Here is a 284,608-nt window from a genome sequence, read left to right on the forward strand (position 1 = left end):
CTCCGCCCAGGCACTGCTCTGAGGGAGGGGGTCACAAGGGGTGGAAGCAGCTGCATGGGGAGGGTGGTCCCAGTGAGGAGGGTTTTATTAGCCATGGCACACCTGCATGCTTTCCCCGCCCTTGGCTGCACGTTCCCTGCAGGTGACTGGTTCCCATCCACTGACCTGTGGCCCAGCGTTCTGGCTCTGGAGATGGGCATGCTAAGATCATCCGCCCTGCTGAGTTTCACTGGGATACAAACCTGCCCCTGCAACCTGAATCTCACAGCACGGAGCTAATACAGACTGAGCTCTGCTGGGCCCCGCTACCTGCCTCCCCTTCCACTGCGAACACCTTCACTGGAGCTTCGGCTGTTCCCGATCCCAGCTTTGTGGTCACAGCTGATGCCGCAGCTGGGCATCAGCCCAAGCATATGTGAGCAGGAGGCAGCTGGCACTGGCTGGTAAATGTCGATGTGTAATTAGATGGCCTCATTCTTTGGGAGATAGGAGGAGGGAGATAAAGCCAAGTCTCTGTCTGGTCAACTGCATGGACAATTGGCCTGAGCCAGCAGGGCCATTCTTATGTTCGTAGGAGAGGCCCTCTGACCCACAGCTGAGCCGTCGTGGTTGTGGATTGGTACTTCTCGAGCATTCTGTGGCTAGTGCTGAAATGAATGGGCTAATGCTGTGACTCGTCCATCTCCGCTGCTGTGAGGCCATCACATCTGTTCACTTCAGCATCCAGGAAATGTGCCAATTAGAAGAGCCGTGTTGTCTCTTTTGAAGGCTCTCCCTAAAGGCTGGAAGCTGCTCTGTCTGCTCTCACCTCTCCAGGCTGCTCCCTGGCTCCCAGTTGATGCTAGGAGGAAACGGGAGATGGGAGACTCGCTGCTCCTTTCTTAGCACCCAAGCGATGGCCGGTAGAACCTGTCTTTCCTCAGCCCAGCCAGGGTTGCTGCCCTAGGTGAGCTCCAGGAGGCAGCCAGTGAAATCCAGTTACTGGATAAACCTTCCTCCACTCTCCCTGGGCAGGGAAGAGCAGCCCTAGGAGCCGGCTACAGCGCGTGAGAGCCGAGAGGGGCTGAGGTTCAATAGGCTGTGTGTCCATTAGAGCTGAAGCTGGATGGGGAAGTAGAGAAGGAGCAAATAGAAGTTGTGCAGGAAAACGGGGAGCTTACCAACCCAGCCCGGCATGGTTTGAAATCCCATCAATAGCACCCCGTGTGCCCAAATGAGGTTCCCAGTGTGGACCAGGGTCCCCTTAGTGGGCTGGCTGATGGGATTTTAGGCCCTTAGCAAGGGTGCTGGCCAAGCCTCACCTGGGATAGTGAGTTCAGTTCTGGGCACCGGGTTCGAGGGAGAGGAATTTGAAGTGGAACGGGGGCAGAGAAGAGCCAGGAGAATGATCAGGGGCATGCAGGCCTGGCTTAGGAGAGGAGACTGGAAGAGCCTGGCTGGCTGGGCCTGGCCCTACAGAGGCTGAGAGGGGATTTGATGGCTCCACCCAGGAGGGAGAACGATTGAAGCCAAAGGACGGTGCTGGCACGGGAACAACCGGGGATGAACAGGGTGTTAGGGAAGGGAGAAGGCGGCTTCTAGCCAGCTGAGGGAGGTTCAGGAACAGCCGCCCAACAGAAGCCGGGGGGTGGGGGGCTGATTAATTTTGACTGGATTATAGGACAGAGGTACCTGTGAAAGCAGGGCCTGACCTCTGACCCAGCAGATCCTTTCCAGTCCCGTGAGCTTGTAGAGACACTTATTTAGTCTATAAGCCTTAATCCTGCTAGGGGGTGACTTCACGGCACAGTTCACATGTGCTCATAACTGGGTTTAAGCCTTCCCCTGCCATCCACACACGCGCGTCTCTGAGCGGAGAGCGGGGGTGTGTGAAGCCCTGACCCATGGAGGAGCGGGGAGTCTGGGCGCTGCTTTCACTCAGGCTGGAACTCGCCTGCTTTGCAGGAAGGATGCAGGCAAAATCATTTGAGTGCCGACAGCCCTCTGATGCTGTCCCACAATTCCCTCCCCAAGGAGAGACAGGTTCCCCAACAGCCTGGGAAAGAATCTCCGCACCAGGGACCATGGGCCATGTAGTGAAGACACAGTCAGGTGAGTAGCAGGGTTTTGCGATGGGGATGCTCACACCTGGGCTAGGCTATGCTGGGAACTTAGGCCAAGGGTGTCTCTCCTGACCATAGATCTGAGTTCCCAGGACCAACAGAGGGTAGTGACAGACACACCCACACCCCCTTGTGTGTTACAGCATTATGCAATGGGGTAGCCCTTTCCCAGAATCCCTTCATGCTCTAGTGCAGACCCTACTTTCTCACCACCGATTTGAACAGGTGCAATTCTGGGCACCCACCCTGGAACAACACCCCACGAGCTGTGGATGTGCGTGCATGAATCACTAGCTGCCGCCTACATGGTATACGCATGAATGTGGACTTCCCTGTTGACTCTTAATTACTTTACCTGAACCTCTTCATTCTACTAGGGGACTATTTCCTCTCTGTCCCAGAAGAATTGCTTCCCTAGGTACATTCGTGTAGTGTGTAGGTTGGTTTCAAATGTCCCAAATAATGAGGCTTCTATTCTTTCCCTTGAGATACTATTCCTCACCCAGTTAGATCTCCCTGACAGCCCCATTGCCTTCTGCTCATTGTGCCATGCTTCATGCCTCCTCTGCCTTCTGAGCATTCACACCCTCCTAGGAGTAAAGTCCCCTCTTTCCTCTTTGCTATGACGTAGCCCCTCCGTAACTATATCGTTCTTGTTTTCAGACCTTTCCCTATCAACGGAGAATTGGGTCCGACACCAGCAAAGAACGAGACATTATCCAGCAGGCCCTAGAGAGGTTCGGAATGGGGGTAGGAAGCAAGAGCCTGAGATATAGCATCTGGAGGACTTTCAGGAGATGCAATGGGACGACTGGAGTAAAGCGTTTTGATACAGTGACTCTCGGAGCGCAGCCTGGCTTGGCCGTGAGCCCTGGGGATGGAAAAGTCATTGAAGCAGCTCCAAGGGTATTGAGAAATTTTGGGGTGCTGAGTTACAGGGAAGGTTTCTGGTGCCCTTAGAGAAATTGGCAGACCAAAGCTCTGTCCTGTCTGGATTTCAATGTCCAGGGGATGGTGCTGTTGTTGTTTCTCTTTGGAATTTTATTCCACACACTGAAATATTTCACAGTTAGGATGAAATTAAGCTACCTGTTCCACCTGCTTATAACCCACTGGGTCTCCCTGTCCCCTGCTATGCTATTATCCACCACCCCCAACATGTTGCCCCTTGGAGCCTCATCCCTCCAGGGATGTTCTCCCATGAGCCCTGTTCCCCTTGGGTCACTCATCCAAATGGAAACTGGACACTCTTTTCCCCATCTGGTTTAGTGCCATGCACCGAGACAAGCTCATCCACCATGTTGAACCATGTCCAGGTACCAGCTGCTCTCCCTGTAAGTATCTATATTTCATTAGTAGCTACCGCCTGGATATCACCTGTAACACACAGGAAGATGTGGCCTGAACTCCTCCGCTTCGATCCAAGTGGGGCCTCCTGACAAAGAGGTTTGAGAGGCACTGGACTCGCCCCATCTCCTCAGCCAGGTCTGTACATCATCCTCCGGGGCAGCTGGACTCATGGCTCTGGAATCTCGTAGGGCTGCAGGGGGTTCCCTAGTCCTAGAGCAGTTATAGGGAAAGGCTCTCTAATCCCTACAATTTTTGGACATTGACACCATGTCATGGACTCCAGAAACGGAGGGAGAGCTTCACCCCAAAGACAAGGCGAGATGGCTGTTGAGATCACAACCTGAGCCCATGGCGCCTCTGAGCCCAGTGAGGGCTGGGGGTTAATGGGTAGTTGTTCCTAGTAAGTTAAAATCATGGATGAATTGCTAAGGAGCAGCACAAAAGAATAGTATAAGCATGTAGTGAAAAAATGAGGGATACCTAGCAAGGGACAGAAAAGGCAATAAGAGGTTTTTTAAAATACATTGGGAGCACAAGGAAGATGAAGGAAAATGCAGGTCCTCTACTTAGCGTGGGTCCAGACCTGGCCGGTGCTGAGTCCCCCATGAGATGCTCTGTCCTCTCGACTCCACTGCCTCTGTGGACACTGCCCCAAGTCTCTTGGCCCATTCATGCCACGCTGTGCGCGCCTAATGTCCTCATGGAATTGGCAGGGCCGTGCGCTCAGAAGAACTGGGCCGAGTCCCTACCGGAAGTGGGAGGGGCAGGGATGGATTGGAGCTCACAAACTCAACAGGCCCTTTTTCTTCTCTTCTTAGACCAGCAGGGCAGATGTGGCGAGCCAGGCCCCTTGCAGCCCATGCCGGTGAGACCCACAGCCCTGAGGAGCGTGGGGAGCTGGATGAGACTGCCAGCCCCTAGTGGGCCTGGAGTGCCAGCCGCCCCGCAAGCCAGACCGACTGCCCCAAGGGGCCTGGGGAACCAGCCCACCATGACTTTACCACCTTGGGCACCAAAGGGCATAGATCAGAAATGGGGGAGCGGCTCCTGGTGCTGGGAGAAGAAAATGATCTAGTATCAAGGCGGCCTGGCCTCAGAGGTGGTATTCTCTGATCCCACCCCAGCTCCTGCTTCCCACTGACCCTCTCCATTCTCCCTGCTAGGTCTGGCTCTACTTGCTGGCCAGTTCCTGCCAGACCGATCATCCCACACCGAAACCTAGCTGCCCACTTCCACTCTCCAACCCAATGCCCCAAGCGGCCCTGGTGGTCATGGCCTGGTTCAGGGGACGGCACCTGTCAAGCCAACTCTCCCCTTGAGCCTCCCTGCTCTGCCCCCACCTTCCCCACCCAGAACCTGCCTGCTGCATCCCCTGCTCCCCACCAACCTACTAGGTGCCTTGACCCTGTTCCACGTCCAGCAACACCTGCCAAACCCACCCTCCCCGCTCACCCGTGTTCCCGATACCGAAACCTCCTCCTTCTCCCCATAGAGACACAGAGTAAATCCGGCTGGACCCACTTGGCGGCTTTCTGGAGAGGATTGCGGCAGCCCCGGGAGAAGGGAATGCAGCAGGTGTCTTGCGTTGGTGTGCAAAGGTAACCCCAGCAGCGGCCGCCTCCAGCAAGTGGGTCGCTCCGTTCACCCCCTGGTGCAGGGCAAAGCCGATGCCAGCGATGGTCAGAGGCTGCATTAGCCACCAGAGGGCACCCAGGAGTCTCAAACATAAGCGGTTGTTCATCTAGAAATATTAATTAGTTTCACTGTTTTTCATGAGGGCAAGCAAGCTGGTCGGCTCCGGGGCGCAGTGCTGGGCTACAGCGAGGCCTTCACCCGGCTCTGGAGCCCCCAGAGGTTGTTACCAGCTAACGGCTGTTGGGTGACCATCGGGGAAATGAGTTGGCACTGGTCTCTGTCCAGTTCCCAGCAGTCCCTAGCATAGAGCCCCAGGCCCCCTTGTGACTAACTGGGCCCCATGCTGGGGGTCCCAGGCAAGAGCCTGAAGGCAGGAGATAAATAAGCGACCCTGAGCCTGAGAGGTGGCCTCTCTGGATCAGGTACATGGCAGGCTGGCACGAGGAAACTGTCTCCCATGGGAGCGATGACAGCCTCTGGGGCTGTCCATGCAGCACCCCCTCAGCTACCCCACAGGGCTGCGTTCATGAGCTTGGTACAAGCTGCTCTGTGGCAGGGGTTTGTCTCTTGTTGTGGTCGGGGGGTTGCTGCCTCAGTTTCCCCCATGCTGGTTAGGTAGCATAGCTGTCCACCTCAGCCAAAAGTTCCGCCCCTTCAGGGGTAACACCAATCCAAACTGTCGCCTAGTTTTTTCCCTGGGTCAGTCTTCTCCCCTAGCGGGAGTATAACAGCCTCTGCCCCCAGGCGACAGGGGGTGCGTGTGCCCATTAATCTTTTTCCCCCTCTGGAGTAGAGCAGCAATGCCCTCTGCTGGCCCTTCAGAGTCAAGTGGGAGCTCACGCCCTCCTTCTCTCCAGCCTGGGAGCCCTATGTCATGAAGCAGGCCTCAGGCCCCCCGCCCCACCGTGCTCACTCCCTGCTTCTCTTCCCTCACCTCCTCCGCTCTGCCCACTCCCTGGTTTCCCCTCTTGGGGCTTGGCTCTGTCTGGCTCCCTTGCCAAGCCCTGCCCTGGCCTTAGCTCCAGCCACTTTCCTGTTCTGGCTCTGTAGAGGGACCCACAACAGGGCTTCCCTGGGCTCTCCCTGCTCTGAAAGAAGGAGCTACCTTTTATCCCCCTTGGCCCCAGCACAGATCTGCTCTCCCAGTGTCCCTCTTCTCCTCACACGGCTCATTTCTCCTCCCAGCTTCTTTAGGCCTCTGAGGGGATGTCTACAATGCAGTGTGTCCTCAGCGTTCAAACTCAGGCTCAAGCCTAACCCCCCTTCCATCTACACACACATCACAGTAACCCAGGGTCCCAGCACCCCACAGGGATGGAGGGTCCGAGCCTAAGTCCAGCCGGATCCTGGGCTTCAAGGCCTATTGCTTTGCTGTGTAGACGCAGCCCCCCTGGACTCATGCTCTGGGAGTCCGCCAAACTTTCATTGTCTCTTGGACAGCCAAGTTTTCCCACGTGGCACCATGAAGAAAGGGTTTGAGCGGCCACACTCGGGGTGGACGCTAGGAAGTCTGGGGTATGGGGGGGTTGGACTCAGGTCTGCATAATGCAGTGTAGACGCTGGAGCCCTAGGTTGGGTTCAACAAGCCCTAATCTGGGGTTCCATACAAGTGTAGATGGTCAAGCCTTAGGTTAACAAACCTGGGGTCTGCTAACTCCACTTCTCCTAACCCTGGGCTTATATTGGCCTTAGCCAATAACCCCATCCAGCAGGCATCTCTGAATCTCTGTGGGAGCTACTGTCCAAGACATCATCAAGGGGCCAGGGCCATGGACCTCTCAACCCTAGGTCAAGCTCTGCAGCCTTCTGGGAGAGGGCCACTACCCTTTCCCCCTTGGCCAGCGCTCTGCCCTTCCTAGGGAAGCCATGCTGCCCAGTGGTGGGAACTTCTGGCTGTAGGGATGGGCCTGAGGGGAGGCAGAGGTATGGGGCTGGGGATGTGAGGGAGGAGAGGCCTGTGTGGGGGTGTGTGTGTGTGTCTGGAGCTGAGAGATGGTGAGGATCTGGAGCTGCATGGAGGCTTGAGGGTGATGTCAGGGGGGAAGGGGACTGGAGCTGTGTGTGAGGCCAGGGAGTTGTGAAGGCTGGAGCTGGGGAGTGGGGGGGACGAAGCTATATAAGGGGAGGGGAATGTGGGCAGGTATGTGTGGGAGGCTGGAGGGCGCGTGGGGGGCACAGCTGTGGGCCTGGGGGAGGTGGGACACTGGAGCTGGGCGGGAGGGGCTGGGATATGTCACCCCGTAAAACACTTTGAAAAGCCTGATTGCCCTCTGTATACACCCCGGCCCAAGAACAGCCAGGGAGCCCGGGGCGAGAACTCCCTGCTTCCGCAGCCCGCCCCCCCCCTTGGGAGGAGCCACCGGGGCAGCATAATCTCACTAGCCCGCATCTGAAGAATAAAAGGGAATTCCCAAACAGCAGCTTTAAGGGCCAGTTGAAGCTGCTGGTTTCTAGCCGGGCTGTTTGCTTCCTGCACCCTTCCAAAGCTGCGGCCTCACACCCTGGAGACCCAAGAACGGCTCAGGTAATGTCTCCACAGCAGAACCCTTCACGGGCTCCTGGGGACTTGTTTGGAGTGTCTGTAATTTGTTGCATCGGAGGCGCCCGTTTGCTGAGCCGCAATGCCTGCAATTTTAAGAGCTTATGCAGGGCCATGCCCAGTGCCACTGAATGGGTGCCGAATACCTGTTTGTTTATACGTGAAAAATGCTAGCGCGTGACTTATGAGGAGAGGCTGAGGGAACTGGGATTGTTTAGTCTGTGGAAGAGAAGAATGAGGGGGGATTTGATAGCTGCTTTCAACTACCTGAGAGGGGGTTCCAAAAAGGATGGCTCTAGACTTCCTCAGTGGTAGCAGATGACAGAACGAGGAGTAATGGTCTCAAGTTGCAGTGGGGGAGGTTTAGGTTGGATATTAGGAAAAACTTTTTCACTAGGAGGGTGGTGAAACACTGGAATGCGTTACCTAGGGAGGTGGTGGAATCTCTTTCCTTAGAGGTTTTTAAGGTCAGGCTTGATGGAGCCCTGGCTGGGATGATTTAGTTGGAGATTGGTCCTGCTTTGAGCGGGGGGTTGGACTAGATGACCTCCTGAGGTCCCTTCCAACCCTGATATTCTATGATTTGTCCAGTTTGCACTGGAAACAAATTGGTACACCCTCCCTCTGAGCATGAATGCTGCTCCAACAAACCCCTGTCCAGAGAAGGGTGGGCTGGAGCACTGGAGTGGGACCAATGCTTTATTTCTGGCTCTGCCATTGGCCTGTTGGGCAGCCTTGGGCAAGTCACTTCACCTTTCTGTGCCTCAGTTTCCCTAGCTGTACAATTGGAACAATGATACTTTCCTTCCTTGTACAGCACTTTGAGCTCTATGGATGAAAAATGCTATACAAGAGCTAGGTGTTATTGTCATTATCCATAATGCATTGGTTGGAGGGCTTCTGTGTGTGGACGTGTGGCACATGTCTATACTAGACTGGATGCACACACTGTTTCAAGTAACTGAATCATTATAACACTCAGTCTACCCCATGAGCTGGGGGCACGATTCCCCTGCTTGGGTGCACAGATCTGTGGTGGTGTGAGTATAAATAGAAGTGTAGTCATGGTTGCATTGTTGGAGGCAGGGCTGAACTGTGCCAGGTTCAAACCCCCCTGAAACCAGTGGGTACCTACCTGCCACTGCTCAGCCATGTCTCTGCTGCTGCTGTTTATGCTCGTGCGAGCTCGAGGAAAGCTAGCGCAAGTACGTCGGCACGAGCCAGGGAAACACGTGCCTCACTCATAAATGTAGCCTTACTTGCCCTGCTGCATTTCTCTATACGTGAGCTGGATAGATTTCCACCTGTATCCCCAATCAGGCAAAAAAATCCCGAGTCAGGCCTAAAAGAAACCATGAGATTTTAAAAAAGTAATAAAGTTGGGGTGGTTTTATTTGCGCACTGGCTTCTGAGCCTTTAGGGTGGGCTGGGCTCACATTTCCAAGCTTTTCTCCACAACCAGGAGCGCTAGACCTTTTTGAAAAGAAAGCTAAGATTCTAATGTAATCACATGAATCTAGGAGCCAGGGTTTTAAGTAAGATTGTCAGAGTTGCCAACCCCACAGTGCCCCTTGGGTTAGCGAATTCCAGGCTGCAGCTCCCAGCAGGCCATATTCCCAGGGGAAAGAAATAACATGGCATGTAAACTCAACCAGACAAAAAGCAAATAAAAGGGACAAATCCCCTCCCCCACAACTCTGCAGGGGGAAAAAGGGCAGCGAATATGGGTGGAGTGCCTGAAAAGGAGAGAGAAAGAAGAGCACTGACAATCATGCCGACCAGAGTTGTCGCATTGTTTCCTTGTACTTCCCCCGCGTCACTCTGACTGTCTCCGTCTGTTTGTCTCTTGTCTTGTACTTGGATTGTAAGCTCCTTGGGGGCAGGGACCGTCTGTTCCGTGTTTGTGCAGCACCTCACACAATGGCCCATGATGGAGACTCCTAAACGGTATGGTAGGGTGGCCATGGGCGCATCCCCAGAACACAGGACATCCTCCACCTGCATGGCCCCGTCCCTGCCGGTGTGATGCGTGGAAAGATGCCCATTTAGAGAGGGCGCCATTCCATCCCTGCTGGCGTGGCCTTGGGGCCGGGGACGCTTGCTCCTCAAAACGGGGGCCTTGGGAGGATGAATCCGGACAGAACCAGGCCCGGTTTTATATCCGGCGGGACAGAGGGGGGCAAGCCTTGCAGAACCAGGCCTGCCTGGCTTAAAACTGGACAGATGGCCTCGTGACACGATGTCCTACTGTCCACGCAACGCAAGGAGAGACCGGCCTGAGCGATGGGGTGAGGGAAAGGGCCAGTGCCGCGGGGGAAGAAAGCGGGTGCGAGGAAAGGGGGCCGGAGGCGCGCAGCGTGGCGGACAGGGGGCGTCCAGTCGCGGGCAATGGAGAGGAGGGGAAAGCGGGCACCGGGACGGCGAATTTGAGGGACGGAGGAAGGGAGCATGGCAGAGAGCAGGCGAGCGGGGCAGGTTTGGGAAAGGGGAAGTCCCAGACCCAGGAGCCCAAAGCCAGGGGCCAGGTGGAGGAACTGCAGGGCTAAGGTCCCTTTTGCTACAGCAGCTCCCACGGGGAGGGGAAGGGCCGCCGCTGCTGCCCGTATGCAAATATGGTGATTTATTTAATTCTGGGAAGGGCTTTCCCCTCCCCCTCCCCCGCCGGGGTGCCCTGCGCCGAGCCTCCCTCAGTGTGGGGGCGGCAGCCTGCAGAGGAAGAGGAAGGTCAGTTTCTCCTTTCACTCCCCTGCGCTCTGCTTTTCTGCCCCCCCCGCCCCCCACTTTCCCCGACACCTCCTCTCTGGCCCTGGAGGCAGGATGTGCATTGCGGGGGGGGGCGGGGGGGACAGAGGGGGGAGGGACAGGCCGGGGGATGACTCTGCAAAGACAACACTTGTTCGTAGAGCCCAAACAGTGGCTTTGCAGGGGGTTGAATAAATCCCCCCCCCCAGCCCCGCCAGCCCCTCCAAGCCGCTTTGCCCAGGACCCCTTCCGCCCCCTCCCCACGTGCCCTGGCGGGGGGGCGTCTCGGCCAAGCTCTGCTCAAACTTTGTTTCAGAAAGGTAGGAGTCTCCCGGGCAGGCTACAAAGGAGAACACGGTAAAGCGCAGCCACGGAGGGCTGCCGAAACAAGCAGCAGACTTGGGGTGTGTGAGACCCCCAAGGACAAAGCCTGCATTCGTTTTTTTCCATGACACCCCCTCCCCCCCCCGCCGCCGCCCCCCTTCTTGTCAATTTCTTTCCTTTCCGGCCACATGCTGCAACCGGGCTTTACAAATCTTGTTTTGGGCGAGGGGTTTGTTTGGGCGAGGCGGTTTGGACGTGGAAAGGCGCTGGCTGCAGGCAGGGTTTGTGCCCAGCTTCTGATCTCGGTTCCGCGGCTGCGGTTCTGGACTAAGCCCCGGGAAGCGGATGGAGGCCCTCCAGGTTACCCTGTGTAACGCAGAAGGGAAGCTGGCCCCAGCACATGATGGTTAATGCCATTTTCTGGGCTCACGAATACAAGCAAGTTCTGCCCCGCAACCAGCATTGCCTTCCAAGGGTTAAGAAAGGACGTAAGCTGGCCTGCAAATTCAGCTCTCTCTGCCTGCTTGTAGAGACCCCCAAGCCTCGCCGCCCCAGCATCTGAGCGCCTCCCAAGTACTTCAGAATAGAAATAAACACAGCTGCACTCCCTCTTCCTTCCCAGGCTGCGGGGGGGGGGGTAAAAAAGCCCTTGCTAACGTGTATCGTTTGTGAATTTGTGCAAGGGCAGGTGTTGCGTGTGAATTTACGGAGGGGATGCTGGGGCAAGGGGATGAGCTGTGCAGTCCCTTATAAAAACGGGGAGAGCCCCTGTTTATAGAGGGGTCCTTCTTGGCTCCTGTGGCTGTGAGTTCCACAGTCTGGGTCCGGCTCGGGTGAAGGTGCCATGCCCTGCTCTCATGGGCCTGCCCTCACTGGTTTCTACGTTCTGGGGGGCTGTAGCTGTCGTGGGAGGGCACCCTTGCAGAGGGAGAGCTGATCTCCGCTGGCCAGGGCTTTGAATAGGAAGGAGTCTTGTAGTGAGTGGGGAGCCCATGTGGAGCGGTGAGGTTTATTTGCTCGGGGGTGATATGATCAGAGCTACCTGCATTCTTTAGCAGATGGGGTGCCGTGTTCTGGATCATCTGGGGCTTTCTTAGGGTATGTATTCATCCTAGGTAAAGAGGTCTAGGTACAGACTGTCCTAAACTGGATCCACATGGGCACAGAGCCCCATTGGAATGAGTGCAGGGTGGCTCTGCCACCATGAATCCAATGACAGGATCGGGGCTTGAGGGTGGGTTGGGTCTGGGTTCTGTTCTCCTCTGTGTAGGATAGACTTTAAGGCCAGAAGGGACCATCATGGTCCTCTAGTCTGACCTCCTGCGCATTGCAGGCCACAGAACCTCGCCCACCCACTCCTGTTCTTTTCCTGCGCTGAGCACCTTGGGTTTGGAGGGGGTTTGGGCAAACGCTTTGGATATGTCTCCAGAAATAGAGGCTCTGACCCTGCAATGAGCAGCGTGCACATGGAACCCCTTAACCTATCCGGAACCCCACTGAAGCCGCTGCAGAATTGGGGCATCTCCTGTATCTTGCACAAACTGTGCCCGGTGAATTAATAGATAATCTCATGGAATAGAATTCACTCATCAAATAATGTCCCTTCACCAGCATAACGTTCCCAGTTCTGAGGGACAGTGGTGACAGACACAGTTTTCAATTACCAAAAAAAAAAAAAATTAAAATTACATTAAAAAGGAAACATAGTTTAATTCCTGAAGGCGGATCTCTTTATTCCCATTTTACAGATGGGGAAACTGAAGCACAGGGCAGTAAGGTGACTTGCCCATGGTCCTACAACAGGCTAGTGGCAGAGTTAGGAATAGAATCCAGGTTGCTTGAGTTTCAGTCCAGTGCTTGATCCACTAGGCCATGCTACTCTGAAGCAAAGCTAAACTGCAGCCCCTGTAATGAGCAACATGTGGCCCGGTCCCCCTGCATGGAGCCCCAAAAGGGTCTGCCCACACAGACTTGGGGCCTAGCTCTGGCTATTAATTTTTACTGAGATAAATAATGTAGATGTATAATATACAAAAATAGGCTCCCTATCCACTGTTCTAGGTGCTTTTACCACAATTAAAAACAGAACCAAATTCAACCGAAGACCGGCAGTTACTCCACAATCACAGCCAAGTGAAAATCAAGCTTAGCAAACGCTCCCCTTTCCTGCTCAAGCATCAGCTCCTCTCTCCCCAAGGGCCTGGGTAAATAGATACAGTCTTGCAGGTGCCTGGCAGGTCAGCGCATTGGGGCTATTTCCGAGCAAGTAGAGGGTGTAGGTTCCAAAGCTGCAGGTGTCTCATGGAGAACACCCTGCTGAGGTTTGCAAAGTCCTTTGTCTTGCTGCAAACTCTGGGAGATTTTTATGTATGGTTGTGTGGAGGTGGTGATTGGGGGGCGTTTATAATCAGAAACGCTGCACTAGGTGAGCAGAGAGGACGATGGAGCAGCTTGACTGTCAAGTGTGAGCTGCACGCACCAGAAATGCCGATCGAGGCATGCTGCATGCAATGGAAAGACATCAACTGGCTATAGCTGACGTGCATAGGTGCGCAGCGCCAATGAACCGCCTTTCCCCAGCAGAAGTGAAACTTGCCTTCGCAAGGCCCTGTGGAGCGAGATCTCAGCTGCGTTGTGGGTGTTTTACTCCTCAATGTGCAATGTGTTTATTACACAATGTGTTGCAATGCGTTTATTACACGTGTGGCTGGTCATCTGGTGTGTATCCACCACTGATCCTTGCAAGGGTTTAATCTTTTGTTTGTTTGTTGGTAGCAAAGAGCAAGGGGAAGCATGTCATGATAAGTATTGCTAAGAATCCAGAATGGCATAATCTCCTTTAAATAGGAGTAACTGGTGGGTTTCCTTATGGGAAGTTATGTCTTTGGGGTAATGTGAATGGTAGAAACGGAAGCCCTGTCTGTCGACGGTCCCAAACTGGCTCTGCAGGGCAGTAAGGATCAATGGAGCATTGTCCGGTGCATTGCCATTACAACCACCTTTGGAAAGTCCCTCGTTTGCACCTTTCAAACCTAGGAGCAATTGGCCTTTGGGAGAAGGAGGGGCAAATCCTCTAGCAAGGTGGGAGGCGTGGGATCTAATGGCAAGGCATGCTCCGGGATCCTTAGCGTGATCCCCCTGCGTGCTTTATGGCAAAGTCATTGCCAGGCGGTTTGTAGGGAGCACCGTGGTGCACATTACATTCAATTTCAAGTATTGCATATGTCAAGGTTCCTCCCCCACTCTGAACTCTAGGGTACAGATGTGGGGACCTGCATGAAAAACCTTCTAAGCTTATCTTTACCAGCTTAGGTCAAAAACTTCCCCAAGGTACAAAATATTCCCCCCCGTTGTCCTTGGACTGGCCGCTACCACCACCAAACTAATACTGGTTACTGGGGAAGAGCTGTTTGGACGCGTCTTTCCCCCCAAAATACTTCCCAAAACCCTGCACCTCACTTCCTGGACAAGGTTTGGTAAAAAGCCTCACCAATTTGCCTAGGTGACTACAGACCCAGACCCTTGGATCTTAAGAACAATGAACAATCCTCCCAACACTTGCACCCCCCTTTCCTGGGAAATGTTGGATAAAAAGCCTCACCAATTTGCATAGGTGACCACAGACCCAAACCCTTGGATCTGAGAACAATGAAAAAGCATTCAGTTTTTTACAAGAAGACTTTTAATAGAAAATAGAAGTAAATAGAAATAAAGAAATCCCCCCTGTAAAATCAGGATGGTAGATATCTTACAGGGTAATTAGATTAAAAAACATAGAGAACCCCTCTAGGCAAAACCTTAAGTTACAAAAAAGATAGAAATAGTTATTCTATTCAGCACAATTCTTTTCTCAGCCATTTAAAGAAATCATAATCTAACACATACCTAGCTAGATTACTTACTAAAAGTTCTAAAACTCCATTCCTGGTCTATCCCTGGCAAAGACCAGCATACAGACAGACACAGACCCTTTGTTTCTCTCCCTCCTCCCAGCTGTTGAAAGTATCTTGTCTCCTCATTGGTCATTTTGGTCAGGTGCCAGCGAGGTTACCTTTAGCTTCTTAACCCTTTACAGGTGAGAGGAGCTTTCCCCTGGCCAGGAGGGATTTCAAAGGGGTTTACCCTTCCCTTTATATTTATGACAGCATATTAACGCTGGGTTGTCTCTGGGGAGCTGAGCCTCCTCCTGGAAACAGTAAGACTAGGCTGAAGTATCCCTGGAATGTTGTTTTGCAGGCAGAGAGGTCACACGAGGGCAGTGGGTCTGGAGCCGTCTTTGAGAGCAATGGCTTAAGGTGGGTTTGTTTTGGGGGGAGGCTTGTTTCTGTTTAGGGCCTCCAGATCCTGTACATTGGAGAGCGGGTTGGGCCAGCACCTCCTTTGCTGGAATTGCAGAGCCCTTCGAATGGTCCTGCTGCATTTACCCCGTCCTGGGGGCTGCCTGCGTTTGACGTCGTCAGCTGTTTGGACCTGCCTTTTCTGGCAGGCCTGTGGGATTCTCCTTCTTGTTTCCTGGAGACGCTGTAGGAGGAATTCTGGCTTCCAGGAAGTCCCTGGCAAAATGCCTGTTGACTGCAGTGGGGCTAAGATTTCAACCTATGTGTTTTGTGTAGTTTTTATCGTGAGTAGATGTGACCTGATAAGGGTTTCCCATCCGTGAGCCTCTGATCCCAGGACTCCTTCATTTATAAATTGCATAGTTAGTGTGGGTGGTTGCTAGGGTGACCACTGGTCCAGAATTGGGCGGGACAGTCCCGAAATACAGAGTTCACGTCCCAGTACTGGGCTGAATGACTCCTGGGCAACATTTGTACTGGATTCCCTGTGACACCGCTCCGTGCCTGCTCGGGGCAACGCCAGCCTCTTTCCAGTGGGGAGGAGAGAGGGGGCTGAGCAAGGGGGCCTTAGCCCCCCTCTTGCCACAAGGTCCTGCCTCTGCTCCTCCCATATAAAATGATGGGGTCTAAATTAGCTGTTACCACTCAAGAGAGAGATCTTGGAGTCACTGTGGAGAGTTCTCTGAAAACATCCACTCAATGTGCAGCGGCAGCCAAAGAAGCTGCCTGGATGTTGGGAACCATTAAGAAAGGGATCGATGTTAAGACAGAAAATATCCTATTGTCTCTATATAAATCCATGGTACGCCCACACCTTGAATACTGTGTGCAGATGTGGTTGCCCCATCTCAAAAAAGGTATATTGGAATTGGAAAAGGTTCGGAAAAGGGCAACAAAAATGATGAGTTTCAGAGTAAGAGCCGTGTTAGTCTGTATTTGCAAAAAGAACAGGAGGACTTGTGGCACCTTAGAGACTAACCAATTTATTTGAGCATGAGCTTCCAATGCATCCAATGAAGTGAGCTGTAGCTCACGAAAGCTCATGCTCAAATAAATTGGTTAGTCTCTAAGGTGCCACAAGTCCTCCTTTTCTTTTTGAAAAATGATGAGGGGTATGGAACGGCTGCCACAGGAGGAGAGATGAAGAAGACTGGGACTTTTCAGCTTGGAAAAGGGACGGCTAAGGGGGATATGATAGAGGTCTCTATTATCATGACGGGTGTGGAGAAAGTAAATCAGGAAGTGTCATTTACTCCTTCTCATAATGCAAGAACCAGGGGTCACCAACAGAAATGAGGAGGCAGCAGGTTTAAAACAAACCAAAGGAAGTATCTCTTCACGCAGCTCACAGTCGATCTGCAGAACTCCTTGCCAGAGTATGTTGTGAAGGCCAAGACTATAACAGGGTTCAAAAAAGAACTAGATAAGTTCATGGAGGATAGGTCCATCACTGGCTATTAACCAGGATGGGCAGGGATGGTGTCCCTAGCCTCTGTTTGCCAGAAGCTGGGAATGGGCGACAGGGGATGGATCACTTGATGATTCCCTGTTCTGTTCATTCCCTCTGGGGCACCTGGCATTGGCCACTGTTGGAAGACAGGATACTGGGCTAGATGGACCTTTGGTCTGACCCAGTCTGGCCGCTCTTATGTTATGTTCTCCTCTTTTTTTCCCCCGATTCACTCCCTGGCCTGGCCGGAAGCAAGAGCTGGGTCGTGGTAAGAGCCACCCAGGGAGTCTGGCGTGCTGTGGGGAGCCCCCAGACCCTCCACCTGGCCTGGGAGGGGTACCACGGTGCCCAAGAGCAGCTCCTGTCCCTGCCCCTGGTCATGCCACCCGGCAGGTGGAGGATCCGGGGCTCCCCACAGCGTCTCTGGCTCCCTGGGCAGCTCTTACCATGGCCTGGCTCCAGCTTGGTCAGGGGGCAGGGCCCCAGGGGAAGAGGAGGAGCAGGGGGTGGGGCCACAGAGAGGGCGGGGCTCCTGCATGTGTCCTGCTTTTGCCTTTGGAAAGCTGGTTGCATGGGTTTCGATGCCCTCCTTCCTTGCTGCAGATGTGCCTAGAAGTGCACTTTGGCTAGCAGCTCTGCAGGGGTACTAACCATTGCAGGAGAACCTGTCTCACTAAGGTGGACGAGGGAGGTGAATGCTGCAGAGAGCCTAGAGGAAGAGCAGTGAACTCGACCGAGCGTTGCACGCTGCGATGTGGAGCTTTGACCATGTCATTCCCCCAGGTGAACAAAGCTTGCGTTCCGATCCTCCCCCTGACGCTTCTGGAGTGGGTTTGCTCCACTCGCTCGTTAACACCCCCTCAGCTGCTCCTAGCACTGCACGGGCAGCAGCGTGTGCAGACGTACACACGCCTCTCTTAGGAACGCTGATGTGGGGAAACTACGAGGAAACCAGTTTGTCCAGGAAAGTGTTCCCTGTAGACATGGTGTTGTCTGTGTTTCTCCTTCCCTCTTTCCATATTATTTATTGGATCTAATGATGATACTCTACCCAAGGTACTGGTGTCATTCATCCCTGGAGTAGCCTGGTGCTTTGGTATCTCTGTTCTCCATCATGGTAGAGAAGAGAAAACTCATTTGTAGTGAGGCTTCTGGACGCAGAACCTTCGGTTCTCTCTGGCTCCCAGACAGTGTGAACGCACCCTGTGGTGACTTGCCTCCTGAAGACCTGGCCTGGAGTATGTAGCTCTCTATAGTGAAGGGTGCTTGCCTGAAACTGAATCCTTTGATCTGAAGAGTTGTCAGCTCCTTTTGGCTCATCAGCGTCTGTTCTTACTAGAGGAGAGTCCGCTGGCTGGGGTGGGGTTCGGTCCAGAGAAGAGCGAGGTGTTGCTCTTTGGCTGGGGAAGCTAGCCCCTGTTTCTGATTGCTCCTGGCCTCCTAGGAGGCAGCGGCGTTGTTTGCACCTGGTGCAGAGAGTGTCTGTTTCTCTTAGCTGTGGTACCCTGCCACCGTGGTTACTGTCTCTGACACTGCCCACTGGGTCACGGTAAAGTGACCTACACGGAGTTGCCCTGGAACAGCTCTTGGGAGCTAAGTGTAACCTGCCATGCACTTAGCAGGGCTGGCGGCAACGGATGTTACCTCCATGCTCCAGAATGCAATGACTGACTTCCAGCTTACCTGTGAGTGCCGTGGTTTTGGAGTACTAGACTTCAGAGAGAGGCATGACCTGCCAGATCAGCTGGTGCACTCCATCGACCAATGCCTCAATTCTAAACATCTGTGGACCGAGACACCCTCAGCAAGGGAGTCTTTGGAATTTGTTTCCCCATTTGATCTGACATTTACTGTCCTTTAGCGCTGGTTGTGAAGTCTGCCTGGTGCCCCAGGGTTTCTTCTGAGGGGAGTGATAAGGTCTAGGGATATCGGGGTTTCATTTATCCTAATGATATCCTGCAGCAGTGAGTTCCACAGGTGAATTATGTTTTGTGTAAATTACAAGGGCAATGGATTACATCGGTAACATCTGATCTGCAGGGTGAAGTCTATTGAGCTGGTTTAACAGGCTCGGTTTATTTATAAAATCACTTGTCTCTGTGTCCAAAGAGAGTTGAGGTGGAAATACTTTAGTAAATAATCGTGTCTATAGAGATGTTGTAAGTAGAGAATTGACTCTAGAGGCAGCCTATCCTAGATACGTACATTGTCCCCATCACTGTAGTATCTGAGCACCTCACAGTCTCTAATGTATGTACAGTATTCCCACACACCCCTCAGAGTCAGGGCAGTGCTGTTATCCCCATTGTACAGATGGAGACCTGAGGCATAGAGAGGCTAAGGGAGTTGCCCAGGGTCACACGCAGGAAATCAGTAGCAGAGCCGGGAATTTAACCCAGAACTTTCAAGTCCTAGGCTAGAGCCCTAACTGCCGGTTCATTTTTCCTCCAAGGATCAGGATTCATTGAGGGGGATAAGCCCGTCAGCCAGGATGCACACAGGGCCAAAGTGATGTGGAAGTAGATTTGTTTTCTAGCTGCAAGTCACTCAGTACTTTCTGATGCATTTGAGAAACCAAAGCAGGCTGCTGCGGGTCCACGTGGTCTGTAAACGCTGTTGCTGCTGGTACTCGGGTAGCATTGGTTGCTCTTGATAACACACACGTGCCCGGGCTAGGACTGAGAGCTGCTTGAATCTGAAGGAAAGAGGCCAACGGCAAGCTGGAACTGGCCCTCCCTCCCTCCCCCACCAGCTTATCTTGCTTTTCCTCTCCCCTCCTTGTAATGTGATTGTCTGTTGTCTTATGAATCAGAGTCTGATTCCCTGGCCAGAACCGGAGGAGGATGGAATAGAGCACGTTCCCCACCCCCCTTTTGTGCCAGAGGTTCCTAGCAGCCTTTTGCTATAAAACCTGCACTTTTGTTGCTTAATCATCTGGATCGGACATGTTGGTCCTGTGGAACGAATGTGAAGTGATACGATTGTCGTGCTGCCATTCGTTTTTCTATTCTTCCCCTGGTTACAGCTGTATGATTCCAGTGGATTTCAGTGGGGACTGAGGGAAGGATTTTGACCCATCTGATTTAGGAAACAGGGAGCCGCTGCTTTCGTCGGAGTACACAGGAATTTTGGCACCGGCTGCCATGGGAGTATGATTTCACCCTAAGGAATTCAGCAATGAACACCGCCTCCCAAGTCAGGATGCCTATCTACCGCCGTGGTTTTTGCACCTTCTTCTGAAGCACCTGGTGCCAACCACAGTCCAGAGACGGGAGACTGGGTTAGATGGGCCAGTTGTTCTGATTCAGTCTGGCACTGCCAATGCGTCTGTGGAAATTCACAGTGCAGATTAAACCAAGAAAAATCTCTGGGCTAACACAAACCTGTTCTAAACTCGGGCAGCAAACCATAAAGAAGGAGCTGCAGCCGAGTTCAGTCATCTGACCCTCCAGGTTTGCTCCCCGGGGTCACCAAAAATATCGGTGCCCCCAGGGGACCATGCAGGGCTCCAAAGTAACCGAGCCTTCTGCAGGTGGCCGCCCTTTTAATCACTTGTCGCTCAGGGAAATTGTTCGACCTTTTCGCTGGCCTTTAAAACTGCTGCATGCACCAGAAAAATGTCCGGCGTGTAGCTAAAGTAGCAGCTCTTGCCTTTCCCGAGGGCTGCGGGACCATGCACTTGCCAGGGTATCCTTTGTCGTCCAGCATTGCCGCTCAGCGAAGCTGCTCGGCTGAGATTGTTAAATGCCATTCAGGTTGCTTAGTGTGAGGGAGGTTCCAAGACTTAGGAGTTACTGAGGAGCGGGGCTTTGCTGACTCATTGTATCCTGCTGTTGCATTGCTCTGTGGCTGATCCCTTGATGATGGAAGGTTTCTGCAGCTACTCTGATGCTGAATGCTAAAATGAGCTCCCGCCAAAGCCCTGGGAGGGCGTTGCCCAGGCAAAGTTGCTGGAAGCAGTTTCCATTTTTGAAGAAGGTGCCAGGGAAACCATTGACCCGACTTAGTGACGCTTCAAATGGTCTAAAGTGCAAGAAGTGTTCCTGCCATTCCAGCACTCAGGTGAGCCATGCCGTGCCATGGCACCGGTGCCCGGCCTGTTGCACACAGAATTGAACTGTTTGCGTGATGAAGCAGTTGGCACTGTGAGGCTTGCTTTGAGATGATGGAGGGTGTGACACTGGCAGGCCAGATGCCCGCTCTTGCCCAGGCTGCAGGCATTTGCTAAGGACTGACAGGCTCCTAGCTGGAGACCAGACCAGTTTGCCTGTAAGGTAGTTTTGCCGAGGATAGGCACTAGTCCTATAAGAATGTATTTAGGACGTTGCAGCTACACACATTAATCTCACTTGCAATGTCGGCATTCCAGGCTATGCGAAATACCTACGTTTTGCTTTATGACTTTGAAAATGTTTACTTTGAACTTGTGAATTCAGGCAGGGGAATTGTTTATCCCCCCACCCCCACTGACTATCAAAATCAGATGGGCCGTCAAGGAACATTGCAACACAAAGGGTTGTTTAATGGCTCTCTGGCACCTGGGAAATGCTACGTGCCAGGAAGCTTGTCCTGTGGGCTTGGAAGCGAATGAAGGAAATAAAACAAAGCCACATGGAAATGTTCCATCTCTTTTGGCTGTTTGAACTCGGACAGGGCTGAAACTGAAGCCAGGGTTCTCCAGGGGCTGCCTCCTGGGTCTGCCCTGAGAGATGCTTTGAAATGACGAATCACTGCAACCCTGTCACTCTTAGGAGTTGGATGGTAACTTATTAGTATGGAAACGTGTGCTTGCTTTAACCTGTAAATAACACTCTGATTCCTTTTTCCTAGTTAATAAACCTTTAGATAATTTATTACAGGATTGGCTACAGGCATTGTCTAGGGTACCAGTTGATCTGGGGTAAGTGACTGGTCTCCTGGGACTGGAAGCAACCTGAAGGTGGTGTGATTTTTGGTGTATGTGACCATTTATCATTAAGTCCAGTTTGTCTGGGTTCCAAGAGAGACTGGAGAGTCTAAGGCAGGGGTGGGCAAACTTTTTGGCCCAAGGGCCACATTGGGGAATAGAAATTGTATGGAGGGCCATGAATGCTCACAAAATTGGGGTGGGGTGGCAGGCTCTGGGATGGGGCTGGGGATGAGGAGTTTGGGGTGTAGGAGTGTGTTCTGGACTGGGATCTAGGGGTTTAGAGAGCGGGAGGGGGATCAGGGCTGGGGCAGGGGGCTGGATGTGGGGAGAGGCTCAGGGGTGTGGCCCCCGACTGAACACCCCCCGGAGTGGGGCCAAGCCGTGTCGTGCGGCCCCAGACCCAGCGCCCCGGCTGGAGTTGGGCCGAGCTGCTTGGTGCGGCTCAGGAGCTGGCTTAAAATAGCTTGCGGGCCGGATCTGGCCCACGGGCCATAGTTTGCCCTCCCCTGGTCTAAGGGGACTGTCTGTGACTCCATGGTAAGCCTGGTAGAGTGACTCAGGAGTTCACATTTGTTACTGGCTTGGTGAAATCTAATTACAGAACACAGGGCCGCTTAGGGGTGTCTGCCCTGAGTCCCGGTTGCGAGCTGCTCCAGACAGCGTGACAGAAGGGAACAGAGAAGGAGTAAGGGTTGCTATTGGAGCAAGTCATGCTGTTTTGTACCAGTGGCTGCTAATCTCCTCGTATGGAGGAAGGGAACATTTCTGGGTATAGGGAAAGGCCCTCTGAAACAAGCCCATCATTATCTGGCTCTGTTAGACACACTCTGCAGCAGGAAGCTGGAGAGTTGGTGATATTTAAATAGAACTGGCTGTGAGTCAAGCAGTTATGAAAAGCTGCTAGAACATCAGAGCCTGGCTTATTTATAGCAAATGAGGAGTTTCCTCCCCCCTGTAAGCAGCTTGTTTGCAGCAACAGTATAAGAAACCCACAGACTGATATCAGGAAGGGGCGGAGTGTCTGGTCTGTAGAAGGTTTCTTCAGGAGAGGACACAAGACTGGGGAACTGTTGTACCCCGCCTGGAATCCAAGGCTGCACATAGTGTGCACAATATGAATAATCCCTATTGTTTATAGAGATCACCAGTGAGGCTCGGCCGGCCAATCTCTGACATCGGCTGTAATTGTGAGTTAATTTATGTTCACGTTTGTCCGGTGGCGGGGGGAGAACATCCCACATCAATGCAACATGTGGGGTAAAGGAAGCCGCCGCGTTAGACAGGTGCTAGGTTGAGCTGTATGCAGACGTCATCTAACCCTGGGCTAGGAGTGTGTTTGTCGTTATCGTCCTATGTCTTGTTGTCCCTAGGTTAAATTCTGCTCTAGGGCATGCCAGTGTAAATCAGGAGTAACTCCAGGGATGTCAAGGAAATGACTCCTATTTACTTTGGTGGAAAAGCACAATTTGGCCTACCGGACCTGATTCTGAGCTCACTTGCATTGCATTTACACTGGTGTAACTCTGTTGACCAGGGTGGAGTTATTTCTGATTGACGCTGGGGGGGCATGAGATTAAAATCAGGCCTGGAGACTGCAATAATCTGTTGATGCCTTGTGAAAAATTTGAACAACAGAGTAATGTCTGACTTGCCACCGGTGAGAGTGGCAACATCTGCTTGGTATATGCAGCTCTGCTGTTACTCTTGACAAACTGTGCAAAAGGCATGTCCCCGTTTTCTAAGGCTCTGGGCGAATAAAGACTCATGTCAATACATTCAGCGTTATACTTGCTGTAGAAAGGACATCCCAGCTTTACAACTGCCGTGCTCCAATAATCTCAGGCAGCAGGGAATTCCACCGGTGACTCCTATTTTGTGTAAATTACAAGGGCAATCCTTTTACATTTGTCATTTGAATCTAATATTCTAGGTCTCTCATATACAAACATGCATATCTCCCTCTTATTATTCAACATGATTTGTTATAGCATAAGTACTTAGCCCGAAAACACTGTTGGGAGCAATCCTGCTGTGACACACGTGAGTCCTGGGGGTTCAAAGGCTCCTATTGTTCAATGTGCCAGCTGAGCATGGACTCTGGGAACAAAAAGTGTTAAGTAGCTTTCTTGGGGAATATTCAGGGAGAGGGGAATGCAAACTTCCCACCTCTGGTTATGCGAGAACCCAGCTTCTTGAAGCCATGCCCTCCGGAGGGAGTCATTGGCTACTGGTGACTTGTGACATGAGGCCAAGATCAAAGGCCCAAGCTGTATAAAGGAAAGACTGAGCTATTCTTGAGTGTTCTGAATCTGAGACAATTATGAACTTGTAACCATAGGAAAAGCCCAGTTGTGGGTTTCGAAGGACTGACCCCTGCCAAAGCTCGAGGCTGGAGTTGGAGTGAACTTGGTAAGGTTGTTAGCAGGCTTGTAGGTTCTTTTATTGTTTTTAATATGTTTTCTTTATAATGCTTTCACCTTAAGAATAAAGGTGCTTGATTAGAAGGAGCTGCGTGGGAACTTGTGACTGCTGCTGGCAATTACACAGCTCCTAGCCTCTGGAGAGAAAGCAAAGTGCAGATGCTGGCAATCTGGCTTACTGGGGCTTTCACAACATAAGCAGAGAACTGTGCAACTTGGAAAAAACCCAGTTAGGAGGGAGAGAGATTCAAGTCTCTGCCCAAGAGAGGGAATGGCTGGGAGCCAGAAGCCTATGAGTGGGTGTCCTTGGTGGACCACACCATGGGAACACAGGTGCAGTTGCCCTGAACCGTGACATGTGCATTGGCCGAAAACTTGACTAGATGAAAGGATGTTGCAGAGGAAACAAACATAGGATGGAGTTTTCACACTTTCTCTCTATTTAAAACTGCCTGAAAGTTCTGAATGTGAATGGTGGCTGTCATAAATGTAAAGAAAAGGGTAGCATAAAATCCCTCGTTGGCAGCTGTACTGAATCTCTTTAACTGTAAGGGGTTAAGTAGCGCAAATCACCTAGTTGGCACCTGACCAGAAAGACCAATGAGGAAAGAAGATACTTTCAAATCTGGGGGGCGGGGGGGAGAATTTGTTTGTGGCTCTCTTTGTTTGTTTCCTCTCCGGACAGAGAGAGAGAGACCAGGCAGGTACAACATCTCCTGAAAACATACCTGGAATGATCTAAAATTACAGAAATTGTAAGGTTTCAGAGTAGCAGCCGTGTTAGTCTGTGTTCGCAAAAAGAAAAGGAGTACTTTTCTTACCCTTGGCACCTTAAAGACTAACCAATTTATTTGAGCATAAGCTTTCATGAGCTACAGCTCACTTCATCAGATGCATTGTAAGTAAGACAAGGAAATGTGTTAGGTTATCTTTTGTTTTGGCTTGTGAATTTTCCTATGCTACAAAGGTAGTTTTATTCTTGTTTTTGTAACTGTGAAGCTGAGTCCAGAGGGGAGTCCTCTGTGTTTTAAATCTTTTTATTACCCTGTAAAGTTACCTTCCATCCTGATTTTGTGGGTGTGATTCCTTTACTTTTTTCTTTATTACAAAGTTCTTCTTTTAAGAATCTGATTGATTTTAGTGTCCTGAAGATAAAGAGTCTGGTCTGTACTCACATTGCTAAGGCAATTAGTTGGTATATTATTCTCAAGCCTCCCCAGGAAAGGGGGGTGAAGGAGCTTGAGGAGGATATTTTGAGGGGACAGGGATTCCAAGTGACCCTCCCCTGAATTTTTGTTTAAATCACTTGGTGGTGGCAGCAATACAGTCCGAGGACAGGAATTTGTGCCTTGCGGAAGTTTTTAACCTAAGGTGGTAGAATATAAGCTTAGGGGGTCTTTCATGTGGGTCCCCATATCTGTACCCCAGAGTTCAGAGTGTGTGTGTGGGGGGGAACCCTGACAGTGGCCATTCCTTGCCTTGTATTCAAGGGATAAAGGGATGGAATCAGAATTGCCCTGTTGCCCCTCCATGCCAGCTGAGTCTCTGTGCTAGGTGCAGGCTGGAATCTGGTCCAAGGCTTATCAGCTGTGTTCAGTGATGGGCTCCCTTAACACTAGACAGGAAGGATAGTCTTTGGATTAAGGTACTAGACTGGAATTCAGCTCCTGGCTCTACCACAGACTCTGCTGTGCCCATGGGCCAGTCACTTAACCTCTCTGTGCCTCAGTTCCCCATCTGTACAATGGGTATAATAATTGATAGGTTGTAAGGCCAGTGAGGTCTACTGGGGTCATCCAGCTGGATTGCCTGCTCAGACACAGGCTGTAGAATTTGACCAATTAATAGCCCATGTCTTGTGGTTGGATCACAGAATCATGGAAATGTGGGGCTGGAAGGGACCTCAAGAGGTCATATAGTTCATCTTCCCACGTTGAAGCAGGACCAAGTGAACCTAGACCCGCCCTGACAGGGGTTTGTCCAACCCCTTTCTTGAAAACCTCCTATGACGGGGATTCCACAACCTCCCTTGGCAGCCCATTGCAGAGTTTAGCAGCCTTTAGAGTTAGAAAGTTTTTCTTAATATCTAACCAAAACCTCCCTTTACTGCACACAAAGCCCATTGCTTCTTGCCCTTTAGCGAGAGGGTGTTTAGAAAGACATCCAACCTGGATTTTAAAAGCTTCAAGCCACGAAGAATCCACCCCATCCCACATTGTTCCAATGATTATACCTGTTACAAATGTGTGCCTTATTCTAGCCAGAATGTAACTAGCTTCAGCGGCCAGCCCTCGGATCTTGTTGTGCCTTTATTTTGTTCGCTTCAAGAGCTGGAGCTGTGCAGAAAAAGGATGTTATGTTTCGTGGAGGATTTGGATAGTATGACAATTTGGTTTTGTTCTGACTTGGAGTGAAACACCCAAATTTTGAAATTCCCTGCGAGAGGGAATTCCTGGGATTGGTGCTCCTAGGCAGTCTGCCTGCCTGGCTGCCCTGAAGTGGCGGACACTGGAACCCCTGGAATCTTTTCCTTTTAGACTGTGATGAACTCACCTCTTAACTTCTCTTGGAGAAGCTAAATAGATGGAGCTTCTTAAGACTTTCACTGTAGGGCAGGTTTTCCACGCCTGGAATCATACTGGTAGCTCTCTTCCCAAATTCCTTCCCCCCCCCCACCCTGTCTTGTCGGTTTAAACTGTAAGCTTTTTGCTGCAGTGACTATGTCTGTACAGAGCCTAGCACAGGGGGTTCTTGATCTTGGTTGGTACGTCTAGGTGCTACTGTGTCATGCAGAAGTAGCACCAGAAAGGAGCTCAGAGGTCAATTTGCACCTCTATGTGAGGTGCTCCTGTTCATTTCCTCTGCACTGTGGGTTAATATCTATGCTTTCCCTGCATGTGCAGAAGAGGCCGATCTTGTGGCGTGTGCCTTCTCTTAGCCTCACTTTTCTTAGCAGGGCTTTCCGCCCTTTGAGGGGTTAGGTTCCTTCCTGTGCAGTGTTATAAGCTCAGGAGCGTTCTGGCCGCAGTGTTTATTTGCTGAGCCTCCCAGTCTTGCAGGACCTACAGGGGGTAGGTCGTAGTGTTGTTACTGTGTCAGTCCCAGGATATTAGAGAGACAAGGTGGGGGATGTATAATTTTTTATTGGACCAACTTCTGTTGGTGAGAGAGAGAAGCTTTTGAGCTTACACCAAGCTCTTTTTCAGGACATGAAGGTCTTCCCTCCCCAACCTTGTCTCTCTAGGATCTGCGGATACAGACTGGGGATTTGCTGTTGTGTTTCTGGCATTTCCCATCAAAAACAGCTGGGTACGTTATTGAAGAAATCTGATATTAAACCTCAAGCTTCAGGCTTTAAGATAGGTCTCATACTGGTCTTTAAGAATTAGACTAATGTGGGGGATCAGATAATCCCCCACCTGTTGTTGCCAGGTTCTGACACCTTCTTCTAACATATCTGGCACTGACTGGGATACTGGGCCAGATGGGCCACAGAGGTGATTCAGACTGGCAGTTCCTATGTTCTTAAGATCAAACAACACTGGACATCTACAGCTGGGTGCAGTGGCCCCAGTCGACTCTTTGCCAAATGCAAATTGGGCCAACAAAGAATAACACAAGGAGGCCGAGCCCTAATGCCGGCCATAGATGGACTAATGTGGCCAGTTTCAGGGAGGGAGTTATATACCTGGGGTACTGCAGCTAACAGGGGCCTGAACTCTCCCTGCTTTTGGGATTGTGCTGAGGTGGACACCCCACACTGGCCTGGAAAGGGTTAATGAGGCTTCAAAGGGGCCAGTTAACCTGACAGGCCACACCTGTGGGTGAATTAGGCTTGATAAGCAATCTCTAATTGAGGATGGAGCCCAGCTGAGCAAAGCCAGGAAGTGTGCAGTGTGGAAGCCTAGAGTTGCTCTCGGGGGCCTAGTGAGGGAAAGGAGGAGACCCAGGGGAGAGCAGAAGCCCTGGGATCCTGGCCCTGAGGGAAGCGCGGACCCAGAAGGGTGGTGGATAAGGAAGCCTGATAATGATGGAGTTAGAGTGGCATAGGCTGGAATTGGAGGACTGCCGGGAACGATGCCTGGGTCAGCCCATCCAGTGAGACTTTGATATCCTGGGAGGGGAAAACTATTGTGACCGGATGGCCAAGCCAGGAAGAGGGAGCATCCTGAGTCACAAAAGGGGTCGTAGCACAAATGAGAGACAGAAAGGGGCGTCAGAGCATGTGGAGCTATTCCCCAGACGTTGTGGGGGGGCCCACAAGGAGGCGCCCCAGTGGTGAGTCGAGAACCCTGTGAGAGGGACAAAGAGCAAGGACCATCTAGCGGACCTCAGTTGTCTTGGAGGAACATCAACGGAGTTGTCACTCAGGTACCCCAGACCTTATACTTTCAACAATAGCTTGAATTCGCGCTGGTGGCTTATGGGCACTAGGGTGACCAGATGTCCCGATTTTATAGGGACAGTCCCGATATTCGGGGCTTTGTCTTATATAGGTGCCTATTACCCCCCCATCCCGATTTTTCACACTTGCTATCTGGTCACCCTAATTGGCCCCCACCGCACCACAGAAAATAAATGCACTGCGTGTGTCTGGGCTTGATCCTCCTTCCACAGGATTCCATGCCAAATCTCCAATCAGGACAGTGCGGACAGGCCCATCGGTGTGAGACTTGCTGGAAAGCCTTGGGCGGCCATTCGGCTGCACTCTTCCAGCTCGGTCCGTGCAGGGCACTTCTCTAAGACAAAGGCAGGGAGACCTTTACGCAGTTTGTTTGGTTCTGAGCAGGGCCCAGCTTGTTCCGCACGGTGGCCTCCGATTTTATGGCAACGCGGCCAACCTTGAAGGCTGAAGAGGATGGTGTCTCTTCCTCCCCTGGGTTGGGCAGTGGGGCATACAGGCTGTGCCCTGCATTAGGATGGCTACACTAACTGAAATCTGCCGTACCGCTTCTCGTGGTCACAGGCCAGGGGGCCATGGGCTGGTCGTGTATCACAAGCCAAGATGGGTCAGCGTTTGCTTGGGTAGGAGACCCCCCCAGGAGCTGCAGGAAGTGGTGCTGATGACTCACTGGCTGGTGCTGTGCCCTATGAGTCAGTAATGTAGCAGAATGAGTATGGTGGTGGGCCCCTGATCTCATCCCTCGCTGTTAAAATATCATATGGTGTCCCCCCCCCCCCTTTTTTTTAAGAGTGGATGCATTTTCTCTGGTGCCCTGGTCGTATTCACACTTGTGCAATTAGATTTCCACCCCCACGCTAGACTGTAGGCACCTCTGGGCTCCAACATTGTCTTATTTTTATGTCTATAAAGTGCCGTATTCACTGAGGTGTGCAAATAATAGCTAATGATAATCTCCCCACCTGTAATTTCAATTGGATATGGTCATCTTTTTCCCTTCTGTGCTAACTTGTTGTTATCAGGTTGCTGTGTGCTGTTAAACTGATGCTGTGTGCCACCCCAGAGGTGGCTGCATTTCAGTGACAGATGGGTGATTCCTCTAGGTAATTTAAAAGGTCCTTTATTCCCTACATAAATGTAAGGTTTTCTTAGTCAGTAATAAGTCCTCCTTTTAACTGTTATTACCAAAGCGTAGAGATCTTAGCATGTAGATATTCAAGGTTATTCTTTTTGATCACAATTTCTTCTGCTGAATAGGCGGTTTAACCCCCTGAAGTATCAGTGCATAGATACTCCATTGTCTGGTGTTCTGTAGATATTTGTGATAGACAGAACTTTCTTCCTGTTCTTTGTGTCTGCTCCCTCAGCTCCCTCTGTGCCTCTGTGAGGTTCTTATCTCCCCGCGTTGCGGCGCGTGGAAGGTTTTCTCCGCCGTGAACGAACTGTGTACGTCGGTTCACAGCCTCTGGTAAACGGCAGCTTCTCGGTTACGTGGGCGAGAGCGTGAAATTCAGCGGCGGCTACGCGGGGGGTCTCTGCTGCGTCATGCAAGAAGGGAGGTGTGCTTTACGACATTGGGTCTTTCTCTTCCTTTCGTCCTCAGGGCAGCAAATAATCTCTTCTTTGCTCCCTTTATTTTTGGTTAAAGTCTTGCCTGGTGCACTGTAAGGTGTTGTGTCAGGGTAACCCACTGGTGAGTGTGTTACAGGACCCCCTCCACTGAGGGCATACGCGTTGTTATAACCCCCCGCTCTAGCACCTTGATTGAGCTCGTGCTTTTTGCTGGAGGTCTCTGGTTCTCTCTCTCTCCCGTGTGGCAGGGCAAGCAGGACGAGTAGGGAAAAGGGGTGCGACATACAGTAAAGGGGCGATTGGCCATGTCCTGAAAAAACATTTCAGAGAGAAAATCCTATAAATATCTCTTTGTAGGCGCTGCCCGGCTGGGCCATAATCAGCTGCTTTGTTTCTAGTAGGCGTCACAGGAGAGGTGGGTTTGCAGGAGAGAGATGAGTGAAGAGGAGGTTGGAAGGGGGTGCCAGCGATCGGATGGCAGGGAAGAAAGTGAAGAGATGTTGGAGGGTGGGGGGAAGTGAACCTACAGGGTGTTGAGGCTGGCATCACTGGAGGAGGAAGTTGTCGCTCAAAACATACCTCTGCCTGCTGCCCATCCCGCTAAACAGGACACTTGCCGTGTGTATAAACCTTTCTGGCTTCTCAGCCTTGCCCTGCATTCTAAGGCTCCGGTCAAGGGGATCAGAGCTCTGACGCAGGGTGGAAACAAGTGATTTTTACTGAGTTAGCAGAGGACGAAATGGAAAGATAACGACAGCCTGCGATAGGGCATGAGTGAGAGGCTGGATCACGACTCTCTAGTCGGCCTGGCTCCCAGCGGGGATACAGCTCCCTCCGGGGGTTTAACTGGAGAGCGTGCTGGTGTCTCGAACGGTCTCCACCAGTCTTGCGCACAGAGGAGAGAAGGAAATCACACCTAATCCAGAATGGATCGAGTGTTCATTTGGATTTCTGAACAGGGCATCCTAAGCAGGAGAAGGCGACAGGATGGCCAGCCCAGCGGCTTTCCCAGCTGAATCTCCAGGCCAATTACCCTGATAGTGAGAAGTGTCCGTTTCTGGATCTCCCTACAGGAATACAGGGAGCATATCTCTCTGGGTGAGGTCTTCTCAGGCCAGTGGGCTACAGTCCGTTACTGAGCGGTTGAAACCAGTTGATTTTTTTCCCCCAATATCGAATGTGCCCTCTGAGTTCATAGCATATCAGAGTCATCCTTCAGTGTCATTCTGCATCTATTAATCAAATCCGATTTCTTTGTGGCTCTCTGACAGCTTCCAAGGATGACACAATTAACTAGCTGAGGAACCTGAGTCAGTGTATTCCTATTCAGCAAAGCACGTAGGCGTGTGCCTAACATGGAGAGTGTAGTTCAGTGCAGGGGTGGAGTTAAAAATGTGCTCGTACTCTGCTGAACCAAGGCCTACGTGCAGGATTAGACCAAATGTTGCGTCCGCGTGGGCTAGAGAAAGGGACGAGGAGCGTGGCTCCCACATCTCTGCCAATGACCTGTGTGACTACGGACAAGTCCCCTCAAATATGGCTTTGGTCCGAAAAGTGACTGTGTAACCCCTCCGCTTCCCAGGAGTAGGGAGCCGTCGCAGCTGCTGACCTTGGTGATATCTAAATTTGTCTCTGCGACAGGTTGATCCTAAGCCCTGGATTCGTGCACCCTCTGAATCTGCACTCTGTGGCTTGTGTTTATCTCTAGTGCAAAGTTGCTTCTCTAATCCGCTGCCTGATTGCCGTTGTGCAATGCTGTGTTTGCTGACCCCATTACTCACTTAAATGAGTTGGAGTCGGACTTTGTTCTCCAGCCCCCCATGTCCTCGCTGTGCACGAACTGAATCTGCAAGATCCAGCCTGTGAAAGGCAGCTGGGGGATGGTTTAATGAATTTCTCCTCCTGCTGAGGTTTCCCCTTGGGGAGGGAACAAAGCAGGTTTGCAGTCTGTTGTGCTGTGGGCTGTGCTGTAGGCAGATGAGGGAAACGGGCTCCCTCTCTCCCACTTCCCTGAATGTACACAGCGGAGGCTTGAGACGTCTGGAAGCTGCTAAGTGGCCATGCCAGAACATGACGGGAATTACTCCACTCACTTGATGCTACCTCTTCTTCTGCTCCAAGGCTTGCTGCAGCTGCTAGGAAAGGCCAGGGGTCGTTGTAGACTTTGGAAACAAGAAGCCAAGTACAAAAGCCTCATGCTAGGGAGGCTTCTAGCAGGGAAAAAGCTGCATTTTCATGCAGAAAGAGAGCGGGAGGACTGGAGGGAGTGTGGTCTAGTGGTTAGAACGTGGCACTGGTGGTCAGTCGACCAGGGCTGCATTCCCTGCTCTGTTGTGGATGCTTTGGGTGACCTTGGCAAGTCATTTGATCTCTCCGTGCCTCAGTTTCTCCATCGGTAAGATGGGGATAATAGTGATCTACTTCCTAGGGGTGTTGCAAGACTTATTTGTTCCTTTTGTGAAAGCCTGGTTTATTTCTTGTCGATGTGTGAAGAATCCAGATCCTATAGCGATGAGCTCTTGAGAAATATGTGTAGTAACAAGTAGCATTTGCAAGGTGCTTTTTTATTTTATTAGTGGCATTATGGGAGAGCGTGGGGGCCCCAAATAAGGATCAGGGCCCCCAGTGTGCTGGCCACTGGACAGACAAGTAACAAAGGAGGCACTCACCCCTGCAGAGAGCTCTTGACAAGCCAGATGGCAGACATGCTGGGAGAGGGGGACAAAATAGCGTGTGTGGGGGTGTTTTTAAATACCGGTCCCACAAACTCCCCCTGGGATCTGAGAGTCAAGCTGGGGTCTTCTTGTCTCACCCTCTTTCCCTCCCCCTGCCCCTCCCCAATAGAGATTCGGCCGGGCTAAAATCCGCCCCCTCAGAGACTCCTGTGCGGTCCTGTTGTCTTCGAACTGGGTTAGCACAGGTACAAGTGAGGAATGAGTCTGACCCTGCAGCTGGGGATTAGTTAGTTTTTTCTGGTGCTGTGCCAGCCGGGGAGGCACCGGGTCCTGTAGCTGCTGGCCTAAGAGCAGTAGCGAGAGTCAGAGCTGCTGTCCCTCATTCGCTGCCAGGGATCAGGTGTGGGGAATAAGAAGGGGGACATCTGTGCACAGTCACTTCTTGGTTCAGCACTGCCCTTTTGGGGTAGATCTTCACAGCCCGCGGCAGCCCAGGGCAGCGAGCCTCCCAGCCTGGGTCCGCAGACTTGAGCCCCTCCCCAGCCCCTCAACCCCATGCTACTGTGCTGAAAATAGGTGTTTAGAGAGCGCTTTGAAGTTGCAGCTCGGGCTCTGAAGCCCACCCTCTCACTTGGCTTCACAGCCCGAGCTGCCATGTCTACGTGAGCCCTGTAAGCCTGAGACTGTCGCCCCGGGCTCAGAGCGGGGGGCTGTGTAGACGTACCCTGAGAAGGCCGATTGTCTAGGGCTCTGGCTAGGTGACACAAAAGCTGCTTTTTTTCCAATTCAGTGTCGCAGATTCAGAGATTTTGGGGGACAGTTAAATTATCAAGGCGTTAAACTGCGTCAACGGGGGGTGCTGGGGCGGGAGGCGTTTCCCAGTTGCTGAGTCTGTTTCTATAAAGCACCTTTCCTCGGCACTCTGGAGGCGCGCCGCGTGTCCTTGTTTCGTCAGAGCCTGAGACACGCGTGCGTTCGTCACGTGCGTCAGTGGATCGTCAGGTCGCTGCATAAATGTCATGCTTGAGGAAAGGCAGAAGACTCTCTAAAAATAACCCGGGGCTTCCCGCCCAGATGGGACGGAAGAGAAAGGCTCCTCCTCCCAGCAACGCCTAGTTCCTCTAATCACAGCTTTTCTGCTCCCGCCTTCTTCCCCCTGCCCCACCCTTGGCAGCGTCCGCGGCAGAGCCTTCCCCCTTTGGGGCTGGGGGTGGCCCCTGGCACTTCCTGAATGTAGCTGCTCAGGTCACTGTGATAAGTTCATCAGCGCATCAGGCTCTCAAAGCTGTAGGCCGCTCCCATGGGGTCCCATTCAGCGGTGGGGCGGACGTCCTAGGTTTGCATGTGACCGAAGCTCTCACAGCCATGTTCAAAGCACCTGGGGAGGAGGGAGACTGAGTGCCTGGGTGTTCTGCGCTTAATTCTGATCTATGGCCTGCCCCCATGGTAATCAATGGGAGTTTTGTCCGTGGGTCCCTGTGCTTTAGATCCAGATCCAAGCAGGCAGCTGGCCCCTTCGTCTGCAATGGGCCAAATGACTGGTTTGGGATCTAAACAGTCCCTTCAGCGTCGGGAACGTTTGGAGCTGGCCATTGTGGCTCAGACCCATGCCTAGGCTTTATGGTTGGACGACGTACGCGCACAAAGCCGACGTTCGCCCCGGGATGCCGGAATGGCATCTTGCTGCTCTCCCTGGTTGAAGATGATGGGTCGTGGAGGAGGAGGAAGATTATTGGAGTCTGTTGGCATGATCCTGCTCTGGGCTGAACGGGACGCGGCTGTGGGGATTGGAAGCCTAATACGTTGCAATAGTGGGGGTGGTCCAGTGCTGGAGACGCCAGGAACGCAGCCCCTCCCCGCTCCCAGTGTGCTGTTATAGCTGCTGTCTGCTGCCATCCATCGTGGCTGAGCGTTCCTGTGCGAGGGTATCGGGCAGCGTCTCTGCGGAGGACACAGCTGCCCTGCACGAGGCTGCAGTGAGCACACGCCCTCTGCCGAGCCATTTACCAAACACTTTCAGTTCCTGCTGAGAGGAAAGTGAAATACTCTGTGTGCTGCGCGGTCCTAACTGGTTTCAGGCTGTTGCAGCTGGTGCCACGGGGTGAGGGGCGTGATTCTGCAGAGCACAGAGAAATGCCAGAGTCTCACCACCCTGCCGCTCGAAACGTAACCCCTGAGTTCTCGCTGGATCCGTGTCCCATGGATTTGGCTCCAGCCCTGGCCAGCTCTCGCTAATGCCTCAAAAAGGAAAAAACTAGGAACGGCAATCTGTATTCTGCAGTGGTGAGGCATGTTTGGGAGGGGAAGCTGGCACTGGAGAGGCAGCGTGGTGTAGGGGTGGGCCACTGGGACAGGACCCCTGGGTTCTATTCCCAGCTCTGCCACTGGCCTGCTGGGTGACCTTGGGCAAGTCACTTTCCTCATCTGTGCCTCAGTTTCCCCTCTAGTCTATTTTAGATTGTACTTTCTTTGGGGCAGGGACTGTCTCGCTCTGTGTCTGTGCAGCATCCAGCAACCAGAGGGGAAAGATTGTCCAGCGGTTCGGGTCCTAACCTTGGACCCAGGAGAGCTGGGTTCTATTTCTGGCCTGCTGGGTGGCCTTGGGCCAGGCACTTTGTCTCTCTGTGCCTCAGTTTCCCCATCTGTACAATGGGGATAACAGCCCTGCCTCCCAGGGGTGGTGTGAAGGGAAATGCATTAGAAGGTGAGGCGCTCAGCTGCTAGGGTGACTAGGGAGCGGGAGGTCAGATGGGCACCTATAGTACGTAGACCAGGGTCCTTAGTTCAGTTGGCAATTCTGGGCGCTACTGCAGTACAAATAATCATCATCATCATCGCAGTGCTGCTACTGAGTTCTGCCAGCCATACAGATAGACAGAGACCTTTGGTCTCTTTAGTGCTACTCTGCATCCCACTCCCTCTTGCGATCAGTAGACTCCTATAATCCAAACTATTTAATGGCTGTATTTCTTCTAGTGTGTCAGTTCTTAGCTCTCCCTGGGTAAGACAAGTTTCTGCTCTCTCTCACTGGATTTGACAGTCCTCTGTCCCTTCACCTGCTGTGATCCCAGCACCTCCCACTGTTACCCCCATCCAGCCACTGTGCTTTAAACCACCCCAGGGTACCAGTGCTCCAAGTGCTGACAGATTGTGATGTGGTGAGATGGTGGCAAGAGACAGCAGAGATACAATTTCCTGACCTATTTTATAAAGGTTTACGCCCAGTGTATAAAGTGTGTCAAGCGCTGTGGGCCCTGCAAACCCCTCTGGGTGGGACGGACATTTCTGAGTACAAGATAAGACTGGAAAGAGATTCTGAAGGTCAGATTGTGTGTGTCTGATACGTTCCCCATCTCCTGCGAAGACACACAAAACTGTAAGAAGAAAAGGAGGACTGGTCGCACCTTAGAGACTAACAAATGCTCAAATAAATTGGTTAGTCTCTAAGGTGCCACAAATTCTCCTTTTCTTTTTGCGGATACAGACTAACACAGCTGCTACTCTGAAATTTATTTGAGCATAAGCTTTCGTGTTTGTGCATTTACCAGCGGTTCTGATGATGTCTCAGCTATGTGGTGGCATCCGATGTGTGTGTAGTCTTCGTAAGTTGTGTTTTCCTGTAGGTAATGAATAAAACCTATTTTCACAAGACAGCTCGTGTATTAAACTCATGGACAAGTTCTCCCTCTGCCTTCAGCACTATGCGGCTTTGCAATGTCCTATTAGGGAAACTCAAGACGCAGCGTGAGAACATCTGGTTTTCTAAAGAAACACTAGCAACCTCTACAGGCCACTATCCTCTGACCCCACTGAGGAGTACCAAAAGAAACTACACCATCTGCTCAAGGAAATCCCTGCTACATGGGAACAAATCTACGGGGACATACCCCGAGAGCCCCGACCAGGGGTATTCCATCTGCTACCCAAGATCCATAAACCTGGAAACCCTGGACGCCCCATCATCTCCGGCATCGGCACCCTGACAGCAGGATTGTCTGGCTATTTGGACTCTCTCCTCAGACACTACGCTACCAGCACTCCCAGCTATCTTCGAGACACCACCGACTTTCTGAGGAAACTACAGTGCATTGGTGATCTTCCTGAAAACACCATCCTGGCCACCATGGATGTAGAAGCTCTTTCTTTATACCAATATATTCCACATGAGGATGGACTACAAGCTGTCAAGAACAGTATCCCTGATGAGGCCATGGCACACCTGGTGGCTGAGCTTTGTGACTTTGTCCTCCCCCACAACCATTTCAGATTTGGGGACAACTTATACCTTCAAGTCAGTGGCACTGCTATGGGTACCTGCATGGCCCCACGGTACGCCAACATCTTTATGGATGATTTAGAGCAATGCTTCCTCAGCTCTCGTCCCCTAGCATCCCTCCTCTACTTGCACTACATTGATGACATCTTCATCATATGGACCCATGGGAAGGAGGCCCTGGAAGAATTCCACCTGGATTTCAACAGTTTCCACCTCACCATCAACCTCAGCCGGGACCAGTCCACACAAGAGATCCACTTCCTGGACACTACAGTGAAAATAAGTGATGGTCACATAAACACCACCCTGTACTGGAAACCTACTGACTGCTACACTTACCTGCATGCCTCCAGCTTCCATCCAGGATACACCACACGATCCATTGTCTACAGCCAAGCCCTAAGATACAACCGCATTTGCTCCAATCCCTCAGACAGAGACAAACACCCACAGATCTTTATCAAGCATTCTTAAAACTACAATACCCACCTGGGGAAGTGAGGAAACAGACTGACAGAGCAAGACGGGTACCCAGAAATCACCTCCTACAGGACAGGCCCCACAAGGAAAATAACAGAACTCCACTGGCCATCACGTACAGCCCCCAGCTAAAACTTCTCCAGCACATTATCAACGATCTACAACCTGTCCTGGAAAACGATCCCTCACTCTCACAGACCTTGGGAGACAGGCCAGTCCTCGCTTACAGACAGCCCCCGAACCTGAAGCGAATACTGACCAGCAGCTACACACCCACACCACAGAAACACTAACCCAGGAACAATCCTTGTAGCAAACCTCGTTGCCTACTCTGTCCCCATATCTACTCTAGCGACGCCATCAGAGGACTCAACCACATCAGCCGCACCATCAGAGGCTCATTCACCTGCATGTCGTCTAATGTGATATATGCCATCATTTGCCAGCAATGCCCCTCTGCCATGTACATTGGCCAAACCGGACAGTCCCTATGTAAAAGAATAAATGGACACAAATCGGACCTCAGGAATGGTAACACGCACAAGCCAGTGAGAGAACACTTCAATCTTCCTGGACATTCAATAACAGATTTTAAAGTAGCTATACTTGAACAAAAGAACTTCAGAAACAGTCTTCAAAGAGAAACTGCAGCACTAAAATTCATTTGCAAATTTAACACCATTAATTTGGGCTTGAATAGGGACTGGGAGTGGCTGGCTCATTACAGAAGCAGCTTTGCCTCTCCTGGAATTGACAGCTCCTCATCTATTGTTGGGAGTGGACAACATCCACCCTGATCGAATTGGCCCTGTCAACACTGGTTCTCCACTTGTGAGGTCACTCCCTACTCTTCATGTGTCAGTAGATTTATGTCTGCATCTGTAACTTTCACTCCATGCATCTGAAGAAGTGAGGGTTTTACCCACGAAAGCTTATGCTCAAATAAATCTGTTCGCCTTAAAGGTGCTACCGGACTCCTTGTTGTTTTTGTGGATGCAGACTAACCCGGCTACCCCCTGATACTAGCAACCTTTGTAATGCTCAGGATTTTCTTTTACTGCTTAAAGTAAACCAGCGAGTGGGATAAGCAGAGAAAAGATGACGACTTGCCAAACAGATTTCGGTCTTTGCCTTTTGAAGCGTTAATAGCAGCGTGTTTAGGCACCAAAACCAGGCTCCAAAATCCACCTTTCGGCACCTCAATGGTAGCCTGATTTTCATAAGGGCTGAGTGGCCGGCAGTTCTTGTTCATAGCTGCTGGATACTCAGTGCTTCTGAAAGCCAGTCTGTTAAGTGCTTGGTGTGGATTTAGGAGCCGGACTTTATGCATCTCTTTTTAAAACCTAGGCCTGTGTTTCTAACGGCCTTTGTTCTTCTCTGGCCCACGTAATCCCAGCATTCGAGAGCCTCACAAACGGTAAAGAATGAATTGTTGCAGCAAGGAAGGGAGGTGCCTCCATTTGTCAGATGGGGAAACTGAGGCACAGAGATTTACATGACTTGCCCAAGAGTACATGGGAGCCAGGAATAGAAACGAGATCTCCTCAAAAGTTGTATTTTCAACTGATTTAAAAATAAATTAAAAGGCCATGATTTCTATTTATGATTTAACATTCTTTTTAGTGTATTAAGTGTATCCACTCCATGTGCAGCGGCAGTCAAAAACGCAAACAGAGCGTTGGGAATCCTTACGAAAGGCACAGGTAATAAGACCGAAAATATCATATTACCTCTATATAAATCCATGGTACACCCACACCTTGAACACTGCGTGCATATGTGTTTGCCCCATCTCAAAGATGATATATTGGAATTGGTTCAGAAAAGGGCAACAAAAATGATGGAACAGCTTCCGTATGAGGAGAGATTAATAAGACTGGGACTTTTCAGCTTGGAAAATAGACAACTAAGGGGGGATATGATAGAGGTCCATAAAATCATGACTGGTGTGGAGAAAGTAAATAAGGAAGTGTTTACTTCTCATAACACAAGAACTAGAGGTCACCAAGTGAAATGAATAGGCAGCAGGTTTAAAACAAACAAAAGGTATTTTTCACACAACACACAGTCAACCTGTGGAACTCCTTGCCAGAGGATGATATGAAAACCAAAACTATAACAGGGTTCAAAAAAGAACGAGAGAAGTTCATGGAGGATAGGTCCATCAATGGCTATTAGCCAGGATGGGTAACAGTGGTGTCCCTAGACTCTGTTTGCTGGAATCTGGGAATGAGCGACAGGGGATGGATCACTTGATGATTCCCTGTTCTGTTCATTCCTTCTGGAGCACCTGGCATTGGCCACTCTCGGAAGACAGGATACTGGGCTAGAGGGACCTTTGGTCTGACGCAGTGTGGCCGTTCTTATGTTCTTTTCATAGAATCATAGAATATCAGGGTTGGAAGGGACCTCAGGAGGTCATCTAGTCCAACCTCTGCTCAAAGCAGGACCAATCCCCAATTTTTGCCCCCAATCCCTAAATGGCCCCCTCAAGGATTGAACTCACAACTGTGTGTTTAGCAAGCCAATGCTCAAACCAGTGAGCTTTTGTTCTTAAGTGCCAGTGAAAGGTGTCAGATCGGCAGCTCTTGAGCGGAAGGTCATCAGTTGCTTCAGAGAAGGGACAACCAGGAACCGTCAGACCCCCGCACCCACACACTGATGTGCCCGCACTCTGATCTTTGGGCTCCGTATCCTGAGGTAAGAGGGATACCTCGGGCTCCATGGCCCATTCAATCACTGCCAGCAGGTCACTATTCACGCCTGTTTGGGCGATTGTTTTTGTGATATAAAGAGAGTCACTGCCTCAAAGGGTTTAAAATCCAGAGTGGTGGAAGGAGGTGTCACTGGTGCTCAATAAATAATCAGCAATGGTGGACGACGGGATGACTGGGGAAACCAGAGGTGGGCTGACTTGGCGGAGTCCTCTTTCTGTGCAAAACTACAATCCAACTCCCTTCTTGTGGGCGTCACTGAAGACGTGAGGTAGGCCTTTGAAGGAGTTCCAGATGGTTTGCCCTGAAAGATTAATTTGCTTCCTTCATACTAATGTAACCGGATGGGTGGGGTGGGGGGGGAGATTTTGAATCTATGTCCCCCTTTGTATGTTTATAAAGTCTGTTTTCTGTATTCCTAACACCTTCCGTGGTGTTCACATCCCTGGATGGGTTTCCATGTTGGGTGAACTCTTGTGGCTGTTAGCGAGTGCTTTGCGGTGCTCAGATCCCACTGTGAGCGGTGCTATTTCAAGCCTCAGAGAGACCCCAAAGGAAAGAGATAACTGAGGCCTAGACCACCACTGGTCATTAATAATGTGTTGTATTTTTCACAAGAGCAAATGACTTAGCTGCAGTGTTCAGTCTAGGGGGGTAGATTTTTAAGGCCAGAATGGACAGTAATAATCAGCTAGTCTGACCTCCTGCATGGCAAAGGTTAGAGAATTTCAGAGTGATCCCTTTGTCAAGCCCAATAACTTGTGGTTGAACTAGACCAGGGGTGGCCAACCTGAGCCTAAGAAGGAGACAGAATTTACCAATGTACATTACCGAAGAGTCTCAGTAATACGTCAGCAGCCCCCCGTCAGCTCCCTGCCCCACTGGCAGCCCTGCCGATCAGCGCCCTCCTGATCAGCTGTTTCGTGGCGTGCAGGAGGCTCTGGGAGGGAGGGGCAGGAGTGAGGGCACGGCAGGCTCAGGAGAGGGGGCGGGAAGGGGTGGAGTGGGGGCAGGGCCTGTGGCAGAGCCAGGGGGTGAGCAGTGAGCACCCCCCGTCACATTGGAAAGTTGGCGGCTGTAGCTCCAGCCCTGGAATTGGTGCCTAGACAAGGAGCCGCATATTCACTTCTGAAGAGCTGCACGGGGCTCCAGAGCCCCAGGTTGGCCGTCCCTGCACTAGAGCATAGTTTCTAGACAGAGCCTGATTTTAAGCTTGAGCTGGACTTTAAGATGTCAGGTGATTGAGAATCCACCACACCCTTTAGGAAGCGGTGGTTAATTGCCTTCATTTGTTTTTAAAAAAACAAAAAACAAAACCCTCTTATTTCTAGTTTGAACTTTGCTGACTTCAGTGGCCAGCCGTTGGATCTTGCTTTGCCTTTGTATGCTCGAAAAAAGAGCCCCCTAGCATCAGCTGTCGTCTCCCTGAGTAGATGGAATAGACCATGATCGAGTCCAATTCCAATTGGGTAATTGCCTTCTGCCTCCTTGAATTTCCCCCTTATTTTTCTCCACCTCCTGTCTTAGACTGTTGTGTGGGGTAAGCTGTGTGTGGTTAAACAAGTGCTAATTCCACCCCAGTGATGGCTGCATTTCAGCGGGGGGCGGGGGGGCAGGAAACCATTCTCCTATATATCGAATTTATAGGGATTTCTATGGTACTTGTCACCATAGCTTAAGTTTATAAAATGCTTTCTGCCCTAGTTATCTTCTTGACTGAGGTGTTTATAAACACCTAAGGGAAAGAGGGAAGCTGTCAACAAAGTTTTGAAGCATCCAGTCAGTGAAAGGAGAACCAAGATGCTTAACAGGAAGGAAATGGTCAGACAGGCAATGTAGGCTGGAGCAAATAATTACGATCCGATAACTCACCAGAGGAAAGTGGAGTTTAGGAGATGAAGACACCAGAGTTACAGAAAGGAAGGTTTCAGAGGGGTAACCGTGTTAGTCTGTATCAGCAAAAACAATGAGGAGTCCTTGTGGCACATTAGAGATTTATTTAGAAATTTGGGCATAAGCTTTCGTGGGCTAAAACCCACTTCATCAGATGCATGGAGTGAAAAATACAGTAAGCAGTAAGGGAAGGAGAAGACATGAGCCATCGGTGAGAATAGGGCCCTGCAGAAGGACTGAATCAGGAGGGCAGTCCAGGTTATACATGGTGACCTAGCAGGAAATCGCTGAAGTGCTGAGCCTTTGGGTTCTCAAACTTAGGGGGCTGGGTGTGGGAGGGCTGGAAGCTCTGCCAGTGAGAGTCTATGGCCTCTAGCTGCGGGGTAGGGAGAAGCTGTTCTTCAAGGAGGAGTAGGGCCGGCCTGAAAACAAGAGCAGAGTTTCATGAAAAATTGGGCGTGTTGATGTTTGTTTCCATTCTGATGTGGAATGAAATTAGAGACCCTTGAAAATCTTCTGGAGAGAGGGAGTGAGACCCCACCCCCAGCCCAGAATGGCTCATAGCCCGGGGGCAGGGCCCTCACTGGGGATGTGGGAAACCCAGGTTCAAGCCTCTGCTCTGCCTGATTTGGCAGATTCACTGGTCTGCCCCCCCTCTGGGGTGGGACATGCGCTCCCTCTGGCTTTGACTAGGTATTCAGATGAGGGGAGGCATGCCCTGGCCCTGCGGGAGGAGGGAAGGCACCAGAGTTGCTGCTTGGAGGAGAGGGAATGTGTTGAGACAGCCTGGTAGCAGATCTTACTAAAAAAAAAAAATCACTTTGCCCTTCTAGAGCCTCTTCCATCTGCATGTCTCCAAGCACTTGGTAGACATTAACTAATTGAAGGCTCTCAGTACCCAGTGAGTTGTCAGGTTTATTACACTAATTATACAAATGGGGAAACTGAGGCGCAGGGCAACAACTTGCCCAGGGTCACACATCTGGCCAGTGGCAGAGCTGGGAATGCAACCCAAGTCTTCTGAGTCCCAGCCCTGTGCCTTAAAAATGCAAACATCCTCTGACCCTCCCCCAACCCCCCCCTCCAGGAAAGAGCAAGAGAAAACCATCAAGGTTGGTCTGAAAACTCCAGCTGCTGCTTGCTAGGGCCTTCCTCCATAGCAGACCTGCCTGTGGCAGGCTGGGTGATTAACAGGAGACGGAGGGAGAACATGCTAATCGAGACTTGCTCCTCTGGTGGGAGGCAGGGGGGAAGGTGAGCAGAGCGTTTGCATACCCCCACTCTCTCTGATCAAGCCAAAAGTACCACTCAGAAGTCCAGATTTCCTCCCAGCCTTCCACAGAGATGCAACCTACCCAGCGCCTCCACCCCTGAGCCCGAATGTCAGGGCGTGGGAAAGCCTGGTGCATGCCAGGCTACGGCACCGCTCAGTGTCTCCTTCTGAGGTTTGGTCTCCTGCCTCTTTGCCTGATGGTAACAGATGTAACCGGAGTGCTCTCCCTTCTCTGACCTGGCCCCCAGGCCAGGCCCCCTCAAACCACCAAGTGAAGACGGAGAGCAGTGTTGATTCTCCAGCCTTCGTTTCGCCGCTGTCAACAGAGCATTTTCACCCCTCTGCAGGGCTCTTGTGCGAGATGGTCCCGTCACCGTGCGTTGAGCCTCACAGATTGGGCCGAGCCTGTCAAGGACCCTCCTTGTTCCTCTGATTCCCTCCTTTGAAACGGCCACTTCTGGGGTCTTGCTCCACAGGGGTCCTGGCAGCTCTTCCCCTCCCTTGGCTCTGCCTTTTCCTTGGGGAGCCCATGGCAGCAATGGAAGTCTGCCTGCTGAGCCTTGGCTGGTGCTGAGTTCTGGTCTCAGCCAGTGCGGGGCGTGCAATATATTGCCTGGGGTCAGTTCATGGAGGGGGGGGGGGCAGAGAAAGGAAACGGAGACTATGGATGAGCAGGGAAAGGGAAGCGGAGAGAAGCCAGGGAGCTTGCCAGGAGCGAGGGGAGTCAGGGGTCTGCTGGAAGATGACAAGGAGGGACAGGCCAGGTGTCACAGAGGGCAGCTCAGCATACTGGTGGCGGGATGCTTCCCCATGCCGCTGTGCACAGATGCACAGAGGGATTCAGCCACGTGCAGAGAGGAGGGAGCTGGCTGATCTGTGCAGGGGGCTGCCTGGGGAGAAAGGGAAGGTTCCTGAACTTGTTTACAAGAAGCTCTCGGCTGGAGCCTGCCCTGCAACCGCATCCCCTTTGATCCGGGGCTTATGGGAAGGCATCATTATGGAAATGGAAGTAAAACCCGAGAAGGCGAAGCACGGACTACTGCTCAGTGGGAACCAGGTTGTTCTGATCCCTGGACTTCCCTCTCTGGCAGCGTCAACAGCCCTGAGATGCCCCCCCGACCTGGCACCATCGCTCTTCGTTTCCTCGCTGGGGCTGGCAGCCCCCGCGGGGGCTCGGATGGGCAACGGTGGTGGCTCTGAGGCCGAGGCTGATGGTTTGCTGCTCAGGCAAACCACTGGCCTTGTTCAGTCATCCTAGCTAGAGAATCTGGGCCACGTCCTCCTCCTGGTGTCCTGACTGAGAGATTGAAGAGCCTGAGATTGTTAGCGGGGAAAGGAGACCGATCAAGGAAGCGTGATGGAAGGATGTAAAACCCTGGCTGGTCGAGAGAAGGTGGATCAGGAACGTCTGGTCTCCCCGCCACAGAACACAAGAACAAGGGAACTGTAACAAGGCAGGGCTTCTCCCCAGCTTGTGACGGGTTCGCTGCCAGGCCCACAGTCTCTTTAGGTTTATTGTCCAAACTTAACCAACCAACCAAAAGCTGCTCCTCAGCTCACCCTTCACATCTCCGGCTCTCTCTGCCTTCCTGCCCATGGGTCTCTCTCAGTCCTGCCGGTCTCTCAGTCCTGCTGCTCCTAGCTGTCTAGTGCAGAGGTTCTCAAACTTTTTCCTTCTGAGCCCCCCCCCCCCCCCCCCGCTATATAAACTCCACGGCCCACCCATGCCACAGCCACTGGTTTTCAGTAGCTTAAGAGCCGGGGCTGGCGTTAGGGGTTAGCAGAGCAGTTGCCCAGGGCCCCACGCCACAGGGTTCCCCGCAAAGCTAAGTTGTTCAGGCTTTGGCTTCAGCCTTGAGCAGTGAGGCTCGGTATTTGGCTTTCTGCCCTGGGCCCCAGTGAGTCTAACGCTGGCCCTGCTGCTTTGGTGCTGCTCGCGGCCCCCCAGAGGGCCCCAGACCCCTGGTTGAGAACTGCTGCTCTAGGGCTCCTTTGTAGCCCCCAGATGCTTCCCCGTCGCTTATGGCCCTCTGGTTTCAGCTCTGAGAGCCTGCAGGCATCTCCCTCTGCTGCCTTCAGCCTTCCACCCTCTGCAGCCTTTTCTGGTCTTGGCTCTCTCTGGCTCAGGAAAGACAGCTTGCTAGCCCCTCCACTGGCTTTCCTGCTAATTCCTCCCTCTTTCCAGAAAGGGCCTGCAGTCCCTCGAGGCTGCCTCCAGTCTCCTGACTTCACCTTACTCGTCCTCACCAGGGCTTTCACACTGGGTCTCTTCCTGGCCTTTTATAGCCTTCGGTGCTGCTGACTTGGGAGCACCTGCTCTGGTGCAGGATCGCTGAAGCTACTTCATTAACTGGGGCCAGCCACCCTGTGACAGGGACATGCAAAACCTGATCAAACAAAATACTCCTTCCCCCCAACACGAGACATACAATCAGACCGTGGAACTCACTGCCACTGGATGTCATTGACCTCGAGAACTCGGCAAGGTTCAAAGTCTAATGGGACATTTGCATGGATATAAAGAATATCCAGGGTTGTCATAATTAGTGACAATAAAGCTGTTGGCAGGGAGATGAACCTTATGCTTCAGGGTTTAAATCAGTCTCTAATTAGTTTTCCTCCTGATCTCTAATAATGAGAGCGGGGGGGGGGGGGAGGAGGGGGGAGCGGATTATCCCACAACTGCTGCGGTGCGGTTTTAACTCTTCCTGTGGAGTACCTGGTGTTGGCCACTGTCAGAGGCGGGATGCCGGGATAGTTGGGCCGTGGGTCTAATGCAGTCTGGCCATTGCTACCTCCCTATATAGCAGTCAGTCTCTGTTATGGAGTCTGCCCCGATGAGATTCCCTTTGAGTCTAACACCAGCTCGGGTAACATTGTCCTCTTCCCCAGGCTAATGCCCTGTCTCTGGCTGCCACACACACACGTTCAGGTTACTGTCCCTTTAAGTGCTCTGGGCACAGGACTGCTGTCTCTGCGTCCCTGAGTTCCTTTTCTACTGTCTGGATGCAGGGCTCCCTGCTGCTGCAGCTTCTGCCGGCCGCAGCCTGCTTGCTCTGGGAATTGGATCCCAGAAAGCCAGCTCTCTTGCTGGCCTGGGAGGACCCATTTTAAAGGGTTTTCACCCCTGTCGCAGAGAGGAGTCACATTAAGTGTGGTGCAATCGTGGCTCAGCAGATTCCACGTGCCGTCTCTTGCTCGGACGAGGCCTTGGCATTCTCATACCTGTGACGGTTGAAGGTCCGAAAATCTGGAGCTGTGATACAAATTACTTATAATATCCTAAACTGCACATTCACTAAATATGGGTTGCCTCATTAAATTAATTTGCAGTCAGCCGCCTTAGATCTGACATGGGGAGCTTTTGTGGTAAGACTAAATTACCAACATTTAAATATCAATTGCTTTGCACTTGGTTCACGGAGATCTGCCCACAGCACTGAGCGCTGCTAATGAATGTCTCCACTGTTGCTGTGTTCAGACATATTTGTACTAACTGTTGTTAGTTTTTAGAGCCATGGCTGTCCCAATCTAGGACGAGACAAATGTTCTGTCTGTCCTGTAATGTATCCAGTGTTCTCTGCTTGTGTGTAAAATCTTGCTGGTTTCTAAAAGAAGCATAATTGTGTGGGGAAAAAAAACTAATGGCTGATGTCAGTTTCCAACCCCAGCACAAACGTAACACAGAATTTTGAATCTTTTTGTGAGTGGCAATTAAAGTTCATTGCAAGAATAAAGCGAAGGTGTTTCCTGAATTATTTCCCTCTTGGAGAACACCAGAAATCCTGAGGAAATGACTCACCCCAGCTAGTAGTTACAAGCAGTATTCAGGTTTCAGAGTAGCAGCCATGTTAGTCTGTATTCGCGAAAAGAACAGGAGTACTTGTGGCACCTTAGAGACTAACCAATTTATTTGAGCAGCAGCTTTCGTGAGCTACAGCTCGCTTCATCGGAATGCATCTGATGAAGCTCACGAAAGAAACTCCTTTTCTTTAAGCAGTATTCGGAAGCGCTGCTAAGAGCCAGGGGACGTTTGCTGACATTAAAAGGTGACAAATACAAAAGGAAGTGCCTTTTCACACAGCTGTGTCCACCGCAGTGCTGCTGAGGCTGAATGTGCAGTGAGAGTCAGAAAGGGGTTGGACATTTAAGAGCTTTATATCAAGCATATCCACTGTTATCATAATTAATGGCAGCCAAATATTTTAGCAGGGTTATTAAACTCCATGCTTCAGGATCTAAGCCAATCTCTAACTGTTAGAGGCCAAGGTGAGACCTCCTGGGGATGCACATTATCCCAATCTTCTATTGCAGGGTTCTTACTCCTTTCTCTGAAGCGTCTGAGAACATACTGGACCAGCACCAGATCTACATTACAAAGCTTTGTTGGCCTACCATGTTGGTTAGGGGTATGCAAAAAGACACCCGTCCAGTGAGCCAGCATTGTAGACCTTTCTAGGCTGCCCAAGAGCCCCGCACAAAGGCACCTGTTATAAATTACACACCCCAGTCTCCGTTTCTCTCCATTCTTTTTTGGTTGGTTGGCTAAGACGTGAAGCATGTTTGTAAAGAAATGACAAACAGAGCCATCAGGGCTAAAGAGGAAGGAGGAGAGTCCCCAGGTCAGGCAGAGTCACTGGCCTCTGGTCATGTGGAGCAGGAGTGAGCCGTGTGACTCAGGAGGGGGTTGTGGGCACTGCTAAGCAGTGTCAATAGCAGTGTGTGCTCCAGGCCATGTTAGCCCAGATGCCCCAGGTAGCGTGTGGGAGTGGCTGTGATCTCTGCTCTCTGAGCTGGGTGTTCACACTCCTGGGGCTGTGATTGTGGAGGTGGCCGGGTTTTCCGCCCCCCTCCCCCCCCCCTCCCCCCCCCGCAAGATCATCTTAATTATCTTAAACGAATGGCTGAAGGCTCTGGCAGCCTGCATTTAAATGAAGGTCATTGCAACATGCTCTCATAAGAGTACAATTGTTAATGTCGTGTGTGTGTGTGTGTGTGTGTGTGTGTGTGTGTGTGTGTGTTTTTCTTTTCTGGTAAGTTCCCGGTTGCTGTAGCAGCATTTGAGGAAGTTCCCCAGCAAGCAGCACACCCGTAGCTAACTCTGACAGTGGAGGAAGCTAGAGAAGGGGGAATGGAGCGCCGGGCTTCAGAATTCAGATCTCGCAGCTAAAAAAAAAAAAATAAGGTACTGGATCATTTACTTGTGGTTTTGTTGTTGTTGTTGCTTCTATAAAAAGCCTGTTGGGGGTGAAAAAGGGAAAGAATTGAGTGTCTCAGCAGCATGTGTTTCTTCATCTTGGTTGCCTGGCAGAGCGTAGGGGCTGGAGTGAAGATTGCTGCCTTGTTTGTGAGAGGGAAACTTGATAAGACAGGCCGTTGACAGGGAACCTTAATAAAACAGCATGTGTGGATGGATGATACCACTTTTATGTATTGCTCAGCGTCTTTCCGACCAACTGATCCCTGTAGATTCAGCTAATTCAGCCGCCGAGAGAAATAGCAGCAGAGGGGCAGAGAAGTAAAGAATCATGAGGCGGGCAGGAAATGTTCGTTACTGGGTAGGATTCGATACACAATGGAGAGGTGGAGAATGCTCCTGTAAAGGGAAACAGCATGGGGTAGTGGCTAGAGCGTGGGGCTGGAAGACAGGACACCGGGGTTCTCTTTCTGAGTGATCTTGGTGAAATAGTTCCCCCCTCCTGTGCCTCGGTCTTCCCATCAGTAAAATGGGGATAATGCTGGTGTACCCCACAGGGGTGCTGTGAGGCTAAAGAGTGGGGATCATGACTCTCCCCCACCATCACCAAGCGTTTTAAGATCTATGGATGGAATGGGCTGAGCAGAATTAACCCTGTTTCAGGGGACTCTGGTTGTTTTCTGCTTGGCCATTGCCTGATTCAGAGCTGGAAGTTGTAAGTGGGCTGTCATGCTGTGTTCTCCTTTCATTTTGGTGGTTTATCCAGGAGCTGTCTTAAGCACATTTCAGTTCCTGTTTCTTTTATCTCGTGTTTGTCGTGGGGAGTTGCTGCATCGCTTGATCAGGTTCTTACCCTTCCCTGATGCAGGCTGCCTGGCCTGTGCTCAGAGCCATAGGCTTATATGTAATGGATGCTCCTCCCCGTTTAATCTGCGGCTGGATGATTCCAGGCGGTTCTGAGGGGTCTGTGGTGACTTGAGCTAGACTGGCCGTGAAATCAATAGCACTAGAGTTGCAATCTATATGGCAGGTTGCATAGCCACCTTCCATCTCCCCTTCCCGTTCATGTCTGTCTGTCTCTCTGTCCCCTTTCTTTGCATTGCCATCTGAACACCAAACCAGCTCTGCAAATGCACCTCAGTTGTGACCTGCCACACCCCCTGCTACTCCAGTCCTCCTCCGCTCCTGCTTTGCCAGTGCACTGCTCTCCTGCCCTGCTGCAGTCCTAGTTCCCGCATGTGCAGCTCTGCAGATGCATCTCACCCAGCCTGCTTCTACCCACAGCGCACATGCAGGTTCCCCTGACAATAAGACTGGAAGGCCTCTCCTATTCCCATGCATTCAGCTATTTGTCATTGTAACATGCCAGTCCCCTGACACACCGCCTTGTACTCCAGGGCAGAACTACCCTTTGCGTTGTTGGTAATTCCCATATCGCTCTGATTTGCATGAGCGAACTTCAGCCACGTGGGTGCTTATCAGATGCAGCAGGGTGAGGTGAAAGCAGCTGTTAAACGTGCCTGTGTCTTCCTCACCATATCCTAGAAATTCAGCTGTCAGCGCCTTGCACCTTCCTACGGGGGAGTGCTTGTTGATTAAATAATTACAGACACAGGCCTGAATTAGCAGTGACGTGTCAGGAGGGTTGTGTAAGCTACGCAGTGGTATGTGGGTATCAGTCTTCGGGTATTTGTACACTGCAGCGAGTTGGGTAGGCAGACATGCACTAGCTCTGCTGGGGCTAGCATGCTAAAAATAGCAGCGTAGCTGGGAGTAGCCGTGGGCGGCAGCTCCGGCTCACCGCCCAAGTACAAACCCGCCTGGAGCCTCCGGGTATGTATTCGGGTGGCTAGCCCCAGGCACCACCCATGCTACCCCTGTCTTCCCTGCTCCTTTTAATGTGCCAGCTCCCAGTTGCAGGGTAAATGGACCCTTGGTAGTCCTAGGTATTTATAGGAGGTTAAGCCGGTGCCACACCTGTGTTGATTGGGTTGGCTAAAGGTGTATGTTGAGCTAATTTGAGCTCCGTCTAGAGCTTCTGAAACTTGCCTCTGAATTTGCCCCAGAGCATGGGATTAAAAGCTGTGACAATGTCATGCAGTGTAGCTTGAAATCGCACTGTTCAAAGTCCTGTGGGAAAATACACCGCAGCAGCAGGGGTGAAACCTGCCTTCAGGAACCTCTCCAGAGTCTCAGAGTAGCAGCCGTGTTAGTCTGTATTCGCAAAAAGAACAGGAGGACTTGTGGCACCTTAGAGACTAACCAATTTATTTGAGCATGAGCTTTCGTGAGCTACAGCCCACTTCGTCGGATGCATTCAGTGGAAAATACAGTGGGGAGATTTATATACACAGAGAACATGAAACAATGGGTGTTACCATACACACTGTAAGGAGCGTGATCACTTAAGGTGAGTTACTACCAGCAGGAGAGCGGGGAGGGGGGGACCTTTTGTAGTGATAATTAAGGTGGGCCATTTCCAGCAGTTGACAAGAACGTCTGGGGGGGAGGGGGGGGGATAAACATGGGGAAATAGTTTTACTTTGTGTAATGACCCATTCACTCCCAGTCTCTATTCGAGCCTAAGTTAATTGTATCCAGTTTGCAAATTAATTCCAATTCTGCAGTCTCTCATTGGAATCTTTTTTTGAATATTTTTATTGAAGAATTGCCACGTTTAGGTCTGTAATCGAGTGACCAGAGAGATTGAAGTGTTCTCCGACTGGTTTTTGAATGTTATAATTCTTGACATCTGATTTGTGTCCATTTATTCTTTTACGTAGAGACTGTCCAGTTTGACCAATGTACATGGCAGAGGGGCATTGCTGGCACATGAGGGCATATATCACATTGGTAGATGTGCAGGTGAACAAGCCTCTGATAGTGTGGCTGACGTGATTAGGCCCTGTGATGGTGTCCCCTGAATAGATATGTGGACACAGTTGGCAAAGGGCTTTGTTGCAATGATAGGCTCCTGGGTTAGTGGTTCTTTGTGTGGTTGCCGGTGAGTATTTGCTTCAGGTTGGGGGACTGTCTGTAGGCAAGGACTGGCCTGTCTCCCAAGATCTGTGAGAGCGATGGGTCGTCCTTCAGGATAGGGTGTAGATCCTTGATGATGCGTTGGAGAGGTTTTAGTTGGGGGCTGAAGGTGACGGCTAGTGGCATTCTGCTATTTTCTTTGTTGGGCCTGTCCTGTAGTAGGTGACTTCTGGGTACTCCTCTGGCTCTGTTAATCTGTTTCTTCACTTCAGCAGGTGGGTATTGTAGTTGTAAGAATGCTTGATAGAGATCCTGTAGGTGTTTGTCTTTGTCTGAGGGGTTGGAGCAAATGCGGTTGTATCGCAGAGCTTGGCTGTAGACAATGGATCGTGTGGTGTGGAGGCATGTAGGTAAGCATAGCGGTCAGTAGATTTCCGGTATAGGGTGGTGTTTATGTGACCATCGCTTATTAGCACCGTAGTGTCCAGGAAGTGGATCTCCTTGTGTGGACTGGTCCAGGCTGAGATTGATGGTGGGATGGAAATTGTTGAAATCATGGTGGAATTCCTCAAGGGCTTCTTTTCCATGGGTCCAGATGATGAAGATGTCATCAATGTAGCGCAAGTAGAGTAGGGGCATTAGGGGACGAGAGCTGAGGAAGCGTTGTTCTAAGTCAGCCATAAAAATGTTGGCATATTGTGGGGCCATGCGGGTACCCATAGCAGTGCCGCTGATTTGAAGGTAAACATTGTCCCCAAATGTGAAATAGTTATGGGTGAGGACAAAGTTCAGCCACCAGGTTTGCCGTGACATTATCGGGGATAGTGTTCTTGACGGTTTCCAGTCCATCTGTGTGTGGAATGTTGGTGTAGAGGGCTTCTCCATCCATAGTGGCCAGGATGGTGTTATCAGGAAGATCACCGATGGATTGTAGTTTCCTCAGGAAGTCAGTGGTGTCTCGAAGGTAGCTGGGAGTGCTGGTAGCATAGGGCCGGAGGAGGAAGTCTACATAGCCAGACAATCCTGCTGTCAGGGTGCCAATGCCTGAGACGATGGGGCGCCCAGGATTTCCTGGTTTATGGATCTTGGGTAGCAGATAGAATACCCCAGGTCGGGGTTCCAGGGGTGTGTCTGTGCGGATTTGTTCTTGTGCTTTTTCAGGGAGTTTCTTGAGCAGATGGTGCAGTTTCTTTTGGTAACCCTCCGTGGGATCAGAGGGCAATGGCTTGCAGGAAGTGGTGCTGGAGAGCTGCCGCGCAGCCTCTCGTTCATATTCCAGAGTCTGGTAACAACTGTACTTGAACGGCGCTGGTCTCCTACTGGAGGTGGAGCAGAGCTGTGATCCCCGGGCCAGATTCCAAGAGGAGTGGGAGCTGGTGAAACCTGTGCTAAGGGGCCTGGTACACCAACTTAGAGTGGGCCCGATTCCCCACTCCCTGGTGCAACTGCAGTGGCAGGGTGGAATCCAGCCTGCTGGCCACTAGCTCTTTCAGCTCTGCAGGGTTAACGGGAGTGAGTGCTGCGGGCAGTGGAGTTACACAGATGTGACTGGGGGCGGCAATTAAGATGCTGTGCTGGGCCTCCAGCAGTGCGGGAGCAGGGCCGGTGCAAGGAGGTTTCACGTCCTAGGCGGAACTTCCACCTTGCGCCACGCCGTTCCCCCCCCCCCCCCCCCGCGGCAACTCCCTGCCGCCCCCTCCCCTCGGTCCGGGGAGCCGCGTGCAGCAGCTCCCCGCCCCAGCTCACCTCTGCTCCGCCTCCTCCCCGAGCGTCCTGCCGCTTCTCCCAATCAGCTGTTTGGCGCGCAAGCCTGGGAAGGAGAGAAGCAGAGCGGGGCGGTGCTCAGGGGAGGAGATGGAGCAGAGGTGAGCTGGGGCGGGGAGCGGTTCCCCTGTGCGCGCGCCCCCCGCCCCCGTTACTTGCTGCAGGCGGCCCTCCTTGCGCCCCCCTGCCCCAGCTCACCTCCGCTCCACCGCCATCCCCAACCACTTGGCGCCCTAGGCGACCGCCTAGTTCACCTAGTGGTTGCACCGGCCCTGGCGGGGAGGGCTAAAGTGGCTGTAAACCAGCTTTGAACACTCAAGATTATGGGCTTCTCTGAGGGCCTGTACAGTCCCTGGCATAAATTAGAGCAGTCCCAGGGGTGCTCTAATTTATAGCCACCTCATATAGAGTTGCCTGTAGGCTGCTCTGTGCTCAAGAGCAGCCCGGAACCTCTGTAGGGCCATGTACTATGGAGCTTCTCCGACGTTTCCCCTCCCACCCTGACAGGCCCTGTGTGAAGGGGACATGGTAGAGCCTTTAAGGGCAGCCCCACACTGTACCTGTGCTGGGGAAATTCCCCTCTGGACCTTTGGGCCCAGTTCTGGCCCCTCTTCTCTGCCAGAGAGGTATATAGGGCATGGGAGTGAATCTATCCCAGAACTATGGTTGGGGATGGTGATGTGCGAACCACAAGGAACTCCGCTTGACTTCCAGATCTCGGTTGTAATTTGCATAAAATGGCAGTCAGAAAAAACCCCATCTTTATGCATGTAAACTGATCAAATCTAATCTGGACTGGTGGAGATGTGGCAGCCGTGAGACCCCAGGAAGGTCCTGACTGCACAAACATTTAGTTTGCAGCGAACTGTTAGTGCACTTTCAGCTAGTCCTCTTGGAAACAGGGCTAATCAAAGCACGTTAAGGAACTGCTAACGTGCACCAGCAAGAGCCACATGGACAGTCAGTCCGTGGCAGGCTAGTGCGGGGTAGATTCACACCCCAGCTAGCCGCGGATTAATGGTTGTGCAGACACGCTCAAAGACATTGTGTCGCAGCAAACAGAAAGTCACACTGTTGTGGATAAACAAAGGATATGAATAATACAGTCAGTTCTGATGCTGCATCACTGAAGGGTCAGGGACTAAACGGTTAATAAACCTCCAAGCCTGCAAGGTGGATGATTTTGTTCTCTGTATCCAGATGAGGAAAGTGAGTCACTGAGAAGCCACGTGAAGTGTGCCTAAGGTCCCAGCGTGAGTTAGGGGCAGAGGTGGGGCCAGGGCCAGGCCTATGGTTCTACTGTGACCACGCTGGGCCTGCAGTGCCTTTTGCTGAGGGAAACGTGAAGTACTATTTCTCAGTGACCCAGATCATTCATTTAGCCAGTGCATTGTCTCCCGATCAAAAGGGAGGGTGTCTGTGTGACAGTAATTTTGACTGGTCCCTTTGGGTCACTTTCATGCCTCTCACTCTGCTGCAGACTCCCTTTCCTGTCTGTCTGAGGCTGTGAGATTTTTATGATAGTCTTTTGCCAAACACTTTAATCTGGGTTGCCTAATCTGGGGGAGGAATGCATTTTGTAAACCATGGAGGGTTTTGTGGCCACACAGTGATCTCCCTATATGTGCCAAGCCCCACTCCTGTGTACTGCAGAGCAGCATGTGAGAGACACTGGGACATGCTCTACTGTGTAATAGCCATTTAAAGGGGTTAAAGGACAAAAACACTTTGCCCACCTAGCGGCTTACAGACACTAAAGAGTTAATCTTCAGAGGATCCCCCTTCTAAGATGTGCGGTCCTGATTTTACAGGTGGGGAAACTAAGGCACTGAGCAGTTAACATTAACCTTTTCAAACCTTGGGGCAGGGCCTGCCCAGTATGGGTAATTATTCTCCTGCCCCTTGGAGTTGGCCGCTGAGCCCAGTGGTTTGGTTTGATTTTTCAATGGGTGAATTTTTTTTTTTTGGTGATTTTAATTTTTATTAATTTTCATAAAGAAACCAACATTACACTATACAAAAAGGGAAATGACCTACAGCTTGTATATGGGACCAAATACCGCAAGTCACAGGATAGCCATTAAAATTATGCAACTTGATGTCTTGTCAAAGCTGCATGCCCAGACAATGCACAATCAGACACTTGCACAGATTTAACAACTTAGGGTGGGGATAACCATAAAAAAAAAAAGATATACACACAGAGTCAAAAAAGGGAAGGAGGGGACCGGTGGAGGGGGGCAGGAAGAAGGGGTGAGTTCGAGATCCGGTGGAATGAAAGTCTGGCATCATTTGAGCTGTCAGCATTCTTTCTCCAAACGTATGAAGAAACAGGGCCCACGTTTCTTCAGATTCATATCCGTGCTCTCTACCTCAAAGGGCGATTTTTTTTTCCGTTGCTGCTAACTCAAACCACTCTGACTCTCTCTGCTCTGGTCTGGGCATTAGCCTACTCCTCCCTTTTTGTACAATTGTGCGCTTGGTAATCGGCGCAGCCCTCAAGCGCCAAAGCCCTTGCACTGTAGTAAAACCCAGCATTGTAGGTATGTAAGGTAGGAAATACTTTCCCGCTGAAGCCAAGCACTATTTTCACTCGTGTCCGTCCACCACTTTCCACAGCTGTTGGAGAATCGCATAGCACGTGCATCAGGGTTCCTTTTTCTTTATTACAGCGCCAGCAACCATCAGAGGACAACGCCCCCAATCTGCACAGTCCAAAGAATCTTCGGCGGAAGCCGGCATAGCTGGGGTTGTGCGCTGCCGTTGGGGTTCGTTAAGGGCTGGGATAACTCGCTTTCACAAAGCACTCCAGACTAGTAGAGTGTCCTAGGGCAGCTGGACCAAACTGATATGTTAGCAAGTGTTTTAATTGTAAGTGTTGCTGCCCCGCGGAGGGTGGCGGGTCATATTGCTGCTTTTGTGTTAGAAAAGAGACAAAGCCCTCATCCTTGACTATGGGGGGAACTGGATGCATTAGAATCGCAGAAGATTAGGGTTGGAAGGGACGTCAGGAGATCATCTCATCCAACCCCCTGCTCAAAGCAGGACCAACCCCGACCAAATCATCCCAGCCAGGGCTTTGTCAAGCCAGGCCTTAAAAACCTCTAAGGACTGAGATTCCACCACCTCCCTCGGGAACTCATTCCAGTGCTTCACCACCCTCCTAGTGAAAAAGTTTTTCCTAATATCCAACCTAAACCTCCCTCATTGCAACTTGAGACCACTGCTCCTTGTTCTGTCATCTGCCACCACTGAGAACAGCCGAGGTCCATCCTCTTTGGAACCCCCCTTCAGGTAGTTGAAGGCTGCTATCAGATCCCACCTCACTCTTCTCTTGTGCAAACTAAACAATCCTAGTTCCCTCAGTCTCTCCTCATAAGTCATGTGTCCCAGCCTGTAAATAATTTTCGTTGCTTTTCGCTGGACTCTCTCCAATTTGTCCACATCCTTTCTGTAGTGGGGGGGGGACGGGGGGGACTGGACACAGTACTCCAGATGTGGCCTCACTAGTGTCGAATAGAGGGGAACAATCACTTCCCTCAATCTGCTATCAATGCTCCTACTAATGCTGCCCAATATGCCATTAGCCTTCTGGCAACAAGGGCACGCTGCTGACTCATATCCAGCTTCTTATCCACTGTAATCCCCAGGTCCTTAATACCCTTTCATTTCCACCCAGGTGGGCATGAGGGTGTTAGCATGCCAGGACCAATGGGTCATGGGTGTTGACCACGGCCCCACAGAAAGGCTCTAATAATGTGGCTAAATTTTCTGAAATAAGATTGAGGGATATATACCAGTAGGCTGCTTTACAATATTCACTTGTATTGTCTTAACCCTTTCCCGCAGGGAGAGAAGGTGTCACCTATTTGTATCATTAGTTATTGCAGAGAGCCCAGGATCTAAATTTATCTTCACTGGTTTGTTAATGTGTCTTTGTACTTTTACACCCAGATACTTTTAATTGTATCATTTTGGCTATAGAAATTCCATTGAGGAAAAAGCCTCACTCCATGACAACCAGGAGATTTCCCATAGTTACGATTTTTCACAGTTGATTTTGTAACTAGTTATTGCTCCAAATTTTTGGATTAGTGATAGGAGGGCTGGAATAGAGGTTTCTCATTTGGATATATATAAAAGGGTATTGTCTGCATATAACATCAGTTTATACTCCATGGAACCAAGTTGTATGCCTCAAATATCTGGATGAGCTCATACAGCTATTGGCTGCGGTCTGGGAGGTTGAGTGAGAATATAACAGTTGGATCCAGGAACTAAATGTGGGTCCAAATCCAAATTTTTGTAGGGTCTAAAACACATACCTTCAGTCCACTCTGTCAAAAGCCTTTTCTGCATGTCAGGCTAATACGACTTGTGGTTTGGGGTCATCATATTTCACTGCTGTCATATCAACGAGTTGTCGAAGGTTATCAGACCCATACTGGCCTCTGACAAACCCAACTTGATTTGGGTGTATGGCAGAACCCCAGACCTTTCCCAGTCTCGTCGCGATAACTTTTGCCAATGTTTTGATGTCACTATTAATAAGTGAAACTGGCCTCTAACTGGAACATAATGTGGCATCTCTTCCTGGTTGAGGAATAACTGAGGTTAGGACTTCCCTCAGCATAGGGGGAAAAGGTGCCTTCTAGAAGTGACTCATTAATCAGTTTAAGCATTTTGTCAGATAAGAGGTCAAGGAGGCGCCGAAAGAATTTAGCAGGGAAACCATCTGGCCTAGGGGCTGTCCCCACTTTCATATTCATAGTCACCTCAATTAACTCATCCTCCATGGCATGCGTCAAGGTTTCCATAATGTGCTACAGAAATTTGCAGTCATGTAGTATTTCGGAAGAATTGATCCAAAGCATCTGCGGAGGGGTTTGTGTCCAATTTGTACAGATCTTTATGGAAATTAAAGGACTTGATTGTTATCTTTAGGTGAAGTACATAATTTACCACGATGGTCACGGATGGCCATGATTCTACGTGGAGAGGTCTCTTGTACATGAGCAGTATGCCCGGTGGTGGAGCCAGGGCCGGATTAACCTTCTGTGGGCCCAGTGCCAAACATATTTGTGGGCCCCCATGGGGCCAATGGAGCATGGTGCAGGGGGGGTCAGTCCCCGGAGCGAGGGGGCAGGCACGGGTATGGCGTGGCCCCGCTCTGCCCAGCCCAGTGCAAGGGCACTATTTACAAACCGGCAGTTGCCAGATGCACAGTAGCCTGCCCGGCCCTGTGCTGCCAGCCTGCCCCTTCCCCTCGCGGCGCGGACCATGCCGCACCACACATCCCCTCCCAACACCAGAACACCCCCCCGCCCTCCGATTCCCTATGGCCAGACCCCCCTCGGACCTGCTATGCCCAGCGCTGCCCTCCAGACCCTGCTACAAAGGCACAGTGCCCTGCACACCATCACCCCATCCAGTGCCCCCCTGTCCACAGCCCCACCACAACTGCCCAGCACCCCACACAGAACCCCCCACTCCCTAGTGCCCCAACACACAGATTTTCCCCAGCCTCTCACAGCCCAGCAGCCCCCTCGGTCCCCCAGAGACCCACTCCCCCAGGCCCTGCCTCCTGGCTGCACTCATCGGCCCTGCTGGGAGACGACTGTGTCTGCCGGGCTGAGCTGCCAGTGCAGCCAGGACTGGTCCTGGGGCGGGGAATCACTCTGGGAGTGGCACGATCAGCCAGGCCAGGGCCTGCCCCAGCCAGCCTCCCTCAGGACCCACTTGCCTGGAGGGGCCCAGCCAAGCCCCCCACACTGCCCCCCATCAACTGGCTGAGACTGGCCAGGCTTCTGCACCCGTCCCAGGCTGCTCAGCTCCAGGGAGACAGGTGAGGCTGCACAGGGGTGGGAAGCCGAGACTGCCCAGAGCCGGAGGTGCACTGGGGTCTGGCCAGGGAGCAGAGAGAAACGTAGAAGATTAGGGTTTGAAGAGACCTCAGGAGGTCATCTAGTCCAACCCCCTGCTTAAAGCAGGACCAGACCCAACTGAATCATCCCAGCCAGGGCTTTGTCAAGCCAGGCCTTAAAAACCTCTATGGATGGAGATTCCACCACCTCCCTAGGGAACCCATTCCAGTGCTTCACAACCCTCCTGGTGAAATAGTGTTTCCTAATATCCAAACTAGACCTCCCCCACTGCAACTTGAGACCATCGCTCCTTGTTCTGTCATCTGCCACCACTGAGAACAGCTGAGCTCCATCCTCTCTGGAACCCCGCTTCAGTTAGTTGAAGGCTGCTGTCAAATCCCCCCTCACTCTTCTCTTCTGCAGACTAAATAAGCCCAGTTCCCTCAGCCTCTCCTCGTAAGTCATGTGCCTCAGCCCCTGATCATTTTCATTGCCCTCCACTGGACTCTCTCCAATTTGTCCACATCCCTTCTGTAGTGGGGGGACCAAAATGGATGCAATACTCCAGATGTGGCTTCACCAGTGCTGAATAGAGGGGAATAATCACTTCCCTCCATCTGCTGGCAATGCTCCTACTAATGCAGCCCAATATGCCTTTGTCCTTGGCAACAAGGGCACACTGCTGACTCCTATCCAGCTTCTTGTCCACTGTAATCCCCAGGTCCTTTTCTGCAGAACCACTGCTTCGCCAGTCAGGCCCCAGCCTGTTGCAGTGCATGGGATTCTTCCTTCCTAAGTGCAGGACTCTGCACTTGTTGTCCTTGTTGAGCCTCATCAGATTTCTTTTGGCCCAATCCTCCAATTTGTCTAGGTCCCTCTGTATCCTATCCCTATCTTCCAGTGTATCTATCTCTCCCCAGAACTTAGTGTCATCTGTGAACGTGCGAGGGTGCAGTCCACACCATCCTCCAAATCATTAATGAAGATGTTGAACAAAACTGGCCCCAGGACCTAAGTTCCTTGTAAGCTGCATGGCAATGCAGCAGCCTATTTAGCGCCGTGCAGGTGCTCAGGGAACCTGCCCGGGGACCTGCTGTGGCTGGGGCCTGGCCGGTGGAGGGGCGCCCCTCTCCCAGCCGCAACCTAGCCAGGCCCCCAACCTTCTGTGGGCAGGGCGCCCTCCCCCCCCCGGTCGCAACCTGCCATGGCCAGGGCACCCGGCCCTGCTGGGGCTGCCCGGCCCCAACCGCGGCCCGGAACCAGGAGTGGCCCGGACCCAGGTGCAGCCGGAGCGGCCTGGCCCGGACCTAGGTGCGGCTCGGGGCGGCGCAGACCCAGGAGTGGCCTGGCCCAGTCCCGAGCACAGACAGAGCGGCCCGTCCCAGCCCAGCCCAGTGCAGCCCCAGGTGCAGCTGGAGCAGTGTGGACCGGCCTGGCACCAGATGCGGCCAGTGGCGCGGGCCAGCCCCAGTCCCAGCCTGGACGGTGCGGCCTAGACCCAGCTGGGGCGCCCCTTCCCTGGCCCGAACCCAGCCCCGGCCCGGATCTGCTGGGGCCAGGGAAGGGGCGTCTATCCTGCAGCCCCAACCCTGGAGCTGCTGCAGCAGGGAGAGGCGTCTCTCCCTCACAGCCCAGGTGTTGCTGCAGGGAGAGGGCTGCAGTGCATCCTCTCTCCCCGCTGTAGCTCCGGAGTCCCTCCCACACCCCAAACCCCTCATCCCCAGCCCCACCCCAGAGCCTGCACCCCCAGCCAGAGCCCTCATACCCCTGCACCCTAACTCTCGCATATCCCCTTCATATTGGTGCACATAACAAAATTAATTTTGCACATGGGTGGGAAAAATTAGCGGGAACACTGCCCAGGACTGACCCCTGGGGCACTCTGCTTGATAGCGGCTGCCAACTAGACATCGAGCCGTTGATCGGTACTGTCAAAGTTTGACTCAGACTCACAATTTATCAGACCACTCTGTTTTATTAGCAAAGCTGCTCTGCTAATACATTTAGAAGTGAGCCCCCCGAGTGGGGCTGGTGTCTCTTAATTTATACAGTTTTTTGGAGAACAAGTTACAGAGAAGTTACAGACAAAAGAAGAAAAAGATTTTAGTCACCGCCCTTCGAGATCCCTGAGACCAGTCACGTATCTTCAAATACCTGCCACCCTTAACAATCTCCTTTAACAGCTTCCAGTTAACTTAACTAATTGCCCTTCACACCTTCCATTCTGATGCCTGCTTCTTAGACGTGCTGGTTCTATCTTAATTGCTTCTCCATTCAAAAGCTAACTGTCCCTACGTGTGCTCCCTCAGATACTTTGTAACATGTTTTGGCATGCCCTCTCATATACAATGTATCCAGCATGTCCCCTTATACAATGTTATACTTCCACAGTACCCCTTAAGCCCGATGATCTAGCCAGCTTTCTATCCACCTTATAGTCCATTCATCCAATCCGTACTTCTTTAACTTGCTGGCAAGAAGCCGGCGCGTGGGGCTAGGGGGTGGAGAGGAGCCCTTGGCTGGCTGGTGGGCAGGCCAAGAGGAGCAAGTGGTGGGTGGGTGGGGTGGGGTGGGGTGGGGCTGGTGGGGTGTCAGGGAACAGTGCAAGCAGAGCAGGCTGGGGCCCCTTCTGAGCATGGGCCCGGCTCCCTGGAGCTTCTGGCACCATTGTAAACCCAGCACTGGGTGGTGCTAGCCCATGAGGGACCCTAGGCAGGAATATTTGGGGGGCCCAGCACACAACACATACCAATAATTAATAGAGGTTTCCTTGAGCTGCTCAGGAACCTAAGCAATTGCTTAGTCTGCTTAGGTCTAGCCCCGGCTCTGAGTATGCCAGCAGCTTGCCGGCTTTTTCCGAGAAGTCCCGCCTGAGTGGGGTAAATTCAGCTCTAAAGGGAAGAATTAAATCTCTGTCTACAGGGCTGATTCTCACCTGGATCTGTTGCTGTTTGAAGAGTAACAGGGGCATGATCAGAGATAGCCATTGCATTAATTGAGGAGTGGGTTGCAGAATTAACCAAGCCCCCGGACAGCAAAAAGAAATCTACGTGGGAATAGGACCTATGTACCAGAGAAAAGTAGGAATAGTCCCTACCCATTGGATGTATAAGATGTCAGATATCACATAATCCCAGATCTTTAAAGTGCGACTCCAGAGCCATTCCAGTTTGGTTGGTTTATGGTCCTGAGGCTGAGCTAAATTTGTCCACAAAAGGATCAAGCACCTCAAGTAAATCCCCAGCAGTCACAGGAGAGAGATAACTTAGTAAAAAACCTACGAAAGCTTTCACTGTCTCCTACAAAAGCACCACGACTGCCTTTGCTTGCCTTTTTTCTTTTCACCGGAGCATTGAGGCTCTTTACATTCCAGGAGATAAAATGAAGATTCGGGGCCAGCTGGCTGTGTTAAGAATGATTTTTATGTCTGTAGCCTCCCAAACGAAGGCGATGGAATGTTTGGCTCCTTTGCTCTGTTGCCGTGGTTCCCAAACTTTTTTCTTCCAAGGACCCCTTTGGCATTTGACTGAATTTCCTGGACCCCTTCCATTTTTTTTATACCGAAGTTTCATGTTGTTGTTGTTCTATTAGTTAGGTTAGCTTATTATTGAAAAGTATTTTTGTATTAAAATAAGTCTCACAAAGGAACCAAAAGTTAGCCGTCTGCAATTGTTACAAGTTATCACGTCACCCGTAGTTTCACATTAAAAGGGAGAGTCCTGAATGGGCAAGTACTCATCCGATGAAGTGAGCTGTAGCTCAGGAAAGCTCATGCTCAAATAAATTGGTTAGTCTCTAAGGTGCCACAAGTCCTCCTTTTCTTTTTGCAAAACAGACTAACACGGCTGTTACTCTGAAACCTGGTACTACCAGAACACCCCTAAAATGGCGTCCTCCAGCCGGCAAAAGTGCTGGAATGTTGCCTTCTGGTCCCACTCGTCTGGGGTAGTCCCCTGCATAACTCACAGCAGACCCCACTTTGGGAACCCTGCTCTGTTACATCCCATCCCTATTCCTTGCACAGAAACCCACGAGCAGGCGGAGTCTATGGCTGAAATGTCTCAGACACTTCTTCCACAGATTTTGGATTGCTTTGCCAGATGCTTGCCACTTGCCTGGCTTCCCGGGAATGGGGAGGAAAAGGCTCCAGAGAGGGGAAGGAAGAACGCAAAAAGACAAATTAAAACAAAACCTAAAATCACAGACCATACATACAGTAGAACAGGGCCATCCTTAAGATTTATGGGGTCCTATACAGTATTATTAAACTGGTGCCCCTATGCCGGATGGCAGCTCGGGCTTGCATGTGAATTTTAGATTAGGGTGGTCTTTTGAAGAATTTATTTAAAAAATTATATGTCTGAAGATCCAAGCATTTAAGGCTAAAGATGAATACTCAGATTGTGCATCTAAAAATCTATGCAAGGATTTTTTAGATATCCGATTTTATAATCTTCAGCAACACACTAGTTTAAAATTTGATTTAAAAATATTTCATTAAAGTCCTGTAGACTAACGTGTTCTGAGTAAATATTACAGTAATGCACAACTGTTTTTGTCAGTAAATTCAGAAACTGACAGTATATACCTAGGGGTTGGCAAATGCTTGGTAAATGGCTCATTACCCCTTGAATGGCTCTTTAACAGTTTCAGTGTTGTGCTAATAGGTCTAGCAGGCTGGAAGTCTTTTTCACTTTTACAAAAAGAAAAGGAGTACTTGTGGCACCTTAGAGACTAAGCTACTCTGAAACCTGTCATTATGCAAGGCACTGCATTTAGCCGTATGGAGTGGAAATCCATCAACTGCATGAAAAAACTTGGACAGAATAGTCTCTAAGGTGCCACAAGTACTCCTTTTCTTTTTGCGAATACAGACTAACACGGCTGCTACTCTGAAACCATTTTTCACTTTTAAGTACTAGGTCCCCTCCGGAAGACTCACCAGGCTGCAGCAGCCAGCTGTGGTGGGAGCCTGCAGGAAGGGTCAGAACATAGAATCATTGAATCATAGAATATCAGGGTTGGAAGGGACCCCTGAAGGTCATCTAGTCCAACCCCCTGCTCGAAGCAGGACCAATTCCCAGTTAAATCATCCCAGCCAGGGCTTTGTCAAGCCTGACCTTAAAAACCTCTAAGGAAGGAGATTCTACCACCTCCCTAGGTAATCCATTCCAGTGTTTCACCACCCTCTTAGTGAAAAAGTTTTTCCTAATATCCAATCTAAACCTCCCCCACTGCAACTTGAGACCATTACTCCTCGTTCTGTCATCTGCTACCATTGAGAACAGTCTAGAGCCATCCTCTTTGGAACCCCCTTTCAGGTAGTTGAAAGCAGCTATCAAATCCCCCCTCATTCTTCTCTTCTGCAGGCTAAACAATCCCAGTTCCCTCAGCCTCTCCTCATAAGTCATGTGTTCCAGACCCCTAATCATTTTTGTTGCCCTTCGCTGGACTCTCTCCAATTTATCCACATCCTTCTTGTAGTGTGGGGCCCAAAACTGGACATAGTACTCCAGATGAGGCCTCACCAATGTCGAATAGAGGGGAACGATCACGTCCCTCGATCTGCTCGCTATGCCCCTACTTATACATCCCAAAATGCCATTGGCCTTCTTGGCAACAAGGGCACACTGCTGACTCATATCCAGCTTCTCGTCCACTGTCACCCCTAGGTCCTTTTCCGCAGAACTGCTGCCTAGCCATTCGGTCCCTAGTCTGTAGCGGTGCATTGGATTCTTCCATCCTAAGTGCAGGACCCTGCACTTATCCTTATTGAACCTCATCAGGTTTCTTTTGGCCCAATCCTCCAATTTGTCTAGGTCCTTCTGTATCCTATCCCTCCCCTCCAGCGTATCTACCACTCCTCCCAGTTTAGTATCATCCGCAAATTTGCTGAGAGTGCAATCCACACCATCCTCCAGATCATTTATGAAGATATTGAACAAAACCGGCCCCAGGACCGACCCTTGGGGCACTCCACTTGATACCGGCTGCCAACTAGACATGGAGCCATTGATCACTACCCGTTGAGCCCGACAATCTAGCCAGCTTTCTACCCACCTTATAGTGCATTCAGAACAGGGATAGGAAGAGTCAGGTGGGTGGAGACTAAGACCCAGGAGTGCCCCAAATTTTCAGGTGCCCTATGGATGGCCCTGCAGTAGAACCTCAGAGTTACAAACACCAGAGTTATGAACCGACCGGTCAACCGCACACCTCATTTGGAACTGGAAGTACGCAATCAGGCAGCAGCAGAGACCAGAAAAAGAAAAAAAAAAGAATAGAAGCAGCAAATACAGTACAGTACTGTGTTAAATGAAATATACTAAAAAAATTAAGGGAAAGTTAAAGAAAAAGATTTGACAAGGGAAGGAAACTGTTTGTGTTTATGCTCAAATAAATGTGTTAGTCTCTAAGATGCCACAAGTCCTCCTGTTCTTTTTGCAGATACAGACTAACATGGCTGCTCCTCTGAAGCCTGTTTCTGTGTTTGTTTCATTTAAATTGAGATGGCTAAAAGCAGCATTTTTCTTCTGCATAGTAAAGTTTCAAGGCTGCATGAAGTCCATGCTCAGTTATAAACTTTGGGAAGAACAACCAGAACGTTTTGTTCAGATTTATGAACAGCCTCCGTTCCCGAGGGGTTCGTAACTCCGAGGTTCTACTGTATAGCAACCAAACTTAGTACCAAGCATAGTAGATTACCACGAAATGGCAACAATTATCGAACACTTAACAGCAGAAACCAAAGGAAACCAACATTCTGAAGGGGGCAGGCCAGGCGAGCAGCTCTGCCAATATCCATTAGTTAAATTATTATTAACAGGCATCCTATGGTTCCCATACAGCGAAGTAGTAACGATATTATAAGGAGATGGAAAGGGAGCACACGCTCTGCAAACGTACGGTCTCCTAACCGGCTATGTCAAGGATCTTCCCACGTATTACTCTCTAATTTGCAATCTTTTCAGTGTGCCAAACCAGCCGGAGTTGTGGTAATGCAGCTTGGTGCGGTGAGCGAGCCCTTTTATGTGTTGGGGTTTACTTTCCCAGGGCCACTTGTCTCTCTCCCCCGTTTCAATTTACAATCGAACACTGTTTCCCTTCCCCATATTAAACAAACATTTAGCGCAGTGGGGGGGAAATTTCACTGCTGCCACAAATGGTAAATGACTGCACCAAAGAAGACCCCCAACCAATCCAATTGAACAATTGCCTCTTCCTCATTGACTTCAGACTTCATGTCCTCGGGGTTTGAGCTCATAGAAGGTGTTCGGGTGAGGGAAGAAGCTGAAGAAGCTGAGGGGAGATTCAGAGCGATGGGGGGATGGCACAGCAAGGGGAAAGAGATTGGGGAGGGCAGGTGTGGGGGAAGAGGAAGGCAGGGGATGTGGGGAAAGGGGTCAGCAGGGGCAGGCTGAGAGGAAGGAAGTAGGAGGTGTCAGGGAGGACAGAAATCGCTGTCCAACTAACTCAGCAACCCACACTGGGCTTCTCCTCTGCTCTGTTGCTCAGCTCCTGTGCAGCTTGCAGGGAGCAGAGCCGCTTCTGAGACATGGGGTGTCAAGCTGCCAGCCTTTGAGGCTCCTCTGCGCCTGGGCGGAGAGCCCTCGGACCTATCTTCCACCGATGAGCTTCTTTCTGTTTGAGTCACCCGTCCTTTCTGTGCTGGCAGAGAGGCGGCGACAGTCAGCTGCATTGTAGGCTCGATATCTCCTGTATTGGCAGCCACCCTCTCCAGCAGGGCCATCCTAGACTCAGGGCCATCAGCTGCAGCCATCTTGTTCGGGAGGGGTGGGGGGCATGGCTCTGCTCTCTGTTTTGTCAGCTACTTGTAGAGCTCCCAGTGGACAAATCTTTGCCTGCTGATGTTCTGGAGATTTTGTGGCTACCGGTTCCTTTACTGGGGCCTGGGCAGGGGCCCTGGACTCTGGAGGGAAATGGAGATTAGTGGATGGCTCTGGAGCTCCAGGGATCAGCTCCTCCATGCCACACAGCTCACAGCCCAATGCGGGCTTTTACACAGGCTAATAAAAACTGCAAGTCCACTCTGCCCCCAGGGAGTGGTTAAGGAAATGCCCGGTCCTCCTTGGGTGTTGGAACAACCCCAGTTTGATTTTTCGCTGCAGTTCCAACCCTCTCTTGATGCAGATTTTCTTTTTGGAATTTTCTTTGGTTTCTTCTTTTGGGCCAAATTGTTAACATTTGAAGAGCGAAAACAGCTGGGCTCTGAGGAATGATTTCCCTCTCTGCCGCCTACAGCTGTTCTTTGGCTGATTGTAAAATTACTGTCAGCGTGCAGTAGCTGGCAAAGAAGCCAAGGACAGACTAGGAGAAGCGCCAATAAAAACCCTGTGGCCCAAAATGAAGGGATCTGTCCAGTGCTTAATTTGTAATGAAAGCGGTGCCGGGGCTCAAGCTGTGTTTTTACTTCCATAACTGACACGGGGAGCCTGGAGGTGCTGGGACTAGGAACTGCCAGGCCCAGAGGTGCCGGGGCTCTGAACTGCCAGGCTCAGAGGTTCTGGAGCCCTGAACTGCCAGGCCCAGAGGTGCTGGGGCTCAGCCCTGGCAAGCCCTGGCACCAATTAAGCCCTGGATGTGTCTGGAGCATGAGAGGGGGACCTGCTGCTCTTCTCCCCCATCCCTTTCAAGAAGGTGAGGATGCGATGCAAGGAACAAGGTGTGTGTGGGGGGGTCTATCAGTGTCTCCCTGAGTTTGCTTACTCGTAGCGTGCGATATTTGCAAGTGAGAGAGGCAGTCAAACCTGATGCCCTGCACTCTGATCAGCAGTTGGGGTGCCTGGGGGAGGTAGTGGGAATTTGTACATTAACTCCTGCCGCTCCCATTAGGGGGCTGGTGAGTTCTGGGGCTGATCCCTTACAGTGTGAAGCAGGTAGAAGTGAGTGATGGTATTATCTGCTGAACGCCAACAGTTAGCTTGGTGCTACAGAGAAATAAATGCTTCTTGTCCTAGGAGCGTACAGTCAACTCGCCTGAGCCAAAGCCTGTTGACTTCAGTAGGCAGACTTCTATTGATGACCGTGGGCTTCAGAGCTGGCCCTAATCAGACAATATAACCTGGACACTGGTGACTGGAAGACGCTGTTAACAAAAGATGTTCTCAGGCTCTTTGCTTGGAAGGATGGTGAAGGACAGTTATTCTGTCTCACCCCAGAAGTGGCTGCATTTCAGTGAACATAAAAGCCATACTGGATCAGACGCATGATCCAGCTAGCTCAGTACCCTGTCCCCTGGCGGTGGCTGGTGCCAGGTGCTTAAGAGGGAATGAACAAAACACACAGTTTTGAGTGATCCATCCCCGGTTGTCCAGTCCCAGCTTCTGGCAGTGAGAGGTTTAGGTGGTGGATGATGAACCTCATTGTTTTTCCTTTGTAATCTGTGTATCAGATTAGTAAAGTTTGCAAACTGCTTTTTGAGAGGAAAGGTGCTCTCTGAATGTAAGATATTAACACCAGGGTGCTGCTGGGTCCCATTGTGCCGCAGAGCCCTCCAGCAATGACGGAGTAACAAAATAAGAATTTTGGGGTGTCCCAAATCTTAACATCCCCGCTTCCTTTTGGTGGTGAGCCCTGGGACCCCTTAGCATGACTTGAGAAACTAACGAATGGGAAGATGCAATAAGAGCTGTTGAGTTCAGCTCATCACTTAACTCCATTTGAAATGAGGCTGTGGGAATGTTCTGAAGTTTCTTACGTACGGGATGTCATTGCTTTAAAATCTGTGCTGTAATGAAACCGGCTATCGGTGCACAAGAACTCAGTGCACACGGTCTGTGATTGGCTTCGTGTAAAGCACAAGTGTTTGGTCTGGATAACTTACACGGATCTTGAAACTTTTCCAGTTCTCCTTCCGGGTCTGTTCATTCTTGGTTGATACAGGGTTATTTCTATTGTGGCTTCTGTAAGGTTTTCGCAAAGATCCCGTGTTTGGACAAAGAGGGTAATGGGGGAGTGAAAGTTTGTCCAAGTTATTAGCAAAATGAGAAGAGAGCCTTCATTTTTGGTTTAGACGTTCCTCAGACTCGGTGCCCTGTTGACTCAGAGGGACCAATCCCGAACTCTCTGACTTCAATGGGGGCAGAACTGGGCCCAATATGAGCATGACCCTTGCGGTTCTATACTCCGGCCAGAATCCGTTTACAGATGGCATTCCTTCCCCTGGCACTTTGCTTCTTGAGTCTCTTTATTGTGGTAACTGAGCACATTGCAAACAGAGAGGTGCGAAACTCATCACCATCATGAGAAGATTTTTGTCCCACTCCCTAATTTAATTGATCTGTTCAGAATCTGCTCACGGCAGGAGGGACCAGTGTATGGAAGTGAGAAAATACCCACCCTTCCTACAGGGAATCAAATATCTGCTCTCTTCTCCAAACACAATCACACAAGCTCTTCCTACCAAGTTCATCCAGATGAAAGTAACTGACTCCTGGAACATGGGCACTTTCATATTGCAACAGACAGAGGCCAGCATCAGATGCTTCAGAGGAAATAGTCCAGTCTCCATAATTCCCTAACTAATCAATACTGTGCCCCGGGGGGAAATTTCTTCCCATCCACATCTGGTGATTGCTCTATGCATGAGGATTGATCGAGTTTACCATTACATAGTGGCTCATTTTTATTCTAGCTGGCAGATGTATACTCTGATTCATATGAACAGCTCATGCTCTTTAAAAATCTCACCAATCTATTGGCTTCTCTCATATCCTGTGGCAGCAAGTTTCACAGGTTAATTCTATGTTGCATAAAACGGTGTTGTTTTAGATTTGCATTGTTGGTCAAAATAAATAGACCCTATAGGATATAGCGGCAGAAGGGTTAGGAGGAAAATGAGTGAAAGAGCCTTGAAATCAGTCGCTTGGATTGTACATGGATGACGCTTTGCTAACTGGAAGGAATTCAGTGAGAATCTTTTGACAAAAGAGGTAGCTATAAATTGGGGTGTGTCTTTTTGGTCCCAGGAGATCTGAGTGTATTTGTGTGTAAAAGAAAAGGGAGTAGAGAGATCCTGGAAAAACCCATGATTCATTCACTGGCTCAAACAGGGCTCTGCTGGATTGCTGGAATGCCATGGGTTTCCTCTGTCGGTGCATGAGAGGGAGAGAGATTATTATAATGAGCAGGCACAGCTAGCGTAAAGGGCTACATAATTAATTTTGGAAATAGCAGGGCCTTTGTCCCAGCAGATTCTGGTGTAAGAGCTGCCACAATTTTCTGTTTGTCCTCCAGGACACACAACTGCATCGCAGTGATGTTGTGTCATGACATCTTCTCACATCTTGGAACGGGCAAACTGCTTTGGATAAGATCAATGACTACCTGAACCTTCAGCCAAACCTCCAGCTGGCCTTCTGTTGATGTTTGAAAAAGTTTGGTTAATTTCTGTTTTTTCCCTGTCCTGTGACACTACTTGGTTCCATCAGGACCCAAAGCAGAAGCTCCAGACAACAGCGCAAGAGAGCGTGCTCGCAGTAGCTCTAACCAGGATGGATACACATGCGGTGCACAAATTTGTCAGAGCTTATATTGAACCAGTACAACATCCCGGAGATAGGGGGCGGCGTGTCGGCGGAGGTGTTGTCTTTTTGATGCGGCATAAAACAGAAGTCCCGACTGCGGTGCCCATTAAAGATTTCCTGGCACGAGAGTTAAGGATCTTAACCAGGGGGTTTTGTCCGAATTCCATTCCGGTAACCGATTCCTTCTGGCCTAAAATTCCCCTTCGCCGTTTCTGCTGTGTATGGAATTCTTCTTCACCTCCTGTCCTATGCTCTTGTGCATGGTTTCCCTTTATGGCAGAGTCTGTCCACCTGTATATCTGTAGGGCCTCTAGATTGCTTGAGGCTTCAGGGCCCGACTGTACAACAAAGAAAAAGTAAATAATATTAAATAGCTTCTGTGTTCCAACCACAATGTCGGTGAGCTAGTTCCTTTGGGCAGGTTAAACGCACTTTGGGAGCGTACAACCCCAGAAGCTAGGAATGCAGAACTCCTGTTAGATCATCTAGTTTCTACGTCTTGGGGCTGTGTAAGCTTGTTCCCTACAGAACATCTTCTAGAGTGTTGTGCAGTCTCCTTTTAAATGACTCAAGTGTTGGAGCTTCCACCATGTCCAGTGGTCCGAGATCACTGTCGGGACCCTTTGGGGTGCAAGACATGCTAGGAGTGGACATCAGACCCCTCCCCTTCCCAAATCTAGGTGGCTAAAAATCTGCTTGGAAGAGGCCCTTAGATCCTATGGTGAGGAGCACCATAAACATGGTTATAAAAGGAATCAAAATTAACCCATTCGGTTGGTAGGCAAGGTCTGTTCCTCCCCCTGTGGGTTTTCAGGAGAGACAAGCTGAACTAGGAAGAGAAAAGAGATGTCACATGGTGTTTTTAAAGAGAAAGTTGCCATTTGAGAACTTGTCCATAGCAAGTGCCCATGTTGGGCATTTCGATCGAGTTTGTATTATAAGGAAAAGTGAATGCTGGCTCCTTTTGTCAGTGTAGAGTGTGTGCCATGGTGGATTAGTGGTTAGAGCCAGAAGAACTGGCTTCTGTTCCTCACTTTGGGTGGTCATGTTTCTAGTGGGCAGAGGGCATTTAAGCACTGGAATAAATTGCCCAGGGAGGTTGTGGAATCTCCATCACTGGGGATTTTAAGAGCAGATTGGACAAACACCTTTCGGGAAGGGTCTAGATAATACTTAGCCCTGCCTTGAGTGCCAGGGACTGGACTGGATGACTTCTCGAGGTTCCTTGCAGTCCTGTGATTCTATGATTAGGAGTCAGGACTCCTGGGTTCTCTTCCTGGCTCTGTCAGTAACTGCCTGTCTGACCTTGGTCAAGTTACAGAACCCCTTTGTGCCTCATTTTTCCTATCAAAATCAATACACCACAACTTGGGCAAACACCGATCTCTGGAAAGTTTTATATTTAGTTCCTGAAAAGCATAGCGAGGCCATTGATAGGGTGGCCCAGTGTGCAACTTGGGTCACTGCAAATAGTGTGTGTGAAGGCAGGTGTCTCTAAAGAAGGGGCAATCAGAGGGACTGTCCTTTCTGAGCTCTGTAACTTCCACTTTTGAAATGAGCGACAGACAGGGAAACACGCTCGGGTGCTTGTATGCAATGCTGGATTTTGTGCTTCCTGCTCCTCCTGGTGAAATCTCCTTACTTAAGACCCGTTGTTTATGCAGTTTCTCTAAGGAAGTGATTGCTGGGGTTTTTCAGCTAAATTGGCCACCCTGCGGAAGTAGATAAATTAGAATGGTGCTGTCCCGGGCTCTGTTATGATCAGGAAAGATTCTTTTAGTCACGAAAGTGTCTCTGTGTGTTTGTGTGTGTTCATACACATGCTGGTTTTTTTGTTTCTTCTTCAAACTTAGATTAGCTGAGTGTAGCTATTTTTATGCAGCTGCAGCAACAGACCAAGGAAACCAAAAACCGTAGTGTAGGTTAACATATTTTTTGTTTGTTTGTTTCTAATTCAGATCCATCATGGAGCTGTGTGAGCTCACCGATTAATCTTTTCTTAGCACTCTTACTCACGCTGTCTGTCACATTCTCACGTGCACACACACACAGTCACACTCTCTGGCCCACGCACACACACACAAGGTACGTCTACACTGCAAAGAAAAAATCCGTGGCTCTGAGTCTCAGAGCCTGGATCTTGTGGGACAGGGACTGCAGGACTGAAAACATCAGCGTAGACCTTTGGGCCCAGGCTCTGAAATGCAGTGAGGGGGAAAGGTCTCGGAGCCCAGGCTCCGTCTAGTGACCCGGGCTCTGAGACTCGGTGCTGTGGGTTTTCCTTAGCAGTGTAGACACACATAGACACACACCTTTTTCCGTCCTGTGTGTGGGCGTGGTCAGACATGGCAATACAGTCCTTGTGGCGATGCCTGAAACTAAGCAAGTGCCTTGATGGGGCGCCTGGTCTTTGTCCAGCCAAAGAATCCAAGGGTTGCACCAATCATGTGACAATGCCAAAGAATCACTGAATGTGGTGCTTTCTTCCAACACTGAACACGGAACTCTAGTGGATAAGGAAAACTGTATCCTCCCATGAGAGACTCTCTCTCTGCTTCACTGTAGAGCTTCTTCCCAGAGCCTTCTCCAAATCCACAGGTGCCTGGCGTCCTGCTACAGATTTAAAGAAACTTGGGTATGTCTTCTCCTCTCCTCCAGCCCCCTTTTGTCCCTGTATAAGCAATCGTTAATGAGGCTGTTTCACAACGCCTTGTGACCTGGGAAATCTGGTCTTTCCCTGTGAAATCTGGTCTTTTGTGTGCTTTTACCCTATACTGTTCAGATTTCACGGGGGAGACCAGCGGTTCTCAAACTGGGGGTCCTGGTCCAAAAGGGAGTTGCAGCGGGGGGGCGTCACAAGGTTATTTTAGAGAGGTTGGGGTATTGCCACCCTCACTTCTGGGCTGCCTTCGGAGCTGGGTGGCCGGAGAGCGGTGGCTGCTGATCGGGGCCCAGCTCTGCAGGCGGCAGCGCAGAAGGAAGGGTGGCAGTACCGCACCCCCTCTACAATAGCCTTGTGACCCTCCACAACTCCCTTTTTGGGTCAGGACCCCCACAGTTCCAACTCCATGAAATTTCAGATTTAAACAGGCGAAATCATGAAATTTACGATTTTTTAAATCTGATCAAATCGTGAAATTGATCAGAATGGAAGGTGAATTTGGTAGGGCCCTACACATTAACCGCTTCATAACCTTATCAAGCTCCGTTTTCCAGCTAGTTGGGTTGTTGGCTCCCCTGCTGCTATGCAGAGGCGGTTCCAGAACCTTGGTCCTTCGATGGGCAGAGACCAGCCGGGCAGCTCCCCGCGGTGTCGGCTCTTCCTTGGTAAAGGGAGGACTTCTCTCAGCAGGGTTGTCTCTTCGCTATGGTTGGGTGTTGTCTCACAGACTGGAAGTTGGTCCCCCTGCTACGTAACTGGGCCAACCGGGTCTTATAAACTTGCACACGGAGCCTGTGCCGTCTGTTTTATTACAAGGTTTGCAGGCTAGGGGGCCTTTTGAATCATCAGCTGCTCCTGGATTCTCAGGTGTAGAGGTGATCTTTCTTCCTCTGCCGTTTTTGCCCAGCGTGGAGGTGGTACCCTCTCCCTCGGAAGTCAACCTTCAGCAGCTCTCCATGCCTTTGGTGGCCCGTAGGTTGATTGTTGGCCTATTGGGCTGTACTTGGGGCTACGTGTGAAGACAACTTAGGGGTATCAGTACAATAGTGATGTTCTCTGAACTGGGCATGGGGGGCATTGGCCTTCGGAGAGGGGAGTGTTGAGGACTCCATGACCTCAGCAGAACTTTTAAACAGCTGAACAAGGCTCTGCAAAATAATGGGGCCATGTTCATCCGGGTTCATTTCTGAATTGGCTTCTGTTTTTCTGGGTGCAGTTCAAGGAGTGGATTTTCATCTGTTATGCCCCAGGGCTTGGCCTGCCCTTAGAGTCATCCTCTGTGCCCCATCCTGGCAGATGAGATGGCAGGCCTCTGTAAGGGCATATCTACCTGTGCTAACCTGAATCCAGTGCATGTAATGATAACAGTGAATGATGGCTTGGAGCAAGCTAACGAGCGGCGCATGTACCCAGGGTCCGTGCTCGGCTTCCACTATCTTTGCTTAGCCTGTGCTGTGTTGCCTTTCCTGCTATAGTTATCTCCGCTAACTAGATTCCATCTATCTGGGAAAGGCTCAGCTGCACCGCTTCTGCTGTGTAGACCTACTCTGATAGCCCCCAGATCTGCACCTCAAGTGTTCAGTCTGTCTGTATATTGGTGTGATGCTCTGTACCTCGGGGGAACACCCTGCACCCTCGTGTTCCTCCTTATAAAATGATTGTGTGGTATCCAGTGCAAAGTTTGTCATGTGGGGTGTCTTCAGAAGGCTCATGATACATGGAGCATTGCTTTTATAGTACTGTTGTAGGTTGAAATTTCATGTATATTGTTATGAGGCTGAAAATGTGTCCTCATGGCTTAAAACAAGTCCAGGCAAAAACTCTCCAGGAGCAGAGGCCAAGGCAAAATTCTCCAAGAGCAGAGGGGCAGTTCACACCTCATCAGGGCGAGTATGGGACAAACCCATCCCAGCCTCACAGGAACAAAGGACACTGGCCTAGGCAGCAACAAAGGATCTGTTGGACTCTCGAGTGAGTCACCCCCCTTCCCTTGGTCAGTTTGGGACTACGATGAGGTAATGCTCACCTGACTTTGAAAGGAGGGGGGAAGGCAAGAGGGAAGAAAGGACATGATAAAAGGGAGAGACGTTCGCCATGCTCTCTCTCTCCCACCTCCACCTACAGACACCACCACCAAGCCACTGAAGCGCTGATCAAAGGGGAGAGCCTGGCTGAAGAGCAACCAGCCAGCCTGTGGTGAGACGCATCTAAGTTTGCAAGGGCACTGAAAGTGTTAAGATCAGCTTAGAATGCGTTTTGCTTTTATTTCATTTGACCAAATCTGACTTGTTGTGCTTTGACTTATAATCACTTAAAATTCATCTTCATAGTTAATAAATCTGTTTGTTTCTTCTACCTGAAGCAGTGCGCTTGGTTTGAAGCATGTCAGAGACTCCCCTTGGGATAACAAGCCTGGTGCATATCAATTTCTTTGTTAAATTGACAAACTCATGCAAGCTTGCCGCATCCAGCGGGCATAATTGGACACTGCAAGACGGAGGTTCCTAGGGTTGTGTCTGGGACTGCAGATATTGGCTAGTGTCATTTGGTTGCACAATCCAAGCAGCGGCTGGCCAAAAGTGCTTACTCACGTAGCTGGGAGCAGCTTACATGCCAGAGGCTGTGCGTGACCAGCCCAGGAGTGGAGGTTCTCACAGCAGAGCAGGGTAAGTCTGGTTCCCAGAGTCAAGGATTGGAGTGACCTAGCAGATCACACCGGTCCAGATAACACCAGGGGAACATCACAAGTGGTTTCCCCTTCCCCTGTCAGTCTGAGAAGGCTGGAGTTTATTGACTTTCCGAGCATATAGCAACGTCTACTGTATCTAGATGCTCATGGGCTCAGGCATTTCGCGAGCAGAGCAGGTTTGCTCCGTGTGCTGGGGGAGTTCTGCTGTAGATAAACTGCTATCCTGTTCTGTTGTGTGTATCTTGAATTGATGTGAATGCCTCCAGAGATTATTGATGGGTGCATATTTTATAAGTCAAAGTAATGATGAGTGGCTTCAGAGTGACCTCTACCCTCTAGGTCCCTCTTAATTGTTGTACTCCTGACATTTCACAAGTGTGGCTTCTGTCTGAAGGAAATCCAGAGTTGCCTGAAAGATCTGGGTTTAATTTTATGAGGCAGTGCGGGCTAGTAATTAGAGGATGGAGTTGGGGCCCTGGAACTCCTGAGTTCTGACTCCGACTTACACAGCAATGCCACCTGTGGCTTTGGGCCAGGCACGTTGCTCTCTCTCTGCCTCAGTTTCCCTATCTGTAAAATGGGGATAATACTACGGTGCCTCCTCAGGTGGGAGAGTTAAATTCAGAGGTCAGAGTCATCCCTGGTGTAACTCAGTTGACATCAGTGGAGTTACACCAGGGACTGAATTGGCCTCCTGCGTGTCAATCGCTTTGCACACATTACGCAAGAGAAGCAGCAGCGTTACTGGTATTTCAGCAGATGCTGCAAGTGCGTGGCAGGGTCCTCAGAGGGTTAACAGCAGCATGAGTCAGTGAAATGTGACGGTGACTGGCAGGCTTTGTGATCTGCCTATTTATAGCAACAGGAAACTCCTCTCTCTGGAAGGCCGGTACTGCAAAGTGCACCAGGGTCACAGTGCTGGGAACAGTGAACCTCAGGCTGATGTGAAGCAATAACCCAGCTCCAGCTGGGCTGGGGGACGTGGCTGTCACAAGGGATAAATCACCCACTGTTGGGAAGGGCCTGGATGGTGCCGCAGTTCCCTTGGCCATGGGGAAGGGTGTTTTTTCCCCAATAACCTTGGCGCTTATTGCCCACAAAAACCATTTAATGTCGCTGTTGGGCCAGCGAGTTAATGAGCACTTAGGTGCTGGTGGCGGGACCCAGAGCTCTGGAGATGGAAGGCCTCTGCTTACCTGTGGCGCAAACTTCCCCATGCCGGCTGCTGAGTGAACTGCTGGGCTCTGTGTTGCGTGGTGGGGCACAAGACCTGCCAGACACCCTCAAGGAAATCGATGAGCTCTGAGGGACCGTCGGGGATATCAATGACAGATTTATCCCCTCACCCTTCCGCCTTCCCCCCAGCAAAATGTAGCTACTGTATCTTGGCTGTTTGGATACTTTCTGAAAGTCAGCTCTGGAGGGGGGTGGAGAGATGGCTTGCTCCCTGCCCCAGATGGAATCGGCTAAGGCAGGGGCAGTCAGTTATTTTTTGTCAAGGTCCAGATTTCTTGGTTAAGATAGAGTCAAAGTCCGGACTCCAGAGGAACACTTTTCAAGCCACAAGTGACCGCGTTCAACAAACACATACAATGCTGTGTAATGTACCCAAGGCCTATTGCTTATATTTTTAGTGCATTAAATGAAAAATAAAACCAAACCACTGCACAACCTAAAAATAACCTCCAAGAAAGATGTAATTTATCTGAGACTTTGAGAAAGTACTTGGATAAAATGTGAAACAGATGCAAATATTGGCATTAAAAACATGTTCAGACAACTGTTTCAAGTCTTGAATGAGTTTTGTCACACACGATTATTGTAATGTAGGCATATCTGCATATAGATAGATAAACATATTCAAAACTTTTCAGCCTTTTGTGGTTTATTTAACATAAGTATCAGAGTTTGACAGAAAAATAACACTTAGTACACATGAACTCTTTATCTGTTATGATTCAAGTCTTTCCAATAACCAATACACACCCACCTACACATGTATTAAGCAAAAGAATCATGCATAATTACTGTGAAATACCTGTTAAATTACTGAAAATGTAATTTTATACAGCACTACAAATTATGACTACTTCAACTACCTGAAGCGGGGTTCCAAAGAGGATGGAGCTCGGCTGTTCTCAGGGATGGCAGATGACCGAACAAGGAGCACTGGTCTCAAGTTGCAGTGCGGGAGGTGTAGGTTGGATATTAGGAAAAACTATTTCACTAGGAGGGTGGTGAAGCACTGGAATGGGTTCCCTAGGGAGGTGGTGGAATCTCCATCCTTAGAGGTTTTTAAGGACCGGCTTGATGAAGCCCTGGCTGGGATGATTGAGTTGGGGATTGGTCCTGGTTTGAGCAGGGGGTTGGACTAGATGACCTCCTGAGGTCTCGTCCAACCCTAATCTTCTATGATTCTATAAATTTAAAATAAAATATGCGTGAGTAAAGTATAACTATAGTGCTCCCTAACAGTGGGGAAAGTGACATGACCTCTACTGGACAAGGACCTTGAAAGCTGGAGTGAGTTCAGTCAAGGCAAGACGGAAGCAATTGCAGAGATAATTATCAGCCAGAACAGAGTGATTATGTGATTTACTGGTTTCAGAGTAATAGCCGTGTTAGTCTGTATTCGCAAAAAGAAAACGAGGACTTGTGGCACCTTAGAGACTAACCAATTTATTTGAGCATAAGCTTTCGTGAGCTACAGCTCACTTCATTGGATGCATACTGTGGAAAATACAGAAGATGTTCTTATACATACAAACCATGAAAAAATGGGTGTTTACCACTACAAAAGGTTTTCTCTCCCCCCCACCCCACTCTCCTGCTGGTAACAGCTTATCTAAAGTGATCACTCTCCTTACAATATGTATGATAATCACGCTATCAGAGGCTCGTTCACCTGCACATCTACCAATGTGATATATGCCACCATGTGCCAGCAATGCCCCTCTGCCATGTACATTGGTCAAACTGGACAGTCTCTACGTAAAAGAATAAATGGACACAAATCAGATGTCAAGAATTATAACATTCATAAACCAGTCGGAGAACACTTCAATCTCTCTGGTTACAGACATGAAAGTTGCGATATTACAATAGAAAAACTTCAAAACCAGACTCCAGCGAGAGACTGTTGAATTGGAATTCATTTGCAAATTGGATACAATTAACTTAGGCTTGAATAGAGACTGGGAGTGGCTAAGTCATTATGCAAGGTAACCTATTTCCCCTTGTCGTCCCCCCCCACTCCCCTTCCTCAGATGTTCTTGTTAAACCCTGGATTTGTGCTGGAAATGGCCCACCTTGATTATCATACACATTGTAAGGAGAGTGATCACTTTAGATAAGCTATTACCAGCAGGAGAGTGGGTTTGCAGGGGGGAGAGAAAACCTTTTGTAGTGGTAAACACCCATTTTTTCATGGTTCGTAAAAATAAGAACATCTTCTGTATTTTCCACGGTATGCATCCGATGAAGTGGGCTGTAGCTCACGAAAGCTTATGCTCAAATAAATTGGTTAGTCTCTAAGGTGCCACAAGTCCTCCTTTTCTTTTTATGTAATTTACTGTTGTTCATGGTCGAGAAGGCTGACTCACACATGTATGTCGAGCCGAACATAGTCAAAATGTTAAATGCCATCTTCCTCAAGTGTGGATACATGGAGTCCAGCCCAAGGGTTGTCCAGAAAGTTTCAGATGTAGTTTCAATGTGCAAACATCTAGAAGATAATAAGGGAATAAGTAACAGTCAGCATGGATTGGTCAAGAACAAATCGTGTCAAACCAACTATATAATTGAAAATGATCTGGGCAAACTGGAGAAATGGTCTGAAGTAAATAGGATGAAATTCAATAAGGACAAATGCAAAGTACTCCACATAGGAAGGAACAATCATTTGCGCACATAGAACATGGGAAATGACTGCCTAGGAAGGAGCACTGCGGAAAGGAACCTGGGGGTCATACTGGACCACAAGCTAAATATGAGTCAACAGGGTAACTGTTGCAAAAAAAAGCAATTGTCATTCTGGGATGTATTAGCAGGAGTGTTGTAAGCAAGACACGAGAAGTAATTCTTCCGCTCTACTCTGCGCTGATTAGGCCTCAACTGGAGTATTGTGTCCAGTTCTGGGCACCACGTTTCAGGAAGGATGTGGATAAATTGGAGAAAAGTCCAGAGAAGAGCAACAAAAATGATTAAAGGTCTAGAAAACATGACTTATGAGAGAAGATTGAAAAAACTGGGTTTTTTTAGTCTGGAAAAGAGAAGACTGAGAGGGAACATGATAACAGTTTTCAAGTACATAGAAGGTGTTACAAGGAGAAGGGAGAAAAATTGTTCTACTTAACCTCTGAGGCTAGGGCAAGAAGCAATGGGCTTAAATTGCAGCAAGGGCGGTTTAGGTTGGACATTAGAAAAAACTTCCTAACTGTCAGGGTGGTTAAGCACTGGAATAAATTACCTAGGGTGGTTGTGGAATCTCCATCACTGGGGATTTTTAAGAGTGGGATAGGCAAACACCTGTCAGGGATGGTCTAGATAATACTTATTCCTGCCTTGAGTGCAGGGGACTGCACTGGACGACCTCTCGAGGACCCTTCCAGTCCTACACTCCTACGATTCAATGTGCTGCATCTTCAGCACTTCGTCCGCTTGTAAATCGTAAGCTCCAGCTGTAGTTTTGCTTATTCAACATCTGGAAAGGATACTTTGGCTTGTGTAAGCGGGGGATAGTCCCGCTCTTGTGGGGGAACTTTCCTGGCTTCTGCACTAGCCCGGTGAAGTGGGCTAGCGAAAGGATCTGAGTCCTCGCTCCCACTTCCTTTACCCAGAGGCCTCCTTGCCCTTGAGGACTCCCCTTCCACTCTCCTGTCTGCCAGAGTCCTCGTCACCCCAACAAGGCTGGGCCCAGAATTCCTGGGGGGCTCGACCCCCAACCCTGCTGTGGTCACCTAGGACAGGGGCTAGAGTGTCCCCACTCTGGGGTACTTTCTCTGCACTGGGCACTTCTCTGACCCACTGACCATTACATACAATTTAAAGCAAATGCAAGTTATTTAATCAACAATTAATTTTAAAAAGAATAAGGAATAATGGGAAAGGTTAAAGGAAACACATCACCCCGCTCTGTGGCAGGGAACATCACAAACAATGTCTCTGGAACGTCAGGGCGGTTCACAGTCTGTTCTTTGTAAGTCCCAGGCCTCCTGCTCAGGCCCTGGCTGCGCTGCAGGGATGCCGTGGGTTGGACACTTGCTCTGGTGGTGGCCACACGCTCTCAGGCTCTCAGTGGTAGGACCCTTCTTCCTGGTGTCGCCCCCACCCTGTCGGGGTTACGATCCAAGCCTGGCCTGCAGAGCCCCTTGGCTGAGGCATCTCCCTGTGCTGGGCCCACTGCCCAGGGTCCCCCTCGGTCTCCCCAGCTGCTCACCGCACCCAGCTCCGGACAGCTCCAGTCCCAGCTGCACCACTCGGTCTCTGCATTGCTGCTGCTCTGCCTCCAGCTCCCTGGGCTGCTTCTCTGGCCCCTCTGCCTCTGGTTGCTGCAGCTCTGCTCCCAGGGCAAGTCTGCTCTCTCTGGATCTAGCCCAGCTCTGCTCCCCAGCTCAGCTCAGGCCCCTGCTTTCTCCTTAGCTCGGCCCCACTCTGTCTGACCCAGGCAATTCCAGCTCACACGGAGGACAGGACCTCCCTGGCCTCCTGACTCTCTGATTAGCCTGCCCGCCCTGTCATTCAGGCTGACCTGGAGCATTGGCCTCTCCCCATTGTTCCTGGGGGCTGTCAGTCTCAGGGTCCTGATTTCCCATAGACCCTTCCCCTTTTAGTACTGGGAACTAGCCAACCAAAACACCCCCACTGACTGTTAGTAAGGGGGCAACAGTCCTCTTACATTCCCCCTTGCTAAAATTCTGCCACAGCCACAATATTCACACCAGTACATCCGGGCCCCATAGTAACAACATATACCCACATCGTATCATATCAAAAACCCATTAACAATTATCAAAAAAAATTTAACATATTTAACATTTTACATCTACTTCTTTATACTATACATAACAATAGTCATTAAAACACTACATAGAACCAATAACCTAATCATCTCTAAGTCTAAGAGGAAGTACACCCTTATTAGCCCTCTGGGACCTTCTTAAAACTGGTGGTTCGTTACTCATATTTTCTATTTCCCTGTTCTTGGGTAAAACTGGGTGAGTTTGAGGGATCTGGCCATTCCCGCTAGGGTTTGGGTTTACCCCATTGGTTTTAGTCTCCTCTGGAAATGCTGCTCTATGCCTCCTACGAGCCCTGGTAAGACTAAAAGTCCAATGCTTTAGCTGGTCCCTATGTACTACTCTCTCAGGACCTCCTTGTTCAGGCTGGATAGCATACACTGGCAGTTCCGGATTGTTGTGGGTGACCACAGTGTAGGGATTTTGCTCTCATCTGTCCTGTATTTTATTACGTCTCTGGCGTCTGTGGCTACGAACTGGTACACTGTCACCAGGTCTGATGAGAGCCTCACTGGACTTGCGATCATAAGTCCTTTTCCTACTTTGGACTGTGTCTTTAGTTGTATTGAGAGCAACTTCGCTGGCTCTCTTTGGCCTGTCCTGGACACCTCTGACCCAGTCATCGAAATTGGTCACCTCATCCTTTGAAAAGGCTTCTTGATGCTTCTCTGGCAGCACCCTTAAGTTAGCCACCTGTGCAGGAATCAGCCCTTGGCATGCCGCTTGAACTGGAACTGGCAGTCTCCCACCACATCTTTCCTGAGGAACGGTAACTTGTTCTCCCCTCTCCCCAAATGTTACCTTCACCTGAGGGATCAGCTCCTCAGGCTGTAACTCCATAGCCTTCACACTTGAGTTTAGAAGACTCACTGGTACTCTTCCTTTGACGGCACTAGTAAGTACATTGGTTGACTGAAGTTCATTAGGTAGGTTTACCCCAGATGTAGGCTCTACAAGAGCTAGACATCTATTGGTATTTTCTGATACACAGCAGTGTTCGTCAAGGATCTTCCCTCTCCGAGGAGGAATAACAGTCTTCTGTTTTCTGCCCACTTTAACATTTCCAATCTGCCCCGCAGGGTCCAATGAATGGTTTTGTCTCTGTGTTCGAGCCAGTACTCGACTCAGCACAGCATTCTTCGTAGCGTGCCCATGACGGTTCATGCTCCTGGTTCCTTCTTCTGGCAACGGTAGCTCCTTCAGCTCACTAATGATGTTCATCCCTAGAATCCCTGGGACTCCTTTTCCCATATGGCTCCCTTCAGAGTCTTTGTCTTTCAGGTTGAAGATGCATTTCCCTGGCAGCGTCTGGCCCATGTAGTCTATGTCTGCTTCGAGGCATCTCACCACTGGGATTGCCAGTCCGTTAACTGCTGTTAGATGTACAAACTGTGTGCTGTGCATGGTCAGCTCCTTGTCTTTCAAATATTTTTGAAAATGCGACTCAGTAACGGTGGTGACTTCTAAGCCAGTATCTAACAAACATCTGGTCTTCACCCCTGCTATACATACTTCAGCAGTTAGACAGTTTCCAAATGCTCGCTTACAGAAGTCGCTAGATATGCTGGTATTGCCCACATTCCTTTCAACACTGTATGCAGAGTGATTTTCCACCAAGGAGAGGCCTAGGAACCCTTCTGCCACTGCTTGGCCTTCTACTGTAGATGGACCACTCGCTCCTGGTGCCCCATTGGTTTTCAGTGCCTGGGACTCTGTTCTCCTTCTCAGTGGACATTCCCGGCTAGCATGCCCTGGCCTTTCACAAGTGTAACAGATGTACCTTCCCAGCTCACCCTTTAGTGGGGCTCTTCGGGATCCTGGTGCCCTTGGATACTTTGACATACTAATGGGATTTTTTTCTTTCATTAACTCAGTCATCACTTTTATCATCTCCTCCTGTTGGACCACCAGTTTTTGGAAAGCCTCACTTAAACTTTCCAGTGTTAACTGTGTTTGGGGCAGGGCCTTTTCTCCAGCAGCTGTATTCACTAGGCCCCCACTTTGTGTACGGGGGTTAGGCTTGGCTGTCTCTGTCACAGGAACTTCCTCTTCTTCTGACCACATAATGGCAGTCTGCATGAGTTCATGGAACTTCTTACTGGGCTCTTCCTTAAACCTCCTTTTCATTTCGCGGCAGAGGGAATCATCCTGGAGCCCCAGCACTAACTGCTCTTTCAGAATCGTATCTGGGTCTGGAACTCGTTGAGGGTCTCGCCGCTCCACTTTGCTCATTCTCTCCCGGAGGTCATATTCATATGCCTGGATAGTTTCACCGGCCTCCTACTTTTGCTCAAAGAACTCCTTTAGTCGGGTCCCAATAGGTACCTTATCTCCATACACTTCCAGGAGGAGTTCAAACACCTTTTCCACATCTTTTTTGTCTGCCACTGCCATGAACTTTACTGTGGCCTTAGCCTGGCCCTTGAGGTGCTCCTCTATGAAGTCCACATGATCTTCTTCAGGTACTCTTAGCACACGCAGAGCCGCCTTCTGGACTTGACCCACTCCTCTACCATAATGTCTCCTGGTCTAGTCGGGAAGTCACCAAACTCCGTGACCTTCCGCTCCCGTGGGACATAAATAGTAGGGGGTTTCTTAGCTTCTGCTGCCGGTTGGTCTATTACCGCCTTAGCCAGTGATAAGGCTTCTCTCCGTTCTGTTCTAGCTTGTTGTAATGCCTCAGCTTGGTCTGACAATCTGCGCTGAAGTTCAGCAAACTGGGCCCGGAGTTCCTCAATTCCAGCCATGGCAGGGTTCTGGACCAGGCCTGGAAAGTGCTAGTAGAACTCAACCAGTAAACCAGTGGGGTGGACCCTGTGGACAGGATCCTGTTCGTGACGCCAATTATGTAAGCGGGGCAATAGTCCCGCTCTTGTGGGGAAACTTTCCTGGCTTCTGCACTACCCCGGTGAAGTGGGCTAGCGAAAGGATCTGAATCCTCGCTCCCACTTCCTTTACCCAGTGGCCTCCCTGCCCTTGAGGACTCCCCTTCCACTCTCCTGTCTGCCAGAGTCCTCGTAACCCCAACAAGGCTGGACCCAGGATTCCTGGGGGGCTCGACCCCCAACCCTGCTGTGGTCACCTAGGACAGAGGCTAGGGTGTCCCCACTCCGGGGTACTCTCTCTGCACTGGGCACTTCTCTGACCCACTGACCATTACACACAAGTTAAAGCAAATGCAAGTTATTTAATCAACAATTAATTTTAAAAAGAATAAGGAAAAATGGGAAAGGTTAAAGGAAACACATCACCCTGCTCTGTGGCAGGGAACATCACAAACAGTGTCTCTGGAATGTCAGGGCTGTTCACAGTCTGTTCCTCGTAAGTCCCAGGCCTTCTTCTCCGGCCCTGGCTGCGCTGCAGGGATGCTGTGGGTTGGACACTTCCTCTGGTGGTGGCCACACGCTCTCAGGCTCTCAGTGGTAGGACCCTTCTTCCCAGTGTCGCCCCCGCCCTGTCGGGGTTACGATCCACGCCTGGCCTGCAGAGCCCCTTGGCTGAGGCCTCTCCCTGTGCTGGGCCCGCTGCCCAGGGTCCCCCTCGGTCTCCCCAGCTGCTCACAGCACCCAGCTCCGGACTGCTCCAGCCCCAGCTGCATCACTCGGTCTCTGAACAGCTGCTGCTCTGCCTCCAGCTCCCTGGGCTGCTTCTCTGGCCCCTCTGCCTCTGGTTGCTGCAGCTCTGCTCCCAGGGCAAGTCTGCTCTCTCTGGATCTGGCCCAGCTCTGCTCCCCAGCTCAGCTCAGGCCCCTGCTTTCTCCTTAGCTCGGCCCCACTCTGTCTGACCCAGGCAATTCCAGCTCACACGGAGGACGGGACCTCCCTGGCCTCCTGACTCCCTGATTAGCCTGCCCGCCCTGTCATACAGGCTGACCTGGAGCATTGGCCTCTCCCCATTGTTCCTGGGGACTGTCAGTCTCAGGGTCCTGGTTTCCCACTGACCCTTCCCCTTTTAATACTGGGAGCTAGCAACTAAAACACACCCACTGACTGTTAGTAAGGGGGCAATAGTCCCCTTACACTTGATTGCACCAAATGCCATTTGCTTGTACCGCGAATGGATTCCTTACAAACAGGAAGGTGTCTTTAACACTTTCAACTTCTTGGAGCCTCTGCTGGAAGTTTTCAAGAAGAGATGATTCCATCTGATTCACATCTGCAGTGTCCAGACAGCTTAGCAGTATTGGGAAATGCAGCATCTCCCCAGTTCCCCAATCACTTTTGAGGAGTCTCAGTTTGTTTTCAAATGAAGTGACACTGCTGTGGAGATCCACTACATTGCGATTTTTGCCCCTGTAGCTTTAAGTTGAAATTGTTTAAGTGGCCTGTTAAATCAACAAGGAAGGCCAGGATGCTCATGCTTGTGGGATCCCTCAAAAATGCATGGAGCTCCTCTGCCTTTTCCCCTGGAATATTATGTGGATATTCTTCCACATGAACTCTAATTTCCCACAGCCGCCTTAGTACGTGCCCTGCGCTCAGCCAGCGGCTGCCGGCAGGGCTGAAGGGATGCAGGGAGGAAGAGGAGAAGAGGGAGAGGCACAAGAGGCCTCGCCTTGTCCCAAGCGTAGAGGGAAGGGAAGAGGAGGGCTGCCACAAGCCACTGAACTCTTTCCTCTCTCCTGTCAAAAGGCTCCTGCTGAGGGCAGGGGGAGAGACAGGGCCGTCCCTCGGGGGGCGAGGGGCCCGGGACAAATCAGCTTCCCCGCTGGTCTCCTAATCGTACATCGGTCGGGACGCGGGACAAAAGGGCTAAATATCGGGACAGTCCCGATTTTATCGAAGCGTGGGGCCCCCCTAAAGTGCGGGGCCAGGGGCGGTCGCCCTGATTCGCCCTACCCAAGGGATGGCTCTGGGCAGAGAGCGCCCCCTGCTTCCTGCAGCCGCCCTGATTGTCAGCAAGGGAAAAAACAGCCAATCAGACAGGGTTTCTCCAAGACAGACAGGAAATATGCAGCCTCAGCCGTTGGGGTGGGATTGTGGACATTTTAATTGCAGGGTCTGTGACCTGGGGGTGCCATTTTAGATTTTGATTGGGGTGGTGGGTAGCATTCCAGGGGGTACTTGGCTGTCAGCCCCAGGCAGCCGGGCTCCTGCTGTCACGGATTACATGCAGGTGCACAGGATTGGAGCTCGATAAATGTTTGGGAACGCCCCTGAGTCTCCTGCCGCACAGCGTGGCTCAGGCCTGGTGTCCCAGCGGGCCTCAGGCAGGGCTGAAGCCCCGAGTCCCAGAGCTGCCTCCAACAAGGGGCCAAAGCCCCGAGTCCCGGTGGGGCTGAAGCCCCAAGTCCCTGCATGCCTCAGGCACGGCTGCATCCCCGAGTCCCAGCGGGGCTGAGGCTTGGAGTCCCAGAGCACCTCCAGTGGGGCTTCAGCCCTGCGGGAAGTGTGCCTGGACTCTGGGCTTCAGCCCCACGAGGAATTGGAGCTTCAGCCCTACAGGAAGCACCTCAGGACTGAAGTACCCACCTGCAGGGCTGAAGCCCGGAGCCTCCATGAGCCCTGTGGTCTGCTGAAAAGGCTCTTGTGGTCTGGATTTGGACCACGGGCTGCCTATTGATAAACCCGGAGTAAGGGTCTGAAGCATGCAGACTCAGACCCTTTGAAATAAAATCCTGGAGCATCTGTGGCCATGAAAGATCTACTTTCACAAGCAGATGGGGTGCTAGCCAGCACACAGGGGGTTAAGTTCCAGTTCTGTACATCTAACTGCGTTATTGCAATTATTATTATCTATTTGTATTACTGTAACGCCTAGGAGCCCCTGCCCTGTCTAAGACCCCATGGCACCAGGTGCTGCACAAACCCAGAATAAAAAGACAGTCCTAAAGAGCTTACAATTAAGGTGTAAGACTGGGGACCACAGATGGATACAGAGAGATGGAGAACACAAGGGAACAATAGCCAATATTGGTCACCACGGTTGGCTGTGGTCTCTTGACCAGCATCAAGTTTTCTGTCGACGTCCCGGCAAAGGAGAGTTGTAAGGAGAGATCTGAAGGAACGTAATGAGTCAGTTGCGTGGCTCTTTATGGGGAGTCCCTGCCAAGCATGAGGGGACAGCAAGAGTGAGAGCGGCAAGGTGTGTATTTGAAAACGTAACCCGTGGGCAGTGGAGGCTGACATCAGGAGTGGACCTTTCCATGCTGAATGAGAGAAGCAGGGTGGGAATAGGCTGTAAAAGGGCCTTGACAGCGAAGACCAGCGACTTATGTTTGATACGCTAGAGACACGGAAGCCTGTGGAGGGATACAAAGTGATAGCTTAGGAAAAGGAACTTTGCAGCAGCCTTCTGACTGGATAGAAGCAGGGCAAGAGTGCATTTGTCAAGGCCAGAGAGAAGGACGCTGAAGTGATTAAGACGCAGGATGATGAGAGCCGGGATGAGCGCTTTAGCTGCATGGATGGAAAGGAAAGGCCGTATCTTAGAAAGAAGATTTAGACTTAGGCAGGAAGTGAGGACCTAGGTGCAAGTCGCAGATGACGCCCAGGTTACAGATTTGAGTGAGAAGGATGGGATGGTGTAGTCCGCAGTTCTAGAGAAAGAAAGTAGCAGGGAGGGATTGGGGAGGAGGGGAAAGAGTCAGCGCTCTGTTTTGGACAGGTTGAGTGTGATCTGGTGGCTAGCCATCCATGAGGAGACATTAGAGAAATGGGTCAAGATTGTCGTTTGGACAGAAGCAGATGGCTCTGGAGTTGAAAGGTAGATCTGAGTCGTCGGCACGGAGACAGTGATTGAATTTGGTTTTGTGGATAAGTGACCCCTGCAGGTTCAGTGGCCGGATTCATCTTGCTCACCACTTGAATTGAACAGTTGTGTAGAGGTATTGTTAAGCAGCTGCCGTATTCTGCCCCAGAGGTGGCTGTATTTCAGTGGTGGGCGATGTGATCCCTGCTTGTTGTTTACATGGCAGTTTGTTTGTAAAGCCGGGGGTATCATTTGGAACGGAATGGGAGCTGTTGGTGATGTATTTGCATGTCGTGTCTATCTCAAGCTGTAGGGACTGTGTTTAGGTAAAGTAAGTCATGTGTTTAATATTTTAAAAAACCCATCCACAAACCAATAGGTGACTAATAAACTGTGAGCCTGTCCTCCGCCGGGTCCCGCTGCTCATATGTAGCATGCCTTCTCCCCTCCCTTCATTGGCGAGCTCTCCGGGACAGGGTCTGTGTCTCCTTCAGGGATATGCCTAGGACATGCTGAGTGCTAATTCAATCTGAAAATGATAGTCACAGTTACTGCAGGTGGACATGGCTGTGTCACAGATCCTTGCAAGTCCCCCTCGTGGCTATTCACTAGGCCTGCTGTCAGGGGAATCCAAGCCTGTTTCCCTGGATCCGCCAGATATTGTGAGCCCCTGGCCTGAACAGAGTCCAGCCACTGCCTCAACTGTGGAGGCCCCAGGCGCACTCATGTGGTGCAGACCTTCCATCTGGCACTCTCTTTTCAGAGCTAGAGTCCCCAGTCTAGCTGTCTAGCCCCTGGGCGCAGTGGTGACCTCTCAGGCTCCCCCTGTATGTGAACACACCCCTCTCCCAGAACTCCATCCCAAAGGTGTGAAGCTTCTGGTTGCAGCTTAACTCTCGCTGTTAGGTGGTGGATGGTCTCGAGAAAAATGACCCTGCCCCGAGAAAAACAGCTTCTTCCCTTTTAAAGACCTTTCAGCCCCGTGTCAGGTGACACCCGTGCCATCTTCCCGACATGCGCACAAACTTCTGCCAGGTGACTTTGTTGCCAGGACACTGTTCGGGGCTTATTCCTTCACCCACTTACTTCCCTGGTCCTTCTCGCATGAACAGAGAGCAACAATACCCCAAGTCCAAAGATGCAAACAATTCAATGTTTATTGGGCTGAACTTCCAGCAAGCATGATTCCAATTTCCTTCCTTTGTGTCCCCCTTCCCAGCTCTGACACCACAGAGCCTTACACCTGTGTCCCTGTTCCCATTCCTGCCCTTAGTCAAACATGATTCCAATTTCCCCACCCCCATTCCCTGTTCCCATTCCCCCCACCCACACACACCCACCCACCCACTTCCTGATTGACTGCAGACTATATAGTAAAACTTGAGTTCTGCTTAGCTATACCTTCACCAATAATTTTCCTGAAATTTAACTAACCAATCCTAACATATTGTAACATGATTATGTAACCAATTATATCCCACCACCTTAATTAGTTTACACCCAGCAAAATTAATTATACCGCAGACAGGAACAATCACAGAACCAGACAGAGATTGTACAGACAAACAATAGCAAAGTGGGAACTATAATGACAAAACAAAACAGAAGTGAGGATTTCACATCCCAGCTATTGATAAGTGAGTTCTTGCCAGACAGGATGCTATCAAACTAAGTTTCCTTTTACATCTTCTAGGCACTTCCCTTTCTCTGGAGGCGATAGGCATTATCAGGACAGGATTGTATTCCTAACAGCCCAATAGCACCTTCTTTCAATGTGACTAGTTTGGGATGTGAGGAGGTGACCGGTCGCTTCCCAGCTTATGGCTGCCTCTGTTGCTTAGCCAGAGATCTCAGCCTTAGAACAGGGCCTCAGACTGTCACAGTAAGAGAAGGCCCTTACACCAGCAGACCGTGATTTTGATTCTTTCTTTTATACCTCTAACTGGCCAAGTGATAAGAATACACCTAAATTCTTAGAGTATCAGCCTTTACAGACAGGTCTGAATATCTATATCCTAACAGGTGCCCTCTCCCCAGTTCCCCTGGGCAGAAACTGGTCTATTGGCTTGAGCGATGACATTTCAATGGAAGAGCGTGTAACTTCAAGGGCCAGTCTTTGGAATCTCAACCCCGCATGGAGGCAAACAAGCCGCAGAGAGCGAGCGCGAAAGGCTGCGCGTTCAGATTGAGGCTTGCAGCCTGGCCTGTCTGCCCCGAGTGTATGAATTCTGTGTAAGGTTATGAATTGTACAGACACATTCCCAAATCTCTGCAGGCGGCAGGAGTGTCGATCCACGTAATGGCTTTGCTCTCTGAAATTTGCTTCCCCACCTGCCCCTGAGGCAGTAGGTGGTGATTTTAATATATTTTGCTTGTCAGACATTGGACAAAGTGGTGCTGTCCGTGGACCCTGGCTGCGGGGATGGGTCCATTCGCTGTAACAGATCCAGGTAAGGGAAATAAGGACCTTCTGGGTTACGTACTTGCTTAGCTGATGGCTCAGCCTTGCTATCTGCTCTTTTATCCCGAGGGCCAGAAGGCCCCAACCCTGGAATTACCCCTCTAAGGCAGTGGTTCTCAACCAGGGGTACTCGTACCCCGGGTGTACGCAGGGGTCTTCCAGGGGGCACATCAACTCATCTAGAGATTCGCCTAGTTTTACAACAGGCTACACTAGCACTAGCAAACGTAAAATTTCCTACAGACAATGACTTGTTTATGCTGCTCTGTGGACTGTACACTGAGATGGAAGTACAATATTTACATTCCAGTTGATTTATTTAATAATTATATGAACGTAAGCAATTGTTCAGGAATAGTGGGATGTGGCACTTTTGTATTTCTATGTCTGATTTTGTAAGCAAGTCGTTTTTAAGTGAAGTGAAACTTGGGGGGGCGGGGCGGGGTAGGCGAGACAAATCAGACTCCTGAAAGGGGTACAGTTGTCTGGAAAGGCTGAGAGCCGCTGCTATAAGGGACTGGAAACTGTGAGGCTCCCCCGTGCATTGTTCCATCCAGGGTTCACGGGATTAGAGATTCTGCCTCCAAAATCAGTGGGTCACCTTTGACCCATAGAGGCAGGGCTCTGTTGGTGCCTCCCCCTCCCTTGCCCTGTGTGCTGGGGCTTTGTGGGTAGGTATCTGCAAATTTCAGCCTATGCAGAGGAGAGACAGATGCACGCACACACTGATGCAGAGCGTCTGAGAACTTTCACTTCGCTGTGAACCGCAGCGGGGATCTGAGCCAAGCTTCAAGCCGGTACGGGAGAGGAACCGGGCAGGAAACCCGCAGAGGAGTGTGGGAGGGGGGTTGCCCTCTTCTGGGTAGGGAGCTCAGCCGCTGCCCAAGTTGGTGGAGGAACACACTTGCAAAGGAGAGGGGACACGGAGTCTGAACTTGTCTGGGGCAGATGGAGGTGAATGCCTGCGCTGGGAGGTTTGTATTCACCCGTACTCGGCACTGCTCCTGTTGGAAGCTCCAGCTGCTGTCTGTTCCTTAGCTTTTCACTCTCAGAAACGCAGCCCTTTCCCCCAGAAACGGCCTGCTGCAGTCTCCCAGCATGCACCACCGGTGCCAGCTAGCTCCTCTCCGCTGGTTTCTGACCTCTGTTGTAAACCAGCCCCTGCTGATCCACCAGGGGCTTGGGAAAAGAGCCAGCAGAGATACCCACTTGCCAGAGCTCAAAGGCAGCAGTGTGAGGCAGGAGAGGAATGTAGGGGGTGAAGGTTATGTGCCTGGGGGCACTCTTAGCTGCAAGGTCTGCAGCAGCAGAATAATAATACCTGGCGCTTTTCATCCATCGAGCTCACTTTACCCAGCAGGACGGTATCGTTACCCCCATGGTACAGATGGGGAAACTGAGGCACAGAGCAGGGCTGTGACTTGCCCAAGGTTGCCCAGCTGGTCAGTGGCCAAGGGGGGCATAGAGCTCAGGTCACTGGAGTGCCAGGGTCAGGTGTCCTTTGGAGGAGGAGAGGATCAGTAGCTGGGAGCAGATTGAACTTTGGGCTAGGGAGGAGGAGACTTGTCCTCAGGGACACGAAGTGTCATGTACAGGACCTGTCCGTAACTGACAGCCCTGGTGTGGCATGTCCGCTCATCACATGCGGGGTTCCCACCACTGGAGAAAGAGAGGAAGAACTTGTATTGCTGTCAAGCTCGCCTACGCTGAAGAGATGATGCCCATCCCCCAGCCGTGTGATGAACTGTAAGCCCTTTTTTCTCTAAGCCAGGGGAGGCCTCATTCCTAGAGCTCCTGGGATCTGTTGGCGAAAGAAGCCAGGAAAAGCTGCCCTCGGCTTGCAGCAATCCTCCCGGTGGCAGAGTAGCCGGCCCACAAAGGTGTTCTCCGGCTGACACAGCTCGACTCACGAGGCTTCTGCTTTGCATAGGGAGGCTAAAGCACAAAAAGGGGAAAAGAGAAACATTTCGCTCCCTGAGATCACAGCAGGCTTTGTCACACCACCGTGACCGCCGCTGAGATCGGATGTCATTGCATCTTGTCCCTGTGGCGCAAGATGCTGCCACCCTCCAGTTGAGGAAGTCTCCCACCATCGAGAGTCCTTATGGGAAAATCAGCCTGTGGTGGGCACCATGGCTGCAGGAGGGGCAGGGCCGTCTGTGACTCACTGCAGAGAAAAGGACACAAAACACGACAGTGGCGCTAGGATGAGCCCTTTGGTCTGGTGCTGAGAGTGTCTGATGTCTCAAGGGCAGGGGAAGCAGCAGTACCTAGTGAGAAAGTGTATCATGGCTTGAGTGACTCGGAGGGAATTTTTAAACATGATTCAGATCTGTGGCTTTTTCTCAAAAGCTGGTTCCTATAAGCAGCATGAAGAGTTGAAAACTGCCATTGAACTGTAAAGATTTACCAACAGGGTAAATCTTTGGTGTTCAAGAGAAAAAAAGTAATTCCTCGGAGCCTTGGCATTGTTACACCGGATTACATTAATGACCTGCCTGGTCCAGTATCTGAGAGTGGCCAGTTCCCTCCCAACACCTGTTGGTGAGCAGTTGCCTTACACCTCAGAGCATGAGGTTTTATAACCCTTATAAAATGTTATCCAAGCAGGCAAAACTCTGGTGGTTGTTCATGTTAATGTCTAATCCTTGTTTTGAATCCTGCTAACTTCTTGGCTTCAGAATACCTTGTTGCAATGAGTTCCACAGGCTAATTATACATTGTGTTTAAAAGAGTATTTCCTTTGATCCGTTTTAACTTTACCTTTTAATTTCGCTGGATGTAGCTTTGCTCTTGTGTTGTGAAGAAAGGTGAGCAGGTGCACTTAACAGGCAGCCTGCAGCCCTTGTCATTTCTGTGTACGTCTTTCATGTCCCCTTTTATCCATCTCCTCTCTAAACACGTACTCTGAGAAGAGGGGGATAACTGTAGTTATTTCAGACACCACCATATGGTAACAGTTGGGATATGTTAAATCACTGTATATACATTGTCATCCAAACATGGGCTCATGCTGGACTGGAAGCCTTGGTACTATCAGTGTGTGGAAACTTTGAATTGTCTCTGTTTGTGGAGTTAGTATATATTATCCTATCTGGTTAAAGGGACACGTGGGCTGTTTTCCCTAGAGGAGGCACTATCTAAACACTACCCCTGTCAACTCTGACTGTCCTGGGGCTAGAATGTTGTATTGAAACTGTCTGGTACTCTGTCATTGGTGTAGTGAGTTATTTTGGTCAGTAATAAATCTGTACATTTATACAGACCCTGTATCGGAGGATCTCGGAGCATTTTATAAACACTAATATTCACAGCACTCCTGTGAGGCAAGTCTGTTTGACTATGCCTGCTTTACAGATGGGGAAACTGAGGCACATCAGAGCCAGGAGTAGAATTCAGGAGTCCTGATTCCCTGTTCTGCGGGCTGAGCACTACATCATTCTTCCTTTATCTTGCAAATACCACATCCCCTTTTCCTTGGTACATTTGCCACTGCTGGGCCTTTGTCTGCTTTGTCCAGACAAAGGAGAGCACATCAGCCATAGGGAGAGACAAAACTACCGATAACTGAGACGAGAGGCTTGGAGCCAGAGGAGGAATAGTCTGACTGGAATGAGAGACCTTTAGAAGGACACAGCAGAGCTGTCTGAGACAGCTTCCTGAGGAAGATTTGGTGCAGTGCTCAACTCAGAGGAAGGGTCTGGAAGGAGCCAAGGAGGAGGCAGGTGGAGTGAGACATGATGGGGGCTGCTCTCCCGCTGCCCATGGCCTCTGCGAGGTTCTGAGCAGCACCCCCAGAGAGTGGGCGTGGTCAGTTATTACTGTTCAAGGTATTTCTGGCGCTAAAAGTAAATTTTATATTGAAAAAAATAAGGAGTCAGGCCCTGAAAATCATGAAATTTGACTTAAAAAACCCTGGGATTTGTAGAGAAAGAAAGAATGAAATGTGGGCTCTTTTCTCAGACTTCGCGGGTCGCGTGTTCAGGCTTCACTCTGCGACCATGAGGCCTGGAAACTTCCTTTTAAGAAAAAGGAAAAGAAACCTGAGCTTTCCCTGGAATGATGTGACTCCTGGAGCTGGGGCTGTCAGAAAAACGCTCGACTTCGTGAGCCTGGAGGTAGAACTGCAGGAGCTGGCATCGCTGTGTGGAGGTGCGAATGCAGGGAGAAGTGCTTACACCCAGTGCCCTGCTACCTGCATTAACAGATACACCCCCTGGACACAGCAAATAAGCTCTGGAATACGTCAGGGCCTTGGGCCAGATTCTTAGCTGGTGTAAATTAGCATAGGTCCACTAGTTTCACTGGAGCGGGGATGATCTACAGTAGCTGAAGATCTGGCACTTTCTGGATAAAGCTCATGAGGGGAGTGTGTCAGTGGTATGTCCCCTACATCAGTGCCTTGGTGTAAAAACAGAATGATGCCAGGCAGGACAAGATGTTCCCGTATCGTTTCTGTTCTCTCCTGGAGCCCCTCAGGCGTAGGTGTGAGAGAGGCGTGCGCATGCTCCAGGCCATATGTACTTTTTAGCCATCAAGTGCGTCTGTTAGCGATGATGATTTCTGTTGTACCATGTAGACTGAGGTCGCCAAACACGACTCCCACCTCTGTGGGAGGATAACAACTTTCCATTGCTGCCGGTGACCTAGATGCAATAGGTTCTGTAGCTCATTCCCAACAGCCAATGTGCCACAGATCTTTTACAGTGAAGGTGATTAACCACTGGAATAAAATACCCAGGGGCAGGGTGGATTCCCCATCTCTGGAGATCTTCTGATTAAGACTGGTTGCCTTTGTGAAAGACAGGCTTTAATTAAACACAGGTTTGCTTTGGTCAAACACAAGTTATTGGACTCAATACAGAGGTAACAAGGTGAAATTCTCCAGCCTGTGTCAGACTAGAGCAGGGTTTCGCAGCCTATGGTTTGGGACCCAAAACTGGGTCACCAAAATGTTTTAAAGGGTGAAGTGGCGGCTCCTGCCCAAGGGACCGGCTGGGCTCACCTCCCTGCTCCAGGCACTGTGACCTCTGGGGTCCCAGCACCACTCACTTTTGGCCCAGCTGTCATGATGACGGGAGTCCAGATAGACCAAATGTGAGTGGGTGGCCCAGGAGCCAGGTCATATCTCCACTCACAAAGATTTGGTCCAGTCGGGGGGCAGGGCCAAACCGGAGCCGTGCTGCAACCTCAGAGGTTGTAATGCTTGGAGCGGAGAGCCAAGCCCAGCCAGCCCCTCAGCACAGAAGCTGCAGGAGCCACCACCGTGGGGTGAGTGCTGGGCAGGACCCAACCCCTGCAAGGCGCAGGATCCGACCGAAACCGCCCCAGGGCTGCGCCGTATCCAGGGCTGGCGAGCGGGGCAGCGGCCCAGGGTGAAAAACCGCGGGCCACCCAGCCTGTCTGGGTTCAGGGGGGAAGCAACCAACAAATCTGGGGAGGGGGTCATGACTCCGCATGTCCCTCTCCACGCGTCGCCTCTGGTAGGGGGCGTAAATATGCTTGTGTGCCCTAGGCGCTAAAGTGCCTAGTTCCGGCTCCACCCCCAGACTGTTTACTGGGTCGCGACAGACCGTAAACGTTTACAAAGGGGTCCTGAGCCCACAAAGGTTGAGAACCGCTGGTCTAGATGATCTAATGGGCCCTTTGGTCCTGAAACACTCTGAATCTGTCAATCTCCCCAGTAGTCTTTGAAAAGTAGCTGATAGTCAAGCTCTGAGGGTGGTAGGGCCTTGGACTGGGACTTGTAAAACCAGTGTGAGTGAAACTGTGGCCCCTTGAAGTGAATAGGGAGTTTTGCTGTTGACTTCAATGGAGTTAAGATTTCATCTCCTCCATAAATAGCCCCTGGAGTTTATCCCTTGATAAACTTGCTAAGCCAATCCCTCCTTGCTCCCTCTGGTGGTAGAACACCCTCCTGCTGCTTGCTAAGTCCAGCAGCAACCTTCGGGGCAAACTGGGTGCAAGATCCCGGCGGCTCGTTTCGGGCTGCAAGGTAGTGAAAGCACCAGCCATTGGGTAACTTCACTGTCTCCTTTTTCTGGGCTGCAGGAATCTCTGTGACTCTTGAATGGGTTGTTTGCTGGCCTCTCTAGAAGCTGGATAGTGATAGGTATCGATCTGGTGCATAGCAGGAGAATAATCTATCAACTGCTAATCAGTATAAATAACATCACAGGACTCAATGGATCTTTTTCCTCACTGACTGAGGCCTCCTCCTCTTTTCAAAGTTACACACAGGAGGTAGCTTTGAGCCCTCATTGGGATTAAACTGGATCCTTTGCTGAATGAACCTCAGCCAAATCCAACAGCAGATTCATCTTGTTTCCTCCTTTGGCTTGTCAAGTTGGAAAAAAAATGGTGTGATCTATTTGAAAAGCCTTTGCAAATCAAAATCTGTTGGCTGGTTTAGTGCATGTGTTTACATATAGCTCTAATAGCTGGCCACACGAAGGATAAGAACCGGCTACTTCTCACAGCTGATGGAGTCACTCTGTTAGCTCGATTATTAGGGGCTTTGGTGTCCAAACTCCTAGGTTCAAACCCCGCTGATGGATCTATTTGTCTGTATACATGTGATTTGTTGCACAAGCAGACGATAGCCTTAGGACAGGGGCTCTGAGTTTGAGATGCCAGTGGAGCTGTCCCTTGGTGCTATGTTTATACGCTTGCCTTGCAAGTTAGTTATTAAGCCGGGCTTGGGACTTATTTTTTCCACTGGAAAAGTAATCCGCACCCTGCATTCATTGTGCTTGGTCTTCTCACAGCAATGCTCACCCCTGCATGGCAATCCATTCCTTTCCCACAAGCAGATGAAGATGATTCCCTTTCCCTGACCCTAAAAAGAAAAGGAGGACTTGTGGCACCTTAGAGACTAACCAATTTATTTGAGCATAGGCTTTCGTGAGCTACAGCTTACTTCATCGGATGCATTCAGTGGAAAATACAGTGAGGAGATGTATATACACACAGAACATGAAAAAATGTGTGTTATCATACACACTGTAAGGAGAGTGATCACTTAAGATGAGCTATTACCAGCAGGAGAGTGGGGGCGGGGGGGAGAAAACCTTTTGTAGTGATAATCAAGGTGGGCCATTTCCAGCAGTTAACAAGAACGTCTGAGGAAGGGGGGCGGGGGGATAAACGTGGGGAAATAGTTTTACTTTGTGTAATGACTCCTCCCTAACCCTGCTGCTGTGATCTCCAGATGGCCTACATGCCGGTGGGTCAAATCTGCTGCATACCTCCCCTTCTGCTAGATGTATACCAGGTGTGTGATGATTGTCCATAGCGAACTGCACTGATTTGCCACTTCTGTCTTCCAGACCTTTCTAGTCTAGCTGCATTAATTACAAGGCGAAATGGTTCCTGGTTGTTTAGTGCCATTGTGTGACGAAGGGTGGATTCCCCTGAGGCCAGCAGTTCTGGCAAAGCTTTCCTGGCCTAATAAGAAAGCCTGATGTACCCTTAAAAGTTTGGTTGACATAGTTACGGTACACAGGACTGTGAAAAATTCACACCTCTCAGCGACGTAGCTATGGCGACCTCACTCTGGTGTAGACGTGGGTAGCTCAACGGAAGAGTTCGTCCGTCTACCTAGTTACCGCCGCTCGGAGAGCTGGAGTGCTGGCACGGATAGAAAAACCCCTTCTGTAGCTGGAAGAAGCCACGTGTCTCCGCTGTGGTGCGACCGTGGCACAGTGGGAGTGCCGGAAATGTAGACGTGGCCTACCAACAGTTGAGTCAATGGTTTAGGAGAGTTGAGTTCCTCGAATAAACAGGGAGTTTGGATGTGCCCCCCATCCAGCTTCTGTATTGCATCCCACACGCAAATGCTATTAAGTTAGAATCCAAGTCGTTCAACTGCGTTTCCTAACCGTGGAACTGCCAGGAGTCCCATGGACTGTCCAGCTAAACCACGTCCGTGAGGCTCTGCAGTAACACTTCAAAATCAAAGTCTCTCTGTTTTTGGCCAAAATAGTTTGGTTTTAGGAATTCTTTTGGGTGGAAAAACTGGGCTTTTTCATGGGAAGCTGTCACTTTTCACAAAAGAAATAAAAAAATCATTGAGTCGAGAACCCAATTTTCCATCAAAACCCTGATGTTCCTGGAAAATTTTCAATCCGCCCTAAATGGAATCCTATGATGATGAACAAGCCAAACAACAATGGTTTGTATTTTGAATTCTCCACCCCGACCTAGCAATGACGCTGCGTTGGGGCTTTTCCTTGCTGTGTAGCCCACAGGGACATTTCAAATTGGTATCTGTTGAGACTCAGGGTGAACTGCAAACAAAATGGGGCAGACAAACCCCCAAAACTGGTGGATATTCCAATACTCAGATTTACGAAACCAGCCCAAAACAGCCTCTGATTTACCTTATCTCACTGGTTACTCAGAAGCCCAAACTGTGCAGTTCCCTTCAAGGCAGTTCCCCAGCCTCAGGCCTCCCTCCAGACACACATGTCAGATATGATGACGATTACTGAAAATCTTATCTCATCCTAGAAACGAAAAGGTTCTTCCAGCCCCAAAGGATCAGCCACACACCCAGGTCCAATTATAACTTAGATCTTACCCCAAATACACGCTTACAGCCAATTCTTATTAACTAAGCTAAAATTTATTTTAAAAGAAAAGAGAGTTGGTTAAAAGATCAGTATACATATCGACTTGAATTCAATTCCTGAGGTTCAGATACATAGCAGAGATGAGGTTGTAACTGCCAAAAGTCCTTTTAGAAATAGGCCATAGGTTATAGTCCAATGTCCATATTCAGGGTGACTCCAGCCAGTGACTGGGGATCTCAATGCTTATGGGTTAGGGTTTCCCCTTCTTGAAACCCAGAGCAAATTTGAAATGAAGAAGGATCGTGTCCCAGGGTTTTTATACATTTCCAGCAGCCTTTTGGCCTGAGAAAACAATCGGCTTAACTCCCAACATAATGGCAATTAGCACAGGGTAATTTTATCCATTAAATAGTTCAGATGCAGGTTACCACAACCTTCAGAGAGACATCTAGACAATAATACTGTTTCACTCAAGTGCCTTCCTAAATATTAATACTCCTTTTTTGATCTTTGAATTAAAGCCATAGCAATAGACAAGACTCGTTTGCTTACATCACAAGACCTGAGCAAATATCTACCCTTCCATCGCTAACAATGCCAGCTTGCATTTCAAAGCTCTGTTCATTTACATATCTTCCTAACCAGTCTTTAAAATTTGGCCATGGGTTTGGTCAGTCTGTGACTTAATTAAAAAAGGAGTACTTGGGGCACCTTAGAGACTAACCAATTTATTTGAGCATAAGCTTTCGTGAGCTACAGCTCACTTCATTGGATGCATCTGATGAAGTGAGCTGTAGCTCACGAAAGCTTATGCTCAAATAAATTGGTTAGTCTCTAAGGTGCCACAAGTACTCCTTTTCTTTTTGCGAATCCAGACTAACACGGCTGTTACTCTGAAACCTGAGTTAATTAACTCCTTCTGGCCCTGTCACCTCTCAAGGAGAGGTTATATTACACTCATAATGTCACCGGCACCCAAACAAAACAAGGAGAGACGTCTTACAAATCTGTCAGAATGCTGCAACGAAGGCTCCAGGGAGAGTGTAAAGTACCTGGGGAGTCAAAGACTGTCCTGCTTGGAAAAGTCCCCCCTTTGAGATTGATTTCTTTAATTTAATTAGGTGATTTGAACCCTGCTCCATATAGTCTTAAGTATTAGGGTGGGAGGAATAGCTCAGTGGTTTGAGCATTGGCCTGCTAAAATCCGGGTTGTGAGTTCAATCCTTGAGGGGCCCATTTAGGGATCTGGGGCAAAAATTGGGGATTGGTCCTGCTTGGAGCAGGGGGTTGCACTAGATGACCTCCTGAGGTCCCTTCCAACCCTGATGTTCTATGATCTCCACCACAGTGTTTGTCTCAGACATCCCAAAACTTCCAGATCTTACTGTTTTCCTGTGCGCGCGAAAGGACTCCTGGCTCTGCATGACTGATTGACACCAGGCTGTATTTTGCATACGTCTCTGACTGCGGCGTAGCCAGTGGCAACATTAGCCAGTTCATAGTGATCCTGTACCTTTGGTATAAGGACATTTCCCTTTGGTGTCCCTCCTGTTTGTCCAAGTCTTTCCGAGTTCTCTGGCTGCTCCAGGGCTGCTCCCAGACTTCTCTAACCCAGGTGAGAAGGGACTTTGGAGCCCTCCCTGCAGCGGGCTCTGTGAAGATAGAAATACAGACATACTCATACTCTGTTCCCGCTGAAGAGCATGAATTCTGCTCTTTTTGGTTTAATTAGATGCAGCCCTGCTGTGTACTCTGCCCTCTTCCACCTCACAAGGAGTGTTAGGGTCTCTAGCTGGGAGTGTTACGCCCTTTGGGAGGCTGAGGGGGGAGTGATGTTGAAATCATCTTGTACTTTCCTTCATTCGGCTGGTTCTTCTTTGATACAATCTGTAGTCTCCAGGGCGCTGGTGGAAACATGGAGTCACTCCACTCCACGGTGTAACTGAGGGTGGTCTCTGGTCCCGATTGCTTGCCTTCGCTATGGAGCATGTGTAGCTGTGCAAGCTAAGGTGGTCAGTGTGATTGAGTCTCATGCTTTGGAGAATGAGATCTTGGCCTATGCGGGAGTCGGGGGAGAACATGTCCTCTCCTGAGGCAGGAGGGTGAGGCTGTTTCAGTTTTCTTGCCTTTCTCAGAACCCATCGCAGCAGGGTGGATTACAGTTTTGATGGAGCAAGAATCTAAGCCAGGATGGCAAATCCCATGTAACAGCGTGCTCACGTCCCGCCAGCTGGCGCGTCGGCTGAGAGAACGTGGTGTCTTGATTCTCTTCTTGCTCAGTGTTAAGCTGATTGACCTCCACTGATTGAGTGACGTTGGTAAGAGGGGAAGATCAGCCTCCACCACTCTAACCTCTTCCCTTTTCGTCAGCTCCAGGAGCGAGCTGTCTAAGGGAACTATTTCTATCTGCAGAGGTGCTGAGGGTCAGGGTGGATATTCTATTAACCACCAACCTCAGACAGCTCAACCTGAGAGTGTCATTCCAGTCCTTGAGAAACTCCCCTATTAGTTCCCCTACCTAAGGGAGGGATAAGAAAGCTACCTGCACTTCCTTCCTTTTTCCCTTCCACATGCTCTTTCTTACAGCGTGTCGGAGGTGTGGTTCGGATGCTTGAGCTTTGGTTTGAAATATTTTAACTCCCTGCAACTGCAGGTTAAAATCTTAGCATGGTCAGCACAGACTATCTTCCTTCTGAGACGGTTAATCTGTGTGTTAGAGCAGGAGGCAGCCTGAAGAACCTCAGGCCTGTCTGCTCTGTGGGGGCGTTAACCATGCCTTGTTACTCTTAAGAGCAGAGGTTTTGTCCCGGTGTCCTTGGCTGGAATTTCCCCCTCCCTGTTTAGCAGTGTTGTGAGGCACCATTTGGCAGGCACCCCAGAGGTGGCTGCATTTCAGAGGTGCTAAGAACCCGTTAGAACAGACCACCTCCCAGCAGATTAAAGAATGGATTGTGCGTTACCTGATTCAGTTTAAACCGTTCCAACTTTGACTGCTTTTCACGAGGCATCAGCAGTGGCTAAAATACAAAGCAGGAGTCTTCTTGCGTTATACGGCAGCAACATGCTGGGCTGGCTAATGAATTCCATTCACCTCAGTCACCTCGTTAGCTAGCTGCTGTGCTCCGGACACTAATGAGTCTCCCGCCACTCTGACATCATTAGCTGATGGCCCTTCTTCTTTGTATATGATCAGAAAACATAACTTCGCTTCTCCCTCTACACCTTATTTCCGGGCAATCTCATCCACAAGCACAAATTCAAAACCCGTTCCTCTGCTGTCCACTCACAGATCTACCTCTGTGCTCCACGCCTGACTCCTTCTGTCCAAACTAAAATCCTGGCCTGTCTCTCTGATGTCTCCTTGCTGTGTAGCCATCAGCTCAAGCAAAACATGGCTCAGACAGAGCTCTGGAACCTCCCTCCCCGCCCCAACCCCCACAAAAAAACCTTCCTGCTACCTACTTTCTCGAGTGCTATGGACACCACCACCTGGGCCTTGCACCTTTCTCTAGGTCCTCACCTCCTGGCGATGTCTAAATCTTGCAGCTAGAAAGCTTATCTAGCCTCTCATCATTACTGCCACTTCCTTCTCTCCGGCCTTGACAAATACAACCGTGCCCTGCTTGGATCCATTCTTCTTAGGGTTGTCTTCCTAGGCTGCCGCTTTGACCGTATCACCCCTCTCTTTGCACCTCTCCCCTGGCTCCCCCCGTCTCTATCGCAGCAAGGCTCTTCCTAGTGACTCCCCACCCTACCTAGCAGGTCCCCTTTGCTGTAGCTGTTGGGTGGTGCTTCCCCTCAGCCCATGAGGCAGCCTCCTCTGCCCATTGTTAAAATTTCAAGTAAGCCCCTTTCTGCTTTCTCCCCTGCTGCCCCTCACACAGAGACAACCGGTAACTCTGGATGGCGGGGAGCACAATTTAAAGGTTTGGGGGTGGGAGGGGAGGAGGATGTGACCGCCCCATGCGTTGCCTCTGGCCCCTTTTCCACACCCGCTGCAAGCTGTCACCACCTTCACCACCTTCCCCGCACTCCCCTCACAGCTCCTTCCCCACTTTCTTCTCCCATTGCCTCCCCGCTGCAGGCACGGGTTCCAGACACCGACAGCCAAGCAGGTGACTGTGGCTGCGGGCAAGGAAGGGGTGGGACTCAGGGGGCATGGGACATGGGGGCATGGCAAGGGATGGGACTCTGGCAGAGCCGTGCTGCCAGCCCGTCTCTCTTCTCTGCTTTGGGCACCCCCTAGCGGGGCTCAGCGAGAGCTGTAGGTGCTGGTGCCTTTCCCAGGCACATCCCCCTTCACCGCGCTCAGCTCGACTCCCACCCTGGCAGAGATCTGGAGAGGCGTGTCACTCCATGTGACCCCCCCCCCTCACGTGTCGCCTCTGCCCTCATGCTTGGGAGGAGCGCCCTGTCTCCATTAGCAAAGCTCCCTCGCTGTCCTCCTTCAAATCCCTCCACAAAATTCTCCTTCGCCGTGATGCCTACGGAAAACGGGACAGTGGTCCGCAGGGATCCTAGAAATCCGTTTGCCACGGAAAAACCCGAAATTTGCGTTCTTACAGAGAATCTTTAGTTTTTTGCCGTTTGTGAAAAAATAAAAACATAGATTAACCATTCACTACATTTTACTGAAAGTACCGGTGTCACTTATTCAATGCTTGCAACCTCCGCCTTGGGTAGTTGATTTTTGAACACGCTTTAAATTGACATCGCTAAACATACTCCAACGAACTGCTTCCGGCATCGAGCAGTTACTCAGCGGGTTTGTGGTTTAATGCATCTCAGATTTCACTTTGGCCTCCAGACAGGAGTAAGCAAAGTTATGAAAAGGTGGTGGAAACTTTGAAAGTCCCCCCTAAAGACTGTGTCGCTGAGTTTTGCAAGGACAAATTTCACGTTGATGGTAATGGGCTGCTCCGTACTCTATGCAGCAAGGCAGCAGATTATGTTCAAAGGCAGGGAATTGTAGAACCCATGGAAAGCGCTAAACATAAACTAAATGATGAGAAACGAAGATGCGGCTGAAACAGAAGGACTGTTGACAACAGTAGAGGAACAATACACTGAGACAGTATCATTCTAGTTATTTTATTTTATTTTAATGATGGATGGCAGTAGTAGGCTTCCAACTTGTCTAAATGTTGTAAATATATCTACAAAACATTGTGTTCAACTGATACCTGTATAGATTGTGGCTAGGGAAACTAAGGCTCAGCGTTTCATTTTAATCATGGAAAAACACAGAATTTTATGGGTCTTTTTTTTTTTTTTTTTTTATTAATCAGGGAAAACAAGGAGATCCCTGGTGGTCAGGCATGTGGTGTGCTGAGACCCCCTGCCCATCCTGCAGACTAATAGTGTCTCATTGTTTCCCGGTACTCCCCTCTCTGACTGGCTGTATCCATCTGTTGTCTCTTAGATTATAAGCTCTTGTGGGCAGGGACCATCTCTTAGTTCTAGTACAGCCCCTAGCACCGTGGTTCATGACTGGGGCACCAAGGTGCTACGAGAATACAAATAAAAAATAATAATATTGATAATTAATAAGAGATTTGGGGAGATTTCTCTGAACTGTGTGTGTGTGTCAAGGAACCATGCTAGCAGGGTAGCACCTTGAAGGATGGAAGATCTTTCTCTGGACGGGCTATCCCACAGCAAACAGCATGATGAGGGTGTGACACTCGGTACCTTGGGGGAACACCCTGCACCCCCATGTTCATCCTTATGATTGTGTGGTATCCAATGCAAAGTTTGTCATGTCGGGTGTCTTCGGAAGGCTCATGATACACTGAGCATTGTTGTCATAGTAATGTTATAGGTTGTAACTTCATGTATGTAGTTATGAGGCTGAAATTGTGTCCTCATGGCTTAAAACAAGCCCAGGCAAAACTCTCCAGGAGCAGAGGGGCAGTTCACACCTCATCAGGGCACATATGGAACAAACCCAGCCCAGCCTTACAGGAACAAAGGACAGTGGTCTAGGCAGCAGCAAAGGATCTGTTGGACTCTTGAGTGAGTCACTCCCCTTTGCTTGGTCAGTTTGGGACTACAATGAGGTAATGCCCACCTGACTCTGAAGGGGTGGGGGGAAAAGCCAGGAGGGAAGGAAGAACATGATAAAAGGGAGAGATGTTTGCCATGCTCTTCCTCTCTCTTGCACCTCCATCTACACGCACCACCACCAAGCCACTGAAGCGCTGATCAAAGGGGAGAGCCTGGCTGAAGAGCAACCAGCCAGCCTGTGGTGAGAAGCATCTCAGTTTGCAAGGGCATTGAAAGTGTTAAGATCAGCTTAGATCAGCTTAGAATGCGTTTTGCTTTTATTTCATTTGACCAAATCTGACTTGTTGTGTTTAGATTTTAAGTGATTATAAGTCAATCTGTTTGTTTATTCTACCTGAAGCAGTGCGTTTGGTTTGAAAAGCATGTCAGAGACTCCCCTTGGGATAACAAGCCTGGGACATATCAATTTCTTTGTTAAATTGACAAACTCATATAAGCTTGCCGCATCCAGCGGGCATAACTGGACACTGCAAGACGGAGGTTCCTAAGGTTGTGTCTGGGACTGGAGATATTGGCTAGTGTCATTCGCTTGCACAATCCAAGCAGCTTCTGGCCAAAAGTGCTCACTCGTGTGCTGGGAGCAGTTTACATGCCAGAGGCTGGGTGTGACCAGCCCAGGAGTGGGGGTTCTCACAGCAGAGCAGGGCAAGGCTGGCTCCCAGAGTTGAGGATTGGAGTGACCTAGCAGATCACACCGGTCCACATAACACCAGGGGAACGTGTCAGAGCGTTTTCACTACAGTGTTGCTTCTGACGCTGTAACAGCTCTGTGGTCAGCTGAGGTTTTGGCATTGTGAGCAAGGAGCCAGAGTTAAAGGAGCGTTTCTCAGTCGGAGAAGCGTTGGGCCTCGTGAGGACACTGGCTTGACTTTCTGGGCGTCAGAGGCGCTCTCAACATTGCACCAGTTCCTGCTCTGTTGGTTTCCATCCAGCCACCCCTCTGCTGCTGCTGAATGGGATGTCCCCTTGTCCCCATGTACGCAGGGCGGTTGATGTCTGTTGTGTTTGTGCTGGTCCCCAATGTGCCATATTTACCCTCTCCTGCCTCTTTCGCGTGTGCTCCTGATAGGAATATTAGGAGTTAGAGATGGAAGAGCCAGACTGGGGCAGGTGGCCCAGCCAGCGTAGGAGTGTTCCTTGCAGTCTCTCCCCAACTGCATCACCAGTCCAGCTTTTAATATCCGTATCTCTCCCGCCACTTCCCTTTGGAGAGACTATTTCAGTCGAACACACTTGGCTCTCAGGGGTGATTTTTGCTGATACTTACTCCAAGGTGGGAGCTTCCTCATTTCTCGATCTGCTCTGTGGGTTTGTAGGTGACGTTCATGTTGGCTTGGGTTTTCTGGGGAAATTAATCGGCATTGGATGTGGTTGACTTTGGGGCAAACCGCTAGATTTGTTTGGCTGTCTGAAGTGAGGCTCCTAAAGCTGCAAGTAGGGACCCAAACGAGTGGCTTGATTTTCTCAGAGGTGCTGACAGTCCACTGCTCCTATTGACTTCTGTGGCATTCACGGGGGCTAAAGTGCTTGGATGCTGTGCTGATGAGGGCAATATAAGAACCTGGATAGAATAGAACAGCCTGGTCTGAAAATCAGCCCACTTCGATCTAGACAGTATCATGAAAATATTGGTCTTAGCGTCTCCGGGGCTCAGTTTTCCCCTCTGTAAAATGGGGTAACAATCTCATGGGATTTCAGCGGGATGCTTTGTGGAACAGCCAAAGGAAGAGAGGCAAGACTGGGTCTCTGTCCCCTCCCTATCTGATGCTCTGATGCCTGCACATTCTAACGAGCTCTTTGTTTCCTTCTAGGTGCGGACGCCATTTTGAAGCTCACCACGTGGTGGAGAAATGAACTGAGGTGGAGCTCCCCCGTCCCACGATGGAGGAAGGGGCGTCCTTGCTTGTAGCTGAATGGCTCAGAGCCCTTCACCTGGACCAGTACCTGGAGAGCTTTGAGAAGAATGACCTCTGGAAGGTGTCGGACTGCAGGAACCTGACGGATGAGGCGCTGACTCAGATCGGGATCTTGCTGCCAGGCCATCGCAAGCGCATCCTCTTTGGCCTCCAGAAGGCCTTCATGGAGGCTCCACCAGGCACGGAGGGGCCTGTGGTGGCAGCAAGGAGGCCAGTCCCCAAGAAACGCAACATTTTCCGGGTCAGCGCAGATGCCGTGACCGCCCAGGCAGAGCCGGAGCTCAAAGGTGACTCGCCCACGCCAGCCAGCAGAAAGTCTCCTCTTCTCACGGAGATGGGGAACCCTGCCGGCCTCAGCCAGGTGCCCCCACCCATCCCCCCGAGACTGGGGTGTCGCCCTCCCATCAAGTTCTCCTCAGCATCGCCTCCTGTCTCTGCTGAACTGTCCCCCGCTGTCCCCTGTCGCTCCGAACTGCCCTCCTTCGCTGACTTTGCCCCTCCGCTGCCTGCTCCGCTGCCAGCCAGAGACAAGCTCTCTCTGGGGCTAGCGGTCCCTGAAGGGAAGGGGAAACCACCGCTGCCCCCTTTGCCAGTGAAACGCCACCAGCTGGAGACTAAGCCCCACTCCCTCAAGGTGCCCCCCCTGCCAAGCCGACCGCCCTTGCTGCCGCCAAGAGCTTTGTCCCAGAGGACGGTCACCAGGTAAGGCTAATGGGGGAACTGGAAGTCCAGTGACTGTGGAATCGGATGCAGGCCAGGGGTGGGATAGGTGCCTTCACTGAGGGCCACTTCACCAGGCTCTCCTCAGGTCTCCCGAGCTAAGCCAGGTTAGGCTGGGTCCGTGCTTGGGTGAGGGACCTCCGAGGAAGCCCAGGGGTGCTGGAACCGATGCTGACCCCATGCGGAGCTCAGTGCGCTTCTCACCAGTCTGTTGGATGAGCTGTGAATCCCAGACCTGGGTCACCGGGGGCAGCCGTGGGCGTGAAGTCCAGGAAGGGTCTGAGGAAGATCCTGAGCTATGTAGATGTGTCTGCGCTTCCCGGACCCGTTTTCATATAGACGGTGCTTAGAGCCATCGACCCAAATCTTTGTGTGTCCCCTGGAAAATGACCATAGTGCTCATACTGGATGTCGCTCAGCTCAGTGACCTTTTCCACCTTGTGGCTCTGGCCGAGGGACTCCCGTCTGGAAGGGTGGGCAGGACGCTGGGCGCCCCGAAACAGACAGTGGAGGGGAGAGGGAGCTCAATCGCTGGGTGTAGACAGAAAGGGGGGTTTCCTGGGACAGGGCTGGGATGGGGGCTTTCTTTCCATAACTGCAGCCCGAAGCCTTTGCCTAGCGGTGGTCACCGATGTCCCCACGGGGAGCCCATGGTGGCCCCCAGATCGGCGTGGGTTACTGCTGGGCGTGCAGTCCTGCTGGCATTTGCCCCATCACACAGCACTGGTCAGCTGTGGTGCTCTGAGCTGGTGCTGGGGAATGTCACTCTGTAGCAGGCTACCGACTACAGAGAAGAGACTTGGATCCCCTGAGGGGAAGGGGCGTGTATGTTGAGTATCAGAGAAATCACTGATCTCCCTCAGGAGTGGCCCTGTCCATTTTGCTGAACACTGGCAGCTGAGCAAAAATAAACCAACCACATCCGGCCAATCAGCAAAGCAAAATAATAATAATAAAAAAACAGCCAGCCAATCAGAGTGGCCAGTTACTTTTGCTCCAATCAGAATGGAGAAAAAAATATTAAAAAGCCAAGTTGCACAGCAGTGTGGCAGCACCCTTGAAAGTTGGGCCCAGGATGACTGCCCTGCTCGCCCGCCTGCCCGTCCGCAGCTGGCCCTGGTTTCTCATTTGGATGGGTGGCACTGTGTGATGTTGATTTCGATTCCCACTAACAGGGTGCGTTTTCTTCTCTCTATAAGCGTTATAAACTTTTACAGGTCTAGTGGTTAGAGCAGGAGACTAGGACTTCTCTGGGTTTGGTGCCCAGGTCTGCACCTGACTCAGCTCTGGGTACTTGGGCAAGGGCCACGTTTTGCAGAAGCAGTCACAGATTTTTGTGTGCCTAGCTTCAGGGACCTCCCCCATGCCTGCTGTTCAGAGGTCCAAGTGCCCAGCCCCACTGCCAATCAGGCCCCAGGGGGTCCCAACTTGGGCACCCCAAATTAGAGGCCACTCTTGAAAGTTTGGGCAATAATTTTTGTGTCCAAATTCCTCACCTCCACACTGGGGATAATAATCCTTCCTCACCACCCGGAGGGAATGCCAAGGACAAGGCTTAGTATTATTTATTTGTATCATCCTCATACTTGCAGCCCCAGTCACGGCCCAGGACCCAGTTGTGCTTGGCGCTGCACAAACACAGAACAAACAGATGGTAGCTGCCCCAGAGAGCTTCCAAGCAAAGTACAAGACCAGAGACAACAGACGGGTGCACAAGGAGACAGTGCTGGTCAGCGTGACAGGCTGCGGTCTCCGTGCACACAGATGTGAGGCGCTGTATAAATCTCAAAGCATGGTCATTGGTAGTGGTTTAGTAGACAGAGACGTGGCCTAGTGATCTGTACACAGGACCTGAGAGGAGGGACTCCGGAGGTATAATCGTTCTAGAAACATGTACAGCTCCTATGACAGGAGCATCTGGGGCTGTTCTGACACTGGCTCCCGACTCCCTAGCGGAGGAGGACTGTGCAGTCCTTTGAACATGAACCAGCACTGAACATTGTCTTGTTACAGTGACTGTTCCCAGGTTCGCTCCTTCCGGGGAGATTTCCTGGGGTTTTCAGGAAGTGGCTCATGGGGGAAGAGATGTTGCAGCCATGGCTGCTGCCCTGGGATAGAGTGATTGTCGCTGCCTAGCTCAGTCGTATGCGTCTGACATGATACAGGCATAAAGGTCTTGTCTGTTTTATTTGGTGTAATGCTGCTCTCTAGTGCTGAATTCGTGCAACCGACGCCTCCGATTTGGGGCATGAAAATGACATGCTAGAACAGTTGAAAGAAAAGGAGTACTTGTGGCACCTTAGAGACTAACCAATTTATTTGAGCATAAGCTTTCGTGAGCTACACCTCACTTCATCGGGTGCTGTAGCTCACGAAAGCTCATGCTCAATAAATTGGTTAGTCTCTAAGGTGCCACAAGTACTCCTGTTCTTTTTGTGAATACAGACGAACACGGCTGTTACTCTAGAACAGTTGAGTGTTCTGCAAACATTTTTGGAGGATAGTTTTATATCTTGTAGAGAATTGAAAGTAAATGCAAAGGGGAACTGCCAGCAAAATCAAGCTGATCCTTCCAGCAAGAGGAGCTGTCTGTAACCACTGACCTGCCTGAGAGGCGCTCAACTTTTCCCTATAAGTCAGCCGCAGAGAGGCATTCCGTATCTATCTAGGTAGCTGTATGGTCCACATCATCATAGCATGCGAGCACTGAACAATCAGTCATTGCTAGATTTTACGCTCACAAGTACTGCCTCTGTGGGGAATTGAGGCATAGGGCAGATTAAGTGATTTGCCTGAAGTCTCTCTCTCTCTCTCTCTCTCTCACACACACACACGCTTAGCACCAGTTCTTTGGTATCATTGATCCATGTTTTACTCTTACTTCTAGTGTAAACGTAAGGGAGTCCTGAAAACTTTGGACTTCAAATAAGAGGGCATCAACCCGAAAACGCTGAGAAGCACTGCTCTGGATCATGTTTCCTCACCATCAGCTCGTGTCCCAGTGCCTCTGTGAAATTAGCCATAAACAACGGTGAAACTGGCTGTGATCCCACTGACACAAATGCGCAAAGCAGCTCCCAGAGTACCGATAGTGACAAGCACATAGGCTGTGTAAGATTCCCTCCTTCACTGTGAAATGTCACAGTGTGTACTTACTGAGCAAGGGTCTCTGGTCTGTGTTATGCAGAGAAACTCTTCTTAAAAAGTTAATATATTAGTAGGAAACGAAAAAAAATTGTCAACTAAAACCCAACAGAGCAGAGAGGTTTGTGGGGCAACACCTGGGGGGTTGAGAAGGCGAGGAGAAAATGATTGAGAACCTTCAGGACGGCCCTGTCGTGACTGTGCGAATGGTGACGGTGAGCAAAGAATTAAACAAGATATGTTAATAATTCTTATGTGCATAGTCCTTGTTCGGTTCTGTCTGTCTAGCTACCTTCACGCACGCCCGCCTGCCTGTCTGTCACTGTAATATCGGAGTGACTGCCACATCAATAGAGACGTCCTTGGCGGACTCTGTGAAGTCTCTGGCTCTTCTCTCTGTTCGGGGTCAAGACTCTGGCTGGGGTTTTTGTTTTGATTTTTTTCATATGCTGCATGGGTGTGAGGCAGGATTTCTTCTGTATCTATCTTGCAGGTTCCTCTTAGTTCTTCTTCGAGTGCTTGTTCATGGCCATTCCAATCAGGTGTGTGCACGCCGCATGCATAGCAGGAAGATTTTTCCCCGAGCAGCATCGGGAGGGTCGGCCTGGGTGCCCCTCTGGAGTTGTGCCTTCATGGCGCGCGATATAGGGCCCTGCTGACCCACCATCCCCTTGGTTCCTTTTTACCTCCTGTGACGGCTAGCTGGAACTTCCCTCGCTCTTGCTTCTGCAAGCGCCTTTAGCAGTGTGCTGTTGTGTTTTGTATATAGTTCATCGTTTTTGTCTTAAGTTCATAGTAGTAGTAGGCTAAGTTTTTACTGTGGGGGTTACTCCCCCTTCCCCCCCCCCGCCGCCGGGGCATGCCTCGGCTGCTGGGGTTCAAACCGTGTGAAGTCTGCGGAAAGTTGATGCCAAAAAGTGACCCGCACACTTCTGGTTTGTAGTGCCTTGGTGAGAGTCACAAGGACAAGTGCCGCGTTTGTAAAGGGTTTTGGCTAAGGACCCGTAAGGATCGCTTGCAGAGACTCAGGCTTATCCTCATGGAGGCAGCCCGCCGCCTGCAATCCGACCCCGGGCCGGCGGAGGCCGTGCTGAGTCCCTCCTCCTCCGTGCGCAACGCACTGACGCTGACGGCGTGCAAGGCGGCTCCTATAACGGAGACTAAGGACTCCCGGCACCGACATGGCACCGAACATAAGACTTCTGGTAGGCGCCGTTCTGTATCCCCGGTGCCCCAGAAGAAAAAGTGCCCAGAGAGGGGGCGCTCTCCCCCTCCTGTGCCTCAAGAGACAGCGGCAGCCTCCTTCGGGCCCGGCAGCTCCCAGGGGCTCGTCAACTCCTGCCCCGCAAGGGGTCCAGTCGAGTCTGGTCCACTACTGTTCTACGGACCATCATGGCTGGGACATTCAACTCCCCTCCACTCTGGAGACATGTGAGGCGGTGCAGGACCGTAGTCACCTGATGGCTCCGCCTTCTCCAAGGAGGGACGAGGCACCGGTGTTAGCCAGGCTGCCTAGTCCATCTAGGGGCAAGCCGGCGATGATGTCACACTGCTCCCCATCTCTGGCACCGGCCACCCACGGGGAGGATCCGGATCGGTCCCCAGAGGCTCGGCACTGCTCTTCGGCACCACTGAGTAGTCTTCTCCTCCGTGGTCTTCTTTTTCAGAGTCTGAGGCGGAGTCCTGTTGTTCGGATAGGTCCAGCAGCAGGCGGTTTAGATCTAGGCGACACTGCCAGCCTCCTCCGGCGCTGTGGCCACCTCAATGGCAACCACCAGCTCAACAAATAGACCCTGTTCGCCACGTAACGTAACAGGAAGTGTCAGCAGTCCTGCTCCTTCCTGAGTCACAGCCCGGGCTCCATTGTGGATGCGTTCCTCCTCCCAGGGGGAGGGCGTCTGCTAAACGCGTTCCTGCCCGTCCCTTTCGTTCACAAGGTGCTCCTCAAGATCCGCAGGGACCAAGCTCTGTGATATGGATAGCTCCAGTCTGGCCCTTCCAGCACTGGTACACATCACTCCTGGAAATGTCCGTGGAAACCCCGGTCACCCTGCTACTCTTCCCGGACCCAATAACCCAGCAACATGGCCGCCTCCAACATCCGAATCTCGAGTCGCTCCACCTCGCGGTATGGAAGCTCCACGGCTGAACCCAGTGGAGCTCTCTTGCTCTGATCAAGTCAGACAAGTTCTCGTCGGCAGCAGGAAACCCTCTACGAGAGCTACCTATCTTGCCAAGTGTAAGAAATTTTCAGTCTGGTCGGCTCAGCATCACTCATTCCTGACGCTCGCCTCTGTGCCACGAATACTGTACTATCTTCTCCACTAAATAATGGAAAAGGGCCCATATTTGGCAGGCTCCAGCGTACAGGAGAAGGCGGTTATCCAAGGGAACATGAATAGTTCAGGGTTTCAGTAAAGGGAATTTCACTGGCAAATGCTGAGCACTGAGTTGGGAGAGATCTAAATTCGGGTCTTGTTCTGGGGGGTTTCTCTGGAGAGCACAGGTTCTTCTATAAACAGAGTAAACCCAACAGCGACGGCAGCAACATGATGATGAAAAGCCTGATCCTGTGAGGTGCTGGGGCCCTGCTGAAGTCCGTGGCCATTGAGGGTGCTCAGCATCTCACAGGATGAGGCCCCAGGATAGCTTTAACAGTTAGGTAGGGCTTTTTCTCTGAGGTGCTTTGCAAACATCAGTTAATTCTCATCATGCCCCGGAGGCGGGTATGCCACGTCTGTGTGTTTTGGGGACTGTTTCCCCCCCTTTGTTGCATTTGCAAATAGCATGTGTATGTGTGATATTGAATTCACACGGGCACTGATACAGAACTGGCCATAGCTTAGACATCTAAGGGCTCAGTCCTCACTCCAGCGACTACACATGCTTCCAAAACTGATGTAATACAGCAGTGACCAAGCCCCTGGATACATCTCCAAATAAGAAGGATGTGGATAAATTGGAGAGAGTCCAGCGAAGGGCAACAAAAATGATTAGGGGTCTAGAACACATGACTTATGAGGAGAGGCTGAGGGAGCTGGGATTGTTTAGCCTGCAGAAGAGAAGAATGAGGGGGGATTTGATAGCTGCTTTCAACTACCTGAAAGGGGGTTCCAAAGAGGATGGCTCTAGACTGTTCTCAATGGTAGCAGATGACAGAACGAGGAGTAATGGTCTCAAGTTGCAGTGGGGGAGATTTAGATCGGATATTAGGAAAAACTTTTTCACTAGGAGGGTGGTGAAGCACTGGAATGCGTTACCTAGGGAGGTGGTAGAATCTCCTTCCTTAGAGGTTTTTAAGGTCAGGCTTGACAAAGCCCTGGCTGGGATGATTTAACTGGGAATTGGTCCTGCTTCGAGCAGGGGGTTGGACTAGATGACCTTCAGGGGTCCCTTCCAACCCTGATATTCTATGATTCTATGATTCTATAATGGGAGGGTCCGGAAGCCTCTGGGCCCTGATCTTCCTGCAGGGGCTGAGTGCATTTTGGTGATCTGGTTGTTACTTTTTCCAGTTACCCTATTTCCTATTTCAGAGTAGCAGCCGTGTTAGTCTGTATCCGCAAAAAGAAAAGGAGGACTTGTGGCACCTTAGAGACGAACCAATTTATTTGAGCCTAGGCTTTCGTGAGCTACAACTCACGTCTCACGAAAGCTTATGCTCAAATAAATTGGTTCGTCTCTAAGGTGCCAGAAGTCCTCCTTTTCTTTTTGCCTATTTCCTACTGTAGCCAGTGATATTAATGTGATTCACATGCCCAGCCCTGTGCCCCAAACACACAGAGAGTCAGGGGGCTCGAGTCTCTTCTGCCCTTGCCCCGTTCGTTGTTGTGCAAGTTGGACCGAGCTGGATCCTTTTTTGCAGAGGTGTAAATGACTGCCCAGGATAGCAAGGGAGTGGAGAGTGTGACATCCCAGTAGATGGGGCTGTTCCCTTGATGTCACTAACGAGGTGATGCCCCAGAATGGTGGTGTGCAGCTGGAGGGTCCATCTCTTGGAGGAGAGGTGGAATCGAAGGGCTGGCTCACATGTGCTTATTAAAGAGCCTGCGGAACACTGAACGGCAGCAAGGAACTCCGTCGTAGTGTCCTGCAAAAATCCCTAATCGGGTAGCTACATTCTGCCTACATCAGCTCCCCCTGTGGCTACGATGGACAAGCTATTCTTCTTCACTTCCTGTCCTAAACCGTTTGTAGTGGGCTTGCGTGGTACCAAATAAAGGGCATGAAAATTCCACCCAGCCCCTCATCTGTAGGACACGTTCTCTGGGCGGCAGGGGACCCAAATGACTGAATTCTGCAGAATCTACGGTTTCGTTTATGACCAAAAAGGAAGTTTCGAACCCTCAGGCTCGCAGGGACAGCTAAGGACTGTTCTAAATAGGAATGGTTGCGCTCTTGTCTTTCAGCACCTGCCGGCAAACCACTCCGCTGCTGTTCATAGATATCCCAAGCTATGAATGAAACTAACCAGCCTCTCCCTGCTGCTTTTCACCCACAGCAGTGAAAGTAGCAGGAATCATGCCGGTCTTATAGCATCCCAGGCAGGGCGGGAGGACAACCCCTGCCCTTTGAGTTATCCACAAGAAGCGAATCTGGGGGATATAGTTACTCCGTTAATCACTACCTCTGGATTTCCCGGTGCCCCTTGTATCTGTCCTTCAGCTTGGCCTGGGACTGGCTGTGTTCGTGTGTCATTGTACAGTGCTGAATAAATAAATACCGATAAGATAGATGGCCCTTTAAATTCAGGGAGTGTGAGGGGGAGCTAGTAATATAAATCTTGGTCTGTTGTGCTTCTTGGCAGCCATGGTAACCTCCCTTTATGCTGTGTGGTTGGTGGTGAGCAGCCGGCAGCGCAAGGTCTGGGAGGTGTCACTTTTTGGGGGTGAGAGGAGGAAGTATTAGCCCCAGTGAATTCTGGGTGGCGTTTTTTTTTCTTCTTGCTTTGGTGGGCCTGCTCTTTCAGGAAGTATTGTGCAGCTCAGAGAGAAGGTCAGCCCAGAGAAAGAGAGCGAGGCTGTGGGGTGTGTGTGTGTGTGCCGGAGGACTTTCTGGACAGCCAGTGCCTTGTGTGAAGTTTGCAGAGGGAGCGCGAGGGGGGGCAGGTTTCTTGCAGAGTCTCCAGATGGAAGTATAAAAGCGCATTGTGCTGTGTTTTCCCGGCTGTATCCCAGAGACAGGGATGAGAATCTCACCGATGCCTTCCCAGGTGAGGACTCAGGTTTGAATTTTGGATGATGAAATGCAGGGTTTGTAAAATTAGCAGCTGAGAGACCGGCTGGTGGGGGTGGGGGAGGTGCATTCTGCATTTCAACAAGCTTTCTTTCCATTTCCTTATCCACACAGTAATTTCTCTCTCTCTTTCTGTCTCACTTTCTCATCATCTTTCTGCCAGTGGGTTGTTTTGCTGATCTTATCTACAGCTATTTTAAATCCTTAGTGGATGAATAATAGCAAAAGGGTTGGGGAAAAGTATCTGTGGAAGGATTAAACTGCATAAGAACCTCCAAAGAGCCGTACTGGGTCAGACCAGTGGTCCATCTAGCCCAGTATCCTGTCTCTGACGGTGGGCCGTGCTAGATGCTTCAGAGGGAATGAACAGAACAGGGCGATTTTCGAGTGATCCATCTCCTGTCGTTCAGTCCCATCTTCTGGCATGCAGAGCCCGGGGTTGCGTCCCTGACCACCTTAGCTAATAGTCATTGATGGACCAATCCTCTATGAATTTATCTAATTCCATTTTGAACCCACTTATGCTTTTGGTGACGATACTACATTCTACTACAATGTACTGGTTAGAATTTGACCCCAACAACGTCACTTTGAAGCAACTGGTCACTATCAGAGACAGGAGACTGGGCTAGAGGGACCATGGGTCTGGTCCTGTAAGGCTGCTGCCTCCTGGGGAAATGATAGATTACCGATTGCTTTTAGGTCGCTCTGAGATCAGGCATGTTCATTCCTCGTTGAGGTTGTGTCCATATGCTAGACACCATGGTGTCTTTGCTCATGGCTGGGGACAGAAAGAGTGGAATTGCTAGGCAGAACTCCTCTGGGTATGTCTTACCATCCTCTAAAGGAATTGGGTAACTTCAGAGGATCCCATCTGTGGAAAGGAATTGATTAAATTCCACAAGTCATTGGTTTCCATGTGTCTCGCCACCCAAATCACGTTAGACAGCAACAGGGCCTGGTTCTGAGCTGCCATTCGGATCTGTCACTGGCCAGAGAGACCCTCGGCAGGGGGACTGGCAGCACCCATCCCATTGCTCTGGGCTTCCTTTGCTGCAGATGTATGGTTGTTTTAAGACAGAAGTTCTCAAACTGTCAGACAGGACCCCAAAGTGGCTTAGACTTACTGGGACCTGGGGCTGAAGCCCGAGTCCCACTGCCCAGGGCCGAAGCCAAGCCCGAGGGCTTCAGCCCTGAGTGGCGGGGCTCGGGTTACAGGCCCCTTGCCTGGGGCTGAAGCCTTTGCACTTTGGCCCCCCCCACCCGGAGCGGTGGGGCTCGGGCTTTGGCCCTCCTGTGGTTGTGTAGTAATTTTTGTTGTCAGAAGGGGGTCGCGGTGCCGGGAAGTGTGAGAATCTGTTTTAAGAACATGCACAGTGTTTCTGGGTTCTTTCCAAGCCGCCCGGTCAGTCTCCTCATGCCATTATCTTCTCCCCTAGCGCGGCGGGAGGCCCGGGGCTATAAGAAGAGAGTTAACAGGATTCTTGCTCTGAGCAGGGAGGCAGATGTGCGAGAACAAAGGGAGCCCTGTTCTGGGCTGCAGAGCCAGCCAGGCCATGTCTGGGGCCTTTCTGCGCTGGTGCTCTCTCTGCTGCGTTGCCATCGCGCTGCGTTGCTTTCCCATCCTTGGCTCGATCTGCTTCTTGCAGCCTCTGCTGGAGGTGAGCTGACCTGTGACGTTCTCGGTGGTTTCATCTGGTGGCAAAAAAGGGGGAAGAGGACAAGCGTCTGTTCTCCAGGAATTTGCTCAGTTTAAATGACTGCAGCTGCTGATACTGGCTGGTAACATGTGCCAGTGGTGATGGCTGCTCCTGGGCGCTGCGATTGTGAATGCGTCGGAAATGCTGGTAGATGGGATGATCGCAAAGGGCCAAACCTCCAGCCTGTGCCGAGGGCAGTCTGCTGGGTGGCTCTGTGTCTGCTCCTACCTTGGGGCCCCGCTGCCATCTGTCCAGGGAGCCCCAAGGAGCTGTGCTCTGCCGCCCTGACTGGATGCATTCCTCTACACTTCCCCATGCCCAGTTCCCCCACGCCACAGGGGCTGTGTCTGTCTCCAACAGGCTAAATGTGCATTCCATTGTCAAACTGAATGTGGAAAGGCAGCCAGCAGCTACTTCCCTTTATCAGCCCCGTCCTGAGCACAAGACCCTTTGCGTCTCCCCAGAATCAGCTGAGATCACCAACAGCCCAGGCCCGCGGCTGCCAGAATGCTCTAGGCCTTGGTGATGCCAGGAAACACGCAATCATTGCCCCAGGGCTCGGCAGAGGACAGGTTTTCAGTCCTCCCGGCGACAGCGATGGGCTGCCTAGACTTGTCCCTATCAGGGTGGTATTGACCAGCAGGAAGCCAGCTTGTTGTCCTGGATTTGCGTCTGATGATCAATGGAGGGATTTTAATGGTAGCGTGGACAGACACCTGTACTTTAAAAATGCAGTAGCCCAGCTGTAGAGTAACGGCCCAGTCCTGGGCCGGGTTGTGATCTCACACCAGTGGGAAACAGGAGTATGTGAGATCAGAATCAGGCCCATTATGTGTTTAGAGCAAGGACTCCTAGGACCTATTCCCAGCTGTATTGCAGACTGATTCAGACCTCAGGCTGGTCGCTTAACCCTTTGTCGCCCTCTTTCCCCCATCTGTAAAATGGGCTTGCTGTTACCTCACCTTAGTATAGTATCTCCTCACTTAACATCGTCCCGGTTAACGTTGTTTCGTTGTTACGTTGCTGATCAATTAGGGACCATGCTCGTTTAAAGTTGCGCAATGTTCCCTTCTAACGTTTGGCAGCCGCCTGCTTTGTCCACTGCTTGCAGGAAGAGCAGCCTGGTGGAGCGAGCTGGTGGGGTTTGGTACCAGGGTGGGCCGGCAGCCCCCCATCAGCTCCCCCCTCCCCTAAGTTCCCTGTGCGGCAGCCGCCCAGCTGTCTACCAATTGCCAGCAGCTCATCTGTCCCGCCCCGCACTGCCATGGAGCTGCTCCCCGAGCCTCCTGCTTGCTGTGCAGAGGCGGGGGAGAGGGGTGCTAATGTCAGGGTGTCCCCTCCGCCCCCGCTCCTTTACCCCATCTCCACAGAGCAGGGTGGATGACAGGGCTCAGGACAGAGGGAGCTTGCAGCCAGCCGCTGCTGTCTCAACTTGCTGATCTACTTAAAAAGACAGGTTTCAGAGTAGCTGCCGTGTCACTCTGTATTCGCAAAAAGAAAAGGAGTACAAGTGGATGAAGTGAGCTGTAGCTCTCGAAAGCTTATGCTCAAATAAATTTGTTTGTCTCTAAGGTGCCACAAGTCCTCCTTTTTTAAAAAAGACAATGTATTTAGAGTGGGGTCAGTGTACTTAAAGGGGCAATGCGTCTCACACACACACACTCTCTCTCTCTGCCATGCAGTCGCTCCTCCCTCCATTCCTGCTGCGTTGTAGAGCGTGAGGCTACATTAACAATGTGTTAACCCTTGAGGGCTCAGCCGAGGGCTAGTTCATCATTTAGCAGCAAGGCATTCCCTGGGAAATATCCCACCCTCTGACTCCACCACCTCTACCAAGCTTCACCATCATCATCGCTGTGTACAGTAATAAATTGTTTGTTTAAAACTTACACTGTGTGTATGTGTGTGTCTATAAAATATAGTCTTTTGTCTGGCGAAAAAAATTTCCCTGGAACCTAATCCCCCCATGTACATTAATTCTTATGGGGAAATTGGATTCACTTAACATCGTTTTGCTTAAAGTAGCATTTTTCGGGAGCACAACATTAAGCGAGGAGTTACTGTGTAGCGCCTTTGCAGTTAGGAATGAATTAACATCTCGAGAGGCAGGTGATTATTATTACGCCCTTCGTACAGCTGGGGAAGCAGAGAGGAGAGGATTGGCCAAGATCAGACGGGGAGCTTAAGGAAGAGCCACAGACAGGACATAGGTTTCTCAGCCCACTGCAGCCAGTGTCTTTCTAATGTTTCTGATGGGAGGGAGAAGGTGGTTGTAGGAGACTTAATGAATCTGATGTTTGTGAAGTGCCTTGGAAGGAAGATGCTGTAGAAACGCAAAGGGGCATTTATTATTAATAGGCGCTGGGCAGGGGCTGAGCTCCCATAGGGCCAGCTGTCTTGGACCCTGCCTCATTGTGTGTCTCTGGTCTCCTGGGGCTACATGCAGGGATGGCGATTTGTATGGGCCCCTGGTGCCCGGGCTCCAGCAAATTCAGGGCCCCAGGGGCCCAGTTCCACTAATGTTAAGGGCCAGGTCTCTCCGCTGGCCCCGCCTGCTGCCCCCATGTGTCTCCCCCGAGCATCCCCTGGCCCCGCGTGCCTCCCCTGAGCGTCCTTACCTCACCTGCGCCCTGGCAGTGGGCGGCTGCTCTGTGCTGCACGCCCTCGCCGGTCGCTGCTGGCTAAGGGAGTGGTGCCGGTGGCAGGCTGACTGCTGAGCCGGAGGAGGGGAGGAGGCGTAGCGGCACGACAGCCCCCCCCCCCGGCAGGCGACTCTGAGGGGGCTTATCCTGTCTGGACCTCCTGAGCAGCAGCCTGGGGCTTGGGTGAGTGTCATATCGGGGGGGAGAGGGAGGAGAGTGGGGGCTCCTCCCCCGGAGCTCACTGCTGCCAGCAGGGAGAGGGCCGTGGGGAGTCCTCCTCTCTAGCCCCAGCCCTGCAGCTGCCTGCCGCCTGCACCCCCAGCCAGAGCCCTCACCCTGCCCCCACCCCTGACCCCAACCCTCTGCCCCAGCCCTGAGCCTGCACCGTGAACCCCTTATCCCCAGCCCCATTCTTTGCTTAGGAGTTGTCATTTCTTTCCTTTGTTTTTATATGTGGTTCTTAGGGGTGCATTGCTGTGGGTGCTAGACTGTCTGACTTGCAGGCTTTGTCTGCACACGGTTATTTTACACCAACATAGATGCATCTGTGCAAGCTCCTAGTGTAGACAATCCATGCTCAGTTAACCATGACTTGTGCTGGTATAGTTCATCTCAGTGTGAAACCGCAGTGTGGACAAGCCCTTAATAAGGTGACCACTCCACTTTATCTAAAAAATTAGTTTTATAAAAACAAACCCTTAAGACCCACAGAAAAATGTTCCCTCTGTTATTCTTTTAAATTCGATTGAAAACACTGGTTTTACAGGTAGGACAAATTTCCATCAAGTGTTCGCAACCTGAATGTTACAGCACTGAGAACTTGGAAGCACCTTAATGGATTTTCATTGTCCAAGATAAGAGATGCGCAGACTGTGAAAGAGTCATAAATAGGTCCAGAAACACCTGTTTACAATATCTGGCTTTCAGCCTGGCCATGTCCCCAATAACAGAGTTTCGCCTTTACCTCCCTGTGCAAATTAATGCAGATTTACCCTTTTAGATTCCTTTCATCTTGGTTATGAGGCTGAAATATTTGTATAATAGTTAAAAACACAAATCCGGTTAAATTAGTGTACATCCCCAGTCGTAATGCTCTGCACAGTCATGTCAGTAATCCAGTTCTGCCTGTTCTCCAGCCTGGTAGAGGAAAGGAATGTCTTAACCCTCATCCCCAGCCCCAACCCAGAGCTCACACTCCCAGCCAGAGCCCTCACCCGCCCGCACCTCACCCTCTGCCCCAGCCCTGAGCGCCCTCCTGCACTGTGAACTCCTCATCCCCGGCCCCATCCCGCAGCCTGAGCCCCTCCCACACCCCAAACCCCTCATCCCCAGCCCCCCCCAGAGCCTTCACCCCCAGCCAGAGCCCTCATCTCCCCACACCCCAACCCACTGCCCCAGCCCTGAGTCCCCTCATGCACTGTGAACCCCCCATCCCCAGCCCCACCCCGCAGCCCTCACCCCTGCACTCCAACCCTCTGCCCCCTCCCACACTCCAAACCCCTCAGCCCCACCCCATTAATTCTGTGTAATAATAATCAACAATGGAGAAATTCTTAATTACCCAGAGAAAAAGAACAAAAAGGTAATTGATCAAGTGGTGGCCTGAGTTCGACACCCAGCTTGCAAACTGAAGTTATACAAAAGAAAGATGTGCAAATCTAAAAGATAAGAAAAGGAGTTTTCATCAGTCTTGGCTATCAAGATTTATGAGATTGGAGTACAATAGCGAATTGGACAGAGCTTTTTGCTTTTGTGGGTTATTGATCCAAGAGTGCTGGGTTGTTTCCGTATTCAAAAGAGTATTAATAAAGTTGATATTCTTAGTTAAATATTTTTTTTCTTACAATAGTGATATTGTGCAATATAGGGAAACTGTTAAACGCGTACTGTTTCCAGTCCATTTTTACATTATTTTAAAAAATATATATCGGCTTACAAGGAAGGTGGGGGGTGCGGAGGGAGGCGGGAAGGGGGGCTTGGACCCGTTCTGGGCACCACCAAAAATTATACTCACGCTTCCATTCTCCTGTCTAACCCCCACCTCTCCGATAGGAGCAGCTTTCCTTTCTCTGTGAAGCAGAAAGTGTCTGGTCTATGGGGTTTTTTGGTTGCAGCATCACCATTAAAACACCCTCCTGAAGGTCTCGTGAGCTGGCTGCCTGATGGTTTTTTCACCTTTGCGGTGAGGGTGGGCCAGTAGATCTTGTGTCTGGGCTTGTAAATGTTCATGATGATTTGGCAAGGCTGCGTACAAGGTTAGCTGTGGGGTGATGGTCTCTCTTGGTGCCCCCCCCCCGAGAAATTCACTCTGTTTACCCGTAAGAAGATTTGTTTTCCAGCTTGTCAGTGTGTCAGAATCCTGCCTCCTGGGCTCTCAAGCTGGGTAATTCCTGTCTCCTGCCTCACAACCGGGAATAGGCATCCCGTGTTTGGGATTTCACCGCTGCCGACCCAGGAAGAATAGAATCCCGTTTGCTCTCTTGTGTCTCTGCCGGCTCTCCAGAGCGAAGGGGACCGGCCATGCAGTTGTGCCAGTGTAGCCGGCAGACGCGAGTCGGGGGGCTCAGAGGGGACCGATGTAAGAAGGGGCCGTTTCCACAGTCACATCTCTGACAATACCCACACTTTCTAGGCCTGCACTGGTGGTTGCAAATGCTTTGTCCCTGCTCTGTGGTCCCTTGAGAGGAAGTCCATGTGGCTCGCTCCTCAGAGTCCATTGCCCCGCAGGCTGCAGCTGACGAGCTGCAGTCCCTGCTCTGTGTTAGCAGGAGCCAGACTTCTTCACAGTGATTCTGATTGATTTATTGCTTTCCCGCTCTACAAACCCAGCCAGTGGAAAGGAGATGGTGCTAAGGGTGGTCCGGATCCCAAGCAACTCAGCGTTTGCTCAGTCCTTCCTCGGCCCCAGCTCCCACTTCGCTGACGTAAGGTCGGGGTAAACAGGCTCTAGCCCTGGAAGAAGAGATGACCCTTGGACGGTGCCCCAACGGCCTGGGTGTTTGGGCTGTTTTGGATCAAAGGCGAGGAGCCCCTCCCGGAGAAGGCCTGGCCTACGGCCTCCTCTTTGTAAGCCAAGGAGGATCCGGCTAGAGCAGCGTGGCTGGGCCTGGGGGAAGAAGGTCTCTAAGGAGGCAAGTCCCAGGCCCTTGAGAGTGGGGCAAGGGCATCCCTGGTGTACATACTTCAGCTGAAGTCAGCTGAGTTACACCAGAGCTGGATTTGGCCTCCTGCCTCTGGGTCAGAGAGCACTGTGCACTGCCTCTCGAATTCACCCCCATCAGTGGTGTTGCACCCACTTGTAGCAGGGATGGATTTGGCCCTGGCACCATTTGTTTAGGGCTTGATCCTTGGGTCACCTGGTGCCTTGCTCGCCAATAGCCCTTCTGGACTCAGTGGGACAACTGGTGGACAGGGCATCGCGGGGAGGGGGCAGGGTGGAAAGGGGCAAAGCCCCATCCCCCGCTCCTGGCACAGTTGGTAAAATGGGGGCCCGGGCTGGTGGGGCTGCTGCTCCTGCCTTAGATGCAGCGCCGTGCGCAGCCGGCAGGTCTCCTGCCCCTGCCCATGGAGCCGTGGTTCTCAGTCAGGGGTTCTGGGCGCCCGGGGGGCCATGAGCAGGTTTCAGGGGGTCTGCCAAGCAGAGCCAGGGTTAGACTCACTGGGGCCCCGGGCAGAAAGGCGAAGCCCCACAGCATGGGGCTGAACCCCAGGGCCCTGAGCCCCGCCACCTGGGGCTGAAGCCAAAGCCTGAGCAATGTAGCTCTGTGGGGGCCCCTGTGGTGTGGGGCCCCAGGCAATTGCCCTGCTTGCTTCCCCCTAATGCCGTGGTTCTCAAACTTTTGTAGCGGTGACCCCTTTCACACAGCAAGCCTCTGAGTGCAATCTCCGCCCCCCCTTATAGATTAAAACCACTTTTTATGTGTTTAACGCCATTATAAATGCTGGAGGCAAAGTGGGGTTTGGGGTGGAGGCTGACAGCTCACGACCCCGATGTAATAACCTTGTGACCCCCCGAGGGGTCCCAACCCCCCAGTTTGAGAACCCTGCTCTAACGCCAGCCCTGAGAAAACCAGCTGTTGGGCGCAGGGGGGCCGTGGAGCTTTTATTGCATGTCGGGGGGCCTCAGAAAGAAAAAGTTTGGGAACCCCTGCCCTAGAGGACAGCAGCAGTGGAGGACCTCAGGCTCCTACTGCTGCCGGCTGGCAGGGGCGTGCTGCCTCTGTGGGGCTCCCCACATGCTGCCTGTAGGGGAGGGAGGTTGCAGTGGAGCTGGCTCTGGGGGTGCCGTGGGGGAGGGGGGCTGCCGTGGAGCTGGCTCTGGGGGTGCCGTGGGGGAGGGGGGCTGCCGTGGAGCTGGCTCTGGGGGTGCCTGTAGGGGAGGGGGGTTGCCGTGGAGCTGGCTCTGGGGGTGCCTATAGGGGAGGAGGTTGCCATGGAGCTGGCTCTGGGGGTGCCTGTAGGGGAGGAGGGGGGTTGCCGTGGAGCTGGCTCTGGGGGTGCCTGTAGGGGAGGGGGTTGCCGTGGAGCTGGCTCTGGTGGTGCCTGTAGGGGAGGGGGTTGCCGTGGAGCTGGCTCTGGGGGTGCCGTGGGGGAGGGGGGTTGCCGTGGAGCTGGCTCTGGGGGTGCCTGTAAGGGAGGGGGTTGCCGTGGAGCTGGCTCTGGGGGTGCCTGTAGGGGAGGGGGTTGCCGTGGAGCTGGCTCTGGTGGTGCCTGTAGGGGAGGGGGTTGCCGTGGAGCTGGCTCTGGGGGTGCCGTGGGGGAGGGGGGTTGCCGTGGAGCTGGCTCTGGGGGTGCCTGTAGGGGAGGGGGGTTGCCGTGGAGCTGGCTCTGGGGGTGCCTGTAGGGGAGGGGGGTTGCCGTGGAGCTGGCTCTGGGGGTGCCGTGGGGGAGGGGGTTGCCGTGGAGCTGGCTCTGGGGGTGCCTGTAGGGGAGGGGGTTGCCGTGGAGCTGGCTCTGGGGGTGCCTGTAGGGGAGGGGGTTGCCGTGGAGCTGGCTCTGGGGGTGCCGTGGGGGAGGGGGGTTGCCGTGGAGCTGGCTCTGGGGGTGCCTGTAGGGGAGGGGGTTGCCGTGGAGCTGGCTCTGGGGGTGCCGTGGGGGAGAGGGGTTGCCGTGGAGCTGGCTCTGGGGGGTGCCGTGGGGGAGGGGGGCTGCCGTGGAGCTGGCTCTGGGGCTGCTGGTTCTGAGGAGGAGGCACCATGGTGGTGCCCTGGGGAATGGTGTTGCCACTGCCAGGTGGTTTTTACTGTGTTCCCTGTGCAGGCCCCACCCAGGAGCCTGATCTGCCCCCTCCGTCTCCTCGTCGTACCCGGTCTGTCTGCTTCTCTTTTTGCAGTGCCTGGGTGCATCGCACTGCCCCTTCCCTCTTCCCCCTTCCCTCTGTATGCAAGTGTCTGGCTGTGTGCTTGTCTGCCCCGTTAGCAAGCACTTCCTCTCTGCCCCCCCACGTTTGCTGGGCTGAGGCTGGTAGCAGGACCACGCTTCACCTCCTTCGAACCTAACCAGACTTCAACGTCAGCTTTACGAAGCCGAAATGTCGTTGCCCTAATGTCAAAGCGTGATTCTGCAGGACTGACCTTTGCCCTTCTGCTGTGGTTTGCAGCCACCCACCTCCCATTTCTGACTCCTTCCTTCCTTCCCCTGGGGCTTGCCGTTGAGCAGCCCACAGAGAAGGTGCTACATCTCATGCTTGTGGTCAGCTACTCCCATCAGCTGCTGAAGGCTGGGAGGCATTCAGCATCAAGGAGACTGCATTTCAACAGCTGCAGGTGTCTTACACTCCCCGTGATGGCTAGCGGTAGAATTCAGGGCCTGGCTGAGGTCCAGCACCTGTACCTCGGAGGGATTCAGGGAGGCTTTTGAGAGAGGTGAGTTAATGACTGGTGCTAATGCAGCTGGTAGTTGGACGTGGACTAAGGTGAGATCCTGGTCAGAGCGAGCCCACGCAGGGGACCTGAGACGCCGCAGGACACAGCTGGCTGACTTGATGGCCTAAGGGAGTATTATGGGTTGGAGGAGGGAAATAATCGATCTGGGAAAAAGCCCACTGGGCTGGGAGGAAGAGTCTATGGGGGAGGGCAGACGCAAATGAGAAGGAAGTGTCCTTTTCCACTAGGAGACCCTGAGGATTTGGTGGTTCTAGGCTCCGGTGATGTAGTATCCTGCTGTTTATGGAGTAGGGGGAAGGTGAGCAATGGGCAAGCCACAGAAAGTTGGGCGGGTTGGTTCAGATAAAGGTTTGGATTCTTCTCCAAGCCACTCTAAGAATCTGGCCCACAGAACAGCACCTTTCATCTGGGAGTGCTTCGCTAACCCCATACAGACAGCACCCTGGGAGTCCAGCTGCCTCTAGGGTGGAGGGCAGCAGCTAGCCAGCCCGGGCGCAGTTCAGCGGTGGGAAAAAAGGGATGTTTTGGCCATGAGCAAGACATTAGCCAAGTGCCTGTGATTATGCTGACTTCGGGTGGCTGACCACAGTGGCACAGAGTTACTCTGTTAGCTCCGGTGGAAAAGGCTGGTACTTTCAGTGCTGAAGGCTCAGGACCATGGTGTTTGCATGCATATGTGGCCACAGCTTGTTATGCAAGGATGCTGAGGCCAACCTCCTAGTCTTACGAAAGGTGCTCTGCATGTCCAAGCAGCGCAGCCAGAAGCTCAGGATGGAAAGTCCCCACCTGTGGAAAGCTCCATGGAATTCACTGCAGCCACCTCCCAGAGCCGGAGGGCTGGAATGAGCCAGCCAGCCTCTTCAGCTCGGCTTCCAAGGAGCGAGAGTATTTTAAACCTGATGCTTAACCAACTACGCCATCCCCCTGGCTTGCCCCACTAAACCTTCCTTCCGGGCAGTGACTGCAGGGTTCACAGCAGAATTTGTGGTGTTTTTCTCCCTTTGACCTCGATGGCCTTCAGAGAAGCTGTGGTGGAAGAACTAGTCAGCCTGTACTGTGTTTAAAGGGACACTATCACAGAGCATAGACATAGCATCTCAACTGTCTGAGGACTGTTAGCGTCTAGTTAGGAATGCAGCCAGTACAGATAAATGCTTATCATTGATCTGTGATCCCTGCCAGCAGGTGCAGCTATGAAGAGGACAGGCTATTTTAAAAAAAAGTCTGAAAAGTTCTTAAAACCACTTTGAATATAATGCTGAATAAAAATGACATTCCCTGCATTGCAATTTACCGATTTCTGGATGAAAAGACCAGAGTTTGGAATTTCAGCCCTATTAATCTCCTGGCAAAACACCACGGAACCACTTGGCACCAGCCAACTCCACCTCTATTAACAATGACCTGTGGGAAGGAAATTATTTTAATTGGGTGTGTGGCCTTTGACATGGCCTTTTACCAGGCGTTATGTGAAACTCCAAGTCTAGATCTAGTCTTTTAAGGCAGAAGTTGCCAAATGAAGATTTAAAAACTCATCAACTAAAACACAATGCCTGTCCCCTGCAAACTAAGGCTATGTCTGCAAACAGCCTGCAGAAGCGAGCCTCCCAGCCCCGGCTGTCAAACTCCGGCTTCCGGGGCTTGCAGTGGTGCTCTAAAAATATCTGTACAGACAGTGCCTTGAAGTTGCGGCATTGAAGTGTGGGGTGATCTTTGTGAATCCCACACGGGTGGTGTTGTAATGAAGCAACAGTCACTCATTAGGATAAATTGTTTGCCTGGAGTAAAAACTCCTTCCCAGTCCCAGCCCAGTGATCCACTCCAGTCTGCTTGTGGCACTTGATCTTGCTCTTCTTGAAATAAACAGCGGTCTGTCCAGGGACATCAACGTGTGTTGGATTTGGCCCTGGTGGCCCTGAAGTCAAACTGAGTTTTGCCATTGATTCAGTGTGCCCAGGCTTTCACGCCAGATTTTCACAAGTGCTCACCACCTATGGTGACACCGATGGGCAGCCTGTCCCCAAATCCCAGGTTCCAGTGTGCCTCCAAAACCCAGCGCGAGTTCAATGTGCTGAGCACTTCTACTAATCTTTGGGGGCTGAGTTCATTAAGAACAGTCTGGCCCAGGGGAGCAAGAACAGCTATAATTAAGCAACTAACCCTGAATATCCTGGTAAGAAATCTTGGGGTTTGCCAGTTGGAAAAGAACAATACCAGGAGGACAATAATAGTATTTGGTTTGAATTTACTAGGAGGGCATTGTGAATGTCCTTACTCGGTTGTCATTCAAGCAATATGCCGAGTGACATTATCTCCTGAGTGAGAATCACATATGAATTGAGTATAAAACTGCAGGCATTTGCCAGTGTTACTGACTCCTCCCAAGGTCAGTGTCTGTCCCCACTGGTACACAGAAGGCAGAACTTACTTAACCGTGGGAAGAGGAAGGCAAAGATAGAAATGATGATTTCTCCCTAGCCGCGGAGCAAGTGGAAAGTGTGGTGTAAATTCCCCACTGGTGGGATCTTGTTTCTCCCTGTGTCAGGGCTTTGTGGAAGTGCATGGATCGTAGGTCGTTATCTGGACAGGGGGATGGAGGCCTGCAGTTGAAATGACAGCCACCCTCAAGGGAGATAAGGAAATGGAGGAGTTCGTTTCTGACGAAAGATGGACTGAACGAGATAAGCCTGTGGTATCTCAGCTAATGATGACTAAGGGAGAATGCCTCTGTAAATGCAGTTTTATTGGCAGTGTAGTTTGACAAAGTCCATGGCAGCTGGTACGGCTGCACTTCATTGCTTAGACACTGTGGTGAGGCATGCTCTGGAGACACATGGACAGGGAACAAGTAGGAATAGTAGGAGCAAAGGCAATTCTGTATGAGCCTCAGAATGCTTTAGACCAAGGCCTCCCTTAGGGGAATGGCAGGAATCTCCTGACCTGAACTGGACAAAGGAGCCCTGCTGCAGGAGAAGTTCCCAGAGCCTCCCACCGGAGTCTTTCCACCTTAGCAGTCCTGAGAAGCTTCGCTGCAGTGCAGGGTCATGGCTCTGCAGATGAAGGCTGGGCGCTGTGGGGCGAAGGGGGGACACTGGGCTAGGAGTCAGGAGACCTGGGGTCTATTCTCAGCTCTGCCATTGGCCTGCTGAGTGACCTTGGGCCAGTCATCTCCCTTCCTCGTGCCTCAGTTTCCTCTCCCACCCTTCGTCTTGTCTGTTCAGACTGTGAGCTCTTTGGATCTCTTGCTATGTGCGTGTACCAAGCCCCACACAACGGGGTCCTGATCTCAGTTGCGGTCTCTAGGCGCCACTGTCATGTAACTGAATGTAATAATGCTGCTGTGGTGGGACTGTGTGCAATGCAGAGAGCACTGGACCGATGTGCGTGTGTTGTGTGGACGTACAGGCTGCGGTAGAGAGAGCGAGCCTGGAGCACTGGGCCTGGTGCGAGACCAGAGGCTGTGAACCAAAGTCAGGCCAAGTATCAAACAGATGCCCTCAAGTTCACTGTCTGGTACATGAGCTTGGCAAAGTTGTTGCTAGTGTACTAGGCACTAGATAGTTACCTAAATATATTCCAGTCTAGTCCAAGATAAGATGGTTTGACAAACAATGAACAGGGATGTTTTGTCCAAGATATCAGGAACAAGGGGAGGTAACAGACAGGTGTCGTGAAATATGTGCGGTGGTGCGTAAGTTGTGTATTCTAGCTGTTTGTCTCCACCTATAAATGTCTCGACTTAACCCTTTGTGTGGCCGAGGGGACAGCAGAGACTCCTGCTGCTGCCTGAGCCACTTCGTGCCAAGGGGCACTCATGTCTTAGCGTATCTGTACCCACAGAGCCAGGGCACTGGCATCCTAGGGCAATTAACCCGGCTGAGTGCCTTTGTCGTCCTTTATGAGACACAGCGAGGTCTGCCGAATGAGCTGGCTGCCTTATTTGCTGTTAATAATAATAACGTTGGGGCTCCACGGGCTGAGGCAATGACATTCCAGCCTTCAGCACTTGACAGCATGGGGGAGTACCACTGAAGTCTGCTGAACCAGCTGTCTGCACAGAGCTGGACAGCACAGGGCGCAAACCCACACACACACGCCACCCGGCAACACAGTCCCACGCCGTTCTCTTGTGGCTTTCCTTTCTTTCCCCAGATGTAGGGCAGGGCCATAAGCCTGGAGGGGAGGAACGTATGCATCCCTGGGGCCAGGCCCCACACCCGATGGCAAGGTGGCAGCCTCCAGGCCAGCCCAGGATTGCAAAAGCCATATGAGCCTCATCCTGCTCCCAGTGCAGTCCATGGAAGGTTTGCTGGCTAGGGCTCGTTATTCAGGAGTGCAGGAATCCAAGACTGCCCTGTGGGAGCCCACGCAGCGCAGAGGAGATCAGCAAAGCACCCAGTCATGTGTCTCGCTTCTACACCTCAGTCCCTCCGGTAGGGGACGCAACAAGGAGAATAGAGGAGGCTAGATCCCAAGGCAGGAGGAAATCTCCATCTGCTCAGCCCCCCGGGCAGCTCCGTCTGTGGCATCCCTGAGCTGCAGATGTCACTTCAGTAGTGCAGTCGCAGTGGTGGGGGTTGATTGGTAATTGGATGGGGTTAGGTGGCATGTGGCGTTTGTATGTCTTACAGCCGGGTTGCCTTATTTCTATGTTATCTGTTGTCTGTCCCAGCGCCCAGGGGCCCCAGGGATACCCCTCATAGGGTGGCCAGATAGCAAGGGTGAAAAATTGGGACAGGGGGTGGGCGGTAATTGTCACCCATATAAGACAAAGCCCCAAATATCAGGACTGTCCCTATAAAATCGGGACATCTGGTCACCCTAACCCTTCGTTAGTTTTGCCTGTCATGCACTTTGTTTCACTTGTAGCAGATGTGGGCATTACAGATGCCTATGGACAGATTTTCCCCTATTTGCGCCCCAGAAATAAGTGGCCAGATTTCCCTAAGAGCTCAACGTGTTGGGTGAACACGGGGTGTGGTGCTCTTGTGAAATCCTGCCCATAAGGGGTCTCAGTGGGAGTGGCTAGGTGCTCAGCACTTGCAATCCTGTGCCATCGAGCGGGACTGAGCACATTGTACACAGGGGTGTCTCCTCGGGATGCACCGGGCCCTGGGCTGGGTTCTGAGCAGGTGTGGAATGGGAGAGTGATTATTTCCTTTTAACCTTTAAATCTAGTGCATCCAGTGCTCCAAGCGCCGGCCTGTGAGCCTGGCGCTCCTCCATTCGAATCAGACATTGGCGCAGGCTTTCTCTGAAACTCTGGGCAAGCCACTTGATCGCCCCCAGCCTCAGTTTCCCCAGTGTTAAAATGGGGATGATGGTGCTGGCAGGGGTATCAGGAGGGTTAATTAGCTGGTGTTCATCTGGTGATTTGAGGACGTGATGCTAAGATGCTTTGTGGAGCCCCCCCGCTCTGTGGCTATGGCACACAGTTGGGCAGTCCTGGTTCCATCCCGCAAAGGAGGGTGGGGGTGCACTTACACCCTAGCCTGGTCCACTGCAGTCAGCTCTGCCTTTAACTTGGTGCTGGGCTCAGCACCCCCGGATTCACTGAGCCCCTGCTTTGCCGGAGGACAGCAGCGACGGGGTCCTGGTGGTGCAGAGAGCGGCTCCGTTGCTTTGGGGGTGAGGGGCTCTTTGCAGCGCTCGTCCTGAACTGCAGGGCAATGTGCCCCTGGGGCTCCGCTCTGCCTTCTGCACCAACTGTCTTGCCAGTCTGTGGCTGTTTGCGGGCTTGTTTCTATAGAAACGGCTGCGAAGAAGTGAGGTCACTCCGTCCGGTCTGATTATTCCCCCAGACCTCCTCCCACCCACTCCCGCACCAAGTAAACAGAGCTACCAAGTCTGCTCTGCTGTATGTGCTGAGCAGGTGTGAACCAGAGGGAGAGGCCCTGCGCCAAACCCCAGCACTGGACACCCCAGGACTCTGTGGCAGCTTGGATCTGGATTCACTCTGGGTCGGGCCCATGTGTGTAGCCCTGACTGAAAGGTACTGGACGGTCCTTCTCACAGTTACCGCATCAGAGTCCCTACATGTCCCTGCTGTCTGTTTGGGCATGTCACAGGTATCCCAGTGCCTCTGAAATGCCCCAGACCAGTCAGCCCGAATGGTGAAGCCAGACATCCCGAGTCCAGCCAATTGTTAAATGGAGTGGGGACATGAATGCTGGATGCAGAACCATGGGAGCAGAGGCATCGGGCCTGGCTTGTAGGGCATCTTCCCTTCACAAGGTTGACAGACCAGGACTTTCTAAAGTGACTAGTGATCTGGGATGTCCAACTCAGGACACCTTCAAGGGGCCCGATTCTCAGAAAGGGCTGAGCACCTGCCTTCTGGATCTTGCCCTGACAGAGGGAGGACTGAGCCCTTTAGATGCTCTCTAACTATTCCGACTGGTAAACACTTACAAAGGGTGTGTCATGTCCCCATCTACTGCCTGGGCTACACAGAGGATAGCAGCCTACTACTACTGCCAGTCAATGGAGTTATTCCTTTCATTCCAATGATAGAAGTTCATGATGTTCTCCCACTTTCCCTATTCTCGCTACAGATGCCATGTAAACTGCAGGGCCTCAGGATTTCCATACAGCTGTTGGAACCCAGAAGCAATTAGCTTAATAGATTTATACTTTCTCCCCCGCCCCCCTCCTCCTCCTGGTAAATTATAGAACCTAAAAATGATGGCCCTGGCTGCGGCTCCATTCCCAAGCTGCAGCCACAGGCTTGGCCCCCTTACCCCTGTCTACGTCCCCCTCTCTCCCGGAGCCGTGGCCCCACTCCTGACCCCAGCTCTGACCCCGAAAAGTTTGGGGACCGTTGACGTATGCATGGTGATATAGTTGTTAATGACACAGTCACATCCAATTTTTCACACTGGACCCCGGGCCTCATTCAGTGCATGGGATGCGTCTGCACCGGGGCTGAATCAGGGTTGTGTAGTGAAGGAGGCTGTTGTCTGTAGGATCCCTGTCTCATTTGCTGCAGGAGTTTGACAATGTCTAGTGAATGAGGGAGGGGCTGCAGGAAGAGAATGGGTGGACCTGTGGCCAAGGAAATTGAATGTTGCCCTGGAGAACTGGATTCTCTGCTTGCTTCTGTCGGAACTCCTGCTTGATGCTGGATAAATCACTGAAACCACAGTGCTCAGAGTTGGCCACTAATTGTGTCTTCCTCATTTTCTGGCTTCCCAACCTACGACACCGGGGAACAGATTTGAAGAAGCGCTGAGCACTCACAGCTGCAACTCATGTTGACTGGAGCTGAGCTCTGGGCATATAATGTGCCATAAAAATGCTAAGAGAGATGAGGTGTGTGAGATAATCTCTTTTATTGGACCAATTTCTGTTGGTGAGTGCTCTGAAAAATCAGGGTCTAAGTGTCTCAAATTAGTTGTCACTGTTGATAATTGTAGCCTTAATCTCTCTCTGCCTCAGCTCCCTATCTGTAAACTAGATATAAGAATATCCCCTGCACAGAGATAAAGCCATGAATGTTTGTGACGCTGTCACGGCGTCCCCGGGCGATGCTCTGGAACTGCTCCCTACGTCGCCAGTCAGGACTCTGGGGAAGTCTCCTCTCTGGGAGCAGACTGTCTGCAGGACACACAGCTCACCCGGCTTCCACCTTCCTGGGTCTGACCTCGGAGCATTCAGCATCCTCTGCCCCTCCCTGCGCTTCCCACAGAGAGTCCGCCCAGGTGGGCTCCCTGGGAAGCCAGAGGGCCCTGCAACCCAACTCTGCAGTCAGACGGGACTCTCAGCCAGCCAGTAAAACAGGGGTTTATTAGACGACAGGAACATGGTCTAAAACAGAGCTTGTAGGTACAGAGAACAGGACCCCTCTGCCGGGTCCATTTTGGGGGGCAGTGAACCAGATAACCACATCTGCACTTCACTCCTCCTCCCCAGCCAGCCCCAAACTGAAACTCTCTCCAGCTCCTCCTCCTCTGGGCTTTGTCCCTTTCCTGGGCCAGGAGGTCAACTGATTACTTTGTTCTCCAACCCCTTTAGCTCTCACCTTGCAGGGAGGAAGGGCCCAGGCCATCAGTTGCCAGGAAACAGGATGTCGGCCATTCTCTGTGTCCAGACCCCTGCACACACCTGCCCCCTAGGACTCTGCAATGATCATACACCCTTATCCCACCACCTAGATACTTAAGAACTGCACAGGGGAAACTGAGGCACCCCCACACTATTCAGAGGAAACATTAAGAACAGTCCTGCTTCATCACAGACGCACTCAAACATGACGGGGAGAGCACCATAGAAATGCCCAGCAGGAAATTAATCATTCTGTAGGCCATGTAGGATTTGGATGGCATGTGGTAAATACAGCCTGGGCCATGTATTGAATGAGAAGGATAAAAAGAAATGCTGAATAACTACTCATTCGCTGAAGGAGGTGGCAGTCCTGTGGAAAATATAGTGTGGGAACTTGTAAATAAAGCCCATATCGTAATGCACAAGGGAGCTGAAATAAGGTTGCACGGGCAACTTTAATGCTCGTTTTCCATTACTTCTAAGTGTTTGACTGTGCAACCTGAATTTTGGATGTAATTAGTACTTGTTAGTACGGCTAGACTCTGCACACCCATGCTGAGAGACACTCCCTGCCCTGCTGAAGAGCTTACAGTCTAAGTAGACCAGAGCAACAAAGGGTGGGAGAAGGAAGTGGCATTAGCCCCACTTGACTGATGGGGCACTCGGCCCACAGAGGTTAAGTTGCTTGGCCAAGGTCATCCAAGGGACCTGTCTGAGTACTGGGAGTTGCACCTGGTTGTTCTAAGTCCCAGGCCAGGACCTTAACCACCAAGCCACCCTCCTTCCTGTGACATGTCATTATTGGCTTGTCCTTTAGACCAAGCCCTGTGGGGTGCTAGATACTTTCCAGACATTTGGAAAAGGAGGAGTTCACAGGCACTGGGGCTTCTCCTGGGAGATATTCCACAGCCGCCTCCGGATTGGGAAGCTTTCCACAAAAACAAAGGAAAACAGACTCAGATCTCTTATTTTTGTGCCCAAGTAACTTCCCCTCTTTCCTGTCCTTAGAAAATCTTTACTGTAAACATTCTGTGCATTGCCCATCTGGTGGTGCTTGTTTGGGAGGCGGGAAATGACTGAAAAGTAGCAACGGGGAGGCAGCTGTGGCTGAATTCTAGTTCTAGTTCCCAAGAGGTTCGGAGTTCAATGCACCCGAAGAGAAAGGTGCTGGGAAAGAGTGTCTCTTTGGGGCTTGTTGTATGCCCTCGGCCAGATTTTCGGAGGTGTTGAGCAACTGTCACCCCAAACGACTTCAGCTTTGCTCTGCACCTCTGCAATTCAGGCCGTGGGTGGCACTGTCTTTCCACTATATTGTTTGTTCATTAGCCCAAGAGAACCTGAATTGCTCACTACCAATCATAAATCATTGCCCTCACATAGCAGCTTTCAGCTGAGAATCTCCAAAGATTTGTCAGTTAATTCTCCCCCCAAGAGGTGGGTAAATGGCACTATCCATATTTTGCAGATGGTGAACAAGGAAGTACCTCTTCCTATAACACAAGAACCAGGGGTCACCCAATGAAATGGACAGGCAGGAGGTCTAAAACAAACCAGAGGAAGTATTTCTTTACACAACGCACAGTCAACCTGTGGAACTCATTGCCAGGGGATGTTGTGAAGGCCAAAACTATAACTGCGTTCAGAAAAGAACTAGATAAGTTCTTGGAGGCTAGGTCCATCAATGGCTATTAGCTAAGATGGTCAGGGATGAAAACCCTATGCTCTGGGTGTCCCTAAGTCTCTGACTGCCAGGAGCTGGGACTGGACGACAGGGGATGGCTCACTCGAAATTGCCCTGCTCTGTTCATTCCCTCTGAAGCATCTGGCACCAGACACTGTCAGAAGATAGGATACTGGCCTAGGTGGACCATGGGTCTGACCCAGCATGGCCATTCTGATGTTCTTATGTGGAAGCTGAGTCATGGGGAGAATGAGGCCAACATTTTTGAGTTGGGTGCCTAAAACCAGGCCCCTGAATTCATCTGTAGGCACCTAAATACAAATGGCCTGTTTCTCAGAGGTGCTGGTTGCCTGCCGTTCCTGCTGATTCCAGTGGGGAGTTTTTGGAGCTGAGCACTTTGGAAAATACAGCCACCGATGTAGGGACCAACCTAAGGATTTGGATGTCTGTCATTAGGCACCTGAGGATGAAAATGCTCACGTTCGTGGCTTGCCCGAAGTCCCACTGAATCAGGAAGAGATTCCTGACCCCTGAACTGTAGCCTCGTGGTAGGCCACGCTCCTGTTAAATAGCAGGCAGGAAGAGGAGGTTGCGTATTTGGGATGCCATTTTAAGAACTTACTGTCTGGACCCAGCACTTGCTTTTGCAACCCAGTGGTGTCCTTCCTCCGACACATCTGGCACGTCTGCCCTGCCGGGGGGACATACCACACCAGGGTTAGTTTGCTCACCAAGCCAGGTAACTGAGAGGCAGGTAAGGATTCCCTTTGAACCTGGCTGTGGCAGCTTGTCCAAAATACCCATCAGCCTCCCCAAATCACTGTGCTGGGGTCTAGCTCTCCACTGTTTGTTGTCTCACTGGTAACCATTTTCTGTCTAATTGCTGTTTGTTAGAACAAGGGGCTCTGCTCCCCCCTTAGAACGGGGGTGGGGGGGTGGGGGGTGGGGGGGGAGGTCATCAAAACAGTTTTGTGTTGGGAAATGCTGTTTAGCCAAAACCACATTTTGTTCTGACAGCAATTGGAAATAAAAGTTTCCACTTTTTTGGAATGAAAACTTCTGATGTTTTTTGTTAACAAACAAAATGACTGTTTTGAAATTTACTTTATTTGATACAAAAATAAGTAAAAAAGGGTCAAAACTGAAATAAAACATTGAGAATTTATCATAGCAAAACATTTCAATTGACCCCAAAACCAATCTTTTTCCACCCAGAATTTCATTTTGCAAAAAATTTGGGAATTCTGGCTCTGTGTGTGTGTGAGAGAGAGAGAGAGAGAGAAGTCCATTTTTTAACCAGCTGTGGTCTCCCCCATCAGCTCCACCATTGGCGTTGACCAGAGGGGTCTCAGGTGCTCGTTGACCCCATAGCTGTGTATATTTTTGCGTGGTGCGTGCCCAGCTCGGGTGGGGCGTGGGCGGTGCAGGATTGGGTTTGTATCAATACTGAACAACATGCTTGCTCAAGGAAGGGCCCTGGAACATTGCGGGATGGCACGTGAGACTGACTGAGAGCACTAAGGTAGGAAGCCGCTACCCAGGACCTCTCATGACAGGGTGACCGGCCTAGTGGATGGGGGTGGGGCGGTAGATGTGATATATCTGGATTTTGGCAAGGCCTTTGAGACAAGCCCACATGACATTCCCATGGGCAAACTAGGGAAATATTGTCTAGGTAAAATTACTAAAAGGTGACTGCACACCTGGATGAAAGACCATATTCACAGAGTACTTATCAATGATTTGGGAGGGTGTATCTGCAGGGGGCCGGGGTGGGTGTCATAGGGGTCTGTCCTGGGTCCAGTGCAATTCAATGTGTTTATTAATGACGTGGATAATGGAGTGGAGGGGAAGCTTGTAAAATTTGCATATGATACCAAGCTGGGAGGGGTTGCCAGCACTTTGGAGGACAGGGTTAGAATTCAAAATGACCTTGGACATTAGAGAATAGGTCTGCAATCAAACAGAGAATATTCAATAAAGACACATGCAAAGTACATCACCTAGGAAGGAAAAATCAAACGCGTAATTACAAACTGGGGCATAACTGGGTGGGAGGTAGGCCTGTTGAAAAGGATCTGGGGGCTATCATGAATCAGAAATTGACCGTCAGTTGATAATGTGATGCAGTTACAAAAAGGGCTAAACTCATTCTGGGGTGAATTAACAGGTTTATTGTACGTAAGACCCGGGAGGTAATTGTCCTGCTGTACTCGGCCCTGGAAAGATGTGGACAAATTGGAGAGAGCCCAGAGGAGAGCAGCAAAAATGATCAGAGGTTTAGAGAACCTGAGCTGGGAGGGAAGGTTAAAACACCTGGGCGTGTTTAGTTTTGAGGAAAGAAGACCGATGGGGGACCTGAGAACAGTCTCCAAATCTGTTAAGGGCCGTTCTAAAGAGACGGGGATCGATTGTTCCCCATGTCCACTGAAGGTCGGACTAGCAGCAATGGGCTTAATCTGCAGCCAGGGAGATTTAGGTCAGATATCAGGAGAAACTTTCTAACTCTCAGGATAGTTAAGCTCTGGAACAGGCTTCCAAGGGAGGTTGTGGAATCCCCGTCACTGGAGGTTTTTAAGATCAGGTTGGACAAACCCCTGTCAGGGCCGGTCTAGGTTTGCTTGGCCCTGCCTCAGCGCAGGGGGGTAGACTTGAGGACCTCTTGAGGTCCCTTCATTTCTGTGATAGGACAGCAGGTCAGGTCAACGGGAAGTGCAGGGTGGTGGTGGCACCTAGTTCTGGGCAGCTCCTTACTTACGCTGCAGCGTTCATGCTGTCAGAGGGCTTTGTGCTGAATGTGGTATTTGAAGGGCTTTTGGTGGTCGTCCGTCATCGGTGGGGGTGGGTTTTTGATGGCGGTTAGCGGTGGGGACAGGGACAATCCCAGCTGTCTGCAATTGGGCTGTTAAATATTCTTTTCCCTTGAGGTGTGTTGGAAGTCTGTGCCGGGAGGTGACCCGTGCTGACCGCATGGCGATGCCTCAGTAATACGGTCTGCTGAACCCACCTGACCACTTGGCTCTTGCACGATGCGAAGGCCCTGATTCTAATTCCCATTATCCCAGTGCAAACCCAGTGTCGCTCCTTCCACTTCAGTGGAGTGAGTCCGGGTGTCCGCTGGCATCAATGAGATCAGGGTCTGGCCCTCGATTTTTAAGGCAGCCATGCAGGGAAGGGAAGGAGGGGGGATTCGTAGAAGGCTTGTAACCCTGTTAACATGGGATCTTTCTTTTTCTTTGCAGCTTTCCTGCTAGAGAGGAATCCCAAGCCCCTGAGCCGGTGCCTATTGTCCCACCCCCTCTGCCTCCTGTCCTTCCCCCTGTGAAACCACAACAACAGAGCCCCCTGATACTGCCTTCCAGACCCCTCGACCTCTTCCTGCCGGAGTTCGGTGAGTGTGTGTCAGGGTTAACCCGCCCCTTCTCGAGCTTTGCGTTAGTGCAATGAACGGGGCTTCCCGAAACAGCCTTTGGGCCTTGGGTAGTTTGTCCCTCCATCCATCCATCCCACTCATTGCAGCAGTGTCACAGGTTTGCCTGGGTTGACCCTGGGGATTTTCAAGGGTTGCAAAATCAGGTTCTGGGTGCCAGGAATCCCGACACGGTCACGGGACTTGACAATGGGGGGGGCTCTCACATCACGTAGCGATGGTTCTGAAGCAGGCCTGTCCAGTCACCATGTGGCGATCCCCTCCTAGCATCTCTCAGCGCAGCACCAGGGTTTCGATGGCCTAAAATCACGCAGAGGATTTTATCCCAGTGCACAGGCTTAAAAGAGGGCCAGCAAAACAATGTTCCACCAGAAGAGCAGATGAGAGAAAAGGGAATCATTTTTATTGAGCATCATCTGCTAAATGATCCCAGAGCATCCAGTAATTGGATTCAGCTTTGCTGGCTGGCTGAGCCTTAAGCCTTGCTGCTCCCAGCTTCCGTCCAGCGGCTTCTGTGACCCAAGAACCAGTTAGTGCCGACTGTTGGAGGGGCACAGAGGGGCTGCTGAGAGTTACAGGAATCTCCTGGGCCTGGTGTGTATGTTCCAGTTCAGAGAATGTCGTGGCGTCTCAGATAAAAGCCGGTGTCACCCTGGTCGTCAGTGTCACGGAGACATGCCAGTAAGGATGTGACGCAAGGAGTTAGGTATCTATGCTGAGAATTGTGTTCCTAAGCTCTGTGCCTGGGGACGGGTCACTAGCGAAGGGGAAAGCAGGTTGTCTGTCAGGGAAGAAATGCTTATCCGGTTGTTTATGTGTGAATTCAGTATTGTGTCGTTCACAGTGGGTCTGCTGCTGCCGGTCGGAACCAAATGCTACTGAAGGGTTGTAAAAACTTCAGAGAGAGACCAGTAATAGAAAAAGTAAACGGGGGGGGGGGGACCCTATCTTGAATTGCACATCAGATGTTTGCTGTAGTATATTTGGGGGACAGAGGAGACACCTTGTCATCCTTTACCGAGGAAATAAACGGCCAGCGAGTTGGCTTCATGAAAGAGGAAGTCTCAGCCAAATTTGACTGAAAATGCTGGAGAAAATGCTAGAGAGAAGCTGCTTTAGACAGGCGGGTAACCTGTTAGGTAGGTTTTGTTTCTAGAAAACATGTTATGATTTTATTTCATATGAAACAATTTGTTTCCACCGTCCTTACTCGCAATCCCTTGTATCTCTCTTTATGGATAATAAGCGTATTCTTGTTTTCACTGTGCATCTAGCTCAGGGCTGTGGTGTGGAGCAAAGTGCCAGTCCCAGGTTGAAACTTACAAGCTGGCGCGTCCTGGTCCTTTGGGAACAGCCGGCCTGGTAGTTCTGTGAGTGTCCAGTGAGAAGGGGCTGGGCACTGCAGGGAACGCTCCGAGGCCGCGGGCGTTGGCGTGTGCCATTCACTGCCCGGTGCAGAGAGGGCGAGGCCTGCGGAGACCTGGCAGGCAGGGCTTGTGCTGCCAGAAGCTGGTGGTTTCAGGGAGCTGACCCATGGCAGGCACAGACAAGATGCCTTCGCACTCAGGGCAAGTGGTGGTGAGGTGCCTCACATCCCTGGGCTCCCCTGGGGAGCGTCACAGCTACTTTAGACTAGGAGAGCAGAGCAATTTTCATCCGCAGCCGCTGAGCAAAGCTGGATGAGAGAGACAGGCCTGGGGACCAATCAGTAAGAGGCATTGACAGCTTTGCTGTGGCCTTGCGTACCTGCCATCCAGGGCTGCCCTATGGACCAGGGTCAGGCCCACAGGTAACCTGAGCGGAGGGAAAGCTGGAGTGGGAACCAGCAGCAAAGCGGTTAAATCTCAAAGTAAAGGGGAGGAAATACTGCTCACTGGGGCTAAAACTCAGGACTCCTGGGTTCTATTCCCTGCTGTGCCACTGACTCACTGTGTGGCCTTGGGCAACTCTCTCAATTTCTGTGGGTCTCAGTTTTCTCCTACGTAAAACGGGGGTTGTGATACTTCCCTTCCTCTCTAGGGCCACATCAGCCCTTAGTTCATGAAGCCGAATGAGGCCTAATTAGTTAAACTCTCTGCGAATTAGTTAAGCTCTGGGTTTGCACTGGGATAATGGGGATTATCATTAAATTCACAGGCCTGCCTCGCACCAGCTGTGTAGCGTTCGGGGTGTGCCGGGGGGCAGTTTAGTCTTTTGCTGCTTTGGAAACCCTCTGTCACTAGAGAGGAGAGGGGTCTCAGCTGTGGGGCCTAGAAAGGGGCTTCTTTATTGAGGCTGCTGGACACACCCAGGTCTTCTGGCTCCCATACTGACAGACGGAGGCTATGCTGCCCTGTGTGGCTGCACAGGGTCTCCCTACATCCTGGCCTGGAGTGAGCAGTCATGGAAGCAATAGCTCAGAACGCTGCACGCTGCACGCTGCAGAGGAAATATGGCAGCAGCTGTAACTGGGTATCCGTGCCCCTTCTGCATTGCCGAAGGAGCCTGGTCGTAGTTCTCTCCCGAAATCGGGCGTCCCAACAAACTCCTACCCCAGGAGAAGAGGCAGCTGGTTCTCTGTGTGCATATAAAGCAGGGGTGGGCAAACTTTTTGCCCCGAGGGCCACATCGGCGTTGCGAACTGTAGGAGGGACAGGTAGGGAAGGCGGTGCCCCCCAAACAGCCTGGCCCCTGCCCCCGCCCCCTATTCACCCCCTCCCACTTCCTGCCCCCTGACTGCCCCCCTCAGAACCCCTGACCCATCCAACTCCCCCTGCTCCTTGTCCCCGATCGCCCCCTCCTGGGACCCCACCCCCATCCAACCCCCCTGCTCCCTGTCCCCTGACTGCCCCGACCCCTATCCACACCCCTGCCCCCTGACAGGCCCTCTGGGACTCCCATGCGTATCCAACCTCCCCTGTCCCCTAACCCCGCCCCCCGAACCTCCGCCCCATCCAACCGCTGCCCCCTGACTGCCCCCCGGGACCTCCTGCCCCTTATCTAACCCCCCCTTCCCGCTTCCCACCCCATTACCATGCTGCTCAGAGTGGTAGGACTGGCTTATTGGAAAGCTTGGGAGGTGGGCGGGCGCAAGTCGTGCTATCCGCACGGCGGCATAGCTCCAGGGGAGGGGCCGGGGGCTAGCCTCCCCAGCTGGGAGCTCAAGGGCTGGGCAGGACGGTCCCATGGGCCGGATGTGGCCCGTGGGCTGTAGCACTGAAATGCAGCCACCTCTGGGGTGGGACGCATCAGCCACTCTGCAATAGCTGCACGGGTAGCAGCGTAAGATAACCACTTGAATATGTACCTAGAGCCCCAGGCAGGATTGTGCCTGGGTGACTAGCCTGTGCCACCGGCCATGGCCCAGCAGCTATCCTGCTGTTTTGATCTCTGTCATACCTAGCTCGGGTAGAGGGACTTGTGCAGCATTCACACCTCCCATTGCTATGTAGACTCACCTGAGGAGGGGTAATTAAGGGGGGTTCCTCCTATGAAACCGACAGGGAGGCTGGAGCCATTGCATGCTCTGGAATTTGGCAGATATGCCCATGCTCGGCAAAGACAGCCACGGGCTCTTTCAGGACTGCAGGTGGCCAGGGCCTTGTTTTTACAGCTCATTTGTTCAAATGCTTGAATCTAAATAGTGCTTCATGCCTTGGGTGTTCCAAAAAGAAATAAATCAGGGAGCTCTCTTCCAGCCTCGAGTATCCCAAGGTCCCAGGAGAAATTCCCCGCCTTCAGAGGCTGGGGTACTGGGAGACACAGTCTTACCAAGCCTGGCTGTCTTACCAAGGGACAGATTTGATACATAACCTCATACGTAGTTAGCTTTGCCAGAAAGCAGCCACACCTGCCTCTAGACTCCGGATGACCACATAGCAGTGTTTAACACTGGCAGTTAGCACCCTGGTTCCTATAGCTCTTGTTCTTTATAAAGGTTAAATAAATGGCCCATTTTGTTTTCCTCCCCTGACTCTTACCTCCCTCCTGTTTCTGAATGGAGCCTTTGATTCATTGCACTGGATGATTAGTGCTCACCTGTAGGAGATGCAGCCACTTACGATTTCTCCCTGCAGCTCCAGCCCTGTCTTCAACGCTCCATCAAACACTAGCTCAGCATCCGATGAAGTGAGCTGTAGCTCATGAAAGCTTATGCTCAAATAAATTGGTTAGTCTCTAAGGTGCCACAAGTACTCCTTTTCTTTTTGCGAATACAGACTAACACGGCTGTTACTCTGAAACCTAGCTCAGCATATTACCAGAGAAAAAACTCCTTTCAAAATCACTCTAGAAACACAAACTCCTCTGGAAAAAAACAACAAAAAAGGAACCAACAGAATGTACCACTACCCTTTCTCATGGTCTCGTCCTTCCATAACCTCGCCTCCGTGACGGCTGTCTGTCATTCCTTTGCTGTGCTCTGTCTAATTTAGGCTTCAATATTGCAGTCCTCAGACAAAACGCCCACTGATTTCAGGTTCAGGCTCTTAGGAGAGGGATTCAAATGATGTATTAACGGGAGTGTCGTACGTAAGACACGGGAGGTCATTGTCCGGCTCGACTCAGCACTGGTGAGGCCCCAGCTGGAGAACTGTGTCCAGTTCTGGGGGCCGCACTTTAGGGAGGATGGGGATGGAGAGAGTCCAGAGGACAGCAACAAAAATGATCAAAGGTTTAGAAAACCTGAGCTTCGGGAAGGTTAAAAAAACTGGACACGTTTAGTTTTGAGAAAAGACAACTGAGGGGGGACCCGAGAACAGTCTTCAAATCTGTTGAGGGCCTTTCTAAAGAGACGGGGATCAATTGTTCTCCATGTCCACTGAAGGTCGGACAAGAAGCAATGGGCTTAATTTGCAGCCAGGGAGATTTAGGCCAGATATTAGGAAAAACTTTCTAACTCTCAGGGGAGTTAAACTCTGGAACAGGCTTCCAAAGGAGGTTGTAGAATCCCCTCACTGGAGGTTTGTAAGACCAGGTTGGACAAACCCCTGTCAGGGCCGGTCTAGGTTTGCTTGGTCCTACCTCAGCGCAGGGGACTAGAAATGATAACCTCTCGAGGTCCCTCCAGTACAACAATTCTGCGATCTTGTGATGTGTAAAGCCCCTGGGTGCTGTGGGAATCAGAGGGGATATGAGCGAGGCATTGCCAGATAGCAAAAAGCAGAGTGCGCTGGATGACAGCTGTTGCAGTGTGTGACCTTTAGAAGCCGTTCATAGAAAGCCTTTCCCCAGTCTAGTGTAATTCATGGAAGGGTCTTGGCGTGCTTGACAAAATTAGCCTAATTTTACAGATGGGGAAACTGAGGCATAGAGAGGAGAAGTGCCATGGGCAGGGTCACCCAGGGAGTCTGTAGCAGAGCTATGAAGCTCAAACCACCTGAATCCCACTCGGGTGCCCTCCCCCAGGACAATGTTGCCTCTTGCAGTGAGAGTTGTGTTTCTGCCTGGCTGGGTGTGGGAGCAGGCACAAGAAAGTGGTTGACGGGAGCACAGCAATCTCAGGGTGCCTGCTCCCTGAACCCCCTTTCGACTGAACAATGTTTCTCAGCCTCCCTTTGTATCTCTTCGCAGACAACTCTGACTATGAAGAACCCCCGTGGGAGGAGGAATTGGCAGCTGCCACGGGAGAAATGAGTGACAAGGTTGGCTCATAATACGGCGCAGCGTGTCCGGGCTTTCTGGCTCTCTCAGCGGGTCGGTCTGTCTGTCTGGCCTGTCTTCCGTTTTAAAAGACAAGAAGAGAGAAAATGGCCCCAATGTTGTATGGAAAGGAGGTGGGGGATGGGGTGGAAAAATCAGATGATCCCAGTAACTTTAGACCATGGCATTCATTCCAGAGGGCCAGAGAGTGTCCAGGACTCGGACGCTCGCTGCTGAAATGCAACCAAGTCTGGCATGGAACGCAGCAGCTGTTAACGGCACACAGCAACACTGCACAGTGCTTTAGGACAGGAAGTGAAGAAGAACGCTGCATCTAATTGAAACTGTAGGGGGATGTGAGGGAGGCAGAACGTTGTTACCCAAATTTTGTCCGTGGTACAGGGGATAGTGCCTGTCTAACGCTCCTACCAGTGACAGGGTGAGTTAGGACGTGAAGGGGCTTGGGTTGCTGTTGGGACATGAGAGCAGAAATGCTGCTTTCGGGGACAACCCTGAAGAGCATGAGGCCCGGTTCTGCCTTTGACTGGCCACAGCTGATTCATATGTTTCAATTCTGTCTGTTCTAATACCAGCCCCGTAGGCTCTCGAGCTGCAAATCAGAGGCAGTGCTGAGGGGTGCCAGGCTCCCAGAGCCGGTGACAGTAAGAGGAGCCTGGCCCCAAATTTTCTGGTGCCCTACACAGCTGCATGCTGCTCCAGAGGCCAGCCTGATCCCCCAGCCAGCTGAGCTGGCCAGGAAAGCTGCCCCTGCCCCAGCCCCACTCCACCTCTTCCCCAAAGCATCCGCTCCAGCCCTGCCCCCACTCCACCCCTTCCCTAAAGCCCCTGCTCTGCCCCCACCCTGCCTCTTCTCACCCCTGCTCTGCCACAACCCTGCCTTCACTCTACCCCTTCCCCTGAGCTACGTCCCGGGGGACTGCAGCAGGGGTCAGGCCTGACCCTGCACTCACCCGGCGGTGGGAAGTGGAGTGACCCAGCCACGCTGTCAGTGAGTGCTGGGGCGGCAGTTCCCCACAACCCCCCAAGTCTGGGAGCCAGGGGAGGGGAGCGGAGCAGGCTGGGGCCGGGTCGCTCCACTTCCCCCACCCCGTGAGTGTGGGGTCGGACCCACCCTGCAATCACCGGGCGGCAGGAAGTGGAGCAACCTGGCCCCAACCCACTCCGCTCCTCCGGCTTGTGCTGGGGGGCGGTTTCCCCCTTGCCCCCCAAGCCATAAACCTTCTCCTGCCCCCCACAGACATTGGGGCGCAGCCCCCCTCCCACGGAGGACTAAGAATGCCCCCTCCCGCCACAGAGGCCTGGGGCCAGCCCCCCTTCCCCATATCTATAGATGGCCCTGGAGGAGCCTAAATCCCTCTGAGGATCTGCGCCTAGGTTCTGGAATAAATGCACCCTCAGTTCAATGTGAGCTGCCTCTGGTGTAGTGATCCTCAGTTTGTGGTGGTGGGGTGTGGGCTGTGGACATTTGTGCTGAGCTGGGCTGCTTGTGTGTGTCCGAGTCTTTGTCTGTGCACGCTCCTCTCCGCCGGAGAGGAAATGCAGAACTTTTCACCAAAACCCAACGCAGCAATTTTGATTTCTGGAAATAAAGTGCCCAACGGCCAACCTCTACCTCCGGCTGCACTTCCCTGTACTGTGAGGGCGGTGCATGCTCCTCTGAGGGCAGAAGAGCTAGGACGTTGGAGGGGGGCCATCAGTTACAGACACTGGCCTCTCCTCTCCGGGGGCTTGGGTTCAGGAATCACATGCTGTGAGTTTGGTCTCCAGCTAGACCCATCACTGCCTGTAATCGCAGTCTAGCACGACTGGCCTTCTCTGTCCAAGAGAGGCCCAGGGCTGGAATAGCAAGGGGTGCTGCAAGTCGGGATTGGTGAGTATTGGCAAAGCTGGGTGGGGACCCAGGACTGGCGTAGCAGAGGGGCTGCAGGTCAGGAGTGGGGGGCATCTGCAGAGCTGGGTGGGAGAAGCTTGCACATCCTCTGCCCCTCCCAGGCCTGGCTTTTCCTTAGCACCAAATTCACGCCAATGAAGGAAGTAAACATGAGTCACTCCCGGAGGCCACACGTGAACCCATGGCGTGCACTGTCTCTCTCTCTGAGTGGATCCTGGCCGTGCTGAGGACGTTCCCCACGTTGTGTGTCTGAGGAGCTGGCTGGGAGGGGCGCATCCCTGTGCGAGTGTGCTGGGGTGGGGTGGGGTTTGTGCTCACAATGGCCCCGTCTCCTCCCTTTCCCTCCCCCTTTGGGCTGGCTAGTCCCCCAGAGGACTCAGCCTCGCCCGTCAGCTGGACCGCTTGGAGGAACCCAGGGTTATTACGCAGGCAGCTGGCCTGCGGCTGGGACCCGAGTTAGCGAGGTGCTAATGCAGGCTCAGGTCTGTCTGCATGAGCTGCAACGTGGGCAGAGCATGCAGGGGTGTGGGACTGCTTCATCCCGGCTGCACCGGCCAGCCCCGCTGACAGCAGGGACAGAAATGGCTGTTGCGCGTCACCCTCCCTGTCTCTGTCTCTGCAGGACGATGCCGAGACCATGAGGGGGAGGCCATGCCCGGAGCGAGTCAACAGCTTGTTCAGCGAGGACGAGCTCATTGAAGACTATTACGACCAGCCGCCGGCTGCCAAGTAGGGACCGCCTCTGCCATCCCCTTCTCCTCCTCCTCCTCCTACGTGTGTGCATGTGTTCTCCCCCCTTCTGTGCTGCCCCTGCTGTGGTGAATTATGGAGTCAGTGAAGGACCGATCAGGTGGCTGACAGCAGCCTCGGAAGGGAGGCAGTGCTGAGCGTTACACATGCAGGCCCTAGGAGATCTAGCTTGGGCTGGCAGATCCTTGGCTACTTAAAAGCACCTCATTTCTCATGCGAGCTTGTTATATGCATTCCTTTGGGCCAGACACCGCTCTGAGTGATGCCTGTGTAAATCCAGAGCCACCCTTCTGAAGGGAGTGGAGTGACTCTGGATTTACCCTGGCATTGCTGAGAGCAGGATCATAAGTACATAATGGATCTGGCCCTTTGCATTTGATTTTACCCAAAGAACCCGGCCTGCCTTCGGCCTGTCCTACCACCAGGATCGCCACGGTGTCTGTCGCTGTGCCGATCTCTGCAGACTCTCCTGAGCAGCTCAGAGCCAGTCACCCTTCCGTCTCCACGCATCCCTCCCTCCCAAGCGGGCTCAGGCTGCTGGCCGCCCATTCAGCAGATCTGACCATAGGGACAGCAGAAGCCCTGGCCGGTGAGACCAAAACAGCTTGCTTGCCCTTGCTACCGAACTTGTTAGCTCTCCTGTTCTCTTTAATTTGGTTCAATTTAATTCATTTTGGAAGTGAATTCAGCTAAACCGAATTAAGGTCAGTTAATTCAGAATGAGAGCACCCGCACAAGGATTTAATGCTGTTTAACCAATCCACTTGAAATTGACACCTTTAGTTGATTTGGATTAACTTTCCTGAGGCCACGCCTACACCACAAATTTATATTGACTCGAGTGACGTCAGCATACAGCCACTGCAGTCAGTACGTTGTGTGTGTGTGTGCATACGTGGCTCCTTGTTTCACTGGAGTGTGTACTTACTCCAAGTGCCTGTGTAGATGCAGAGTGTGGTGCACCATGGGTAGGTATCCCACTGTGCAACTTGCCACCATCCAGCGCTCTGTCTTTTGGGAAGTTTTGGCAATGCATGATGGGACCGAAGTGTGTCGCACAGCGGTGACTGGGAGCATGGGGTCAACTTCCCAGTTTGCAAGGGTCTCCAACCCATAATGGCATCTGTATCCCATCATTTTTGCACCTTTCTTCAAAACCCAACAACCCGCACGGCCCTCCTTGCTGTCTGCCATCTCTGACAGAAGCAAGGAGCCTGTGCAGCTCTGCACCATTGTCACGAGCGTTGCAAGCACAGGATCTTGGAGTGTGTACAGAGCTGCAAGAAGAACCAAACGACTGGGGAACATGATGATTTCTTGGACAACAGATGGCTGTGGCACATAGCAAGAACCAATTCAAGGTTGTTGGGGGCATTCATGGAGCAGCTGCAGGCGGTGGAGTGCTGCTTCTGGGTCTGGGAAACAGACACTGCCTGGTAGGATCTCATTGTAATGCAGGTTTGGGATGACAAGCTGTGACTGCTGAACTTTCAGATGCACAAAGCTACATGCCTGGATCTGTGTGCCAGACTCGTCCCAGCTTGCCAGCACAGGGGCACCAACATAAGAGCTGCATTGACAGCGGAGAAGCGAATGGTGCTTGCACTGTGGGAACTTGCAATACCAGATTGCTCCTGGTCAGTCAAGAGTCATTTTGGAGTTGGGAAATCCACCGTGGGGACCGCTGTCATGCAAGTGTGCAGGGCCATTAATTGCCTCCTGCCACGCAGGACTCTGACTCTGGACATCGTGCAGGACATAGTGGATGGCCTTGCAACTGAGGATCCCGAACTGTGGCGGAGTGATAGAGGGCACGCATATTCCTATTTTGGGACCAGACCACCTTGGCACTGAGTAGATGAACAGAAAGGCCTACTTTTCTGTGATTATGCAAGCGCTGGTAGATCACCAGGGAAGCTTCACTAATGTCAGTGCTGGACGATCAGGGAAGGTGTATGACGCTCGCGTTTTTAAGAACACAGGCCTGTTCAGAAAGCTACAAGCAGGAGCTTCCTTTCCCAACAGGTGGATTACCACTGGGAATGTTGAAAAGTCAGTAGTGATCCTGGGGGACCCAGCCTACCCCTTGCTCTTTTGGCTCATGAAGCTGTACACTGGCCACCTCGACAGCACCAAGGAATGATTCAACTAGCGGCTCAACAGGTGCAGAATGACAGTTGAGTGTGCTTTTGGTTGTTTGAAGGGTCGCTGCGTTGTTTAACTCACAAGATTGGACCTCAGTGAGAAAAAAATCCCAATGGTTCTAGCTGCCTGCTGTGTCCTGCATAATATCTATGAAGCAAAGCGGGAAAAGTTTCCATCAGGGTAGAGGGCGGAGGTGGAGCAGCTGTCTGCTGACTTTGAACAGGCTGCTTTGAACACTGCTGCAACGAGTGGGATGGATGGATGGAGGGACAAACTACCCAAGGCCCAAAGGCTGTTTCGGGAAGCCCCGTTCATTGCACTAACGCAAAGCTCGAGAAGGGGCGGGTTAACCCTGACACACACTCAGCAAATTTGCGGATGATACTAAACTGGGAGGAGTAGTAGATACGCTGGAGGGCAGGGATAGGATACAGAGGGACCTAGACAAATTGGAGGATTGGGCCAAAAGAAATCTGATGAGGTTCAATAAGGATAAGTGCAGGGTCCTGCACTTAGGACGGAAGAACCCAATGCACAGCTACAGACTAGGGACCGAATGGCTAGGGCAGCAGTTCTGCGGAAAAGGACCTAGGGGTGACAGTGGACGAGAAGCTGGATATGAGCCAGCAGTGTGCCCTTGTTGCCAAGAAGGCCAATGGCATTTTGGGATGTATAAGTAGGGGCATAGCGAGCAGATCGAGGGATGTGATCGTCCCCCTCTATTCGACATTGGTGAGGCCTCATCTGGAATACTGTGTCCAGTTTTGGGCCCCACACTACAAGAAGGATGTGGATAAATTGGAGAGAGTCCAGCGAAGGCCAACAAAAATGATTAGGGGTCTGGAACACATGAGTTATGAGGAGAGGCTGAGGAAACTGGGATTGTTTAGTCTGCAGAAGAGAAGAATGAGGAGGGATTTGATAGCTGCTTTCAACTACCTGAGAGGTAGTTCCAGAGAGGATGGTTCTAGACTATTCTCAGTGGTGGAAGAGGACAGGACAAGGAGTAATGGTCTCAAGTTGCAGTGGGGGAGGTTTAGGTTGGATATTAGGATAAACTTTTTCACTAGGAGGGTGGTGAAACACTGGAATGCGTTGCCTAGGGAGGTGGTGGAAACTCCTTCCTTAGAAGTTTTTAAGGTCAGGCTTGACAAAGCCCTGGCTGGGATGATTTAATTGGATATGGGTCCTGCTTTTGAGCAGGGGGTTGGACTAGATGACCTTCAGGAGTCCCTTCCAACCCTGATATTCTATGATTCTATGACTCTATGCTATCTTGGCTCAACTCTAACCAGCTCACTAAGCCCGGATAGAGAACTTGATGCCAGAATCTGAAAAGCCTCTGTCACCGCTGGCAAACTTACCTCACGTGTCTGGAACAACAAGCTGCTGGCCCTGAATATCAGGCTTGTGGCCTCGGTACCCCCCTTTACGGCTGTGAAAACTGGGTCACAGGAGTGGAGATTGGACAGCTTCCAATCTAAGAAAAATCCTTGGAGTCACTTGGGACCAACGGATCATCAATAACGAGATCCTAGAGAGAACCAGCCTACAGTCTATGCAGACTACGCTGGACGCTCGCAGGCTTCGCTGGCTGGGATGCATGGAATAGGTCCCTACAAGCCTCTAGATCATCTGCTGAAGGCTGTGCTGTATGGCCAACTCAAGACCTGCCTGCGACGCAGAGCCAGGCCAAAGTCTGGTACAGCAACAAGGTCAGGCAAGGTCTCAAGAAATTCAGCATTCCTCCTGACAACTGGGAGAGGCCTGCTCACGTCCGCTCAGTCTGGACAAGACATGTCAAGGCTAGTGCAGTCATCATGGAGAAACATCAGGAAGCAGAGTGTGCTCCAAGCACCATCTGGCGAGTCGACCTGTAGCCACTGTGGGAAGGTTTGCCGCTTGTGCATTGGGCTTTTCTCCCACACCACTGTCAAGGACCATTGATGGACTGGCTTTGTCGTGTTTCCTTTCGTCTGTCAAGATGTTGGATGGTCACATAAGGCAGAGGTAGTGCGCTGATCCCTGACGCCATGTTAATGTGGAGGGAGGGTACAGGGAGGTCCTGATATTGAGTTCTCAACAGGCTGCAGAGGGAGGTGAGTCTGGGACTGTTGAATCTGCAGGTCCACCAGAGTCTGCAGCATCTGAAGGCCACAATGGCAGCAGATGAAGATAAAACACACAGAGGTATCACTGTCAGTGCGATCACGACAGAAAATGAAACGTAAGATGCTGAACTCACTCCCCTAAAGTTTTAAGCACTGCATTCTCACTTCTGCTTGGGATTTCCAGTCACAGCACGAGTCCTGGTGAGTATGGCTCACCAGGGGCTGGGGAAATGAGGAGGGAATTGCTCGGTTGCATGATTGCAGCAGTATGGGGCAAACAGCGCTGAATACTGGCACCGTTTCCCTCAGGCATCGGTGGTTTCAGCTGATATCTCACTCCTGAAGGTCACAAAGGCAGTTCTGCCTGCACAGCCTCTTCTCCACACAGGCCCAGGAGATCCAGTATCTCCTGTCCACTCCCAGCAGGAGCGTGTCGGCAGCTGGCCAGCTGCACCCAACGGTGGAGAACTGCTGGGGGTGCGTGCCAAACCGGGCCACCAGGAAAAGGCATTTCAAAAATGTGCGGGGCTTTAAAGGGGAGGGGAGTTTCCGGTCTCCGTGACCCCTGGGCAGTGGAGTTTACAATGGTGACCACAGCGGTCTGCGCCGGGCATTGTGGGACAGCCGCTGGAGGACAGTTAGGGTCAACATAAGGAATGCAGTACCCACACATGCACCGCGTTGAGCTGGGTGCATCGCCTGGGACTGTATGCTGCTCTGCCACAGAACCTCCACCTCGCCGTGTAACCGGGCGCTTATGTCAGTGGGATACCAATTGACGTGCAGGCCCACGCACACAGCTAGGCCGACATAAGCTGCCTTGTGTCGATCTAACTTTGTCACGTACACCAGGCCTGAGTTTCCCTGTGCAGACAAGCCCTAGGACACGCTGGCTTCTGTGTTGGCCCTGGACGTTTTACTAGATTTGGGTCAATACTGCAAAAAAGCCATCTCCGCCATGGAAAGCTCTCTTGTTTGCGTGCTGCTAACCTGCTCCCGAGTGACTGGGGCTCGCAGGAGGCCTGCCCGGGGAGAGAGCGTGGTGTAGCTGTATGGGCCTGAACCCTAATGCCGGATGGGTGGGGGCAGCCATCCTATGCGTGTGTCCACATAGTGCTAGGCAAATCGACCCCAGTAAACAATCAGCGTCTGTCATCTAAACCCATCCCTTTCCTTAGGGGGAGGGTGGGCTCAGTGGTTAGAGTGCTTGCCAGAGACCTAGGTTCAATCCTCTGTTCTGTCCCTGTGTCTCCAAGTGCTTTGCAGAGGAGCAGTGTGGCTTGGGGGAGGTCTAGGTTGGCTATTAGGAAACACTGTATTTTTCTGTACTGGGATGCACAGGCCACCAAGTTCTTCCCTTATGCTCAGCCTAGTTCCACAGGCCAATGCATCTTTGTACTTTTAAGGGGCTGCAAAAGCACGGGAGGAAGCTCAACACACAGTGTTGTAGGTTTCTCCCTCCCCTCTTCCGCAAGGATTTTAAATCTACTTTGTAGCAGGCTAGGACAGAAAGACTGGCTGCACAGGCGAAAGGCAGGTTCTGTCCGTTTGCTGGTTCTCTAGCCGTTCAATCCATCATCAAAGCACCTCACATTTGATTTCTTTGGGGTTTCATTCCAAAAACTTAAAGCTAAATAAACCTGAAGTCAGTCCTCATTTTTCTGCCCCAACTCAAACTAACTTCTTTCCCGAGTGGGAAATGTTGGGTAAGCACGGGGTGTGATTCGAGAAGGGAATGAGAACACAGGTCAATTCCTGCTGACTGGCACAACTGTGTAGCCTTATTGACTTCAGGGAGAACAGATTTTTGCACAAGAATAGATTTTGGTCCCTTCTGCTTTTTCACATGTGGTATAAGCAGAATCTCATTCACTTTCCTCCCCTAAACTCTGAGCACTTTAAGGAAAATAAATAAGCACGGTCTGCTTGATTTACACATGCAAACGAAACAGGAAGCTCTCCCTACATTCTACACCAGCCCTCAACAAACACCAGACCGGATGTAACAAGGATGTTACTACAGCAGCCATGGTTGGACTGTTCTTTTGAAAGATCCTTAATGGTTCTTTTAAGATGCTGATTTTCAGTGAAGTCTATTTGTTCAGGGGGGCAGAGAACTCAACAGGGAATAGCTCTGTTTTGTCACTCCTAGTCATTCAAAAACTGAAAGGCTTTAGATTAAGTTTGTTTAATGTATATAGAGTGATTTTGAAGAGCGAAGGTAGTACAGAAGTGATAAATATTATGACTGGGCAACCATCTAAAGATCTGTTTCAGAGTAGCAGCCGTGTTAGTCTGTATTCACAAAAAGAAAAGGAGTACTTGTGGCACCTTAGAGACTAACCAGTTTATTTGAGCATAAGCTTTCGTGAGCTACAGCTCACTTCATCGGATGCATAAAGTGGAAAGTACAGTGAGGAGATTTTATATATACACACAGACCATGAAAAAATATACACTGTAAGGAAAGTGTTCACTTAAGATGAGCTATTACCAGCAGGAGAGTGGGGTGGGGGGAGAGAAAACCTTTTGAAGTGATAATCAAGGTGGGCCAATTCCAGTACATTTCCAGGAGTTAACAAGAACGTCTGAGGAACAGTGGGGGGGGGGGGGGAGGCGGGGGGGAGGGAAGGAGTAAACAAGGGGAAATAGTTTCACTTAGTATAATGACTTAACCACTCCCAGTCTCTATTCAAGCCTAAGTTAATTGTATCCAATTTGCAAATTAATTCCAATTCAGCAGTCTCTTGTTGGAGTCTGTTTTCGAAGTTTTTTTGTTGAAGGATAGTCACTCTGAGATCAGAAATCGAGTGACCAGAGAGATTGAAGTGTTCTCCGACTGGTTTTTGAATGTTATAATTCTTGACATCTGATTTGTGTCCATTTATTCTTTTACATAGAGACTGTCCAGTTTGACCAATGTACATGGCAGAGGGGCATTGCTGGCGCATGATGGCATATATCACATTGGTAGATGTGCAGGTGAACAAGCCTTTGATAGTGTGGCTGATGTGATTAGGCCCTATGATGGTGTCCCCTGAATAGATATGTGGGCACCGTTGGCAATGGGCTTTGTTGCAAGGATAGGTTCCTGGGTTAGTGGTTCTCTTGTGTGGTGTGTGGTTGCTGGTGAGTATTTGCTTCAGGTTGGGTGGCTGTCTGTAGGCAAGGACTGGCCTGCCTCCCAAGATCTGTGAGAGTGATGGGTTGTCCTTCAGGACAGGTTGTAGATCCTTGGTGATGCGTTGGAGAGGTTTTAGTTGGGGGCTGACGGTGACGGCTAGTGGCGTTCTGTTATTTTCTTTGTTGGGCCTGTCCTGTAGTAGGTGACTTCTGGGAACTCTTCTGGCTCTGTCAATCTGTTTCTTCACTTCCGCAGGTGGGTATTGTAGTTGTAAGAACGCTTGATAGAGATCCTGTAGGTGTTTGTCTCTGTCTGAGGGGTTGGAGCAAATACGGTTGCATCGCAGAGCTTGGCTGTGGACGATGGACCGTGCGGTGTGGTCAGGGTGAAAGCTGGAGGCATGTAGGTAGGAATAGCGGTCAGTCGGTTTCCGGTATAGGGTGATGTTTATGTGACCGTCGCTTATTAGCACCGTAGTGTCCAGGAAGTGGATCTCTTGTGTGGACTGGTCCAGGCTGAGGTTAATGGTGGGATGGAAATTGTTGCGATCATGGTGGAACTCCTCAAGGGCTTCCTTCCCATGGGTCCAGATGGCGAAGGTGTCCTCAGTGCAGCGCACGTAGAGTCGGGCCTTAAGGGGCGAGAGCTGAGGAAGCGTGGCTCTTGTGTGGCAGCCTTAATGGGTGAAGCAAGTCAGGGGCACTGCCCCTGTGTCCCTTCTAGCTGTTACCTTTTCCTTACGGAAAGCTTAAAACAAACAAATGCAAACCGTAGGGGGCTGGTGCACACAGGACTCATGCTTAAAAAGTCTCACGTCCAAGCTGCTGATCACACAGTCTAGAATAGATAATACTTAGTCCTGCTTGCACAGGGTGCGGGGGACCGGACTAGATGACCTCTCAAGGTCCCTTCCTGTCCTACGAGTCCATTCCATGATTTTGATTGCGGCAGAGCTTGGTGACAGAAGGGCCTGATGTGGTGAATCACTGGAGATTAACTACACAAACTGGGTGTCATCCCACAAATAATATTTGGGTGCAATGCGAAACCTGAAATTCATTGTCGTCCGCGAGTGCAACACGGGGAGGCAGCTTTCAGAGCAAGACAGCCTGAAATACAACGCCACCCAATGTAACTTCCCCGCTCCTACTTCCTCTGCTTCAGTGGATTTTACACCTGCGTGTTTTTCTTTTACATAATAAAAGCTGGCTGCACCCCAGACCGCAGTCAGAGGGCGGTAGGGTCTGTGGGGTAGAGCAGCGCTACTCAAAGTGGGGGTGGTCCACGGACCACGGCCGGTCCATGAGCCATTGGCTGCTGGTCTGCACGCACACTGGAAAAAAAAAATGACCAGTCCCCAACATCAGATAGCTTGAGAAGCACTGGTGTCGAGTCCATAGCTTGGGGGAAACGCCTGCAGGGCTTGGCTTTGCACTGCGCCATGTGGAGAGCTGAGGGTGGAAGCACCAGTTGGAAAGAGGGGAGCAGGATGGGGAATGTTGCAGTGATCACCCTCAGACAGATGAGCAATCCACTACCTGGAGGAAGGAGGCCTAAGAGAAGGCCAGCATCGCATCCCCGGTGCTACCTCTTACTCAGAAGTATCTGTTTGAAGACTTGAGTGTCGTGAGAGTAGAATAAACTTGTTCATTTTAGCTAATTAAATAATATGTAAATATATATGTAGAGAAATGTTTGAAGACTTCATCATTTTGTTTGCAGTACATCATTCGTAGTTAGCCCTGCCCTCCCGTTAGCCTTCGGCCCCTCAGAACCTTCATCCTGCCCTGCCTCTAGGGCAGGAACTTCCAATCCCGCAGCAGCGGCTGTCCCCTACAGATCGAGACCTGGATGGTCCCGGGAGAGCACGTACCCCTTCTGGGCAGCGTGAGGGCACTTTGGGGGCAGGGAGTGATTTTTTTTCCCTACCACTGCCTGGGCTCTGTGGATAAGCCGAGCATTTCAGGGTCCAGTGCAAGGAATTCTGAGTGCCTTCCATTTAAGATTGACTGCAAGGAGCCTGGTCCTTAGTGGACGTCATGGCTAAGCTCCCTTACTGGGCTGTCGGGAACACTGCTCGGGGTGGAGGGCTTTGGAGAGCCGGGAAGGCCCATAGAGCTGAAAGCCATTGCCATTTTTCTGTCAAAGTCCTGGGAGGAGAGAGGGGAGAAATAGATTGGCTTTGTGCTTGTCTCAGGTGACAGGCTGCTGTCACTTTGGTTTGCAGATCCCCCTCTTGGTAATTAATCATCATCCCCAACTGTAGGCGAGGACTCTGTGGGTGCTCAGCATCCACTGGCAGCACCCTTATCAGCTCTCTCCCACCCCACCAGCGTCTCCTGCCCACTGGTGGCTCCACTGATCAGCACCTCCCACTCCCTCCCAGTGCCTCTGGCCTGCCATGGATCAGCTGTTTAGCAGCGTGCAGGAGGTGCTGGGGGTGGGGAGGAGTGAGGGCAGGGGGTGTTCAGGGGAGGGGGTGGAATGGGGCAAGAAGAGGTGGGGCAGGGGCGGGAAAGGCAGGGTGGGGGTCAGGGCCTGGGGCAAAGTGGGGGTCAAGCACCCTTTCCCCCCTACCCCCGGCAAGGCCAAAATTGGCAGCTGTGACCCGACCTACAGACCCCAAGTGGAGGAGATGTGCCTCGGCTGTAATGGAGCACGTGGTTAGAGTCCAGCAGAAGACCAAAGACTGCCTCAGCCACTCTGGGGGAGTGAGCTGGGCCGGGGAAGGTGTGCAGCCTGTTTGCTCTAGTCCTGGAGAGGGACCTCAGGCAGATGGGCTGGGACAGGGTGGAAGGGAGATGAGGTTTGTGGTCTCCACCGCAGACGCCGGACGTACCCACAGGGCTGTGCTCTCTCTCTCCTTCCTTCCCTGTCTGTTGGGGTGGCCCCAAATGGGTCCTAGATGTTCTATGCAAATCCTCCCTGTGCTCCTGTCCTCGTTTTAGAGAGTGGGCCTGGCTCTTTGTACCAGCTCCAGTCAGTGAAGTCACAGAGTTAAATCAGGGATGGCTTTGGCCCCTGCTTGATACCATGTGTGTCTGGGCTCACTCGCCCCTGGCCTCAAGCTGACCCCTTTGCTGCACCCACTACTGGAAAGGAGGAGTCATGCCCCAGAGACTTCTCCGCTGAGAGATCCTTTCGGTGCTCAACCAGCCCCCGTTCTCCTTGTGAAATTCCACCCGCATCTCGCATTACGGACCCTGCCTTTGGCTGCCGTTCCTTGGGCTTGGCTTAGCCAGGAGGGGGAGCCTGGTTACTCTTGTTTCAGATATACTGCTATGTCTCAGTAGTATACAGCGGGATCGGGGCTCCCATTGCGCTGGTCATTATACAACTCCTGCATCCTTCTCCCCCCCTCCCCCCAAATAGCACACACTAAGTCCTCGCCCTGCCCCCCAGCCAGCATGGCTGCTTTAAAACAGACCCTTTGCTCAGGGTAATACATTATCCCAAGGACAAGGAATGCGGGCAAAGTCTGTGCGTGACCGACAGGCTTTTTTGTATTTCGGATGAGGGTATAGAGTATGAAGGGCAAGAGTATGAAGTGCTCTGTGCTCTGCTTGCACCTGGCTTTCGCCAGCCTTGCCCATTAGGGGGAAGGAGGGTTCTTCTATATCTCAGACCCTGATCCTGGGGCTACAGGTATGGAGAGGAGACAGGCAAATCCGGAGAGCGGAGGGTGGTGGGCAAGTCACAGCTTGGGACCCTTTCGACCAGCGGGGTGCAGACCTTCTGATCTGTTAGCTGCCTGGTTAATGGGCCTCTCCTAACCGCATCTCCCCCTTTGCTCCCGCCCTCAGCGACAGCAGCTGTTGGAATGACTATGGCTTGAGCACCCTGCAGTCCAGCGGCACGGTATCCTCCTGCAGCTCCAGCATGCACAGCAGCAGCCCAGAGGGGTTGGATGCCCCCGCCCAGCTCTTACCCATCATCAAAGCCGGGTGGCTGGACAAGAACCCCCCACAAGGGTGAGTGATGCTCCGAAGGGCGCAGCCTGGGAGACTGACTCTGGAGCAGGGGATCGGTGATGTCCATGTGAACTGGGCCCCCCGCCCACACACACACTTGGCCTGTCAGTGCCTAGGGAGGAAGGTTCCTCCCATCCCCCAAGCCTGTAGTCTCCCCTCATTTCTAGTGTCGGTCACTGACATGGGCTGAATGAGAGAAATCTTCCTGTTTAGCTATTGATTTACAGCATCCATTCAGTCCTATCGATTGTGTTAGGCTCGGGGCCTAGTCAGTCAGGCCAAGAGCAGCCCGCAGTGTCACATGCAGCCTGCAGCCACCCTTGTCTGTCACTTCGAGGGGCAGCAGCACCCCGAGACTACGGGTCCCAGCGTGCCACGCCCCACCCTGATGTCTGAGCCCTTCCCCAAGATGGAGCGGGCATGGTGGGGTCTGCAGTCTGAGCAAGTGGCAGCGTTCAAGAGGAAGGCAGCTGCAGCCTGTGCCCAGAGACGAACTAAGTGCAGCCCTGAGGCTCCTGGCAAGTTGCCACTCGAGCCCTGGCTTGTTTGGACAAAGCCTATGCCCTGGGCTACAGTTGTTTTGCTTAATCCATTTCCTCCTCACTCGGTTGAGGGCTTTGATTTAATCTCTGCCGTGGAGATGCTGGTGTTTCCCTATTGGACTCCAGGCAGACAGAGACTGCTGAGCTTTCACAAATGGCTGGCGGATTGCACTTCCTCCCTGTTACCCAACAGCGATGTCTGGGTTGGCTTGCATATTAACGGGAACCCGGGAAATCACACTGCTCCTGTAAGTCACCTGGTCACCCAGGGGAGGGGAGCAGCCTCTGGGCTAGTCTTAAAGGGCCCATGCTCCTAAATTAGGGCATGTCTACACTAGCGAGCTTACGGTGGAGAAGATGTACCGACGCAGCTGGGCTACTGTCAGATCGCTCGTGTAGCCGCTCTGTGCTGATGGGAGAGAGCGCTCCTGTCAACATAATAAAACCAGCTCAATGGGCAGTGGTTGTTTGTCGTCAGGAGAAGCTCTCCGGCCGACATAGCGCTGGGCACACTCGCAGTTATGCCAGTGAAATTTATGTCGCTCGGGGGTGTGGTTTCTTCACACCCCTGGGCAACATAAGTTTTGCCGACAGAAGTGGCAGTGTAGACATGGCCTTAGAAGATTCTCCATGGGCGAGGGAGGGTTTTTTGTTGTTTGCAGTGTCGTAGCTGTGTCGGTCCCGGGATTTTAGCAAGACAAGGTGGGTGAGGTGATGTCTTTTACTGGACCAACTTGTCTTGGTGAGAGGGACGAGCTTTCGAGCTACACAGAGCTCTTCTTCGGGTCTGGGAAGGGAACTCGGGGTGTCAGCTACATACAAGGTGGGATAGGTTGCTTAACATACGAAGTGAACACATATTCTAAGGCCGTGGTTCTCAACCAGGGGTACGCGTACCCCTGGGGATATGCAGAGATCTTCCAGGGGGTGCATCAACTCATCTAGATATTCGCCTGGTGTTACAACAGGCGACATCAAAAGCACCAGTGAAGTCACTACAAACTAAAATTTCATACCATGACTTGTTTATGCTGCTCTGTAGACTGTACACTGAAATGTCAGTACAATATTTATATTCCATTTGGTTTATTTTATAATTATATGATGAGAAAGTCACCAACTTTGCAGTACCAGTGTGCTGTGACTCTGATTTTATGTCTGATTTGGTAAGCAAGTCATTTTTCAAGTGAGGCGAAACTTGGGGGTACGCAGGACAAATCAGACTCCTGAAAGGGGGGCAGTAGTCTGGGAAGGTTGAGCACCCCTGTTCTAAGGGACCATTCAAGGTGAAGTGGCTTGTTAACATAGGACTGCAGTCACAGGACATTGGCAGACTTTCTGTTGTGTTTGCTTGGCTGAGGGCTTATCTGCACTTGAAATGCCGCGGCAGGGCAGCTGCATAGCCAGAGCTGGGCTGCCAACAGGCGTAGATAGTCCATCTCCCCAAGAGGCAGTAACTAGGTGACAGAAGAATTTCCTCATTAACCTAGGGCTGTTTATACAGGGACTGAGGTCAGTTTAACACCGCTGCTCAGGTGTGTAGATTTTTCACAGCCTTGAGCAATGTAGATATAATGTTTTAGAGTAGACGAGGCCCTAGTAACTAGGCTGGGGTGTGTGTTTTGGGACTCTGGATTTTTCCTGAGGAGGAGGAAGTTTTGTGTGTGTGTGTGTGTGGTGGGGGGAGAGAGAGAGAGAGTGCGTTTCCATATTAATGATTAATCTAGCCATAGCTATTGTGAGATCAGATCCCATGAGGTAAATATTTTACTGGCTTGACGAGCAGTGGGAACCCAGCAGCTGCCATGTTGATTCAGTGCATGGTCTGTCTAGCCAGTGTCCTGCTTCTGATGGCACCAGCTGTTTCATAGGAAGGTGCATGAAAGCCCGTAACCGACAATGCCCAGAGGGGACGGTTAGTCCTGGCTCCCTGATTCTCATGGAGCATGTGCACTGACCCCAGCCCTGGAGCCGGTGAGAGAAGCCCTGGGGTTGCTCTAACTTGTGCCAGCTCTCCAAGGGACTGACTACAGCTGAGAATAGATTGCCAAGTCTTTTGTCCCATTCCCAACCCCAGTATGCTGCCCCACCCTGGGGCAAGACTGAGTGTATTGTAGGGCCCGGCTAGGGCTACACTGGCTCTGTGTCCATTGAGAATGTCCCTGTGTTGGGGAGAGTCTCAGCTGGCCAGATGTGGCCGCTGTCCTGCCCCTTTGCACCACCTGAGTGACCCAAAGGGGCAACGGAGTGTAGGGAATCTCACCCAGGCAGTGTGATTTCAGCCTGGACCCTGAACCTTGTGGGGAGCTGTTGGAGCAGTCGGAGGACGGGGAGGGTGCGGGTGCTGTATGTTTCAGGGCTCGGGCCATGGCAGCTTACACATGCTGAAGTCTGGAGAGACTGGGGGACAGTGGTGGTTCAAGGATGATGTCATGGGAGGGATTTCAATGGAGTCCGTGCAGGGCTGTATACAGGCTCTGCTGTGTGTGGGACGCAGGGAGAGATCCCTGTATGTTTGGCTTTCAAGGGAAGGTTGATTTATTAGCCACCCCCCCTCCCCCAATAAATCTTCTTGTTCAAAGGTCTCCTGCTTGGGGTGGAACTGTTGTGGCAGCCTGTTACCTCCTGTTACTCTGTCTTCCCTGAGCCCACAGAGCTTAGGCCCCTGCCTTATGGCAAGTCTCTTTTTACGGGTGGCTTATGCACCCTACACATATCAATCTTCCTGTAAAATATTCCGAGAAACCAGTTGTGATTGCACAGAGAGCTGGCTCGTGAAACTGAGCAGAAAGAGACAGCGAAACTGACCCACCGGGAATCCCTGCCCATATGGCCTGTGATACAGAGAGTGAGTGGACAGCCTCGCAGGCGCAAAGCGCAGCCCAGCATTTAAAAGCCTGCACAGCTGATCGTATATGGTGGGGTTAGCGGCTTTTACGATGTACGTGTGTGGGATTATGGGGCCTGGCGTCGCCAACTGGGAGCTACGGCACCACGTTGAGGGTGAACTTGCTGGCTGCTCCGTGCCAAGGCAGGTTCAGGAACGGGAGAGGGGAGTTCTCATTGTCCATGTGACATGGAGGCTGCACAGATAACTCTTGGCAGGGCTGGGCCAGTGGAGAGGGCTGGGCCAGTGGGGAGCACTGGCTGCGCAAAGGCAGTAAGAGGGAAACCGGGGAATGGGGAGAGCAGGGATACTCAGAGCTCAGTGGTTCAGGAGCCAAATTAGCGATCAGCGTTACCCAAAACAGTCCTGTGAATTCATTTATTCTCGTACTATATAGTTGGATTTAAACAGTAAGACGGGAAATATTTCGTGTCTATATCTCTATGTTATTCTCACAGCAAGATGACTGGCCAAGTATTATCTTATCAACAACCCTAGGCTAATGACACAGGAAACGCATCCTGATTGGTTAATAACGTGGATTGGTTAATAACTCAATCAGGCCATGTTCTAATATCAGGTGCTGCAAAGAACTGCAGGAGCCAGGGCCCCGGAACCTTTGTAGAAGTGGGCGGGTGGGGGGAGGGGGGGCGGCAAGGCCGAAGTGGCAGAGAAATTAAAATAATTTGTCAACATCCCGCAGAGTACAGCTGTCCCCACATTCTAGTGTTGAAGATATAATCACGGTACAGACAAACGAAAAAAATAAGAGCATTTTAGTTCTAAACATTGCTGCGGGGTGGAGGGGATTTCCAGCCCGGAATTTCCTCAGCAGCACCCTTTTCACCCCCCTGCTCGGCCCGGGTCCCGGCCCCAGCGGGTGCGGGGCTGCTCCATCCCTTAGGCTTGTGCCCAAGGCAGCCGCCACGTGCGGGGCTGCTCCTCCTGCAGGGGGCACCCTCTCCCGCTGAGCCGCCTCTGGCCAGCTGCTGAAGTCCCTGCCCTCAGGTTCCCTGGGGCCCTGGTGCACAATGCTTCCTTAGGGCTTAACCCCTTCCTGCCTGCTCTGCAGCCGGGGGGGGCGACAGGAGGCGGCTGGGTTATGTCAGTGGCCAGCAGCGGCCTTGAAGCTTTAGCCGCCTGGAGGTGCTGTGCAGGCAGGAAGGGATTGGAGCTGCTTCCAACCATGGCAGGAGAAGAGATGAGCTCTGATGGGCCAGGTCATCCCTTCCCCCCTCCACCCACACGGTGCCAAAAGGCTGCTGCTGGCCAGAACGTGATCCCATGTGCCCCGCCCACGTGTGGCCTCTATGATCATGTCTTTCCCACAGCACATATGGGAAAAAAGGTGGGGGGGCATGGGTCCCCAGTGCATGGAAGACACATTGAAGAGCTGCTTGCAGCTCCCGAGCCTCAGTCTGAGTATCACTGCCCTAAAGAGACAATCCAGGGTGCGTGTCTGCTCCCCCCATGAACCTTCTCATATGGGGGACGCCTCCCCACCCCGGAACTGATCCACATGACTGCTGCTCTGTCCTCCTGCATACCCCTTCTCCAGTATACCCCGATGCTTGCGAGATGCCGGCCTGCATTTAAACAGCTAGGCGGAGGGGCAGGTGGGCAGGGTCCTATACTATCAAGCAGGAAAAGCATGTCTATGTGTCTATAAAATGTGTATCCATTGCCCTGTGTCCATCTGGCCTGCCCTTCCTATGCCGTCCATCTGGTTACGTTGCAAGTCCTTTGGGGCAGATTAGCTCAGAAGCAAAAATACCCCAGTGCGAGTTTATAAAGCGTGCATCCTCTTACCTCCTTGAGCTTGGCTCACTAAGGGAGCATCAGGAGCCCCTGCATTCCCGCTGGCACTGCTGGCTCGCCAGGCTAACTAGCCTTTTCCATCCCATTACAGCTCATATATCTACCAGAAGCGCTGGGTGAAGCTAGACGCCGACTACCTCCGATATTTTGACAGTGAAAAGGTGAGTGCAATGCCCCGCTCTGTCACAGACTTTCTGTGTGACCTTGAGCTAGTCACTTAGCCTTTCTGGGCAGTTCCCCATTTGTACAACGGGAATACCAGCCACTCCCTGCTGTGTGGAGGAGAGATGCATTAAAGGTCGTGCGGTGCTCAGATACTGCAGTCGTAGGGCTGTGTAAGTACCTAATCTCGATCGCTTGTCTTTGAAATCTGCCACCCAGGGTGGGACTGACGTGTGGTGTGGAACCAGGGGCGGCAGGTTTGTATAATTTTTGGTGGTGACCAGAACCCACCCCAGCCCAAACTCTGCGCCCCACCTGCCCAAGGCTCTGGGAGGGAGTTTGCATGGGGAAGGAGGTCTGGGGTGCAGGCCCTAGGCTGGGGCAGGGGATTGGGGTGCAGGGTGCAGGCTCTGGGAGGGAGTTTGGGGATGGGAGGGGGTGTGGAGGGAGGAGGTGCAGGGAGGAGGTGCAGGGTGAGGGGTATGGGGTGAGGGCTGTGGGGTGCGGCTGCAGATAAGGGCTTTGGGGTCTGGGAGGGGCTCAGGGTGAGAGTAGGAATGTGGGGGGTGAGGGCTCTGTCTGGGGCTGGGGGGTTTGGGGTGTTAGAGAGGCTCAGGGCTGGGGCAGAGGGTTGGAGTGCAGGGGGATGAGGGATCTGGCTGGGGCTGGAGATGAGGGATTTGTGGTGTTGGAGGGGGCTCAGGGCTGGGGCAGAGGCTTGGAGTGCAGGGGGATGAGGGCTCTGACTGGGACTAGGGATAAGGTGTTTGGGGTGCTGGAAGGGCTCAGGGCTCTGGCAGAGGGTTAGGTGTGGGGGGATGAGGGATCTGGCTGGGGCTGGAGATGAGGGGTTTGTGGTGTTGGAGGGGGCTCAGGGCTGGGGCAGAGAGTTGGGTGCGGGGAGATGAGAGATCTGGCTGGGGCTGGAGATGAAAGGTTTGTGGTGTTGGAGGGGGCTCAGGGCTGGGGCAGAGGGTTGGAGTGCAGGGGGATGAGGGCTCTGACTGGGACTAGGGATAAGGTGTTTGGGGTGCTGGAAGGGCTCAGGGCTCTGGCAGAGGGTTAGGTGTGGGGGGATGAGGGATCTGGCTGGGGCTGGAGATGAGGGGTTTGTGGTGTTGGAGGGGGCTCAGGGCTGGGGCAGAGAGTTGGGTGCGGGGAGATGAGAGATCTGGCTGGGGCTGGAGATGAAAGGTTTGTGGTGTTGGAGGGGGCTCAGGGCTGGGGCAGAGGGTTGGAGTGCAGGGGGATGAGGGCTCTGGCTGGGACTGGGGATAAGGTGTTTGGGGTGTTGGAGGGGCTCAGGGCTAGGGTAGAGGGTTGAGAATGCAGTTTTGGGGTGAAAGCTCTGGTGGGGGGTGTGAGCTCTGGGGTGGGGCAGGGCTGGGGATGAGTTTGGGGTGCAGGCAGGCTGCTCCGGGACAGGAGCCAGAGAGGAGGACTCTCCCCAGCCCTTTCCCTGCTGGGAGCAATGAGATCTGGGGGAGGAGCCCCCCCTTTCCCACCCCCCCAGCAGCACACTCACCCCCACCGCTGTCACTGCACTTGCTCCTAGAACCCCTCTCAGGGCCAGGAATCTGCCTTGCCTCCCCCGTGGTGGGTGCCGGGGGCAGCTCCGTGCGCCTCCTGCCCTCCTGCTGCCCCTCGCTGTAGCCTCACTGGGGGCGAGGGATGGGGCTGCCTCCTTGCCTAGCATGGGGCAGGAGCGGTGACTGCGGGCGGGGGGGCCCCCTGTGCTGGTGGAGGGTCCCGCTGGAAAAGGGAAGGGTCTGAGGTGGAAGGGCAGGCTCAGAGTCAGTCTGCCCTGGCAGGGGAGATGGGGGCACTAGGACCCCGCGGCAGCAGTTGCTGCAGGGAAGAGGCAGCCAGGGACACTCTGCTCCGGGGCCGGGGAGGTGCGTGGGGGCAGCAAGTGGGGGCCGGGGGAACACACCCAGCCCCAAATACGGGTGGAGCTGGGCCCCTGGGCTCTGAATATTGCTAGTACCAAGGCACGACGTGGAGATATAACTCGCCGCCCCGTTGGGAACTTCCCCCAGGGATGGGGACGTGCTCTTCTGGTTCAGGTTCCCCTCTGCTTTCTAGAAACCGGTGCAGAGTGATGATAACTTGCATCCCCCAGCTGGGCCGTGAACTAGGGCTCCTAAGCTAAGCAGCGCTCGGCCTGGTCAGAAGGTGGAAGGGAGACCCCTGCAGAACCAGGGTGGTGTAAAGAGTAGCACCGGCACGGCAGGGCATGGCGTTCTTGTCTCTGAGTCAGCCCAGGATTGGCGCAGCCTGTCAGACAAGGCGTTCTCATCTGCTTGTAGTCCTGGAAGATTCCACTTACGGCCAGAGTTGGTGTGGAATGCAGCCACCTCTGGGGTGGAAGGCAGTCGGAGTTTAACAGCACACAGGAATGCTGGGCACTGCTTTAGTGCAGGGAGTGGGGTAAGCATACCGTGTCCAGGAGGGACTGAGTTTAACTATATCTGATGACACCAGTCAGGGTCAGAAGGCTACACCTAGAGAGAGAGAGCTGGCTTCTCACCACTCCGTAAAGTTTGAATCGATTGAGGTCCCCAGGTGGTGATGGTAGCTGAGGGTCCGGAGTGCTGGAGACAGGCAGAGCCCCCAGCACGATCAGTCAGGAGAAGATGAAGTCCTAATGGAAATGCTACAGATTTTGGATCCAGGCATGGGGCTGACCCCTCCGCTCGAGTAACGGTGCTGTGGGGTCTCTCCTGGCTATGGGTAGGGCTGATGTTGGCATGTCCTGACAGTGATGGGGCTCTCAGTCTCAGGTTGTGCTAGCACATAGGTGTTTCCTTGGGTCTGTCACCCTCCCGCTGCGTCTCTGGGGGTGTGGTTGTGACCCGTGTGATTCTCTGCTGCAGGACACGTACTCCAAGCGCTTCATTCCGGTGACCTCAATAGCCCGCGTGGCCAGCATCGGGGACCAGAAATTTGAGGTGATCACTAACAACAGGACCTTCGCCTTCCGGGCTGAGAGCGATGGTGAGTGTGGGGAGCCCCGCAGTGTTGCTCCTGGCGTGGGTTTCTCCAAGGCTGGCACATGTAGGGTGGGGAGAAGGAAGCAGAGAATAGGGAAGCAGCTGCTCCTGTTTCTCCCGCCTGGCAGGAGAGAGTTCCCAGGAGTCAGCTGTCATTTCCCTTTACTCACTCCGGTCCCATTGCTCCTGGTTGTTGCCCACTGACCCCTCCGCTCCCCCTCTCAGTAATCCCTCTCCCTCCTGATGATCAGACCCCGAGGATGACACCATGCCCTCCCCACCCCTTCGCCCTTTTTAGCTGAGCTTTGGCTCCGTCTTCTTCCAGCAAGTCACTCGTGGTCCAGACCAACATCCAAAGCAGCTAAGAGCTTCGGGGGCAGTGACCGAATTTCCTGCTCTTTCCTTCCCCCTGGCTCCTCAGAAGAGCCGGGTGGCAACTGCCTGCTGAGCACTGGAGCCCATTAATAAGGCTTCTGTCCCTGAGCAGCAGGGGGCGCTGGAGGTGCACTCCCTGACCGGTGGATCGAGGACGCTGCCTCTCTACGCGGCCAGCCCTTGCTGCTCTGCAGAGCAAAGGGCCAAGCTGGAAATCCATGCTCTTGCCCCCCGGTGCTCCTGCATGTGTCCACAGTGAGTGGGAGGGGGCCTGCCGTAACCTACGCACCAGCTTTGGAGCCCATCCTCGGGCCTGATGGCAGGCCTGGCTCCCAGCTGACCCCGAGCCCTGTCTGCCCTGCAGCGGATCGTAACGAGTGGATGAGAACCCTCCAGCAGATGGTGGACGAGCGGAAGTTCAAGGGCTTGAACAGGATATCCCTGTTCCAGCTGGCCACCGGCGCCTTGGACTCGGTGGACAAGTGCGGACTGCTGGAGCTGCGGGGCTTTAAGAACAAGCTGTACGTGGTGGTGGCTGGAGATAAGGTTTTCCTGTACAAGAACGCCGAGGTCTGTATCCGTGGAGGCTGTATCCTTCCAGGGGTGGGGAAAGGGCCCTATTGAAATACAACAGCTCAGACCCCTGCCAAGGTATGGGGGGCTGGGGTCACAGCCCAGCTTGAAACGTTTCTCACGCCCTTCTTTCTCCTCCCTCTCCCCCCCTCTTCCTTCATGCCATCCCCACTTCGCTCCTTGCCTGCTCCCGCCGTCCTTCCCCTTGGTCTTTCCCTGGGGCCGCCAAGAGAGTTTGTGAGCAAGGTTATTATGAGCCATAGGAGCGGTAGCAGCTAGCGCCTGACACTGTGTCCCCATTGTGCCGGGAGCTGCACATTCACAGGCTCGAACACTACACGCTCGAACTGGACAAGGCAGGCGAAGCGTGGGGGTCGGACGGCTCATTTTACACATGGGCAGTGGAGGCACCGGGTGGATGAAGGGATGTGCCCGAGGTCCCGCAGGGAGTCAGGGCAGAGCAGGAAATGAACCCGGCTCTCCGGTCCAGCCCTTTGACCCCCGTAGTCCCAGCCGTCCTCCAAGGAGGTGTTGGGAAGTGGGGATCAGATCAGGACTTTAGTCCCACAGGGCAGAGAGGTGTTACCAGCTTTGCTGGTTACTTTGGGGTACGCTCATTTATTAGGGTTACTCTTCTGGTGGGGGGGTGTTCTGTAATTGTATCAGGGTACTGCTTATGTCACTCGTGTCCTCATACGGAGCTCTACTTCTCCCTGCTGCAAGTGCCCTCCCAGTGGAGCTCTCCTGCAGGACCTAGGTTCCCCAGGGCTGGGTTCCTCCAGCCCCAGAATATATCTATCTCTATATCTATCTCTCTCTCACACTCACACTCACACACACCCACCCAAGTCTAAGAGGACTGGGTTCATCAGCTCTCCCAAGCTGACCCCTTATATGTCCCTGGACTCAGCCTGCTGGGTCGAGGAGCACTTCCAAGCTGCCACCCTCATATGCCCCAGGTTCAGCACGTCCCTATCCCCACTTCCGCGTTACAATTGTTCTGGTAGTGACCCACTGGATGAGCAAACCCCATAGGATTTTTGGGCGCTGCAGGGATCTTTTAGCTTAGGCTACGAGGAGCGTTGCTGCAGAGTGAATGAGGAAACCAAAAAACACCCACAGCGGGGCGGGGGAGGGAGAGAGAGAGAGAGAAGCAACCAGCTTAACCATGAAAGTTGTTTATTGCTGGTAATAACCATAGGGGAGCAAACAAAAAAGCCGTTATAATATTAAATCTAAGTTATATTTGATTATAAAAGTCAGGTTTAGAAAACTATATCTGATGACACCAGTCAGGGTCAGAAGGCTACACCTAGAGAGAGAGAGAGAGAGCTGGCTTCTCACCACTCCGTAAAGTTTGAATCGATTGAGGTCCCCAGGTGGTGATGGTAGCTGAGGGTCCGGAGTGCTGGAGACAGGCAGAGCCCCCAGCACGATCAGTCAGGAGAAGATGAAGTCCCAATGGAAATGCTACAGATTTTGGATCCAGGCATCAGAACACTTACTTGAGCATGGGTAGGGGGTTTTGTAGGGAAACAACAGTGGTTCAAGGGAGAACACTAGATTTGTTTATGGGTAAACAAGGGAATATACCAAAGTTGTTTTGTTCAGGCTAGACATGGGAGCTGATCATTCCTGGCTATGGGCAGTGTTCCTTGGAGGGAGCTCACAATGCAGTTAGGGAGCTTCACTATTTTGAATACCGATAAAGGATTTATTCCTAGAATCTCTGTTCTCCATTCTGTAGGTTAATGGAGATGCCTCCCTGTCCCATCTTCGATGCAAATGAGGCTAGGAGAGTTTCCTTAATCCTGTCCTCCTTATCCCAGGGGTTTAGGTGGGTCTCCCACGGCCTTTTCATTGCTTTTTGTAAGTCTGTCTTCTGATGCGGATTTGGTTCAAGCAGAGGCTGGGGGGCAGGAAGGTCTTTCATGAGTCAGGCTGGGTACTGCACCCTGGTTCCCCAAGAACACAGAGCTGCCAGGTAACAGAGAGGCGCAGGACCCGGGTGTGAATTGCGCTGGAGGTGGGAGTGCGAAGTGGCCATTTGCGGTGCCCCCTGGTGTGCTCTAGCCCTGCTTCCCTCCGCTCTGTCTCACCAGGAGAGGAGACTTGTCTCCAACATGTCTTGAAGGAACTCTGCAGACTGTGGTCTCTTTAAGCCCTGGCACTGTCTCTTCTCTTACAAAGACCTCGCATGCCGCTCCTGAAAAGGGGACACAGCTTCATGGCACAGACCTTGCCTTCTGGGTCTGTCCAGTGCACCGAGTTCCCAGGTTTTAACGTCTGTCTTAGAGTCATAGGACTGGAAGGGACCTCAAGAGGTCGTCTAGGCCAGTCCCCTCCACTGAGGCAGGGCTAAGTATTATCTAGACCATCCCTGACAGGTGTTTGTCCAACCTGCTCTTAAAAATCTCCAGTGATGGAGATTCCACAACTTCCCTAGGCAATTTATTCCAGTGCTTAACCACCCTGACAGTTAGGAAGTTTTTCCTAACGTCCAACCTAAACCTCCCTTGCTGCAATTTAAGCCCATTGCTTCTTGTCCTATCCTCAGAGGTTAAGGAGAAAACTTTTTCTCTCTCCTCCTTGTAACAACCTTTTATGTATCTGAAAACTGTTATCATGTCCCCTCTCAGTCTTCTCTTCTCCACAGTAAACAAACCCAGTTTTTTCAATCATCCCTCATAGGTCATGTTTTCTAGATCTTTCATCATTTTTATTGCTCTCCTCTGAACTTTCTCCAGTTTGTCCACATCTTTCCTGAATGTGGTGCCCAGAACTGGACACAATTCTCCAGTTGAGGCCTAATCAGAGGAAGAATTGCTTCTCGTGTCTTGCTTACAACACTCCTACTAATACATCCCAGCATGATGTTTGCTTTCTTGCAACTGTTCACTCGTATTCATCTTGCATGCTTGAGGTTGGCCTTCAAGGTGTCTTTATATCTGAGGATGGGTCAATCCTTAGGGCAGGTTCCCATGCTCAGCTGGCCGTAGAGCACCGCTTTCGGTATATGGGAAACCTCCATGCAGCCCATTGGTCCGACCCAGCAAAGTTGAGATGTGATGTGCATACTCTGGAAGCCAGAGATTGGACATCTCTCAAGGACTTTAGTTCTATGGCAGACACCATTAAAAATCCTTTGAATCCTTTAATTCAAGATACAGAAGAGAAGAACAAACAGTTAAAGCATTTGAAATGCAAAATATGAACGAGCTTGTCTTTTAACCACAGCATTGTTCCCTGGCCCTTGAGCTGCAAAAAGTTTCTATAAGGAAAACCTCCTTCTGAGATGGTCCTTGTGGGGGGAAAGAGACGAAGTCAGCTGAGATGGGCTGGAACTGCTGGTGCTAAAGTCCAGTCCTGTTTCCTAAGGCAACATAAGAGAAACGCGCACACAAAAGGGGAGAGGAAAAGAGCAGCAAAGAGAGAAAATGCAGCTTCTGTCTCAGGGGCTGACTCATTTGCAACCTCAGTGCTGGAAGGACACAGGCCCAGCACATGGTCTGGGTCTTATCACCCACCTGGCAAACTTGTACCAGTGTTGGGCTGTGTTCAGCATTGCTTTTATCTGCCTCATTCTGGTCACAGGCTTGCAGCTGTGTTGCAAAATACAGTCTTGGCTGGCTAAGCCCAGCTCTGATCAAACAGCATTAAAAAGGAGAGGGATAGGAAAGAGAAGAAATAAGGGGTGGAAGGAAAAGGACGCACAGGGGGCAGGGACGGAGAGTGTTTTACAAAGTCTCACATCCCAGGAAGTGTTTGCTATTCAGCCAGAGCCAGCGGACATAGTGATGTCAGCTGGTCCCTCTCTTGGCCCAGTGTGATCAGGACATCTCTTGGGATCAGAACAACAAAGGCGGCCCAATGGTGTTGTGATGGATCCTGGGGTCCCAGGAGACAGTGGGAGTGGCAGCCATGATGGTAAAACTAACTCCAGTGGCCTTTGGCAGACAGCTGCTAATTTGCCCCCAGACCCCTTTTCCTTTTCAGAACCCCAGAAGGGAGTGATGGGCGGAACGGCGCATCCCCGGATTATACCATCCACCGATTCGACCTTGTTTCCCACACAACAAGTTTGGTCCGTTGATTTCTGGTCCCACGCCGCTCTTGTTTGATCCATTGATTTCCGGTCCCATGCCGCTCTTGTTTGATCCATTGATTTCCGGTCCCACGCTGCTCTTGTTTGATCCATCGATTTCCGGTCCCACGCCGCTCTTGTTTGATCCATTGATTTCCGGTCCCACGCTGCTCTTGTTTGATCCATCGATTTCCGGTCCCACGCCGCTCTTGTTTGATCCATTGATTTCCGGTCCCACGCTGTTCTTGTTTGATCCATCGATTTCCGGTCCCACGCTGCTCTTGTTTGATCCACTGATTTCCGGTCCCACGCCATTCTTGTTTGATCCATTGATTTCCGGTCCCACGCTGTTCTTGTTTGATCCATCGATTTCCAGTCCCACGCCATTCTTGTTTGATCCATTGATTTCCGGTCCCACGCCATTCTTGTTTGATCCATTGATTTCCGGTCCCACGCCGCTCTTGTTTGATCCATTGATTTCCGGTCCCACGCCGTTCTTGTTTGATCCATCGATTTCCGGTCCCACGCCATTCTTGTTTGGTCCGTTGATTTCCGGTCCCACGCCGTTCTTGTTTGATCCATTGATTTCCGGTCCCACGCCGCTCTTGTTTGCCAGGTGTGATCTTAACCCAGTGCTTGAGTTCTATCCAGAGGCCTTTCTTGTGTGGACTCATTGGGTCCGTCTGTCTCCCTTTCGCACCTGCTCTCATCGCCGTTTGTAGGTAAAGGTTACTGTGACCCTTCAGAAACTTTCATGCGCTTTGCCACAGTTGAGCTCCCGGTTAGGCTATCCGTGCGGGCCCAGTTACCACGACATGCCTCCGGGGCTCAAGCCCCAACAGCGACCATGGGACTGCCAGCACTGGGTGCAATAGGGCTGGTAGTTGCACCTGCGGGCTGGGTGCCCAGGGCTGGACTTGGAGCACTGCCCCCATCTCACCTGTCTGCTTCACTCCCACACGCAGAACAGCCGGAGGTGCCTCTGGTACGACCTTGTGAGTCCCGTACTGTTGGTCTTTAACCCCTTCCTGGCTGTTCTTGCCCCATCAGGATTATCGACAGGGGATCGGAATCACCTACATTGAGATGAATGTGGGGAACGTGAAGGACGTGGACAGAAGAGGATTTGATCTGACGACACCTTACAGGATTTTCAGGTGAGGAGGGGGGTCTAGGTGCTGTGCCTCACGGGTGTTGGTCCCTCCCCTGCCGTACAGCGCGTGTCTCCCCCCAGCCACCCCGTTCCCCCACACGGCTCTCTGGTGTCTTTCAGCTTCTCGGCAGACTCGGACCAGGAGAAGGACGAGTGGGTGGAGGCCATGCAGCAGTCCATCGCCGAGGCCCTCTCCAACTCGGAGGTAGCGGAGAAGATCTGGTCGGTGGAGGCAAACCGGTTCTGCGCCGACTGCGGGTCGCCCCAACCCGACTGGGCCTCCGTCAACCTTTGTGTCGTCATCTGCAAGAGATGCGCAGGTACGGGCTGAGCCTGGGTGGCACGAGCCGTGGGGCCTGGTGATGGAGAGAGGCCCAGCTCCACGCTGGGTCAGCGAGCTTAGAGCACGGTGCACCCCTGGCTTCAGCAATGGGACTGGGCTCTGCCTCTCCCAGGAGTTTCTTCCTCCATCACCCCGGACTGGGCCGACCCTTCTCGCCCTCCTTAGGAATTGCCCGGCTAGGTCAAACTAGTGCCTGTCTCTGCCATTTCGGAGGCAGGCTCAGGAACCCCCACTAGTGGACGCTTGTGGAATTGCCTGCTCCTGGGGGAGTTTCTTCCTAACTCAGCTGTGCCGGCAGCTCCCCCGGTGGAGGGACAGCTCTGCTGGCAGTCGAGTGCTCGTGTTGGCTTCGCGAGTGGCCCTCAGGGAGCTGGCGGAGCCATGCCAGCAAAACTCCTTTTGCCTGCATGCGCTGCCTCTCCACTAGGGGGCTCTGCTGACAAAGCTTTACCAGCAAGGGCCCTGTAGTGTAGACAGTCCCTGAGCGGATGGTGTTCGTCCAGTTCCCAGTGGCCAAGGCGACGGACTGGAGATGACCCAGCAATGCAGATCTCTGCTAGCTGTGATTCTTGGGCGGCTGTCTGCATCAGAAAACTGCAACTGGTTGGAAAAGCTCAGGGAGACGGAAGTGCCCTCCTGTCTAGAGAGGCACCCTCTGGGGTGAAGTGGAGGCATGAAGGAGGGGGGATGCTTACCCAGAACTTAGCAGGATAACCTCGCCTGATACCGTTATCCCCTTCTGCAGATGGAGAAACTGAGGCAGAGCGGCTATGGCACTAACCCCGGGCACCAACCCCGGGCCACGGCCGGGCAGCTGGAGTTCCTGGCCCTCAGACTCATGCTCAGAGCACGAGGCCGTGCCGCTGTCCCTAATGAGACCTTCGCTTTTGTTTGTTTGACCCACAGGAGAACATCGGGGGCTGGGGCCGAGCATCACCAAAGTGCGGAGCCTGAAGATGGACAGAAAGGTGTGGACAGAGGAGCTAATCGAGGTATCGGTGCAGATTCCCATGGGCTAGCAGGTGGAAAGGGGGCTTTTTTGTAGCTGTCTGTGAAATCGTGCCCTTATTTGATACTCAGACACTTGCGGGACCTGTGGCAAACCGTACAGAGCCAGAATGGCTGGGTGCCTGTTTCTGGGAAGTTCAAAACTGCCAGTCGAACCCATGCGGGCTGATTCTGAGTTCCCGTTCCCCGTGGTATCTGTGCTCCCTGACGGACGCTGCTGTGACGTAGAACCCCCAGCTTTGTTTCCGTAGCATCCACCCTCTGGAGACATGCCCCACTACTCCCATGGATCTGGAAACAAACCCGCCCCGATGCCTCCCTTCAGGGGGCAAGTGAGCCTGTGTCTGGGACTGGAAGCCTGAATGTGCCTGGCTGCAGATAGCAGAGCTGGTGGATCAGTCACTGCCGAGTCAGTCACTTGGGAGTGGGGCAAAAGGACACGAGGCGTTAATAGCGCCCCAGCTCAGTTTTGTTTCGAAGGAGGAGAGGCCGAGCTGTCGGAGTCAGAAACAGCTGCACAGAGAACGGCGGGAAAGCTGCTGATCCAGGCCTGGTGACTGCATCTGGAGTAACCGGAGCCCGGAGGGTGGGGGAGGCTGTGTTCTGTTACTGCAGAAATACCGAGGGTATGTTTTCAAGCAGCAAAGCTGGCTCAGGAGGTGACGAGTGGGCGAAACAGACCTTCCCCTCTTAGGGTCCGGTTCGGAACTGGCTGGGGCTGGCCAGTGACTCAGGCCACGTCTCCACTGGATCAGAGGCGTGACTGCAGCCTGCATGGACGTTCCCAAGCTAGCGTTGCCGGCACTCAAGGGACAAGCAGTGAAGCCCAGGGTGGGCTCAGTAAACGTTTCCTGAGATGAATGGAGCCAGTGCTCCATTTTGAGCGCGCCGGCTCCCAAGACGCCCCCCGGCTGCCCCGGTGCAGGGGCCATTTCGCTTCCCCATCCGCGCCCCCTCTCCCCCCCGGTGACCCTGGCCCCCTGAGGGGGTGACAGCTGCGCGCGTCGCAGGGGGCTGCCCATTTGGGAAGCCGTGTTAGCCACCAGAGTGGGCCTGGCTCTGCAAAGCCCTCCATAGCTTGGGCCCTGGCTGTCTACGAGAGCGCCCTGTGGTCAGCCAGCACGCCCGCGCCGACAGCCCCTGATGGAGGTGCTAGGGGCAGGTTGTGTGTCTCCTCCCGTCCTCCCAGTCGCTGCACCTGTGACCTGGCAGGGCGTTCTCCACTCGGGGATCCCACCTTGGCCTGACGCAGCTGCCGTCTCTTACATTTGGACCTAGCTTCTGCTCGGTGGGAGGTAGATCACTGGCTGCACGGGCCTCAGCACAACTCTGCCTCCATCACACACCACAAGGACCGTCCCCTCTTTGGCTGTTTGAGGCGAAACCAGACAGTCGTTGGCCTGCCTCTGATTCATTCCCACCAGGAATCTGGCGCTTCCAGCCCCAGGCAGGCTGCTCCTCCTCGCCGTCCGGTCAGACTCAGGGCCCCGCGCCAAGGAGCAGCTAGACAGGGACTGAGCCTTCCCCGCCCTTCTCCAGGACAATGGGATCTGGAAGCAGAGTGCTTCACGCTGGGAGATTCATCTGCTACCAGGGTGGCCAAAGCTGCTGGCAGCTCGGCCCGTGTCCACCCAGAGCCTGGCTGTGTCCGGCCTCCAGACACCTCTCCCCTGCCCCAGAGTCAGCTTCTGCCTGTGCCTGCTTCCCACGGATGCATCCTGAAAGTGCTTCCAGCTGCTCTCCCTAGCAGTGGGCGGCAGGTTTCTGCTCTCCCCTCTCCTCTAAGATTACTTTAACCCTCAATGGCCCCCACCATGTGACATGCAGAGAAATCAGCTGAGAGAGAAATGGGGATGTTTCCCCGTAGATCTCACCCCCCCCCCGCCCCATACTTCCCCAGCTCCCTCTCCCCTCGCCTTGTGAGGTGTTTAGCTGTGGTGATGATGGTGTTTTCTGTGCACTGCCCCTTTGAATTACAAAGGGCTCTGTTCACTGCGGAGTCAGGCAGCCAATTTGTGTCCAGGACAGTGCAGACAGTCAAACACACACACACGCTGCGCTCTCTCCTGGAATCTGCACTGTTGTTCTTCCCTGTGTTCTCCACCAACAGTAAAAGCAGTTCCCTTGGCCTGCAATCAGGAGCAACCCTACAATAACAAACCAGTATGTGAACCAGTATGTGAAGCCCTGCGCTTGTGAACGACCCTACAATAACAAACCAGGGTGTGTAGCCTGGAGCTTGCAAGCAGCCCTACAATAACAAACCAGCATGGTGCAGCCCGGCTCTTGGAAGGAACCCCACAATAACAAACCAGTGTGTGCAGCCCTGTGCTTGCAAGCAACCCTACAATAACAAACCAGTGGGTACAGCCCAGTGCTTAAGAGCAACCTGACAATAACAAACCAGCATGTGTGGCCTGGAACTCGTGAGCAACCCTCTAACAACAAACCATTGTGTGCAGCCCAGCTCTTGCGAGCGACCTTCTAATAACAAACCATTTTGTGCAGCCCAGCTCTTGCGAGCGACCCTACAATAACAAACCAGTGCGGGAGGAAGAACATCAGGAAGGAAATGTGTGCCTCTCGAAGTGCAGGGGCTGATCCAGGTGAAAATGAGAAGCAATCGCTTTAAAACGTCAGTGTCCTTTTTGTAACCTGCAGCTGGAGCCAACAAGCCTCCGTGTGGCTCCGCAGATGTTATTGTGCGGCAGGAAAGGGGGCGGGGGATTGGCTGCCCTGCCAGACCATAGTCTTAGAGGCTGGGGTCCATAGGAGAGGTGTGTGTGGGCCAGCCAGGGCCCTCGGGGCGTGTGCTGTGGGGAACAGTCCCAGTCTGGCTGAGGGGGCGGAGGAGATGAACCAGCAAGCTTTGCACGTGCCCTGCAGGTGAGCCCGTTTGGGCTGTTGGACTGAGTGTTAATGAGAGGCAGATTGGTGGTGTTCTCCCCCTTTGACCACACCCAGAGCTGCACTAGGCACCAGCCCCACATGGTTTGTCTCGCGTCCAGTGGAGATCCGTGGGGGATGTGGGAAGGGCAATGGGGAGATGGTGGTACTCGCACAGAGGTGCCAGCCAGTGCCGCTCACTCTGCCGTCACTGTTTTGTATCCCCAGCTGTTCTGCAAGGTGGGTAACTGCGTGGCGAACCAGTTCTGGGCAGCCAACGTGCCCCCCAGCGAGGCCATCCACACGGCGAGCAGAAGCCAGGAGCGGAGACGCTTCCTCGTAGCCAAGTACAAGGAGGGCAAGTATCGCCGCTACCACCCGCTCTTCGGGAACCAGGAAGAGCTCAACAAGGTGGGTGCCTAGCGGTCTCGAGATCATGTTCAGGGAAGGGCCGGTCTGCTGGCCTCTGTCCTGGCAAGGGGTCTCCATTGCCTGGAGACGGTGAGCAGGCGGGGCCTTCTCCGCCCAGGGCCTGCATGCTAAAGAGCCTCCTTCACCTCTGGATTCTCCTCCTCGCCTTCCGCAGAGGCAGGCTCGGGCCTGCCAGGCTCCTGTGAGGGGCTCAGGCCTGTCAGCTGGGAGCTCCTACGCCTGGTTCTGCCTGGCTGACTCTGGGAGCTTTGCCCGGCTGCCAAAGCCCAAATGTTCACAAGTGGGCCACCCATGGTGACACTGATTTTCGGAGGGGCCAGGTACCCACAGCTCCAGTCGACAGCACTAGGAGCTGTGGGAGCTCAGGCAATGGCCCGAGTGGTGATCCTCACGGCTGACCTCCTCTGTCCCTAAAATCTATGAATCTATGAAATCAGCTCCAAGGTCTTGCAGGCTGGTCACCCAAAAGAGGATGCCTGGCTCCCTGCACACGTGGGGGTGGCTCAGGTCGGTCTCTGCAGTGTTCAGGTAGTTTGCCTGGTGCGTGGTTCAGTGTTGGTTTTCAAGAAATAGATGTTAAACTGAGGCCTGGCCTGCTCTTAGCCTAAAGATCCCAGGTCTCGACTGGGAGGCTAATCCAATTGTTCTGGCCAAATTCCAGTTAAGAAATAACATTCTGTCTCCCTGAAATTCCCTCTGCAGTGTCTCAGGTATGGTCCTAACGTGTCATGAAATGTTGCTGTGTGCTGTTCAGTGGCTGCTGTGTGCCACCCCAGAGGTGACTGCATTTCAGACCTGGATGAAGTGATTCCAGTGTACAGTTTGTAGCTTGCTTTGTGGCGAACGGGGTCTGTACAATTGTCAGTTCTTTTCCTCAGCACCTGCAGTGCCCGCTGAGCTCTTGGTCAAATCGTGTTGGGGTAAACGAATGCTTAAGTTCTCATGTTGCAATGACCCCTTCCTTTTCCCTGTACCAGAGATGGCAGCTTGGGCCTTCCAGATCAGGCGGAGGCTCCCGCTCTGTACGGCACTCGTAGTCTCTCTCTCTCCCCCTGGCTTTCTACAGGGGATTCGATCCCTGGCTGCATCCCCCCTCTGAAGATGGGGGTCCGCTTAGTGCTGACATCCCAGGTCCTCCCTAGGCTGTGGCCGGTTGGGAGGGAGATGGCTGGAGCTTTGTTCTTTCTTGGCGCTAGAAAGAAAGCAGAAGGCACAAGCTAAAAATAATCCGGTTGGCAAATCCAGCAGGATACTGCAGGAGGAGATGGGCCGAGTAATCAGAGCATCGGGGTCCAGAGTCTTGGTTCCCCCACCCGCACCCCCAGACCGCTGAAGCATAAAGTACTGCCTGTCCTCTGGTGTCATCCCTGGCCCGTCGTCTGGGCAGGGATGGTGTCTCTAGCCTCTGCCTGCCAGGAGCTGGGGCTGGATGACAGGGGATGGATCACTTGATGATTCCCTGTTCTGTTCATTCCCCGTGGGGCACCTGGCATTGGCCTCTGTCAGAAGACAGGACACTGGGCTAGATGGACCTTGGTCTGACCCAGTATGGCTGCTCTTATGTTCTTTTGTCACCCAGGCCTGTTCTCCCTGAGCATAATGCTGCATTTACTTTCTTTCCACGGGGCCAGTGTCTCCCCTCATAATGCTGGGGATAGACCATGCCTGAGGATCCCGGCTCCTCCAGGCCAGCCATCCACTCCTATGCTCCATCAGCCCCCTTCACCCCGGACCCTGTTTGCTCATGCCCCACACGCAGTCTGCTGGCGAGGCTGATCTCACTGCTGCTGCAGGGATGCTCTAGTAGTGTTTGCCCCAGGTGCGTATTGACCTTGGCTGCAGCCTGCAGGGAGAGAGGCTGTTAACCAGATGTTAAGAACATCCAGGGACCTGGCAGTTTCATTCTTCTCTTAGCACGGGACAAAGGTCTGAACAGGACAGATTGAAACTTGCATTTGGCCTAGATCCCATCCTCACTGAGGGCTAGTGGCTTTGCTTGGCCTGAAAAGAACTGGTCTTGCCTGAACAACAACTCGAGGGCTGGGCCTCTCGCAGGCACCTTTGCCTTTGAAGATCTCTGCCATGATCACTGTGCGTGTGCGCAGCCAGGAACCGCACGGGGACCCTGGTCTATTCCAGGTGTCGGCAGCCCCTGAACACCAAATGGTTTCGAGCCCACAACTCATTACAAGCTCCTCCTACAAAGCTGGCCGAGCTTGTAAGCATTGCAGGGCAGGGGGCAAGAGTGGTCGGCCCAAGTGTAATACCCCTCCCCCCCATGGGTGAACAGCGGGTTTTGAACCAGGGCACTTCAGCACCGAAGCAGGCTTGAGCTAAAGAAGTAGCTCCTCTAGCAGTAGTAGGCTGTTATCCTCTAGTGGATCAGTCACTAGGGGGCAATATGATTCACACATTGTGCTGCCTAATTGTCTTGCTTAATTCCTGTTATTGGCCACTCACACCAAGTGAGTGAAGTCTACTGGGGCTCAAAATCACTGCTTTGGAAGGATCATTATCACCGTAGCCTGGACCTCTGCTGCTTGAGCAAGAGGAATAACTTCTTTGGCTGGTAGTGGTAGTAAGCAGTTATCCTCTAAAGAACCAGCCACCCGAGGGGGATGCATTGTTACCCTGAGGGCCCTCAAATGACCTTTCTAAACACTGCAGCATAGCAGACCAATCCCTATGATATTGTTCTAAAGGAATTCTTTCAGGGCAGGCTATTTCCCGGGGGCTCCATCAAGGAACTGAAATATTTTAAATGAGCAAATTTCAGAGCGCTATGCTGAGCATCCCTTTAAGAGACACCGTGAAGCCCTCACTGGTAACTGCTGGTGACAGACGTTGCGCCAAGCAGGAAAGCAGTTTTTTTTCCACGCTCCAGGCAAAGTGGAGGGGACGGTGGGCGGAGCGTAATTAACTTTTGAACTCTTTCTTTTTCCCTTTTGCTTCACACCGGTGGTGAGGATTATGTGGGAGCAGCGACTGGGCTGGAGGACAACAGAAACCAGGCTGGCCGTATCAGATTGCAAGCCGCTTTCCCTCCTGGGCTTTGTATTTTTGTTTGCTTAGAAAGTCCAGTCCCCGCCCTAAGCCTCTCTCGGAGAGGAGCTCTGGAATTCCACATGTGGGCTTGCTTGTTTTCTCCCTATACAGAGGCCGTCCCACCCTCTCGCTGTATGACTTCACCCAGGGCTCCTTAAAGGAGGGATTAAAACCAAAGCTGCTCCAAACTTTCTCCCCCAGTTCAAGCCCCTTTCCCTTCCCCAGCTGGCCTGGAAGCCAGCTCTCAGCTGCAGCAATCAGCAGCCCTTGCCTGTGGCACTTTCCGCCTGTGTCGATATTTTGTTTCCAGCCTGTTTTGCTGAGCTCAGCTCGGAGCCCCCCCGCGGCCCCGCTCTGGGTTTTAGCTGGTGAGGGGGCTTTGTCATTCTCTGCTGATGCTCTGCCGTGTCTCTGTCTCCAGCGGCGACTGGACTCATCTGTTGCTTTCCTTGCCCTGTTGCAGGCCCTGTGCGCTACGGTGACGACCAGCGACCTGGCTGAAACTCAGTCCCTGGTGTTCTGCGGGGCGGAGGTGAGCTGCTTCTCCGGGGACCCCAACTTCCCGAACCCCATCGCCTTAGCCGAGCAGGCTGGACAGAAGCTGCAGATGGAATTCCTGCTTCATAACAAAAACTCAGGTAAGAGGAGCAGGTGGGACAGGGCAGAGCCCCCAAGCCGGGGCTGTGAGCAGGATGGAGTTCTGGGAATGCTGCTGCCGAACTTGCCTTGCCTGAGAGAGACGGTGGGATGGGCTAATGGTTAGAGCATCAGACGCGGGCTCTGTTCTCTGCTCCGCTGCTTACTGGTTCAAGGTCACACACCAAGGCACTTCGTGTCTCTGTGCCTCCGTTTCTCTCATCGGTGAAATAGGGCCAGGTATGCTCACCTACCTCGCTAGTGAGGCTTGATTTGCAACGTGAGCCAAGTGCTTTGAGACCCTCCCCGCTACGGAGGAGGAGCAGAGTGTGGATAGCAAAGTTGCAAGAACGCTTAAGAGACCCTATGCGCGTTGGAAGCATTAGCTCGGATCATCCTAGGTTCCTGGCAGAGCTATTTGAAACTGGGCGGTGTCGATTCACATGAGCCAGGGCTTTGGTTCTGTGGGTCCCATGTGAACCCAGAACTGCCCTCGCCCTGGGCCTGCTATGAACTCTCCCCTGCCCTCCTTTTGGGCTGACTCAAAACTGAACCTCCTGGCCCCACGGTGGCTCAGGTTTCAGCCCCACAGGATCAACTTTGGCACAAACACAGAATCTTTGGTGTGTAGCAGAAGTCAGACTAGCTCAGTTCAGGCTTCCAGGAAGGGTTTCCCCACCATTCTGGAGAAATCATTGAGGAAAGTGTCAGGGGCGTAATGAGAACAGGAAGTGGCTATGAATGAGGAGGGAGCTGGTATGGGTGTACGTTGGTGTCAGCTGTAACACGCATTTAAAACTGTGTTTAAAAAGCCCGTCTTACCCAGAGAAAACGCAGCAAACAGCCCAGCTGCAAAGGCACCAGGAGCGGCTGCTTCTCTCCCGTCGTTCTCATGGGCTGGTTCGAATCTCCCTGGAGCATCTTTCCGTGCTGTCCCAGCATGCTTCAGCAATCTAGGGCAGCGGCCGATGGGAGGGAGCCCTGTGGAGCCGGAGCCTGCCGTGCCTCCCCCGGGGGTCTGGAAAGCGACGTGCTCTCCCCTTCGTGGCCCCTGCGTTACATCCGTGTGAGAGGACACGGCGTCAGGCTTGATTCGGCTCTTGGCTGCAGCAGCTGAGCGACTCCGCTGAAGTGGGACTGGCCTGTTAGGTGGTGGTAGAAGCTGCTGGTTCCTATTCTGCCTGGCTGCACTCCGCCTGTTCTCAGTCGCAGAGTCACCCGCAGACCCGGTGTGGAGCTCCACCCTCCAGCCTGCTACTGGGACGTCCCCAGCATCGGCTTCTGTGAAAGGCGATGCAAGGCTCCCACCGACGGCCGTGAACCACCCGCCACGCTGGTGTGGCGCAGCTGGTTCTGGGAGTGCTCTCGCTGTGCTGCTGGTCCATCGATGCCCATGCCCTCCGCACAGCAGGGTGACGCGCGCCAGCGACAAAGGGTCTGTCGGTCTGCAGGTGACTGCACGTTAAGGCAAAGACCCAGGCGTTTTCAGGTGCTCAGGCAGATGGCTGGGGGAAGCGTGACCCATCGGCTGCCCGGTGTTCACCAAAGTGATGCTCTGCCCGGGGCTGCTCCACATTGCCAGTGTAGCGGCTGAGGGTTTCCACTCTCCGTCAGCGCTTTGCTGGGGTCTGACCTGTGGCGCTGAGCAGCCGAGCTCCCAGCTGCCTTCCTGCTCCACGTGGCTCATTGCTTCGCAGCATTTGACCCTTCATGAGCGCGTCAAGCCACGTACGAGCAGATCATGGCCTCCAGGAGAAGATCCACTCTGTGCATTCAGTAGAATCCCTCCCTACCCTGCAGATCATGGCCTCCAGCGGAAGATCCACTCTGTGCATTCAATAGAATCCCTCCCCACCCTGCATCGCCACGCACATTTCCCCACCGGCCACGGCCCTGCCACGCTCGGTGTTAGAGCCAGGCACACTTAGTGCTATGGCAGAACCGCCCATCTGCAAACAAGCCCAAGTTTTGGTTGGCTTCCGGCTCACCTGCTGCTCTGGTTCCATAGGACAAAATTCTCAAGTCAGTAAAAGGGCATCTAATTCTAAAGGCTTACTCCTGGTTCTGTTATATCCCTGGAAAACTCCCATCGACTCGGGTAGGGACCCGGACTTTGCACAGGGGAAGGAGAGGAAATGTCCATCGTCAGGGATACAATGGCTGGGAGCACAGTGTGAAACACTGAACAACAGGCCAGTCAATCTCTGCTATTGATCTCTAGTCTAATCTATAGACAGCTCGCTCATGACCGTAATGTCTGGGTGACCTATAAACCTGTTGAAGTTGTTGGATTTATAGGGGTGGGGAGTGGGAAGGGGGAGAAATCTGGCCCAACAAGTTTAGAAAGTTCAGCACAAAAGTAAATCCAGCTGGTGTGAGCCCTCTCCAGCCTGTGCACGATGAATCAGAGAAATCTGAGAGCTCTTAGGTCAAATAGTCCCTCTCCTGGGACCATCCCGGGCTTGCTCCCTGCTGTTTTCCTGCAGTCCAGTGCGCTGAGTCTGTTATGCAGAGTACCTTTCTGGCAAGGCCATAAGGGCCCTGTCTATGAGGGATGGGCAAATCAGACTGGAGAATGTGCAGTCCAGGCTCAAAACTCGCACAGAGCACGAGCCCAAACGCTGATGTCTCCCCCGTCAATCGTGTACTGCTGGGTTCCCAGTGAGGCCAGAAACATAAGGGCTGAAATACCAAAGGAGGGGCTGTCCTCTGGGTCTTTTCAGCCAGACCAGAAAGAGAGAGAAGCAGAGAGCTCTCGCGAAAGCGGCTGTGCCCAGATTGCCAGCTGGCAGAGTCAAAGGATCCAGATAAACATCTGTGCTCTAAACTCTCCTGGGCAGGGACCTCGCTTCTACACCACGCTATCCAGCCCCTTGCTCCCCATGGAACAGCAGTAACCCCCGTGTTTGTACTGTGTACGGCACAGCACTTTTCCACCATAGATCTCTGAGCACTGCACCAAGGGGCATGAGTATTGCCACAGAAGGGAAAACTGAGCCCCAGAGCCATGAAGCGTCCATGGCAGTGCTGGGAATAGAACTGAGATCAGCTTTTAAAGCAGGCCCGTCCTTTGGCCACCAGCAGGATTTTGTCCCTGCCCTTCAGGGTCGGAACCTTATCTTCCGCTGTGGTTTGTAAAGCCTTGAGCCCTCCGTCGGCACTGAAGAAATACTTGTTAGAGAGAACGATCTTTTGCCCTGATTCTTGAGCACCTTCCCTGGGAGGAGCTCAGCATGCTCCACTGACGTGGGCGATTCCAGCTTGAATTGTGTCTCAACGAGGAAAGAAGAAAATATCGTCTCTCTTTTACAGATGGGGAAACTGAGGCACGGAGTGGTGAAGTGACTAACGCAAGGTGTCTGTGTCAGAGCCGGGAATAGAGCCCAGTTCCCCTGAGCCCCAAGACCATCCCCCTGACTAGGAGAATCTCTTTTTCCCCGCCCTTGAAGGTTAGCAGTGAATTCAGCACTCGTGCCATGTCCCCAGGCTGGAGTCCCAGGGTGGGAGGAGGTGGTTTTTGGCCCGGCCGTTGGTTTATGTTAGATAAACCAGGCCTCTCTGTGTCCGGTTTGCGTAGCTCAGGAATCCCTTCCTCTGACATGCTGGTAACGAAGTAGCACAACAGAGCTGTCAGCTCGGGGAGACGAGCTCTGGCTGATTGCGCCGGCTTCTTCCATTTGACAGAGCAATGACAAGGGACTGTAACAACAGCGTCTCCCCGGCCAGTCCCAGGGCTATTGTTGTGGGGCTCTATGACAGCCCGGCGATGGGCCATTTCCGATTCCCTGCTGCAATCCTCACACAATCCGCCTGCCTTGCGACTGCCCTATATGTGCCCTGCCACGCTGGCAGCAGCCCAGCCCCACAACCAGCCCACCAGGCCTGCCTCCAGGGCTCACGCAGCAAAGGTGGGGACCTCTATGCCAGGATCTCTTCTCTGGGCCCAAGCAGCGGCGTAGGAGATGTACCCCTGCAGTGGTGCTGCCGGGGGCTGTTAACTTACTGCCCCCTTGTACCTGGACATGAACCGTTCCCGACATTCAATCGAGCAGTTCTAGTGCTGAAGGCTTCGGCCTGGGCCCCCCACAGCCCTGCTGCTTAGCGCCAGGCTGGTGGGAAGCGATGAGCCTCGCTACGCGCCCTGAAAGGAGCAAGAGTCGGGCTAGGCGCGACCGTCAGTGGGAACAACGCCACGGCCTCCAGCCACAGCAAGTCTGTGCCTGGCCTCGGTCAGCCTCCACCCGCCCATTTAACCTCCCTGCCCACCTGGGTGAGAGCTGGTTTCCCCCAGACCTAGGCGTTGCTCCACGAACGGGTTTAAAGAGCAGGACCCGGAATAGATGCAGCTGGGCTAGGCGGTCGGTGCAGCGGGCAGGCGGCGGGGCAATGCTCTGCCAGAGGGCAGCTCAGCTCGGGCCGCGGGATGCGGAGATTTAAAAAGGACCCATCTCCTGGTACTCACCTGGCAGCACTCCGGGTCTTCGGCAGCACTTTGGCGTCAGGCCCTTCACTTGCTCCTGTCTTCGGCACTGAAGGACACCCCCTCCCCCCGCCCCCGCAATGCCGCCGAAGACCGGAGCGAGTGACGGGCCCGACGCCGAAGTGCTGCGGAAGACCCGGAGTGCCGCCGGGGGAGTAAACGTGTAAAAGGCGCCAAGTAATTCAAAAGGCTTCACTTCTGCTCGGTGGGGGAGCGGCCGCTGCCCCGCTCCCCCCCTAGCCACGCTACTGGCAGGAGGGGCTGGGGTGCTGAGCGGGCAGCCGGAGGGTGCAGCGAGGCGCACAGGGACACCAAGCCCAGAGCTCCCAGGAGAGGCCTGTGTCGGCCGGTGCTAAGAGCACCAGCTGCAGCATGCGGGACAGTCGGAAACTTGGTATAACATGCAGACGCTGCTCCCCACAGAGCACCTGGTCTCCTACCCCTTTACCCTGTCCAGCACGTCGCGTCCGCGCTTCCGGTCAGCCCCCGTGGGAGGCAGGAGGGTGTCTCCCGCACAGCTAGCTAGACATCGCAAAGCTAGGGCTGCAGCCCAGAGCTCCCCTCCGGCTGCCCTGCTGGTATAACCCGTCGCTCCTGCAGCCCTGCTTCTGCTTTCTGGGGCGCTGGCTTATGGGGGCATAAGAGGGGGCTTGGGGCAGCCTAGGCAGAGGATGCTGTTGGGTGTGACTGAGGTCTGTTCGTTGGCAGATGAGGGGTTAACACGTCTCGCTCAGAGGGCAGGGGCTGGGGTATGGTGCCTGAGCTCTGTCCCCCACGCCCCCAGGCTGTAGGGTCTGAAAGCTGACAACCTGCTGGCTGTCGGGCAGCCTGCGCTGTTGGTTTCAGCCAGCTCCGAGTGTGCATGTAACAGCTGTTTGTGGTCTCAGCGGAGAGGTCAAGGCTTAACTGAGCCCTGGAGGCCGAACCCCGCTCTCACCCTGAGCCAGATGGAGTCCTGCTGGCAGCGTCGGCACCATGGCAGCTAGCACCGGGCCTGCTCTAAGAGTGGAGCGGGTTTCGGTCTCTGGGGCCACCCAGTGGGTACTATAGAAAAGCGACCAGCAGCGGAAAGCAGCTTCTAGCCTGTGGCCAAACGGCTGTTACCATAGGAAGCCAATAGGTTTCCCTGACCGCCTTGGGGTTGCTGTTTGCCCTGGGCTGCCAATGACAGAGTGATGCTTAGCTCCCAGACAGCGAGAGTTCAAATCCCTCGTCCGCTGGGTGCAGCTCGCACCCAATGGGCCTTTCACGCCGTTTGTGACTGCAGAGATCCCGCGGGTGGAAGTGGGGAGCAGTGAGGAGAAGCACTACTCGGTGATCCTGCCGTCCGTCACTCACAACGGCTTCCTCTTCAAGACGCCCTCCATGGCCAAGCTGGTGCATGAACGGAAATCCCGGGAAGGTAGGTGCTTCTGTGGTTACCTGCCAGGGAGAGGAGGTGGGCAGGGTTGTGGCAGCGTTGTGTGGCATGGCACAGCACAGGCCCCGTTGCTGTTCTGCCAGGCTACAGCAGCTGGGTCTGTGGCTCGTTTAAGTCTAGGGTCAAGGAAAGTGTCTCTTACAGAACAAAGACCCAGCCCTGTGGTGCAGAGAGTAGAAAACCCCAAGACACAGAGACAGACACACCCAGGGTGTCTTTGGCACTGGGTGCGACCCAGGCCGTGTAGGGTGTCAGATGTCTCTGTAGATGCCTAGCGTAAGCTGTGGCTGCTCTTGACTCCTGTTAACCCTGCGGAGCCAGCCCAGCTGTGGGAGCAGGAGCTGGAGTCCTGCCTGCACGTCATTAACACAGTTGTTTGTGAGCTCCAATGTGCAAACCCAGTGCAGGGACCAGGGATGGCCCAGAGGGCAGAATTTGGCTGACAGACCCTTTGCTGGCCGTGCAGAGATGTGGGAAGGCAAGAGCCCACCCTGGCTTTCGGATCCCCGGGGGAATTTGCAAGCCTGGCCATTGGACAAACCATTTTTTTTGCTTGGAAACTGAGCGGGTTTTGTCTGGGGTCCATGAGCCACAGTAAACGCCGCGCCCCCTTTAACTCCTCTCCCCCCTAGAATTCAGCCGCCGCTGGTGCACCCTCAACGACAGCATCTTCAGCTACTACGAGAACGACCGCAATGCCGTGCCTAATGGCGAGATCAAGATGGAGGAGATCGTGTGCCTGGTGAACAACCCGCCTGACGCCCACGGGTAAGGGCCTGCCCACCCCGCATGGCCCCAGGGGACCCTAGCCCGCAGAGGCACTCTACAGGGAATGGGAACATGGTTAACCCCCTCTGGCAACAGCTGGAGCAGCAACGGGTACCGAGGCCAGTGACTGCCAGTGACGTCGGGAGGGCCCATAGGCACCATAGAGCCATTTCTAGACCTGTGTGCGTAACAAGTGAGCGAGCGTGAGTTCAGAACTCCCAGTGTCTGATCATGGCTCTGCCGGTGACGTGCTTCGGACAGGTTACTTAAACCTTTGTCTGAGTTTCCCCGTTAGTAGAACGGGACTCAGACCTACCTATCTTCGCGGGAATCATTTGCTGCGTGAGTTGACTGCATCGCGAGAGGAATTCCTCGCAGCCGCATTAAATCTACCTTGCCTTGGGTCTCAGAAGGGTCTTTCCAGTCCCTGAGGAATTTGTCCCCTCCAGGGAATCGAACCACTTGTCCCTGGATGTGAAAGTAGCAACGCTACCTCCCAGGGTGAAAGCAGAGCCTTCTGGTAACTGTTCATACCCGTAGCAGTGAGAATGTCTTCCAGGCTGTCAGCTGGCAGTGTGCAAGCCCATCCCTGGGCGTGGCTTACAAGGCAGTTGCCTGATTCTCTCCTCATACTGGTGTAAATCAGGAGCAGCATCCCTGAAGTCAGTGGGGTTCTTGAGCTCGGTCCCGTAGCCTGGCGAGGCCCCTTGTGAGCGCTCCGTGGAATGGAGTCACTCACAGCGGCCCTGGAGCCGGTGAGGCAGTTCTATAGAATCATCCAAGTGTCGTCTGGAAGGGACCTCGAGAGGTCGTCAAGTGCAGCCCCCTGCGCTGAGGCAGGACCAAGTGAACCTAGACCAGCCCTGATAGGGGTTTGTCCAGCCTGGTCTTAAAACCTCCAGTGAGGGGGATTCCACAACTTCTCTTGGAAGCCTGCTCCAGAGCTTCACTGCCCTGAGAGTTAGAAAGTTTTTCCTAATATGTATCCTAAACCGCTCATACTGCAGATTAAGCCCATTGCATCTTGCCCTACCTTCAGTGGATCTGGAGAACAATTCTTCATCTCCTTCTTTAGAACAGCCTTAATGTAGCTGAAGACTTCTCAGGTCCCCCCTTGGTCTTCTTTTCTCAAGACTAAACTTGCCCAGGTTTTTTCAATGTTTCCTCACATTTCTGTTGCTCTCCTCTGGACTCTTTCCAGTTTGTCCCCATCCTTCCTAAAGCCTGGCACCCAGAACTGGACACAGTTCTCCAGCTGGTAGAGAGGGACAATTACCTCCTATGTCTTGTACACACGTCTGTTGATACACCCCAGAACCATATTAGCCTTTTTTGTGGCTGCATCACATTGACGACTCCTGTTCAGTGTGTGACCCACTCTAACCCCCAAGTCCTTTTCAGCCATGGGACCACCGAGCCACTTATTCTCCACTTTGTGGTAAGTCATTTGATTTTTCCTTCTTCAGTGAAGTACTTTGCACTTGTTTGGATTGAATTTCATCATGTTGATTTCAGGCCAATTCTCCTATTCGTCAAGATCCTTTGGAATTTTTAAGCCTGTCCTCCCAAGTGCTGGCAACCTCTCCCAGCTTGGTATCATATGCAAATTTTACAAGCTTCCCCTCCACTCCATTATCCATGTCATTAATAAACACATTAAATTGCACTGGACCCGGGGCTGACCCCTGCGGGACCCCACTGGAGACACCCTCCCAGCTTGATAGCCAAACATTGATAGCGACTCTTTGACGACGGTCTTTCAACCAGTTGTGCACCCACCTTATAGTAATTTCATCTGGATCACATTTCCCTCGTTTGTTTATGAACATGTCATGTGGATCTGTGCCAAAAGCCTTACTAAAATCAACATAAAAAGAAAAGGAGGACTTGCGGTACCTTAGAGACTAACAAATTTATTAGAGCATAAGCTTTCGTGGGCTAGAACCCACTTCATCGGATGCAGCTACATCTCACTTCATCGGATGCTTATGCTCTAATAAATTTGTTAGCTCTAAGGTGCCACAAGTCCTCCTGTTCTTTTTGCGGATACAGACTAACACGGCTGCTACTCTGAAACCTGTCATAAAATCAAGGTGTATCTTATTTACTGCTTCCTCCTTATCCACTAGGTCAGTATCCGATCAAAGAAGGAAATTAAATTGGTTTGGCATGATTTGTTCTTGACAAAGCCTTGCGCTCTATTCCTTAGAACCCCGTTAGCCTCCAGGTGCTTATACATGGATTGTTTAATAATTTGTTCCCGTGTCTTTCCAGATATTGAAGTTAGGCTGAGTGGTTTGTAAGTCCCCGGGTCTTCCTTGTTCTCCTTTTTAAAGATAGGTGTTATGTTTACCCCTCCCCAGTCTTCTGGGACGACTCCCATCCTCCAGGAGTCCTCAAAGATAATTGCTAATGATTCCGAGATTGCTTTAGCTAGTTCCTTACCTACCCCAGCATGAATTTCATCAGGCGCTCCTGACTTGACTACATCTAACGTCTTTAAATATTCTATAGCCTGTTCTTTCCCTATTTTGGCTTGTGTTCCTTCCCCCCGGTTGTCAGTATTGATTGTGTTGAGTATCTGGTCACCATTAACCTTATTAGTGAAAGCTGAACCAAAATATGCATTAAACCGCCATCTTTTTGTCATTAGTTATTAGCTCTGCTTCCCCACTAAGCAGAGGACCTGCACTTTTCTTCCTCTTCCTCCTAATGTATTTAAAGAACCGCTTCGTATTGCTGTTTATGTCCTTGCCAGGTCTAACTCCTTTAGTGCTGTAGCTTTTCTGATTTTGTCCCTGCACACTTGGGCTGTTCTTTGTCCTCCTCCTTCGCAATGTGACCAGGTTTCCACTTTTTGTAGGATTCCTTTTTGATTTTCAGGTCCTTAAAGAGCCCCCGATGGAGCCGTGTTGGCCTCTCACTATTCTTCCTGTCTTTCCTTTGCGTCGGAATAGTTGGCCATTGTACCTTTAATTTTGTTTCCTTGGGGAACTGCCAGCTCTCCTGGACTCCTTTTCCCCTTAGATTTTCTTCCCAGGGGACCTCACCAGTTCTCTACATTTATTAAAGTCTCCCTTGTTTGAAATCCATTGTCCTTATTGTGATGCTCTCACTCCTTCCTTTCCTGAGAATCATGAAATCTATAATCCCCATCCCTATTGGTCAGAGTCAAGACCAAAATGGCTGCCCCCTATCCCCCCCCCAGTTACTTCCTCTGCTGTCCGGAACAAAATGTTGTCCCGGACACATTCCAAGAACTTACAGGAGATTTTGTGTGTTGCCGTATTACTTTCCCAACCGAGGGCTGGGTGGTTAAACTCCCCCATTGCTACCCGGTCCTGTGGTTTGAATGTTGCTATACCAGCCTCCTCCTCCTGTAGCTTCCCAGCGGCTGCCTCGGACTCTCAGAGCTGCTTTTGCAGTGAAGCCCTTGTTGTGCCGAAGGAAACTGGGGACTGCAGAGCAGTGGGGGCTGGTCTGGAGTAAAGGTGGAGATGGGACCCGAAAGGGCTCGAGGTGAAATGAAATCCTCAGTGTAAGTGTCTCCTTCCTTCCTCTAGTCTCGCTTTCTCGCTCACGCAGGTTTGAGAGCACATTTGAGGTCTACATCGAATCAGAGAGACTGTACCTCTTTGGGCTGGATAAGCTGGAGGCCATTCGGAAGTGGGTCAAGTCCATTGCCAAGGTAAAGGGCACCCCAGTGCTGAGAGGTGGTGGAGGGAATTTGCTCGGGGTTGAGTCCCGGCCTGGATTTGAATGGATCATGGTCTCCAGGCAGGGGTGAAAGTGACGTAAGGGACTTACCGGTACGCAGGGCCGGGGCGGGGTCCTTCGGGCAGAAGGGGTGGGGCCTCAGGTGGAAGGGGCGGGGCCTTTAAATCCCCAGGCCCTTTAAATTGCTTCCGCTACGCCGGGGCTCCAGCGGTGAATTAAAGGGCCCAGAGCTCCAGCTTCGGTAGCAGTGGCCGGGAGCCCCGGGCCCTTTCAGTCGCTGCTGGAGCCCCATGGTAGAGGTAGCTGCGGCAGTGGCCAGAGCTGCGGGGCTTTGGCGGCAATTTAAAGGGCCCGGGGCTCCGGCCGCTGCTGGAAGCCCAGGGCCCTTTTAAATCGCCCGCCTGGGGAAGCTGCCCCCTGCTGGTACGGTTAGCTGTGTACTGGCTCTTGCCGGTACACTGGACCAGACCGGCTTACTTTCACCTCTGTCTCCGGGGCAGTTCCCAAGTGGAGGCCCTGCACACGGCACTCCAGCAGGTAGTTGGGCATGGGGAGCGAGTCTCAGGACTGGGACGTTGTCCTCGCTGCATGGTCCTGTCCCTTCATATCACTCCAGGGCCCTGTGTGGGGCTGGTTGACCAGGGCCAAATTTGGAAGCACATTGAGAGCTTAGTCCCCTGGAGGCCTGGGGAACCAGATTCAGGGGCTGTGAGCAAGGGCGGCCAGTGAGTCCCAGTCAGTGTAACCCCCCACCCCACTGCAGGAGAGATTCGCGCCCTCTCACCGGGACATGGGGAGCCGAGGGGCCCAGCGAGGAGAATTCCCCACCATGGAGGGCCACAGTTTAGGGGTGTGCCGGGGAGGCCTCTCCAGAGCACACGCCGCTCCAGAGGTTCTGGGGCCACAGCCCCCAGGCCGCCCTGGGGAAGTTGCTCTCAGTTACAGCAGCCCCTGAGGCTGCTCTAATATATGCCGGGTGCTGCTCCAGCTCTCGGCCGGCCCAGAATCCAGGTGGCACAAGGGCGGCTAATGCCAGCTTTCCCCTCCCGCTGTTTGTGCACCCCCCCCCCAAGAGTCGCAGCTCCCCGGTGTGTCTGCATCCGGCTCCCCGTGCCGTGCGTGGCTGGGTGGCTGTGTTGACGCACAAGGGCTCACGGCTTCTCTCCTCTCTTCTCCCTCCCTTGCTGCTGCCACGACTCAGTCCTTCGTCCACCCCCGAGCGGACGAGCTGCTGAGCCACGACTTCGAGCGGATCGGGCGGCTGCAGTACAAGGGCGGCCTGAACCTGGAGCGGGCCAAGGAGGGCTGGTTCGCCCTCACCCAGTCCACCCTCCGCGCCTTCTTCGAGGACAGTGACACGGAGGAGGCGCTGCACCTGAAGAAGCTGCAGGAGCTGTGTATGCACCGCACCCCTTCCCGCTTCCACGCTGCCCCTCCTCCCGGGCCCCTTGTCTTGCTTCTCCGTAGAGAGCGGTCTGGTCCCTGGGCCTGACAGGTGTCATCCCCACCCACCCCACGGCTTGCTCCGTCCTTTCCCCTCGCCACCTTAAAACCCAGTACCGTGAGTCCGACAGGCCACTGGCGTTCGTACGGAACAATCCAGTTAGACAGCACCTCTGAGCCTGGAGGATCTCGGAGCACGTTACGGGCCAGGATCACTCCCTCAGTGCTGAAATGCAGCCGGCTCTGGGGAGGAACATGCCAACTGTTCTCTGCTAGTAAGGCTCCACAATCACATTCCTAAGTGGAGCAGTGAGGGAGAGTTACTCCTCTGCTAGATCTAAAGGCAGGAAGGCGGTTGTCCAGGACGGAGGGGTTAATACCCCTTCTGCAAAAGGTGCCCCGAAATCTTTCAGCTGCATATCTCCCATGGCACAATGTTCCCCAACCCAAATCTGGGGCTTGGTTCAGTGCCAACTCAGGGAGGCTAGTGCCACCTGGAGAGAAGTCTGTTAATGGCACCTCTCTCAGGGCCCTAGCTCCCCGCAGCACTGCTGCTGGGCCTCTGTTGGCAGCTGGTGCTTTGGATGGCAGGTCTTTCACCGACAGAACCGAGCTTCTACTGCCGTCCAGCCGGAGGATGGGGAAGGTGAGCTTCCTGCACTGGTGTGATCTCACCGCATCTCTGCTTTTCTTTTCACAGCCATCCAAGGGGACAGTCTGGTTCTGGTGGAGAGAAGAAGGTAAAAAGCCTGTTTCCACTTCGTGTAGTGCAGGGCAGAACCCAGGGAGAGATCCTTCACGATCGTTAGATCCTGCAGGGTCTTAAAAGTGGCGGGGTTTGAATAGAAAGCCGAAAGGGACTAAAAATAGCCAGCGGGACCGGAGGTGGATGGGTAATGAGATGGGGACTTCCCTAGGTCCCTTGGGAAAATCAGGTCATCTTAGCAGGAAGCAACTTCCCCCCGCTATATGCCCCATGACTCGTGTGAAACATCTGGTTGGCCTCCGTCCGCTTCTGTGGGGGCAGGTGTTCACCTCGGCTTGGCCACGTCTGACACCGAGGCCCTGCCCTGCTTCACGCTGCCAACGGAGGGTGCAGAGGTTGCTGTCTCTCCTGGGAGATGGGCAGGTCCAGGCTGAGATGCGTCGCGGTGGGCAGGGGTGTGGGGGTGGGTAGCGTGAAGACGTGGCTGCCCAGGTCTGTTCACCCAGTACCTTCCACCCGCGTGGAATTCATTTTAGAGGGCAGCCTAGACGCATCAGCTGACGGACTCTCCAGCAAAGCTTACTCCCGGTTGTTGTTTCCCAGCTAAGGGGCCGTGGGGCCGTGTTTGTCTCCCCAGGACGCTGTACATCCAAGGGGAGAGGAAGCTGGATTTCTTGGGCTGGGTGGCTGCCATCCAGAAGGCTGCGGGGAGCTCCGGTGACACGTTGTCTGAACAGCAGCTCACGGAGTTGGACATCCCCGTCATCGTAGACAGATGCATCGATTACATCACGCAGTGCGGTATGTCCACACCCAGGAGTTCCCTGTCTGTGGGCATGCAGCAGGCCCTCTCCCCCTCGCTTGCGTGCTGGGGGCACCCCTACTTCCAGAGGCAAACCCCTAGCCCAAGAGATGGTTTGGTGCTGGATTGGCTATTGGCCAGCACCGTTACCCATCACCTCCCTAACCCAGCCCTTCCATGCTGGTGAAGGCTGGAGGTTTTCGCCTTCCTCTGCAGTGTGGGGCATGGGTCACTTGCAGGGTTAAACTAGTGTAAATGGTGGATTCTCTGTAACTCAAAGTCTTTAAACCATCATTTGAGGTTGTCCGTGACTCACCCAGAGGTTCGGGGTCTATTCCAGGAGTGGGTGGGTGAGGTTCTGTGGCCTGCGATGTGCAGGAGGTCAGACTAGATGATCATCATGGTCCCTTGTGGCCTTAATGTCTATGAGTCTGAGTCTATAATGGAACCGTAGTGACAATTCAGTGGTGCAAACTATTGCACATCCAGCCCCAGGAGGACAAGGGAAGTGCAGGCGGGTATATTACCACCTGTCTTCTCTCCTTGACCTACTGTCGGATTCATCCATTGCATGAGCATGCTACCTTCACCCGGCCTGGTGAGGGGGTAGGAAGGCTACTTCTGTGGCTGGTCAAGGTTTGAGTAGTGACTTCAGTGAGCTTGCAGGCCTTGCAGAGCTCCGCTTGGCTTCTTATGTCAGGCCAGTGGGAGGGTGGGTGGGCTGTGACTCCCTGTGGGACATGCTGCACCAGAGCTTGTTGTTCTTCACATGAGGCTCTTTGCATCGCTGACCTTGAGTGACCTCTCCTGCTCCAGGGCTGACCTCGGAGGGGATCTACAGGAAGAGCGGCCAGAACTCCAAGACCACCAGCCTGCTGGAGATGCTCCGGAAGGACGCGCGCAGGGTCCGGCTCAAGGAAGGGGAGCACCAGGTGGACGACGTCTCCAACACGCTGAAGAGGTTCTTCCGAGACCTCGGGGATGGGCTCTTCACCAAAGAGTTCTGCCAGGACTGGCTGAAGGCAGCAGGTAGGGGGTGCTGCTGTCCTCTCCTGGCAGAGCCTTGAATGCAGATGTAACGACAGGAGCTGAGGCTGGGTGACCCAGGGGTCCCTTCTGGCCTTACAGTCCATAAATCTATGAGTCTGACACAAGGGGGCAGTGTGGCAGGGAGAGCATTGGTAGCTGGCTGCCCTGCCATGGGAGGATAATGGGGAGTCCAGGTCATTAATAGGCCCTGCTTTAGAGAGGAACATGTGTCCCGAGAGGGGAGACTAATCTGGGGTGGGGTTAGATCAAGAGATTGGAAGTCAGGGCTGCTGGTTCCAATCCCAGCGCTGCCACATGCCTGCTGGGTGACCTTGGCCAAGTGACTGTCCCGCCCTGTGCCTCAGTTTCCCCATCTGTGAAATGGGAGTTATACTATTTACTTCTCCCACACTGGAGTGTGTGAAACTTAACTGCTGTTTGTAAAACGCTTTGAGCTCCACGGCGGGAAGGTGCCAGAGAAGGACAAATCCCTGTCCCAAACTCTCACTCCTCTGGGACTCCGGCGCCATCACTGGGCTGCCCACCACGTCCTCTTAGAGTGTCACGGGGACAGAACTCCCAGCCTCCTGCTCCTAGAGCTCAGCTAATCTCCGTGAGCTGTAAGCCGTAGGAGCCTGCGACGCGCAGTCCAGCAGTTCCGATGTCATCCAGTAGAGGGCAGTGTGACGTGTACACACCAGCCGGCTCCCTACGGGATTCATATTAGGACTGATTATTGCAGGATTAGGCATTTCTGCTACGGGTGAATTAGCCCCGTCCCTGGAGCTTAGTGATCTCAGGTCGGCAGCGGACGTCTCAGCCAGCCCCTCTGCCTGTCTCGCTCCAGCACTGCACGGCAGGATGCCACAGCCTGCTCCCTGAGCTCTAGTCTGAGAGTGCCTGAGAACAACACTTCTTTCTGGCTCGGGCTGGCCAGCTGGGTTAGACCCACAGCTGAGCCGCGGCGGGCTAGCGCCACCTGCTGGCTCCTCCGCCGCACCGTCAGGCTGGGAAACAGCATCTGGGCTGCAGATGTTTTGTTCGGAGAACTATGGGCGGGTTGAGGCCTCTGGATGCGGGAGTTAGAAGTGGCTAGGCGCAGACAGGGCCCTGAACCACAGGAAGCGAGATCTGGAGCCTGCCCTGACTGAGTGGGGAACGGGGCACAGGAACCGGGTCCCTCTGCCGTGGGAAGATCCAAGTCTGCCTGTGGGGCAGGGCTGAGGGGAGATGGGGGAGCAGGGCTGGCCCGAGACGCAGGCGGGTCCCAGATCCCCAGCCTCACTGGGGTGGGGCGTGTTCCTCCTCTTGATGGGTCCGCGGCAGGTCAGAGGGACGAGGTGATGCTTTGGCTTGTCCAGCACAGCAGAAAGGACGCCGGGCCGTTCACCCTTTACACCTGGAGCTGCCAAGCAGCACCAGCACCTGGGATGGGTGAATCCGGCTGCCAACTGGCTGAGATCTGAGCGGGGAGCTCAGCCATGTCGTTCCCTTCCCACGCCCCTGCCTGCCTGGGCCGTCCTCCACCCACGCCCATGAACAGGTCATTGGCGGAGGCAGGGCCGTCAGGTTTGCACAGTGAAGCTGGCCAGAGGCTAGAAGAAAATCACGAGACCTGAATCCCTCCAGGACCCAGGAAGGCTGGGTGGCTCCCAGAGAGTCTCCCCCCAGTGTCTCCACCACGTGGCCCCTGGTCGTCCCCTGGGAGCCCGGTGCTTCTTCCCAAGTGGGGCCACCCCCTCTGCCCAAGTCCACCCCCGCAGGCAGCAATCCTCTGTGTGCCGCACCGCCTCCTCCCTGCAGGGGATGGGGCAGGTGAGGGGCGGTCTGGGAAACGGATGGACAGGGGTCAGGCAAGCAGAGGAGGGTCCAGTGAGAGTCCAGCTCCGTTTGTACCATGGACAACCCCCGGCAGGGAAGCCTAGTGGCCAATCGGGCAGCATTTGGCTGGTAGCCTCCTCCCCCAAGCCCACCTGCTCTGCCGCCGAGCGGCTCTGCTCACCCTCTGTTCCGCTTCCTTCCCTGCCAGCGATTGAAGATGAGGAGGAGAAGATCAGCCAGTACCGCCGGCTCCTGAGCATCCTCCCCGTGGTGAACAGAGCCACAGTCAAAGCGCTGATCAACCACCTGTACCGGTAAGTGGGGCATGGCACGGCCAAGCCCAGCTCCACTCTGGGCCTGGCCAAGGCCAGTGCTCTCCAGCGGGTGCCGGAGCTGTGTGCCCCGTCCTGCCAGCTGAGCATGCAAGGCCTGGGTCCACCCAGCCGGAGCGTCACTCACCAGGGCTCCCTGCTAAGGAAAGAGGCGCTGGGTTTACCTGCTGGTTTGTGATGCAGCGAGATAAGGGCCGTTCTCTCTCTAACAGGCTGTGGAGGGGAAGGGGGCTAAAGCCAGGGATTCAGGAGACCTTGGCTTAATCCCCTGCTCTGCCACCAACGTCCGGTGTGACCCCAAGCATGTTAGTAGTGAACTTCCGCACAGGGGGGTTGTGAGACCCTCATATAAAGGAGGCTCCAGAAGTGCACCGTGTTGTTAGGATGAAGGCCAGACTCAGGATCAGCAGAGCAGTGTTTGTCTTTCCGAGAGTTCCTGGGACAGGTTCTTCTGCCTCCTCTTCAAAGAGCCAGGCACCTTTTATGGCTAATGGGTCCCACCGGCCATGTCTATGTAGCTTTTTGTTTTATTGAATGGTAATTATACTACAGTGGGTTCTGCTCTGGCAGCTACAGTCTCACGTTCAGCAATGTTATCTCTGTTCTCGATCTAGAGCCCATAGGAACCCATGAAACCATAGGCAAGTGACACAGACAATCACAAGAACATTGATCTTTTAGCAGTTTTATTAAAGTTACCAACAAAGTTATACATGTCACAGTGTTTACACTTACTAAAAATAAGTAACTACAGACAAAAAGAAAAGGAGGACTTGTGGCACCTTAGAGACTAACAAACTCCAGACATGCTCACATTCTCCTCGATGGGGTTAGAGTCTGTTGGCCCTCTCATGGACTGATCATCAAGGCGGGCATGGTTCCTGCTGGAGGTTTTCCATGGGAAGCTCAATTTCCCTGCTCTGGACACCCTCTTTTATACTGTGACTCCGTCCATAGCTACACTCAGCGCATGTACCTGGAAGTGCCAACCCTCTCTTTCTTACTGGTCTGTGTCCCCTAGAAACACAAGGGACCCCTATAGGCTGGGCAGGTTCTCGTTAACATTGACGTACCGCCTTTATTGTGTGGTTAAGACACATGTTGGAGACCATATTTGCTGTTACAGCATTTTATCATTTAAATTTAATCTTCCGGCTAAACTTTCACAATATTACCAGCGGGTACCTCTTTTCCCATCCTGTTTCGGCTTATTTCTCCGTCATTGACTCACATCAGCATTTCTTGTCTCTTGCAGGCCTCAGCTGACAGGTTTTTGCGTTTCGGTTTGTCTGACTAATGTCTAGTACATAGTTCCTCTAAATACTGATCACTCTTATACTTCTTTAATCCTACAAATGAACTCTAATTAACATACAATGAATATATATGATCTAAGATGTTGATTAATCATAACATCACACAATACATGGATAATAAACTAAAACCATTGGCTACGTCTGTCTGGATCTGTCAGGCAGGACAGCCTCTTCCCTTAGACAAGCTGGGGAGCGAGGAACTTCTTTCTACCCGCTCCAAACCCCATCCCTTGTGAGCAGCAGCTGGCTCCTTTGACCTGACAGCGTCCCTGAGCCGTTCACCCAACGGCTGGGGGTTTGCCTCAGGTCAGAGGTGGAGCAAGGTGTTTGTGGCTGAGAGGGTCCCCACCACTAGAGAGCCGAGCCTGGGCCCAGACCTTATAAGGTATTTAGGTGCCTGGCTCCCACTGAGATCAGTACCTAGTAGGATCTGGGCCTAGAGCACTACACACAGCAACCCATGGAGTGTCCCCCCAGAAATGGAAACCCTGACTGTCATGGTGAGATCTGAGAGGACGATTGGGGCAGGGCGGGGACAAGGTACAAGGAGATGGGAGCATTACTCCTCTTTCGCTCTGTGCCAGGCAGAGGGAGGCAGCTGGAGCTCCGGGAGGAGCTGTCCTTAATGTGCTGACTTTCCGCAGGGTCCAGTACTTCTCCGACATGAATCAGATGAACACACACAACCTGGCTATCGTCTTCGGGCCGACGCTCTTCCAGACGGACGGGAAGGACTACAAGGCGGGGCGCGTGGTGGAGGATCTCATCAGCCGCTACGTGGTCATATTTAGCGTACGTAGCATTCAGAAGGCCTGCTCTACTACCTTGGGCAAGCTACTTCCCCTCCCTGTGCCTCAGTTTCCCCATCTTACAGATGATACTAACCTCCTTTGTGAAGTGCTTTGAGATCCATGGACGTTAAGAGCTCGGCATGATTACTGTTATTATGGCACCTTCGCACCCATTGTTTTACCCTGGGGGCTTCCTCCACGAGGATGATTTTTCCTTTGTCATCTTTCTGATCTCCAGCCTCTCTTTCCACCCGCCGCTCAGCACCTGGCTCTGAGCATACAAAGCACTAGCCACCAGATCCTATAAAGCACCCTCTGCAGATAAAGCCCGGCCATTGGGAGAAGGGTGACTTTGGACAGGACTGGCTGGATTTGGGGGATCCATGAGGGGAGGATGGCTGTGTCTGAGCCATGCTGGAGAAGTCCAGTTTGCTTGGAGGCAAGTGGAGGGAGGGATCGCATCTCACAGATCCAGGAGAGACACTGACGACACAGTGGGTCCGGCTGCACTGCAGTCAGGAGGTGTGAATGCAGTACGTACAGACGTACCTGAGCTGGCATGAGTAACAATAGCAGCGAAGCCGTGACGGCATGGGCTAGCCACTCCACATCGGAGCGGGTGGGGAGAAGCACGGGAAGGCCTATTAGGAGTTCAACACCATTTGGTGGAAGCTCTTGAGTGCCTTTCCTTGGCCGGTGGAGCTGGGCAGGTGGGTGACTCCAGACCAGCACAGCTCAGTGACGGGCAGGGGGCCAGGGACCGATGGGGGAGGCCTGTGTCCCCCCCAGAGCTGGGCCCCGCATGAAGTTGTCCATCTGGCATTTCTGCTGCTGGGCTGTGGAGGGTTCGATGGCTCTGGCCTTCTCTCCCCTCGGCAGGTGGACAAACAAGAGATGAGGAAACAGCAGGATGAGATCACGGCCATCATCAAGATGCGGATAGCCGGCTCGTCTAGTGGAACCCAGGTAGCCGGCCCGTCCGCCCGCTGGTGAAGGAGGGGCAGGTCTCACCTGCACACACTCGCTCGGGTCTCTGCGGAGATCCTCTGGGAAACTAAGATCTCAGGAACTCCAAAGGGGCCAGGCAGACACAGTTAGTCTCCTCCAGCAGCTAACCCGGGAGGGTCGCTCTCCGCTTTCATGGTCTGACTGTGGAGGCTGCTTCCCGTTCGGACACAGCCGGTTTCAGGGCGCTGTGTGCGCTGCGGCTGCCCGTTCACGTTCCCAAGAGCAAATCCCCTTTTTCTATCGCCCCCAGAATCCTAGGCGGTAGAAGGGGGCAGCTTGTTAGGTCCCAGCTAGCATACTCCACTCCCTGTTGCCCTTTGGAAGAAATGTTTTCAGCTATTTCCCCCTCCCATTCAGCAGCCCCTGGGTCTGTCCTCAGCATCCCCGGATAGACCACCGCTGTGCCGCCACAAAGCCAGCTGGAAACGCTCCTTTTTCCTGCTGGTGGCTTCTCACGGCGCCGGTCGCTGCTGCTGCTGACCAGCGGGGGGTGCTCAGGCAGGCGCCGTCTATTCTGGTGGGACCACGGTGAAACTCATTGTTGTGCTGAATTGCTTGGTGGGAAACGGGGTCAGCTGCCTGCTGAGCAGTGGCCTGATTAAATCACATGACCCGCCGATCACGTGACCTTCCTTTTGCCCACCTGTGGAGTTAAGTGTGTCACAGGTAGGGCTTGGGACCCTTCTCCCCTTAAAGGGCCAGCCACCCTGTGCTGGCGGGTTATTCAGTGAATAAGATAGGGCATTGAGGGGGATCTCTGCACCCAGATTAACTCTGGGGTGTGGCAGGCCAGGCTGGGAGGGGATTCACACTCACCAGTGTCAGTGCCCCGCAGTAAACGGGAACCTGCTGGTAAAAGCCCCTTTCTTGTTTCCTTCCAGCAAGCCGGGGACTTCATCTGCACGGTGTATCTGGAGGAGAAGAAGACAGAAGCAGAGCAGCACATCAAGGTGAGGCAAGGGCAGGGGCGGTGGGAAGGGAAGAGGCCCTGGCTGTGCACCCCGAGGAAGGGGAAGCCGGGTGGTAGCACACGATGCTCCCTTCACTCTGATCCAAAGGGCTGGGGCTTCACAGTGCCGCTCGCCATCGCTCCAGACAGCCAGCACGAGATGGGGCAGCCGATTGCATCCTGACTGCCCTCTGAGCCCCAGCGCTGGGCTTGCCCTGGCAGGCGGGTGCGTGGGGCTTCCACCTCTACCCCCGGGCGCACGTGACTCTTGGCACGGGGGATGAGGGGAGTCTAAGCCAGAGGAACCTGCTAGGGAAGCTGGGCACATGCCAGTGTGGGGAAGTACAGATAGGATTTCCAATCTGGTCTCTTCAACAGCAGAGCTAGAGCCTTCCTCTGACTGCCCTGACAGAAGGCGCAGCCCTGGCAAACCACTTCTGAGGGCTGTCCGCTAGCCAGAGAATGAACTCAAAGGTCCGTGGCTCCTGGTCAGAAGGGCTGGTACCCCACTGGATGCTCGGGCCTGCACTGAGGGGCGGGGGGATCTGGAGACATCACCTGCCATGACGCAGACATGAGAGAGGCTTCTTTCTTCCTCGCCTCAGATCCCAGCCACCATGACGGCGGAAGAGCTGACCTTCGAGATCTTGGACCGGAGGAAAATTGTTATGAAGGAGAAGGAGTACTGGAGCTGCTTCGAAGTGAATGAGAGGGAGGAAGCAGGTCGGTGTCTGGGCGGGAGAGAGGCTTATTCCCAGAATGGTAACCAGCCAGGTGTAGAGCAGGTGGGGCAGTGGGTCCGAGAGCTGGATGGACAGCCTGTCACGGCCCCGGCGAGCAGACTAGAGCAGGGCGTCGGGAGAGTCTTGGCTCTGACCTTGTGACCTCGCAGGTCACTTAGATCGAACATAAAGGCAAGCGCAAAGCACTTAGTTTAGGAAGGAAAAATCAAATGCATCACTACAAAGCGGGGAATAACTTGGCCAGGCGGTCGTACTGCTGAGAAGGACCTGGGGATCAGAGTAGATCACAAATTGAACGTGAGTCAACCATGTGATGCAGTGGTGAAAAAGGGTAACGTCATTCCAGGGTGTATTAACAGGGGTGTTGTACATAAGACGTGGAAGGTCAATGTCCTGCTCGACTCGGCACTGGTGAGGCCTCAGCTGGAGAACGGTGTCCAGTTCTGAGGGCCGCACTTTAGGATGGATATGGACAAATTGGAAAGAGCCCAGAGGAGAGCAACAAAAATGATCAAAGGTTGAGAAAACCTGAGCTGTGAGGAAAGGTTAAAAACGTGGGCGTGTTTAGCATTGAGAAAAGAAGACCGAGGGGGGACCTGACAAGTCTTCAAATACATGAAGGACTGTTCTAAAGAGAACAGGGATCAGTTGTTCTCCATGCCCTCTGAAGGTAATACAGAAGCAATGGGCTTGAGCCACAGCCAGGGAGATTTAGGTCAGATAGTAGGAAAACCTTTCTCACTCTCAGGGGCATTAAGCTCTATAGTAGGGAGGTTGTGGAACTTTTAAGGGAGGTTGTGGAATCCCCATCACCGGTGGGTTTTAAGAACAGGCTGGACAAACGCCTGTCAGGGCCGGTTTAGGTTGACTTGGTCCTGCCTCAGTGCAGGCGGCTGGACTAAATGACCTTGAGGTCTCTTCCCGCCCTCCATTTCTGTGATTTCCAGAGCAGCCACTGAGTTTAGATGGGTTGGTTTCTAGGTGCCCATCCTCACATTTGGGGCTTGAATTTGCAGAGGTGCTGAGCGCCCACAGGGACTTCAGTCGGGCTCTGTGTGCTCGGCCTTTCTGAAAACCAGGTGCTGGGGGCCAGATCTTTAAAGGTGCCTCTTGACATTTTGAAGCCCCTCGATACCTTTGACTATCTGGCCCTAGATGTCCAGCTGGACTCCCCAGCTTTGTGGCACCCAAAATCACTAGCCACTTTGAAGTTAGGCCTTTCCCTCGCTATGCCCTCGGTTTCCTTTAAACAGGGAGGGTTATAGCGACTCACCTTTGGAAAGTGCTTTGAGATCCATGGATGAAAAGCCCCACGTTAATACTAAGTAGTTGGCTGAATCCTGCAAAGAGCTGAGCACCTGGGAAGTCAGTGGAATGGGTGGGTGCTCTGCAGCTACTCAGGACTGCTCTGGATTTTGCCCGGCCATGCTGTGAAAATCCCAGTGGCAGTAAAGGCCTTACACGAGCTCATTGCCAGCAGCCGGCAAACGATCAACAGCAGCGTTTCCCAACCTCCAGATGGCTGAGCTGCCTTCAGGAAGGGGAAACCACCTGCACCCATTTGACTGGGCCATGTGTCATTAAAGTCCGATCCGTCTGCAGTAACACCTCCCCTTTGCCTCCCCACGGCGCATGGGGAGAGCTCACCTCACACTGTGGCCGGTGCTGACATACGCTGTTTTTTCTCCTTTAAAGGCTCAGTCTTGCTTCCAGTGAAGTCACTGGCAACACAATCAGTGAGTTCAGCAGGGACAGGATCGGGGCCATGATGGGGAACTAGCTTGTACAGATTTGAAGGCCAGAAGGGATCATTATGATCATCTAGCCTTCTTTGGGCACGTCTTCACTAGAGCCAAGTTGGGCACTAACTCGGGGTTTGACCCTGACCCCCTCCTGTCTACACACACAGCCATCTCACCTGAGCTTAGTGGTGCTTTCAGCCCAGGCTAGTGGGTGCACCTTGGGGTATAGGTTAAAACCCAGCTGAGTCTTTCACTTGGGCTGGTAACCTACCCACTTTACAGAGGACACAGGCTAAATCACTGCAGTGCTGATAGTCCTCCAACGCCTTCCCACAATTCCCCCTATGTGCCCAGGACAGACAAGTCCTCCCACAGTTCCCTGGGAGAGAACCATAGTGTGGCTCAGCATCTGCGGCACGAAGAAGCTGGGATCATTCCCCCTGGAGACACACCAGGGAAGACAGAATAACATGGGTGAGGCTTTGCAGAGGGGCTTCTCACTCCCGGGCAAGGCTGACCCAGGTGCCCATCCCGAGTGAGCTCTGCGGCAAAGACAGACCTTTGCTGACACCCAGCTCTTATCCGTGGCCTTTCATCCGTTGATCTCCAAGCTCCTGACAAAAACGGGAGTATCATTAAACCTGTTCCCCTCTGATGGCAACAGCACCCAGAAGCTGCACTGGCTATGGTCTGCAAGTATCTCTTTTCTCCTCATCTGCCTTCCCCGTCCCCTCTCCAAGTGGCAGCACAGTGCCAAGCAGCTCTGTCAGAAAGCTGGGCTCTCCACAACAGAACAGGAGAACTCATTAGGAATGAATGCTGACTGTCCTGTTCAAAAAGCTGTTTGTTAATTGATCAGGCTAGTTAATTCACCCTGCACTATGCTTACTATTGATTTCCCATCAGTAGTATAATGGTGTGACCTACTCCTTAGTATTTTCTGGTCCGCTGGCTATATTTTTTTCTGTGGCTGATACGTGATTCTGTCAGATCGCACAAGCTAAGCAGTGCGTGTATGGGAGACCTGTAACAAACAATTCAGCGCTGCCTGATGTGGTACGGATGCGTTTCCTCTGAATCTGTATTGAAGCAGTTACCCAGCGTTGTTCTAGGGGGTGCTATACTGATGATGAGCCATAAAGCTGAGGGACTGAGCTCTGCGGTCATTAAAAGCCCCCGGGCGCTCTTTGCCAGAGAAGATGCGTGAGGCCTTAGTGATATCGTTCACTTCCTCTCCTAAGCAGCTGGGTAGTGTTGCTATAGGCTGTCGAACAGCCGCCCACATTCCACCCCAGAGGTGGCTGCATTCTGGTTGTGGGGGAAGAGATGCTTGGGTATAGTTTGTAAAGCACTTGAAGAGGCTATCTACATGTAAAATGATAATCCTCCCCCAAGCGGCGGTTAGTAGGCTGGGAAAGAGTTGAGTTAAAACACGCAGCTTTGGTCACCGTCAGCAGGGTCGCAGGGGAGGGGTAAGCCGGATGGGGGCATTAATACATCTGTTCCTCCTCCCCCGTGCAGAGCGGCCCTTGCACTACTCTGAGAAAGTCCTGCCTATCTTGCACGACCTGGGGACGGACAGCTTCCTGGTGGTGAAGAAGCAGCTGTCCATGGAGAATATGCTCATCTATCTAGGTAGGTGACTGCAGGGGTATGTCGGAGATGAACCTCAGTGTAGAAAGGATCCGGGCCGCTCAGGGTTCTTGCACTCCCTTGTCTTCATTGTCCAAAAGAGAGCGCGAGAGAGCTGGCTGGTGCAGTGTTCATCAGGGTAGCCCTCGATATCCTCCAGACATGGAGCCCTGGAATTGCGGGAGTAGAATCCTGCACCCAGATGGTCCTCAAAGAAAGAGGAGACTCCTTTGCAGAGAGCCTGGGACACAAGGGAGCAGGGTTAGAAACCCTCAAAGGGAGGCCTGCAGAGCCCCAGAGAGAGTGTGTGTGTGTGTGTGGGTGTGTCCCTGCCTTTCCTTGAGGCCACCGCTCCCAGTGGAAACCGTCATTTGCCAATTACGGGACCAGTGGGGCTGGTTCTGGGATCCCTCGTCTCGCCCTATGGCCCTGTGCGTTGTCTGCCAGCTAGAGGCGGGATGGGAATTACCCTTCGGCTGGTGCTGCATGGGCTGCAGCCCGTGTCCCTCTGCAGCCGTGTGTTTAACCCCTCACGCTCCGGCTCTAACAGCTCTGTGCCCTCCCCCCTTTTGCTCTCCCCAGCCAGCAGGGTGGGCGACAGCAAGCACGGCATGATGAAGTTCCGGGAGGAGAGGAACCTTCTGGGGCTGGGGCTGAGCACGGGCTTCCACGACCGATACTTCATCCTGAACCACAGCTGCCTGAGGCTCTACAAGGAAGTGCGGGTGAGCTCCCTGGGCTGCCACAATCCTCTCCCACCTCCCGTCCCAGCACACCATCCTTTCCCACGCCTCCTGGCCTGCAGCACCCCTGCTGACTGAAGCCGACCTGAGCGAGCATCCTGTTTTTTGGCTCCACTTCCCCTCTGGCATTGACTCTTTGCCTCTCCTTACCAGTAGCTGTAAGATCTCGCTGGGGGGGTGGGGGGGCTCTTCCTCGGGGCAACGCTGTGATCAGTGGCACTTGACTGCAGGCATTTCAGCTGGTTTCGTTTCCAGTGTTCGCAGGCGAGGTATTTCCAGAAGTGACAGGGATGTATCAATGCCTGTGTGCAAGACAATGGTGAGACCTCATCTGGAATCCCACCTGCAGTTCTCGTCACCCATGGTCAAGAGAGAGGAATTTAAAGGGAAACAGGTGCAGAGAAGAGCTGTGAGGATGATCACGGGGTGGAGGGCCTGTCTTAGGGGAGGCGACTGGAAGGGCTTGCCTGATTTAGCCTAAGTGCAGGCTGAGCGGGGATTGGATTGCTCTATAAATACACCGGGAGGGAGAAGAGCTTTTGAAATTAAAGGATAATGTTGGCACAGGAACAAATGGGGATGAACTGGGCTTGAGTAAATGTAGTCTGGAAGTGAGAAGACAGTTTCTGACCATCCGAGGAGGGAGGTTTTGGAACAGCCGCCCAGCAGGAGCAGTGGGGCCAACAACCCAGCTGGTTTTAAGATGGAGCTTGTTAAATTTATGACAGAGTTGCCTGTGATAGCCGGGACAGGACTCAGTGACCCAGGAGGTCCTTACCAGTCCTATGTTCCTATGCAGCAAACTGCCTAGTCTGTTTCAGAGTAACAGCTGTGTTAGTCTGTATTCGCAAAAAGAAAAGGAGTACTTGTGGCACCTTAGAGACTAACCAATTTATTTGAGCATGAGCTTTCGTGAGCTACAGCTCACTTCATCGGATGCATACCATGGAAACTGCAGCAGACTTTATATATACACAGAGAATATGAAACAATACCTCCTCCCACCCCACTGTCCTGCTGGTAATAGCTTATCTAAAGTGATCATCAGGTTAGGCCATTTCCAGCACAAATCCAGGTTTTCTCACCCTCCACCCCCCCACACAAATTCACTCTCCTGCTGGTGATAGCCCATCCAAAGTGACAACTCTTTACACAATGTGCATGATAATCAAATTGGGCCATTTCCTGCACAAATCCAGGTTTTCTAACTCCCTCACCGCCCTCCAAAAACCCACCCCCATACACACACAAACTAACCAATTTATTTGAGCATGTGTGTGTATGGGGGTGTATGGGGGTGGGTTTTTGGAGGGGGGTGAGGGAGTGAGAGAACCTGGATTTGTGCAGGAAATGGCCCAATTTGATTATCATGCACATTGTGAAAGAGTTGTCACTTTGGATGGGCTATCACCAGCAGGAGAGTGAATTTGTGTGGGGGGGTGGAGGGTGAGAAAACCTGGATTTGTGCTGGAAATGGCCTAACCTGATGATTACTTTAGATAAGCTATTACCAGCAGGACAGTGGGGTGGGAGGAGGTATTGTTTCATATTCTCTGTGTATATATAAAGTCTGCTGCAGTTTCCACGGTATGCATCCGATGAAGTGAGCTGTAGCTCACGAAAGCTCATGCTCAAATAAATTGGTTAGTCTCTAAGGTGCCACAAGTACTCCTTTTCTTTTTGCCTAGTCTGTGTGTGCACCACTTCCCTCTGCTGGATGGAATCGGAGCTGCTTCACTGTGTGTCATGGGTCCTCTACAGCTAGCAGCTAATGGGGAGTCTCCTTTGGCTCAAGCGGAAAGGGCCAGTGTTGTCAGATTCATTATAACACATTGGAGCCTTATTTACTTCTCATTCTCAAGTCCCATTTATCGCAGCAGAGATCACACCCTTTGTGGCCAAGTGCCCAAGTCCCTGTGCCCCACTGCACAGATCCTTGCAGCTTCCGGGCCCTGCTCCCTGGGAAGTGAGATGCAGATCCCCATTGGCTTTACAAGCCTCCTGTTTTGTGGCAGAGCTGGGGTAGAATAGGGGGTTACCCAGAGGGTGGCACTTGCCCCCCTCCAAAACACACACACCTCTCCCCAGTCTGTGGGTGATCCTCTGTGTCTGGTTTAACCCCGATCCTTTATTAAACAGACCTTGAAGCAGCGGATGCCTGCCATGGAAAACGTGAGTAGAGAAGTGTGTTGTGTTACAGCTGAGCGGGATGATCTGTGAGCTTTGATTTGCTCTCTTGCCTTACAAGGTTGCCCTGGGTCAAACCCAAATCCAGCAGCTAAACACATTCAAGGGTGTGTTTGCGTGGGACACATGAGCACATGGTTTTCCTTATCCGAAAAAAATGGATTCACACTATCACCAAGGGAAATCATGGGAAAAAATACAGCAGTATTGTGTAACAATGATACAAAACAATAGATCTTCCTGTGGAATACCACAGTGGTTTTTTAGGGGCTGATCCAGCCCACACTGAGTTCAGTGGTCTCTTGTAAGCGATGGAAATGTCTTGACTGCTGTGTGTGGACACACCCACACCCGTGCACATCCCTCCACCCTGAGAGCTGTGTTCCCAAAGACACCTGACATGCACTGTAACTAGCGGCTGTAATGAGAGAGGTCAGGCGTGTGTTGCCATGGCGAGGGAAGTTACACCAGCAACCTGAGGGAACGGGCAAAGACAGTGGGCTCCGTGAAAATCCCAGAAGCAACAGCACCTGTGAAAGCAGGGTGTCTTATTGCCAAAATGAAATCATGCCTAAGCTTCCAAGGATCAGAGGCAAAGTCAGGGCTCTGATGCTGGTCCAGGCATCTACCCTGGGGCAGGCTTTGGCCTGACCCTGTTACCAATGGCCCTTTCCCAAGTTTGCCGAAAGTCCCCTGTATCTCTGTTACCACAGTATCTGAGCACCTCGCAACACCCCTGGGAGGCAGGGCAGGGCTGTTACCCTCCTTGTACAGGGGGGAAACTGAGGCACGGAGGCTAAATGACTTGCCCAAGGTCACACAGGAAGTTTGTGTATTGAACCCTGTCTCCCAAGTCCCAGGTCAGGGCCCTAACACTGCACCATCCTTCCTTTCTTCCTGGGTGAGGGTTGATGGGGAATACTGAAAGAGGAGGCTTTGACCAGATTGTCACCAGCCGGTGATCTAGGGGGTACAACCTCCAGTGAAGCTGCTGCCACTGTGGGCACAATTTTGGACCCCTCATACGTGCAGGGGTGGTTGAAATATTAAAGTGCCTGTCCCCCTCAAGAATTCTTTAGTAATTTAGTAATTCTTTAGTAAAAAACGCTTTAGTAATCCACCCCCAGCGCTCATTTGGCCATCAGGGAAAAGGCATTGTCCCTAGGTTAACGAGGGAGGTCTAATAGTCCCTCTGAGGAGTTCGTCGGGCTGCAGAGCCCTTCTGTGGTAGCAGACGTTCCCAGGCAGGAGGGCGTGAAAGGATGATGAATGGGAGTTAGACAGTTTTTCGCCGCTTGCCTGTCCCGGGGCGGGAGGCCCCGAGGGACCATGGATAACTGTAGAACCATAGAAATGATGGGTGAAACAAGTCTACTAGTAGGTCATTCAGTGCATCTCCCGTCTAGCGCAGGAATGTTCCCCCCCAATGTGTCCTGCGGGGCTTTGTCCAGTCCCGTGTCAATGTCGTGTTTGATGGGGCTTCCCCCCCTCTTCCCTTGGGGGAGCTATTCTGCAGTCGAGCAGACCTTACCAATGAGCGGGGGGGTTCTGGCATTCAGAGGACGGTTCTGTCCCATCACTCCTACTTACACACACACACATCAGCCCAAGCAATTCCTCTCCCTTGATTGGACGCTCGCAGGCACTGCTGCCTGATGGTTCAATGCTGATCTTTCCTGCGTGTAATCAGCATTGCCAACTCCACACCATGACCCAGGGGCGCTTTTGTAAGTGGCTCAGTGTGAGATCGATGGTTTTGTAATTACAATTCGCCTTTTCTGTGTGTGCAACGTGCCTGAGACTTGACTGTGTAAACTGCTCCCTTTGAGTCTTGTACATATGAATATAATCAGCCATATTCATATGGGGCCTAAGCAGGAGCAGCCTGGAGACTGAATTGTGCCCCAGCGTAACTCAGAACCAGCCCTAGTAAATAGGAACCATGGGCCCAAGCTGCCAAGTGCTGGATGGTTTGAGAGCCCAAAGATCAGGTCTGGGAGTTTGGTTTGGGCCGTTAGAAGGAGGGGGCCAGTGACAAAATTCAGATCCGAACCCAACCTTCCCCGGAGTGCGAGGTGGAACAAAGCAGACGTCGGGTGTATATGCATGCCACACAGGTAGCATACGTTGTATCGCTGAACTCCTGTGGTTCGCGGCATGAGCTGACATGAAAGTGGCTCTTTCGTAGGTAACACGCCTGTAACATACAATTCCACACCTAGAACGCGGCCCCGCCTTCTGCATAGGCAGGTCTGGAATTTCGGTTTGAGCCATTCCAGGCCAGGATGTCTAGGTCTCGATCCAGGCTTGTTGGTGGGTGTTTGTGGAATGAACCAGGGCCAGATGTACAGGAGGGCTGGCCTGGTGGTGAAGGCAGTAACTCCATTAGCATGGAGCGAGGAGCAGGCGAGTGGGGCCGGCTGGCAGAGGGAGGCTGAGTTTGTGAATTGCGTTTGGATTTTGGGGTGTGGCTGGGGCCGTTCTCCAGCAGCCAGGGTCATGTCTCTCTGTTCCACCCATGCCTCTCACCCCTGCTCCTTCCTCTCAAAGGGGCCCTGACGCCGCCTGGAAAACCCGCATTGTGCGGCTCTAACCTGCATCCTCCGCCCAGCTGTCCTTCAGCCTGCGTCCTTAGAGATGTTCACGTGGAAGCGGGATCTTTGTGGAGTACGGCTCCATCTGCCGCCACGGCCTCGCTGGCTGTTGGCCGTCTCGGTCTGTAGGGGTTGTTGGGATGTCACAGACAGGTTGTGTGCAGCTGGGCCCGTTCTGTTTGTATGCACACAGCCGCAGCATTAAATACAGGTCTGTGTCTGTGCTCGTGGGATCCCAGCTCCTAACTGCACTGGGATACCAGCCCCAATCCCAGCTCCAGGGGGCCCCGGCAGAGCAGGAGTGCACATACGATGGCTTGGGGGGGCAGTGTGAACAAGACCCTAATGCGGGTCAGGCCTCCCCCCCAACCAGCAGTGGGGTTTGCACATGCACATCTGAGGACAAGATTTGCCTCAGCAAGGTCTTTGAGTGGCAGAGCTCCAACCCTACTCTTCGCTCAAGACACACACCGCACGCTCCCATTCCTTCCTGGCATTCAGCTTTACACTTCAGACCACAAAACATAAGGAGCTGCCTCCTGTTCTTTTCCGAGCAAGACCTTCTATGTCACCCCCTCCTCCTCCTCTTTACTTAATCCTTTGAAACCCTGAGGCTGGAACTGATAGGACCCACCTGGTCTGGTTGCTGGGTGAGTCAGGAGAACAGCACTGCACCATCTGCTTGCCCTTGGTGCTCTATTGCAGGCTGGTCTCTAAGAAGGCGTTATATTCATGTCTGTCTGTCCCAGAAGGGTATTTCTGTTGTTGAGGGAAGAAAACCCTTCCTGTTTTTGTGTGTTGCTTTGGCATCATTCAGAGTTCTGCTCACTGGAGCTGAAGTCATCAGAATGGACTGTCCCCAGCAATCAGAACTGGAAGGCTGATCCAGATTGTATGCGTCTGCACCGTGGCAGTGGGTTCACTGTCGATGTTGGGTTGTTTCTCTCTCTGACTCCCTCTTGTCCTTCTGTCTCCCCAGAGCCACAGACCGGAGAAAGAGTGGCCAGTCAAGAATCTGAAAGTTTACCTGGGAATTAAGAAGAAATTGCGCCCTCCGTCCTGGTGAGCAATGGATTGGAGTCTGAACAGCGGCACTTCTCGTGGGTCCTGGGCTCAGTCAGCCCTGCCAGCAGGAAGCCATGGGGCCACCATGGCAATGCAATGAACAAGGTCTAGTAGATAGAGCAGAGGGATGGGGAGCTGGGAGCTCTGGATTCAACTCCCGGATCTGCCAGCAAAGAGCTGGGGGACCTCAGGGGAGTCACTTCTCCACTCTTTGCCTCAGTTTCCCCATTTGTGAAATAGGGGTGACGGTACAGCTGAGTGTGAGATTGCAAGGCTTCCTTCATTCATGCTCTGCGCACTGTACTTGGCGCAATGAGGATCCTGCATGGGGCCTCTCGGCACGACCTCAGTACAGTAATAAACAGTTGGAATGGAGTGCCGCTATCGGATCTTCCATCAGGATCCATTCCAGTTATTTATTACTGTACTGCAGTCGTGCCTAGGAGCCCCGGTGAGGATCCAGGGTCCATGGCAGTTCCTGATAAGCAGCTGCTGACTTTTATGGAGGTGACGGTCATCCTAGGCCAATAGCACTGCCCCCATTTCACAGAAGGGGAAACTGAGGCACAAAGACGGAACATGGAATTGCCCAAGGCTGTGCTGTGGCAGAACCGGGAGAGCTGAGTCCCAGCCCCCAACGCAGTCCACTCGGTCTCTACTGACCCACATCACTGTCATGCTAAAGCCAAGCTGCAGCGTGAGGAGCCATCAGCTGCCTGCACAACAGTGCTGTGGTTTCCCTGCTGTGAACCCGGTGTTAGCTGCTGCACCTTGCCCATGGAGCAGAGCTGTGCGCCGGGAGGTGGCCAGCAGAGGTGCGTAAAACCCCGTGGAGGCGCCTTTGCCCCGGGCTGCACAAGACTCAGCTGTCTTGCTGTTGTGCGTTAAGCTCTGCGGTTTGCTGCTCTCTGCTGTTCCTGCGGGCGGATGAAAGCCGGCAACAAAGCCTGGGTGCTTTGTCAGTGCTGCAGGTGTCAGCAAAGGAGCCGCACACCGTCCCAATCGCTGGGGCTTCTCCTGTTCTCTGGCTTCTTGCCACCAGATGTCAGAGCAGCCTAGCGAGCCACAGTCCTCTTCCTCCCGAGCCTCAGGCTGTGTCTGGGGCACACAGGGCTCCTCTCCATCCCTCCCCTGGCATCCCCAGAGCCCCAGCCTGCCAAGGGATTAGCACTTCTAGGGAGGAAGAGTGCTGGCCTGCCCCTTCAACGCCTTCTGCCCTGATTCCATGCCAGCCTAACGGTCCCTGTGCCCCGCTCTGAGTGGAGAGGGCTGAGCGTGGGGTTGCTGGGAGATGTGGGCCTTTGCTCGCCCAAAGCTCAAAACTCGCCCCCTCAGGCAAGGGGAAGGAGTCACTGACTGCCAGCCACAAGTAAATACTGGGAACCACAAATGAAAAAACAGGGGCAGGAGTGAAGGTTAAAGTTTAAAATCTGAGATCCAAAAGGGGGAAACCAAGCCGAGAACCCCCGACAGCGCCCTCCGCTCCGCAAAGGAGTCAGTGGGCACTGTCCAGAGGCACTCTGCCCTGGGGCATGGTCAGAGACGGCACCATAAATAGGAACCCCTGGTCGCAGAGGAACCCCCCCACTCCCACGTCCAGCTTCCTCCTGCTGGGATGGACGACAGCCATCTTGGCCAGTGCCAGGAGGAGGTTGACAAGGAGGCCAGGGGTAGGGTGTGCCTGGATCAGAAAGTGGGGGAAAAGTGCAGCCGGAGCCTCAGTAAGAGGTTCTGGAGCAGCTGCAGCCTGACTCCCCCGATGTAGACGTGCGCCAGGGTCTTCCTCTCACTGCAAGAGGAGCAGGTATCGGGGAGTTCATGATCCAGGCCAGGTGTACGCACATGCTGATAGCTCGGCAGAGCTGCCAGCCGATAGCCCCGCTGGGCTGTGGAACCAGAGTGGGGAACAGGCTCCCCCACCTGGGTTTCTCGCCCTCCACGGGCAGCAGCAGAGCCTGGCACTTGGTGCCAGGAGGGCATGAAGCACGAGCAGGCACAGATGTTTCCTCGGTGCGGTTTGGAGACAGATCCAGTCAGCCTACTCAGGCAGAGTGTCGGAGATGGGACGGCCTCTGAGTTACTACAGAGAATTCTTTCCCCAGGCGTCTGGGGTCTGGCTGGTGGGTCTTGCCCACATGCTAACTGATCGCCATAGTTGGGGTCAGGAAGGAATTCCCCCTGGCCCCATCAGACTGGCAGAGAGCCTGGTGGGGTTTCGCCTTCCTCAGCAGCCTGGGGCACGAGTCACTTGCAGGGTTAAACTAGTGTAAATGGTGGAGTCTCTGGAACTCGAAGGCTTTAAACCATGATTTGAGGTTGTCAGTGACTCAGCCAGAGGTTCGGCGTCTATTCCAGGAGGGGGTGGGCGAGGTTCGGTGGCCTGCAAAGTGCAGGCGGTCAGACTGGATGATCATGATGGTTCCTTCTGCCCTTAAAGTTTAGGAGTCGGGTAGGCTTGCCGGGCGGTGGCGCGGTGACAAGTTGGAGAGAGCAGCGTTACACTCCAGGCTGGAATCTGGCTAAGGCACCCCTGCTCTTGTGCAAAGCAGCTGGGGGTGCCCTCAAACAGGCTTCTTGGTGAAGCATTGCCCCTTGGGTTCAGTACTGAGGAAAGGGCCATGTCCTGTAACATCAGCACTGTCAGACTCCCTTCCAAGTACTGACCTGTCTGGCAGGTCTGCAGGAGGTCTGCAGGTGCAGACGTTCTTCCAGATTTTTATTCCATAGGGGGGAAAGGGAAAGCACAGGAGCTGTGAAATAGACCACGCTGGGGCTGTCTGCCAGGGCCGGGGAACGCAAAGCACCAGGAGGGGAATGCCCCGAGCACAGCATGGCAATGTGTCACTGTGCTGTTCCAGAGTGCTTTATTCAGCACATCACACTGGGGGTTAGACGTCACAGGTCAGGCAGGCCTGCTGCGGGGGGCTCAGCCCCAAGACTGGGTCTGATTTGGGAGCAATTCGGTCGGGTAAGAGGAGGCAGGGAGTGGGCTGGAGACTGGAGGGGCCAGGGCTGTGGTTCACATCCAGCTAGCCCCATTGTTTAGATTCTGGCACGGCTAGGCTCTTGCCTTGTGGGGGTGGGGTTTGGATTGGACCTGCCTTATTAAAAATGGGCCCGATCCTGAGAGATGCTGAGAGCCCAGTATTGTTAATGCCTAAAGATCCTGGTTTTCAAGCTGGCACAAAGGCCAAATCAGATTCGTTACTCAATCCGATCCGATCTGTCAGATTCAAACAGATCAGATTCATGAGCCAGAATCAGTTTCTCCCTGCTGCAAACAAACCCACACCTGAAAGGAAACCTGAGTGCAGCCTCCCAGGGATACATGCCACTGATACATAAGCAGGGAGCACTGCAGGGTCATGGCTCTCTCTAGAGACAGTCCTGCCTCCTGCTCCCGTGGGTGGCCGGTGCCACGTGGAGGGCCATAGAGCTGGCATCTTTGCCAGAGCACCACTCATGCCCAGTAGGTCGTGATGTTGATTTGGACATCGCTGTCTCACTGGCTGTGCCTGGGGGCAACTTGTGGGTTGGACACTGGCGTAAAACTGGGAAGAATCAGGGCTAATGTCTTTTGTTTTACCGGGCTACCCTGCTGTGTAACGTTGCACTGTGCTGTTAAATATCCCCCACCCCAGATGTGGCTGCATTCAATCAGCAGGCAAACTTGGGGATCCACTGGGTTCAAATGCACCACAAAACCATGAGAGAGGATGGTTTTATGGCACGTGACAGCTTTCCGACCTTTGCAGAGAGTTCCTCTCATTGCCGGAGGATGCCAGCAATAGACTCAAGTGCCACCTGGCCTCTCCAAAAGCAAAGATCATGGAGGAAAGTGCCTGGCAGTGGTGACAAATCACAACAGTTTGCCACCGTAATGCAGAGAGGCTTGTGGTTGCTGGGATACCAGGTGTGCTCTGTTGGAAAACTTACTAACCTAACGGGTGGGGAGCCGTTTGGGAGAGGAAAGCTTGGAATTCAGCGTTCTGTTCTCTTCTCTCCCTGGCAGCTGGGGATTCACGGTGTTCTATGAAAATGAGAAGCATGAAAAGCAACAGTGGTAAGGAGCAGTGGCGGGCCGGGGCCCGGGGGGTTTGGCTGGAGGAGAGCGGTTTGTTAAGCTTAGCCAGGCCCAGACCCCGATCCGCTGGCGTTCAGGCAGACAGGGAGCGAGGTGGAGCTCCATTCAGAAACAGAACCATGCTCGCGCACCAAAGGGGTTCCGGGACTTCCCCGCCGCAGGAGACTTGGGGAGGAGGAGTCGTTTCTGCACAGAAATGTCCCTGGCCAGGATCTGTCTGCATGGCCTTGTACAGTTATTATTGAAACAAATTCATTGCCGTGCCAGACTGTAGCTACTTAAAACCCCCATCTGTGGGCCCCCGTCACTTGAGCTAAATGAGAATCTCTATGGATAGGGGTCTATGACATACAGACCAGCAATGCTGAGTCCATCCCAGAGAGAGGAGGGGGCTCTCTCTCACCCCCTTCCCCAGCATTTTATTTAAAGGAGCCACTGTCCATTTCTTCAACCATCTGTCCCTCTAGACCAGTGGTTCTCAAACTTTTGTGCCGGTGACCCCTTTCACACAGCAAGCCTCTGAGTGCGACCCCCCCCCCCTTATAAATTAAAAACACTTTTTGTGTATTTAACACCATTATAAATGCTGGAGGCAAAGTGAGGTTTGGGGTGCAGGCTGACAGCTCGCAACCCTCCAATGTAATAACCTCGTGACCCCCCGAGGGGTCCCAACCCCCAGTTTGAGAACCCCTGACCTAGATTCCCTCCCTCTGGCTCTGCCAGCCTAGCTGCTGTCTCTGTCTAATTATCTAGAGCTCAGAAGCAGCTTTCATCATCCGACGCTCCAGATGTTCTCTGATCACGAATGATGATGTCAGGAATAGATCACTCGACACACAGCTGTATTTCTTAATCACGGTGATACCCATGTACGCCCACAGCCTGGCAGCCAGGACCCCATCCTGAGAGATGCTGAAAGCCCAGTAACGTTGGGGCCTGATTTTGAATATCTAAAGATCCTGGTTTTCAACCTGGCACAAAGGCCAAATCAGATTCGTGACTCAAACCAATTTGATCCGTCAGATTCAAACAAATCAGATTCATGAGCCGGAATCAATCTCTCCCAGCTGCAAACAAACCCATGCTTGAAAGGAAACCTGAGTGCAGCCTCCCGGGGGAACATGCCACTGATACATAAGCAGGGAGCACTGCAGGGTCACGGCTCTCTCTAGAGACGGCCCTGCCTCTGGCTACACAAGCAGATCCAACCCCACTGGTCGCAAGTGCCACGGCTGGACCCAGGGCAGCCAGCAGCCCCTGTGTCCTGTGCTGGGCAGGAGCCATCCGGCTGTGGCCTGGAATAACAGCCACTGAGGCCGTTCTGATTGTGAGCAAGCGAGCCGGCCTGTAGGGCCGGTCGTGTTTCACATCTGCTGTGGGATTTCTGCCGCAGGTGGCTTGCATTCCCTACACTGGACGGAGGCAGGCCGGGGAGGGGGCTCGTCTCGCTGCTCACGTCACCTCCGGCCGGACTCGCCCACCCTGACCGCCCCTTTGATCTCCTCCCCAGGTACCTGTGCTGCGATACCCAGATGGAGCTGCGTGAGTGGTTCGCAACCTTCCTCCACGTACAGGTACCACCTGAGCAGCGGGCGGCCCCTCAGCATGCGTTGCCATCCTTCAGGGCGGGGGGAGAGGGGATGGGGGCAGAGAGGGGCCTTTCCGCATGGCTCGGATACACCCCCTGCCACATGGGGGGCCTGGCGTGGGGGTCTGCCGGCCTGACAAGACAGTCACATTTCACAGCCCACACAGCCAGGTCGCCATCTCCCCCAGCCAGCCCAAGAGGAAGGATGGTCTGATGGCTAGAAGACTAGCTTGAGGTGTGGAAGAGCAGGGTTCGATTCCTACCCCACCACCAAGATCCTGGGTGACCCTGGGCAACTCACAGCCTTTCCAGGGCTCTGTTCCCCCATCTGTACAATGGGGACAGAGGGTTGGGAGAGAATAAACACAGTAACGATAGTGATGGGGGCCAGATAAGTATGGCAGGTAGGTAGCTGAGCAGGTGTGTCGGAGAGGGGCAGCATCGGTCATTAATCTGCTGACCAGCTGGCTCAAAGATCCCCTTGAAAGGGCTGTAAAGCCTTTGGCCACTAGCTCCCGGCCCTGCTCAGTACTGCAGTCTCTGATCTCTCTCCAGAGCCGTATGTGAAATACTTTGGTGGCTCTTAGTCCAGCTGGTGCAGCATTGCAGTGGGCTCTGGTTGCTCTCCGGACTGAGTTGAGACGCATTGGCCGGACAGCATTGAGGGCCGCTGGCGCCGCTCTGCGTCTGAATTAGAGAGCACTCAGTGAGGCCCCGTTCACTGGCACGCTGAGATCCCAGGCTTGTTCCAGCGCTGGCCGCTTCCCTGCTCACTCGCCATGTGTCTGCTCTCCCTCCCCAGAACGGCGGGAACGTGTGGCCCTCCGAATCCTCCAAGGTGCGGGCGTCGCGGACGCAGCAGGACTCCAGGTTGGGTAACATCTCGCTCATCCCTCTGCGGGGCAATGAGAATGAGATGAGGAACAGTGTGGCTGCTTTTGCTGCTGATCCGCTAACTGTGAGTGACAACCAATCGGTGCTGGGTTTCACGGTGCAGGGAGTGGCATCCCACTGGCTCGTAGCATCACGCCTGCCGAGTGGGTGGGACGGGCGCAGGATCCCCACACCCGGGGGTTTCCTCCAGAGTGAGATCAGTAGGCGAGAGCTGGGTGGGGTTGGCGAACACAGAGCATTTTCTGCTGTTAGCCTGGCTCGCAATCCTTTCCCAGCCTCTGTCCTAGTCATTGACTCAGAGCAACCAAAGCCAGGAGGGCAGGGTTCATTCTTTGCCCGTGTTGGGTAACTGTCCCCAGCAGGCCTAGGGGCCCATTGTCCAACGGTCGGCAGGGAAGTACCTGCAGGCATGATGCAGCGACAGGGGATGCAGCTCGGCAGATGATTTCTCCTGGTAATTGGGGTCGCTGCTTTGAAATTCCTTCTCCGTTACAAATCTGCTCCCTGTCCCTGTCCTTTCCCTCTCCTCGGTCTGGACTCTGTCAACACGCAATGGTAGCACGGGGGACTGCCGGAGAGGCTACTGCAGACTGTGATTCGTCTACTGTTTCTTCCACAAACGTGGAAACCTCTCGGATTCGCTTGAGCAACAAGGCCCGAACCAGCAGTCAGCGACTCAGATAAGGACTAGCTGGGTATGGGCAGTTAGCAAAGAGCTGGTCTTTATCTGATTGCCAACGGCTGATCCTGGGGGTCCTTATTGCTGTTATAAACCTGACCAGAAGCTTTTCTTCTGGGCCCTGAAAGCAGGACAGCTGGGTCTAAGGAACGCGGCTGGTGGCCAGAGGGAAGCCACTGGCAGGTAGCAGTGTTCATCCTGGCCAGCTCCTCCTCCATGGCTTGGGGACTGGGCAATTGGCCGTCCGATGCTTTCCAGCTACAAGCCCAGGTTGGTAGGGACTGAACCTCGTTACTGCTCAGTGGCTTGGTGTTAAATGAGCTTGGCGGGTCTCACGCCAGTTCCTAATGGACCAGTGTCTGTGTGGCAAAAAACCACGACTCTAATGGGTGGGGGCCATGACATGAACGGTGGGTCTCAGCCCAATGGCTAGCAGACAAGCATTCCTACACAAACACCATCTTCACAAGGGGCCACTAGCAGACCTCTCTGCAGAGAAGCCAGGGACTGAACGGGCCTCTCTAGAGGGGTCAGTTCAGGGCAGGGTCATGGCATATTGGCCAGGTGTCCGGGCAGGAAGCTTGCCCCACCACTGCATGGGCTGTATTTCCGCTGTGGGTCAGGAAGGGACCAACACTTCCTAGCACTGAATTCACGATGTCCACGGTTAAAGGTCTGTTAGTACAAGCGCCCTTTGCCGGGGAGATCCAGGCCATGCAGCGCATAGCACCCCGGGCCCTGCCTTCCCTCAGGTTTATAATGACAGCTATGGTGGAACGGGATCTCCAGCGTGGCTCTTTACAATGGGATGCGTCTGGCTTTTTGCTTGGCAGAGGGGACGGGGAGAAATGACCACCACCCTGGGGCCCGGTCGGACTCTGCTTCTTGTTTGCTTCCCCTCTTCTGCTCTTGCTCGGTTCGAGAGTTTGGGGCTAACCCTGCAGCTGGCAGCCATTTCCCGTCTCTGTCCCTCAGGACGTGTCCGCAGGCCGAACTGCAGACAGCGGGTGCTGCACCGAGGCAGCTGGCTCAGCCCCGCACGCCAGGGATGGGGCAGAGGGTGCGAGAGCAGCATTCGGTGCGAGTCCTGGCCAGGCCGCCGCCAGCCTCAAGGGTGGGGAGCGCAAGGGCTGTGCGGGGCTTGGACAGCCCAGATCCCCCAGTCAGGAAACGCTGCCCAAGGGTCTGCCGATGGCATCTGAAACACCGCTGTCAGCATGCAGCATCGCAGGGAAGCCCCTGGGAGCTGCATCTTCTCAGGAGATCCCCAAATTAATAACCTTCTGCCCTTGTGCACATCAGTGAATTCACCCTCACCAAACCCAGGGAGGTGGGCCAGCATCATTAGCCCTATTTGACAGATGGGGAAACCGGGGCCTGGAGAGTTTAGGTGACTTTCCCCGGGGGGACGGGGCACAGCAAATCCATGGCAGGAATAAAACGCATGACTCTGATTCCCGTGCTCTAATCACTAAGCGAAACTGCCTGTGGGTGCGGTATAATTCCTAAAAGGATGGGGCTCCCTTGTATAACCCCCGCCAGCATGCTCAAGAAATCTCTCCGCAGCGTAGCAAGGCTTTGAGGTGCTGAGTACATTGAACCATTAACCATTTGCCTAGAGCTATTGCCCACTCCCCGAGGATGTTCGCACTCCTCGTGGCCGAGCTGTCAAGGGGCCCATTGTGCATTCACTCTGCGCACCCGGTGCATTGAGCAAGGAAGGGCCTGAGCTGGCAGACGGAGAAATGATTCTGTCTCCAACCCCCTTGCTCTGAAAGCCGGGAACAAAAGGCATCGTGAAAGGGGGGCCTGATGGGGCGGCGGGTGGGAAAGCTGGTGAGTCCCAAGGAAGAGTGTTGAGTCTTTGAAGAGTAACTGGTGATGTGCCGGCAATTCTCTCCCCTCCTGTTTCTGGGATGGTTCGGAGATCAGCCAGAGCGCCGGGGCGCTGTACCTGAGCACATCCCTCTGGCTGCGAGCGGGGGCTCAGGAGCGCCTGGTTAGACAGGTGTGCTGTGCTGGGACAGGCAGAGCCGGGCTGCGGCCCTGCCTCCTTCCTGCCCCTCTCAGTGTGATTTTGCTTCCCTGAGCAAGGGCTGATCCTAACCTGGCCCCTTGGTGGGACAGGCTGTCTCTCGGGGCATGATGCACCGTCACCGATTCAGAGAGCCCCAGTTACAGCTCAAAATCCCTTTCCGATGCAAGCCCCTGCCTCCCCATCCCTGCTCGGGCATATTCGAATCGGTTGCTGGGGCGAGACTCTTCATCCCCCAGCAGATCCGAGGGGTCAGGATTAGAGGCGGAGTCTTCCCCCTTCCTCTGCGGCTTTTGTGCCAGCCCCCTTGGCAGCGGGTCTGGTTCCGCAGAAACGGGACATCTCTGCTTGGCTGATGTTTGTACCATGGCTCCAAGCGTTTGCCAGGCTATTAAACCTAGTGGCCCTTTGCTCCTCTGATGCAAAGGCTGCTACGTTTTCCGGCAGCTGCCGCTGCTGGGGTTGTTACTTGTGCAGCTGGCTGGATAATACAGGCCGTTTTCCCAGGGATGTGTTTGTGGCACATCTTGTGGTCACTCCCCTCAGGCGTGCGAGTGAGGCAGGACGGTCGTGCGGTAAAGGTGCTGGACAGAGATCTGGGTTCAAGTCCCGCTTTGCCACAGACTGACCTTGGTCAAGTCACTGCATCTCGCCGGGCTCTTGCTCCCCATCTGGCTAAACAGGGATAATAGTTCCCATGTAGGGGAGTTGTGGGGTGCTCAGACACTGTGGCAGTCTGGGCTGAAACGTTTGATGGGCTCACAATGCTCGCAGGAAGGGATTTTTAAAGTCACACTTGGAAGTCTTTGTGCGAGATGCACTTAGGTTCTCCTCCAATCAATATCACGTGATATTTTTTTTTTTGGACCAATCCCAAAGCAGCACAGTTTGAGTTTCCAGTATTCCCGCTCAGACTGTGGAGTAAGGAAAAGGCAGTTTGAGTGTGAGGCTGCTGTAACGCGTGAGCGGGAAACTGCTAATAATGATTCCCTGTGACTCAGGCCTGGGTTATAGCAATTCACTGTTTTGCCCAAGGCAAATAGTGTGCGTCTTTTACAAGCCAGGGCCTTGGGGCCATGAGGTCTTATCATATGCTTCCCAAGTACCCTGTTTTCTGCAGGAGGATGGGGCATCTCCCCAAGCACTTGGGGTTTGCCGCACAGTGCTTGTTACTCCTGGGGAGGGTGGATGCTGTAGAAATTGACATGTCCACAGACAGACAGGACTACGATACAGTGGCTCTTGGTTCTAAGGAAGCACCCTGGTGAGGTTTATGCCTGCACCATCCCCGAGGGGGGGCGTGAACAGCGTAAGGTAATGCGGGTTGGGTGGGGGCAGGAACAGCCTGGCTAAGGGACCAACCCCCAGCTCCTGCCAGTGTGTTTCTATGAGCATGTGATGTGCCGGGTGCCTCTAAAAGAGACAGAGGTGCCGGCCCGCCTGTCCCTGAGGTTCGTGGGTTTGCAGGATTCAGCCAGATCTGGCAATTTCACTGCACAAGGCCTGGTGCAACGTCATCATCGGTGGTCACGCTGGCTGATGCGGTGGTGCTCAGTAGGCCGTGGTGGTGGCCGCTCTCGGCTTCATAGGGTAGTTACAAAGTGAAGGTCACCCCTTCGCCCTCTCCCAGGCCCAGGTAGCTAATCGATAGGGCTGCACAGCGGGAGGGGAAACTGAGCCAGAGTTAACCCTTTGTTCCCCATGGAGCAGCCCTGTCACCTTCATCTAATTACCCACAATCGTTCCGAGCCGAGGAGTGCAGCCCTTCCAGCTACTCAGCGCCACTGACGGTACATGTCAGAGAAGGAAAACTAACCCCTTCCTCCTTATTTTCTCTCTCTCCAGCTGCTTCGAAACGTATGAGCCGGAGGCCTAACACATGAGGTAATTCAGTGCTTCAAGCATTCCTGCTTGTTTGCAGTGCACTGCGGCACGGTGTGTGCCGGGGAGATCTTCCCCCAGCTCCCGGGACCCGATGGCAGCTCGGTGGCCAGAATTAGCCTAGAGCCATCTTCGTCTTCCCGGCAGAGCTACAGCTCACAGCGGATCCCACAACCTGGCCCGCTCCATCTCCCCTCAAGCGGCCGCTGCTTGGATCAGGAGGTCGCATGACAAGCTGGGACCTGTGTAATAGAGTCTACCGTTTCCATCTCGATCCCGGCTGCCCCTGGCCCGGCTCTCCATGGGGTTCAAACCAGGAGGGCTGGATCTAAAAGGCATGTCCCGGTACTGCCTGATCTGTGAGCCGACTGGCAGGTCAGAGAGCTGCACTGTGCAAGCCGGCACCTGCGCTGTGCACAGGTATGGAGACGACATCTCCTGCCGGGCTGGCAGTGACAGCCGCTGGCCCTCAGCACTTCTGAAGACCTGGCCGAGTCTATTCAGGGACGTAGGGAGGGTCTCGGGGCCACCCACAGTTCGGCCTCCGTGGCTTGCTCAAAATCACTCAAGTGAAGCAGAGTCAGAGCCAGGAGGAGGACCCAGGAGCTGACCTAGACTCCCAGTCCCCTCCTGAACCCCCAAAACCGTGCCACCCCCCTTAACGACATAGCGGGCCCATCTCCAATGGATGGGCCGCAAAGCACTGCTCTGGGCCATGCAGGGTGGAGAAAGCAGCCCAGAGAGTGCGAGATGTGAGTGGGGAGGGATAGCAGGAGCCAGAGAGGCAGGGAAAGGCTCTGGAGGAGCCGTTCGGCTGGCCGGCGGTCTCTCTCCCTGGGAGTCAGCCTAGTGTCTCTCTCTTTTTGTCCCCAGGTCCGTTTGCGAGAGGGGGGAGCCAGCCTGAGAGCCCAGGCGCGCACAAGTCATGTTGCATTGTCCCTGCTCATCCAGCGGGGTCTGCGCGGAGACCGGGGGGCTCTCAGAATGTGTGCCAGCCCCTTGATCCAATCATCTCCTTCTACGGCAAAGCCGACAGCCGCCGCAAAACAATAAGCAACCGTGTTTGATTTAAGGAAAATGAATCCATTGGCAAAGAGCGGCTTCTAAAGGATTAATTATTCAAGCAGACACTGTCTCATCACTCTTCTCGACGGCTGTCCGTGCCGTGACCAGCCGAACCCCAGAGATGGGGCAGAGGAAGCTTTCTGGACCCATCGCTTCACCTGGGAGTGTCTTTCTCCCCCATCACCAGCTGCTTCTTGCTTCTTCTTGGGTCCTGAATTAAAACTGGAAGGGCGCAGGCTGGGATGGCCCCTCTCTGGTGCCAGCTGCTGCTCCGGGAGGGGTTAGGGGCTGGGGGCACTCTTGCTTTCTTTAAAATTCTTTCTCTCTATTTGAAACCGCAAGCCACAGAAAGGCAGCAAGGACCACCCAGCCAGGCCAGGCAGAGACCTTCCCGCAAGGGTGCTTCTGCTGGTGGAAGCATTAAACCCTCCCAAGGAGGAGCGGCGGGCTAACCCCAGCCGTTCTGTATCACTACGTTGGAGAAGGGCTGAAGGCGACCCACGGGGGAAGCGGATGGAAGGCTCCCGTCGCTGCTGCTGGCCCCTCAGAGCCACACGCCGCTTCTCTCCTTCTCCCAGGCTGTCCGATCCCATGGCCACATGGGCCTTTCGGGTGAAAGCTTCACCAGCAGACCGTTAGAGCGGGGAGAGTCCAGCGCCCAGCCGTGGGCATGTGGAGATGGCTGAGTGGAGTCACGGCTGGGACGCGTGGCTTGAGGGGCCCTGGTGGAAGCAGCAAGAGACTGGGGCGCGTGTGGGGGGACGGGACTCTGGGCCAGCCTGAAGTTGAGCTTGGAGTGGGGCCGTTTGTCCTGGGCAGGGAGAGGGGCCAGTGCTGTCCTGGTCAACGGCCTCCTTGGTTATTGTTAATATTAAACGCCTGGGAAAGTCCATGTGATGGTGTCCCCGTGCTGCAGGGCAAAGGGAAGGGCTGGCAGCCTGAATGCAGCAGGCTAATGCTGAGGATGACCTGCTACGCCTGGGCTGCAAGCCTAGATAAAGGGGCAAAGACCCGCGGTCTTGGGGCTGCAGGTCAAGATGGGGGAGTGGGGGAGGGGCAGTTGCTTCTGCTAGAGGTGAAGATGGAGGAGCATGAGCCCATTATTTTAGGGCCCCAGGCCAAGACGGAGGAGCAGCGGCCCTCTTCATCGGGACTCTAAGTTGGGACAGAGAGAAAGAGGCCAGTTTCTGACTCCCTCAGTGTTCAAAAGTGGGTGCTCAGAGAGCCGAGCGATCAGTCGCTAATGCACGTATCAGGCAAAGCCAGAGCGTTCTCCAGGTGACTAGCTACATGGGAGAATTCTTCTGTTTAATAGTCTCCCTTTTCTTTAAAAGCCTCGGAGATTCTAGACCCCAAAAAGGTTAAAAGAACATTACATCTGCATGGTCAAGCACCCAAAAGCCAGGAAATGTCAAAAGTAAGGTTATCCAGGCAACCTTAACTCTGCCCCTTGAACACGTGCATTATGGTATAGTGTTTAATGATGTGATCACATGCCATTTTCTCTGCAAAACCTCTGCCCCATTCCTTGTCTGGTGAATGAGGCAGGGACCACACAGTGAACAGCTGTCTTGTTTACTTCATGCCAGGCAGCTTGTGCCCTGAATGAGGCAGGTGCTGCGGGAAACCAGTGTGTGATCCTGTAATTAAAGAGTGTACTGTAACCCATACCCAGAGGGAAGAGTTAAGGTTATGCAGCAGTCTGTAACCACGTAACCTTAACATACGCATCTTTTTGGTATGGAATAGAATAGTAATGTTCTATCTATATATAGCACCTTTCAGCTGAGGAAGGCAGAGCACTTTACAAAGGAGGAAAGGGTAATGCTGCTCTTTCTATCAGGGCTCACACTCTAAAGAACAGGTTGGATGCAATGCCTTGGAAAACTGAAGTTAGAATTAAGCACGCCCATTTATTCTGTTAACCTGGGCCAAGGAAAGGGGGCCATAGGGATAATAAACGTTTTGCACTTCCTTAGCCTCTTTTGCCCAAGGATCTCTAAGCATTAGGAGAGCCGCATTGTATAGGGTTAGATAGGGGGGGTTCAGATCACGTTTCACTCCCCCTCACACACTCAAACGTAGCCAGCGTCGGGACTGGACACAGCTGCTGGTTAACATCAGCATTGCACACCACGTCAGGACAGGAAGTGAAGATGATGCTGTATCCTGCTGAAGCTACAGGGAAATTTAAGGAGGCCAGCTGGAGTGATCCAAGTAGAAATAGGCCCAGGAGCCTGGTGTTAACACCCCTACTCTTGGGGAAAGTACCAGGCAAGCTATGGCCAGTGCTGGAACCTAGTTTCTTTGCATAAAGAAGCCGAGAGACCAAGATGACTGGCTGCTCAGAAACAGCATGTCCAGTTTGCTAGGGAATTCCATCCTATCCTGGTGGAGGGTGACCTGGCCTCAGTTTTTCAGGCCTTCCTCGCCTGTCCTCTGGATTATAGCAATACGACACACCTGGGCATGAAGCCTTCAGGGTTTAGGGAACTTCAACTAATACAGAACATTACAGCATATCTCCTTAGCAACGTGGGCTCCCGCGAGCACGTCGGACCTGCCCTCCGCTTCCCACAGATCACTGAATCCAGGTACAAGGTCCTTATTTTCAGAGTAGTCAATGGCCTCTGCCCAGGGTATCTAAAATAGCCCTGCAGCGCCAGGAGTGGGACTGGTGTGGAGCTCTCTGCTCCTCTGGTACAGTCGAACTTTCCACCATCATCTGTGCAGGAGACAGAACTTTGTCAGGGGCTGGTCCCAGACTGTGGAGTCAACTCCCCCAGGAACTAAGGACCATCACAGACCTCCTCACCTTCCACCCCAAAAGCAATAGGAGCTTCTCCAATCAGCCGTCTCGAACAGAGGGAGATGATGGAGGCTGTCAGGCAGCCACTTCTGGCTTCCTGATCTATGCCACTTGGCTCTGGCATTAATTGGAGCAGCTGAGGAGCTGCTCTAACTTACACCTGTGGTGTAATGTCCACGAGACAGGACACAGGTGCTCCATGGGTCTCGCCACCTCTCAGGATTTGGCCATAGGAGTGTAGGAAACAGCTGTAACCATGCGGAGGTCTAAGGTACCATACCAGGGCGCGGAGCAGTTATTCATTAATGATGCTGAGGTGTCCAGTGAATCTAGTTTGTTGGCTAGCTGGAGATTTTCAAACCAGTTGTCAGGTTGGTTCCCATTCCCCAAACCGCTCCTTGAAACGTGCTTCTGAAGCAAACGCTGTCTGTGTGCAGCTGGCTCAGCAAAGCCAACACGAATAGCAGATGATTAACAGGGAATGAATGCTAGGAGTAACTGAGTCCCCCAGGGGTGAGAGAGAGAGCGGGATAAAGAGCCCCACTCAGGCCGCAGAGAAACAGGCACCAGAGTCGAAAGCTATTCTGGCTGGAGATCCAAGACCCTGGAAGCAGCTCACTGCTCTGCTTGGTGAAAGACTGAGACCCCTGTTTATGCCTTGTGGGCATAAAATGGACTGAAATTGGGGCCCCTCCGTGCTGCTTGGGGTTTTACACTCTGTGTCGTATGCGTTATGGATGGGAAAAATCCAACTATTGAAGCGAGATGGTCAGGAACCAGATTTTCCATTCTGTAGGTCTTTTTTTTTTTCCTTTTCTGTTCCTAAATGGAACGAAACCAAAAAACGCGGACATTTCCCACAATGTGAAATTTCAGGGCGCGGAGGGAGGGGAATTGTTTTAGGTCAATTTGAAACATTTTGTTCCGACTTCAACTTTTTCAATTTGCTACGACGTTATCTAAGATAAAATAAAGAAATGGAAAGTTGTTCCCAAGGGAGACTCGGAGCAGCTGTTCATTGGGTTTTGGTTTGGTTTTCCTGAAATGTTGAGATCAGTGTGTTTCTGCAAAACGTTTTGCTTTTGACAAAGCAGCATGGAAAAATGTCCTGTTGGAAAATTCCTGGCTAGGCTACTGTTGGGTCTGTCTCTACTCCTGGGGTGAATCTGTCTGTCCTCCCGTTAGCATGTGCCTGGTCCCTAGTGCCTGCATGGCAATGCTGGACCCTGTCATGTTGTTTTCAGGCCCTTGTCTTTAACCCATCACACTCTGAGGAGCCCTAACGAGTCTCATTTGCTGACTGCCCACTCTCCTCTCTCTAAAGAGCCCCCATACACCCCACCTTCTGGGAGAACCAAGGGGCAGAGAATGACACTCTCCCCTTCTTTCTTCAGCTTACCCCGTGCTAGACATAATCACAGTCTGAAAGTATCCACATGGGGAAGAAATATTTAATAACGGGCTCAATCTGGCAGAGGAAGGTCTAACACGATCCAATGGCTGGAAGTTGAAGCTAGACAAATTCAGACTGGAAATGAGGCATATATGTTTAGCTGTGAAAGTAATTAGCCACTGGAACAAATTACCAAGGGTCATGGTGGATTCTGCATCACTGATCATTTTTAAATCAAAACTGTCTGTCTGTCTGAAAGCTCTGCTCTAGGGATGATTGTGGGGCAGGTCTCTGGCCTGTGTTATACAGGTCAGACTGGATGATCACATTGGTCCCTTCTGGCCTTGGAAGGTGTGAATCTAGAAGGGGACGTCCATTCCCACAGGCCGACAGACCCGCTGAGGCAGGTCAGTCATTCCAGTCAGGGCGGGTGGGACGGAGGTACAGGAGGAGTTGGGGCAGAGTCAGAATTAGCACTCAGGAGCCTTGCGGCCCATAGCCCTGAGCACAGACTACTAGCCTCTTCCTAGAAGGGGCTCACAGAATGTGCAGGGCCGCGGAGACTGCAGACCCTGGGGCTACCAAATAGATAATAGGCCGGGCTGGGCATGTGTGTGTCCCGCCCTACCGTGACTGGCAGCTACAACCAGAGAATAAAGGCACCAGTTTTAGGATTCTTCTCCTGGGGTGACTTGTGTGTGATTGGCCCAGATTTCCATGGGGATGGTCACGCTTTGCACTAATCAGATGTGCTGTTCTGTCTGCCGTGGCTTTCTGTGTCCCTTTCACGACCTACATCCTGTATGTCACTTGGTCTCATGGGTAGGGCACTGAAGTAGGATTCAGGTGACGGGGGTTTAAGACCCTGCCCTGCTATGGACCGGTCACTCCAAACACGTTAACGGCGGGGGTGGTCTCAGAGATTAGGCGAGTGAGAACTATGTAAGTAGATGTCCACGGGAGATGACCTCATGGCATTGCCCCCAGTTGTGCCCTGCACCTTGGCACATGCAGAGTTAACAGCATCACCAGGTCGGTGAGATTCCTGACCTTGGAGGAGAAGAGCTATTTTTGTTCTTTAAAAGCCAGAGCTATTTTTAAGAGGCAGCCGTCAACCCTTAAATGAAGACGCCCACGACGGTAGCTTCCGCTGCTAATGGAAGAGCTCTCCTGCATGTGTTCTAGGCACCCGGCCCCATTAGTGTCACTCAGCTATTCTTCTTCCATTAGCGGGCGGGAAGGCAGGCTGGAATGGGTGATGTGTCGGGAACAGCGTGAGCACTGTGTATGCCACGGAAGAGGGAAGGCAAGAGCGTTGGAAGGAGTCTGAAGAATTACTCCTCCTCTATGGGTTTCTGCAAAGTTGCCGTCTAACCCCCATCCTCCAAGCCCCCCTTGGCATGGGGGATAGAATGCAGCCCCATCTGCTCTAGAAGCAGTGGAGCTAAAGGAAAATCCCTCTTAGCGGTCAACAGAAGTAGTAGGTTTTTTACCTACTGTCGGCCTCAGTGGAGCAAGTACCCTGGAGGTTTTACCTAAGCAAGGCAGCATCTAGAGATACCTGATGTACGTGTTAGCTAGTGCAACACAATATATGTCGTGGGGAGGTGGTAGCAGTAAGGAATTAGACAAGGCTGCTGCCTGGCTGTGACGTACTTCCCCGGGGTGCAACCTGGAACGGGGTTACTGCTGAGCCCTCTGGCATACCAATCTCACACTCTGAGGCTGTGACAAGCTGCAGTCCTCTCCAGGTCTTGCACTTACACAGCCATACACAAGCAGGGACGCACCCAGCTGCAGTTAACATGAATGCTTTCGCTAGCCACTTGTGAACCAACAATAGGTTTCAGTCAGTTCCCCCCAGTCTAGGACTCCAGAGCTGTACTGTCCGATCAGTGTAAGTTATTACCAGGTCCGCCCCTCCCTCAGTGTGGAGAGCACAATGCACCAGCCCCCATTCATGAGCAGATTGCACTTCAAACAATGCACTGTTTTAGGTAAAGAATATAAAACAGATTTATTAACTACATAACAACATTTTAAGTGATTAAAAGTAATAGCGTACAGATCAAAGTTGGCTACCTAAAAAATAAAACAAAATTGCAATCTAAGTTCTATACACTACACAGGATATGAAACAAGCGCTGTCTCACCCTGATGATACAAATTCTCCACCAATCTTCCATACACAGGCTGGGATTCCCTATTTCCTACCTGGGACCACCTCCCCAGTTCAGTCTTTGTTCCTAAGGTGTCTCCAAGTGTTGAGTTCTGGGGAGAGTGAGGCCAAGTGATGATGTCGCTTTCCCCTTATAGCTTCTTCTATGTGGAGGGAACTTCATTGTCCCAAACAAAGCCCCTAGCATAGTTAATGGAAAAGTACAGGTACAAAATGGAGTCCAGGGTCACATGAGCTGGTCACATGCCCCCGCATGCTTCGATGAGCCGTAGCAGCCATTAGCCATATATTGGCTAGAACGTCCACAGGAAACTCCATCAGGTCAGGATAAGCTTCTTCCATGGCCTACTGTGTTAATGGGCCATTACCTTGAATGGTTTATCCACAATGTGCTGGCTAGACGGGATGTAAACTACCTTGTGGGTGTCACCCTAGGAGCAAACACATTTGAAATACTGGTACATAGTCAATATTCATAACTTCAGATACAATGACAGAACATACAATCCAACAGGATATTGATACTCAACGGGTAGTGATCAATGGCTCCATGTCTAGTTGGCAGCCGGTATCAAGTGGAGTGCCCCAAGGGTCGGTCCTGGGGCCGGTTTTGTTCAATATCTTCATAAATGATCTGGAGGATGGTGTGGATTGCATTCTCAGCAAATTTGCGGATGATACTAAATTGGGAGGAGTGGTAGATACGCTGGAGGGGAGGGATAGGATACAGAAGGACCTAGACAAATTGGAGGATTGGGCCAAAAGAAATCTGATGAGGTTCAATAAGGATAAGTGCAGGGTCCTGCACTTAGGATGGAAGAATCCAATGCACCGCTACAGACTAGGGACCGAATGGCTAGGCAGCAGTTCTGCGGAAAAGGACCTAGGGGTGACAGTGGACGAGAAGCTGGATATGAGTCAGCAGTGTGCCCTTGTTGCCAAGAAGGCCAATGGCATTTTGGGATGTATAAGTAGGGGCATAGCGAGCAGATCGAGGGACGTGATCGTTCCCCTCTATTCGACATTGGTGAGGCCTCATCTGGAGTACTGTGTCCAGTTTTGGGCCCCACACTACAAGAAGGATGTGGATAAATTGGAGAGAGTCCAGCGAAGGGCAACAAAAATGATTAGGGGTCTAGAACACATGACTTATGAGGAGAGGCTGAGGGAGCTGGGATTGTTTAGCCTGCAGAAGAGAAGAATGATGGGGGATTTGATAGCTGCTTTCAACTACCTGAAAGGGGGTTCCAAAGAGGATGGCTCTAGACTGTTCCCAATGGTAGCAGATGACAGAACGAGGAGTAATGGTCTCAAGTTGCAGTGGGGGAGGTTTAGATTGGATATTAGGAAAAACTTTTTCACTAAGAGGGTGGTGAAACACTGGAATGCGTTACCTAGGGAGGTGGTAGAATCTCCTTCCTTAGAGGTTTTTAAGGTCAGGCTTGACAAAGCCCTGGCTGGGATGATTTAACTGGGAATTGGTCCTGCTTCGAGCAGGGGGTTGGACTAGATGACCTTCAGGGGTCCCTTCCAACCCTGATATTCTATGATTCTATGATGTTCAACAGATCAAGACTTTTAGAATAATACCTTACAAGGCATGCTTTGCACAAAACATATCATTATACCACCAGGGGTTGCCAGGGTGTGGCTTTGGGGTACAGAATGTCACACTGGCTGTTTGCGAAATGTCACAAACTGGCTGTAGAGGAGGAGGGATAAAAGTTTATTCCCCATCCGTAACTATGGGCAAAGGGATGTTGATTGTGGAGTGTCTCTCTACCGACCGGTCTTAGCGCTGTGAGAAATACTCCAAGACTGGCTGTAATCCTCCTCTCTGAGCCTGGAAACACGGAATCCCAAACAGCTGGGCTTAATGGTGCCCCAGTTGTGTGGAGTGTCCATTGACTTCAACGTGCGTGCCACGTGGACGGTGAACCCAGCCGCATCCCTCCTTCCCCATGCTGGACGCTGCCTTGAGCTCTTACCCCCTCTCAGACGCACCTTCAAACGATGACTCCTCTGATCCTGGCACAGGCCTTTCAACCCTTCCGGCAGCTAGAAAAATGCTGAATTTTCCCAGGCGGTTAGTATGTTTCACTGCTTGGAGCTAAGCCTGGGCAAGCCAGAAACTGGAGAGCCAGGCCTATGAGCCTGTAGCATGAGATACGCGGGAAATCCCGGTGGAGGTCTTCCCCAGAGAGCCCTCTACAGTCAAGTACCCCAAGTCGTGTGTCAGCACAGGGGCCTGAGATTTCCATGTTAAAGATGGCCTCCTGCATGGATGTACAGATGCGTCAAGTGGAGAAGTGTACTCAGGAAGGGAATGGCCATCTCTCAGCAGAGCAGGCGTGAGAACTTCGGGCTGATATCCTTTGCCTGCCAACATGGTGCTCTGCTGTCCTGACTAATGAGGAGAAAAGAACATCCCCATGACCCCTGACCGAGTTGGCTTCTTCCTGGGCTTGACTTCCATTCATGGACGTGCTCTCAGAGTGAGCGTGAGTAATACGTGCCAGCTGATCTTTGCCTGCATGTTCCAGGCCAGGTGAGATTCTCGGGTGTGTGGATACTGTGGAGATGGATGCATTAGAAATGTCAGGGAGAGGAGTGGTCCTAGCTGAGCTCCATTGACTTTTCTGTCCGTGAACACAAGACAGCTTTACTAGATTAGATGTATTTAGAAGGTCCGTCTCGCTCCCACCCAAAGCAATCTGTCCAGAAAGCTGCAGCAGACCTCCCCCGTCAAATACCACCATTTTGCTCATCTTCACTGCTGTAGCCGCTACACGATTGCCCTTGTCGTCAAGATTTTTCATTGCCATGTCCCCATCTATCTCCCCGGCCTCCCATTCGCCTGCAGCTGGGTCAGTGCTGTCATCTTTCTATCTAATCGTTTATCTACGCTCCTCACCCTGCTATCTCAATGCCTCCCAGTTCCCCCTCTCTGTTCTCTGCCTTGTTGTAGGTTGATCCTTTCCTGACCCTCTACGGTATCTGCAACAGCCTGCCAGCCTCTCTCCATCTCTGATTATCACAGCTCTTTTCAAACCCAGCTCTTCTCCACAGCCCACTGCTCACCCGTTCCCCGTGTGGGCACTCAACTCTTAGCAAGCCATTGTGCTTCGCCTTTCCACCTCTCACTGTAGCCTTTCCTTCTCTGGGCAGCACAAGACCGTTCTGTTGAGAGCAGTGCTGTCTTTGCTTTTGAATAGCCAAGGTTTCGTAAGCCTGACTCTCCTAAGCAAGAATACACAAAGAGCCTCCCGCTTGAGTTTTCGAGTCGTGCTTTCCAAATACCAGCCATACTGGTCTGGAAAAAATACACGTTAAAAATGTCAAGGCTAAAAATCTCTGTGTGGAGAGGGATTTGTTGGTGGAAACTCGTTTTCAGCAACAGCCGGATTGGGCAGAGGAGTCTGGGGTCAGAGATTGTGTGTGATGTGCCAAAACATATCCCCACCTGACATAATGCTGAGGCTGACCCGGACAGCTGATGAATCGATCTCTGCACTGAAACTGTAGCTTAATAATGGGGGTGGCTTATGCACAGATATAACGGTATTGCATTATATTTCTCTCCTGTTGTGTCAGAGAGCGCCATCTTTGCTCCCCGTGCGTCTGTCGGCTTCTCTCCATTTCCCTTTTCCCCATCCATGTCCTCTTCCCCAACCCCTTCTGCCTTCCATGTACCCACACGCCAGCTCCTTCTCCGTCTCTTCCCGCCAGGCCCTTCCCTCTTTCTCGAGCCCTCGTCAGCTCATTGCTGGGCCATCACCCCTTCTCCTGGTCTCCCCCAGCTTGTTCTCCAGCCACCCAGCTTCCTCCCTCCTCTCCTTCCACTTCTTTTGGCCACCACTGCCGGGAGGCTGGTTGCATTTCAGTTCCTCTTTCTGGACTGCTCTCAACTGAGGAGCCAAGTCCAGCTCATGGTTTCCCAGATTTATCCCCACCCCCACTGTGTCGGTCCTCGATGCTCCACCTCTATAGGGCACTCCACAATCAAAGGAGCAGCTTGCACACTGGGCAGAGCTGATGGGGCTTAACAGCTGGGCCCACCTTTCTATCTCCCTCGGGTTTTATAGTCACACGTCACATTGCTATCTGAGTGCCCCCTCCCCACAGGAGAAGTGAACACAAACGTCTCTCATCCAGCCCTGCTGGTAGGGAGAAGCTTAAAGACCCTTGTTGCTGGGACGGCTCTGTATTGTCAGTGGGAGGATGCTGAGGGCCCCAGACACTTAGCCCTGCGTGCAGCATGGCTGGCGGTGGTGATTTCAGCAGCCTCTTCTGCTGGACGCTGGCATCCTGCTCAGGGGCTGGGGAATGCACAGACCTTAAGGCCGGCACAGACCTCCTACCTAGCACAAGCCGGAGGATTTCGGCCAGTCACTGCTGCCCCAGCCCAGTGCTGTGAGGTTGAACCAGAGCAGGTCGCGGTAGTGGGACCTGGAGTTTACAAATGCCAGGCTCACTGGGGCCAGGTCAGAGACAGGACCAGCGTAATCCCCTGGCCAGGCACAGGGGGAAACGTCTGTCCTTTGCCGCCGTGTTGATTTGGGTATCTAATCGCATTGCGTCACACCAAGGCTGTGTACGGATCGAACACCCGGAGCACGGCACCTTCAACCAGCAAGGGGCAGCTGTAACTCCAGGGCGGGCTCTTGATTTCCCTGATGCTAGAGAGTGCAGCTGGGTAAGGTAACACCTAATGTTTGAGACCTAGGCACGGCAGTAGGCAGCTAGGTCCCCTACTCAGATCAGCCCATGGCCATCACAGATCCGTGATGGGCGTAGGATGGAGGGGTGGGTATAGATCTTTACGGCTGGGATTCCTATAAATGCTCCTTCCTTTAATGGGGCCTGATGAACGGTAGCAGGTTCCCCTGGTAACACCACCAAGGTTACCATAGCAGGGTCTTGGCTACAGATTAAATAAACCCCACCTTGGGATTCGTAGAAAAAAGGAAATGGAATAAATTGCCCATGATCCATAAGGGAGCTGCTGCCACACCCCAGGGGGCGGAGATTGGGGGTCTTGTCACACTGGCCGTGCAGCACGCACACACGTGTGTGCACTTGTGCGTACGCCCGGTGCACAAGTCTCAGGATCTGCTGACTTTCAATGGGATGATTTTCGTGCTGGTGCCCTGCTCTCCTCTCCAGTTTGTTCCTCCACATGACGCAGCTGAACCCTTCCCCTGCTGGAGCCCCAGCTGTGCTGCCTTTGTCTATTATTGTTCCATCAGGGGACACTTAGGCTGTCCCTGGCATGGTCAGCAGCAGCTATCCCTCCCTCCCACTTTCCCCATCCCCAGCTAGACCTACCCAATCTACCCTCCCCTCCAGCTCCCCTGCCCCAGCCGGCGCTGAGCGGCTCATGCTTCCCCCAGCCTCCCTCCACCTCCAATTCCCTCTCCCCAGCCACAGCAACTCAGCATCTCTCCCGGCGCCACCCGCCATCCCTGCTCCATCTCCCCAGAACCACCGGAGCCAGCGAGGAGCCTGCCCTGCTATGGGAGGGGCCCCCGCAGCGTTCCAGCGGGGACGCCGGGCCTGGGTAGCCCCTGGTGTGCCAGGTGGGGCTTCCTGGCGCTAACTCGGACGGTGCCAGGGACTGCCTGAGCCCTTGCCAGGGACACAAGGGGCTTCACCCGCGCGTCTGACTCCCTGCCGCGGGCCTGTCTCTTCTGCGCCTTGTGGACTCCAGTCTCTCCTTGTTCGCTCTCAGCGTGGCTGGCATTTGCCAGGCCCAACCCCACAGCAGCCTCGGCACAGAGATAAGTGGCTGGAGTGGAGATGGATCAGATGGCCTGCTGCTACCTGGACAGCTCCGGCCTGGACTGCGGAGGGTGATAAGAACATAAGAGCGGCCACACTGGGCCAGACCAATGGTCCATCTAGCCCAGGGTCCTGTCTTCTGACGGTACCAGCAGGTGCTTCCGAAGGAATGAGCAGAAGAGGGCAATCACTGGGTGATCCATCCCCTGCCGCCCAGTCCCAGCCTGTGGCAGAGAGCCCGGCTGGTGGTGTGCGTCAGGGACTGGGGAGGGGGCAGCGGGCACCAGGGTGACTGCGCTTGTTTCTCCTCCCTGGTCCACTGCAGGAGTCCCACTCCTCCCCCTTCCTCCCACGTTACCTTGGGAGGAGTAAGGACCTGTCTTCAGCCTGCGCCACCTTCCTGGGCTTCTCTCCACCCCTCTCCTGGCGAAGCCCCCACTCCCCCTTCCCCAAGTTCAAAGCAGGTTGCTGCCAAATGGGTGTCAGCGAGTGGCGCTCTTACTGGCTCCCCCCCCCCGCCCCCCGGGGTGCTGTGGGGATGAGGGGGGAGACATCCTTACGGGCAATGCCTGGGTTGCGTGGTGAGAACCAAGGGCTTAGTTCTTAAGAGAATTTTGTGACACCCGTTGTGGTACTAGGGAGCTACCGTGCCAGCATTCCCGACTGCTCTCTCCTGATCGGCTCTGTCCCCTCTCTGTGCTTTTAGCAGACCCCCACTACAAGGCTCCAGCAGAGGCCAGGGGTGTCCCTTTGCGGCCTATTCATTTTCTCGGGCTTCCCCAGATAGGCAGTGAGCGGGGGGCATTTCACCAGAAGGGGAGGGTGTGGGTGGCTGGTACAGACAGGGTGCCGTGAACTAAAGCAGCATTGATTGCACCTTGTCTAAGCCAGTGAGCTTGTCTAAGCCAGGGGCTCTTACATCTACCCACAGTATAATGGCACGGTTGGCTCAGGGACCCACCTCCCCTTCCATTCGCAACCATCCAGACCTGCTCCCCTCCCAGTCATCAGCCCTGGACGCCAGGCGAAGCCGTGGGAGGCTACGAGGAAGAGGAACATTAAGTAAGCATTGGCGACTGTGACCTGCCAGACCCCACCGCCCCATGCCATGGGCTAAGGGAGGGTGTGTTTGACCCCTTGGTCGCTGCGGGAAGGCTATGGAGGTGGTGCTCATGGTACTGGCCCCTGTAAAGAGTGACCCTCGGGCTGGTTGGCATCTCAAGGGCTCGGGCGTTCCCCCCACACCATGGCCTGACTCCGAGGCCACTTCTGCATCTCCAGCGCATTACTGTTCCTGCAGCCACATGCCTCTACGTCAGTGGCCGGGCGTCACAGGGTGAACCATCAGCCCTGTGCTGATGGCAACGCTGCCTGCTGGCGCCAGTTGAAGGGTTAATGTTTAGCTATTCCACCTGGAAGCAGGCGGGGCACACCCTGACTGTTTCGTAGAAGCAATGCACACATTGCTCTATCCAAGGACAAGGGCTAGATATGAACCATGAGAACTTGATTGTTTGGACAGCAACTGTGGGAGGCTTTCTTAGCCTGGGCTCAAGGCCTGAGAACCAGGATTGTAGTAGCTAAAGGATGGTAACTAAGTATATGAATCAACGTCATACATTCCTTTGTGTAGCAGTGTGTAATGCTTAGGGGGAGAAATATAATAAAAGGAGAAGGTGGAAGGCGGGGGGCAGAACAGCCCATCTCCGCTGACCAGCCTGCTTGCTTGCATAAAGCTGTGCTCTGTCTCATCATTGAACCGCCACAACTGGCGCCCAACGTGGGGCCCTCAGCACTCACCTCGCCCGGCAAGGGTTTCAGACGCGTCACTCATCCGCTTCGCGGATCCCGGTGAGTATTTTTCATTGTGGTAAGTATGGGAAGCTCCCTCTCTGCTTTGCAAGTGCAACACCGCTGTGAGCTACAGTATTTGCTGCGTAAGGCTCAGCATGACTGTCCGGCTCGAGAACTCACTCTCCTGCTATAGGAGGTGAGTGCCCAGTGCCCGTGGTACCCTGAAGCTGGAACCCTTAAGCTAGCGGACTGGGAGTGGTTGGGCCAGACATTGCACAAGGAGCCTCGGGCGCCCGTGCAGGCTTTACACGCCTGGCACCTCTGCCGCGACGCGATACAGCATGTCGCTTCGGACAGGCCCCCCCCCACGCCAACAGAGGGGCTGCCGATCTCGCCACCCCCGTCCGCTCCTGCAACCATCCCTCCCCCTGCTTCGCCCTCAGGGCCTCTATTACCAGCGCCTCCCTGGCCTTCCCCACTGGAGCCGGTGTGTGATCACCCTCCCCCCGTGGAGCCCCATGCTCCGGGGCCCCCCGGAGGGTCGTCCGCGTCTGCTCAGGGGCTTTCGCTGGTGCAACAAATGGTTCACGCAGCGAAGACTCGCTCAGATCTTACAGCAGAGGAGCTGGCTGAGCTGGTCTCAGTTTGTCCGGTGACCTGGCAGGATGATGGCCAGGGCAACCAGGTTACAAACTGGGTCAGTTTGCCCTACTCGGTGATCAGAGACATAAAGAAAGCGACCCACGAGTTTGGCCTCACTAGCACGTATGTGCGTGGTCTCATTGAAGGGCTGGGGACCGGGTACACCCTGGTCCCTGAAGACTGGAAGGCGCTGTTGCGCATGATGCTGACGCCTAGTCAGTATGTTATTTGGCTTAGTGAATTTCGGCAGATGGCGGAACGCCAAGCCCAGGTATATAGAGAGCGCGGTATCATTTATGAGCATTTGGCAGGGGAGGGCCCGTTTGCTACTATTGAGATGCAGTCTCAACTCCCTCAGGCCGTCTTCCCCATTATTTCCACCTGTGCCCAGCATGCTTTCAAGAAGGTCCCGGATTCAGGCAAGCCTACCAAAAGCTTTGTCAGTATCCGTCAGGGTGCCTCAGAGTCCTTTTTGGATTTTACCAACAGATTGCAGGAGGCTATCCTCCGACAGGTGGATAACACTGAGGCAGCTCACGAGCTCCTGTTAAAATTGGCAGTTGAAAATGCAAATGAGGATTGCCGCCGTGCTCTCCAGGCAGCACAAGCCTCTGGTATTTTAGAGCTCTCAGACATGCTGCGGGCGTGCCAGAACATCGGCACACAAGCCCACAAGGCTGGAGTTCTGGCTGCCGCCCTCAGAAAAACTGGGAAGGAGGGGAAGCGCTGTTACCGCTGTGGTAAGGAGGGTCATTTTCAGCGGGAGTGCCGCTCATCTAAGGCACCAGCCCGCCCCTCAAAGAAGTGCCCCAAGTGTCGGAAGGGCTATCACTGGGCTAATCAGTGTCGTAGCGGGTCGGGAAACCGCACGACGGGTCCCCCACCGAACCCAGGGCCAAACGGGGGTGTTTCCCACTCAGAGAACTGTTCCTCTGCTTTAAAATCCATAGACTCCATGAAGGCGGCGACTGCCGGAAGTGCAGGGCTTGATTTGATTATGCAGGAGGATGCTGACTTTCGGCTGCCGGGGGAGGTTTGCGCCATACCTACCCAGGTGACGGGACCTCTCCCTGCTGGATTTGTGGGCCTGGTTCTCCCTCGCTCACACGCTGAGAAACAGGGTTTTTTTGTCATCCCAGGGGTCATTGACGCCGATTACACCGGTGTTATTAAGGTTCAGGTATGGACCCATCTTCCACAGTCGCTCCCGCGTGGACGGTCAATTGCGCAATTGATTTTAGTCCCCTATCAGGTGCCAGCTGCAGAGGATCGAGCCCGGGGCGGAGGCGGCTTTGGATCGACTCTGGCTCAGTCGCCATCTCACAACACGTCCTCTCCACTTGTTGCTCTAACAATGTCGGTCCGCCCCTCGAAACCTCAGTTAACACTTCTCTTAAATAATGTTCCTTTTACAGGGCTGGTGGACACTGGAGCTGACGTTACGGTGATTCGTGATCCGGAGTGGCCGGTCGGTTGGCCAACAGTTCCTTCTAAAGAGTTGTGGGGGATCGGGGGTAGCAAACCCGGGCGCCAAAATTTGTCTTGGGTCACGGTCTCTAAACCAGGAGGCCGTGCCCTTGCTACAATCCGCCCTTTTGTACTCCCTGTCCACCTCAATATTTGGGGCCGTGACTTACTTGCAAAGCTGGACACCACCCTCGATATTAATATATAATGGCCTGAAATCCTCCCTCACCCACCTTGCCATCCGCAGTACCATTAGTATGGCAATCCTTAGAGCCCGTATGGATTGACCCTCCCCCTAGAAAAGCTGAAAGCGCTTCATTCACTTGTACAATAATATTTGCATGCACAGCGCTTGGAGAGCTTCACGAGTCCTTGGAACGAGCTGCTGTTATTTTGGCCTTTCAACTTTTTGCTGATTGTCCCTTTAATTTGATCGTGGACACGCATTATGTTTATCAGGTAATTGATCATTTACCCCTTGCCCTCATTACCCCTCAGGTCGATGCGGACCTTCTTCGCCTGTTTTTGTCTTTACAGTATCTCCTCACCACTCGTAATTTCCCTTATTTTGTTGCTCATATTCGCAGTCATACCCCTCTGCCTGGGCTACTTACTGAAGGCAATGCGCGCGCCGATCGCGCGTTACGTGGTCCGGTAAATTCCCTTTTTTCTGACCCCATTGAAAGCCACGCCTTTTTTCAATCAGTCTGCCTCTGTTTTGGCCCGGCAGTTTCACATTCCTGCTGATCATGCACGTTTTATTGTTCATTCCTGCCCCCACTGTGCCGCTGCTGCCCCTACCTTTTCTTATGCCATTAACCCCAGAGATACCGCAGCGAATCAGCTGTGGCAAATGGATGTCACTCACGTGCCACAATTCCGTCCCTATTCGTTTTTACATGTTTCCGTTGATACTTATTCGGGATTCCTCTGGGCGACCCCACAGCGTGGGGAAGCCACTCCCAAAGTTATTCACCATTTGCTAGCCTGTTTTGCTGTTATGGGTCGCCCAAGCCAGATAAAAACAGACAATGCCCCAGCCTATTGCTCCACAGCCCTCTCCATCTTTTGTGCCCAATGGGACGTCCGTCTCACACACGGGATCCCTTATAATTCCACGGGCCAAGCCATTGTTGAACGTGCAAATCGCACGCTAAAAACCTTGCTCGACAAACAATTAAAACAAGGGGAGCTGCGTCTCCGAACCTTAGGAGACATTCAGCAGCAATTGCATATCCTTTTGTTCACTTTAAATAATTTAACGCTGAACGCAGATCAGCAGACCCCCACGGATCGGCATTTTCACAAATCCGAGGTACTGGAAAGACCGCGTGTCTATTACCGTCAGCTGCCCGATCCGCAATGGCTGGGCCCAGTGCCTCTAATTACTTGGGGTTGGAGATATGCTGCTGTGTCTCTCCCTGCAGGACCGTTGTGGGTTCCGGCCCGGTGTGTGCGACCGGCACTGAAACAGCACGGCGTGGCACCAGAGGCTGTCGAACCCCATACCGGAGTTTCAGCTGACCTTGGAGGAGACCGCGTTGCCCCCCGAGTCGACAACGGCGGGATGGAAACGGAGGAGGCGTAGCGTCCCAAGCCAGCCCGTGACATGGGGAGCAGTAAAAGCATTGGTCGCCGCGGCCCAACGAAGACTGGCAGCAGATCAACAGCCAGAGACTCCTGAGACTTTGTTTGTGGCGATTCTCGCCCAAATCACTGCTAATTCTGTGATGATTGTGTGCCTTTTGTGCCTGCTATTTCCTGTAGGGGTTGGCTCGGAAGCACCTTCCCCGTTACAAGCCCGAATGACATATAACATATGGGAAAGATTGGCTTCAATAGCAAATGTTACCCACTTTTGTTTATTTAATTTTGTAGCAGCTGGAGATTTGTTAGGTACATGCCTTATTCCAGTATGTCATCACCCTGAGGAGATGGAGAATAAGACACTGTTCTCTGCTTATGCTAATCTTTCCTCCCAGTACTCTAGCATGGCTAATTGGGGCCCGGCCAACTATACTCTGCCTCGCACGGCTATATCCCTCCACACACCGTACCCGGCCGGGGCTCACAATGTCACCTGTGCGCGTGTAGTTAACTGCACTAGTACAAAGGTGCCCTTGGGCTGTCGAAAAATTTCTCAACCCCTTTTAAATTGTTCCCATGCTGTTAATGTTTCATATAATTATGGCCATATCATCCTACCATCAGGATGGGTTTTTACTTGCGGTTCACGCACCTTTAATTATATTCCTGCAAATTTAAGTGATGGCACCCTTTGCTGTCTTAGTGGAATGACACTTATATTGCCTCTTGCTGGTTACAATTGTAGTAAAAGAAGTGTACCCCTTTTAGATGATTATATTGCAGATGTTGAGCTTTTGGTTATTCTGTGTTTGTAATCATTGGGCTTATTTTTTTGCTGCTGCTGTGTACAATGTATTCCTTCCTTGTTAAGACTTTGTAAAATTTTGCCCTGGAAAGCTCCCCAGGTTATGTCCTTGTCTGTCTGGGAGTTAAATAGCATGACAAAACAAATTGACGGCTACCATGAGATGGCCAAATATCAATAAATAAAAAACGGGGAGATGAAGGGTTAATGTTTAGCTATTCCACCTGGAAGCAGGCGGGGCACACCCTGACTGTTTCGTAGAAGCAATGCACACATTGCTCTATCCAAGGACAAGGGCTAGATATGAACCATGAGAACTTGATTGTTTGGACAGCAACTGTGGGAGGCTTTCTTAGCCTGGGCTCAAGGCCTGAGAACCAGGATTGTAGTAGATAAAGGATGGTAACTAAGTATATGAATCAACGTCATACATTCCTTTGGGTAGCAGTGTGTAATGCTTAGGGGGAGAAATATAATAAAAGGAGAAGGTGGAAGGCGGGGGGGCAGAACAGCCCATCTCCGTTGACCAGCCTGCTTGCTTGCATAAAGCTGTGTTCTGTCTCATCACTGAACCGCCACAGCCAGTAAAGAGTCAGTGTCCGGGGGGGCCAAGTCCAGTGCATGTAATGACACCGTCCCTGCTTGATCCTGCTGCCAACTCAGTTGGGTGCAGGCCTCTCCGTCACTTCCTGTCCTAAATGGCTGTTAAAATCTGCCCCCTTCACCCTCTGCGGGGTGGGGGGTGCCCAGCAGGGCTCTGGGATGGGGCCAGGGATGAGGGGTTTGGGGTGCAGGAGGGGCCTCAGAGCTGGGGCAGAGGGAGGGGGTGTGGGCTCTGGGAGGGAGTTTGGGTGTGGGAGGGGGCTCAGAGCTGGGGCAAGGGGGTTCAGGGTGCAGGCTCTGGGAGGGAGTTAGGGTGCTGGAGGAGGTTCTGACCTGGGGCAGGGAGTTGGGGTGTGGGAGGGGGTTTGGGGTGCTGGCTTCAGCCAGGTGGCACTTACCTCAGCGGCTCCTGCTTGGCAGGGCAGCGGGGCTAAGGCAGGCTCCCTGCCTGCCCTGGGTCTGCGTGGCTCCTGGAAGTGGCTGGCATGTCCGGCTCCTAGGCAGAGAGGCCAGGGCTGTCCCTGCAGCTGTGGAGCGGGTGTTCAGGGTGGGGGCAGCGTGTGGAGCCCCTGTGGCCATCCCTGCACCTAGGAGCCAGCCAGGCTGGCTGGTTCCGGGAGCTGTGTGGAGCCAGGGCAGGCAGGAAGCCTGCCTTGCCCCGCTGCGCCGCTGACTGGACTTTTAGCGGCCCGGTCACCAGAGCCACCAGGGTCCCTTTTCGACCAGGTATCCCGGTCGAAAACTGGATGCCTGGCAACCCTAAGCGGGGTGTACAGCTGCTTTAGGGGAAGGTGCAAAAAACCCCCTAGGGGACACATCTAGGAGAAATTTCTTGCTTAGCCCCCCTGAGTTAGCGGAGGATTTTGCGTGCTGAAATGTTAATCCTTGTTCAGCCATCATGCTAAATCCATTGTTGAGTGTTGTTTGGTTGTAGATGCCCCAGGATATTAGAGAGACAAAGTAGATGGGCTCTCCTTTGGGGTCTGTGAAAGGGACTCCCAGCGTCCCAGCAAAATGCAAGCTGGAACGGATTGTTTAGTGTCAGTCGTTAGTTCCACACATTTCGCTGAGAGTCCCTTAGTCCCTGAAGAAGAGCGCTGTGTGGCTCGAAAGCATGTCTCTTTCAGCAACAGAAGATGGTCCAATAAAAGATATGATCTCCCCCATCTTCTCATGCTTAGGCCAGCCGTCCCGAGGCGCTGCACAAACCCAGAGCAGTACAGGGGCTTTGTGACCCCAAGCTTTCCGGAGCTTGTCTGCAACGAGGCAGGTGCTCTGCGTGAGCTATTGTGAGCCGAGGTGAGGGGGACAGGGACAGGAGGCAGCCACTGGCAGCTCAAGGCCACGGAGGCTGAGAACAAACCACAGCCGCAAAACACCTCCTTCACCAACATTGCAAACCAGGCTGCAGAGAGAGCCGGGGTCAGGCTCAGAGCAACAAAGCGGGACTCCAGGGGAGGGGAGAAAGCTGCAAAGCGAGGGAACAACACAAGTGAGAGGCGTGTGCCAGTCTCCCTTTAATTGCATGAGCCCAGCTGGCCACTCCGATTATACAGTTTGCCAGCCAGGGTGGAAGACGTTTTCAGCTCCATCCTCCCAGCCCAGCCCAGCCCAGCCCCGGAGCAGCAGAGCAAGAAAAGAAAAACCCACCCCAAGCTGCATGGCGGGGTGGTACCGTCTGCCCTGATCAGCCACCACTAGAACTGGCCCTGAATATCAGGCAACCAGGTGGCCTGCCAGCGTGATAGTTCTCACGGTGTGCACTGCAGAGGTCCCAGCTGCGATCGGGGCCTGGTTGTGCTGGCCGCTGCCCACACACAGAGCAAGGGGCAGCCCCTGCCCCGGAGAGTTTACGCTCTAGCTAGCCAAAGAAAGGATTATCCTCATTTTACAGCTGAGGAAATGACTTGCCTCTGGCAGAGCTGGAAAATGGACTCGGATCTCCTGAGTGCTACTCCCATGCCTTAACCGCTAGACCAGCCTTACTCTCGGCTTAGCTTGCTTGCATCAGGAGAAAGGGCAGCCTCACTTTATGGGAAGCATTGCCCAGTGGTTAGGGCACTAGTCTAGGACTTGGGTGACTCAGGTTCAATTCCTGGCTCGGCCACACGCTTCCTATGTGACACTGGGCAAGTCACTTGTCTCCCTGTGCCTCAGTTTCCCCATCAGTACCATGGGGTTAACAGCCCTGCCTCAGCAGGCTGTGTGAGGATCCCTACATTAAAGATTGCGAGGTGCTCAGAAACGGGGCTGCTGGGAGCCAGAGAAGTACCGTAGCTAGAGTCCAATCTTTGAGCCGTGCGCTGGTGTGGTCTCTCTTTAGGGCAGGGAGACTCAGACCTCAGTGGTCCAGGAGACAAACTAGCGATCAGCATTACCCAAAAGAGTCACAGTCGTGTGCATTCCTTGTTAATTCATTGATTCTTATCTGAAGAGCAAGACAGGGGAAATAATTAGTTTCCACACGTCACGGAATGAGGCGGTTAGCTTGGAAGCGAATATCGGTCCCGGCCAGCTGGGCGATTGACCTGTTTTTCAGCCAGGCCCCAGTCCAGGCCGCTGTTAGTCTTGAGTTCCAGGGGCCACTTCCCCTGCGTTCGGCAGGGCTCAGGAATGCCAGTGGCTTGGTGGCCCTGCTCCCGGGCTTTGCGGGTAACGAGGGGTTGGAGCAGCTACAGGGGTGGGTGAAATAGAGCGGATGAGACCAACACCTTTTGGGCACACCTTTTGCGGCCTGCCTGATGGATACGAGTCCAGCGTTAGGGCTTCAGTCCTCGCAGGACCACAGGCCCGGGCGGGACCGCCTGGGTCACAAGTCCAGTCCCCTCTTATCTCCGGCAACCCCGGCGTAGCATCCTGCGTGTCACCATGGCTGCCCAGAATTACGCACAGTATCCCAAAGGGCTCCCCAGGGCCTTGGCCAATGGCATTAATACGTCTCTGTTGCTACTGGACATGCCTCGCTTGAGCTACCGGCCTGTTTTCACGGCCCTAGACATCCTGATGTTTCTCCGGGGGAGCAGGGGCCATCACCAGAGGGGGCAGTCGTGCTTTCCCCTCGTGTGCCGCCCTCCCCCCCCCACTGCCCTCTGCTGGAGGGACTCAGGGTTGCTCAGATACATCCTCCAAGCCCCCGCCTGCCAATAGCTGCTGGAGAAATCTATTGCCGGCGGGTGGCCCAAGCCATCTCACATCATCCCGACCGGAAACCCTGTCACCCTTTGCCAGATGCTACCACACGCGGTGGGGCATCGAGAACCAGCCTCGCTGCAACTGGCCAGCAGGTGGCGCTAGAAGAGCAGGCAAACTGGGTTTATTCCATCCCTGATGGGCCCAAGCACTCATCGCATTGCCAAGGGTTTCCCCCAGCCCGGCGTGTGCGGCTGCCCAGGTCCCCTCCCCGCTGGTGCGACAGACGAGCCGACCGGTCCCTGGGGCCTGGACAGAGAGCACCCTGCTCAGGAGCTAGTGAGCAGTCATAGAGGGAAGGGATGGCTGGGCTGCAGAGCAGGGTCTAACGGCCTCGGTGGCAGAAAGGACGGAGCAGCGGGGCGGGCCAAAGCCTGGAGCGACTGAGACCCACGTTCAGTGCCTCGTGTGACCTCGCAGGTCACTTGGCCTCTCCGTGCCTCAGTTTCTCAGCTGCACAATGGGGCGAACAGCCCTGTGCTGCCTGCTGGGGCGTGTGAGGATAACTACATTACAGATTGCGAGGTGCTCAGACATGGGGGGGTCCAGGCGAGACTCAGCGCTGGAGACGGACAAGCTATAATGGTTTGCACATCTACAGCCGTTATATTAGCCCCATTTTATGCATGGGGAAACCGAGGCACAAAGCGAGGCAAAGGGATTTGGCCAAGACCACACAGCGAGAGTCATGGCCTCTAGTCACATGCTCTAACTACTGGACCATGCTGCCTTCCAACCTAGTGTCAGTCACCACGGTGGCTGAGTGTACAAATACATTTCTCCTCCCACTAAATAAGTGAGGTAGGCATGGTATTTTGCCATGGGGGAAACTGAGGCACAAAGAGAGTAATTTACCTAGGGGCAAACAGAGAGACTGTGGGCAAGCCAGGGTTTGAACCCAGGTTTCCTGCTACCTAACTCAATTCCTTACCCACAAATTCTGCTCAGCGCCCCTCGGGTTGTTTGTTTGGCTGACAGGTCCTGAGGCAGCCATGCCAGCTGTGGCCATGGCTCTGGTGGTTTTTGCCAAAGGCGCTGCGGCAGCACGACGTATATCAGCTTCAGAAATGGGCCACGCAGCTTTGCGAGAGCACGGCCCTGTCTGACCCTGCGCCCCGGGCACGGGATGGTGATGAATTCCCCCGGCACCCAGCGCTCAGGCAGTGGCCAGGAACGGTCACGGATCTGCAGTGGCATTTTCCTCTGCCAATAAATAACATGTGACACCTGCCTCCGCCTAGGGGCGACGCGCCTGGTGAGGAGCGTTGGCGGGTGGGAGAGGCTGATGGGGCTGCCAGGGAAGCGCGAGGAGGGGCCTTGGGCATGCGGGCTTCCTGCACACGGCCAGCTAATGGATCTCAGCCCTTCCTGCCAGTGCCTTCTGCTGGTCCAGCCCTTGGGCCTCCTTCCTAGTCCAGGCATGGCCGCCTCCATGGCTCTACTAAACCATCCTGCCCCTGCACATGCCCTGCTGCACGTGCCATTCTGCCAACGCCGCTCTGTGCTGACCTGCAAGCCCCGACCTCTGCTGGCCCAGTCCTCGCCCTGCCTCCGTACAGCTTTGCCAACGTGCAGCCGTCTCTGCTCTGCTCCTTCTTCTCCGCCAGTGGAGCACAGTCGTGACCTGCCGTGTGCCCCCGTAGCTGGCTGCTGCCTGGCTAGGCCAATGCACACTGCAGCTGATGGGCTGTGCCCCAGAGGTGGCTGCATCTCAGCGACCGGTGGAGTGACTTCAAGCCGTACGCTCTGGGCTCATTTGAGCTGGACGGCAGCTTATAAAGGTCTGGTCTCAGGCCAGCTCCTCAGCTGGTGTAACCAGGCTGTGGAGTCAGTTAACACCAGCTGGGGCTCTGGCCTGTTATTCTCAGCTTGACTGTGCTCTTTGCACCAGGCAGCCCCCCACCGTCCCCAGGCGCAAGGGGACGCCAGCCTTCCTCCTCTTCACTTGGCCACCCTTAGCTCAACTGGCCTTATCGATGCGTGACACTTCCCTGCTGACCTTTCAGCTGCTCTATTTATAGGGACGTTTCAAGGCGAGAGACCTTCAGCTCGGCAGCTTTGAAGGCAGCGCTCGCCGCGGGGGGCTCTGGGGCAGGCGCCGAGCTGCCATTTTTGGAAGAGATCTCAGGCGTGCCCCCAGAGCAGGGCGGCTGTCCCTGGGCACAGCGAGCCATAGGCCTCAGAGGCAAAGACAGGGAGTGGCAGCGAGTCGGGCTGCTGGCTGGAGAGCTGGTGCCTGTTATGTCACATTCATGTGTGAGAACTCGAGTGCAGCCGAGTCCCTACTGTCTTCGCTGGGTGAGCTGGACCCCTTGAGGGCCCCAGCCCTGCGGAAGCAATTTCAGGTTCATCGGAACCACAGCTGCCCTTACACTAGTGAGGACAACTCCGATGGCAACCGATCCTCATGCTTCAGGGCCCAGCTGCCAACAGCCAAGGTCAGGAAGAAACATTCCCCAGCTGTACAGGAGCGCACAAGCAGGGGACTTATGGTGGACTGAATTCCTTCCTCTGAAGCAGCTGGCGCTGAGTGCTGCTGTAGACGAGGTGCCAGAGTAAACGGGCCATTGGTTTGTTCCGGCTGGAGAGTTAAATCTGGCACGTAAATTACCTTCCCTCAAAGTCCAGGCTTCTTTGAGAGCGCAGGATTTACCTCTTTGTAACAGCGATCAACAAGACCCCCCCGAGGGTCGTCAGCTTTCACAGCCTTGCCTCATGCCTCGGACGATGCTGAACAGTGACTTCCAGCTCCGATGTGCCCCGTCCATTCTGGCACAGCCCCCTGGCTGGGCTCACAACTGGGCCCAGGTACACTTGGAAGCTTCCTGACAAACCTGAGCTGGGTTTCCCGGGAAATCAGCTGTGTTTTGGGGTCCATTGCAAACATTGGTGCAGAGCCGTGGTTGACGGCCCTCAAGCATCACGATATTAGACCAAGGCACTGTCAGGAGAGCTCCAGGGAGCAGCTGCTAGATTGCCTATCAGCAGGCACTTTAAATAAGGAGACATGACCCCCATGCTCCGGATCATGGGTTTACTGAAGGACCGAGAGATGATGCCTGTGTCACGGCGTCCCCGGGCGATGCTCTGGAACTGCTCCCCATGAAGCCAGGCAGGACTCTGGGGAAGTCTCCTGTCTGGGAGCAGCCTGTCTGCAGGACACACAGCTCACCCGGCTTCCACCTTCCTGGGTCTGACCTCGGAGCGTTCAGCATCCTCTGCCCCTCCGTGCACTTCCCCCAGCGAGTCCGCTCAGGCGGGGCTCCTGGGGAAGCCAGAGGGTCCTGCACCCCAACTTCGCAGTCAGACGGGACTCTCAGCCAGCCAGTAAAACAGAGGTTTATTAAACGACAGGAACATGGTCTAAAACAGAGCTTGTAGGTGCAGAGAACAGGACCCCTCAGCTGGGTCCATTTTGGGGGGCAGTGAGCCAGACAACCACGTCTGCCCTTCACTCCATGTCCCAGCCAGCCCCAAAGTGAAACTCCCTCCAGCCCCTCCTCCCCTGGGCTTTGTTCCTTTCCCCAGGCCAGGAGGTCACCTGATTCCTTTGTTCTCCAACCCTTTAGCTCTCACCTCGCAGTGGGGAAGGGCCCAGGCCATCAGTTGCCAGGAAACAGGGTGTCGGCCATTCTCTGCGTCCAGACCCCTGCACACACCTGCCCTCTAGGGCTCTGCAATGATCATACACCCTTATCCCACCACCTAGATACTTTAGAACTGCATAGGGGAAACTGAGGCACCCCCACACTGTTCAGAGGAAACATTAAGAACAGTCCCACTTCGTCACAGCCTGGTTCATGTTTTATGCAGAAGCAAATGCCGTGAGAACATTGCCAGGTCGTTCATGCTGGCTGCTGCTGCGGCTCTGTGATTGCGATTGAACTGGTGCCACAAAGATACAGACACCAGGGCCTGTTAGCAGGGATGGAACCTGGGACCTTCAGTAGTAAACACTCCTCTGGGAAATCCTCTGTTAGATGAGAGGGAGCAGCAGGATCTCACTGTCACTGTGGGGCCAGCCACCAGGGGAAGACAGAAGCACACGGATCCCAGGGACAAATTCCAATGGGGCAAAAACCCAGCTGTACTAGACACCGGCTCCAATGCCAAAGCCCTTTGTCGGGGCACCGTGAGCAGTGGTCTCCTAGATACCGGGACAACCCCTGGGCTCCTTGAGCTTCCTGATGGAGCCCGACCAAGCCATCCCCCATAAATCAGTCCTGGCTGCAGGAGCCACGTCACTCCTGGGTGGCGCGCCAGGGGCTGTGATTGGAGCAGAGGCTGCGCTGGGCCCCATCAGTCACCCCACATGTTGGGCCGTGGGGCCTTTCGCTGGGAGCAGCATGGGGCCTGGCGATGTACGGTGAGCTCTGCACATGTTCCCAGGGCAGGAGGCAGCTCCCTTCCCATGGGGGGCCCTGGGGAGAGCCAGCACCCAGGCCGCCCAGACATGGCACCTTCCTCAAAACTGCAGCAGCCCGTCACTGCAGCCCCCGTCCCCTGCTATGCCAGCGCTGGGCCCCTCACAGCTCTGCTGATGGCCTTCGCTCCCTGTTATAATCGCCCGGATCCTCGCACAGCCCTGCCCAGTGCTCGTCTAGCCGAACTCGCAGCCCCTCCCACTGCTATCCTAGCCCTGGTCTTCTCACCCCAGCCCTGCCAATCCAGCTAAATCCTGCACCTGGCCCTGGGCTTCCCCACACAGTCCTGCCGGTGCCCCTCAATCCCGACCCACAGCCCCCTGCTAGCCCAGCCCCGGGCTCCCCTCACAGCTCTGCCGGTGCCCCACAATCCCGACCCGCAGCCCCCTGCTAGCCCAGCCCCGGGCTCCCCTCACAGCTCTGCCGGTGCCCCACAATCCCGACCCGCAGCCCCCTGCTAGCCCAGCCCCGGGCTCCCCTCACAGCTCTGCCGGTGCCCCTCAATCCCGACCCGCAGCCCCCTGCTAGCCCAGTCCCGGGCTCCCCTCACAGCTCTGCCGGTGCCCCTCAATCCCGACCCGCAGCCCCCTGCTAGCCCAGCCCCGGGCTCCCCACACAGCTCTGCCAACGCATCTCAGGGCTTCCTTTTTAAAAGGCCTATTAAACATTTATGAAGAAACACAAAAGAAACTGGAAAGGAAGCACATGGTGGAAGGTCTCAGCGGGGTTATCTTCCCAGATACAGTGACAGCTGGGAGAATATGTATTTGAAATTTAAGGCTCATTATCCTTTTCCCCATGTTGTAGGGCAAAGCTGGCCTGATTCTGAGCTCGTGCTGGTTTTACACCAGCAAAACGCGACTGATTTCTGAGGCGCCCCTCCCAGTTCCCGCCACGTGAGGGAGAGCAGAATCCGGCCCAGGAGCGCAGCCGTCTGGGCTGGAAGGAGACATGCACAGAAGAGGGGAGCGACTCTCATTTCGGGCCTCTCATCTATTCCGGGGACTTACGTGGCCCCTGGCAGCTCCGCCTCTCACAATACTTAATGTATTTAACCCTCCAGCAGCTCTTTAGCCCCATTGTACAGATGAGGAACTGAGGCACTACGTGACTGACCCAGTGTCACCCAGGAAATCTGTAGAGCAGGGCCTTGAACTCCCAGCTCCTGAGCCCCAGACCAGCCCCCTAACCCTGTCCTATTCCGTAACTCCTTTGCATGGGGCCTTGCCCTCTGAGTCAATGGGAGCCCTCGCCCTGGGGTGAATTATACACCTATGCTGAGGGCCAGCCTAAGGGAGCTTGGTGTTGTTTAGACCTTGCGCTGGGGTGAGCTTCAACCCCACGGAGAGATCGTGCAGGCTCGGCTGCTTCGCGTGGGGAGTGGTCAAGGGGACGTGCCCCAGCAGCCCAGAGGTTAGGAACACACTGTGTTTGTAGCACACAGACACTGGCCCGCTTAGCTCGCGGCCATCGGCACGCTGTGAGTGACACGGCTGCTCCGAACTTCAGCCTGGCAGTGGGACGAGAGCCCAGTGCCTGCTCCAAGCCCAGGCCTCCACCCCTTGGTGCAATATAGGGCCTAGGACACACAGCTGAACCAGTCTGATTCTATCCAGCAGAGGCGTCCGGGGACTGCAGCCAGTTCAGTTCAATGCTGCTGACTTTTCTTTTTACATGAAAGACAGACATTCAGAGGTAAGTTACGTGCTCAGAGAGCCAAATCCTTAGCTGGCGGCCAGCAGCGTAGCTCCGGTGAACGCCCTGGCTCGGCGCTGCTTGACGCCAGCTGGGGCTACAAAAGGCCAGTGTAAATCCGGCTCCTGTACTGCAATGGAAGCATGAGCTGACGGTGCTTTAAGAACGCTGGACTATCTTCCTGCAAGATTGGAGCAGCGAGCCCTGAGCCGCTTTTCGAGGGCAAGCTCCTCTGGGACGACATCCCAGTGAAATAAGACTCAGGAGAACCAGGGGAGTTTTTGTCCCTGCGGCACACCGGCACTGACTGTCCACAGCAGCGTGGGCTGTGGTGGCCCGGAGAACATTCCCACTGTCATTAAGGGGAAGGTAAATCACCCAAATCCCTTCCAGCACCCACAGTCACCAGGCCACCTTCTCCTCTTGCTTCGAGTGGGGCCCCACCCACGGCGCTGATGGGGGTCGCCCCGGCTTTACACCCGGGGGGAGTGAGCAGGGAATCAAGCACACTGCTGGCTGCATCCCGGCTTTCTCTGCTGGAGGCTGGGGAACAATCTCTCCTCCAGGCTGATTTCAGCCACAGTGGTGGTGGAGCTGGTTCTGCCAGTTGCTGGGTGGAACCTCTCCCGGCTGCGCGGAAGTTAACGCCATCAGCATCCAGGGCAGTTGCCATGAGTTTAATCTATGTAATAAGATCCCAGCTTGTCACCTGTCTGTGGGTCACGCTGAAACCTGGACCGTCCATTGAGCCTGTGTGAAGTGATGGAAACAGGCTGTAGGCATGGCTGAGAACTCTTTGTTCAGAGAAGCTCCAGGTTGAATCGTCGCTGGGTTTTCACAGGCTGCTACATCCACTTTTTACGTTTGCAGTTTACGAATTACACCCGTGCGCTAGCAAGACAAGACGAACGGTGGACGAGAGGCAGGAATACTGCCCGTTGTACAGGGAGGAAAGGGAGGCATGGAGTGATTAATACATTTCCGCCCCCTGTCTTGGCTGGTTAAACTCTTCGGGGCAGGGACTGTCTCTTAGTGTGTGTGTGTGTGTTTGTGTACACACAGTGCCTAGCACAATGGGGTCCTTGATCTCAGTGGGGTTGCTGGCTGCTGCTGTAATATAATCAATGATCTTGTGCTTGCAGGGAGTTGGGCTGGGTGAACAAAGAGGACTGGCCCAGCACTAGTGGCTTTGTCCTCATTCCCACCTGTGCAAAGTGCTCCTGGCACACTGCCCTTCTGAGCCAGCGTGAGCTAGTGGGTAGGACACGGAGCCAAAAAACCTGGGTTCTTGTCCCGGCTCTGCCACTGACCGCCTGTGTAACCGCTGGTAAGTCACGTCTCCGCTATGTGCCTCCGTTTCCCCTCCCACTCTTTGTCTTGTCCATTTATACTGTAAGCTCTTTGGGGCCGAGACTGGCTCTGTGTGTATGTGCAGCTCCGGGCACAGTGGAATGCGGATCTCAGCTGGGGCCTCTGGCTGCTGGCGCCATGTGAATAACGCTCTGATAGTGTTTCACAGCCATTTTGCACAGGTGTAACTGACGACACAAGGTCTGAGGCATGGGGGAGTGAGGACTAATGACTAAACCCTTTCAGATTCAGCGGGAGCAGAAGAGAAGCCTTCCTCTTGGAATCAAGATCAGTTCAAAATTTTCAAAAGAAAATTGCCAGTCACAAAAAGAGGGTGTATTTTTTGCCCAAATATGGCCTTTTTGAAAAATGAAACTTCCCCCCCTCAATTGTCAACACTTAGCAACAGTTACTGCTTTTCACATTATGATCCAAGGTATTTTTAACTGAAAATTTTATTGAAAAATTGGTCCAGAAATTATTCTTTTATCAAAACCTTGGTTTGCAATTGAAACAAATACAGTTATCGGTGCACAAAACTGATCTCGACAGAAAGTCCATCGAAATATCATGAATACCAGAAAATTCATCCATTTCAAACCCCTGTGAACTGGAAACCATTTTGAAATTGTTCATAAACTCATTTGTCACAGATTCGTAGATTTTTAGACCAGCAATGACCCCTTCGTCGCCTACTCCGATCTCCTGTATCGCACAGGGCATTACATTTCTCCCCGTTACTCCTGTGTTGAACCCCAAAACTTGTGTTTGGCTTAAGCATTATTTCCAGAAAAGCGGCCAGTCTTGCCTTGAAGACATCAGAAGATGGAGACGCTGTCACTGCCCTTGGTCGTTTGTTCCAACAGTTAATCACCTTCAGTGTTGGAAACTTGTGCCTTATTTCATGTTTGAATGTGCCCAGGTTCTGATTCCAGCTACTGGGGCTTGTTGGGCCTTTCTCCGCTAAAGTCATTTTTAGAAACGAATTTTCAGCCACGCCCTACTGAGGAAAATTTGTCTGGCTTTTATAATGCCCCCTCAGTTGGCGTGGATGTCAATGTTGGGGACACTGGGGCATGGCCACTAGGTAACTCAAGGGGATGGAAGACCACGAGTGTCGATGAAGCCCCCTCGCACTAGGCCCAGGTGTCCTTGGCCCCCCCTCCCGCCTGGAGGCACTCGCAGCAGCTCTGCGTACTAGGCCCAAGTGTCCTTGGCCCCCCCGCCTGGAGGCACACACAGCAGTTATGCTGAGAATCTGCAACAATATGCTGCAGAGTCAGACTGCCTGAAACTAAGCAAGGCCACACTGGGCAGATATGGAAGAACAATGCTGAATAAAGCAGCTTTATGTATAGTTTAACAAATGATACAGAGAACCAGGGAACTAGCTGGGAACTGGATTGGCTGGCTATATGGATACTTAGGGCAGCTTGCTATTGGATAGGTATGCTGGGAAAAAGGATGTATAAAAGCCTGTGTAACTTCCTGCTCTGTGTGCAGGATTTGAGATTCTATTCTCCCTGTACCTTTTAGAAGCTTCAAATAAACTTTTCTGCTTCTCCACCCCGTTGTGATTATTGGGTGTAGCACACCGGGTAGCGAACCAACTCAAGCTGTTGTTCAGCCTCTCGGCACTGGGTGCCAGCAACATCAAGATGTTTCAGGGCTGTGGGATGGGTCAGGTCTCTGTGCCGGGGAAACAAGGAATTCAGCTCAGCCGGACTTGCGTTCTGTTTGAGTTTGCAGGACGCAGCGCCCGATTCAGAGCTAATTTGCACAAGTGTAACTGCTTTCAATGGTGTGACCCCGGGCACTGGGTTCCTAATGCTTGTTGCTGAGCTCTGAAATCCACCTGGTACAAGATGCAGCCTGCAAATCAACTGAGAGCAGCTTCTGACCTAGCAAACGCGGCCAGGAATGACAAGCAGATGACAATGCCCCTGCTTAATTTGGTATTTCCAATGTTCTTCTCTTGATTGGGCTCTTTGTTTTTAATTTGATTTCCGTGCTTTCTGTTTATTTCACTGGATACCAGAGCAGCTGAGCTGGCGTCTGATTTATTGTGTCTTTCCCCTTCCTCCCACGATATGCCCCAACCAATTTATTGCTGATGACAGAAAACAAGGTCATTAATAACAATCCAGGGAGAAATGGCTTTCACGTGTCAATTTCAGCAGCCACCTCTGTCCCCGTCTATGATGCGGTGGTCCCTGCTTGGGATGGGGGCTTCTCACTCTCCTTCTCTGTAGAGGTTTGTCCTTGCAAAGATGTGATCCTGTCCAGCACAAACACAGAGCATGAGGTTAGAAAGCACTGGACAGGGGGTGGAGGACACCTTGCTTCTGCGTTACTGAGAGCTCCGCTGCAAAGTCTCTTTTGCCAAGCAGGCGAGCCTGGCTGAGGGTAGGAGGGGGCCTTATAAAGCAGGAGGCGGCTCTGAACTGCCAGGCCCGGAGGTGCCGGGGCTCTGACCTGCCAGACCCAGAGGTGCTGGGGCTCAGCCCTGGTACAAATGAAGCCCTGGCCGTGTGTCCGTATTAAACGTCTCCCAGGGAGGTCACACCACACTCGATTTGTTCTGTGGCGTGTGCTAGCCGGGAGAGCAGCTCAGATGATCACAGCAGTCCCTGCTGGCCACGGAATCCATGAATCTATTTCGCTGTTCGAAGAAAATTCTGGCTACCTTTTCCCTTAGCCCACCGACCTCCCGCCTCTGCCTCCCCGCTTCTCGCTGCAGTGATTGCAGGCGGAGCCCTGACGATTCGCTCCCTCCTAGAAAAGGGCTTGGGGATGAGTCATGAGTGGGAGACGTGCTGCCAATCGGTCTAACAACCAGGGAAACCTGACAAGGGCCTTGGATTTGCCTAGGAAGTGCTGGCAATTTAACCAGCGAGAGCTAAGCAAAGAGGGCAGGTTTCAGAGCTAAGGAAGATGAATCAGGGATGCTCGACATGGGAGAGGTAATACACTGGGTCACCACGGGCGGGTGTGGTCCCTACAGCCGGCTTTCCAGAGGGCTGAGTTTCAGATCCATTTGCTTGGCTGAAGCGAGACTGTAAAATGAGCCAGGGGTTCCCATGAATGGAGACGTGGCAAACTGCTCCCTCTTGCTTTCCTAGCTCCCTCTATGCCTGCCCTCTGGTCCCTACCTGCCTGGCAGTCTCCTGGGAGATCCCGTGCTCCCCCGGTGCCTTGCTCCTCAGCTCTGTAGCATTAGAGGAGTGGGCAGGCTGATAAGCATCCATATCAGCTGTTCTCGGGCCATGGCAGGGGCTATGACTGCTGCCACGCTGCCCTGGTCCGTGCCGCCGTATCGGCTATTTCACTGCGCTGCAGGGCCAAGGATTCTGTGATCCAGCCGACCAGTTCAGCTGTTCCCAGCCCCAGGGCAGAGCCCTTCAGTGCCAACCCATGCCCTGCGAGGCCACGACCTCTGCTCTCTGCCCAACCAGCCATCCGGCCACATCATTCATCACCTGCCCCATTCCAGGAGCCAGGCATGTTCAGTGCCATCTCTTCTCCAGCCCCCAAACTGTCCAGGCTTTCAGTGACATGCCGCTTCAGACACCCCAATCCTGGCCTGAAGAATGGGAAGGAACTGGGTACCACCCATGTGCCCCGGGATACAGAATACAGGACAACAAGACCAGGCCAGGCCCTACAATAGGCAGAGCACCCTCCCGTCCCATTGCAGGTGCATGTCTCCCTGGAAGATCTCTCGATACAGGAATCACTGGGTGAATTATCTGGCCTGGGCTATGCAGGAGGCCAGACTCGATGATCAAGGGTCCTCTTCCGGTCTTCATATCTAGGAACCTTTCTGTGCATTCCTTGAGGCAGGGGTGCTAGGGGTGGGTATTTGGGGATGGGAGTTCGGATCACAGGATTGGAAAGGACTGGCTGGGCCATTGAGCCCAGTCAAAATGGTACCAAATGATGGGGTCTAAATGATCTGATCCCACTCAAGAAAGTGATCCAGGAGCCATTGTGGATGATTCTCTGAACAGATCCACTCAATATGCAGCAGCAGTCAAAAAAGCGAACCAAATGTAGAAACCATTAGGAAAAGGATCGATAATAAGACAGAAAATACCATAATGCCTCTATATAAATCCATGGTACGCCCACATCTTGAACACTGCCTGCAGGTTGGGTCACCCCATCTCAAAACAGCTATAATGGAATTGGAAAAGGTGCAGAAAAGGGCAACAAAATGCTGAGGACTATGGAACAGCTTCCACAGGAGGAGAGATGAATAAGACTGGGACTTTTCAGCTGGGAAAAGAGACGACCAAGGGGGGAAAATGACAGAGGTCTATAAAATCTTGACAGGTGTGGAGACAGTGAATAGGGAAGCGTTATTTACTCCTTCTCATAACACAGAACTAGGGGTCACCCATGCAATTAATCGGCAGCAGGTTAAAAACAAACAGAGGGAAGTATTTCTTCACACAACGCACAGTCAACCTGTGGAACTGGTAGCCAGGGGATGTTGTGAAGGCCAAAACTATAACAGGGATCAAAAAAGAATTAGATAAGTACATGGAGGACAGGTTCATCACTGGCTATTAGCCAAGATGGGGTGCAGCATGCTCTGAGTGGCCCTAGCTTCTGTTTGCCAAGAGCTGGAAGTGGATTGACTGGGAGCTGATCACTTGGTGATGACCTGTTCTGTTCATTCCCTCTGAAGTACCTGGCACTGGCCACTGTTGGAAGACAGGACGCTGGGCTAGATAGACCTTTGATCTGACCCAGTCTGGCTATTCTTATGTCCCCTGCTATCATAGACTATCAGAGTTGGAAGGGACCTCAGGAGGTATCTAGTCCACCTCCCTGCTCAAAGCTGGACCAATCCCCAATTTTTGCTCTAGATCCCTAAATGGCCCCCTCAAGGATTGAACTTTCAATACTGGGTTTAGCAGGCCAATGCTCAAACCACTGAGCTATCCCTCCCCCCAGTTTTTGTATTTCATGGTTGAAAACGAACAGGTTCCACCCACATGTGACCTCAGCATGCGACCCATGACCCCATGGAAGCACCGCTTCCCAAGCATGGGGCTCAGGCTGTCCCACAACCGGGCTGACTGCAATGTGTACGCAAGGCCCCCCAGGGACAAACAAACGCTGTTAAATGGCTGGGAGCACTAACGGGCTGTTAATCAAAGCTAAAGAGATTCCAAGCAGGCAGCCAGGAAGGGGAAGGAAGGGGAGGAGAGCCCAAAAAATAAAAGATTTTGATCGTCTGTGTCAGCCAGCCACTCCAGGAACGGGAAAAACCCAGCATTCAGCGCCAATCAATACACACTCAGCCCTGTTATTTAATTACCGCAAGTAGGAGGAAAGGCGCCTTTGCGAACCACTGCCATGCGCTTGCCTTGTCTAGGCAATTATCGGCGCCCACCCAGGCAGCATGTAGGCCTGCGTGTGGCTAGAATAACGAAGTCCGAGGCCTCCGGATGCCTTCAGTGGCCAATGGACACGGCACGGGGATCGTCATGCCCGACTCTAACTTCAGTAAGAACCAAAATAAGTCAAAGCTGGGGACCTCAGCTGCTCTCATTCGCTGTTTCCACTTGCTGGGGAGTTTGGTCCATCCCTTTCCGGCTTAGAGAACAGCGAGTTCATCAGGGCAATGGGATGGGTCAAGGCCTTGGGCCTATGGTGGTGTATAGGGACAGGGTAGGGGCACTTTAAATCCTTGGTGGCCCTCTAGCGGTGCTCACCGTGCTCTATGTTTCAAAAGCCAACCTGAGCAGCCGTGTGTATGGGGCTAGGCCTGGCGTGTTGGGGTGTCGTTACAAAATGTGGGAGCTGGGACCCAGCTGAGCCCTGGGGGGTTTCTCATTGTGAAATAAGCAAAAGACACATGGAGCAGGATAGGAGCAGAAAGCTCCTTGGTCATTTGTTCTCAGTGCCCAACAGAGTCCAGCTACCTCCCTCTTCTTCCCCGATCCTTGTGCCTTTGCTGCCCTGCTGAAGCCTGATCAGCCCCTGCCCTCTAGATCCTGCCCCCCCAAGTCTCTCTGGCCTCCCCACCTGGGCAATTCACTCCCGTGCCAGAGCCATCAGCCGCCACGTTCCCCGAGTGCCGTCTTCCTCTCCGGTCCCTGCAGCGTTCCCGAGTGACTCCCCCTCCTGGCATTCTGGGCTGTCTGAGTAAATGGAGATCCTGCCGCTCGGAGTCACAGCCACCCCCTTGCAAATGTCTCCAGCAGGTGCCCCCTGCCTGAGAGCTCAGGACTGGGCACTACCTGGCAGCTTTGGGGGGCAGGCATGGGGCAGGTCCGGTGTCAGCGTCTCTACCCTCTTCTTAACCGTCCCTCTTTGTCCAGTGTGTTCCTCGGTCACGCCCGCCTGGCCTGTTTTGGCTTGGTGCAGCGTGGTTAATGGCAGTGGCAGATGCTGGATGGCCAGCTCTGGAGTCGCTGGTGTGGGATGGTGAAGCTAAGTCCATTGGTCTGATTTTCTAAACCCATTGCTGTAGTTACTGTAGTAGGAAGAGAGCCTAAGACATAAGCTCTTGTATCAGAGACCTGGTATCTGGCAAGAACAGGGCAGATATTGCAGAAATACACATTCCTAAGAAGTGCTAGGCACAGAGCACTCACATCTCGATATCAAGTGGTACCAGAACATCCCGATATCAAGGATGGTGCAAAAACATTCCCCAAGGATACCAGGAACACACTGACCCCTCCTGAAAGATAAGGTCAGGAAGACAGTCCGGAATAGAAATGTTTTAATCAAACCTACTTGTACAAGATGATGAGTGATAACTAGCCGCATCAGGGGGCAGTAACTACAATAACTATGTCAGAGGGTGAGTACTAACTTGTTTGTATTGGGGTATAAAGATGTATCTCAGAGGGAGTATCTTTGTCTGGCCTAGGGAGGAACGGAAGGCCCCACTGTTCCCTGAGCTGGTCCATTGTTATGGGTATACATGTATTAGTGGTCCGGTAAAGTCTGCAGGATACTAATATCGTGCTTTGTCTACAATAAACTTGGCTGGGTGCCTTTATCCCTTAACAGATCTTGTGGTCATTGGGCGGTTCGCTCGAGGTGTGCTGTGCCAACTGTCTGTGCAGGGCTGGGGCGGCACACAGAGGGAACACACACACGCAGCCAAACGTCTATCACCATCTAACCACACTAGTGATCCACAACTGCTGCTCTGGTGAGTAAGTGAGCTGTCCTCTGTAGGAATCGTGATCTAACATGACAGAGAACCACGAGCCAGGGCACTCCCCTATCCCCTCCCTGGAAATCCCCACGAAAACTGAAGCTTTAAAAACAATAACAAAAGAGAGAGGCAGGGTCTGTCTAGAGGGGAGGCAGGGCGAGGAGTCTGGGGGCGGGGGGGAGGACGCAGTGTTTAGGGGACCCAGAGGCCTGGATGGAGCTGGGTGTTGGTGACTCCTGCTCCACAAATACTCACTCACACTCAGCCCTCACACACATGAGGCATAGTTACATAACAACACACAGCCATGCACACACCACCCCTAGCGTGGGCTAGACACAGACCCACCCCCAGCGTGGGCTACACACAGACCACCCCTAGCATAGGCTAAGCACAGACATACAACACGTCCTCCCCCCCCACATCCCACCCCTAGCGTGGGGTACGCACAGACACACAGCGCCCCCCCCACATCCCACCCCTAGCGTGGGGTACACACAGACACACAGCACACAGCCATGCACACACCACCACTAGCGTGAGCTACACACAGACACGCACACACCGCCCCTAGTGTGGGCTACGCACAGACACACCCTCCACACCCAACCCCTAGCGTGGGGTACGCACAGACACACAGCGCCCCCCCCACATCCCACCCCTAGCGTGGGGTACACACAGACACACAGCACACAGCCATGCACACACCACCACTAGCGTGAGCTACACACAGACACGCACACACCACCCCTAGTGTGGGCTACGCACAGACACACCCTCCACACCCAACCCCTAGCGTGGGGTACACACAGACACACAGCGCCCCCCCCGTACCACCCCTAGCGTGGGGTACACACAGACACACCCTCCACACCCAACCCCTAGCGTGGGTTACCTCCCCACATCCACACACAAAATCCCTTGTGTGGGTTACCCCAACCCTGCGTGGGTTCCCCACCCACAAAAGCCCTGCACATCTGCCCCCTTGTGTGGGGGTCCACACACTCACTGATTAGAAAAAGTCACCCTGCACCATTCGACCCAGACAAAACTTTCGGGGTGATTTGGCTCTGGGGCTTTGGGCCAGCCCATTCCAGTGAGCCCTCTCCCACGCGCTCACGTTGCCGCCCCGCGCTGTGGTATCCGATCGGGGGCGCTGCTGTAAAAGGACCTCCCTGGGGTTTGCGGTTGCTTGCTTTGGGCTTTGTCTCTACCCCAGACACCCCCAACGCCAGGTTGAAGGACTCAAGCCGTGGTTGAGCTGCTCAGGGCGACTGCCCCCCAGCTCCCAGCCTAACCCTTCTGCTTCTGCCTTGCTCAACGCATCAGCTGTTGACAGGGGCTTGACAACACGGAGACCGCATCGCCATAGTGCTGCAGTGAAGACGTGCCCTACGCCGACGGGAGGGGGTCTCCCCCGCAGTGCCGACGTTGTCTGCCTGCCTGGGCCTTCCGGGAAATAAATCCCCCTGCAGAAGCAGCCGGCCCCCTGACAGGCTCAGGTGTTTAATGTGCCAGCTGCTCTCTGCTTCCCAGCCAGGCCGATGGGGCGCGGGGGAAGGCGCTGATGTCTGTGGGGAATGCTTTGCCACTCATTATTGGAGATGGGCTGTAGAGGGCCTATGATGCATAGGTGTGCAGTGCTGAACCCATCCAGCAGAGGGCGGCAGCGCAGCCAGCAAGGTGCAGCCCTTACCCCTCATATAAGGAGGCTGAGTGGATTGCTCAGTACGGTCCATCTGGCGCACCATGTGCTGTATCGTCACTGTGAACGGGGGCCTGGTTTCCTGCCCCTCGTTCCCGCCCACCTCACCTAAACTGGTAGCTTCTTGTTCCTCTCATCTGAGGCCAGCCCGACGGCCATCCCCTCTGCCCGCGCAGCAAGCAGCGGGAGAAAACAAGGGCAAAGAATTCGGCTGGCTGCCCCTCTAATCAGGAGGGCGCGGTCGCCTTCCCCCGCTTCTCCAGCACACTCCTGAGTTCAGCTCAGCCCTCAGCTTAGGGCCTGGGAGGTCCGCATGGGACCGGGTTGTGTGACAAGCAGGGGTGGGGCACGTTCATACCATGGCTGGGGCTCGCCGCGCTGTCTCCTCCTCTGACCCCAGCCTACATGTTTATATGTCTTAGGACACTGTTGCAGGGCGTAGGGACTTTGCAGCTCCGTAGCTTGCTCTCCATCCAGGGGCCAACCTCACCCGACCCAGTGGAGCCCACGGCTGTATGCACATGGGGTGCCATGGGGGAGCCATGGCTCAGGGCATCCAGAGAGCTGCATGGTCAGATATGAACATTGGCAACGTCTACACCGAGTGGCGTGGCGAATGGGCGGGGCTTATTACATGGGCGGAGCATGGAAGAGCATCACCGTCTCCCTGTCCCAATTTGACCTCTGCTTCGTACCATCGGTCCCATTGAGGACAGAGTGGGGTGTCCTCCTTAGAAGGGGGCTATCTAAATGGGCCCTGACTGGCCCCCTGCTTGGCTGTCTCTGCAGAGAGGCCAATGTGGCCCTGGAGACTGATCTCCCCTTTCACTGCCGGCGGGGGTTGGATTGGCCTTGAGCTACGCCCCCTCTGGCCAGCCAGCAGCATCCAAAGCCCTGTTCAAACAGATCCTTGGGGTCTACGTGCCCCACTCGTAGCCCTGGATGCCACGGCCCTTCTGCAGGCCTGTCTGACTCCAGCCGAGAATGATTTGCCCATGTCACTCTGTTTCCTGGCTCCTGGGTCCACGGAGGTGGAGGTCAACTGTGGGGCCTTATGTAACCCTTCCGCCCGTCAGAGTTGGCAGCAACAAGGGCCGGGTTCAGTATCTAGGGGTTCCATTCCAATAACACCATGCAAAACCGGCTCGAGCCCCCACCCAATGACCTGGGACCATTATATACCACCCACGCTGGGTGCCTCTAAGAGGCAATTCTTCCCCCCTCGCAAGCACAGAGTCTGAGTGTAGCAAAAGCCTTTTAATAAGAGAGAGAGACAATGTGGCATTATATTGGGGAAACACCACCAACAGGATTCATAACACAACCCATGAGCAAAAACCCACTCCAAGCAAATTGGGCCTTTGGTTCTTGAGTCCAGCAACCTAAAAGTCACCCAAAGTCCCGAAAGTCCAACAACCCAAAAGTCTCTGTCCCTGGTCAGTGCAGCTCCAGAGTTAAAAAGTTTATCTGCAGAGTTTTACCTCCCAACCTGGGTGGAAACAAGGGTGGGGATGGTTAAGGGTCGCTTACATGGTCCAAAGCCAATCACCCCACCTCTCCACGTGGCTCGGCTCCACCAGTCATTCCACAAGTTGCTCCACAATATAGCTTCAAGCTCCCGCACTTAACACAATGCTCAGTGATTTCAGCTTGTACTAGGGGAGTCTCACCATTGGTCCAAAGCGATCGTAGCTTAGCAGCCTGCAACTAGACTCTGATTGGAATCAAAACTAGCTCTGACAGTCCACAGTGGAGGGAGACAACTGTGCAATTGGCATATAGGCCTCTCACCAGGGGCCCATACCACCAGACATCAATATCTGTCCCCAGCCTTTCTCCCCTCTTTGGGTATTGGAACCCATGACCCCTGCCTAGCGAGTGCTGCTTAGTTGATGGCAAGTCCCTCCTTCATAACAAAAGGCCACGTACAGTTCCACTGTCCTTGAGTCACATAATCAGAATAATAACAGTTTATTCTTGCCCCAATAACAGAGAAACTGGGGCTCCTACAGCATCCAAAGTGACCATCTAGGCGGGGTGGGTGTGCCTATGCAAATGAGATCAGCCCCTGACGTTCTTTTCCACAACCCGCCATGACTCGCCACGAGATGTCAGGGTAGAGCTCACCCTGACTCCGCTTACAGTTATAAAGAGGTGTTGGCTGGGGCGGGAATCACTGTTAAGAGAGAGCGGGTGCAGAGGGGGTGTGCAGAAGGGGGCGGGGCGCAGAGACCTGGGTACCTTCCCCCCAAGTGTGTCTACACACAGAGCACCAGAAAATGTAGAGCCAAGTTCGATGCATACGTGGGGAGCGGGCGGGCGGGCGGGCGGGGGAATAACTGACAATTCAGAGCTGCCTGTTGCTCAGCAGTTGTAGTTTCCAGGGTTTCATTAGCACTGTTCTTTATGTTCACATACATTGTTCGCAGTCCCTTCCATTTGGGTTCAACCCAACCCCAAGGTGAAATTCACCAAACCTTAGCTTGGTTTCGCTCGGTTCGGCTGCCATGACCTTGCTGGAACTGAGCCCTGTGATGTCAAGGACCCTGGGCAAAACCCGGGTAGATGGATTTAGACACCCCCCCTTCTCTTCTCTCTCTGTGTGCGTACGTATAGATGGGGAGGTGATCTCTGTGTGATACACTGTGCAGACGAGTGATCAATCGCACAGGCGTGTAATAAGCAAACGTATCACATCCCTGTGCATTTTAGCACATGCCCGTGTGACCGCATCACCTTGCCACCAATCCATTTTTCCTGGGGCTACTTTTGACCTTCCTAACCCCTCACCAGCTTTAGTTTGAAAACCAGACAAACCCAGCCTGGAATGGAAACTTCCCTAGCAAGTGCAAGTGCTGACTTGTCAAGGTATCAAAATGCCACGGCTTTAAAGCCCAGTGTTACCCTTGAATCCCTGCTGGAGCTGGGAGATTGATCTCATGCATGGTGGGACCGCAGGGAGTTAGTGGCTAGGCCAGGGGAATGTGAGGATCCTTTTGATGCCAGGCACTAGAGAACTACTGTCTTGTTGGTATTAATACTTTTGTTCATTGATTAAATGGACTAAGTAAATGCCAAGAAATATCCATTAATTTTCAAGGTAATGTAAAGTAAACACAAGTAATTGTATTACTTAGTACCAGCCACTAAAAATGACAGAAGGATCCACTGAAATCTTGCCGCAAGCTTCAGTGGGTTTTGGGTCAAGGCCCGGGCATTTTTTCCGCTTTGAACAGGCTGTTAGCTCAAAAGGAAGGCAGTGCGGTCTTGTGGTTAGAGCAGAGGAACAGAAAGTCAAGCCTCCCCCAGTCCCATTGCCAGCTTTGCTGCTGGCTTTCTGCATTGGTAAGTTGTTGTGCGGCTCTGTGCCTCAGTTTCCACACTGGTAAAATGGGGGTTAATCATACTGCCCTCCCCTCACTGAGGGGCTCTGAGGCTGAATTGAGTTTGTACAGTGCTTTGAGATCCATGGATGGGCAGAGTTGTAACGGTAAGGAAACAAATAGGCTGTTAAGATACAAAAGGTAACTGAACTTAACTCCTTAACCGGGGACTTGGAGTCTGTTCCTAGCTCTGCCACCAGCCTGCTGGATGGCCTTGGGTGAGTCACTTTACTCACCCCGTGCTTCAGTTTCCCCATCCTGACCATGAGGGGAGGGTTAGCTCAGTGGTTTGAGCATTGGCCTGCTAAACCCAGGGCTGTGAGTTCAATCCTTGAGGGGGCCATTTAGGGATCTGGGGCAAAAATTGGGGACTGGTCCTGCTTCAAGCAGGGGGTTGGACTAGATGACCTCCTGAGGTCCCTTCGAACCCTGACCTTCTAATCCTTACCCATCTCCTAGGGGCGCCATGGGGTTCAAAATTCACTGATGTCTCTAAAATTCACTGGTGCTTTGAGACCCTGGAGGTCCAGGCTGTATTATTATAGACTGGACTGTGACCTGTAGGGAAGGAGCCTGGAATGGCGTGACATGACCCAATGGCTCCTTCCTCTCTCTGAGCACCATGATCCTACAGAAGCAGATGTTGCGTTAATGAGCCCAGCATGCAGCAGCCATGCCGGTGATGCCTCCCCACGGAAGGTTAGCGCCGGGGTTCTCCACCCTGCAGCCTGATTATTCCGGTTTAATTTGCTCATCAGCACAGATGCTCCCCTGTTCCACACTTCATCTTCTTCAAAGAGTGAGCGGGGAAGCTGGTCCTTTGCTTGGCGCGCGGTCCCTCGCCTTTAATCATGCCAGCACCCAGTGATCCCCCTCTAAGTCCCCGCAGCCCGCTTCCCACTGCAATTAGACCAACCAAAAGGAACACTGGGTCAGGGATCAAGCTCCTAATCCTGGATGCAGGCTCTAGTTGCTAGAGCTTTAATGATCAGCTGCTGACTGAGGGGGTCACGGTATCCTGGAACCATAACGCATCTGCTGTGATTGCCCTGCTAACAGCCTGCTCTGCAGAAGCTTTTAGCCACCGGCTCGCTCCATGCCCGTGTTTTGGATGGATTGATTCAATGTTTTAAAGCCGATCTTCATTTCATCAAAGGACGGAGGATTCTGCCCCACAGCCTGAAAGCAGGTGTAAGGCCAACAGACCCCGGCCGTTGGCGGGCAGGATCGAACCAGGGCCCTCTAGAGCTTAGTGCATGAGCCTTTACAGCATGAGCTAAAAGCCAGCTGGCTGTTAGTTAAGACTGTAGAATAGACTCATTTTATCTCTCTCTCTAAGTGATCTCGGTGCCACGAGATGGAACACAACACCACACCCAGAAGGTGTGTGGGTTACACAGGGAGAGATGCTGCTACTTGGGAATCGGCGCTCAACTGAGCCTATTCCTCATGTCTAAGCAAGAGGGCTTTATTCAACCACCTTTGCCCACAAACAAATCGCTGGGCTTCCCTTGTATGGGGAGACTTTGGCAAACCAGTAAAGTGCCTGAAACCACTATGGCTTATTGCTAAAAGCAGCCAAGTCAGCAGGCTGTAAATTGGCCATTCAGCACTCTCAGTTTAACCAAGGCAGAAGGGGAAGGGTCTTTTTGGGTGCCACAGAGAGGGCAGCTTGACCCCACATCCTTCCTGATAAGAATTGTGTTCAAGTTGCTGATACATGCATTTTAGAAGAGCAGGATGTGCCCCAGGAATGTCTATTGGGGTCTCAAGGCTGCAAACGCTGGAAAAACCCACACCTGGTTAATCGATAATCAGAAGAAAGCCTCTTGCTTGACCATTGAAACTGCTTACTTGACAAGATTTCTTTAGAGGCCATGTCATTCTATTACTAATGTATAAATAAAGGGGGAAAAGTTTGAGGTGGGGGGACTCTTCAGGACTGGACTCTCCCTCTGGATGCATCTTGTGTTCCCCACCGGAGATGGGCTGCCGCTGTGCCACTTGAAAGCCATACTCAGCTTTGGTAATTATTGAGGGTTGGGGGTGTTTTAGTAACCTGTTGAGGACGTGTGTATAGGTGCTGGAGACGAAGTAAAGTTTAGCTTTAAGTGAAAGCACTCTTGTGTTGCCCTGTTTGTGCCAGCCATCTATCGGTCGGACGGCCGTGTCTCCCCTGATTTGTTTCCTGACACCACCTCGCACAGAGTAAAAGTTATCAAGAGCTTTGCGTTGAAAGAACCCCGGGTAACACCCTGTTCAGTGTCACTGAGTTGGTGGATGCCTCTCAGTCTGAGTTACAAGACCATTTTGCATTTCCCTAGCACCTCCCATCCCAAAAGTGAATTAATCCTCATCCTCCTCTTTGCCTGGTAGGGAATCGTCACTGTTGCCATTGTACAGGTGGGGAAACTGAGGCACACACTGACATCACTCACCTGGGCCTGGATAAGATAATCAGATATGGTGCAGTGGCTGCTGATGGCTATTTTTTTTTTTTTTGACGGTGCTGAGGGCAACGTTGCTGTTTGATTTTCAGTTTTATATGGCACCCAGCTGTCCAAAGAAATGCCTCTTACCTTGTAAATGTCTGGAGAAATAGAGATCTAGTGATTTTCATGGGGAAACTGGCATCTCCAGCTTCTAGGCGAGCCAGTCCATTTTTGTTAGATGATCAGGATCCCCATGAGGTGTGGTGGCTATTGAAATCCACAACGTGGATGGACGGGTGTTGGTAAAGGTGGGGTGTTCCAGGCGTCATCAGGAGGTTTATAAACAGTTGCAATTTCAAACGGACCGACCCTTACAATGTCCCAAGGAGGCGAAGCAATTGACCAGGCCTCTGCATCAGCTTTCATCTAAAGGGCTCTGCCATATTTTCCATCGGGGCTGTAAGTTACAAAGTTACCGTCAGCCAACGAAAGCGCTGACATGCCCTCCTTGGAGACGAATGACGTTGACCCCCCAAGAGACTACGAGTGCTTTTGCTGGTACTGAGTGCTTGGAAGCTGACGGCCCCTCGCCATTGAGTCGAAGAATGGAAAGTGAAGAGCCAGCAAAGCTCACTGGAGCCAGGATCTGGATTGTCCAGATTTGGTCTGGTATTTGCTGCTTCACTGGCCCTTGAAGGGTGCTCACAAGGTGCAGGACGAGAACGGAGCAGCATTGTGTCCCCACCCGTCCTCTGGTGTAAAGCAGTCGCCGCAGTGAAGTCACTGAAGCAGGCTACATTAGGGTAGACCAGAGTGGAGCCAGGCCTCCTGGATTTGCCATGACAATCGAGTGGCGTGAGACTAAACTGGATTGGGAAAAAAAAGGAAAAAGAAAAAAAAAGCAAATATGAAGACTTGGTAAGTGTCCTTCAGTGACCATGACAGCAGGGATTACAAACTCCATAGTAACCAAGCCAGCCTGTGCAGTACCTGCTCCCCCTTAGAATAATAATTATAATTAATGGTCACCTATCTGGCCATGGTGCTCTCAGCTCAGAGGAGATGTTGAAATCAGGTCTTTAATATTCTCCAGTGCTGTAAGACAGTGTCTCTCTCATCGGAGTAAGAGCCCAAACCAAGCGTCTCTGTTAAAGTCCTACCCAGTCTGAGCCCACTGACTATTATAGTTGGGTGCCCGTAAACCCCTTCATGCGCCGAGTTGCAGAACCCCTTTGGCACACATGGCGATGCACAAAGCATAAAGAAATTCTTAATCACATGGCCTGAAACGCCTCTCAGGGCTGCTTTGAAGCAAGCGATCATCATGCAGATTAAACCTGTCCGCAGGTAGCCGCATTTTCAATTTCCTCCTCGTCCCACATAGGAGGAGCCAGAGAGCTTTGGTTCCCCCGCAAGCCTTCGAGTGCTGGGGCTGCCATCATTATACGGTCCCCTCTACAGCTCCTTTCATCTGGGGATCTACAAAGTGCTTCCACCTCTCCAGCCTGAAGGTAGGCGTTATGACCCCTATTTTACAGGGGGGGAAACTGAGGCTGGGAGAGGGGACGTGGATAAACAGCCTGATCCAAGTGATGGCCTGTTGGCTAGAGCACTGAACCAGGACTCAGAAGCCCTGGATGCTAGACCTGGCTCTGCCACTGGCCTGCTGGGTGACCACAGACAAGGCAAGTCCCCCCCCGAGCCTCAGTTTCCCCATCTGTAAAATGGAGAGACTGCTAGTGGCCACCTGTGTAAAGTGCTTTGAGCTCTATGGGTGAAAAGAGCAAGGGAGTGTAAGGATCACACACCTGAATGACACACCATAGGCTGGGCTGGCCTGAGTGTAAAACCTGCACCAATGAACTAAGGACTTTTCTGTGCACAGTAACGTTGCAGTCAGCTGCTTGAAATGGTGCTGGAGTCACAGCAGTGGCCCCAGGGGGCTTGATCTGCAGCTAGTAATGGGGCCAAATGGCGAGGTCTCTTTATTCAGGCAATATCGCTCCACGTTCCTGAGGAGACATAATGCCACACCTAAAGCTTGCTTGCTCCCCTGGGTGTTCCATGTGTCATTACCCATAAATATCCAGGGGAAACAAAATAGGGATATTTTAAAAAAAGTGATAGATTCCTAGATGCCAAGGCCAGAAGGGCCCATGGTGATCAGCTAGTCTGACCTCCTGCATAACACAGGCCAGAGACTGTCCCCAATATAATCCCGAGAGCAGAGGTTTTAGAAAAACAGCCAGCCTTGATTTTAAAATGCTCAGTGATGGAGAATCCACCACGACCCTTGGGAAATTGCTCCAGTGGTTAATTGCTCTCCCTGTTCAAAATGTCCACCTTATTTCCAGCCTGAATTTGTCTAGCTTCAACTTCCAGCCACTGGATCCTGTTAGACCTTTGTCCGATAAATTGAAGGGCCCATAAGTAAATATTTGTTCTCCATGTAGATACTGATAGACTGTAATTGAGTCACCCCGTAGTCTTTTTGTTAAACTAAATAGATTGAGCTACTTCAGACTATCATTAGAAGGCAGGTTTTCTAATCCTTTAATCATTTTCGTGGCTCTTCTTTGAACCCTCTCCAATGTATCAAAATCTTTCTTGAATAGTGGACATCCAAACTGGACATGGTATTCCAGCAGCAGTCACACAAGTGCCAAATATAGAGGTGAAATGACCTGTCTACTCGTACTTGAGATTCCCTGTTTATGCATCCCAGGATCGCAATTGCCCTTTTGGCCACAGCGTCGCACTGGGAGCTCATGTTCAGCTGATTATCCACAATAAACCCTGAAATCTTGCTCAGAGTCACAGCTTCCCGGGGTAGAGTCCCTCAGTCTGTAAGTATGGCCGGCATTCTTTGTTCCTAGATGTAGACAGTTACATTTAGCCATATTAAAACTCATAATATTTGCTTGCACCCAGTGTACTAAGTGATACAGGTCACTCTGACTCAGTGATTTGTCCTCTTTTGATTTTATGTTTTATTCCAGGTCATGGATAAAAATGTTGAATAGCATAGGGGCAAGAACCTGCTGGACCCCACTAGAAGCACACCTGCTTGACGATGATTCCCTGTTTACAATTACATTTTGAGACCTACCAGTTAGTCAGTTTTTAATCCATTTAATATGTGCATCTACATTTTATAGCAGTCTAGTTTTTTAAACAAAATGTTGTGTGGTATCAAGTCAAACGCCTTACAGAAGTCTAGGTATATTATGGCAACACTATTACCTTTATCAACTAAACTTGTAAACTCATCAGAAAAAGATATCATGTTAGGTTGACAGGATTTGTTTTCCAAAACCCCATGTTGATTTGCATTAATTACATTATACTCCTTTAATCCTTTATTAATTGAATACTGTATCAGCTGCTCCATTATTTTGCCCGGGATCAATGGCAGGCTGACAGGTCCATAATTACCTGGGTCATCCTGTTTACACTTTTTAAAACTTGCCACAACGTTAGCTGTCTTCCAGTGTTTGGGAACTTCCCTAGTGTTCCAAGGCTTATTGAAAAATCAACATTAATGGTCCAGAGAACTTCTCAGCCAACTCATTTAAAACTCTTGGATGCAAGTTATCTGAACCTGCTGATTTAAAAATGTCTGTCTTTCATAGCTTCTGCTTAACATCCTCCAGGGATACTCGTGGAATGGAAAGAGTGTTATTATCATCATATGATGAGACTGCATCACCTGTATTTTGCCCCAAATACAGAACAGAAATTTTTATTGAACACTTCTGCCTTTTCTGTATTATAGAATCATAGAAAAGTAGGTCTGAAAGGGACCTTGATGGGTCATCTACTCCAGTCCCCTATGCTGAGACCAGACTAAGTATTAACTAGTCTATCCCTGACAGGTGTTTGTTTAGCCTGTTCTTAAAAACCTCTAACGATGGAGATTCCACAACCTCCCTTGGTAATTTGTTCCAGTGCTTAACCACCCTGACAGTTAGGAAGCTTTTTCTAAAGTCCAACCTAAACCACCCTTGATGCAGTTTAAGCCCATTGCTTCTTGTCCTGTCCTTCGTGGATAAGCAGAACAATTTATTGCTCCATTCTTGAAAACAACCTTTTACATACTTGAAGACTGTTATCATGTTCTCTTTCGGTCTTCTCTTCTTCAGACTAAACAAACCCAGTCATTTCAATCTTCCCTCATTGGTCATGTTTTCTAGATTTTTAATCATTTTTGTTGCTCTTCTCTGGACTTTCTCCAATTTGTCCACATCCTTCCTGAAATGTGGCACCCAGAACTGGACACAATACTCCAGTTGAGGCCTAATCAGAGAAAGAATTGCTTCTTGTGTCTTGCTTACAACTCTCCTGCTAATACATCCCAGAATGATGTTTGCTTTTTTTGCAACAGTGTTACACTGTTGACTCATATTTAGTGTGAGATCCACTATAACCCCCAGATCATTTTCTGCAGTACTTCTTCCTAGGCAGTCATTGTCTGTGTTTTAGGTGTACAGCTGATTGTTCCTTCCTAAGTGGAAGGCTTTGCATTTGTTCCTATTGAATTTCATCCTATTTAATTCAGACCATTTCTCCAAGTTGTCAAGATCATTTTGAATTCTAATCCTGTCCTTCAACATGCTTGCAACCCTTCCCAGCTTGGTATCATTTGCAAACTTTATAAGTGTTCTCTCTATTCCATTATCCAAATCATTTCTGGAGATATCGAATAGCACCGAACCCAGGACAGATCCCTGAGGGACCCCACTCCATATGCCCTTCCAGCTTGACTCTGAACCATTGCTAACCACTCTCAGAGTATGGTTTTTCAACCAGTTGTGCACCCACCCTATATTAAGTTCACCTGGGCTATAATCTCCCTAGTTTGCGTATGAGAAGGTCACATGAGACAGTATCAAAAGCCATGCTAAAGTTGAGATATACCACGTCTTCTGTTTCCCCCTGTGATGCTGACAGACCAGATGCTACCTCATGCCAAGGTCCCCATGCCTTAAAGGAACACCGACAAATATTGGGCTGGAATCAGTCTGGGTGTTAGTGTTGCGAAAACAGGTATTTGAATGATAGGCATGTGTTTAGTGTTTACACGTTATGGAATGCTGCCTGCATTAGAAGGCCTGTGCCATATTGTAAGGTAACATTTGAGCGGCTGTACTGTACACCAGACTGTGACTGTGGCCATGCCTACATTAGAAAATTGTCACCCTACCTTCCATTGGCACACAGCTGCCGCCGTAATTATATCGCCTGTGTGTGTCTACACTTTGCTCCTTGTGTCGGCGGTGTGTGTCCTCACTAGGAGCGCTTGTATCATTTGTACTGTTAGTAGGAGGCATTGTGGGACGGCCCCTGACAGCCAGTAATTGTCGACATAAGCAGCACAGTGCCTACACTGCGTCAACGTAACGACATCACCCTTGAGTCTCTGCTGCTGGTGGAGGTGGAGTTATGAAGTCAGCGTTGCGGGGCAGTTATGTCAGCGGGAGCGAAATTTACGCGTGGACACTTCTATAGTTAGGTCGACGTAAGCTGCCTTGCATCGACCTAACTTTGTCTTATAGACCAGGCCTATGTAGATCACCGGACAGGAGAGAAACATTAACTGGTGTGAAGTGCAGGTCTGCAACAGAACGTGTTATGTCCTGCCCAACAGGAGAGGGCCCTAAACACCAGATGGACTATTGTGGGACGCTAGAGAGGATAAAATACTTTATTGCTCTGCTCTTCCCCACAAGAAGATGAGTCATGAGAGTGGATTCTTCCCATCAGCTGAGTTTGCAGCTCAGAGCACATGGTGGGGGTAAGGGATACAAACTCCAAACAGAAGGTACTGGTTATCTCTATGCTTGGACTGTGGGGTGCAAGGTTTGCTAGGCATAAGCAAGAAATCCCCAGTGCATAGCCTGCATTAGCCCTAAAGGTCATATAGATCTTTCTTATTACAGGAGCTTCTATTACTTTTTTAAACTTAAGATTGTAACTCATTTGTGTTTATATGTTTACCTGCTTTAACCTTGTAAATAACTCTCCTATTTTCGTTTCCTAGTTAATACATCTTTAGAAAGTTTATTACAGGATTGGCTACAAGCATTGTCTTTGGTGTAAGATCTAGGGTGCAACTGACCTGGGGTAAGTAACTGGTCCTTTGGGACGGGGAGTAACCTGAATATTGCTGTGATTGTTGGTATAAGGGACCATCTATCACAAAGGCAGGAACACCTGGGTGGTGAGACAGATCGGAGTGCCCACGGGGACTCTGTGACTCCATGATAAGGAGTTTACACTTGATAATTGGTTGGTGAAATCAAAGTATAGAACTCACAGCCAGTTTGGGGTCTGTGCCCTAGTTCTTAACAGTCTGCCCTGACACTGGTACTCACGTTCTTGAGTCACTGCAGGCCTATCCACCCCTCCTATCCATAAGGCTTGTTACCCCATCAAAGAAGCATATTAGGTTGGTTTGACATGCTCTGTTCTTGACAAATCCATGTTGGCTGTTGCTTATCACCTTCTTATTGTCTACACGCTTACAAATTGATTGTTTGATTATTTGCTCCATTATCTTTCTGGGTACCAAAGTTAAGTTGACTAGTCCATAATTCCCCGGGTTGTCCTTACTCCCTTTTTTGTAGGTAGATACTATATTTGCTCTTTTCCAGTCCTTTGGGATCCCTCCTGTCCTCCAGGAGTTCTCAAAGATAATCTCTAATGGCGCTGAGATATCTTCAGCCAGTTCCTTAGGTCAGATGTATTTCGTCTGGACCTGCTGATCTGAAGACATCTAACTTGTCTATGTACTTCTTAACTTGTTCTGTCTCTGTTTCAGCCTCAGCTCCTGCCCCATTTACACGGATGTTCACTATGTTAGATGTCCGATCACTGCTATGAAAACCAGGGAAAAAATGGCATTTCACACTTTGGCCATTGCAGCGTTTCCAGTTATTGTCTTTCCCTCCTCGTTTTTCCTGTTATCCTTTGCATCCCTCGTAGTTTAATCTCATTTTGTGCCTTGGCCTTTCTAGTTTTTTCCCTACGTGTTTGCGCTGTTTTTTTATAGTCATTCTTTGTAGTTTAGTATTGATCATTCTACCATGTCTATCGAGTAATGGACGGATTCCATTGTTTGTATCTCAGAAACCCACAGCAGAATGTCAGCCAGATGATGTTAGCAACACCTAGAAGATTGAGCCAGAACCCTTGTGCCCCCTGTCATACATACATCTATGCAGTGATGAGCTGCCAAAATCTTAACAATGGGTTCCCTCCTCACCCCACGAGGGGGTCGTTGCCCACCCCCGCCCCCCGGGACTCCTGCCCCATCCAACCCCCCCGCATTCCTTGATGCCCCCCCCAGGACCCCTGCCCCATCCACCCCCATCCCCTGTCCCCTGACTGCCCCCAGAACCGGGCAGGAGGGTCTCGTGGGCCACCTTAGTGGGTGCCCACCCCACCCCTAAGAGCCAGAGGCACCTGCCGGGGGGCGAGGTGGGGAGTCCCGGTGGTGCTTACCTGGGGCAGCTCCCAGGAAGCATCTGGCAGGTCCCTCTGGCTCCTAGGGGTGAGGAAGTGTAGCTTGGGGGGGAGCAGGGGGAGCGGCCGCTCCCCCCACTGATCACATCAAAAGTGGGGCCTTAGGCGCCGACTCCCTAGGTGCTCCGGGGAAAATTGGTGGGTGCAGAGCACCCACCGGCAGCTCCCCGCCCCGCGCCCAGCCCCAGCTCACCTCCGCTCTGCCTCCTCCCCTGAACCCACAGCCCAGCTCTGCTTCTCCGCCCCCCCACCCCTGGCTTCCCGCGAATCAGCTGTTTGGCGGGAAGCCGGGGAGGGCTGAGAAGCAGGCCGCGGCTTCCCGCTCAGGCCGAAGGTGGCGGAGGTGAGCTGGGGTGGGGAACGGTTCCCCTGTGTACCCCCCCACCCTGGGTTACCTGCTGCGGTGCGGGCGGCCCTCCTTGCCCCCCCCCCCCCCCGCCTGAGCTCACCTCCGCCTCCCTGGGCCTGGGAGGGAAGCTGCAGCCTGCTTCTTAGCCCGCCCCGGCTTCCCGCGCCAACAGCTGATTCGCGGGACACCTTGGGGGGAACGGAGAAGCAGAGCGGGCCGGTGTGTTCAGGGGAGGAAGCGGAGCAGAGGCGAGCCGGGGGTGGGGAGGGGAGCTGCTGGTGGATGCTCTGCACCCACCAAATTTTCCCCTTGGGTGCTCCAGGCCATGGAGTTGGCGCCTAAGGTGCCACTTTGGGCCAGTTAAATTTAGAAGCCCCTTTAGAACCAGTTCTCCCTCGTGGAACAACCGGTTCTAAAAGGGCTTCTAAATTTAACAACCGGTTCTAGCGAAGTGGTGCAAACGGGCTCCAGCTCACCACTGCATCTATGTATTCAGTGCATCTGAAGAAGTGAGGTTTTTACTCACGAGAGCTTATGCTCAAATAAATCTGTTAGTCTTTACGGTGCCACCGGACTCCTTGTTGTTTTTGTGGATACAGACTAATCCGGCTACCCCCCGATCCTATGTACACAGTGTTGTTGTGTGCACCCCAGTGAGAGATTGCCACCGTTAACTTCAGGAAGAGGCAAAGAGACTTGCCCAGCATAACTCAGCAGGATCGTAGCAGAGTTCAGTCTAGAACCTGGGTCTCGTGGGGCCTGACTCAACGACCTACCCACCGGCCCACGCTGTGGCTGCTTGGTGACCTGCTAACCCATGCCCATCCAGATCAATATTCCACAGCTGCGCTGGGGAGGGGTGCCCAGTCCTGAGGCAGGGACGAGATAAAGTTGGAGGGTGGGGGTGCTCCACTGCAGAGCTGGCATCGAATCACCACTCCGTGCGGAGTCCCCCATGATGGGGGTTCACTCTCCTTCAGCCTGTGGGGGGTTGCTCCCCTTGGCACATGACAATACGGGGCGCAGGGGAGTGGGAGAATCAGGCCCAAAGATTGTCGTTCCCCTCCTGGGTATCCCTGCAGCCCCTGTATGCCAGCCAGCTGGTGTCAAGGAGCCATAGGACAGGCCGGGGAACTCCCCCGAGGCAGGACATCCGTAGGGACACAAGGAGTGTTCTGAGGCTGGGCGGGGCTTAGGAGGGAGGGGGTGTGGCCAAGGCAGACTTGCGCTCCGGCAAGGCTGCACCCCAGGGGCTGTGGAAGGAGGGGTACTAGCCACATGCTGTGCCAGCTCCCACAGCCTCCTTCCACCCCCCCAAGAAGGAGGCTCAAATGGCCTCTCCTCCCTCCGGGTGTTGTGCCAGGATGAATCCGCCTTTAAACACCTGCAGGCTCCTGCCGGAGCAGGGCCGTGTTAAAGTTACAAATTGCAGGCGGCCTGGGGGCTCGGCGCTCAGCTGCGCTAATGGCAACCTTAGTCCCCTTCAATCAAGTTCATCCATGGGAAAAAATATACATGCCCCAGGTGAAGCTGCCATTTCCCCCTCGCAATGTGGTAATAAACTCAGCAGCTTACTAGCGACCTCAATTTAACAGACGCACAGCCGCGCTCTGGCAGACTTTAAAACAGTCATTATTTCATCAGCTGCCCCATTAAACTGTCATGTGCGTGTGCAGCTGTGTTTCCCGTCACCGCTTATTCTCACAGGCGCCGACGCTGCAGAGTGAAGGCATGAAGCACCAGGCCCACCTACGCCCCTCCCCCAGAGCTGGCGGGAGCATGTCACTCTGTTCTGGCTGGATGCGCCGAGCTGCTCTCTGATTGGATTGTTTGCAGTGGGAAGCTGCTGGCAGAGCCTGGCCTAGTGATTAGCACGGAAGTCAGGACTCCTCAGGCTGATGTCCTGTGAGGACTTGGGGGAGTCATGTCCCTCCAACACACACACAAACGCTGTGCCTCAGTTTTCCCATCTGTAAAATGGGGATAACACTGACCTACCTGGAGTAATAAGCTTATGACTATTACGGGAGCATTCCGGCCACTCCTAAAGCTGTGTAGAGAGGCAGCGAAGTAGCCCCTGACAGCAAGGAAAAAGAAGTGGTGGTTGCCCTGGATTATTAGCAGTCTAGGGTATATGACACACTGTCAAACAGTTCCAAATCTGTCCTGCAGAGTGCAGCAGTGCATTTGAACCCTCGCCTCATTTATGATGCTATTGTAGCATGCTGTAGTGGCTTCCCAGGCACTGCTCGCTCCCTTGCCTTGCCCCCATCACATTCTTGCAGCTCAGTGTGGAGTCTGGTGCTTCTCTGCCCAGAGCTGAGCAGAACTTTACGCTTCTATGCAAAGCTGTGTTTGTACAGCACCTAGCACAAGGGGGCCGGGCCCAAGACTGGGGCTTCCAAGAGCTACGGACAAGCAAATAATAAATGAAGGCACTCTCCGCCCTGAGTCCAAACCTGGCAAAGTGTCGGCAGAGGGGATGCTGGGGGCTTGGGAGGCAAAATGCCATGGAGCCACTGCTTCTCTCTTTTGCCCTCCTTGCCCCAGTATGGTCACTCCTGCTCCTCTCTGCTAACAGAACTGGAGGGGGGCAGGGGACCCATACAGTGTAGTATGCAGCACCTGACTCTTTACTGGGGCTAGGTGTGACACCGGGCCAGAAAGGGTTAAGCAACTTGCAGGGTAAATGACCCAAATTCAACCTTTAAAAGATGTATTTGAGAAGTATATAAATGGCCTAGCACTATTCCTTATAAATAGCAACATAGCCACAGTCAATAGACTAGAGCCTTGAAAGGCAAACTTGTATTGTTAGCGAATTGGAGAGAATACTAATTGTATGTGTTATATCTTGTCATGTCTTGTTAGATGTTAACCACATAAAGAGATGGTTCCTGTCCGTTACTTTACCTGTTGATTCAGGGATCAGAAAGGAATATTAACATTTAGATGAAACCTGTATGTAATAATGTCATTGTCTATATGTCTCTTGGAAGTTTGTAGTAAACTTTCTATGAACTGCTTAATGGATAGGTACCTTATGCTGATGTATGCAATTAGGTACCTGTGTATACATAGGAAATAGGCAATTCTACTTCGAAGCTACCATTCTTCACCCAAGGAATACCAGCTGCCAGGAGGTGAGCATAACCTGCCAGTGACCTATATAAAGAAATTTTGGGCCCTGATCCTTTCATCTCAGATCTGCTTAACCTTCGTCAGGGGACGTTTGAGTCGCAAGCCTGAGGTCTCCAGTTCCATTCTGCATCACCCTGATATTGGCTATTTGGACATTGGATGATAAACTGATTCTGGAAAGAACTTTTGCAACTCAACAGCTCACCATGTCCACCATGAAACTGACCTAAGAACTCTATTCACTTCTGTATGTATACTGAGCTTTTAACCCCTAATCTCTTTCTTTCTTTTTTAATACATTTGAGTTTAGTTAATAAGAATTGGCTGCAGTGTGTATTTGGGTAAGATCTGGAATATTCATTGACCTGGGCGGTAAACGTGTCAGATCCTTTGGGATTGGTAGAACTTTGTATATGATGAACAAGATTTTCATTAATCCTCATCATATGTGGCGTGGCTGTCTGGGTGGGAGCCTAAGGCTGGCTTGCTTTAAGGGAACTGTATTTTTGGCTTCTGGGTAACCAGCAAGCTATTGTAGAAGCTGTTTTGTTGTTGCCTTAGTGAATCTAAGTATTAAAATAACCACCAGTTTTGGGGATCATCTGCCCCATTCTTTGCAGTTTGCCCTAAATGAGCAATCTCAGCGTGGCCCCCTGGGACCCCGGTCACACTAGGTAACTGGTCTTGCTGCATTTCCAGCCTGTCCAGAAGCACTGGGAATCTCCCCCGTTCTCCTGAGACTTCTAGTCCTGGTTCAGCAGGCCCAAGAGGTTTCTCCCGTCTCTAACGCATTTCCCTCCAGGTCTCAGTCCATTTTCTTCTGTGTGACACATGGATCAAGTGTTCTTTGGTCTCTGTACAAAGCTCATTGCCATCTCTTCTCCCTGGTAAGATCGCAAGCAGCATGCGATTCCTGCAGAGAAACCAGAGAGCTCTTTCTGTGAGCCATGACTTGACTGCAAACACCCCTCTGGATAGAGATGCAGCTGCTGACATGAGAGTGTCTGATCTTTATATAAAGCAACTCTGATTTCTTTAGGCTAGAGATAGGCCTAGACCGTAACCCGTGGGAATATTTGAAATCTGAACCCAGTTCCAGCCCCATATTTTGCACATGGCCTCCACAGTTATATTCTATAGAATCAAAGTCCATCTAAAACAGCCACACACTATAGATACAAACAGGCTTCCACATAGCTTGAGTTCCAGCTTTGCTTCCTTTGTTAACCAGGGACCATACTTTGTCTAAACTTCCAGCTCTACACACAGAGAAATCAGGTGGGTGAATCATATACTGCAATTAAACATATAATTTCACCCATCTTTTATGGTGAGTTGAACAAAAGCCATGGATCCAAGTGCCACCAAAACCTGGTGTAATGATGCTGGTTCTGGTGGGACCCAAATGAGAGTGCCAATTCAGGACAAATTGCTGAGAGCAGGGCAGTTACAGCGCAGGGCTGGGGTTTCTATGCACACCAAGGCAAACCAAACCAGCCAGCCAGAGCGGACTTTGGTTTCACCCCAATGGCTAACCACAAGTCACACAAGCAATTCCCTTAGACACTCCAGTTTCCCAGTATCTCCACCAGTGCCACTCGTTATGGGGATAAATGGTTATGAAAACCAATACCCCAGTAAAAGAAAAAAGGTTCTCTTGATCCCAGAGGACCAAGCCCCAGACCCAGGTCAATATACAAATCAGATCTTACCCACAAATCACGCTATTGCCAATCCTTTAGAATCTAAAATCTAAAGGTTTATTCATAAAAGGAAAAAGATAGAGATGAGAGCTAGAATTGGTTAAATGGAATCAATTACATACAGTAATGGCAAAGTTCTTGGTTCAGGCCTGTAGCAGTGATGGAATAAACTGCAGGTTCAAATCAAGTCTCTGGGTGGAGTCCATCCACAGCTGGGATGGGTCTTTCAGTCCTTTGTGTAGAGCTTCCCTTTGTAGCAAAGTCCCTCCAGAGGTAAGAAGCAGGACTGAAGACAAGATGGAGGAGCTGCAGCAGCTTGTTATAGTCTCTTGCCACGTGATCTCTGCTTTCTTTGTCCCAAAGACAAACTGTCCATCACATGGCATGGAGAAACCTTAGAGTTCTGTCCATAGGCAGGTCCCTGCACACCTTGCTGAGTCCCAAGGCGTGTCTGCCTTCTTTCAGTGGGTCAGTTGTATCGCTGATGGTCCTTAATGGGCCATCAAGCAGCCTAGGCAGAGCTGACACCAACTTGTCTGGGTGTCACCCAGAAGCATAGCATAAGTTTGAACTACAGACAGGATAGAGCCAATATTCATAACTTCAACTATAAAATGATACACACATACAGATAGCATAATCATAACCAGAAAACTATAACCTTGTCTTAGACACCTTATTTGACCCCCTTTATACAAGATTTGGTGCCACCACAGGACTTTGATTGCAACAATGATCTATACGGTCCCAGATTATGTCAATAACGTCACACCTGGTCATTCCAAATCCAAATTTTTCCATCTTGAACCCAATCTCTGCTACCAACTTGAAACCTTAGAATCATAAAATATTAGGGTTGGAAGAGACCTCAGGAGGTCATCTAGTCCCACCCCCTGCTCAAAGCCTTCCAGCCTGACAAGCTGCAGATTTGTTCTCTTCCCCTCCCCCTGCTATTACTTTTCTCCATAAACAAAGAGAATATCTATATTTTGACTCTAGATGACTTTTAGATTAAAAGGACAACACACTCAGAAAGAGCAAATGCAAAGTCTCCAGAAGAGCGTGCAGGTGATGTATCTCCTCCAACAGTCTGCATGGACCCAAACACAAAATGTTTGCTTGTCTCTGCAGGCAGCCGTGTCCTTAGCCATGTAAAGATGCAGTATACACAGGACACAATATATAACTGATCTCGAATAGAAAAATACAACCTGCACAAACATGGTGGTTTAGAGCCTCCTCGAGAAACTCCCGTCATCCAAAATGGAAGCAGGGATTGTCTGAAAATTAGGAGTGTTTGTAGATGCCATTAACCGTGCACAATGTCCATAGTTTTAAGCCATCCCTGCCTTGGCATTGTGCTCTCACTCTCCCTTCCATTGAGCTA

The 284,608-nt window shown here is 52.5% G+C and overlaps 1 protein-coding gene across 2 annotated transcripts; it reads left to right on the plus strand.

The window, feature by feature from the left end:
* The first annotated feature begins 50,048 nt into the window (after positions 1–50,048).
* ARAP1 (ArfGAP with RhoGAP domain, ankyrin repeat and PH domain 1) lies at positions 50,049–228,058 on the plus strand. 2 transcript variants are annotated; one of them, XM_077831726.1, is made up of 35 exons: positions 73,995–75,771; positions 107,413–108,219; positions 139,810–139,958; positions 145,548–145,618; positions 148,151–148,257; positions 159,462–159,629; positions 164,968–165,037; positions 167,915–168,035; positions 168,771–168,976; positions 174,114–174,220; positions 174,337–174,536; positions 175,466–175,551; positions 178,682–178,864; positions 182,394–182,568; positions 188,314–188,448; positions 189,099–189,234; positions 192,820–192,922; positions 194,153–194,348; positions 195,095–195,134; positions 195,738–195,901; positions 196,719–196,931; positions 198,961–199,066; positions 201,045–201,192; positions 202,071–202,157; positions 203,081–203,149; positions 203,754–203,871; positions 207,155–207,268; positions 207,848–207,990; positions 210,148–210,180; positions 213,769–213,851; positions 217,867–217,917; positions 219,449–219,512; positions 220,329–220,484; positions 224,980–225,018; positions 225,889–228,058. In XM_077831726.1, exons 2-34 carry the CDS (start codon positions 107,483–107,485, stop codon positions 224,995–224,997), a joined length of 4,557 nt encoding a protein of 1,518 aa, XP_077687852.1. In that variant the 5' UTR covers positions 73,995–75,771; positions 107,413–107,482; the 3' UTR covers positions 224,998–225,018; positions 225,889–228,058. The 2 variants fall into 2 exon arrangements, with proteins under 2 accessions (XP_077687886.1, XP_077687852.1); XM_077831760.1 differs by lacking the exons at positions 73,995–75,771; positions 210,148–210,180 and adding an exon at positions 50,049–50,700.
* Positions 228,059–284,608: the final 56,550 nt, after the last annotated feature.

This window comes from Eretmochelys imbricata, chromosome 1, assembly GCF_965152235.1.
Source record: "Eretmochelys imbricata isolate rEreImb1 chromosome 1, rEreImb1.hap1, whole genome shotgun sequence".
NCBI classification, from domain to species: Eukaryota; Metazoa; Chordata; order Testudines; family Cheloniidae; genus Eretmochelys; species Eretmochelys imbricata.

Coding starts and splice junctions, on each gene's coding strand:
- ARAP1 (XM_077831726.1), top strand. CDS start 107,483: ATGGAGGAAGGGGCGTCCTTGCTTGTAGCTGAATGGCTCAGAGCCCTT. Junction 148,258..159,461: donor GACCAGCCGCCGGCTGCCAA/GTAGGGACCGCC, acceptor TCCCGCCCTCAG/CGACAGCAGCTGTTGGAATG. Junction 174,221..174,336: donor ACACCTTACAGGATTTTCAG/GTGAGGAGGGGG, acceptor GGTGTCTTTCAG/CTTCTCGGCAGACTCGGACC.